Source organism: Strongylocentrotus purpuratus, unplaced genomic scaffold (genome assembly GCF_000002235.5).
Source record: "Strongylocentrotus purpuratus isolate Spur 01 unplaced genomic scaffold, Spur_5.0 spur5_scaffold_2, whole genome shotgun sequence".
Classification (NCBI taxonomy): Eukaryota; Metazoa; Echinodermata; class Echinoidea; order Camarodonta; family Strongylocentrotidae; genus Strongylocentrotus; species Strongylocentrotus purpuratus.
The window spans coordinates 37,632,940-37,921,297 of record NW_022145605.1 but is presented as its reverse complement, the minus strand read 5'-3'; the positions used below and the strand labels follow the sequence as shown (position 1 = coordinate 37,921,297).

General features: G+C 37.3%; 5 protein-coding genes across 16 annotated transcripts; 1 reads left to right on the top strand and 4 right to left on the bottom strand.

The window, feature by feature from the left end:
• Positions 1–46,402: 46,402 nt before the first annotated feature.
• LOC588253 (unconventional myosin-XVIIIa) lies at positions 46,403–123,200 on the bottom strand. Of its 5 annotated transcripts, none has more exons than XM_030992354.1 (22): positions 122,902–123,200; positions 117,729–119,587; positions 109,838–109,966; positions 107,305–107,448; positions 106,630–106,719; positions 105,715–105,834; positions 104,129–104,243; positions 101,234–101,361; positions 100,662–100,816; positions 99,998–100,121; positions 98,433–98,633; positions 91,695–91,805; positions 90,406–90,657; positions 90,097–90,210; positions 88,356–88,472; positions 87,442–87,525; positions 86,415–86,552; positions 85,364–85,549; positions 69,388–69,512; positions 68,280–68,477; positions 66,854–66,871; positions 46,403–52,141 (listed from the first exon to the last, which is right to left on the bottom strand). In XM_030992354.1, exons 2-22 carry the CDS (start codon positions 119,247–119,249, stop codon positions 51,910–51,912), a joined length of 4,302 nt encoding a protein of 1,433 aa, XP_030848214.1. In that variant the 5' UTR covers positions 119,250–119,587; positions 122,902–123,200; the 3' UTR covers positions 46,403–51,909. The 5 variants fall into 5 exon arrangements, with proteins under 5 accessions (XP_030848214.1, XP_030848218.1, XP_030848215.1 ...); XM_030992356.1 differs by lacking the exon at positions 122,902–123,200 and adding an exon at positions 57,787–57,832 and having other exon boundaries at positions 52,041–52,141; positions 117,729–121,908; XM_030992358.1 differs by lacking the exons at positions 117,729–119,587; positions 122,902–123,200 and adding an exon at positions 114,715–115,295.
• A 22,143-nt stretch (positions 123,201–145,343) lies between these two features.
• Positions 145,344–209,544, bottom strand: LOC586216 (unconventional myosin-XVIIIa-like). 5 transcript variants are annotated; one of them, XM_030992349.1, is made up of 19 exons: positions 209,429–209,544; positions 206,781–207,950; positions 189,118–189,345; positions 179,939–180,115; positions 168,123–168,134; positions 158,825–159,035; positions 157,931–158,073; positions 156,987–157,087; positions 155,191–155,251; positions 154,653–154,797; positions 152,309–152,573; positions 151,342–151,534; positions 150,690–150,779; positions 149,596–149,740; positions 149,146–149,305; positions 147,936–148,119; positions 146,946–147,153; positions 146,411–146,511; positions 145,344–145,447 (listed from the first exon to the last, which is right to left on the bottom strand). In XM_030992349.1, exons 2-19 carry the CDS (start codon positions 207,876–207,878, stop codon positions 145,370–145,372), a joined length of 3,600 nt encoding a protein of 1,199 aa, XP_030848209.1. In that variant the 5' UTR covers positions 207,879–207,950; positions 209,429–209,544; the 3' UTR covers positions 145,344–145,369. The 5 variants fall into 5 exon arrangements, with proteins under 5 accessions (XP_030848209.1, XP_030848211.1, XP_030848210.1 ...); XM_030992351.1 differs by having other exon boundaries at positions 209,425–209,510; XM_030992350.1 differs by having other exon boundaries at positions 209,414–209,505.
• Positions 209,545–209,559: 15 nt separating this feature from the next.
• On the top strand, positions 209,560–235,598 carry LOC576767 (cytosolic arginine sensor for mTORC1 subunit 2). 4 transcript variants are annotated; one of them, XM_011668812.2, is made up of 10 exons: positions 209,560–209,624; positions 220,387–220,589; positions 224,675–224,748; positions 225,575–225,759; positions 226,108–226,234; positions 226,882–227,011; positions 227,513–227,617; positions 228,611–228,693; positions 229,668–229,762; positions 230,251–235,598. In XM_011668812.2, the coding sequence occupies exons 2-10, from the start codon at positions 220,480–220,482 to the stop codon at positions 230,362–230,364; spliced, it is 1,023 nt and encodes a 340-aa protein (XP_011667114.1). In that variant the 5' UTR covers positions 209,560–209,624; positions 220,387–220,479; the 3' UTR covers positions 230,365–235,598. The 4 variants fall into 4 exon arrangements, with proteins under 4 accessions (XP_011667114.1, XP_011667118.1, XP_011667115.1 ...); XM_011668816.2 differs by lacking the exon at positions 209,560–209,624 and adding an exon at positions 217,867–218,099; XM_011668813.2 differs by lacking the exon at positions 209,560–209,624 and adding an exon at positions 218,845–219,337.
• A 1,933-nt stretch (positions 235,599–237,531) lies between these two features.
• LOC576696 (hydroxyproline dehydrogenase) lies at positions 237,532–257,894 on the bottom strand. The gene is made up of 10 exons (XM_030992348.1): positions 257,371–257,894; positions 252,598–252,785; positions 246,986–247,121; positions 245,209–245,310; positions 244,617–244,691; positions 242,964–243,110; positions 242,375–242,504; positions 241,353–241,503; positions 240,994–241,082; positions 237,532–240,274 (listed from the first exon to the last, which is right to left on the bottom strand). Exons 1-10 carry the CDS (start codon positions 257,722–257,724, stop codon positions 240,102–240,104), a joined length of 1,545 nt encoding a protein of 514 aa, XP_030848208.1. The 5' UTR covers positions 257,725–257,894; the 3' UTR covers positions 237,532–240,101.
• A 14,668-nt stretch (positions 257,895–272,562) lies between these two features.
• On the bottom strand, positions 272,563–281,700 carry LOC100893121. The gene is made up of 3 exons (XM_030992346.1): positions 281,224–281,700; positions 277,731–277,797; positions 272,563–277,159 (listed from the first exon to the last, which is right to left on the bottom strand). Exon 3 carries the CDS (start codon positions 276,905–276,907, stop codon positions 275,045–275,047), a length of 1,863 nt encoding a protein of 620 aa, XP_030848206.1. The 5' UTR covers positions 276,908–277,159; positions 277,731–277,797; positions 281,224–281,700; the 3' UTR covers positions 272,563–275,044.
• Positions 281,701–288,358: the final 6,658 nt, after the last annotated feature.

Sequence of the window (288,358 nt, the reverse complement as noted above, 5' to 3'; positions counted from 1 at the left end):
GATCGAAAACTGTTTCCCCCTTTACCTCAAAATAGGACAGATTTTTCAAATCACGCAAATAAGATTTGCCTATTTTACCTTTCCCTAAAAACATGTTCGTACCTATATTTTGCTATGTTCGCCGAGAATGTCTTCGCTTAAATGCCTGATTCAAAGTTTTATATTTTCGGCATGATTATCAGTGACATCACTCATGTTGCCTAACAAAATTAACTCTAACAATCAGTGATCAAATCTCACTTTGCATTTACTAATTATTATTGGTGGAGAAGAGCACACTCCGGCAAGTGGTAGCAACTTTAAGATTATTTCAATCATGTGAAAATCGTTGTCGCAAGACTATTATTATGGATGGGAGGGAGGCCCAGGGTGGTGGGGGTGGAGATGTTGGACCAAGTTTTCGTTCGAGTTTGTCGAGAGTTTCAAACACGAGAAAAACAACGAATGTTATAATTAATTATGAGGGGATATGCCATCAAGTGTCAAAATATTCAATATGTGCAGATATGTATTGTTTAAATAAAGGGTTGGTCATACCCCACATCCCCCTTTAAATACATTATTCCACATGTATACGTACTTAAAGCCGTAAGTCGTCTTGCTTTCTCTGCTGTAACATAAACAAAGATTATTCTTATCAGCATTAAAATAATCATCAACAAAAGATAACAGAAGTAAAATGAAGTCTATAAAGGACCCCCCCCCCCCCTGCTCCCATGTTCCTTTACTGATTAAACCACCCCCATGACATGATGTTGCTCATGGATATATTTTTGCCACAATGGAGATGAGATCAAGAATACAATAATGTTGATCAAGTCTTCACCCGTGAAAACGAAATTTGTCAGAGCGGAGAAGAGTTCAATTTGCCTGATAGGGAAGATGAGGTAAATCGAAACGACGGGTAAATTGGAGGTGTAAAAATAGGACAAATTGTCGCCTTCTCGACAAAAAGGTAATTCCCTAAATTACGTTTCATAACACCCCGGACACCTGTAATTAGTATCAATCCATTAGACAAGTTAGAATGTTACCATCCTGATTATATACCATACGCCATTGTATACAATGTAATATGCCGATACGACCACGGATTCAGTCAATAACGTGTTAAAATGAAAACGTGTTTTCACTATGTAGTTGAAAGGGGAAAATTTGTTTTCACCATTCAATAATGTATTTATTTTATCAAATACAAAGGCTAGTACATCAGGGGGAGTTAGTGCTGTGTATTTGCTAAACTATAAACCGTGTTACGGATACAATGAAAGCATACAAAAAGCATGAAAGAATTGAATTGGGGGAAAAGGGCGAGAAAGAGAGGGAAATGAAAACTAAGAGAGAGAGAGAGAGAGAGAGAGAGAGAGAGAGGAAGAGGGAGAGATAGAGAGCGTAAGAGAGAGTGAGAGAGACAGAGAGGGAGGGAAAGATAAAGAAAAAAGGGGCATTCGTCAGGCTCAGTTTATATTAACACTAGAAAGAGATACGTCTTATTGAGAAAGGCTGTGTAAAATTAATTAATCAATACTTCACAATCAACCTCGGTGCAAAATATTCATCTTATTTGTTCTACCGCGTATTCAATCAACACAAAAAATTGATGCATAGGCATATTAAAATTCGATGAAACACAACATTCGTTCCTGTGATTATACCGCTTGATTATTTTGCATCCACGTACTCTCGTGATCATTCGCGAATTGGGTCCAGATAGTAAAGGGGACTGCATTTGGGGGCACCGATCTCACTCAAGGGAAAAATTGCAAATTATTTCGGTCGTTGTTGAAGGGAGGGTGTAGGAAGGTCGTCGTTTCTTCCTTACACATTTCCATTCCCCCTCTCCTTTATATTCCTTTTTTCCTCTCCTTTCTCCCTGATTTGTATATATACATCGTTCATTTTTTTTATTTTTTTGTTGTTTTGTTGTTTGGGCACGTATCCTGTTGCCCCGTATCTACGCCAGAGTTTGTAGTAAGAAAAATCCTTCTCAGTTCAGTGTCATTTTTATCCATCAAATTCAAAATACAAAGAATCCAATTTTCTTCTACTTGCAAATGAGATTTGTCCACCGCAATATAAATGATATTAGTAATATCACAAAATACAACCTAGTACTAAAACATGATATGAAAATGCATGCTTCGTAGAATTAATGACAAGGAAAATAATGTAAAACGTATAATGGAAAAGAGTGATGTGTATAATGTATAAGCCACAGACTGATCAGAAATTTAATTAGTCTAGTCTGTATTGGTAGAGCATTCATTCATTATTTATCGGCTCTTTTCGGATATATAAAACACATCATAACCAAGGATACCATACTCATCCAAGCACTTAGCAGAACATAAAACACCCGTAGTATTATCTCACTAAAACTGATAACGGGCTTGGAGAGTAATGAAACTTTGAAACGTGCATTAGTAGTTGGGATATAAAAGCTACCCGGCTCATCATTATTTTTGTCATCGCTGTACACTATAATACAGGTATTATAATACTCTGGATCGGTTCCTTGAAATCATCGTACGTCTATTGTCATGGACACGCACAGCGCGTGATATAGAATTAACACGTGTTTCAATGAAATGTCAACGAAGAAAGACAGTTTCGAGAAAGCAACTGCATGGCGCCTTGTTCTGTATGACCGTTGCATATCATGCGTCATTATTTTGCCTGACGTACGACTCCGTCAGTGACTGATGTCTTTGACTTGTCATATTGAGGCGATATCGTGTACAAATTCATTGCGAACAAAACACTGCTAAAACTTGCTATGAATTACTGCTGTATGCACCGATTGCCTTCACAAGATCGATTAGCGCAGGTAATGGCGCAATGGGGATTGACGCATCGGTATTTAAAGCTTAGTGGAGAAGATTAGAACATGCGCCAATAGTTCAAGGCAATGTTTGCTCTCTTCATTTTGCATTTATGTTTTATACGATGTCACCCCTACGCACTGTACGTCGCGCGTCAAAGACCGAGATAGACGCTAACGCAGTTCTCCGTCAGCAAAATAGCACATCGTGTGCCAAGGGCATTACATTTCTATGGCCATGGAAACTCTGAGTAGTAAGGGCTGAGAAAGGAAATAAGTTTCCTAAGTTTCTTAAGCACATTTTTTATTTGATTGCATGATGATTTTAAAAATGTCGGATGAATATCACTAACCTGGGAATCCGTTCAAAATGATGACGTCATTTTCTATCTCGATGAAGTCGCTAACACCTCTAAAAGAGAAGAGGAAAATTCATCAGTAAAATAGCTTCACACCAACATCACTGCCAGTTATCCTAATTGAAGTTTTTCGAAACATTATATGATAATCCGTCTTCTACCCCGAAGTCTGCTCGTAGCAAAAAACATTCGCAAAACCAGACGATATTAAATGCACAGGAATAACGATGATGCAACAAACTGCGGCTTCCAAATGACTACCAGGGTTTAGTTCCCGTTATTGTAAGGTGGTGACGTTTACAGATGGTTGCGAATACAATGTTTATGTATTTATCTAAGTGCTTTACAAACCATTATCTACCTAAATAGCTTTCAGGTAAACACACACATACACACAATCCTGAGTTATGCAACGCCATATTGAGATAAATGTATACCGTGGACGAAAGAGCAAATGTGCTCTGGTGTGGTATAGCGTCAAATGCATTGGTAATGAATGTAGTATGAGCTTTAAATTGTTGGGGGGGGGGGGAGAAATAGGAGGAGGGATGTTTGAGGGGCAGAGAGATGGAGAGGGAATATGGAAACCGAGGATCAATAATTTGTTTTAATCGCGTATTGATTTTGCATTGAATAAATATGGATAGAATTGTATCTCTATTTTCATTAAAAAGATCTCAGTCAGGAGTTAGACATATTATTAGCAAACCAATGCTATCATGGTCTCACTCACCCACTCTCTCTCTCTTTCTCTCCCTCTCTGTCTATCTATCAATCGATCTCTCATTCTCCCTCAGTCTCCCTCCCTTCCTCCCCTCTTTCTAATATTACAATACTGAAGTTAGTGGGTCACACATCTTTGTTATTGTTTCAATTCAGAACAAGGGCACCAAATTGCACACATAAATGGATACCCCTTGTAAAATCCATTTAATTATCTATTTAACTATCATTAAACGCAGTGTGTAGAGTCTGTCTAATTGTGACGGCTGTTATTATGTAATCAAAGATCGTAGTAAACACTATTAATCGGTGGTTGATAAGATAGCAACATAAAGATACACCTAGGGATCCTGATCTACCCCAGTTAATACGAGTCTCTAAACCTTGAGCCCAAGTTCGGAGAAAGAGAGAGAGAGAGAGAGGGGGGGGGGGGAGGGGTGGCCGGTGAGGGAGTATACCGTACGGAGAGGTTATACAGAAGTTGTGGAGAAAGAGGGGGTAGAGAGGGGGGATGGGAATCAGCAGGAGGGAGGAGAAGGTAGGAGGGGGTAGAAAGGGGGCAGAGAGGGAGAGAGGGGGACGCAGGGGTCAGAAGGATGGACGAGGGAGGAGGGAGGGGATGATTATCAATGTTACAGAGGAGGGGGTGGAGTAGTGGGGTTGGGAGGTAAGAGAGAGAGAGAGAGAGAGAGACGGGGGGGGGGGGAATGGGTGGAGGGGCGGAATATACGGAGAGAGAGAGAGAGAGAGAGAGAGAGAGAGAGAGCAGCAATGGGGTTTGTTTATGTTTTCGCAATAAGGAATCGGATTAGTGAGATAGCTCTGTACAAGTTTACAAAATGTATTAAGAGTCATCAATGCTTCTGTGTTAAAGTTTTTCCCTAATCTTAAAATCACGCGATACAATAAAATGTTAGTCTTTTCTGCAGTATTTTTTACATGAAAAATGTGTGAAAGATTAAATGAATGAAGCTTGATAAGTCTCTACGAGGGGACATTCTAGATTACATGTATCATCATTCAATTCGTTTTAGTGTATGATTCAGGCAAGGTTGTTATAGGGTTCGGCTAGCACTCCACACTAACTTTAGACTTCCATGATTGCGTGCAGTTTCGCCCGACATAGTACAAGCCTTGACCCCAACCATAGACAATGTTAAGCTCGTCATCACATCATACGTGACCTGCATTCATTACAGTCTGATCCTTTCACCTTTGACCCAGCTACGTGGTTTAGTTTTAACATCGATCGTATGGCCGAGTAGACACCAACTGATTTAGTCTAAAGACACAGACTCTTATTTGATACTTTATCGCAATGTCAAAAAGCCATGAGCCGAGCCTAGCTATATCAGTCTATGGCTGTGTCAGGAGCATCTAATGTAAAAAGCCTGTGGTGCGCAGTAGGCCGTGCTGGGTTCTTAGTCTCATACTTCAGACACTCTTTTACGTACTAAAATTGATCAGGTCTGTGCCTGCAGACTAATATGTATCATGAGATCACGATCAGACTTACCGAACATGTCAATTTTCCGAATCTGCGGCTTATACCCCAGTCACATCACGAAACCGAGTCAATCTGGTCCTGATTCTGTCCGTTTTTCTATATTTGTTATTCTTCAATCACCTACTAGTATGTCCTCCTCTTACGCAATCCTCACAGATCGCACGATCCCCTAAAATACACCCGTTGAAAAGGCAAGGACTGTCTCCGGTTCAGCGTTGATGGTGTGTTATTTTCTCAGCTGATCGGGCGCGCGACACGGAAACGGTCCAGGCCTTGGAATAAGTCAACCCCGACTCTAAACCGACCGATACTTCGCCATTTGATGCGGAGTAATGTAATTCTTTGATCGGTCCTATGTCGGTTTCGTTGGTGTGACTTGGGTATTATACTCACCTCTCTGCAATCTTTGGTTTTGTTTGATGAGTGAGCAGTGTTATTATTTTGTCTACGCGGGAAGGTTTATAAGACTCGTCACGTAGAGAACGTACGCTCCATTTCTGATGAAAGCAACCCTTTCCGCAGTCCCCTATCTTTTCTTTTTTCTTCTTAAAAAAGAAGATTTAATCAACCCTTTTTGCAACGACGTGTTGAAGCGATATAACAACTTTCCAATAACAGGAACTTTTCAATGTCTTGGGAACAAAAAACAAAACAAATGAGAGTGACTTAACCGGTATGTTAAGTCTCCTGAAATGGCAGGGTATACATATTTTGTCTTGCGATACAAATAAAGAGAGTGTTTTATGTCCCCTGTAATGACAGGCTAATACAAGTTTTATATACATATTATGTGATGAAATGGGAGAGATCTACAAAGAAACAACTACAAAAACATTATATAGTATTATATATTATTTCATGAATATAATGTGAGTGGGTGGAGGAAATAAATACCCATTGTTCCCATTGCCAATTACTTAGTACACAATAGAGCTTAGCGTTTTAGGGTTGCTCCGTAATCGAGACGTACTGTAGGACATATAAAGACAGACAAAGGGATCTCTTTTTAATGATTTTGTTTTTTTGTTTACAATTCCTATGTATTAATAGAGTCCCATTAGATAACGGTGATTAGCGTGTGCGGGTGAATGATATAGTATAATATTCTGGTTTTCATGGAAATTTTTTTGATCTCGCAATCGAATTTGAAATTAAATCTATGTATGTCATTTTGTTTTCGTTTCGAAACCTGGCGGCTAATATCAAATGGGATAATTACGATTGTAAATCCGTATCTTATTATTAATAATCCTCAATTAAGGCCATATTATCGAAAATCGTTTGTGTACCGCATAGATAAAAGGCTTTGTTTGGAAGAAAAAATAATACTCGAAATAAGGCTCATAGGAACTATAATCATTATTTAAAGTAGGTGGTCTAAATACGAAATATTCGATTCCAGCTTTCTTGTTATCAAATACTCATGTATTGACTTAGTTAATTGGTTATCAGCTATTAACTTTGCTATCCATCTATTCCCCATAGTAATCGAAAATGATCTAAACAGTGAAGAAAGATCCAGCCATCGTCACCACATTTTATCCCAAAGTCATGTTCATCTAATCAGGAAAAACATTTCTCTAAATGGAAGGATTTTGTTTATTTCCCGGGACTCGCAACACGGTTCGAAGAATGTTGGCGATTTTCTACCAGAGACGAATTACTATATAGAGGGAAAGGGGGGGGGGGGTGGGTGGGTGGGGCTCATTGACCCCGCTGAAACATTGTTTCGAATTTCGAATTTTAGAGCCGTCGCGACAAATTCTAATGATCTTATTTAAGTTTTGGGGGAAATATATTTTTTTTTATTATTATGATCATTATCAATGATTTGTTTATTCGTTTAATTATTTATTATATTTATTTATTTATTTATCTAATTTCTTTTGATGGGGAGGGGAAGGCATGTGATTATTACAAGTACGTTTTCGAAATATGTCCAACGAGCCCCTCTTACCCAATATAAATGGACTAAGGACACCCCTGAATTCATGAATAAGAACCGGGACAAAAAAACACTACCTGACATCAGAGAATCGAGGTGGGGGGGGGGGAGGGGTGGGGGGCAGAAAGAGGGGGGAGAGAGAGAGAGAGAGAGGGGGGTGAAGGGGATGGGGACAGATATAGGGAGTTAGAGAGTGACAGATTAATACACAATGAAAGGGAAGGCGAGAAAAATTGACAGAGTGACAGATAGAAAGAGGAAGAGAGAGAGAGAGAAAGAAAGAAAGACAGAGAGACAGACAGAGAGAGAGAGACATGCAGAGAGAGTGATATATAAAAAGTAGATTTGTTTTTCTTAATTTTGAATCAGTTAGTAGTATTAAAGGGGGATCCCTTAAATTTTATTCAGACTTTTTCTAAAACAAGTTAAGGCTACCGATTAGATATAGAATCCAGATCTAGTGCTCAAATTTTGAAGCTCTTCTTGTGCACGACCCAAGTGTATGGCGAAGGACTTCCATTTCTACAGTGAAACATACAAACTCCCAATTTATCACATATTTTGTTCTCGAAAGATGGCATTATAACCGCGATGAACTAATCACAGTCATATATTATCCCTAGCTATATAGTGTAATGCCATGATACGCTAATATGAATATCAGTCATAGTCATTACATCGCTGAAACTTGACATGGGTATTGACATTATTCCTGCAATATTCATATTTCATTAATTTAAATCCAGTTGAAGAATTTATTTTCAATTAATTATACTACAATCTTCGTCAAGGTTTTCAGTGTAAGACGTAACACAAAAGAAATTGGACACACCTGTGAAATAATAATAATTGTAATATTATTAAATGTTTAGCAATGATAATTTTAATAGTAGTATGATAATGATAGTGATTATCAGTTATCACAAAAATAATAGTTATAAAAACAAAAATAAAGTTTAGTTAGATGAATAAGACAAAATCTACGCGCACACGTCATAATCATTATACGCGTATAAATGTTTGCGTCATAATCAATATATTACATCACAATACAAGAAGCTAATTACGCTTGTGTTTATTTTGGAAATTACGGTCAGCATTCCCAAAGTCATCACAGTTTCAATTTCCAGTGCACGTTGAAATTACGATAAAAAGCTTATCTGAAAGGATCAGCAAGGAAACATTTGAAAATTTATACAAAAACTGTACCGTCAATGAACACAGGTAAGGTTTTATTTATTTCATTACAGTTGCGAGGATTAAATTGAAAAGTATTAACTTGATGACGAGAGGACTAAAAAATAATGCAGGGCATTGGCATTGCATGGGTCTAAGTTAGACCTAGGCCTAGATTTAGACCTAGTAAAACCAGGGTCCGTAATCCGTCAATAAACTTCTTAAGCACGACATCTAAGTAGACCTCTAGATCTAGGCCTACTTTTACTTAAAATAGCATTCTATATAACAGCATTGGGGGATAAGCATTTTGCCTTAAGAGTAAGAAGAATTCCTAAATTCGCTTGTTCGTTCAGAAGCCTATCCAAAATTTGACCCATACCGTAGGCCTAACTTAGGTCTACCCAACATGAAGTAAATATTCATTAGAGTCTAAATGTCCAAATAAAGATCATGAGTTAAAAATCGTTATGTTTATTACCTGTTTCGTGTCAATTTTCTTGTTATTTTGTTAGTATATTTTGGAAAAAAAACGTTGATATTACTATTAGTATACACTTTATCACAGGTTTAACGGCAAACCGCTGCACAATACAATTACAAGTGCATACCGATGGTGGGTTGCGGGCGGATGACGGGCGGATCGCGCCATAAAGATGACAACTATACAACTATACATCCATCGAATGGATGTAGGGTTTTAACCAATCAGAACGCAGGAAACTGTACAACTATACAACTATACAACTATACGACTATGCAACCATACAGCTATAGAACGTATGTAAGGTTGTTACGTTTGCGGGCCGAAATGCCATAATTGCAAACAACCATACATCCATTCAGCTTTATGGTTGTACGGTTTTAACCAATCACAATGCAGGAAACTATACAGCCATGGCGGCGAGAATGTCTGTATAATATGCCTGTATGGTTTTAACCAATCATAATGCAGGAAACTATACAGCCATGGCGGCGAGAATGTCTGTATAGTTTTATGGCTGTACGGTTTTAACCAATCACAATACAGGAAACTATACAGCCATGGCGGCGAGAATGTCTGTATAGTTTTATGGCTGTACGGTTTTATCCAATCACAATGCAGGAAACTATACAGCCATGGCGGCGGAAATGTCTGTATAGTTTTATGCCTGTACGGTTTAAACCAATCATAATGCAGGAAATTATACAGCCATGGCGGCGAGAATGTCTGAATTAAGCCGACACTTATGCCTCTAAAAAAAAGCCATTGAATGCTGAACATAGCAAAGCAATGATGGAATAAATAAAAATAAAAATTGATCTTATAGGCCTACTAGTACTAAAATAATATTGGATCTAGTGGTAGATTTACTAGTAGTCGACCAGAACTAGATCTAGACTAGGTGATAGCTAGGTCTAGTACTAGTACTAGGCCTAGATCTATTGCTTGATTAGTACTGCTACTACTAGGTCTAGCCTAGTACTATTCTATTCAATTTAGTGGACTATTACTATAAATAGACCTAGACCTACTGGTAAAATAGTAGATCTAGACTATTATTACTATAGACTAGACCTAGATCTACTCTAGTAGACTAGATCTAGGTCTATTACAGAAATATTAGTAGACTAAAGGCCTACATTTACTCCTATTTAGATCTACTAATACTAGACTAGGTCTAGATCTAAATCTAATTTCCTAAATCGGCTACTGTAGATCTATAGACCTAGGTCTATTTAGATCTAGTCTAGGGTATATAGAGTCTAGATCTCTCTCTAAGCGACAGAACCATCGGCAAATGTATATATAGACTACAACATGATTATTCCTAATGACGTGGAGGACTACATTGTTATCAACTGCACGAATAAATTAAATTAATTAATTTGTACCTTTCCTAACCGAACATTAAACTTTGGTAGACATTTGCAGTTGGACCTTCATGAATTTATATGAATGGGACTGAAATGCATGAACTGGTGCAATTCCCAGTTGGGGACTAATATTTGTATATTTATTTAGAATATCTTTCGGTTAAACAACAAATTCTTTGCCTTATTGCATAATTATAGCGATGCATGGCTAGTCTATATAATTTCCTGCATTGTGATTGGTTAAATCCGTACAGGCATAGAGCTGAATGGATGTATGGTTGTTCGCAATTATGGCATTTCGGCCCGCAAACGTAACAACCGTACATGCGTTCTATAGCTGTATGGTTGCATAGTCGTATAGTTGTATAGTTGTATAGTTGTACAGTTTCCTGCGTTCTGATTGGTTAAAACCTTACATCCATTCGATGGATGTATAGTTGTATAGTTGTCATCTTTATGGCACGATCCGCCCGTCATACGCGCCTGTACTGTGTGAAGTTATCTACCGGTATTTGTCGCAGATCCTCATGAAGTGATGTAATGCAAGAGAGAGAGAGAGAGAGAGAGAGAGAAAGAGAGAGAGAGAGAGAGAGAGGGGGGGGGAGATAGAGGGGGTGGTGGGTGGTAGAGAGAGAGAGAGACAGATAGTAAAAACAAAATAAGGTAAATCGCAGTGATTTGTAACAGTTAGTTTATCTACTATTAGACCTATGTAAGATATCAAATTAAACCAATGTTTTCTTATTTTCTGGAATGAAGTCAAGATGACTACGACCAGTGTAGCTGACATCATAGAGTGTGGAGGTCGAGTGACCATTGAACAAGTACTTATCTTCGTTGATGCACCACTCGTCGTCCTCCTCGTTCTCGCATTTGTTTTCGCAGCTCTGACATCGATGACATCGAAGGTTTGTCAAACCTAAACTAAACCATGTAGTCATGTAATTAAAGCCTGTATTTTGATACATCCCATTGTCATTTCCAACTGTTTACGATCTCCAAAAAGTATTCAACATAATATTCTCAGATTTTTGCAAAACATGTGTAATAACATAAAGCAATCGAAATTGCACTTTTAAGTAAGGCACTTTGAAATCATTTTGTCCCAGAGAATATCTATATTTACATTTGTTTCCTTCGAAACTTAACTACAATGAAAACCTTGTTTTTGATTGGCTGTTGAGCCATGTTACCATGGTAGTTGCCATTGATGGAAAAGTTACCATCATTGGTAAGTTTCATGCAACGGGGCCGTTCAGGCTAGTACAGTATATTTTCTGAATCAGAAACCCTCAAAATTAAGTCATGAAAATATCTTATTTAAAACTTATCGACTCCGATGTGTGAAGAAACGAGACCATGCAATAATGCCTAATACACTTTCATGATCTGAGGTACATACATTACAAGCCTAGGTTTCATACTGATCTATCCTAAAACATTGAAGTACTTTTATCACAGAATGTTTCTTCAGTTCCTAGGGTTTGTACGATGTTTCTTAAGATGAGCTTACCAGCTTTCTTACGTAACAGACGTCGGCTCAGGAATCAATCTTCATCATCAGCGTTACTGATACAAACGGCAAATCATGTAACTGGTAAGAACATCTCCAAAGTATTCCTTCATACATTATTTCAGATAATACTTCCAGCTATACTCAGTGCAACCTTCCACACTAAAACATTATTGTCATAGTTATGATAATTTGTAATATTGTAAAATTATAATAATAATAACGATTATGATAATAATAATGATTATAAAAGTAATAATGATTATAAAAGTAAAAATAATGAAAATTAAAAATACACAAATGAATGAATAGATGAATAGGTAAATAAATAGATATTTACAAATAAGTAAGAATCAAATTAATAAATTAGATTTTTATGATGGCATGATGGCGGTTTTGAAATACAGGTTCAGTTGTTGGGTATATAATCAAAATACATTGAATTTTAACTACCCCTCCCCTCTCCGTCTGATATTTACAGGGTTGAGTTCAACCCCCGATCCGGAACAACTGCTCTTGACCTACCCCTCCCAACCAGACAAAGTCGCCTCTCATTGGTTGAGATACGGATCACGTGTCTTGATACATACCATGTGGAAAATAGCCCGAAATGAAGTCGGTAACAATTATTTCGTTCCCGGAAAAATCGGTAGGTCTCTTATTAAATCAAAAATAAATGTTCAATATTATCATTTATACAATCTATTAACATGTATGTACGGCATAAACGAATATTATTGTTTAATGGTCTTTCATAACCTCAGTGAAAATATTTGTTTTATTCTTTTTAGATACCTGATACCTTTGACAATCAAGACCCGCAATCTTGATTACCAGATGGTCACCAAATCTAGTACTATTGCAATCACACTTTCAGGTGATGCCAAAGTTGTATATCCCCTTACCCCTCGTCCCATCAAAACTTCCGCACAAGATCTTATCGAACGCGGATGTCTCATTTGGCTTTCGCTATGTCTGGCAGGACTTCTGAGTTTCGGTTTTACCCATTACATCAACCTGGCTCACTCAGAGTTCGCTACTGCAGTGGTAATGAACGTATTGGACATTCTCATTACCACCGCAAATGTCATAGTGGCAGTCACTTGTGGCGTACTCGCGTTTGTGTTCATCAAGATCTTGGCGACGCCCTTCCGTGGTCACAACAGACGTCAACGACGAGGACAAAATCGTCGCCTTAGTGGTCATACCCTCGGCCATGATCTAAGTGACACCAAGAGATGGGTTATTCCATCACCTTGCATCCAGCTCACAGGACCTGGACGTTTGATAGCTGCAGAAGCAGAGCTTCAAGCGTCAGGTGACTCTGATGCAACTGAGAAGCTGTCATGGGCAAATGAAGTAAATGACAACAAGGTCAATTTGGCAAGTCCTTTTAAATCTAAATCCTTGCCATGCTTGGATGGTGTGACTCTAAAGAGCGCCAATCCAAGTCCCAGTCTTCATTTACTTCTCACGGCGGCTTCTCCAATGTATTTGGAGTCACCTCTTGCTTTCTTTTTAGTCTCTGGTGAAAAGAAAAAGAACTTTCTACTGACCAACAAACACCCGGTGGTCACAGAAAAAAACGCAATACTGACTAACCAAACCAAAAACACACAACTGACCAACGAACCTGAAAAGTTCACAGGAGGAAGCACGCCACTGGCAAACCAATCCCAATCCTTGCCAAGCTTGGATAGTATGACCGAAAGGAGCGCAAATCCCAGTCCAAGTTTCCATTCTCTTCCGACATCGACTTCCTCCATATCTGTGCAGGCTCGTCCTGTTTTCTTTTCGGTTTCTTGTGAAGAGGTAGAAAGCTGTTCATTGACAAACGAATCCAGAAATATCACAGAAGAAAGCTCGACCCTGTCCAACCGACTCGAGGTTACAGAGGACATCTTGCCGATGACCAGCCAACCCATGATGGTCACAGAGGAGATCTCCGAGGGTTCTCCTGACCTCAGTCTTCCCAGATCCTCAGAGTCGAGCACATTAGTGAGTTCAACCTTCACCATAGAATCTCTGCCAGAGGAACTTCCAGGGGGTATCTACCGTACCGAAAAATACATCTATAAAGAATGCTCAACTCCTTGGTATTAAAACTCCTGGATAGATGACCCTCCATTTCAATCTAGTGTGTATCTAGACTGGGTCAATGACAACAATAAAGACAATAACAATAATAATAACAACAACAATAATAACAATGTAAGTACAGTCGGCATTGATATTGAGGAGAACATTGAAGTGGCAGAACTGTCACCACCAAGGATCAAGATTACTAGAAGCTATGCACCCTTGCTACTTGTGATGTTTGCAATGCTAGGATCTGTGATTGCTCTTCACATCTATGTGGTGAAGACCAGCCTATGTCAGCAAACCTTAGAATCGTCTGTAATATCTTGGGCCCTAGCATCTCTCGTAATAATGATCATTTGGCTCATGAAACAATTGTTTGAGCTATGTCGGGGGTTTCCCAATAACTAAATGAAATCACTCTTACCAGCAATAATCGTAATGGATAACCAATATTTTTATGTTTATTAACATTTAAAAAAAAAAAAAAAAAAAAAACTAACGACAGAGAATAGAATTGCCAAACAACTAGTAAAATGAAAAATATCCTGTAAAAAAAATGAATGTATGAAGTCATTGATGGAAAAAAAATTAAACCACCAAAAACTATTAGGAATAGGAAAACCAAAATGTGCAAAACACTGAAAGTGTTAATATCAGATGACGTCAAGCATACTGGTAATCAGACAAAGCACAACACAGTGATACGTTTCGGAGCAAACAGATTATTATTTATTCAAATACCGGTTAGATGATGTTCAAAGTCTAACAAAACAGATCGTAAAGGAAAATACATGTGATGATATATTTGGCAATGAATAAATTATGGAATAAAAATAATTTTGTTTCTAGTACTTTTTTTGTCTCTATATAGGCCCATCTTCTATAAACTGTATTATGACAACTTATAATGTCCTAAGCGTAAAGACGGTCACTTGCCTATAAACTATTACTTAGCCAACAAACAAACAGAGAAAAGGAAAGACAGGGAGCGTGTGAGGAAGAAGAGAGAGAGAGAGAGAGAGAGAGAAAAGAGAGAGAAAGAGAGAGAGAGAGAGAGAGAGAGAGAGAGAAAAAAGAGAGAGAGAGAGAGATAGAGAAAGAGAAGATGAACCAGCCATGGAACGGTCGTCCCATATCCGGGGATTTATTTACATTTTACATTCATCATCATCTCCGTAACGGAAATAAATATACACAGAGAAAGGGAAGACGAAAAAGATTTACAGAGTGACAGAAAGATACAAAGAAAAAGAGAGACAGAGACCGATAGAGGGGGAGGGGGACACCGATAGAGTGACATATAGAAAGAGGAAAATAGAGAGAGAGAAAAAAAAAGAAAGAGATAGAGAGACAGAGAGATAGAGACAGAGAGAGAGAGAGAGAGAGACACAGAGAGAGAGAGAGAGAGGGTGAGGGGAGAGAAGATGAATCAGCCATGGGATGGTCGTTTCATTTCATATCCGGGGGTTTATTTACATTCTCCATTCATCATCATCTCCGTAACAGAAATAAATATGTCTTTGAGGTTGTATATGAAACGCCGGGATGAGGGATGATGTTCCTGGCCTATCACCATGACAACGCTTTATCCCGTGAGAGAGGTCTGTGAGATGGGGAGGGCATGTCTATCAGTAGCACCTGTCAGCCGACCCCAGTCCCACTCTTAGAGATTGTAAGAGGTGTGAACTACGTATATTTTCTTTCATTCAGTGAGAAACTCATTTTGCCTTATGTACTATTTTCCTGACTTGTGTTGAGGTTAGTATTTCGATTATTGACCCCGCCATGAAGTTTGTCAGTCATGGAAAGTGCCTAGATTTTCATCGCAGACTCTATTTTGAAGTACCACGTTTACCAAATATCTTTTCATTTTCATCGCGTTCATAGTCTATATCTGCATAATCGATGATGGGACATTTTGGTTTGGTGACATTTGCTCCGCTGTATAGTTTTTGTTTGATTTCGTCAAAGCACTAAGATTACGGTCGCAAAAGGTATTAATATCAGGATTAAGTGTTAAAGTTATGAGCTGTGTTTGATCCAGGGATCTGTTAGTGTAAAAAAAAACTGTCGGGAGAGCATGCAAATGGCGCCATTGTTGAAGGATGGCGGCACAATCAATCACCTGTTCCCATTGTCTCCGATCAAAATGCTTTACAACCTTACAACACACGATAAAAGCACAACATTTTTGTGGTGCGCTCCAATAATTGAATAGAACGCGCACAACGAGCGTTATCCTTGGCCAAGAAATTGGCGCCACTAACAGCACGACGGCACATACAATCACTCTCTCCCCCCCGACTCCTGCGGGACGCAATCTCATCTCCAGGGTCCCCACTTTGTCCTCAGGGCCAATATTTTTTACTCGGCTGACGTTATAGCAGTCAATTCCTCTTTTCGTTTTTAATATGAATACGAGAGGGAGAAAAAAAAAGAGCAGAAACCATACTGTTGTTCCATCACCTAAATTACATCTACCTGGTTTCAGCATAATACGTGGAGCTTGAATTTTGCCGAATACGTCAGAGGGTTTTTCATCATAAACAATATACCAACAAAATAATGAGAGAGAGAGAGAGAGATAGAGAGTTTGAAAAAGAGACAGAAAGAGAGAGCAATAGGTAAAGACAGAGGGGAGAGAATGACGAGAGACAAGGAAAATATAAAGATAGAGGGATAGAGAAATAGGGTGGGGTGATAGAGAGGAAGAGAAGCGCGAGAAGCAACCACAGAGAGGTCACCGCATTTTAAACAGAGAGTTGCGAGTTGGTTGTCCTTTCGTTTCATTTTGGTTTCATTTTCACACAATTTTGAAATGAAATGGAAAGTGCAAAATATGTATTCAGACAAGAACAATGGCTTAATGTCAACAGCAATATGACACCATTTGTCAAATTGGCTCCGGCATCATAAAGAAAGGTCATTTCCTTTTATCTGAAGCTACTTTGTGAATGAATATTTACCGCATCAAAGGAACAGAGAGATGAAAGAAAAAAACAAAAATGTGTCCAGAGGGTCTCTAAAAATCTGAAAACAAAGGGATCCTGTGAAAATATCGTTCTTTTGAAATGGGTTTTGCATGTTTACTACGAAACGCCTTCAGAAAAGAAATACCTGATATAGACGTATATGTTTACATTTGTCTTTTATTTGTACGGAACAAGAAACAATAGTCTTGCAAAAATGGCGATTTACCAATAAATACTCCTACCAGTAATTACATATTAGCGAAATCTGTATTAGCAAGTTAGATAAAAGCCATCAACGCTCAGTGTTGAAAAAAAAGACAAGCATCTGATAATTACATCGGTACGAATAACTCGACAATAATTTAACGATAACTTGAGAGTAACTACGTCATCTGAAATCTTTTATCCGAATTAACGTTGAGTCTCTAAATTTTGTGAACGGGCAAAAGTTTTAACATGACGATAACTTTTCACCCCAAAGAAAATATATAAGACAACAAAACAAAAGAGATCACCTCACTGTCCAAATACGAGGAAACAATTACACGAATATGGGGTAAAAAAATAAGCAAAAATCGGAGTGGGGGGGGGGGGGGGGTTAGAAGAAAAAAAAACCTTCGGGGGCTGGCCAGCCATAGCCCCCCCCCCCTTACGTCTACGAGAACAGTACTTTTAATGATATTTCGTACCGACTCCTTCAACCTATCTACTGTCCTATGTTTTGATACGTTACCATCTACCGTAGATAACTGACGTCAATATGAATTTATTTATACTAGGTGTTTGACCTGGACCCGGATTTTTATCTTGTTTGCTCAGACTTGGGGAGTGTTTCACAAAGATCCTAAGTTGAACTTATCTCTAAGTTGGACTTAACAATTATGGAAAGCTGTAAGCATCATTGAAACTATTATGTAAAAATTATTTTAAAAGGCATAAAATGTTAATTCAAATCATTCATGTTTGCTATTATCTTGGGACATTTCATGTTCTTGATGTGGAATTTATGAAAAGTCTGAAATACTTGAATTTTGCTGTTGAATGTATTTCATTATAAGGCTACAAATGGCTCTCCATAATGTTTAAGCCCAACTTAGAGTTAAGTTCGATTTAGAATCTTTGTGAAACACCCCCCCCCCCACCCCAGATTTTTCAGTATCAGTTTGCTCAGACTATTACCATTAATCATACATATCACTCGTCATATTACCGCGTCGTCCTACGCTAACATACGTGCAATTAGTTTAATTGTCATAATTATAGGACCGATGGTGCGTCGGAAACACATATTTTATTCATCCTTATTCTGTCTGTGATATCATGGTGCATTAGAGAATTGATTGTATAGAAATAACCTAGTATTTATTGATCTGGAAACATCACATGCATATTTCATTCCAGCTTTACTTTACACAAAGAAAATTATCGTATTTGTTCCTCGAAAAATTAATTTCGCTCATTTTTTTTGTCGTTGTTGAGAGAATGAGGGTCGCTGAACCATTACTCTAAATCTAAAACATTATTGGGTGAAAATTCATCCGATCCTTCTGAATTCAACGAAGGAGAATAAATATTCCCCATGTTTTAAAGATTAGTTTTATTTTCTTCAATTTCAATATTCCCGAAAGAGATGGCATTATATACCGCACAGTGATGGGGTCACCAATACCAACGCCAACAGGATCGAATGGGACAATAGGGACGAAATCTGAGCAAAAATATTCACTTTGGAGGATAGAAAAATGCATAATTATTCCGTTATAGATGCCAAATTAATGGACTTTACTATACAGCATTTGGAATGCTTCTAAAAACATTCACATTTTAATTTAAAGTTATTAACATGTTTTTTTACCACTAAAAACTGGAAACTACAATGCTGCAAATATTATGTTCGTTTAAACTGCATTAACATAATGCGTGTAATTTATTAGTTGAGTTGTGTAAAGAGATGAGAGCCCGACTGATAAAGCATACCATCTGTGAAAATGGCACAGCAGTGAGGGATATGGTGGAGAATTTCTGTCAAAATAAATGAACCTCGACAACTTCCATTAGGGCTTAATTTTTCTGTCGAGATATCTATATAGCCAGCCTTCCAGAGGCTATACCAATACCCATTTCAGCCCATTCCTTCGCTAATGATAGTACCAATAAACAGATGCCAGAGCACTATAGCTTGCAGATGCAGGTGGGTATCCCCACCCCCCTCTCTCTCTCCCTCTCTCTCTCTCTCTCTCTCTGTCTCTCTCTCTCTCTCTATTTATCACTCAGTCTCCCCTTATCTGTCTCCCCGTTCATTTTTCATCCACTCTCACCTCCTCTTTATCTTATCGCCTATTCTTACTACTCAGAATAGTAAATCATCCCATTACCACTATCATCATCATCATCATCATCAATAACATCATCTTCATCTTCATCAACAACATCATCATCATAATCATCTTCATTAATAACATCCCTATCACTATCATCATTATCATCATCATCATCATCATCATCATCAACACCACCATCATCATCATCATCAATACCATCAATACCACCAACGTCATCATCATCATCATCATCATCACTACCATTAACCTCACACTACCCTCCCCGTATCTATCTCCTCCCCACCACACTTTCAAAGTCCGTCTTCCTCCCTCTACCCGTACATCTATATATCTCCATCTTTTCATTCCCCCAGCTGCTTATTTAAGACTGATAAGTAAATATCTGAATCCCCTTTCCTCCTAAGCTTTATAGTTTCTAAACCTTCAATATTTCTTGAATTTTCTCTTTTACAACATTCACGTAATTCTGGCTATACCCTGACAGTCATTATGATGTTGTGTAACAACGCTGGGATAATTAACAGTTGAAAGTTTTAGAATGTGACTAGTAAAGGGCTATAATTCCTTCCAGTATTAACACGACAATATGGATCATTATTAACCAAATAAAATGTTGTTTATTCGTTAAAGATACACAAATACATAATATAAGACTCAACAATTTCTGTACAACTCCCTCATTTTACCATAAAAACTAGTATATCGGTGTGGGTTGAAAAGTAAGATGGAAATCAATTTCAAGTAGGGCCAAGTTGAATTCGTCAAGACCTCGCCAATCCATGTCTACCTCCAACTTGATAAATGTAATGGTATCACTTGAGCGTGTTCCATGAACGAACGGCGGTTTGTTTCAGTTTGTAGGGGTCAGCGAGTGTTTGGCGCCAATTTGAGAGACCGCTATCGTCTGCTCCTTAAATCAAGTGATACAGTCTGAGTTTTATCGAATCGAACATCCCGCCTTTTTATAACGACCCGGTCTGATCAATACAGTGTATGACTGTGTAGATCAAGGGGCCCAGTGACTTGCCGTGCCCAGTGCAAATGGGAGCCGGTTAACTACCTGGTATTGAAGTCTCGAGAGAGAGGGGGGGGGGGGGTGGGGAGTAATTCACTTAGGAGGGTTGAGTCTTGTATTACCTATTTACCGACTCATTATTTAAAATAAAACAAAACAAGTGTTATTGTTACATCTAGAAGGGTGTAATCGTTGAGGTGACGGTAGGCTATGTATGTGATGTTTCACAGATATTTTCAAGGATCTTTCATTATTTGTCACGCTTTAAAGTTTGAGATATTATTCAATTTTCTACAAAATCATTGTATGAGCGACCCTTTGGAATCGTTTCTTCAAAATGATTCCCCGGTAAAGTGATGGTCACTTGTTTCCCAACAAACGTCTCCTTGGGTGTCATTTCAAACTATTGCGTTGAAACTATGCTTACCTCGTACCCTGCAGCACTTAAACAACAGATTTCCCGCGAGATTCGGACCGCATATTTTCTTTATTTTGTTATGTATTATTATTTCAGTTACTATTGTTACGAGTATGTCACAGGTGCATTTGTTTAGATTTTGTTTACATTTTAAAATTTCAAAATTCTGAAACACGAGGAAACTGAAGTTGAAGAGAGAGAGAGACAGAAAACGAAGAGCACGACACTCACGAAAGGATAGGAGAAAGAGAGAAAGAGACAGACATACAGACAGACAGAGAGAGAGAGAGAGATAAAGAAAGAAAGATAAAGAGAGATATAAAGAAAGAAAGAGATAAAGAGGGAAAGAAAGAAAGACAGAGAGTGTGTGCGTGTGTGTGTGTCTTTGAGAGGTAGAGAGAGAGAGAGAGAGAGAGAGGAAGATACAAAGAAAAATAGAGAGAAAGAAAGAAAGACAGAGAGTGTGTGCGTGTGTGTGTCTTTGAGAGGTAGAGAGAGAGAGAGAGAGATAGAGAGAGGAAGATACAAAGAAAAATAGAGAGAAAGAAAGAGAGAGAGAGTGTGTGTATGATTTTGAAATTTATTTCAAATGAGAGTGTGGGTGTGTGTGAGAGAGAGAGAAGGAGAGAGGGAGGAAAATAGAGAGTGGGTGTGTGTGTATGTGTGTGTATGTGTGAGAGAGAAAGAAGGGGAGAGAGAAGCGGAAAACAAGAGAGAGAGAGAGAGAGAGAGAGAGAGAGAGAGAGAGGGAGAGGGGGGAGGGCGGGGGAGAGACTTTTTTAGAAATCACTCTGCAGCTTTTGTGTGTGTCACTACTTGGCGCCTCAGCATTTAACGTCTGCACTCGAAATATGTTAGCTCGAAAAATGAGCTTTAATGGTTAAACATTGAGAGTGATCATACTTTGAAAAGAAATGAAAAATAACAACAAGAAAAACTTATGAGCAAAGGAAGAGAGAGATGAACGTTTTCTCTTCATGATATTAGTAATACAGTTGCTGATTTGCTGGCACCAGGTTATACTATTTCATCTTAGATAGCGATCGCCTGGATGTTCCATTGAAAGCTTTGTGATATCATAGACCTTAGGTTACCATCCACACGCTGTTCCCTTCTACTTATCATTGTCATCAATACCTCAAAGACCTTTATCTTAGCCATTATCGTATCTTGTGAAAAAAAGGTGAAAAAAACATATCAGATATTTATCAATATGATGTACGAAGAATGAAAGGTTACTTCTTCAGCTGCTTTGCTTCAATTCGTCCGTCTCTACAGACTTGATGATACCGTTAGTTGGGTAAAGCAAAAGAAAATTACAAAACGGCTTCCTTAGATGATAAGCCATTCGGCATGAGAAAAAAAACCAGCACAAAAATTAACTACTTTGATTCAAGATTTCAACACACAGATGAATGTATCGCATTCTTTCGCGCAAAAAGCGTCTTCGTTTACCGCCAGAATCAGAAGTTACTATCAGTAATTTAAACTGCACTTCATCAGCTGAATATAATCTATTTGTCAATATTTTCTTCCGCATAGATTTATCATTGCTCTTATTTATAGTTTACCATATATTATACTTCATTTACCACATTACATAAAAAGTATACTTTACCGCAATTTGCTATTCTTCAAACCCTTATCATCGAATACTTACCCAACACCTTGTTATAATCATGTTCATTGTTTTTATGTGTGTATTAATATTTCATAATTTAATTGTATTTGTAACACGGCCAATTTGTAAAAAAGCGTGGCAGCTGAACGGGTTTTTATCATCCTAAATATTATGATTAAAGATTTCCCTTTTTTTTCTTTTTACTATCTCCCTATTCGCTCATAGTCCGTCATTTATTAGCGTGACAAGCATAACTAAACTAAGTCCACTAAGGTGTCAGATGCCATGCTTATCATTCTGTTCAAGTTATTGCAGTTGCAAAAGAAAACGAATAAATGGAATAAAGCAAAATTATTTGATGAAGAAATTCCTTTTAAAATACTTCTCCTAAACTCAAACTCAATTTGACTTTCCACCAATCAGAATTGCCCATGCAAAACGCCTTTTATGTGTGAAAGTCAATGACCATGATCATGAATCGACATATGCCAAAATGGCGACCTCAAACATTTGGCCATCAAAGACACACGAAGTCAAACGAATTGCTGCTCTCTCTCTCTCTCTCTCTCTCTCTCTCTCTCTCTCTCTCTCTAGAACACATGCTGCGACAGACAGACGAAGAGACAGATGAACATCCGTTTTTATTCCAGCTTGGTTCATCAAGATTCGTTAAGCTGTAATGTTTTTAGTTCGTGACTCAAGTACGGTGGCAAAGTAGTGACACGAGTCTTTGCGCGCCGTCGGGTCTCATTCCTCAATTTCAGACAAGTCGTGATGGAGACGCGCCAAATATCACAAAAACAATGCCCCATGAGCTAGGGGAGGAAAGATCGGGCAAAATTAAGATAAAAGAGATATAAACCAATATAAAAGTAACAAACTTTAAGATATATTTGTATTAGGCAGACGCGTCGGTGATCTCCCGGAAGGCCTTTGTTGTTGCTATCAAGGTCTGGAGGTGAGTCAAGCTAAGCGTATGTAAGTCGGGAAACTTGGTTTTAGCATTGGCGGGGATGTCACTGGACAATTTTGAAGATGGAGAGGGGGGGGGGGTGAACACATTTGCTGACAGGTTAGCCGAACATTATTGATTGAGACACGCCCCTGAGCGAGCAGCAAAGTAACATAATGAGGTGACGAAAATAAAAGGTCATTAATTCTAGGTAGGCCTAATTGACATGACAAGGCTCGAAATTATTCAAAATGTTGCCACAGAAAGTTAGTATATTGACTAAAACGATGTTATTACTCCATCCCCCTTTTAGCCACACCTTAGACAAACTGGATAACGATAAGGTATTCAGAGAATACTCAAAACTTTATTTCATTTTCCTCACTGACTTTTGATTCGGGTCACGCATCCAGGTTTAATATAGCACTGTGCAGAAATACTGAAAGGGCATGCGTGTTGTGCCCCATTATTCCATTTCCAAGGCATAATACATTTAAAAGCATTTTGCATCATCACTTGTGGAGGAGACGTAACGCGATTCGAGAACGCACACCTGTTTGGTAGCAATTATAGTGTCCCCCATGGGCTAAGCTCAAATTGAAATTCAGTTCTTACAACTGTTAAACTTTCAGATATCGCATAACACACGTGCGTATAGGGTCATTATATCAAGTTCCATACGACCTAGCCTACTTTCTGTTTACAAGAACTGGTGCTTTCCTAATCTGTGTTGTTCGGATCATTTTCGCTGTAGTCACGCCCTGCTCTTTATTTTGTGTGTCTACCAACATGTCCTAAATTCTTATTTGACAAATACACATTTGTATCTACGCAATAGTCTTGTAAGGCCCTGCCATTGGGAGGACACTGGTGTGGGACGGGCGCGTCGGGCATACCTGGTGCAAGGTGCGACAGAACAAGGACTTAGACAATTCGTAGATAGAAGTCTGGAGCAAAAACTGCTCCGCCGCGATAAATTAAGCTGTAATAAAACTTTTTTTTTTTTTTTTACCATGAATAGAACTTTATTTTATGTTTCGAATTTCTTATGTCACTGACATTTTCATCACTCTCTTTTACAAGAACAAAAAATGCTCCGCACAAATGTGACAAAAGAGTTACATGGAGATAAAGAAACGGTCTGAAATTACATCATGTTTCGAAGCATATATGTATCCTCCATTCGTGCTTATTGCAGTATAATGTAATCAATTACCGAATGTGAAGAGATGCGAGAAAGGACTCATTTTTCTGATTCTAATCATTTTTATCTGCTGGAATCTGATAGAAGTCCGTGTCGTGCAGTGCATGTCGATTTCAAATCAACAGACAACCAATTCTAAAAAGGAAAGTAAATCGGATGTTCCATCGCAACATATCGCCTCGGGCGTAGATTTTGTGTCACGAGTTTGGGAGATGACTCTTCCCGAAGGCGCCAGAAAAACCGAATAAAAAAAAAAGAACGTGGACAATGCTATGATTAGTGTATTAAAACAAATTGGTATCTTGATAGAAAACTTTCATATCCAGTTCCCCCTTGTATGATTTGTTCAATTTTGATACGAGATGTTATCTACAATAATGGTAATAGATTCAAACTGACTATATTTCGATTTGCTATACATTGATATACACAACTAGAAACGGTTTATCATTTGTGTTGTCTTTGTTTCTATTTCAGCCATTGACGACTGTCTGAGATAAAGTCTGGTTCCTGTAATTGCGCGAAGAAAAAAACAGTGACTCATAATGTGCATCAAAGTGTACATGCACCTTCTATTTGGGGCACTGCTCTATCTTACAGACATTTGCCCCACAAATTCATGTTACGAAATTACCATGACCACGGGTTTCCAGAATATTTATTGAAATAATAGTCCCCACCGCCATAATTATATCAGGATTTTACGCCTGATTACTTTGTCATTTTCTGCACTTTAGTCAGCAGTTCTCTGCGGTTTGCATGCAGCGTGATCAACTAATCGATTCCCAACATTCAATTAGTCTTTGATAATCTCAGTTAATTAGAGCATGAAATCATTAAATATTGATTGATCAAGTTAACATAGTCCGTGGTGTTTCGGGAGACGGTTCCCAGGCATTATTAATGTACAGATTATATATGCTTACCGGAGGCGTTGCATAGGTCTATCCATTGAGGGGGGGGGGGCATTAGACTGAGTAGGTTGACAAAATACGAAAAATTGGGACATCGAGTGAAGGGACAGTGAGGAAAGGGGTTGTACCATCTGTTTTCACATTGCCTTTCCCCTCTCTCTACCTTTCCTTTTGTATCATTTTTTCTTTGCTAATTGGGGGGGGGGGGCGTGCCATGGTGCCCCTGAAGCTACACCACGATTGTATAAATGAAATTGGTGGTTAGCACCACCGAACTGTAATGGTGTATTATATGCGAGCCAGGGAATAAGAGTGTGAAGAAAAAATAGAGGTTATACGCGAAAAAGATCTTTAAAGAAAAAAAGAGTGTGGGAGAAAGAGAAAAAAAATGTCTAGAACAAAGCACATTTCCTTCGTGCCGTAAGTGATGATGGTAAGATGATTCACTTGACATCATTAATAATCGAATCCAGAACTGTCTGAATAGGCGGGGGAGGGGGGGGGGGGGGGGGTTGGAAACAGCGAAAATCCATCACATCTAGGTAGTGCTTAATACAACGCTGGGGCGGATTTGGTCGATTTTTTCCCGAAGAGAAAAGAACAATCTACAAGCGTTCGGACATTCTCTGTCACCGTCTACGTATATTTATCGTTTTTTCAAGGAGTGAGGGTTAGATCTTTCTCCTACGTGGATACGCCTCTATCACGTAAGCTGTTCTTATTTCCTTAAATTTCTGTCCCCCGACAGACACCCAATCTCTGATTTAGGAAGCAGACAGTACATCATTTTGTGATTTAAGTCACAAATCTATCCCTGGTCACTGCAACCGAATGCTTACTTACGATCATGATTGTGATACACGAGCCAGACTTTCCCAGTGAACATCCTTTGATCACTCTGATTCGCGTGGTGCGCGGGAAATAAATCACTTCAACAAATTCCCAGCGATCAATGATACCTTGTAGGCTGCGAGATCGCCTTCCGGTGAATCTCCTTGTCAAGGTGCTATATAACAATTTAACTTAAAAACAGAAGAGCTTGACTTTTGTAAAAATCACGAAGAGCTTGAAAATTAGGGACTTAATTTCGGACGCTTTAATCAACGGCTAGTGTTTGAAGACAAATACAATTGACTTCGTTTGAGTTTCTTAAAGAAAGAACCCCAAACCAGTCAAAATTTAAAATCCCTCGACACCTCTAGTTACCCCCCCCCCTGGTACCTTGATTACCAGGGGTGCTGAAACAGGTTGTACAGGATTACAGTTTGGCCTGTAGCAGTCTCTTGATTTGACTGACCTGACAATATGGCACCGAAAGATCTCTACATGATCGGCTTGATGGCACCTATCATCACGTAGTTTTTGTGATGTTCGTAGTTCGACTCCCTTGCGAAGCAGGCCTTATGTGGCGCTGAATTGGACTATCCTCCTTGTGTAAATAAGATACCAATTAATAAATACATACATAAATTAAATAATTAATAAATGAATAAATGAATAAATGAATAGATTTAAACAAAAATAGCATAAATAAGCATGGCGGCTAATGTGAATATATAATTATATCTCTTGCCTTGGTGAGAACAAAAGCCAAGGCCCAGATTTAATGTCAAAAATAGTGGATACTACCAATTCACTCACTATTCTCATCGCAGAGTACGACTTGCTGGCCACTGCTCGATTGGTAAGGACCTGCCCAAACAGGAGACGTAGCCCCCGCAACTACATAGACATAATTGCATGTAATCTTAATCTTAAGTTAGACGACATTCCTGAAATCGTAATGAAAAAAGACCGGGTGAACGAGTAAATTTCATGGCTGTGGTCCTCACGTGATGATGATGATGATGGTGATGATGATGATGATAACGAAGATGATGATGATGGTGATGACGATGATGTTGATGATGGTGATGATGATGATGATAACGAGGATGATGATGATGGTGATGATGATGATGGTGATGATAATGATGATGATGATGATGATGATAACGAGGATGATGATGATGGTGATGATGTTTACTAGGAGGAGGAGGAGGAGGAGGAGGAGGAGGAGGCGGAGGAGGAGGAGGAAGAAGAGGAGGAGAAGAAGGAAGAGGAGGAGGAGTCGGAGGAGTTTCTTGGTTGTGTTCTCCTTCATGACAATATATTAAGGATATAGATTCGCGCCTCAGGCCAAATTAAGTTAATAGTCAGGTGGCTTAGCGTCAAAATTATCGATTATCGTTACACGGCGGACAAAAGCGCCATTTTTGGTACAGGGCTTCCTTAGGACCTACTGAACGATAATAGCCTAGGAGCCCTCGGTAAAAATTTGATATAAAGGTGTGGGGGCGGGGGCGTCATCCCCGAGCCCCTAAATAATATATAAGGTAAAATAACATTGAATTGTTGTTGTACGAATGTAATTTTTGGTACAGGGCTTTTTAGGACCTTCTGAACGATGTTAAGGTTGAAGCCCCCCCCCAAAAAAAAAATGTTTATAGGGGTGATTTGGGGGCGGGGGCGTCTTACCGGAGCCCCCATATTATATATCATGTAAGATCACATTGGTTTGTGGTTATACGACAGCCTGCTTTTGTACAGGGCTTCCTTAGGACCTACTGAAAGGTAGTAGGGTAGGACCCCCTGGCAATAATTTCATATAAGGGTGTAGGGGCGGGGGCATCATCCCGGAGCCCCCCAAAAACTATAAAGGAAAAAAAAAAAAAAAAAAAAAAAAAAACTTTTTTCTTGCACGAATGCAATTTCTGGTAAACGCTGTTAGGGTTGGAGCCCCCAACAAAACATTTATATAGGTGTGTTTTGGGGGCGGGGGCGTCGTACCAGAGCCCCCGTGTTAGATATCATGAAATATCACATTGGTTTGTGGTTATATGACAGCCTGTATTAGTACAGAGCTCTCCTAGGACCTACTGAATGATATTAAGGAAGGAGCCCCCGGCAAAACAATCACATACGTGTGAAGAGGGTCGGGGCGTTGTTTCGGAGCCCCCGCATTGATTTTTTTTTAAACCTTAATACTTTGCATACTCTGGGGTAAAATGTTGCCAGTTGCCAGTAATTAGTCTTAACAACAGAACACGCTCATTTCAGGTGGCTAAGCGTTACTATCAACTAATCATAGCCTAGGAGCCTTTCGAAAGTTTTGAAAAAATCATGTAAAACACAGAATTTTCAAGTTAGCCGACATTTGTGAATGATAAAAAGGTTAAAATGGTTACGAAATATTTGTGTAGAGGCCACTGATCAAATTGAATCCAACTTTGGATAAATTGCAATACTACAAATGGACCTACAAGCAGTTTTACCAAAGTAATTATTGAACCATAAACCTATATATAATGGGTACTTAATGTGATGAGCCGTTAGTTCCTTGAGAAGTGTTGTTTTATAAAATGTTCACAAATTTTATTTTTTCCCCTCAATTTATCCACTACTCTGATAATTGCCTGTTTTTGTTGTTTGAGTTTAGATATTTCCAGTCTCTATAAAGAGTATTAACATGTAAGACGTATTCTGAAGCAGACACTAAGCACATATTGATGAGTGATGGCGTTCTTTGTTCTTGTCCATTCATTTGTGACCTACTTAATCTGAAGTTCACTAATCCAGCACATTATGACTTTGTATCAGGTAAGAAAAAACCTTATTTTTATCAGATTTCTATCCATAAACATCTTTATTCAAATAGAGAGATAAGGTATCATTCTTTACTTGTTACATTCTTTGATAGTTACAGACTATATGACAACTTTGTGGTTTAGTGTCCTCCTATACAAAACTGATTTTAGAGTTGGAAAGGTCAAGAAAGTTTAAATGATGTGCTGTGTGTGCATAGTAAGTGTGTTGGATACACATTGCATAATAGTTGAGTAGTTGGCAGTGCATGCGCCCAAATTGGGACTGTGCAGTGTGTTGAATTGCATAGGGGTAGATTGGTATGAATATGAATGATTGTATGTGTGTGTATGTAAATTTAACAGGCGTGCTTATGAATGCTTGTGAGTTCATGTCTTTTTGTGTTATGTTGCCAGGGAACTCATTGATTGTTAATAGGGTGAAAAGTCTATAATTAAATAAACAGTTGTGAAAGAAAATCAAAGCATTGATGAGTATAGATGAAGCAGGGCAATGGGCTAGACAGATTGATTATAGTTCATCATCATTTTGATGGAGAACATTAGGCTTAACTTGTCGAGTGTTACTTTGATACACACATAATATGTAGCTCTGCTCAGAAAAAAGAAGGTAACATATGAGACATGAATTAATGAGCCAACAGCCTGAATTCATTGAACCTACATCCTACTAAATATTGTAGTGGCCTCGGACACCTTTCATAGTATTCCAATACATTTGTTTCTTTTTAGGGTGTGACTAAACATGGAGCTAAATTGGGATCGCTGTGTGATTTGCCAGCACGACACTGCTGAACCCTTGAAGTGTCCCTTAAAGAGTCCTAGGACAAGTGTTGACAAGGCATGTGCCTACACATCATTCCTGACCAACGTAGAACAGTTCAGGAATATTGGTGCTCTTCCTGTGAAACTCTATTTTGGGAGTGATGAAACTGTTGACAATTTTGTTTCTCATTCTGCCTCCTGGCACAAATCTTGCCATTTAAAGTTTAACAATTCCAAGTTGGCAAAGACAAATAAGAAGAGAGAGCCTAACCCTGATGGTGAAGAGAAAAGGCCCAGTAAGCGCAAATCACTAGATGTTCAAAGGTGTATATTCTGTGAGAAAGGTGAAGAAGAAAATGTTCTCCATGAAGTTTCAACCTTGGATACCGACAAAAATATCAGGGACATGATCACAGAGCTAAATGATACCCTGCTTATGGCTAGAATAGTTGGGGGAGATCTAATTGCAATGGAGGCAAAATACCATCTGACATGTCTGACCAAGCTAAGAAATCGCTACCGTAGTCATACCCGCAAGGCAGGCCAAGCAGCTGAAAACACAGATGAAAAAATGAACGAGTCTCGGGCATTTGTGGAACTGACCAGCTACATTGAGAAGTCTGTGGATTCTGGAACTCTCCTCTTCAAGTTGAATGAGGTTCACGATCTGAATGTGACTCGTCTTAAAGAACTGGGTATCAAGAAACAAGTCAACAAGACCAGACTGAAGGTTCGTTTGCTAGGACGCTTCTCAGAGGCACAAGAACAGTATGCTGGGAAAAACACTGTACTCATTTTCAAGGAAGGCATGCACAATATGTTGAAAGAAGCTCTGACGAGTCGAGACTTCTCAGCAGACGCTGTTATCTTGGCCAATGCTGCTACAATAATAAGAAAAGACATCTTTAACCATCAAGGCTTCAAATTCACTGGTTGCTTCCCGGAAGAATGTCAGGAAGACTCACTGCCCTCAAGCATCAAGTCTCTTGTCTCCATGATCTTGAATGGTCCCAACTTAAAACATCAAGACAAGCGTGACTCCCAGGCTTGCCTCACAATCAGCCAGTGCATCACTTACAATACAAAGAAACGGTCATCTGATACCACTGTGAAGACCAGACACACTCTGGAGCGTGAACCACCCCTCCCAATCTATATTGGCATCAGTATGCATGCACTGACTAGAAGCAAGAAGCTCATCACGCAGTTGTATCACTTTGGCATCAGCATTTCTTATGACAGGATTATGGAGATTGAGGAATGGATCGCAACTTCTACCTGTGAACGCTTTGTAGAAGATGGAGTGGTGTCTCCGGCTAGCCTCCGGAAAGGTGTGTTCACTGTTGGCGCCCTCGACAACCTAGACCACAACCCGAGCTCAACCACTTCCAAAACATCATTCCATGGGACTGGAATCAGCCTTTTACAGTTGCCTACCAAGGCCAAACCTGGCGAGAGCAGAGCACCTGTTGTGATACCACCTTCTGGAAATGAAAAGCATGCTCTTCCTGATAGCTACGCCTATGTACCAGCCACAGCTTTGAAGACAACTGCTGTTGCGGTGCCAGAAAGTGAAGTGTTTCCACTCGAGAGGTGCTTAGATGCGGCCAAAGCAGGGGAACACAGTTGGGTAGAGCATTCACTGCCACTTCTAGAGACAAAAGAACTCATCAGTGGAGATACTATTTCATGGGCTGCCTATCATGCCTCTAATCAACCTCCGGTAGAAGACCCTCCAGCACAATGTGCACTCCTTCCTCTCTTTTATGAGAAGTCTGCAACTCCTGCTATGATTAAGCATGGCATGGATGTCGAGAGCCAAGCTGTCGAATTTCTGAACCCAGGACAAATCCCAGTCACGACATTTGACCAGCCTCTGTTTGCCTTGGCAAAGTTTGTACAGTGGAAATGGCCAGACACTCATGGTGAGAAAGTGCATGTGGTTATGCTAGGAGGTCTGCACACAGAAATGGCACTATGGAACACACTTGGGGATGTCTTAGAAGGTTCTGGCTGGACCACAGCCCTCACAGAGGCAGAGGTAGCGTCATCTGGCACGGCCGATTCGTATCTGAAGGCAGCACACTTAACTAGAACTAGGCGCGCCCACCAAATCACTGTCTTGACTCTGCACAATCTTCAGAGTGAGGCTTTCATGCACAGCGACGGCCCCAAAGATGAAGAATCTTTCACGGCTTGGAAAAACAACATGCAGAAGAGAAGTCCTACTTTCATGTACTGGGACCTGATCATGAGATATGAAACCCTCATTCTTATCTTCATCAGGGCTCACAGAGAGAAGAATTTCCCTTTGTATGTTGAAGTCTTGGAGGAACTCACACCACTGTTCTTTGCCTTGGATCATGTGAACTACTCACGGTGGATGCCAGTTCACATCAGAGATATGAAGTCTCTGCCCGACACTATCAAGGATGAGTTTGAGAATTTTTCTCACTGGGTCCTTTCCAAGACAAGAAACAAATTCTCTGCAATCCCATTTGATCAAGCTCATGAGCAGGAAAACAAGATCGTGAAAGGTTCTGGTGGAGCTGTTGGACTCACAGAAAACCCTGTGGCTTTTCGACGATGGATGCTTTCGGGACCAGAGATGTCCAGGCTGCTAAAGCAATTCGAAGAAGAATACCTTCCTGATGATGACACAGAGATCCCGGAGAACTTCCAGCATCATGAGCAGGGTCTCTCAACACAGAAGACCTTCCAGCGACAGGTTGTCAGCCTCTCCGATACCATCAGACGAATGGGCAATCCCTTCTTGGATGATTTCTCCGAACTAGTAACTCTTGACAGTCGCAACTGTGCGGATGAATCAGTGGTAGCCGCATTGCACACATTGGAGGATACAGGCAGGAAACAGTACAAGAACTTTGTCAAGAATGTGCTTGATGTTCGCAGCCACTCCATCCATGACCCAATCAAGAGGAATTCTCTAGCACTATTCAGTAAACCTAAACGGAAGGTAACATCTAAGCAGGGGAAGAAGATCAAAGTGCTTCAAAACAACGTGGCACTCTTCGGCCAGTTGTACATATCTATGCAGAACCGGGAAGGTGACTTGGCAGAGTTCTTTGCACATGAGATACAGTCCTTCCCTCCTTCCCTCTCAGACTTTAACAAGCTTCATTTGCCCAGCACGAAGTCGGACCTGCTGAAATGTCTTGAGCAACCTGGTCAATCAGAGCCACCTTCAACCTATGACTGCAAAGTCCTGGATGGTGCCGTCATCGTACACTGTCTGCCCACTACCAGCGTCAGCACATTCCATGAGTATGCAGACAGGGTATTCATCCCATACCTGGAGAAGCAGCTTCAGGACGCCATGAGGTTGGATGTCGTGTGGGACACATACATTCCAGATAGCTTGAAAGAATCTACCCGGGAAAAGAGAGGCAAGGGTGTGCGCAGGAAAGTATCGGGTGAGACCAAACTACCAGGCAATTGGATGGACTTTCTCCGTGACCCACTCAACAAGAAAGAGCTGTTTGCCTTTTTGACTTCCAAGATTGAGGATTTCAACTTGCCGCCAGCCAAAGCTGTATATGTCACATCCGGGAAATCTGTGGCATCCATTGGTACTGGCATCCCCATGCAAAACTGTAATCACGAGGAGGCGGACACTAGAGTTGTGGTTCATGTGCTACATTCTCTGAAACACGGGGGAAAGACTATCCTTGTGCGAACTGTGGACACAGATGTTGTAGTAATCCTTGCTGGCACATTCCATAATCTGATTTCAACTCAACCTTTGGCTGACATCTGGGTGGCCTTTGGCATGGGCAAGAATTACAGGTTTTACCACATCAACGCCATCTACTCGAGCCTAGGGCAGCAAAAATCACGTGCATTACCCATGTTCCACGCATTTTCAGGTTGTGACACAACCTCTGCTTTCAATGGCAAGGGCAAGAAGTCAGTTTGGCAGGCCTGGCAGATCTATAAAGACGTCACACAGACATTTGTGTCTCTAGCCGACCATCCTTTCCAGATGCTGGAACTCAACGACGACTCGTTCCTAAAGCTCGAGAGACTGACTGTTATCCTGTATGACAAAACCAGTCCTTTGAACTCTGTCAACAAGACAAGACAGGAACTCTTCTGCCATAAGAATCGAGCAATGGACAAACTGCCACCCACCAAGGATGCACTACTCCAGCATGTCCGCCGTGCAGTGTATCAAGCGGGAATCTGGACGACCTGCACTCAAACACAGCCAGTGGTTCCTTCTCCAAAGGACTTTGCCTGGACCAAAATATCAGAGTCATGGGTACCAGTTTGGATGACAATTCCAGAGATTTCCAGATCATGTCGTGAACTTATCAGATGTTCATGCAAAGGTGACTGCTCCAACTGCAAATGCGGCAAAGCAAATTTGGACTGCTCACCACTTTGCAAGTGCAGTTGTACTACATAGAACATTGTAAACTGTAAGCGATTTTATTATTAAACATCACTTAACAATCCCACATACTTAGAAAATTGAGAAAACTATGAAAGTTTCTTTTACACTGCAATCCATTTCAACCACATGCAATGCTCTAATCTCCGTGATGTGAGATATAGTCATGAAAATTAAGAATTGTTTTTTTTTGCTGAAACGCAAGTTTTATCTAGTTATTGAGAACGAATGAATGTTTACTAAAATGGGTGATCAACTTTAACTTCAAATCAGAAAAGCAGACACTGATCCGGGGAGGTGGTGGTCAACGCACCCCCCCCCCCCCCCCCCATGGATTATACATGGTATGTGGTAAACGCTTGGAATAAGTGCTAGAAAGCATACTGCGCATATGAGTTTATTTATTTCATTTCTTTTGTGAACAAAAATCTATTGGGCCTGAACCCTCTCCTCCCGCCTTCTTAAAACATTCCGGGATCCGCCCCTGAAGAGGGTGGATTGTTATTGAAAGTTGAATAAAAACGGTATATATAATAATTAAAAATGTTTTGTTATTTTTATAATGTCCAATTATCCAAGAGTCACACATTTCAATGATTACTTTGGTGAAACTGCTTGTAGCTAGGTCCACTTGTAGTATTGCAATTTATCCAAACTTGAATTGAATTTGATCAGTGGCCTCTATACATATATTTCGTAACCATTTAAAACTTTTTATGATTCTCAGGAATGAGTGGAATTATGTCACAAATGTCAGCTAACTTGGAATTCTGTGTTTTACATGATTTTTTTCAAAAATTCTGAAAGGCTCCTAGGCTATGATTAGTTGATAGTAACGCTTAGCCACCTGACATGAGCGTGTTCTGTTGTTAAGACTTATTACTGGCGACTGGCAACATTCTACCCCCAGAGTATGCAAATTATTAAGGTTTAACAAAATCAACACGGGGGCTCCGAAACAACGCCCCGACCTTCTTCACACTTATGCGATTGTTTTGCCGGGGGCTCCTTCCTTAATATCATTCAGTAGGTCATAAGAGAGCCCTGTACCATAAAAGGCTGTCATATAACCACAAACCAATGTGATCTTTCATGATATCTAACACGGGGGCTCTGGTACGGCGCCCCCGCCCCCAAAATACACCTATATAAATGTTTTGTTGGCGGCTCCAACCCTAACATCGTTTAGTAGGTCAAAAAAAAGCCCTGTACCAGAAATTGCATTTGTGCAAGATTTTTTTTTTTTTTAACCTTTATAGTATTTGGGGGGCTCCGGGATGGCGCCCCCGCCCCTACACCCTTATATGAAATTGTTGCCAGGGGGTCCTACCCTACTATCTTTCAGTAAGTCCTTGGGAAGCCCTGTACAAAAACAGGCTGTCGTATAATCACAAACCAATGTGATCTTACAGAATATATAATATGGGGGCTCCGGTACGACGCCCCGGCCCCCAAAAATACACCTATATATTTTTTTTTTTTGAAGGGGCTGCAACCCTAACATCGTTCAGATGGTTCTAAAAAGCCCTGTACCAAAAATTACATTCGTACAACAACAGATCAATGTTATTTTAACTTATATTTTATTAAGGGGCTCCGGAATGCCGCCCCCGCCCCCCACACCTTTAAATTAATTTTTTGCCGAGGGCTCCTAGGCTAATATCGTTCAGTAGGTCGAAAGGAAGCCCTGTACCAAAAATGGCGCTTTTGTCCGCCGTGTAACGATAATTTCGCTAAGCCACCTGACTATAAAGGTAAGGACCAGTTTTGGAAATGCCCCCTCTCAAAATATGAAATGGAAGCTCCTACTACCAATCATGTGAAATAATATGTTTTGACTTATACGTGATGATACAAATGTTGCCAAGAAACCGCCTACTAATTGATATGTTTGGTAAATTATTATATCTATTTGGACCTGATGGATATCGCGCACGTGTCGCGTAGTCCCTTATACCGGAGTGTTGGCTCAGTCAGTAGAGCGTCGGGCTCACAACCGGGAGGTCGTAGGTTCGAACCCCGGCCGCGTCATACCAAAAGACGTTAAAAGATGGGAGTTGTTGCTACCTTGTTTGGCGTTCGACAATAAGGGATAGAGCAACGTCGATCTGGCGCTGCTCAGTGGCTGCCGGGCTCACGATCAATTGGGCTAAATGAATTTCCGTTTCTGTTTAATAAAATATGTAGTGGACTATTAGGCTATTATTATTATATGGTATTAATGACTGCTTTGAGAGAAATAATTGTTTTTATACGCTCAAGGGAAGGTTAGAATTGTGCTATTGCCCGAGGCGTGCCGAGGGCAATAGCCCAATTGTAACCTTCCCGAGAGCGTATAAAAACAACTATTTCTCGAATATAGTTAAAGTTTATGAATGCAATTTCGACCAATCAGATGGCTGTATTTCTTAAGTGAGGTATATAATTATTATTATATACATCTTGTAACTTTACCAAGACTGGGCCAAATTTCTTATCATTTTGATGATTCAAGAACCTTGCAGTACACACCAATACTTATATGCCAGATGATCAACCTTTTCTGATCGATTCCACAACGTTTCTTTCACAATGCAATTGCATGACCGGAACTGGTCTTTATCTTTAAAGGCTTATTTAAACTGCAACCTTTAATTTCCATCAAACAGAATAGAAGCAGAATAGAAGCAAAGAACTGTTTGTCACGGCATATATTGGAATGTTTACAATTGCTTTCAATCTCCCTCACACAGTCCTATAACTTGTTTCTTTCATTAATTGTAAAGAATTGCGATCGAATGGAGACGAGTATAAACACGCGAGAAACAAATGGATTTTTATAATGAATCTTTGGAGGCGCCCAATTTTGTAGCTAATTTAGAAAGAGATGGATGAATGATTTACAATTCAGATTGAGCACTAAATTGGACTTTTCGACTGATGATTAAAATTTGTATACATTGAATAGATGCGAGTTTACAAAACATCTGCGTGTGAGCTAGAAGGGCGTGAACTAATGAGGAATTATATGGAGTAAACGTCCTTTTGGATCTTTGAAGAGTCCGCACATCTCTTTGTCTCTCTGTCTTTCTCTCTGTCTCTTTGCTCTGTCTCTCTCTCTCTCTCTCTGTCTCTCTCTATGTGTCTCTTTCTCTGTCTCTTTCTCTGTCTCTCTGTCTCTCTCCCTCTTTCTCTCTCCCTCTTTCTCTCTCCCTCTTTCTCTCTCTCTCTCTCTCTCTCTCTCTCTGTGTGTGTCTCTCTCTCTGTGTCTCTCTATGAGTTATGATAAGAGAACAGTTTCGGCTTGAAAATAATGACTAAGAAGCGAAAGGAAAAGGAATTAAAGTCACGAGCCCTCTCCCCCATCACTCCAACGGTCTGCCAAATCTTCAATACGGACATTTTGCTTGGTGTGTACAATAGTGTTACAATTGCTTTTACTTTTACTATAACCTTAAACTGAACAACTCTTAGCTAAATGTGTAGAAGGTCTTTGTGCTGAACTGCATACTCTACGTACACACGTGATGTATCAAGGGAATGGTGTCACTGGCATTAACTCGAATGACGGAGTTAAGTAACACACGAATGTTCTGCCTTTCCTTTTAAACAAATCAATATTCACCATTCACCTATACCCCCTACACAGACAGCTTTCAGCATCATCCGTTCAATAAATAGATTGCATAGCTCAGTACCAAAGGGTACTGACCCCGATTGTTTTTCAATGTATAGTCAGGAACTTATGCCGTAACTGAAAACTTTCCATCAGAAGTGTCGCTACGGGGGCAACACCCCCTCCAATCGAAAGGCATTACAAGGAGGAAGGAAATATAAAAGAAACAAGAGGAAGAGAGACACACACTAAGAAAAAGAAAATTCAGGCAGACAGACATACAGACGGACAGACAGTCAGGGAAATAACGAGAGGGTGAGACAGAATGGAAAGAAGTTGATGCGACCCCACCTGTGCACTTCCCCCACTCGATAGCCCTTTTCACTCGCATGTTATCAACCTACGTCGCCCTTTAAACCGTGCTCCTCGCAACCATTCTCTATAAAATGGCACGACTTTTCATTTTATAGAGAATGGTTGCGAGGAAGTCTTACAAAATACAGCCAGAAAAAAAAAGAGAGAAAGTGGTTCATATCTTTACTTTAAAGGCATCGTTTAACAATGTTAAATCTGAGATGCATGGCCCTACATGTTATCAGTGTCTGTGATATGGTGTAATATTGAAGCCCTAAAAAATGCGCTTCAAAATAATCATGAAGTGCCTCAAAAATGTAAAAATGGAAGTGACCGGTTTTTACTATATTCACTTTCCCCAGTAGACTGTAGTAATTTAAAAACCGTTAGGAAACAGTTTTTGAAAGTTCGATTTTCAATCATAAATATCTTGAAAATCAGACAGGCGATCGGCTTGTAAAAGGCATGAGGTTCCTGACTGAACTACAGGTTTATAATTATTATTGCAGCATGAGCTAAATCCAGGACCATGTTTCAGAATCTGAGACAAAGATATCCATTCCCTTTAAGAAATCTTCTAATGCATCGTTAGAATCCAGTAGTATGAAGGGGAGGGGTGGACTGAAAAAGCACCTTTCACCCATCCCTTTGGCTACACCTGTGTTTAAAACTTGGAAGGGACTTTACATGGATAATCTTCTTAGATTAGTAGGGCTAATCCTGCTATCAATTAAAAGAGAAAGCTTCTCAAGCCTGATACGGATCTCTCCACTCACAAATGAGACGCCTAAATATTTACAGGAGATCCAAGACTATGACGAACTAGATTTGCTAGGCGGTAAATGGTTGTGCGACTCAAAGCTCGGGAAGCATGCGATATTTGGCGGATAAATCACTTTGTATTTGGGATGATCGCTCTCATCCGACTTCTCAGGGTTGAGATGGTCAGTTAGAGAGAGAGCGTCATCACTGCCGTTATTATGTGGGATGTATATTGTTTTTCGTCATAATTACAAAGATTGATAAGATGATGACGTGGATCCTAATCAAATGATCGGTTGAGAGCGTACACGTGACCGGGCATTTGTTTTGCCTAACACGTAATTTTGATAACGACCGATCATTATCAAATGCTAATGACCGGTCATTAGAATCATGTTATAAAACATCATTTTATAAAACAAATAAATCATAGTCTTATTAAACAAATTATACACATCATTTTGTTCGGGCATTAGTAAAATTACCCACACTCGGTACCTTCAAAACAGTCCAAACACCCTCGGCTATCGCCTTGAGCGTGTTAGACTGTTCCAAAGGTACCCTGTGTCACGGTAATTCTTACTAATACCCTCACTGCTGTTTATTATTTGTATAATATTGATGGACATGGATTAGCAATTCTAGCTTCCACAAAGAAATTGTACGGAAAAGTATATTTTCATCAAATTTATGATCCTATTGAACACATCAAAGTAAGTTTGCTATAAAAGTAGGCCTTCATGCCAGCGCAGCCGAGTGGACTGACCCTCGCATTCGTACAGGCGTGAGCCGCGTGAGCGATTTAATACCCATGCGTTCATTGAAAGCCAAGACAAGCGGACACTTGCTTAAAAGGACAATCTCGTATTACGCGAGAAAAGGACCTTGGACTTCACCTCAAGCCGTGAAATCGTTCGAGACGTCTACAAAGCAATCAACCGAAAATAAGAAGATGGACGAAAATAATGGAATTAAGTGATCTTTCAATAGATATAAATGGTCAAGGGGTGAGGGGTAATTTGGAATCGGAAGAAGAGCTTTTGCATGGGTAGGTGAGCGCTGAAAGCTTCAAGATCGAGTAGAGTTCTTCAGCCTGACGGCACAGAAATGTCAAACATCATTCTTGGTTTGCTTGGTTGGATACACACAATGAAATACCATCAGAATATCAAATGTGTACTTAGCAGTAAGCATTTGAGGTATACGCATCCCTTCATATTTGAAGCCCTTCTCCAATTAGCAGATTCAACAACACAATTGACAAACAACAATAAAACAATCAGGAAAAATAACAAAACAGGGCATTGCGTTGGCCAGTGAAAAGAAGAGAATGTATAATTTTATAATGATATCCTTCTTCGTGTACTCATCCGTGCATTGTTGGGACGGCATTCTCTATAAACGAATGAAGGAGTGAATAATGGTATAGTGCATGTGTAACCATAAGGTGGTGTGTTATAATAGGTGGGAGGGAGGGGGGCAGACCAGCTGTCTTAAATGTTTGAGAGAACGCAAATTACCAAGGTCAACAATTATTAATCTCAATTTATATTATTAACTTGGAGGGAGGGGGAATACGACTAACAAATGTATATTTTGTATTAAAAAAAAAAGAAGACAAAAAAGAAGAAGAAACAAACACAAAATATTGTAAAAAAGATGAAGCAGCAGTTTATAATAACACGTTATACATGACTGACCACTTCACTAAACCATAAATACGTTAGAATGGCATACATGGGAAGTTACTCAAAAGCAAAGTCGCCGAGAATTTAAGCTTCTATTAATCTTATCCTTCAATTTCTTTCAAAATTTAGCTAGAATAAACACACGAAAGTTGGAAAGTTTGAACAAAGAAGGAAATTCCAGAAGACATGTGACGTAATTGATTTCCTAAACAACGACCTTGTCGAAAATTTAGTCCAATATTTCCTGAGAGAGAGCTCTAAATTTGATGAAGTTGAAAGAAAGTCGGACGCGAATTGAATTCATAGTGTGGCAAGCGCATAGAAAATGCGTATATCTATTATAGAAAAGTTCAACAGGAAACATTATATCGCTAAAAAGAGACAACGACTTCTTAAACGGTATGGAGATTTAGACTGAATCATCAGTAGATATGAAGGTGTTGATGAACAAAGATCCGTTTGAAGAAAAAAAAAACGAATCAGTAATACAATAACCGAAACCGAGCAATGTCCTATGAAAATAGTACGCGATATAAAACACAAAATGTGAATGATTACCCCCCCCCCCCTCCCCCTAAATACTGGAGCTCTCTTCCGGCATGTTCTGATTATGTTCATTATGAACAAATTGTAAAGTACATTGAAAAGGATTATCATAAGCTTAGAGTAATACAAATCTTGTTTTGTTGTTATCTTCCTGACTCAAATTCCCGTCTCCGTACTGAATAACGTGGTCGATTCTGGTTGATCAACTTTAGATGAAATTATATGCCGATCGATTCATTGAGGCTTAGCATCAACTCTTGCGGAAAATTCATTCACAATGTTCCAAATTACCTTTTCCCTTCATATCACGCGTTGCCGACGATTGTTGCAATTATTCATGATATTCACGTACATGATCGTTACAGGTGAAAAAAAAAACACTCCCTTACTTAAGGAGGTATCTCACTGAGCGGCGAATGCTTGCTTGAGGTTTCGCCAGGGTTCGTAAAAGGTTGCAAAAGGTCGCAAACAGTTTTCAATGTCGCAAACAGTTTGTGCGGTCGCAAAGAAATTTTGAACAATCCATGTTCAAATTCGCAAAGAAAAATTGTTTGCGACAATGAAAACTGTTTGCGAACTTTCTTGCAAACTTTTACGAACCCTTACCTGGCGAATCCCCAAATTCGCTACGTTCGCAAGCATTCGCCGCTCAGTGAGATACTGATTCCCAAGCACCTTACTCCCTTATTTGTGTTTTGTTTTGATATTTGTTTTCTTTTCTTTTCTAAAGTGTTGTTTGAAAATAAGTTTTCACCATAGCATGGACACTGCGTCGTCCCAAGAAATAATTTTGGGCCTGGAAACCTTTTTTTTGCTAATTCCATCGATAGCAAATCGAATCAATGTTTTATTTCTTTCATAAATCAAGCAAGTAAAATGTTGTATTATAATACCAGACATCAAAATGATATAACTATTCTTTTAAATGTGTCTCAAAGATGGTTCACAATGAAATGTCGAACATTGCAAGGGCTGGCGGCATGGCTGTTGAACACGAGAGGAGGCGGAAAGGAATCGAAAAACGACGAGAGATAAATACCAGACAAGAGGAAATGAAGAGTTTTGTCTCGACAGGGGGGGGGGGGGGTGTTGCGATCCAACGTCTGATAAACCTGATATTGTACACTCAAATCGTACTTTGACTAGAGGGAAAAGTGAACACAAGAAGAATTCGAATGAGATCAATTCCCTCTCTGTCCTCAATATTTTGCTAACATTTGATACTTTGCAAAGATCGACCGTGCTTCGCTTTGCTTCCATCAGTATCCAAGGTAAGTTTAGATTCTGATACGAATCTAGCCTACTTTGAGAAGGGTTCCTTGCCTCTCGTAGATGTAGTTCGCATGAGTTTGAATCAATCATTGCTGCTGAACGCGACACAGATGCATGTACAGATAAAACATAGTTAATTTTGAAAGTCAACACAAGTCTATGGCTGTTAGACACAGAATGTTAATTAGAAGGATTGTACCCACAGGAATGCAAAGGTGTCAGAGGTGTATGATTATAGCTTTCTGTCTAAACGAAGTCAATTTTAGACAAAGTAATAATTATCGTCCCGCGCTAATGTATAATAAGCGCATTCGGAGAAACAATCTGCGCATGGGCATATAAGTTCAATCGTGCTAATTTGTAAAACCCATTGAGATGGAAAATGGATACGTGATCATGAAAGGACCCGTTATCAATTTTATGCACCACTGGCGCGTTGCCTGAGAGGTATTCTTTTCAGAAGGAAAAAGGAAAGCTGTTCTTCAAAAACCTCCGTCACCTTGGGAGTAATTATTCAAAAAATACACAAAGTGAGACTTCTCCTTGTTTTAAGCATGTGCAGATATTCTGTGGGCCATTCAACATGTTCAGTGCATGTGCGATTTACACTTCTGTTACTTTGGGAGTAATTATTATAATAATGCACAAAGTTGGACTTCTCCTTGTTTTAAACACTTATATATTTGTGGGCCATGTAACATGTTCAATGCATGTGCGATTTAAGACTTAACGAACCATTTTTATCATAGAATGTTGCCCTTAATTTAGACTTTTCTCCAATATGCACGATACGAAATAATATATTAAGTATTCATGTGAACATTTAAAGTATTCAACATTTGGGGACAAAACAGGAAAAAAAGTCCACAATCTGTAATATAATCAAGAAAATACATCAGTGAACACCCCTTACCTGATATTGATAAAGATGATTTGTAGCTGTAGTAAGTTGTGGCATTTTTTTTTTTGGAAAGTTGCTCCATGAAATAAAAACAAAGACAAACCAAAGTTTTCGTTTTCTGTTGTTTAGAACTTTAGTAACCGGGACGACAAGTGAATAGTAGTATGACGTTAGCAATTCGGTACTATACGGTATTTCCTTAATAGATTTTAAGACGAATTTAAGCATTATTCAATAACAACACGATCGCAGAGACTGAAACAAATTGAAAATCAGTCCGGCGATTTAAATAGCTTCTCGTCACCTTTTGGAATGAGCGAACATTACAAAGACGTACAGGGTATTACGTAATCCAAATATGATTTCCACGGGCAATACGATAAGGTCGTAAACTTGCCTTTCAGTTTATTTCTAGACAGTCTTTGCGATGTTGTTCCACTTGAAACACTTGCTACTAAAATGTTGAACATCACCTTTAAACCGGGATTATCATGAATGTTGCATCTCTGGTGAAAATCAGAGACACGAATTTGGTCTAAGATGAATGAATTCACGACCCTCTACGGGAACGGAAATCGGTTACGTGGGACCCTTGGCAACGCTAACGGAATCGACTCGAATCGCATCTCACTGATAAATTAGAATAACAGATTGGATTGTGTGGCGGGGAGGAAGCTACGAAGTAATCGGACATTTTGAGAACGCCCCTCGGTTGGGGGTCTTCGTTTAGTAATAATCTCGAATAAATCCGAACAGCAATTACCATTCGATCTGTGCTGGAAGCGAGGGGCATACTAATCTGGCAATAATTCGTATTTGATGTCGAACTTTCACCCATTTTCAGTCGATAATCTGACAAACTTTCGATGCAGCAAGATCAGCTAACTGGTGCCTAGATATAAAATATGCGAGTTCTTTACCCGTTAATGTTTCTTTTTGTTTTTGTATTAAATGCTAGAACAAACACCGTTCACTCTATACAATCGAATTCTTCGACGCTTGCAAGCCTAGGGGCTTCATTTCGTCTAAGATTATAGGGTTAGGGTTTCCATTTGGTCCGGGTCACTTTAGGTGGAGTGATGGGTAATGTGTTGGAGTTAAGATTTCGGTAAGTTTGGGGATTCCGAGTGATTGGAAGTGATCGAGTTTAAGAACATTGTGCCGTCTACGTTTCAATAATGAGATGAAGAAAAGAGACTCGAGAAAGCTTTATCAAATGATTATCTCTTTTTCTTCATAAAAGCACATTATTTTCCTAAGCCTACGCCATTTTGGGTCATGTAGACAAGCCCATTAATAATTCTTTGTCTTCATTAGTTTCTTCTTAGAGACTTCGTGGTCTAGTGGATGAGTAAGTACGGCGTTCGAATCCCTGCTACATCACTGACGTACTTTGACAAGACAATTGTCATCATCACTATCATCATAAACACCATCATCACTATCATCATAAACATCATCATCATCACTATCATCATAAACATCATCATCATCACTATCATCATAAACATCATCATCATCACTATCATCATAAACATCATCATCACTATCATCATAAACATCATCATCATCACTATCATCATAAACATCATCATCACTATCATCATAAACATCATCATCATCACTATCATCATAAACATCATCATCATCATTGGTTCGACGTAATGGGTGTATGTTTGTTTGTGGAATTTGTAATATGATATGTCAAATAGTATTACTTAGGTGTAATTATAGGTGAATTAGTTTACTCTTCCATTAATATTTATTTTGCCATTTGCGTATCTACTTTGTTATTTATTATGTTGTTTATATTTTCAATTTTTTTTCATGATTGTAAAGCGCATAGAGAAATTTTCAATCTATTATGCGCTCAATAAATATTCTCTATTATTATACATCAACATCATCCTCATCATTAACATCATCACCATTACCATCATCATCTCCATCATCATCATCATCATCACCATCATCACAATCATTACCATCATCATCTCCATCATCATCATCATCATCATCACCACCATTATCACAATCATTACCATCATCATCATCACCATTACCATCCTCATCTCCATCATCATCATCACCATTACCATCATCATCATCTCCATCATCATCATCATCATCATCATCATCATCACCATTACCATCCTCATCTCCATCATCATCATCACCATCATCATCACAATCATTACCATCATCACCATTACCATCCTCATCTCCATCATCATCATCACCATCATCATCACAATCATTACCATCATCACCATTACCATCCTCATCTCCATCATCATCATCACCATCATCATCACAATCATTACCATCATCACCATTACCATCCTCATCTCCATCATCATCATCACCATCATCATCACAATCATTACCATCATGACCATTACCATCCTCATCTCCATCATCATCATCACCATCATCATCCTCATCATTAACATCATGACCATTACCATCCTCATCTCCATCATCATCATCATCATCATCATCACAATCATTACTATCATCATCATCACAATCATTACCATCATCATCATCATCACAATCATTACCATCATCATCATCACAATCATTACCATCATCACCCTCACCATCATCATCACAATCATTACCATCATCATCACAATCATTACTATCATCATCACAATCATTACTATCATCATCATCACAATCATTACCATCATCATCATCATCACAATCATTACCATCATCACCATCACAATCATTACCATCATCATCATCACAATCATCATCATCATCACAATCACCACCATCATCACAATCATCACCATCACCATCACAATCATTACCATCATCATCATCATCTCCATCATCATCACAATCATTACCATCACAATCATTACCATCATCACCATCACAATCATTACCATCACCATCATCATTATCATCTTCCCTACCAACGACATCATAATTATCAGCATCAACAGGGCCAACATAATTTTGTAAAATTTCATTCCATGTTAAAAACACCAGATACTCAAACATATAAACTCAGAAAACAATTCCATACAATATTGTTATATCTTTAATATCTTATCATTACAAGCAACAAATGCAATTGTTAGAATACATTTTGTCAGCATCATTTAGATACACAACAATACCTTTGATGTAAATCTGTCACCATTATGGAAGTTACCTGAACTTCCGTCATTCTTACATCACAGAATCTTAAACATTGAAATCTTTTTAAATGGAAGACATTCAGATTTACATTAATCTCCACATCTGAATATATTCCTTAACAATTACAAATGTAATCACCCCTCTGCTCCTGATACTCATGCAGCCCTTTATGCATATTTTGTTTTAAAACTGTCATTTTAGTTAGTTTTCACAGAAATATTGATATCCATACAGTACAACAATACGTGCATGATTAGTGTGTACAATGTGAGACGAACAGGAAGTGACTATAACTAGAAGATAAAACCCCACAATTCATTATTTGATTTCATAAAATGTACTGCACAGAATTAGTGACCATGCTCAGTTGATATAGTTTAATCAGTTTGAAACATATTTTACAGTGCTGTCATTAAATGTTTTAATAGATTCTTGGATAGCTGCGAACAATTTACTATTCGATGCAGTCTTTACCCGTCCTTTACAGATGTTATATTACATAGTGATCAGTGTATGCTGTAGTATCATGATATCGCCTTTACATTTACTGCATCAGTATGAAGAGTTTGAGAAAGAAATTACATTAAACCCCCAAACCGACACAAAGAAAGATAACACATCTCACTATGTACTTGCATAAAAGAATGATTTGAATTCTGATTTATGGAAATATATATATTTTTTGTTGGATATACGATGTTTTCATATGATACACTAGCATTCAATACTTTAAAACAGAATGAAAGACGAAACAATTTAAGAGACTGCATTTTGGGAAAACCTTTCACGTGATAGAAAATAACACAGTTGTTATTTTGTACATACACTCTTTCCCCCTTATATACTTTTAAATCTAAACAACTTATTTATTATTAATAAATGATGGTGCTACGGGACCGTATACTGTTTGAATAGTCTCTTTATGTGGGCATATGAATATAATATAGCTTAGGGCTTACGTAAAATGGCATACAAATAAGTGGATATTTTAATCTGTCTACAATATGATGATATAGTGATTTTGTTATAAGCCTTTTAAAATTATCATTAAGAACAATAATATAATGGGAGAAAGCAAATCGTCTTGACTACAACTATCCAAATGGAATATATGTACTTTGAATGTGCATAATACATTGAAAATATGTCACAAATATGAACGCTAATATCAGCCAATACCCTTTACCCATACAACAATGCAAACTTGAGGGATTTGTCTAACAATCACCAAAACGAGTGTATCCAATACTTACTGCTAACAATTCAGAAAGAATGTTTGACCATTGACGGTTTTTGGAATGGAATTACTTATTTCTTGCAGTTATGAACAATGTTATACCAAAAAAAATTACACTACATTAACATTTTATTGGGAGAGAAGCATAATACATTTAGTTACTTGTTGTTATGCTGAGACAATCATTATCATACATCAGCCCTGCATTGGGGTGTAATGAGTGTTGAATAATGAAATTATATTGACTAAAGAAAATATGAGAAGAGATAAAACATGCAATTAAAAACTCAAGAATATAATATAATGCAAACAAAAAAGAGCACCAAATGTAAAATTCAACAACAAAATGAAATAAAAGAAGAAAAAGATGAACATAAGTTTACATATAAAAGTTTTTAAAAATCTACACCACACAAAATATATATGATCTTGAATATGTTGCACCTCTCCTTTAGAATTTCACTAAGGAAACCTTTCCCTTCCGCAAAACATAATTATGACAAAAAACATTATGCCTTGAAACATGAATAGGAAAAATATTCAAATTTGACAAGAAAGTAAATTATATTACATGCTTGAATTATCATGTGATGCTAGAAAAAAAAAATCATATTTCTATGAAGACCAACTGACAGTTTGATCATATGAGGTAAATTAAAATACATGTATATCTTCCTTCTCAAAATTAAACAGGATAAAACTTAAAAGTAAAGTAAAACCGTGGTTTTACTGTTCACGCTCATTTGGCTATACCTAGTATATCATAAGTTATACCCGAGATTAAAGAAATACAGAAGACTTTCAAGTCTTGTATTTTCATTAGACATCCTTTTAATCTTTTTAATACAAGTGCAATTCTCATTTTTACCTTAAAAATATTTACATAATATATATGTGACAGAATGCGTTACATGCTTGTTTATAGTATTCTGTTGCTTTACAATTGCCATAGCAACATCTACCTCCAATAATCCAAATACAAACTAAGTACTGCAAACATATGTGTCCCTGTAATCTACAATATTTTGTCCAATAATGCTTTCTTATATATGAAAAATAATTTGAAATACTAGAATGAATAGGATAGATTTCGTATTTGAAGAAGACAATACTGTTTCATTAGTCTGCATAAGTTTTAAACCCTATGCTTTATAAATGTATTATCACATAACGATAAACTTTGATGGGGGAAAATAAAATCAGGAAAAATTGCCCAAGTTGCTCCATGCTACGTTAGCCAAGGCACTAAGAAATCACATTTCACCAGAATAATATATATTTCTTGGAAACAGCAATAATATTCATTTCAGCTTTTCCAATTTAGTACAGCTATTACCTACAAAGAGACAGACAAAGATATATACACATTCCTTTTGTTTTTATTTACATATTTTCCAATTAAATTATTTACACATTTGCATTCTTATTACATCCATTTCAATTATAGACAAATAGTATTCCATTCAGGAATCTATCATATAACATTGCATTTTGATTACATTTCATAATTATCTCCATGTAGGGTAATACTTATGACATAAGCCAAAAAGAAGAAAAAAAAACCAATGACAAGGGGTTACGATGAATTACATGTAATAACAAGTATTATCAATTCTTATTTATTTTACTGAGGTTTTGTCAGAAAACCAGCTGGTGAATGTTTTGGCTAAAATATTTGCTTCCTAATAAAATATACTCCTATTCAAGAGGGATATAATAAAATGTTAAGAACAATAAGGTTTATAACCATATCACTATATAATTTTCTGAAGGAACATTGCATGGTATACTACACAATTCTATTACTAAAAGATCATGGCCCTCAAATGTATGATGACATCAATCTCAATGTGATTAAAGAGAGTATGTATCACAAATACAATTATGAAGTGCTTTGAAACTGGCGGTGAAAAGAACTCTTAGGAGCAAGGCTGAAATATCTGAAAATAAAAACATCTGTGCCTTGGGGGACTTCATGCGATGACAAAACGTCACTCTAGGTTACATCGTAATCAGGCACTTATCACATAATAACCGGCAGAAGGGAAAAAAAATGATTTCCCTTAACGGCTGTGCCTGTCGATGGTGACAAGGTTGCCAATTTAATGAACAATGGGCATATCTCATCTTCATCATCATAATCAGATTCTCTGCTGGGGGCAAACAGATGCCGCATACTTTCACTTCTAGCCGTTTCTTAAAATATAATCCTTTTCATCTTGAATTGGGCAGGGAATGACGGTGTGGAGTGAAAGAGGAACGCAAAATTACTTGGGATATTGTTTAACTGAGCCCCTTGGCTGCGTTTTCTTATAAACTCTTCCTCTAAAATGCATATTCCAAGCATTCCTTGATTTCCAGCTTGCTCCTTTAAATCTATTCTTAAATTTAACTAATGTAATTTCAACAATTCATCTTACCTTCCCTAAATTCTCTGATTCTCTGTTGTTGTTTTTTGGAGGGAGGGGGGGGGGTAGGAGGTGGTACATCATTCAATTCCCCTTGCTATTTCTAAACAGATATTCAAAGAATTTGTTAAATCCCCAATACCAAATAATGCACTGTAAGCTTTGATTTTGTCCATCCCTGAAATAGCCAGGTCAACCTCATGCCATTTTGTTTTCCCGTTCAAAAAACTTGGACAGACCCATTTCAAGAGATGGTCTTCATCTATCATGTTACCACTCATAATTCTTCACCTTTCAATCGCTATCTTCATCTCTGAAGTCCGATGACCATCTCTTGCCCAATATGATATCAATGGTGAGATATAATGCACCATGGTCCGAACTAGTTTCAACACCCTTCTCTCATGCTCTCTCTCTCTTTCTCTCTCCCACTAGCAGTTTATCATCCCTATTCTTTCTATCATGCTCCATCATTTTCTTTCTTTCTCTCATTTTTTCCTATGAAATGTATCACCCCTCTTTCTTTCTTGCTTTCTCTTATCTCCCTTTCTTGAACTTCTCATCTCTTTCTTCCCATCCCCCACCCCACTCTCTCTCTTTCTCCCACTATCAGTTTATCATCCAGGTTTTTCTCTTGCTCCCCTTCTCCTTCTCCCCCTCTCTCTCTTTCTCCCCTATCCCCCTCTCTCACTCTCTATATCTTCTTCTCTCTACAGACCAGTGCGTATCCATGGCAAACTGAGTCAAGAGGCAGCTGATTCCAGAGCGAGCTTTAACCCATCTCCATATTCACCCATTTTTTTTTTTTTTTTTCTTCATGCGGTTTGGTCAAACTTTCCACAGAGAATACTACTTGGACTGAAATGGAGCCTTTCAAGAAAAAGAGCATTGGGTGAGGGGAGGGGGGTCTGTTGGTATTAGGATAACTGGTATCAATAAGCACAAAAACCTGCTTTTATTTTTTAATGGAGCATAAAGTGCAAATACCTGTATGAAGTTCAAAGCAATTAAACAAGAGAAATAAGGGCACATAAAAAGTCAATGAAGACACTTTGTAATTACATTATTGGCCTATAACACATTTTAATTGAAGGTACTTTGATTAACCAAATCATATGCATGAAAAAGACCTATGGGAAGCTTTTAAACTGTTGTACTATGAAGTCATGTATTACAAAAGAGACAAAATATATGCTGGGTGTTAAAACATTAATACATATATAAAGCATTTACATAGACATAGTTTTTATATTTAAAAAAGTGCACAAACCTATATGGCTTGATGTAAATATTACACTGTCAAAGACAGTATTGAATGGCCAAAAAATAATCTTTCATTCCAGAGCTTATTACTCTAGACAAATGAATTGCATTTATAGTTTGTTATGCAATATCCATACCACTCATAAGAGTTCTTGATCTATACCCATTAATCCTTTGTGAAGTATTCACATATTAGACAAAAGTGGTTTCTATGAATGTATCACCATGACAGTACTAATTCTACAACTTATCATTTTATCATTTACATACAGAAAAATAAGTTTATACAAATCTACTCTGCTAAAATTCCTAACTAAACCTGGGACCTGTTTCACAAAGCCTTTTTTCAATGACAAATGACAAAAGTCAGTGCCAAATCTGCTGATAACCAATCAGAAGCAAGGATTTCAGTAGCTTATAACAGAAACTGTCATTTGTCACTGATGAAAAGTTTTATGAAACACCCCCCTGCTCTAGACATCACATATAATCAGGGTTGATCACAAAACCTTTCTTCTTTGTCCCATCACTGCTCTCTCCACCTATCGTGGAGTTGCTGGTGAGGCTGATGTTGGTGTTGGAGTCTCCGAGCTCTACGCTGCCTACGGTGTCTTCGCTGTACATGCTGCTAGGTCGGGAGGTGCTGCGTGCGCCTAGCTCATCCACGTCTTCCTCGTCAGAGCTCCCGGGGTTGATGACGTACTTGCCGCTCCTAGGATCAATGAGCAATGGAAAGAAGGTTAAAGGGGTGTTCTCCTGACGGTGTTAGGACTAAGAATGATGAAAGTGAGCTGTACTAGGTGAAGGCTTTAATAGCATGAAGTCTTCCAAAGTTTCGGCTACAATAATATGCATCAAGCTTTAAACATTTGTTATTTAAATTACATGAATGTAGACTGGTATAACTAATGACTTTATTGTGGCCTTCAAAAATGTTATACTTCTTAATTTTTTGTGCTGAAAGCAGTTTAAACCAGCCATATTGTAATATTGTAAACAAAGTTTTGAAAAGGATAATCTTGTCTTTGAAGTATAATTAGGTTCAATCATAAAATGCGAAGTCAAGTATCGTAGAATAATGATTTTATAAAGATGGAAAAAAAAAAGAAAGAAGGGTTTTGTCATTACAAACTTGACCTACAAAATTATATTTCTAAATGTCAAGGCACAAGAAATATGGAGTTCAGAAGTTCTTTTTCATTTTACATGGTTTGAATGTTTTAAATGTCTTAATTGAACACCACTGCCGATTTGTATAATTCTGACCAAAATAATAATTGTCAATTTTTTGTCAGATTTATTTAATACAAAGATTCCAAAGCATCAACTCATATTAGTAAAGTGAACCAACTGATATTAAAATATATACATATCGCTTCATGAAAAATAGTACCACATGTACAATTTTTAAAGATGAGAGAATAAAAAAGAATAAGAAAAAAGAAAGATTCAAATTATGTTAATTAATGTACCATGCTACAATACTTCAGTGAAATCGGGAGATTAATACCCACAACATCTGTTTGCACACATTATATTTTAGAATAGAAATATTGTATAATTTAATCAAAATAAATGTAAATGAAAAAATAAAGTTTTAGAATGAGATCGATAATATTCTTTTAATCAAATGTCAAGTGCAAAACCATGCCATATATATAGATTCAAATAAATGAGGAAAAAATAACAAAATTATTAATGCAGTTTTTGTTTTACATATTAGTGCTGTCTATGAGCATCTATGACATGTCTATACTATCAAAGCAGACAGCCACCTTAACCCATGCAAAGCAAAAACAGGTTATCAAAGTTAGGTGTTCCAAATAAATAATGGTTATGATTGGAATGCCATTTCACACACTTGATAACTGATTACATAATCATGTACAAGAAGTTAACAATACAATGATTCTCTTCGGAATCTGCACACACAAGTACATGCAGATTTTAGAATCACAGCTGGCAACACCTTGGTATTTGGTCTAACAACAAGTCTCTTCAGAGCTAAAAGGGCATTGCGGTTTGTTAATGACCTTCTTGCCCTCCTCAGACGATGTTAACACTCATTATAATCAGGGATAAAATGTTTGACAAAGTAATCATTTCTGTGAAAAAAAGAAAATCAATCAATGCAGCATATCTGTCCATCAACGACCAAGGCATCTGCCCTCAAATGACATAGACAAAGGAATACAGAAACATTATGTTGAATGAAATATTCAAGCAAATAAAGGTGATAAATATGCATTGATCACATAGTGTGGGGTGTATGTGATGGTAAAATGATCCTCACATGCTCTAAATGTGAGGATTATATCTCATCATCTCCAAAACATAACACTTCTACCCCTGGCTAAATCTAGACCAAAAGAGTAGGCAATCGTCATCAGCACTTGTCGTGAAACGAATATCTGTTCTTCATTCGATCATACGCTTTAATTCACTCATCCTCTTTAACATGATAAAGCTCCCCACTCATCAGTCATAGTCACATCCAGTTTAGAGTTTCAGTGCCACTACAGAAGATTGATTATTAAAATATACACCACCCTCCATGCTACTCCTTCTTCCCTCTGAGCTGTTATCTTCCAGGAGTCAGAACACTCTAAAAATCTGCAGTTTATGAATTTCATATCATAAAAAATACAGAGGGTTGTACTATAACACCATTAATGCCCCTCTAAAGTTTTGGGAGCCCCACAAATTTGATGGAAAAATTTAACTTAAATTGTATCATATTGTGAAAGGGGATGTCATTTAAGTGACATTTCTCCAATGATTTTCAAAACGAATGTGTGTGAAGTCAAATATTGATGAAAGAATGCAAAATTTAGGTCTTGTGCATACAACCCCCCCCCAAAAAAAAAAATGTATTCTTTTATCAATACTGGACTTCTTTTGGGAAGAAATCTTTGCAGAAGTGTGTTTTAAATGACATCCTCTTTCACATTATGATGCAATTAAGTGGAATTTTGCCATCAAATTGTTGGCAGATTTGGGGCTCCCAACACTTTAGAGGGGCTTTAAACATATATTTGTTACTCATTATTAATATTGATTTGGACAGGCAATGTGTTTATGCTCTCACAATATACTCATAGGCAAGATAGTGAGTAAATAGATTCTATTCAGTAATGATTTGCTGGCACTCTGGACAAAAAAAAACATGTAAGAATTCCCACCCCTACTTCTTTGATTTGGTATTGGTAATTTTACAATCGGCCTCACATGTATGGTCTCACCTCAGTAGCCTCTTAATGTTGAATTCTGAACAAAAGAGGAACAAATTCTGACACCCCTAAACATTTAGTCATGATCACATATTCCATGAATAATTGAAGAGGAAAGATGTCTGTTTGGAGCCAGCAGGGCATTACCTCATGTACTTGAATACACAGTCAACGTTCTTGTGGCTCTGAAACAGATGATCCCTTTATCAATCAATGCTTCCGTCATGAATAACCCTTTTCATTATCGTGTTCAAGTTCACACCGCACTTCAATTCATAGTCCCATGTGGCAGTCACATGCATTGAAGCTCTCCTCTGTTGTAGAGGTTAACAACCTACATACATGTGTCCTCTGTAGTACATATACCCTCAAGCTTTCAAATCATTGTATCATCTGCTTAAAGCCAGAAGGGTACTAGCTCATATGCTTCAACACAGAGTTAATGCCTTCCTGGCTCTCAACAGAGAGTTTGATTGAATGAGGTATGCCCCTGTCAACATTAACAGGAAGATATTTTTCATCTTGGACTTAAAATAGAAGCATGCCTTGCAAGCTTGATATGGCACTGTCTTGCAAGGAATCCTCCCGCAAATATCTAGCAATCAGTGGAAAATAGGAAAGATGGTGTCTTTTCTAATATCACTAAACATTTCTTATTAACTCAATTTGATGACAAGAAGCTACTCTCAGCTACTTGTAAACACCCTGTTTCCCTTTCATTAATTCAATGTTTAAAGTCAAAATGAGAAAAGATGCTGTATGTTTCTAATGCTTCATTCTCTCAACAGTTTTATACATTGAAGAGCGCTAATACTAATGGAGATTTCCCGGTGGAGCAAATTACTGGAGCTACATGTTAAAATAGAATAATCAGTTTATCCTATATGTCACACCAGATCAACAAGAGTTAAATGGATAGTCGACAAAAAAGAAGAAGAGGGTTTTTGACCTCGCTCCCTGAAGTCATCATATCTTCATCTTGGTGTTCAAAGGAGAATGGTGGAGAAAAAAAGAGGTGCCCTGTTTAACAGAAAGAGGGCAATCCTGCGAATTCTGTTTTGAAATAATCATCGTGATGGGTGCAGGGGGGAAATGAGATGTAGTGGTTATGATGAAGAGAGTTATCCTGTTTGTAATGATGCCCTCCAGGTCATCCCGGTCACAAAAGGGGACGACATGTTAGCAAACGACAGTGTCATCAAGCACGTTTTATGTTTTATACCTCTTTCACAAACCCATGCCCTTATTATCCGCATTGAACTAATGCACATTATTTTAGTGCGGTTCAATTCATAAGTCCTATAATGCTACTAAAATGCTATTATTTTGCATACTTGGGTTAATGAAAGGGGTATTAAACAAACTATTCTAATTAAGAAATTCCCACCAATTGAAAATAAAATAAACAGAAGTAGCTCTTTATTGATAAAAGGAAAAGACTTGTTCAACTTTAGGACACTACTACGCCAGCCAGCCTCATATTTAGAAATATCCTCATTCAGAAATTGTACGCCAGTTGAAAGAAGGAGAGACTTTTCTTTGATAAGAGGTATAAATGAAATGATATGATATGATATAAAACGCCATTTGGGCATTTATGTTTTCCAAAAGTAAACTTATTACTGATTTAATTTGAGGTTTGTGAGAGATCTATTTACCAAAAGTGGGAACAAAGACAGTAAAATATAAGTCGTTTATGTAAAATATCAGTAAAGTAATCTTCAATCTGTGAACGTTAGTACAAATAGGCTGCTGAACTAAATTCCTTGAATAAAGTTCTATTTACGCAGTAATTAGGACTGTTACCTGTGTAACACATGGGGTAAAAGGCACAGGGTTCCTTTGAAATAAATGAAAGTAAAGTTAGATAATTTGGGAAACCATGTGTATTTATAATGACTGTAATTTAAAAAATGTTATAATGACACGAGATGTAACAAATTAGTGTGATATGAAAATAAAGAGACAGTGTTTTATAATGGGTGATGTCGTTAAAGAATATTTGAGAATTAACTCCTCATCTTTCTTACGTATAAGTGCTTGCCTTTCAGTAAACATAATCTTTAACATGCAGTATATTATTTAGTGATACATGTAAGTAGTTAATCATATATTCATATACATACAAATTGCAATGCGTAGCCATAGTGCATGTAAGTACTTTGAACTATATATTATGTTTCCTTGCATGTGAATTCTAGCATAATTAATAAAAAGACATTTTTGTTGGCCATTGGCTATTTGTTTTGCATTTGTTTTTATGCCCCCAAAGATGCACTGCATAATGCAAGCCATCCAGTTGTAAAAAACTATAAATCACATACTCTTAGGACTGTAAACAAAGGAATCAAAGACACATGACCTTTCCTTAGGCCAGTGAACTCGGCTTAAAGTATGAAGGCTCTTTCAAAGAATGCAAAATATAGAAATGAAATATAGATAGAGGAGCTCTCAAATAACATCCCTCAAAACATAAATCAGTTGATTGAAAATCTTCAAAAGTCCTTCAAACAATTTAGCTATGATGAAAAAAAAATTGCAGGCAAATAATAATAAGGAAGTCTAAGAACTAAGAAGGTTGAAATGATGTACTATTCTTTTGTGTCCTTTTTAATTTGAAAGAATAATATGAGAATTATGAAGATTTTTCACAGAAATCAACAAAAAAGGGAAACAAAATCCTGGATATGCTTTCAAAATGATGCCGTCAGTAGTGCATTTGCAACATCAGTATGAAATGTTTGCATGATGATTTTTTGAAATCTGACTATATGCTCTTATAATTAATAACTAAAGATAAATTCTATTTAAAAAAAAGGCAAAATATCTGCACATATTGAAGATAATGAAATGAGAACAGAAACCAAATGTGCTATGACAAAAATGTATGAACTAATCTGATATTTTGTTTAATAGTGTGAATAATAATATTATATAAAGCTCTATTATTCTACGTACTGTGAGAAGTATATTTTAATAAATGTCATATAATTTGTGCGTTCTTTGCCAGTGGAAGATTAACAAAACTGAATTAAAACCAGAAACCAAATAATAATGGGAAATTCTTTATCAACCAAAGAGCGTACAAAGAGCAGATAACTTGTAGGAAATCATGTGAGATACTTGCCAATCTGAGGATGGTAATGTATATGAATCACCACTGCACTGAAAATCTAACGAGTCAAGAAATGCAATATTATTACTGATTTTGGTAAGAGGATAAGATGGGATGATATGCAATTTTGTCTGAAAACAAAACTCCTTGACTAAAAATACTTAATTATGATTATATTTTCATCTGAAGAGTCATTTCATCTTTAAATATGCACTTGTTTTGAATATTGTGAATCACAACCTCAAAGGTAGATGCGATTTCTTTCTCTCTCTCTCTCTCTCTCTCTCTCTCTCTCTCTCTCTCTCTCTCCCTCCCTCCCTCTTACTAATTACTTGGCAAACCTGAAACACATGACTGTTCAAATGTAACCGTGCAAAACATGAAGCTTCAATTTTGCTTCAATTAACGACTGAATTATTCATACCCCTTGCAAATTTGAGGTTTTTTTTCCCCGTCACTAAAGAATAAATGGTGGACTGGTTGAATTAGGGCCTTTGTTGAATACTTTTAGATGTCACATTCTCCAGAAACATAACTTGGGGCTAATAAATTGTTCACATACTGAAAAAATTCAAAACTTGTTCAGGGTATGGATGATTTAGTTGTTATTTATACATGATACTTGATAAGTAATATGTAAAGAAAATCACACTAACTTCATATGTGGCTAGTCTAATTCATGCTTAATAATGCTGTAAAAATAAAGTACACAACCTGATTTGGAAACATCAGGCAACATCCAGGAAAGGTTAACATACTAACAGGGCTTAATTGAGTTTTAGGGATCGTCACAAGAATAAAAACATATGTGTAATCGGCAAAGCATTCACACTGAATTCATCAATCCATATCTGATTTTAAAAAACTAGTTCACTGCCATGCGTAGGGTCGGAAGGGAAACATACAAAATCACATGTGAAAAAGGATATTTTAAATGCAATTGCATCGATTAAGATCTGGTTATGCATGCTTTTTACATTGATTTCCTGTCTGGATCGGCTAATTTTTCCCAATGTTATGAAATTAAACATGCGAGGCTGCTATTGGCTGATAAAAATGCCTTCATCACACATATAGGCCAGGATATTGTTATATGAATTAGAGCTCAGAATGGATCGATCAGTGGGCGTAACTCAACAAAAAACGGAGCAAAACACTACGAAGTTTGACATAGATGGGACAGTGATTTCACCACACACACACACGGAGGACTGTATTCATTCAATCACTGCACCAACAAGCATAGGGGAATACCTGCTAGGAGTCTCTGCCTCTGTCTTGCACTGCAAGAAAATAAGCTATCTTGTCACAACCCATACAAATCTCCAAAGTATTCAGTTATTAAAATGTCAAATTCTCACTTGGTCTTTCGCCGCACTGCAGAAGACCGAACAAATTATCTTAACGCCAGAAGGGCATAAACTCGTTTCCTCTAACAGAGTGGATCTCCTTCTGGTTGTCAACATATGACATAGTCTAAAGTTATGGAAGGAGGGGGGGGGGGGGGGGGAGGCCTACCTACAGCTGGGGGAGGGGGGGGGGGAACTGTCTCATGCTGCATAATAACACATTTGTTCTATTTATCATAAAAGCTGATATTATAGGGGCGGGGGCAATCATTCAAAACGATATTATATACTTTAAATAATCATTAGCATGAAGAGTTCAATATACACACACACACATACAATACATGTAAATAAATGAAATTCCTTATTTCTGACACATATACACGTATCTTTTCATATTAAGTTACATCGATGCAAAGAATCATAAAAATATGATGAAATCATACATACGCTAATTCTACGCTTGAAATGGGTTAACTAACTTCTAAGGTTCCACTTGCGGATATCTTTTTTTGTTTTTTTTGTTTACTGGCAACTAATACAAAATGAATAAAAATAGAGAGATGAATAAACACTGAAATGCAATAAATCAAAAGCATATCGCATGCTCTAAATTCTAAATAATTTCATCTTACATATTCAATTTACAGAAAGAGTTTATGAAAATTGAATTTTGAGAGAAATAATTATTACCAGGCTACTCGGCGACATCCCTGATAAAGCGGCCAATTCGAGAGCAGGAGAGAGTCATACAGATTTCAAAATGACATAATTTACAATCAACGATTTGAAGGGGTAATTAGGACATAACTTGTTGTCTGTTTGGAGCCAGAAGGGCGTTTATTAACACTGTGTCTATAGTATATGGACTAATGCCCTTTTGGCTCCAAACAGACGATATAATGAGTTCAGAAATATTTGTGCCTCTCAAGTACATAGTGATTAGTCAGACATTTAACTCAGGAGTTACATTATGGGATTCCAAGTTATTGTCTTTAAGTACAGCCTATAACAAGGTCATTCAGGCTGCTGAAAGCCCAAAGGGTGTTAACTCTACCCGTAAAGTGACTTGTGTAAATGCCCTTCTGGCTCTCAACAGACAATTGACATGTAGATCAACTGCATAGTGAATGACACACATGGGGGCTTGTTCACATCATGATCATTTTCATAAGCTGAGAGTCAAAAGGGCATTAATGCTTATGTAAAATGATGATAGCCAATGCCTTTCTGTCTCTCAACAGGTGATTGAAGCAGTGAACATGGTTAATGGCATGACCAAATTTAATCAGCTGCATTATAAACAGTTTAATTGATAGAATTTTCAGCTGCAATGTCTGTGGGGTGATCAATTTGACGGTCAATGACATCGTCAATCTTTAATCACATCAATGATTGAAGTTAATGCCCGTCTGGATCTCAAAAGACATAACGGTCAATTACATGGCCAAATGAAATCAGCTGCATTATAAACAATTCAATTAACAGAATTTATTGACACTGTCCGTAGGACGGTCAATTGAACAGTCAATGACATAGTCAATGACTTAGTCAATTGCACAGTTAAGGGCTTGATCAATGGCTTGACCAATAGCACGGTCAGTGGCATTGCTAGCTGTGATGAGAATGGCCGATGGCTTGGTCAACGATAGCCAACTCTGGCTTACATCAACATCACTTTCATCCGATTAATGTGCATCTGGCCATGAGCATTGTTATGAAACTTGTGGCATCAAGACTTATCCTCCCAAAGATTCCAGTTACACAAATACCCGACATTTCAATTGAAAATGCATCTAGGGAAAGCAAAACAAAGAGACAGACAGAGAAAACCTCTTAGAAGAAATAATGACTGCAAACTTGAAGAAGCAGCCAGGAGCCGAACAAATACTCTCCACTTAAGATGGGGCAGAGATGAAAAGAAAATCAGTCTTAGGATGTTATCCAACAAGAGGGGGTTGAGCCAGCGAGCTTAAGGCCAATTTACGCAGATGAAAAAACACAAAAACACAACGATACAACTTACGTCAATGAAGACCATGCAAATAGGTATCTTTTTCCCAGAGATGACGAACACAGATGGTGATAGTAGAAACTCGGCTGCTTGCACAGATCTCTACTTTCTGGTGCATACATATCTTTCTATCAAGACCTGGTTTTCTGATTCTTGGTCATTTGATAGCCTTTTGGAAATCCAGAAGATTGAAAATATATACACTGTCAATCCATCAACAACATAGATTGCTTTTCTGGTCATTTTTATTTCCCTGTGCTTTCCTCCATTGAGATTAAAATCTTGAATATTTACCAGGAAGCAAAACTGACTTTATTGATTTTTTTCTTTCCACAAGAAAAATACCTTAATTTTGTTTGATTAGGCCCCTACTTTCAAGCTAATTTCTAATAACATGTTTTTGTTCACCAAGGATCCATATTACCCATATATATATAAAACCTATAATAACAATTGGATAAAAGATGGGTATCGAATCTACAAATATTGATGTCTAACTGATTTCATTACAGCCATAATCTTTTTTTATAATAAAAAAATTAATTGAATTCATTTCTACCAATGAGCACTTCTACTTTAATAGTCACAGAAACAGGTCATGGAAAGTTTGACAAAATCTAATAATTTGTTAAGCTTTGAAGGCTTGACAGAGTCTAAATTACTGTAAATCTGTGAATTCTTTTATATGTGTGCAACTTCCCATTAGAGTGTGGACATTTTCAAAAATACCCCCATTCCTGAATCTGAGGTTGGAGAAAAACAAGAAATTTATCAATCAGTACAAAATGTGAAGTTGCTCACAAGGGAAATCACAGAGCTGCCAAATCACAACTTACAAATTTCAAAACTTCCTTATCCTTGACCCGATGGGTATCGAATCTACAAATATTGAACTTTCACAAATCTCCTTCTCTAGATGCACTGCTTTTACTTAAACCAATGTGAAAACAGGGTAGACTGTCCCTTTAATACACCCACCATATTGTGTCAAATTTTCAAACTAAATATATCAAAATGATTTCACATCTACTAAAGATTAATTTCATTAAAAAAAAGAAAACTTGTCAAAAATGTAAGATGCTCATTTTTACATTTTTGTATACAGTCTATTTCCACAGGAAAGTTTGGATCGTGTTCATGTGTCTCCTGCAGGTTTAGTTGTTGCCTTAAAAAAATACAATAAGTTTCATGGATGCCATAAAAGCATTAAGTTTGGGTTCAAAGTATTGGAGTTATCATTATTCTGATTCTCAAGAGAGGATATGATTATGGACAATATTCCTTAGATGTTACAATATGCAGAAGATAACGTGGACAAGCGTCCCATGAGTCAATGAGTATTGAATAACAGATCAAATCTAACATGTCAAGTTAGCACACATCCATCAGTCCAGATATAATCAGTGGCATAACGGGGGTCCCCACATTAAGGGGGCACTGACACAATGGGAGAGGGGGGGGGGGAGCATTAATCAAGATGGATTAAATATGAAATAACAAGGACAATGATATTAAAAGTGGAAGGGGTTCTTTGATCTTCTCTTCACAATCCTTCTCCAAATCCCTTTTCCACCTTGTCTTTTCCCCTGCCATTCTGGATGGATGAGCGTAGGGGGGGGGGGGACATGCCCCTAGGTCCCCTTAGAGCATTAGGACAACACAACTGATGTATATGATGTAGGTCTCTTTGGGTTACGCTGACCACTCCATAATCTAGAAATCCATCTGGAATCTAGAAATGCATCAAAAAAGAAGAAAAGCAGGTCGGAGTCTGCTTACAGGGCAGGTGGAACGGGGTAAACCAGTCTCCCAAGTGTTTTGCTTTTTGCTCCACAGGCTCCTAACATCACACCCCATGGTCATTTGATCTATGGCCACAAAAAACACCATCATTAAGTTGCAGTCCCAGGCTATTGCTCTTGTGTAGGGTAAATATTATCATCCCGTCTGCCACTAGACAACTTTTGCGCCAAATTGGCCCAGAAAAACGGTAACCTTTAATAACCCCGTTTCATCTCCCTGGTTTCTCTTCATTTTCCCAGCATCCTTAATTCTATTATGGTGTAATTGAGCATTATGGGGCAGAAGTGGGGGACCTCTTCAAACTTTCTTTCCACAGAAATGACAACTTTTCAACTGCTCAGAGCCAGAATGGCTTTAACTCATATTGGTCCGGGGTCAACGCCCTTCAGGCTCTCAACGAACCATCTGGATAGGGCAGGGGGATCCTCTTCAAAACTTTACTTCTACAAAGACAAGACACACTTTCATCTGCTCTAATCTAGAAAGGCATTAACTCATATGAATTAAAAACAAGGTTAAAACCCTACTGGCTCTCTACAAATCCTTTGATCGGGGCAGAAGGGAGGGGGGGGGGGGTCCTATTCAAACCCAACTTCTACAGAAAAGGGACAAAAATTTCACCTGCTGAGAGCCAGAAGGGTATTAACTCATATCACATTACAGAAGGTTATAGACCTTCTGGCTCTGAACATAGAATTTGGGCTCTGATTCTCTGATAATGCTGAAGAGAAGTTTGTAATGCTTACTAGGCCTTTACAGGGCTAGAAGGGCACTATCAAACATGATATAAACCTGGATTAATGCCTTCCTGGCTCTAAAACAATTTAAGTTCCACTACTCTGTTCTCACATCCAAAAAGGCCTTAAATTCATATAAAATTCACAATCACAATTCATAAGGCTGCGAATGCCCTTTCGGATGCTGGCTTCAGATTAAACGCACTAATTGTGGGGGATGCGCACGAACAAATACTCAACAGTGATGAGACAGCTGCTTGAGTGTTAATCCCTAGAGCTATTTGGAGGGGTTTTAATCTTTATAATTATCACTAGGCAGAAGAGTATTGATTCAGCTATCTTATTGCAGATTTGAGGAAAAGAGGGGAATTAACTTTAAGATTCTTGGCTCATGATGCACATCACTTGTTCCATTACCCAAAACTTTGAAAAGGAGAGAACTTTACTGCTTTAGAAAGCTAAAAGAAAGTAAGAACTAATACTCTGAATTTGGGATTGTACATTTCTACATGACCAGATAGTTTTCTCTTTGCATGGACAAATTATGTCTTTTTTCATTAAGAATAACAAAGTCAGTTATCCTTTGTTCACCTTCTCCCCTTTTCAGCATCACTTCTAAAATTTGTGAGATCTCTGTATGATATTTTTATAACCATGGTAATGACTCAAAGGGACTTGTTTGAATACTTATTTCTGGATTGAATTTGTAATAGGTCAAAGAGATAAACTGGGGCAGTGCTTTGTAAACTAAGAAATTTCAAAAGGGGTTTTTAAAAGAAGAATTTTGAATGTAATTCTAGCTAAACAGGGAGCAAACATACATTTCAGAATAATGAAAGTTATTGAAAACCACAGCTTTATGCATCTGGAAAGTCTAAATAAGATACACTTGCAATCATTGAAGTAACAAGAGAAACCTACGTCTCCCTTAAGTGCCTTATAAATAAATAAAATATGCCCTGTTGGAAAAGGCAATATGCAAAAGGCTGTTGCAATGGGACCATTTGCACTATTATTCATTTTTGAGGAGAGCCAAGAGAAATCTCCAAATTTGACAAAGATTTCCACAATTTCCAATGTGACGCACTGATTTTTCTTGTCTGATTTTGCCGATTGCAGAGAACTCTACCTACAGCTCTGTCATATACATGTACCTGCCAGGCCATCTTCAACCTTCTCAGTGAGTCAGTATCCACAAGGTCAAAGGTCTAAGGTCATAAGTCACAACACTAGTGACTCATCCTTATGTTGCTTCAACAAATAATGATTCTGAACACTCCGCTGCATGAAAGCTACCCGTCAAAAGACACCAAACAGCAGTCATGTGGCGTAAGGAGGATGTATCGCCCAGCCCTTGTTATGTTTGACAAAGACGTTTTCTTTCTGCGGCCCACTTGGAGACACTTAGCGTCGGTTTAGCCATTGACTGCGGTGTACTTGAGAAGCATTAGCACCCTAAGACAGTGATTCCCAAGATAGTCATTGCCTTATTAGTGAGCAAACAGAGACGGCCATCGCCCGTCATCTGGTTATAAATGGAGTGACGATCAGCCGTTCCGTCTCTTTCCATGTGACACATTGATGCCAGCTATTTACTTTGAGGTAACTCATGTTGGAAAGTGTCAATATTTGCATTTTCTGGAAACAGACAAGATTAATTACGGCTCTCTTCATATCATGGATTTGAGGGGCAGTCTATGAGAAAGCAAGTACAGTCAAACCTGCTTTAGTGACCACCTGTCTAAAAAGACCACATTTTTTGTTTCCCTTGAAAATGGTTTCTCATTGAAACACGTACTAAAGGAACCTGTTTACAAAGACCACCTTTCTACAAAAACCACTTTTTGTGTTTTCCTTTGGCCGTCGCTATAGACAGGTTTGACTGTATATTGAGATTCAAGTCATTAACTTGTGCGTATATATATATATATGAGGATACATTGGTTTATAATGCTTATTCCATGGTATAATAACATATCTTTTTCATTTTTTTGAAAGCACCAGCCTACTTCAAGTTATAATACAACACTGCCCAACAAGGCCTTTGAGAAGTGCCACCTACATCCAATGGCACAATCACTTTAAGTACTATAATAACTCACTTACACAGTCTATACTCATCAGTTATTATATACCTCACTTAAGAAATCCAGCCATCTGATTGGTCGAATTGCATTCATAAACTTCAACTGTTCCTGTAAAATTCTCGGTAACCATGCATAAAACATTTCAATATTTTTAATAACCATGGTTATTAAAAACAGTTGGTCAGCCTCCATGGTTACCCCATAGGTTTACATGTTAAAAAATGGTTTGAGCGATGGAGGATGCCGTATGTGTGCGAAGGATTGGTCGGTAATTTCAATACAATTGAATCTCGATCGATCTTACCGACAATTTTATCTTGCATTGTTGACATGAAGACGAAAATAAACTTCCAAAAACAAAAAAACAACATCTGCCGATAGATCTTGATCTAAGTTCGTGCCAATATGCATTGCAAAAGTAAAAGAAGAGTCCGTATATGGAGCTTTTGCGAAGCATTCATCACACGCGAAGCCGGTTTCAATCCATTTTAATGTATATATTGGAGAAAACTGCCAAGCATGTTAACGGCGGGCCATAGCCGAGTGGTCTAAGCGTTGGTTTTCGGTACACCTCTTGTTATACGCAAGGGTTCGAATCCCGTCTTCGACAAACTGATAAATATTTTTAATTTTTCATTTTTTAGTCTTTTTTTTTTGGCATATAAAAGTATTAATGACTGCTTTAATATTCGAGAAATAGTTGTTTTCATACGCTCTCGGGAAGGTTACAATTGGGCTATTCTAACCTTCCCTTGAGCGTAATAAAACAACTATTTCTCTCAAAGCAGTCATTAATACTATAATATTACATTACACCCTGTAACAGAAAATGAGTTATGAATTTACATTGTTGTAACCATTCTGTAATAGCCCATGCAAATTCATAATGTACTGGCAAAGCTACTGAATATTACTACCACCTTTCTGATACAAAACTGACATCTATACTAGGCCACAAATAATATCCATGCAAGCACTGTCCATGAGGAAAAAAAAAGTTGAATTATCTCTACAGTCCCAAAGCATCAAACTAAAGTTGTACTTCTATGCGTTCTGATGACTACCGGTATGCAAGATGACAACACTTACCCGTTTTTCAGTAAAGGACTGCACATAACACAGGGACACAACAAGAAGTACAATAGAATGGTCATTTAGCAATATCTACAACAATAAATCACTAGCACTGCATTTTTTGATTGAGATATTTTTCCACCTTTAGAGAAAATTCACAAACAATTACATGTAGCTCACAACGAATATTGATTTTTCATAAATACATATACTGTACTGACAGCCACACACTTATCCTTTTCTATAAATTTATGCTTTTAGTAGGACTTTGAAAGATGGATGTGCACAATGCAGAACAGTAGGTATACAGAGTTGTATTTTATTTAAAAGCATGTCTTAGGAGTTAGAATGTATTAATAGAAAAAGGTTGAAATTTCTACAGATTGTAAAAATGCTTCAAGCACATTTTTGATACAATTTTGCCATTTGCCTAATATGTCTTGGAAAGCAATGTTTATCCAATTCTCATGAAAGATTTAGGAAAAATGCTGCAAAAGAGAGAAGCACATCAATATTCTATTGAGGGAGAAATTTATACAAACATGAATAAAGATGAGAAAGTGTATTATCACAGGTAATTCTGTATGTATTTTTAACCTCAATTTTAGTCCGAAGAATATAAGCCCAGCAAAAAGTCAATTATACAAATAGGATTTGACTGAAGAGAAATGTTTTGAATGGTGGCCTTAATGGGAAATTGTTGACTGAGTTTGAGGTGAATGAGGGATTCATATAAAGCTATTGGAAGAGAGAAAAGGTGAAGTTGAGAGGGAAAGAGAGAGGGTGAGAAATAGAGAGTATTAGAGAAAGAGAAAGCGAAAGATTAGAAGAGAGAAAGAGACAAAGAGAGGGGAAGGATGAAAACAGTGTCAATAGAAAAGGTACGATTCCTCAGTGACACCTTTGCGTATTTAACGTTTATTCCTATTTCTTGATATCACAAACTGAATTCTTGATATCAAGAAATGATTTTCTGTTGTGAAGCAATGGTAATTCTTGATATCAAGAATTTAATTTCTTGATATCAAGATATTTATGGCAAGCCGTTTTAACATTTAATCATTTCTTGATATCAAGAAATAGAAATAAATGTTAAAACGGCTTGCCATAAATACGCAATACCCAAACCAAATACGCAAAGGTGTGACTGAGGAATAAGAGCACGACATCTAGACAAAGCAGTGAAAGAAAGAGAGACAAAGCAGTGAAAGAAAGAGAGACAAAGATTGGTGAGATGTCAAAAAGGGAATAGGAAGGGAAGAATAAAGGAAGAAAGACAAGTAGCAACCCATTTAACATTAATTCTAAAAAAACGTTTACAGCTAAAAAGAAAAAGTTTTCAAAACAAGCTTTCAGACATAATAACAAAGGACAGCCTTGGTAACACCTCTAAATTGAGGACCCAACATGTGCCTTCCAACCGCATCCCCAAAGCACTTACCGTGACCTGCGCCTGACATCATCGGACTTCTCCGACGTGGAGGAGTAGACCCTGGTCCTCCTGGTGGTGTACTGTGAGGAGTCCACACTGCTGAGACTACTCAGGCGACTGCTACGGTTAGAGGAGTACTGGGAGTACCTGGGCACGTACCCATCCCCGTCACTATCACTGTCGTCGCTATCGCTACCAGGTGTGCCGCTAGGAGGAGACAAGAAGGGATGGATCAGAATAATACAGCAGCATAACCTACCGTCCTGAGGGGTGTTTTACAAAGACTAAGATCGACTTTAAGTTGGACTTAAATATGGCAGGCGATTCATGCCACTGGTTGCTCTCACCATTGGTCTCTCAATTATGATCTTTAGATCATATTTTTTCCTTCAATAATGAATTATCAAAAAATGTAAATTTGGTAGATTTGTGACCATGATTTGTACGTCCCTTGAGAGACCAATTCCAGTAAATGGTGGGAGAAAATTGTGGCATTAATGGCCTGCAATAGTCAAGTCCAACTTAAGGTCGATCTTAGTCTTTGTGAAACACCCCCCAGAACATATAATTTATTATAACATGAAGGTTGTGAACAGTTCATGTGCCACGTGTAAATCATGAACTCGCATGAAGTATAGCTTTCCTATCCCATCAAAGGACGATATGTTTTAGATTAAAAAGCATCTTTTCTCACAGATGGAGCCATCTCTTTCTCTGTACCATCAGCACAAGTTAATCAGGAAGAAGAGTCTCCAGCTAGAAACAGTAATTACTTGACAAATTTTTACCTCTTTGAAAATAATTACAATTATTGTTTCAGTATGACAATGTTGAGGGTAACAGACTGAAATGATCAATTCATATTGGTGTGATCTTCACATTCAAGTTGAAAATGTAAAAATGTTTGAGCAAAAATCAGCTTCAATATGTACAGGCAGCAATGCAATTTCTAGTCATCAATTCCCTTTGACAAAAATAGTACACATCGATGCCACAAGAACTTGTACGTTGTCTTTGAAACTGTCCAAACATTCCCACCAGGGTTATGAGAAACACATCCAATCGTTAGTTCAATGAACATTCTGTTGTCTGAACAAAACATAGTTCACATGCTTACCTATCACTATCACTGCCTATCCCATCCTCTACGGCCCTCTGAAGATCTGCTATCCTCTTGAAGGCCAGTTTGAGATCAGACTGGACCTGATCATGGCTCGATTGTACACTCTCCACTTCAAGCTCCTACGCAACAAAGAAACAAAAGAAAGTATGGTACATTTAAAGAAAGAGAAATGATCACCAGTCAATATGCAACATCTGCTACAATGAGTGGCAATGTCAGTCAATTGATATCTACTAAGAGTCAGAATGCGGATAGTTCTTGTACTTTACACAAGGTCAATGACCTTCTGTAATAATTCTTCACATACTGATAGACAGGTACCTGTAGTAGTACAGTTTGAATATATTTCACATCAATTAAAAAAAAAACTATGATGGTATGAGTTTAATTCTTAATTCCTATGAATCCAGAAGAACTTCTGTGAGATCTGTCCCATGATAATTTTTAGATATTTAGCAGCAAAAGATTGAAAAATTGTAGGGGTGGAAATCGCTTATCTTGGAAGATGGAACCTTTGTGAATCATAACCACTGTAGCAAAACTTGCCAAAGTTTCTGGGTTAGCAAGTAAGTATGAGATGTGAAGGAGAAAGTTGCAGGTACGTACAAGATAATCACAAGAAAACTATATATATATATATATATATATATATATATATATATATATATATATATGTTCTACGAGAATGTTGACAGAAATGACTCTCCTTGAACCAAGAGGGTAGGTAGCCTATGAGTTTGATGTCCTTGGGCTTGGGAAACCAAGCTGTACCCAGAGGCGTCTTGTCACTCAAACCAGCAGAGAACGAAAGCAAGAGATATGACCGTATGACATGCATACATGAGCAGAATTTCCCCTGAGCATGGTGTATGCCAGTCTTCATTATCCGCAATGAATGCTCAAACATCAATCAAGTACCAAGGACGTCTCCAGAATGAGGTTGACGAGATGAACCGTAAGAACAGTTTCTCTCAAGAGTCTTCAAATGTTATACATTGATGCATATACAATGGATGTTATTACCAAGGAAAGTGAGAGAACTGTGGCAGCTGAAGGGCACATGAGAAAGAGATTCAAACTGTGATGCTATTTATGTGCACTGAAATTCATATGTATAATACTATCTCTCTTTTTCCTTAAATAGAGCAAGCCAGTCTCGTCTCGTGGTTTCAAAGACTTCCTTCAGCCTTCTTCTTCTCCTCCTTCTCCTCCTCCTCCCCCTTCCTCCTCCTTATTTATTTATTTTTCTCTTGAGGGGGGGGGGGGGGGGGGGTTATAGACTAGGGGGCTGAGACCCTAGACTTAGCGCTAGCTTAGTGCATGTGATAACAAGTTTCCTATTGGTTTTGGTCTTGAGAACGCAAATCTTGACTACGATGCTACTCTTTCAATAGTGTCATAATGTAAATGAGTAGATTATTATATCACTGTGCTTACATTGAAATATAAGAGAAAGTTAAACAAAATTTAATAGAAACTGGATTTATGGGGCAGTATGTAATAAAAAAAAATCTTAAGTACATACGTTGTACACACTTTTGTATTGTATACAGGCTGGCAAGATATTTTGTTGCCACCCATTTTGGTATAGAAACTCATCAAGAACGAAGAATGTAAAAGACCTTGCACTACATTTTCAAGGTCTTAACGAAACTTCTTCTAAAAAATCTGTAATCAGAGCAGTAAAAAGCAATAGCAATAAGAAGGAAAAAAATAATGGGTAGGCATATGATATTCAAGGACAGTTCTTAGAAAGGAATCTTAGAAGCCAACCAAACTAATGGACCATGTTCGCATTTCCTATTCTTTCTCCAAAAGTCAAAGTTTTTCATCAAAGTTTTAATTATGATTCTTTCTTATATCTTTTTCAAGACATCTGACTGATAAATAGGCCTTCAATACCTACAGTTCTTATTTCCTATTTTGCTCATCCTCCACAGCTTTCTAACTTGAACCAACAAAAATCTTCTGCCTGATGCAAATCAGCATATAAATGATCTACTCTCTGTTTGATGCCTGGTGCTTGGACAAGAAGACATCATATGACTGTGAGAAGATCAGCGAATAAAATATTCATTAGTACCTTCTACAAATCTATTCTCATCTACTAAGTGGAGATTTTGAGTCCTTAAATATAGAACAAAATCCAGAAAATCTTAGAATTTAGTATTTCTGATAGGCAGTTGGGTACCTGGCAAAGAAAAACCATATTTAAGCTCAAGATATTTAATACTCGTTACCAAATCTGAATTATTCCAATTCAGTATATTTCTATAAAACAATGAAGAAGAGTAAGAAAAGGAATTTGAGAAATTAGTAGGAGTAGCACCTCGGGCTGGGGTTTTCCCCTACTTGAATTCCGGGGCTTTGAATCCAGGGAGAGGATTAATTAAGGTATTAATGCCAGAATCAGCTCCATCAGAGACACTATGAATGTAGTATAGTGCCAAGGGAAATTGCATTTGATGGAAGGAGCGAGTTACCATGCGACTCGTAACCTTAAAGCGACTCGGTAACATTTCTCAGATTCTGAAACAAAATCCTGGATTTAGCTCATGCTGCAATGATAATTATAAACCTTTAAGTCAGTTGGGAACCCCGTGACTTTTACAAGCCGATCGCCTGTCTGATTATCAAGATATTCATGATTGCAAATCAAAATCAAATTTCAGTTTTTATAACACTACAGTCTATTGGGGAAAATGACTATGGTTAAACCGGTCACTCAAAGATTTTTTTTACTTTTTTGAGGCACTTTATGATCATTTTGAAGCTCCATTTTTTAAGGGCTTCAATGTTACACCATATTACAGACACTGATAACAGGTAGGGCCATACATCTCAGACTTAACATTGTTAAATGATACCTGTAAGAAGAAAAGATATGGTTTACCTACAGTACATGTGAACAGGTGAGGGGGGGGGGGTCCATTCTGACATCAATTTACTTGAATAAATTGACATTTTAAGAATGATCTGATTCAGGATAAGGAATTTGAAGAAATTCAAGATCAAAACACACATCAGTTTTTCTCCATTCCTGTACATCAATTTTTTTCTTAATTTCATGGGTTAACATTAATTCAATTCCAATGCAAGGATTTGTCAGAAATAAAGAATAAAGAACAAACAAACCTTCTATCACCTAAATGCGATTTTACTATTATGTTTTTCATCCCCTCCCTCCATCTAAACATTCTAATGGATTAAATTCTGGGGTTCCAATTGTTTTAGGCTTCAAAATCAGGCGCATCTTGATCATAAATATCTCTATTACAAAGCATACAAGTCACCAAAACAAAAAAATCAATCGTTCATATTCATTTCTACAAGCAAAGTGATTAACAATCAAGTAATGGGTTTTCAGGTTTGGATTTCGATGGAGGCAAATATTGATCATCTATGAAAATCTTGAGGCTGCTCAATATCCAATTAATATTTGCTGTCTGGTCTACGTAAGATTCATTGTCGATGAACGCAGGAGATAAGGGAATATTTTTTTCACCACCCGCTTCAATCCTTGACATTTTCAAGTATTCAGAGCACATGAATTGATATAAAACCACTACATCAGCGCAGAGGCGGGAAATCAAATATGTATCCATCTGCATGACATGAACATGTTATCTGCTAAGAACAAGAACAAGGATTTTTATTTTTAAGGGGGGGGGGGGGATTGGGTTAGGAGCATTTACATATTTTACAGTTTTATTCGCCTTTTGTTCTTTTGTTACATAATGCTACTTCTCTTTCACTGGGTCTGGGCTCTTAATTAAAACAAATCTTTGCTACTTGATTCTATTCATTCAAATTTGAATATCTTCCGACCAAATTTTCATGGCAAACATACATTTTTAGGCCCCAAAAGGGGTTATATGTTGAAAATTAGACGATGTTAAATTTATAGTAGCACAGGATTGACATTGGGCAGAATGTTACTCAAGTTTGGCATAGGATGCCTCCAAAAAGGCAATGAACAGGACCTAATATGTCTGAGGCCCCTTTATAGAACCTTCCATCTCCGCTTCTCCGTCCCAATCATGGATGTGTTCTTGAACTTTAGAGATCAAGGATGTACCTCTAGAAGATCATGAGGCCAGGCCCTGTAATAATAGGAATGGCCTCCTTTATGTATAGGACATTGATGGGGTGTGATGGTAAATTTCCACCTGTGAGGCAAAATCGAGGTAACTCTAGGTATGTCTTCATCAGCTTGAGATTGCCAAATAGCCCGCTATTTCTGATTTGGGAAATAAGCCTGAACTTACAAATTGCGTCGTCATCAGCTTGAGCTCGAATTAGCTCAAGATATTTTGCTCAGCGTTCACGCATAGTGCGAGTCTTCAGGCTGGTGAAGATGCACTGGGCAAATAGCCCAAGATATCTTGGGATGATTACATGTATCTTGACCAAATATCTTGCTAATTGCAACTGAGGGCTGATGAAGGCGCAAATTAGCTCGATAATTTGTCATCGGGAAAGTTAAAATAGCGGGTTATTTGGCAATCTCGAGCTGATGAGGACAGGCCTTGTTTCTAGGATAAAATAGTTTCTAGGAGAGCGTTTGTTTCTAGGATATAGTGAGATACAGGGCAATTCCACGGTAACGGAAGGACACTCAGACAAGATTTTTGAACTTCAGGTTCATACTAAAAGAAATGTTTTATTAGTATGTATTAAACTATGGGGAACAAAATGTGTTTCAGTCAAGTGGAAAGCTTCATCAACTTCACAAAGTTTGGATAAACACTAATTAACTGGAAAAACCATGTCCATTTTATGTCCTTCCGTTACCGAGATAATTAATATGCACATTCTTAAACTACTTAACTATAATGACAATTTTTCGGGGGAGAATTAAAGGCACTTATATAGGTATTATATCTGTACTGTTTCACATCTTATACTAATAAAACAGTTCTTTTAGTATGAGCCTGAAGTTCAAAAATCTTGTCTGAGTGTCCTTCCGTTACCGTGGAATTGCCCTACAGTGAAGGACAATATGAAAGAAAAGAAGTGTTGTGGTATAGTGGTTTATTCACATGACATTGAGTCTGAGGGTCGAGGGTTCTATTCCCTGAAAGGAACTAGGGTTTCTTTGGCAAGACATTTCATCTACATTTGCCACTCCCACCCTTGCATAATTGTGTAAGATGTTTGAGAACCATAAGCATATTGGAAGTATGATGACATTATCTAAGTGATTCAAATTGTTCATATTTGCTAATGATGGGAGGAGGCGCTTCTGACCATTCAAACTCCCATCAGGCCTCTGCAAGTTACAATGCCACAGTAACAGTAAGATCTATTTTAAGGATTTATTTCAATAATTATCAGTTTAATCACGGAAGAGGTTTACGGTACACCATGTGTAAAGTCCTCGAGGACTTTACACATGGTGTACCGTAAACCTCTTCCGTGATTATTCATACCACCATGCAAACCTTCAAACATCATCCAATTATCAGTTTATCAAATCTTCTCCAGGCACCTTTACCTCCCTGATAGCGATCAAAATAATCTTATATTTCAACTAATGACATTACTCCAGGGAAAGCCTGCCAGGTACATTGAGGTAAACATTCCCACTCCTTCATTTAACAAACATACAATTCCATTCTTTTTCCTTCAAAACATTCAATTCCACTAGTTGCTGGTAAGGGTAGTGGTCTTTTTTGCTCGAGGTATACCTTTATTGGACGATGGGGTCACTGCGGATTCTTACTAATGACCGACTTTGGGAGATATCCTGTAATTTGAATTGTAGCTAGCGGGCCTCTCCGACCTGCATTGCACCAAACAAATGGGTCAATTGAAAGTGGCATCCCAAATGTTTTTACTCGTCCCAGATAGAGAAAAGAAGAGTGCATGCATGGGGGCTTGCTGGAGAAACTCAAACCAATCAATTGGATCACACTCTACTTTCTCTCTTTTTGTAAGGTCTCAATACTTCTTCACTTGTTTTTCTGTTTATCTCATAATATTTGTGTGTGTGTGTCTATTTCTAGCATTGCTGAAAGCCTTAATAGTCTTAGTCTATACCCCATTCTTATCAGTACTGCCCGTTTTATATTTGTGTCACAAATTATTTCTTTGGTGTCGATTTTGCTGAATGCCTCTATAAACTAAACTTCAATTTTATCGTTCTCAATATTTTTATTCAAAATCTTAAAAATTATCCACATACCATAGTTTCACTCATCACTTTAAAAAAAAATAAAGAAAATCCTAGTTTAAATTTGCTTTAACACTTCTCCAATCTACATTTTCTCTCTCTGTGTTACAGTATTAGGAGTTAATGCCCTTCTGGCTCCAAACAGCTAATATTATTTTAAAGACGAAAGTGAACACTATACACTCAGACGCCTTCTTTGGTCGCAGAGGTGCACACCATGTCACGATTCTCCACACCGAATAAAAAAGTAGGCGATGATTTTCAATTCCCTCGTCAATTCATGCAGGCTAATTGAAAGTGAGACAAATGGATAGAAGGGCCCGGGGCAAGACTAGCTAGTTGACAAGCCGCAATGATGGGATTGCCTAGATGTACATAGGTGATGGAAAGAATAAACTATCCCTCTTCCCCCCCGCAAGCATTCAGCCTCGCCCGTCAAAGGATCATTCCCAGAGTCTGCGAACGTTTGGAGGTTTTGAGGGACATCGTTATGCCTCTTTAGGGCAGTTACACGGAGAGGAAAAACAAAATGCTCTTTATTATGTCATATAATCGAATATATTTCACCTCCGATCCTCAGCCCTGGAGCGTTTCTGAACAACATATTCCTTGTTCAGCACCATGATTCTACCAAAGTAATTAATTTCAGTTTTAAAGGAAGCATAAAGCGCTTTCTCAGAGATAGCATTTTGAGAGACACTGTATTGATTTATATTGTGAATCATGCAGTAAATGAGAATTGATAAGTATTTAATACAAGGTTGCTTGGAAGGCAATTTTGATGTGAAAGACATGGTTTGTTTGGAGTCATAAGGGCGTTAGCTCATCTACTAAAACACAGAGTTAAAGGTAAAGACCAGTAATGGTCATGCGATTGCATTGTGAAAGAAACGTTGTGGAATCGATCAGAAAAGGTTGATCATCTAGCATCTAGCATCTGCAAGGTTCTGGAATCATCAAAATGATAAGAAATTTGGCCCATTCTTCGTAAAGTTACAAGCACTATACACAGAAAGATGTATATGGGACTACCCTATCTCTCTCACACGACCATGAGAGAAATAAATTTACCAAATATATGAATTAGTAGGCGGTTTCCCGGCAAATTTTTTATCATCATGTATTAGTCAAAACATATTCTTTCACATGATTGGTAATGAGAGCTTCCATTTCATTTTTTTGAAATTGGGGCGTTACCAATACTGGTCTTTACCTTTAACACCCTTCTCATCTACTTAAACACAGAGTTAACACCCTTCTCATCTACTTAAACACAGAGTTAACACCCTTCTCATCTACTGAAAACACAGATTGAATCTGAAAACTTTAGATCATGGGAAGAAATACACCTTGTCTACCGATAGCCAGAGAATAGTGTTAACTCTTTACACACAATTTAATGCTCATCTTGCTTTAATCAGATGAAAAATAGCAAGCATATCAATTTTGTTAGGGTTTGAGTTCTAAGAAATTCAGATGATATTCTAGCTCAAATTCTTGCACCATGTCCATTAGGGGTTTGGATTCAGGCAGTATTTTGCTTCCTAATGGATATTAAAATACATTGAAGATAGTCATGTTATCAAGATAAGGTTTCATGGTGAGGGGGGGAAATTGCTAAGAATTAACATGTATCATACACATTGGAACCTTTCAAATTCTTCCTACAATACAGCTCAAAGAAGATTGACATTTTGGGCTTAATTTTCATAATTACAAATACCAACATTTGACAATGAAAGTTGAACTAAATATGTGTGTAACAAGTGTCATGCATATTCCGGGGTTGCATCGAAATAGACTGGCTCCGGGAATATCCACATATGAAAGCATTGACAAGCCAATCATGCTAAAGTGCATCTAAGATGCTCTTCATCACATCAATGTATTCCTGCTCATAGTTTGGAAAGCGTCTTCATATTGAATCAAGCATGTCAGATTGAATAACTAATCGAACCGGTACCAAATGCTTCCTAATCTACCGTGACAAACACTCAATATTTGTAGCAGAATGTGCTGAATTTCGTACATATCAAAACCTTAAGTTGGTCAGTTTGGAGCCAGAAGGGTGTTACATATTACAGTACATAAACTATGCTTTTCTGGCTCCAAACAGTTGCATTTCACAAGACAGTGAACTATTAACTCATGAAAGTGTGATGCATTTGTAATAGACTTCCTACTTTTGGTTATCATTTGTTTTGTTTGCCGCCACTACGCTGCAAATTCGTTAACAAGTGTAACGCCTGTACACAACAGTTGGGTGGTTCACTCCTTACACAGGGATTGTGTTAAGTTATGTTTAAAAAAAGGCTGTAGTGTAACTTTTTTTTACAACCCCTGTGTAAGTAGTGAACTACCCAAACTGATGTGTAAAGTTGTTACATAATAAATTTGCAGTGTATCAACTGTGCTCACAACCAGATTTCAAAAGAAGTGGTAACAGGATGTAAGAATGATTCAGCAGTGCAAAGCTCAAAAAGAAATCTTAAACAAGTAGGAAACAACAACAACAGCAACAAAACTTATAATAGCAATTGGCAACTTATCTATATAGAAAATCTGCAAGACCTCTTTAGAACAAAGCTGAGTAACTTTTCACTGCTCACAATGTAGTTGGAATACTTACGAGCCAGTAAAAAACATATCTATGATACTTTTGATATCCCATTCCCACTTTGATATAAATTGCAAAGAGTTGATGTAAAACAGTATGATACGAATATCTGAAATGCTATTGTGATAACAAAAGTCCTGAAATACATGAACCTGAATGAAATGTCTCCATCTTTCATTACGCAGGGAAAAAATAAAGAGAGCACTTTATTGCAGCTCTGCTATGCTCTGCTATGGCTTTCATCAGTTAACCCAGCAAGCATCAGTCAACTCACAATATTCCATCAAAGGTTAGGAATCTGATGAAACATATTAAATCATAAACCATGAAATACTGCAGTGCAGCCCACTCTGTTTCACCCTTTTTTTTTCTTTTTTGTTGCCTTTCAATTTCACGGTGAATTGTAATAAGGAAGTGATAAGTCAGAATTATTGCTCTGCCGATCAATCTTGCACTCCGATTGTGCTTGCTTTAAAAGTGATGGCAGTAAAGCGCAATTCAAGGATTACATTTAAACTTCAGATTGACATTGAACAATGTTCTGTTTTGTACAGAAGTACTTAGGATAGGCTATTTTGTCATGTAACCAAAATTTAATGCATACGTCTTTGGGGCGTGCCTTGATTCAGATTATTCATTCACCTGTTACAAATAATCTCCATACTCAGAATGCAAATTGCACATAGTACTACTTGTTGCTAGGTATACATGACAAATTTATGGCTTGTCCTACACAACAACACATAATATATGTAGTTTGCATGCTGACTATTGACGTACAAGTATTCTTAAAAGGTGAATGAAATAATTTGTATCGAGGCACTCCACAGATATGGATGCATTAAATTGGGTTACATTACAAAAATGGCCTGCCTGTAAAGAATTTCAATCATAGGTTTTAAATGGACAGTAATTCTGAGCCTTCCAACTTGCCATACCTTTCTCTCAACACTACACTAGGCCTGTCCTCATCAGCCCGCAGTTGCAATTAGCGGGATATTTGGTTGAGAAAATATCCGAGAAATCTCGGTTTTGTTTCCAAAATATCTAGCTATTTGGGAAATAGCAGGCTACTTTGCGTCCGTCTGAGCTAGTTTGTGATGAGCGTATTGGTCTGGTGAAGCGCAATTTCGATCGTCAGGATAATATCCAGAGTCCAAAAATAGCGGGTTATTTGGTAAACTCGAGCTGATGAAAACAGTGCTCTTGTCTCATTTTGCAGCACCGTAATGGGAAAAATAGAGTTGGTTCATTACTTTCATCCCCATTCCACGACGCACAAAGAACCACAGAACCCAGGGACGGACGTTGTGAAGGACCACATGGATGCATAATTGGCCCACTTATCATCGACCTGTACTATCATCAAACTACCTAGCAGAACCCAATCAAGATAAGACCCAGTTTGGCAAAGAATCATTAGAATTATCTGGATGTATACATGGTTAAAGAGAAGGTTGGGTTTTGGTAACGGTGACAATTTAACTGTGAGCAATTAAAAGCCAGAAAATGCTCATTCTGTGTAAAAAAAATAAGAGTTACCAGTAATGCCTTCTGCTCCAAACGGAGGTTTTTAGTTGGGAGGAATACCATAAATGTGGGAGAAATACCCTTTAAAAAAAATTGCTTTTCTAATGTAAAATGTATGATGAAAAAAAAAAGATGCAGAAACTAATAAATCAAATCAAATCAAATCAAATACATGTATACATACGTAGATGATAAGTAGAGACCAAACTTTCATATTCCAAGTGTGTGTAGTCCCATATACATATTTCTTTTTGCAGTGCATATGACTTCCAACAAAGTTGAATGAATTTGTCATTTTGGTGATTCCAAAACATGACAGCGTACATCAACCTTTCCCAAATCACTTTCATACAGGTTCTTTCACCATGTCACTGTTTGACCAAAACTCAACTCTATCTTTAATATTTGGATTGCAGGATGTGGTTTGCTGCATCCACACATTACCGTTCCTCTATGATGAATTTTTAACGATTCCTTTCTCATTAATTTTTTTCCTCTTCATGTCATTCCTATTGTGTTGGAAATTGAAATGCCACAACACTGGAAAAGCTTTCACGCTAATCAAACATATTTGATTCCCAAACTATAGGGAAAACCCACACAGTTGTAATTGTAATTGAAAATTTTCCATAAAATATGACCCCTTTTCACATAAAAACAAGTATCATTCCCATAGGCTTTAATACAGGAGCCATCCTGCTCCAGTAGTCAAATTGGTTAAAAAAAATAAAAAATAAACCACATATGTTCGTGTCTGCTTTCCCAATGTGTGGTTATAGAAGCTTGCTGTTGTGTTGGCTCCATTTAATTATACAATGCATTTAAAATCATCTAACAGTTATGAAATAGTTACTTTACAAGAAGTGATTAATGAAATCTAGAAGGATTGAAGTGTATAGAAAAAAGTGTGACTAAGGAGAGGAATAGATAGATGAAGGGAGAGATGAAGTTAAGACCGAAGCAAAAAGACACAAAAGGGGGGGGGGGAGGGGTAAACACATTATAAACTCTCATATCGAGGTTAAATACGTTAATAAAACGTCTCAATAATGAACACCACTTCCTCCCTTTTCAATGTTTCATATTTCACCATTCAACAAAAGCTGGAGTGCGCAAAAAATGTCTTGAAATAGTCTCCCTCGACGATAAAATTGACAAGAATTACCCAGCTTCAAAGGACACCTTCAGGCTGAAATAATTAGTAAGACGGGACGGCGCACAAAGGCAGCAAGTCACCGGCCAACAAAAGAGTAAACGTGGGTGGAAAAGGGTCGCAGCATCGAGGGAATAGAATAGCAATGCTATCTTCTTACTCTGGATGAGTTAATTGCACTAGCACACAACTTCAAGAGGTGAATTCACACCTGCTTTACACTGAGATTTATACCAGTAGGGGCAGTGTTCACACATGCTCCACGTCGAAACACCAAGACATAATACTTTAGAGCTCTAAATACATGTTTAATCTTTTAATACATTGTACAAGAGTGCGATCCTGTCTACTTCCTGCTGTTTATTTTTATCTACTTATTATTTGTTCACCTAGGCAAGCACATACCGGTAAACATTTTTATGTTATTCACCACCTCACCTGCCACCCTCATTAAAGGTACTAGATACCTCCAAACTCTTGTTTCAATATTACAAATTGTTTCTTGCAGCATGATTATTAAAGGAGGAATGAGAATAAAAACACCTCTGTGGAAAAGAATATCTTAATCCATAATTACGGGTTATTAAACTCAAGATGATATTTGCAACGACCTGTTCCTTTCAACAGCATAAGAGTTGCCAATTAATATCTTGGCTGAATAGAGATTCTGTGAATATATATTTTTATTATAATTTTGTTGTTGTTGATGTAGGTACTTCAATATATTCCATGAAGTTAAGTATCTTTTATTCTAGATAGCTTGTTCCCTAATATCATGAATCATGTTATCATATATGTACTGTAGCAGTCCAAAAAACCCCAAAGCAAATGGTTATAAACTACCTTAAAAATGCGAGACACAGTCCTTTTCACATCCTACGTATTTCCCTTCCTTTGACAAAAATACAGAAGAGTTGCACCCTTTGTACGAGTGTGAAAGCTCCCTTTGCTATATGTGTCCTCCAGAGAGAATCTTCATCAATGAGAGCTGAGAGCAACTCAGCGCCGTCAGAGACAGTAATGATCTATCCCGGCATGACCACCCTCTGCCAAGCGAGGGCGTTGTAGGTGCCTTGAAGAGCACTTGACGAGTGCTTCACAGCTTGAATGGAATTAGGAAATGAGTGCGCCCAATCAGGGTGAGGCTGAAGCAACTGCTTCAAATTTAGAGCAACCCAGACAGTTAATCCAATCAGGGAAGCATCACTTTTCATCCTTGATTGTCTGCATTTGACAATTATCAGAGAAATCTCATCAAATATTGAAGAAAAAAAGTGATGGTATGGCTCCAAATTTGATTTGGAAGCGTGTTTCATTTCACTTGAATGTGAAAGTGTCTGGAGAAACACAACTGATTCCAGACTTGTGAATGTAACTCTCTTTAAAGATTGATCCAACTCTATGAATTTTCAAGAGAAGGAAGAAATAGAGGTTTAATAGGCAGGTGTGTATTTATGCATGCTTCTCTCACAATTTATTACCCAAGAGACAGTAATATATTTTCAAACTTTTTCATTTTGGTTGTTATTGCTTACTGCTCACTTGCAGAAGGAAATTCAAATGCACTGCATGTAGTGTTCATGCTAATTAATGTGTATATTTAATTATAATGATGAATTTCATTCAATCCCAGTCCCCTACATTGGAAATTTTAAGAGTTGAAACTGCAAGCCATTTTAGTTAGGAATTAATAACGCATTCGGACACTTTCAAGTCTTTGGAGTCTTTGAAAAAAAAGAGAGAAAAAAAGAGAAATATCCTGAACTGATGAAAGCATAGCAGTTTTATATGTATAAAACATTTTCCTCTTGGTATAAACAAACAAATGACTAACTGTTTGGTGTTGAGAACAACACATAATTACACAGGATAACAAATGATACAGATTAAAGGTAGGAGATCAGAAATTAGGATAAGTGAGATGAAAGGTGTTTAGAATATACACCCCCGTAGTCAATGACTTAAAAAAACATCTGTTTTTTTCATTTCATTGCAGAACTTTTGATTAAAATCAAAATTATGTGGTGCTAACAAGATTAAGAAATGACATTTATGAGATGCCGATCACAAAATTCATAACCCCTTCCCCAGGCGCAAATTTCCCTGAAATAAGTGGATAATCTCTTATCAGGATAGTTCTTCCATGATGATATGATTTCATACGACAACGATTCATGTTTTGGTATTTACAGGATCTCGAAATTGTCAAATCCAGGTAGAATTTCATGATAGATAATGACGACTCTGTATCTTTTTTTCCTCTCTCTAACTTCTACACTAAAAAATGTATAATTCCATAAAAATTAAGTTAAGAGGATGAGCTGGGTGATTATATATCAAAGCATAATACAGACATATAGAATGCAAAAAGCTGAAAGGGTAAACATTCATATGGAGAAAAGGAGGGGGAAAAAAAACTAAGGGTAAGATAAACAACAAATGACAGATACTTACTTAAAAACTTTTGATCAATTCAATTTTGTTTTCCAAAGGCGGAGCTTAGATAAACAACCCATGACAGATACTCACTTATAGAGATGATAAACTAGATGTTCTCTGTACTAAATATCCTTGGGAGCAACCAACATGCCAAGTATTCTGATTGGGGTGCTTATAAGTTAAGGGTAAAGTATAAATCTCTCATATGCAATGGTATTGGTCATACTAAATCAAACTTCAGCTGCCAACCCGGCTAGATGAGGCGCAATAGCTCAGTTGGTAGAGCAGTGGTCTTGTAATCCGGCGACCCGGGTTCGAAACTAAGGCGATGCGCTAGTGCCCTTTGGTAAGGCATTAACCCTCATTACCAGGTCCCTCAGAGAAGATCTAAAGCCGTCAGTCCTCCGGTTGCTTACTTACAAGCATATATGCTTTCTTAGCAGTCAGATAAAATATCCAACACTACACAGACCAAAAGAGTGCCCTCTATGCCCCTAAAATATATTTTTGAGTATGAAAGGCTTATTTTAAAGATAAAGACCAGTTATGGTCATGCGACTGCATTGTGAAAGAAACGTTGTGGAATCAATCAGAAAAGGTTGATCATCTAGCATATAAGTATTGGTGTGTACTGCAAGGTTCTGAAATCATCAAAATGATAAGACATTTGGCCAAGTCTTGATAAAGTTACAAGCACTGTACACAGAAAGATGTATATGGGACTACAACACACGTGCGCGGCACGTGCGTTATATCTATCAGGTCCAAATAGATATAATAATTTACCAAATATATCAATTAGTAGGCTGTTTCTCGGCAAAATTTGTATTAACATATTCTTTCACATGATTGGTAATAAGAGCTTCCATTTCATTTTTTGAGAGAGGGGCGTTTCCAAAACTGGTCTTTACCTTTAAAGCAAATGTGTTTGCTAGATGGTGAGTGCAAGATGTTAAACTAGATGTACATATTATATTTGTTGTTGTTGTTATTGTATATTATGTATATCATCTTCTATTACATTAAGGACACACTACAATATCAGGCTACTGTCTCGTTTATGAAAAATTATCAAAAACAATTTTTCTTCATTAACCATGAAGACAAAATGAATTTTCAGATACACATTTGACTAAGGCAAAGAAACTATCATATCTTTACTACATGTACATACATTAGATATAGTAAGAAGATACTGGTTAGAAGCACTGCCATAACCACACATGAAACATCACTACGCAATCATCATAAATTTAAATCTTCATACTACAGTGAAACCTGCTTTAGCGACCACCTGTATGGAAAGACCACCTGTCTATATAGACCACATTTTGTGTTTCTCTTGGAAATGGTTTCTCATTAAGACCTATACTGAAGGAACCTGTATATAAAGACCACCTGCCTATAAAGACCACTATTCTTGTCTCCTTTGAGCAGTCTTTATAGACAGATTTCACTGTATATGGATCATTCCATGAAGTTGGGGCAATTTTTGTGACAAACCAGCTGAGCAAGTATGTCTCCTACATGTATCAACTGTAACAATGTTTGCTCAAATAGCATAGCCAACTATCTTCAGAAGTACTCAAGCTTCACAGTGAATCAATATTATAGACCCAAGGTTTATGTAATGTTATATGAATATGGTGTCCATGTAACACTGGTAAAAAGAGATATGTGTATTAAGCAAAGATTTTGAAGAAAAGCAACTGAAACAGGAATGATTCTGGCAGGGCACTGCTATAAACATTCATTGCATACAAATTTTCAACAGATAATTTTGTCTTCCATGTGCAGTAGAAGATCTCATACCAACGTTACATGGACACTGTCATATTTTTTGCCCCAACTTTATGGAAAAATCCATATATACAGTCAAACCTGCTTTAGTGACCACCTGTCTACAAAGACCACACTTTTTGTCTCCCTTGAAAATAGTTCTCATTGAAACATGTACTAAAGAAACCTGTCTACAAAGACCACTTTTTGTGTTTCCCTTGGGTGGTTGCTATAGACAGGTTTGACTGTATTATATACATGTAACACATCGACTCACCAGCTCATGCTTCTTCTGTGTTGCCTCTGACTCCTTCCTCTGGATCTCTGCCTGCTCCTCCCTCAGCTCCCTGATCTCCCTCTGGAGCTTCCTGGTGGCCTCCTGGCCTCGCATCTCCTTCTGCTGGACGGAGCTGTGGTCACTGTTGGACCGGTCAAGGGAGTCTCGTAATCTCTCCACTTGGTTCTGTAAGGATAAAGAGAAGAGCATTTGGATATGAAACTAATGAGCATAAGGCCTAAAAATAAAAGATGTTGTATTACCCAGTGCAACCGACCCAAAAATCTTGAAATCTACGGTCAGCTTTTTAAAGAAGTTTTTTTAAACAGTTTTTTAGAAAAAAATGTATTAAAGCATTCAAAACTGAGAAATATCAGCCCAAAGAGGGAGTTAAAAAAAAATATAAAAAAATAAAATCCATGTTTGAAATAACGATAAGAGACATAAACATGAAAGATAAAATGGACACAAGCCCAAATAAGTAAAAATTAAACATTGATGATTATACACATGTTTATTTTCTTATCATTCTGCAAAAGTCAAATAAATATGTACACTGTAGTGCTTACAATAAGTTTCTATCTGGATCCTGATTCCACGACTTGATTTTCTTTTGGTCATTCCTTTCTTTAAACCAAATTACAAATATCAATACATATTGAGCATATCAATATCACGCTTATCTATGTAAAGTCCTTCCAATTAAAAGTGGTATCATTCAAGCCATGTTCTTCCTAATTAATTATACATTATATACAAGAGTACACTTCATTCAATCCTCAATGTTTCCATGAACTCCATGAAATGGACCGTTTAAATAACATATTCAAGTTTTATGAAAATTTTTTAAAGGAAGCTTGTTCTTCTTTACAATCTGTAAGCTTGCCTGAGGCTTGTTTGTTGGACATAGCAACAAGTATTCGTTAATAACATGTTAATTGAATACCTCGTCACTAGGTCCTCAGAAAAGAAACATCCATAAATTAGAAAATGTTAGTAAGCTGGTCTATCAAAAATAAAGCCAGATGGACTAAAGGAGTGGTCTTCATACCTCTAACTTGTTCTTGGTAGTCTGTTCCAGGTCCAGTTTGGCGTCTAGTTCCCTGACCTTAGATTCTAGTCTGTTCACTACGGTCCTATCTACCATGGACTCTGATAGGAAGTCCATTTTGCCCTGTAGTTCTGACACCTATACAAACAAAAGAGGGAGGGGGAGGGAGGGGGAGGGAGGGGGAGGAAGGGGGAAGAAGGATTTGATCATATAAGTACATGAAAACATCATTAATTGTAGAAAATTACCTATAAAGAGTTTGCTTTGGATCATGCTAGGGCCTATCCACCATAGGATAGGAAATCTACTTTGCACTGTAGTTCCGATACCTGGTATCTGATATCTATATGTATTAAAACAATGATTTTTTACAATATACATGTATTTACAAAGAGAATATATCAATGAGAGTGGAAATTGACCCTTACAAAGTTTAGTTCTGAATCACTCAAACATGGAGTCTGAAAACGAAAGATACTTTGCTGTGACGTTTTGATACCTAGTAAAAAGAAGGGTTTAATACTACATTTTACATTATCAATATACCATTGAGCGTAGAAACAAACCCTGAAGAATTTTGTCTGGAATAACTTAACTTTTAAGAGAAAACATACTTAGTATCAAAGTTTTTGACTATCTGTCATTGATAACTTTCTAAGGCTGTGTCACTTAACTCATAAATAACTTGTATCTCATGAATTAAACGTTTCAACAATTATAAAGAAAAATTACGGAACTATTCATCATCACAAATCTGAAAATAAAACATGGGCATTCAAAAGCAGAACAGTGCACTTATAGAGGTAAAACAACAACAAAATATTGGACAGGAAAGTTAGCCTGAATCTTTGACATCTTCCCAGAGGGCTTACAACGCTCATTGAAGAAAGCTGATTCTGGTCTTGACCGATCAGAGAACTTTCATAAGTAGAAACATATTTTCACCAATCCATGACAATAAAGAAATACTGAAAATTACTTTCAAAGTTGATATCTTTTAAAGAATGAACAGTGGCGTTGACTTTACCTTCTCTTGTAGATCCTGTTTTTCAGTTGTTAGATCAGCTATCGTCTCTAGGTGTTCATTGATCTTGGCTTGTTCATTAGACATCTACAAAAGAGAACACAAAAATAAAAGAGTAAGCTCACAATTCTGTAGCCAGGGGTTCTTGCCAGTGCATGACACCCTTGGGGCTACGTAGTACCATGTATTGGGGTTCTTCAGGAAAAACAAAATTCTCAAAGGAAAATTTTAGCTCCACAAGAGTAATGAATATGTCATGTAGTTATAACATACATGTACATGTACTGTCAATATGTAAAATTACTGTGGTCCTCCAAAACAATCCCCTTAGATAATCCAACGGCAGACATATATTTCACTCAACCTTTATAAAGGATAATCAAATTTTTGCAGAGCAGTTTGACTTGTGATGAGACATTTGGTGAGACTTGAAGTTTGAAGTCTTACAAGTTTTGAAGTACACATAAATATCTTGGCAGACAACGTAAGCAATGGGCTGAGATTGGAACCCATGACCTCTAAAGCTGTGCGTATAGTTATGCATGACTTTACAAATGACTTGAATCTGAAGAGCCAAACAGGATTCTCATATCCTTATCATTATTAACAAAACATTTTAATGCAGAGTGTATTTTTTTGGCTACAATTTAATTGAGATTATTGGAAATACAGTCATACTTTGTTAAAATATCAGAAAAAACTTTGGGCATCCCATTTCATTTGGCTCTTTATATTCAAATCATTTGTAAAGTCATTCGTAACTTTACACACAGCTTTATGAAATACCCCCAGAACTTCTACAGTCTACGATCATATGCTGAATAAGATCAAACGCTTTTGCTACAGGCAGTTCTACTTTACAAAATTTGTTTGTTCCAATTTATTTAGCAGAGAAAAGAAAAGAAAAAATAATATACCTGGTGAATAAGAGCTCTATGTTTCTTGAGTAAGTCGTTGAAGTCCTCTTCCTGGTCCTCCAGCTTGCTTTCTAGCTCCGTCTTATCACGGTTTGCAGAAGAGAGTCTCTCCTCGGCCTGAACAAGAAAAGAAAAATCATTGAGTAATCAGTAATCAAGTTTTTCATTGCTACATGAACCATTTCACACATCGCTGTTTTCATTGATGATGATGACGACGACAATGACGACAACGACAACGACGACGACGATGATGATGGCTTGTTATACAGTATCGGTATCCACCTCTAGTGGGTGTTCATGGCGCTCGCTCTAGAATATGGCACAAATTCAACATTGTTAGTCAGTGTGTCAAATTGACAGTTTATTTCTCATTATTCTTTATTAGCCTTATTGTATCATTGATATGGAAGACAACGGTGTATTCATCAAGTTAAATTTCAATGTTTTATTTTCCTTACCAGAACTAAATTTGACCTCTAACAGAATTTGTTAACCTGAAAATTATGTAGAGGTATTCTTCATATTGAGGTAACAAAATTCTGTTAGAGGTCAAATTTAGTTCTGGTAATGAAAAAACAACATTGGAATGAAACATGATGAATACACTATATTTTTTGTATCATTGATACAATAATGCTATTTAACAAAGAATAATGTATCGCACTAAAGAAGAAAAATACCTTGAACTTTTGGCTAAATTCCATTCCTTGTACATGTACTTGTGATACAGTTTACTATTCCTAATACAACAGGTAAGTTTATTCAGGCATGTACATACCAATATTAACACACCCAAGTTCATTAATCCTTGATTGTTAATCAGTCAGGCATGTATAAAGCCGTCACATACCGATGTTGTCACTTTTCGAGGTCATGACTGCAGTTTCATGTTTTCACAGCTGTTCTTACACTCTTGTAAACTTTGTTGAAAATAAGTTTGTAAGACTGAAACCCAATGGCTTGCTGTTCAAATCATTGTCAATCATATCTGCTGTTATTATATTATAATTATTTTTTTAATTTTGCAGACGCATTGACATGAGCAAGTATCGCTGTCCTGAAATATCATTTAATCTATACCACTTGTATTCTCTTTGTTTCATAGTGCTCTTTCTTTCTATTGTTTTTTTTGTTTGTTTAAAACTTTTAATAAATCTCCTAGTTACTCTTTCCATCTGAAAAGTCTCCCTTCTTTCTTTTCCACACTGAGTAATACATGTGCACAACTATATTGCCCTTTCTATTTTCTATACACTGTATATATATTGTACCTCTGCTTTTCCAATAAAGCTTTACAGTACATCTGAAATCCTCCCCAATCTACACATGTACATGTACAGGTATGTCATGGTCTGGTGGATATTGCAGACCTGCCAACCTCTGAAGTTCAAAAAATGTATTCTTTAATCCCAAAAGTTGTATTTTACTGACAAAAATTGTATGAAGAAAAAAAAAACACGGATCAATGCCTTTTATAGTTCCTACATGTACATACAGGTAGAATTTTGTTTATGGATCATTGGTTGAATATGCATGATTTCGTCATGACTGGTGTGTTCGTTGAACCAATGAACATCCCCAAATTGCCGATGTGAGATTCTTGTAGGATACTTTACAGGACAAAATGGGCAAATTTACTTCGAAAAAATCATACGAAATATGATTAAATCGTACCGACTGGCAGCTCTGGTATTGCATCTCCATGGTACATAGCCGGTAATAACCTTTATGTACTTACATCAGACTTGGCTTTCATCATAAGGTCTGACTGTGCTTGCAGGTCAGATAATTCTGCTTCCAGATTCTGCCGTGCCTTTGTCGCCGAAGATGTAGCGAAGGTAGCATCTTCCAGCTAGGATAAAAACAGACATAAACGAAGTGAAGAACTATGCTACAGATGTTCATCTCATTCATTTGGATAATTTTCTATTTCAAACAGATGTATTTCAATGAACATCCCTTTATCTGGTAACATTCATCATACATACAATACCCAGATAAATAAAGCCAGTTTGTTAACATAATCAAATTTAATTCCATATCTCACCTCATTCTTTAGCTGTTTGAGTTTGGTGCCGCTGGGAGCCGTCGAGTTCTGTCTATCCAGCATCGTCTGGGCATCCTTGAGTAAGGCCTTGGTCTTCTTGAGGTCCTTGCGTAGCCTCTTCTCCGTGTCCTTGTCGGAGGCCAGGGGCTTGTCCATGAGTTCCTGGACCCGTCTCTCTAGATTCTTCTTCTCCCTCATGATGGACTGACGCTCCTCGTAATCCTCTTCCAGCTGGATCTCCATCTGCTTCACCTGGTGGTCAAACACATATCAACATTCAATTTTATGGATCATTAAAGCGACTCAGTAACATTGCCTCAAATTCTGAAACAAAATGCTTGATTTAGCTCATGCTGCAATCAGAGTCATAAACCTTTAGGTCAGTCAGGAATCCCATGACTTTTACAAGCAGATCGCCTGTCTGATTATCAAGATATTTATGATTGGAAATTGAATTTCATTTTTCATTTTCCTAATGATTTTTATAACACTACAGTCTATTGGGGAAAATGAGTATGGTAAAACCAGTCACTCAAAGATCTTTTACTTTTTTGAGGCACTTAATGATAATTTTGAAGCACAATTTTTGTTAGGGCTTCAATATTACACCATATCACAGACACTGATAACTCGTAGGGCCATGCATCTCAGCTTTAACATTGTTAAACGATGCCTTTAAACATGTGACTGCTGAATTCTTAAATTCTTGTAGGCTTTAATGCAGGAGCCTCCCTGTTCTCATAGGTGATGGGTTGATTGTGTGACTTGGCCTGTGCTCCCAAGACAATTTTTTTCAAAACTGGTCTCATCTACAAGATTGATTGTTCTTGAATTGTTCATCAATAATTAAGATTTAATGCAAATTTACAATGAATGAAACATAGCTTAATATTGCTTTACTGGTACATCATATTTCTGGAGGCACAATTTTCCTTGTTTTTCATGTCCCTTGTTTTAATCTTCTTGATTGTGTTTTCCTGCTATTTCTCCTTTTCTGAATATTTCTGCTTCCATTTCCTTGTGTTTATTCCTTTTTCTTATTCATACTTTTTGTTTCCTCCCCTTCACACATCTTCTTTCCTGTGGCTTCATATTTTTCTCCATCTTTCATACCTTCACCTTTACTTCTCTTGTTTCATTTTCAATTCACTCAGAGTAAAATCTACTACTGAAAAAGTGAAATTTGAAAATAAGATCGTAGTTGGATCGTATAGTGTGCGGTGGGTTTAAATCGCTCGCAAGTGTCACAGATTCCATGTATTTTTACTCCATCTTTTGGAGGACCTTACCTTATTTTGTGCACTAGCTCTGACCTCCTCCACCTCCTCATCTTTGGCGTCTAACTCTTTCTGATGAGACTGCTTGATCCTCTCCAACTGCATCTCTAACCTCAGTTTAGTCTGAAGAAGAACACAAAAGGAAAAAAGGAAAGAGAAAAATGAGACAATTAATATACAAGTACATGTAGACTAATTCTAAAATTCCACTGCATGGATTGGAGTGGTTGGTTTTATTTACGATCATAACATATGAAATACAAACATTGTAACACATTAAAAAAAAAAGGACTATTCTATTTCTAGAGGAAGACAAAATTTAAATTAAAATGAACATCGAGGGATCACCCGCTTCAGTTCAAACTGGCAAAGTTAATCTGTTCTTCCTCTTTCCTCATTTTTGGATAGAACCAAAGAAAAAACAATAAAAAAACCCAAAAAAAAACGATCATATAGAAATAAGATGACATTAACATTTACATATACATGAACTTCACTATTATCAAACTCTAAAAGATAAGACTATTTATTTCCTTTAACAACATCACCAACCTCAGTTTGATCCGAGAAAAAAACAACAACCAAGAAATGACGTACATAAAACCAATTAGTAAATGAAACATAGGGAACCAAACTGTATCTTATTGATAACAACTACCAGTAGATCAATCCATTCTAATATCATTGTCATATACTTAGGTGCTCTTTTAATAAATACTGTAGATCATACTTACTTGTCAGTGTTATAATCCAACACAATGTCTCACAAAGTGACTCAATTCAGAAGAAAAAACTAAGAACAATCTATACATGTTCAGTACCTTTGAAAGTATGCTAGAATCACTTGTATTGTTCAATATTCATATGGCCTTCTATCACTCTGTACAATGCCTTGACCGCACATCATTTTTTTGTTACTGGTAGTAGTGTAAGTACCACACTATCATTTACATACATATCTGTATCAAGTCACACTTTTGTAGGTGTTAAATAAATGCATCCAAATTATGTACATGTATTTTAATGTGAATACTAGTATCCTGTATCTCCGCAAAGAATATTATGATGAATGGTCTGCTAAAAATAAAAGCATTTCTCTCGAACCATGTCCAATATACTCCATGCATGTAGATAAACCCCAAAATGAGAATAAACTGATCTGATGACTAATCCACACAAAGATTAAAATGACTTCAAGATATGAAAAGGATCAGAAAATTCAAAGGTAAAAGAAAGCATTCACACAATATTGCTAATGGTATCATACTCACAATGTAGAAACTGTGAAGTCAGTAAATGAGTAAGATGACAACAAATATCTGATTCTGAACAGTTTTGGGTATTCCTTTAATAGACTTGCAGCACTTAAAAATTCTGGTACATGTATAGAGGATAAAACTTCAGTGCTAATTCAACGAAGTGGGTAACCTAAAGCAGGCAACAATTTCTAAGGTTTGGCAAAGCAGAACATTACTGAATAATCATCATGTATCATCGAAACCCAATAATACATGGAATCAAAGACCACTATGGGGAGGAGATATTACCACAAAATCTTCAAAATTCAGCCTGTTTACCCTCTATGATCAGTAACCCTTTACTGGCTTTGAACGAGTACAGAGTACACGTACAGTGTACATGTATAATAAATTCCAAACAATGTGGCGGTCCGGGTTTTTCGGCCAAGGTGAATAAAGATATTACAATACAAATATTGCAAACAATGGGTACACATAGGAAAGAGGTGCGCAGTCCTATTCACTTTTGTTTGCGTTTTACCACACAACAAAAAAGTTGTTATATTGCAGTGCACGCTTGTGTGATAATAATAAATTGTTGAGTGGCACGTGACACCCTTGAAGCCCATTGGAAACTCATTTACAAATACCCTTATTTTTTTATAATAATATAGTATATACACATTGAATTTTAAGTTGAGGCTGTGACCTATAATCATAAGGACTGCAAACCTGATCAAGGCCACATTTTTTTTATTATAAACAAGGCACTGTTATACATCGTTATAGATTCATCAAACAGATCAGCTTAGAGAAGTGTCCTATATAAAATACAGTGGCTAATTATATGGTTATATACTGGATATAAAACAATTTTAAGAAGAATCACTCAATTTGATAAAGAATCATATCTTTATACATGTTTATGAACTAACAAAACTCTGCCAGTTAGTCAATACCCTTTAAAACAACAATACAAAATATGAATCTACATGTGGATTAACATTGTCTAACTTAAAACATACAATGTAAGTCAAATTTGTGACAATTATTAGACGCATGAACCGGCAAAGTAACTGAATCGATAGAAACTTACTTTCTTCTTGAGACTGCCTGCACGTCACCTAGCAAAAGCTACCAATTGTGTAACTGTTACCATAATAGCTAAATGATCTTCCATGGGTTTATAACAGCAAAACAAATTGCTTTATTTGCTTTTCTTCAAGTTCAGTGCATACAAATTATCTTTCCTCACAAAGCCTAACATTACCTTGAAAGCACTGAAGATCCTTTGTCAAATGCAACACAATCAATCACACGCACGTCAAGATATGAAGTCAACCAGAAGAATAAGATTACTACCAGCAAAGAAACAACGGACAAACTTATATTACATCAATGTCTGCTATGACTTTATATACATAATGCAATACAAAAAGGGAAGTCTTTCCTTAAACGACTTCCTTATTTCTTGATGTTAATACGGTAGTTTATATTCATACTTCCTAGTTTACTGACAAAGGGTTTTCTAAATGGTTTCCATGGATATGATAATATAAGGCAAGTAACCAAAAACAGTGACTAAATTTTACCTTACCAAGTTATGACTCACTGCAATTTAAAGAATGTTTATTTACTTAGGGAAACCACAGACTATTTAGAGCAATTTATGAATGAGATCTGTCGGATGTGCTCCACATTAACGGTTCTTTATGGCTTGTCATTTATGTATCATGTCAACAACACCACTGTGTAACAAGTTACAATTATACTGACACTTTAGTAGAAAAGATAATAATACTGTCAGATTTACTAATCCATGTACATGTATGTCATCTTCCTGTTTTGTTTCCAAATCAAAGAAAACAAAACAATCAAAAAGATTTCAAAAAGAGTTTTCTAAGATGTATTATAATATGTGAATAATTTTTGCAAAAAGCATACCATATTTATCAACTTTAAATGATGTCCAGGTTTAAAGAGTTTCATGAACCAATTCCACCAGATGCATCACAATCAAAGAGGGAAAAAAAGTGTGCCTATCATCTCTAAATGATATTTGGAATGGAATTTAGTCAACTGAATTCTTTTATCAAATAATCCTTGGTTTCATTAACGATTGGCATTATCTGTATGTATAAGGCTAGATACTCTTACATATCCTTCTATCCAAGGACACACATATAGCTTGCCAAAGTATTGTATTTTCACAAGATTGGCTACAATAGAGAGAGGGAGGGAGAGAGATGTACCGAGGGTACATGTACATTAAAGTTTCAATTATTTTTTTTGTATGAGAATATTATACTCGACTTCCCACCAAATAAATCCTTTGGACTTCTATGATTTATGATGAATACCGGATGCAATTTGAAAGAAAGAAAGAAATCATACAACAATGCAATTATGCCATACCTCGCATGCCTTACTTTTAGAATTCTTATTCTAGGAAATACTGTTTGAATGTTAATATTAAAAAGTGGGATAAATACTTGATAAAAAAAATTATTCTCTTTAGGACACCATGCACTTTATGTCTTTTGTGAGACACATACCGGTACACACACACAGACACCAAATCTGCTTAAATCTTTAGGAGTGAAATTTCAATGTACTGTACATGTAAGTAGTTGACATTTCAAATACAGAATACTTGGATTGGTAACTGTGATCACTTAATGAGCCTTATCCAAAGTGAATAAGGAACCCTCTCTCTTTCCTAAATTAAATACCAGCAACCTGGATGAAAGACTCAAAACTTGGCCTAACAAAGGAAACAAAACTTAAAGTAACCTAGCAAAAAGATGTCTTACAGGTGAGAAAGATGAACTTCACTTCAATGATTCAAACAAACATTTGGTAAACATATGAGGTAAACACACGAGGTGGACACACGAGGTGGAGTTACATATACATGCTAATTCTACCTTCTGTACATGTACAGGTATTCCACTAAAAAAAAAATTAAAAAAAAAAAAAATTGAAATTCTTACTTTGCGCAGATCTTCGTAGTTATTATCTCGACCCATGCTTTTATCCTTCATTATATGCTAAATATCCACAGAAAGAGATACAATCCAACTTCCACTCAACTTCCAAAATGCTGAAAAATTCTTGATATCCTCCAAATATACCATCCAAAATACGTTGTACAACCAAACAGCATGCGACAACTCCAACAGACTAACTGCAGTGTACATGTACGAGGATATACATGTATATTTATATGGACAGTATCTGATATGTAATTAGCTTGGGGGGCTTTTTCAAAGAGAGAAAAAACGTCACCTATTCACTAGCCCAAAATACATATTTCTCTTATGTTCCAGCGCTCATAACTTTTGAATAATGAGGTTGTGGATGATTGGGCCTCATGGCCTTGTTGTGTTGGCATGGTTGTTGATATGAACTACAGCTCCATAGATCAGTGATTTTTATTTTCATATTTTTATTGAAATAAGAAGGTCAGCCATCCAAGTCCCCCTGCGGCCAGGTCATGGACTCTTGAGCATTGGTTCAAAGGAGCCATGTTTGCATGGGACCATGACAGTTTAAACCTTTAAGGTGGCAAAACCGCAAGGTTTCAAAGAACAACCTACATGAGCTGACAACAATGTGAGTTCACAGGGGATCGAAACAACAAGTGTTCAATATTTAAACTACAAGCAAAGCCAGCGACTGTTGTAACATTAGCATGGCAAAATCTCAATGTGAAATGGATTTGCAAAGCACATAACTTCAATTGAGGACCCCCTGTGGCTCATTATGTTGTCTTTAGACTTGTATAAATGCTTCCAAACAGTATGGGATCATGGACAAAAGTTTTACAGTTAACACAAACCTTTTTTGATCCCGCCACATTTACATTGTATGCTTTTCAAGTCTTATAAATTTGCCTTTAATCTTCTTAATTTGCATGTATTTGAATGTTTGTTTATTTTTATACTGTTACTTTTGTTTATAACTGTGTTTCTGTATTTTTAATGCAAATGTGGAAATAAATTCAATTCAATTCAATAGTTCTCATGCTGTCAGATCACTCGGGTTTAAACTTCATGCTAAAACCCCAAATGCTTCTGTTCGGTCTTTGTCTACAAGATACCCTGGAAGCTTAACACCACCAGCTAAACTTTAAGTTTATGGACTCTCGTGTGAACTTGGCTTTTATAAGTGGTACAAACAGCAAGCCGGATACACACTGTAATTGTCTGTACATTCCCACAGTGAATGTCACTTTTGACAGTAAAGATATGTGAGAAATGTTTGATGATTAAGTAGCGGTTTATGTATAAAACCCATTTGGGATTTTGCACGACCCGCTCTGACAATTTTATCAACAAACTCCATTAATATCAAGACTTAAAATGCTTTCATTTTAGCTAATTTTTCAGCTCGACCCTCCTATCCTCGAAATGCCCTACAGCATTCATTGAAGTGAACAATACAAACAATACTCTATTTTTTCTTAAATTCTTGATTTAAACTCATAAACATGTTTACTTGCATGCACTTGTGCAGACATGTGAATAAATGCACACTTGAATAAGCTTTACAAATGCCCACTCACTGAATAAATGATTGAATACACTCATAACAAATAAATTAAAACATGTCAAATAGACAGTTTAATTACTGCACCAGTCTCACTTCCTCAAAGAGCAAGAGAAGTGAAACGCTAATCAAAACAAAGTGCTTGAGACATCCTAAGACTTTTCAAAACAAAATGATGATCAAGGCCTTAACAAGTAGTAAAAAAAAAAAAAGAGTTCTGTATGTATAAACCATACAGATGTACATGCACACTGTACATGAACAAGTGCTGTATATTATCCGTTATTTGTAAACTAAAAGAAAAATGAAGTACAGGCAACACAGTTTACAAAATTAAAAAGTACATTAAATAGAAGACAAGAGAGCTTGACTGAAATTTTCCTGACATATCTGCAATTACTGCATGATTTCTGGCAGGTGGATTCCACATACATGTACGTAACTACGAGGATCTTCCCAGTACTGTTCTACTTAATAGATCTGTCTGGTTTGTTCACCCATCTCCTCCTCTTGATCTTGGAGCTTAATCTGCATGACATCGTTTCATGAAACCGCCACAAGTACAAGATCGCCGACATCCCATTTATATGTGGGTAAACTTTAATACAGTGTCCTACATGTACCTCCTTCTCTTGGTCCTGGAGCTTTGTCTGAGCTTTGTCTGAGCTTTGTCTCAAGGTTTCTCTTGGCTCTCTTTAAACCAGCAACCTCCTTGAGTGATCTTTCATTACACTAACAAACTCCCAAACATGAAAATAGCATTACAAGTAAAGGTTCCCCACCTGTTCTAGTTGTTGGATCTGTCCTACCTTATAATCCAGCTCCTCATCTTAGTCCTGGAGCTTTGTCTCCAGGTCTCTCTTGGCTCTCTTTAAACCAGCCACCTCCTTGAGTGATTTTTCATTTGTTACTAACACAACCCCGAACATGACAATAGCATTACAAGTACAAGGTTCCTCACCTGTTCTAGTTGTTGGATCTGTCCCGCTTGATCATCTAGCTCCTCCTCCTGGTCCTGGAGCTTAGTCTCTAGATCTCTCTTGGCTCTCTTGAGGCCAGCCACCTCCTTCACCTCTGTGCTACCGTGGGAGGAGAGATCTTCCATTTCACTCTTCAGCGTGTCTATCTTGACCTCCGTCACTTTCACCTCCGACTTCATATCCTGCAATAAAGAATGCAATTGAAATTGTATAACCTCTAAAACTAAGCTAACAACTACCCCTTTTTAAGTTTACAGTCTTTTTATATTATTACCATTTCTGTTAAGTCACATGGATTGGAAAAGAAGACCTTCGGGTTACAGTTGTTTAGTTAATCTTTTTCTTTTCCCAGCATCCATGTGACTCTTTTCCAAATGTACTCTTGTTATGGATTCAATGATTTTCTTTGTTTTTGCACAAAAAAAAAATAATAATAATAATATAAATTCTTTCATTTTGGATGGAAACAACAGGTGTTCTTACTATCTCTCATATATAAACAAACAGTCTGAACTTATTCCCTTTGTTGCCTCATGGGATATTAATAGGATGTACAGTGATGAAAACAAATAAGCTGTCCTTCTTGCCCCATGTGGGCTATTCATAGGATTTATGGCTTCTTAATCTAGCACAATTGTGAGTGACAGCAAGAGTAATTTGGTTTGATACTAGGTCATTGCTTGCTATGGGCTACTGCACACGACAGGTATCATGCCTGACTGGGCTTAGGGCAAGGTCTTTCATACAGTATGTCTAACGATGGTCTGAGACCATAATATGAAATAATTTGCCAGAAACAAGGTGATTGTCAATCTTCCATTCCTCGTCATTACAGAGGTTTCTTATATGATGATAGTATTGAACCTTTTGGCATATAAAAAAAACAAAAAAACATACAAACTGAATTATTCTTTTGAAAGAAAAAGTCTAATATTGTTAGTAATTAATAGAATAAGGGAATAATTCTTGAAAATGTATCAAGAAAATCAACAATGGAATATTACATGACTATATTTCCTATGTTAAATTAGGATTTAGGTTGATGAAAATTAAATATTATTCACATTACTTGCAAATTTATGCACAAATGGAATGAAATGTACAATACACTTAGAGTAATTTTTGACCACTTAAATACAAAGCTTTAGATAACTTGGGCTAGTGTCGGAGGAAAACATTAAATGCACCAAAATAAAAAAAAAGTTTCCAACTAAATAAGGGGTGAGATATAAATATTGTCATCCCCAAACAACCCATCGACTACTTAAAAACCTATAATATTCTGAATTTCTCTGTTTCTTTTAAAAAGCAATTCATTTTTTTGTGTAAATTTTCAGGATCATCTACCTATATTTTTCTGTAACTTTTTTGATGATCCAACCACTTCGTAATTTCCTTTAGTGTATTTTCCATTTTATTGGCTTATCTATGTTCGCAAGAAATATTTTATTGTATTTTTATCCTTTGTATGTTTTTATAAAAGTGGTGTATAAATTCAATCCAATTCAATTTCGGAGAAATGCAGATGACTTTTAGCTTGACTGACCTCGAGCTGTTGTGAAATGATGAAATTCTCTCCTTCTAGCTTGCCCTTCTCCCTTTGGAGCCGATCCTTGGTCGTCTTCTCCTGCTGGAGATCTTGATGGACCTTTGCTAGTTCGGCATCAAACCTATAAGGAGAAGATTGAAATGAAAACATTGAAGAAAAGGATAAAAATGAATAAAGTGAATACAAATGAATAAAAAGGATACTAAAAGGTTTAAGGTGGCAGATTCCACTTCCAATCAAATGCTCAAGGCCCCCCCCCCCATACAAAAAACAAAAAAAATGTTAATGCTTCAAAGCTAGAGATATTTAAAGAAAGGATATTATTTATATGTGAATTTTTCTGTTTCTTTTTTTAGATCTGGATTTTTCATGAAAACATAAACTCGAGATTATTCAGCACAATATGAAAATCTGTATCTGTATACCGGTAGGAGAATGTATCCATTAAGAGTAGTCATGCTATCAAGCTTTGCTTACTTTTTCAACCCTCCTGTTTGATGTTTTCGATTAGTTACAGCCAGCCTTACTTTATTCTACATACCCGGTATACTCTTTTGTGATGTGTAAATTTGCAATTATTTGTTTGTTGTATATTTGTAAAACTGCAAAAGAAAAAGAAAATCAAACAGAAATAAATAAATCAAATCAAATCAATGCTTACTTTCTCTGCTTCTTCTCCAGGTCTGAGTTCCTGGTCTGTTGTGATTCAAGGTGTAGTTTCATGTCCTGAGATTCTTCGGCCATCTTCTGAGATCGTCTCTTGAAGTTATTCAGCTGGCGCTTGAACTCCTCAGCCTCCTCCGATGCCTCTACGAACTAAAGAGATAAAGGAAGATATAGAGACGAAAGAGGAAAGAAGACAGGGGGAGGGAGAGGGAGAGAGAGAGAGAGAGAGAGAGAGAGAGAGAGGGATAGGGAGAGGATGGGAAGGGGATAATAAAACAATATGAAATGTTAATTTTTACTTTCAATAGGATGAAAAATGAACTAAAATACAAGCAAGACAAACTATATTTGATATAAATTCTGTTCACAAACTCATGAACTTTCCATGCAATCTAGTTATATGGTTGGATACTGAAATGATAAATCTGCAGCTTGGTATGCCGCACTGGCATGTCATCTACACATCCATCTATATTACTTCATAGATAGCATTCTGCATTTTAAAAGTGGTTATACTAGGACTTAATTTAAGCATTCTCAGGCTCAGTACTTGATGGGTGTATTTACCTTCTTTTCGACTGATTTTCTGTTGGAGAGGAGTTTCTCCTTCTCTTCTTCGTGTTCCTGCTGAAGCCGTTTCTTGCCCAGCTCCATCTCTTTCCTCAGCTGCATGTATTTCAGTCTAAACATTGAGTCTACAACAAGAGAAAATAAATAAACAGTAATCATGAATAAAACATTGATAATGAGCAAGTAGCTAAGTCATTTGAGTCACAACAAAGTTGATTGAGTGCTTAACAGACCTCCACAACAGGCCTGTTTTCATCAGCTCGAGTTTGCCAAATAACCCGCTATTTCAACAATCCTGATTGCAAATTAACCAGTTAATTTGTGTTTTCATCAGCTCGCAGTTGCAATTAGGGAGATTTTTGGTCGAGAAAATATCCTGAGAAATTTTTGTCCTGTTTCCAAAATATTCTGCTAGTCCGAGCTAGTTTGTGATGAGCGTATCGGTCTGGTGAAGGCACAATTTCGAGCTTCGGGATAATATCCTGAGTCTGAAAATAACAGGTTACCGGTATCTGGCAAACTCGAGCATATGAAGACAGGGCTGATTTGTCTTGAGAACCCTTCACAAGCGGTCATAGTCGTGTGGTTTGATCACTTGGCTGGAGGTGCAGAGGACAAGGGTTCAAGTCACTACAAAGGTAACAAGAAATGTTATCAACTTTGCTCCTCTCCGCGCAGGTGCTAAATGGGAATCTGATAAAACAGTTCTTTGTTCAGCGTTTTGTTTTTAGAAAAGAAGGATACAAGATGTTGATTTTTGTTGAGAGTTCCTTTCAGGAGGAATTAGTTCCTCAAATACCATGCATTTTTAAGTAACTACCTGACAAAGATACATGTGAATTTAGACAATCACCCAAATTGAAAATTAGAAAATGGCTGACTTATAGGTCTACACATACATGTACAATGTACATACGCTATCATATTTATCTATTTATAAACATATCCACACAAAATTATTCAGACACTGTTATTCTCTTGTATTTAAAAGATGAAACATTACAGCGATATCCTTCACTGTGAAAATATCACTTTTGGATGAAAATAAACACTGTGTGCTTACAGTTTGCTCGATACCGACAGTACGTCTGACCTCCGTAGTGTTCCATTCTTCATCAATTTTCCACCAAAAATTGTAAATTAAAGCAATCACCCAACTTCACCAACAAATGATGAGGCATTACATGAAGAAACTCAACATTTACACGCAGATCATTTCCATAATCCAACATGACATTTGATGCTTCATGAAGTATGAGCTGCAATGTTTCGCACCCTAGCTCTCCTACAATAGACATCAGATCATGACTCTAATCTTTACTGCAGGACGCAAACACCTGTAACACCCATCTCCACCAACCCGCATAATGAATTTTGCATCTTATTTTGCATCATTATTTTTCCAAGGAAAGTCTGCCGGGGTAATCTTGCATCTTTCCTCCGCTGGCCCAAGATGAAAAATCCATTACTATCACCCAAAGATGATGGATAAGACATGTTTCTTCTCCAACCCATGTATACTTCTTTATCATGCTGCATGTGCTCCTTCATTGCTTCTAATTAAACTTGATTCCAAAATCATTCCTTTACCTTTATGTACACCGTGCATCTTCACTTGCTTATACATGTACAGTATATTCTATAACACGATACAGTGTATATACATCAATAATAATATTCTGCTTTAATATAGCGCTCGATACAATGTCTCTAAACGCTTTACAGATATAATATTACATCAGTGCTTGACCGTACACACTGTGTGAACAATCTCCACTCCCTGGGGAGCATTCCAGCCAGGCGTTACTGCACATTTCCTGTACATAATCATATTATCATCCCTACTCTTATCATATACATGTATATTTTCCCCTCCACTACTCATATCATCATGCTATAATTTCCTTCCTCATGAACATAATACTTCTGGTTTGTATTGGCAGATAATTATGAAATTAAAATAAAACTGTTACTTAGAGCATCATATCAGCTACCATATTGAAATACACAAGATTTGTGTATTGAATGGAACATACATGTATAACAAAATAAAAAATTTAAAGAAGAAGAAGAAGAAAAAGAAAAGAAGAAGAAGAAGAAGAAGAAAAGAAAAGAAGAAGAAGAAGAAGAAGAAGAAGAAGAAGAAGAAGAAGAAGAAGAAGAAGAAGAAGAAGAAGGAGGAGGAGGAGGAAAAGAAGGAGAAAGAGAAGAAGGAGAAAGAGAAGAAGGAGAAGAAGAAGGAGGAAGGAGGAGAAGAAGGAGGAGAAGAAGAAGGAGGAGGAGGAGGAGAAGGAGGAGGAGGAAGAGGAGGAGGAGGAAGAGGAGGAGAAGAAGAAGAAGAAGAAGAAGGAGAAGGAGAAGAAGAAGAAGAAGAAGAAGAAGAAGAAGAAGAAGGAGGAGGAGGAAAAGAAGGAGAAAGAGAAGAAGGAGAAAGAGAAGAAGGAGAAGAAGAAGAAGGAGGAAGGAGAAGAAGGAGGAGAAGAAGAAGGAGAAGGAGAAGAAGAAGAAGGAGGAAGGAGAAGAAGGAGGAGAAGAAGAAGGAGAAGAAGAAGAAGAAGAAGAAGAAGAAGAAGAAGAAGAAGAAGAAGAAGAAGAAGAAGAAGAAGAAGAAGAAGAAGAAGAAGAAGAAGAAGGAGACGACAAACAAGAAAAAGAATATGTAGAGACATAAAGATAATGCAAATAGACAGATGGTGGAGATAAACAGAGAGAAAGGAAGAGAGAGTGAGAGGGTAACAAAAGAGAGAGAGAGAGAGAGAGAGAGAGAGAGAGAGAGAGAGAGAGAGAGAGAGAGAGAGAGGAGGGAGAGAACAAATGGTGAGAGAGAGAGAGACAGATGGAGAGAGAGAGAAGGGGGAGGGACGAGACAAGGAAAGATACTAAGATACATACCAGCTTCATCATCACTGCTCATGTCTGCTTCAATGATAGATGATCTGACCATACGATGTTCCATTAGTTCCATCTCCATCTTCTCTGACTTCCTCTGAAGAGTATTGTAGTTAGACTACAGCAAAAGAAAAGAAACAAAATGATCAAATATCTCACGCTACATTATATCGGATAATCATGTATTCAAGTTCAAGGATTATATCTAGCAGGTTGCTTAAAGCTTATCTTGAGCTCTAGTATGGGCATCGTACGTCGAGTGAACTATCCTGCAGTAGATTGGGTGTTGGAACCAGTAAAATAAAAACAACCTCACAAAAACTTGCTGGAAATCATCTTTAAAGCTGAAGACCAGTTATGGTCATGTGATTGCATTGTGAAAGACACGTTGTGAAATCGATCAGAAAAGGTTGATCATCTAGCATAGATGTACTGCAAGGTTCTGGAATCATCAAAATGATAAGAAATTTGGCCAAGTCTTCATAAAGTTAGAAGCACTGTACACAGAAATATGTATATGGGACTACACACACATGCACGACACGTGCATTTCATATCTCTCAACAGGCGAGAGATACACTAATTTACCAAATATATCAATTAGTAGGCGGTTTCCCGTCAAGATTTTTATCATCATGTAATATTAAAAACATATTCTTTCACATGATTGGTAATAAGAGCTTCCATTTCATTTTTTGAAATTGGGGCGTTTCCAATACTGGTCTTTACCTTTAATAAAAACCACAACTCTCATTTGCACACAGTGACCTGTGTTAAGCACATGGTGTCAGACCTACCTTGATTTCCTTATTTTTCTATGCTTATTACTCAGCCCCTATACATTTACTACCAAAATCGTTTGGCGCATGTCATTTATTTGTAATCTTGAACATTCTGTGTAAGTTCTGTTGGATTCTGTGAGAACTCGTTTCCTATCATTACCAGAACTCAAGTATATCTTCAAAGATTTCTATTACAAAGAAAATGTGACGATAAATAGTCATCCCTTTCTGTTACTTCAGCTCTCATCCCACTCCTCCTCCTCCTCCATCTTAATATCCATTGACAAAAAAGCGCTACTTACATATCTGTCTATTCCTCTCAAATATATGCTTTTTCCCCCCTCCCCCCCCCCCCCCCTCCCTCTCCCCTTCCCTCTCCCCTTCCCTCTCCCCTTCCCTCTCCCCTTCTCTCTGTCCCTTGTCCATAGTTCACAATTTTTCTTTATAAAAATAGCTGGTACTTATAGATATTTAATGCATATACATGTATCTCTTTCATATCTCTGCCCGCCCTCATTCGCTTTATCTCCATAATCCTTCTCCCTCCTTCTCTTTCTCTCTCTTTCTCTCTCAGTCACAGTAAAATTGTTCACTTCACTTCGGTTGCATCCTCAGTTCTTTTTCTTAAACAAATTGCACACTTCAATCATGTTTACATCATTCTCTTCATTGGTTGTGAAAGCATAAAATAGATCACACCCACACCCACACCCACACCCACAAATGCATAACAGAATAGATAAATCCGCCTCCCCCCCCCCCCCCCCCCCTAGTAGACTGCATCACATAAATCAGTTTACATCTTACTCGGATTTCTTTAAGTTCCTTTTCTAATCTCAACCTCTCCGCTGTCTCGCCCTCCAGCAGCTCAGAGGCGTGGGTAGCTGCTGTATGCTCCTCAGATAAGTCAGCTGACATCTCTGTTACCTGATTTACATATAGAACACATAATGCTGTATAAGCAGATATTTCAGGGGACAAATATTGTTGCGTTATTGCATGTTCAAGAGTTGTTGTTTTCGCATAACACAGGATATTATCAGTATGTTTGCAAATGCAGATTCATTTTAACAATGACGTGACCTTCTTGCAAATTAAACCTTTGTATATATCACATAATGGCACAAACACATTGATGGCTATGTTTTCCTTTATCAAGTGCATGGTTATAACATTCCAATACAATGAGTTGTTGATAATGGAAAGGTACTTCAAGTTATGAAAACCTAATCATCTATTCAGCATCAGACCAGAAAGGAATTTGCTCTGTTTAAAGTATTGAAGTTTAGTGCCTGCCTGGCTCTCTACAAATGAAATCAGCCAATTTAGAAGCATTGTTTGGAATTCTTTATCTTTCTCGTGTTAAAAAAAAGCTTTTTATGAAAGAAATCTATATTTGTTAACCATGATGTTGGTCTGGTGTCGGTCTTGCTCGTGTGACTTGGGGTATTATTGCAGAGCTGCCGAACTTGTGCAACCAAACAAAATATTTTATGAAAAAAAAACGTACTACCGTAATTTTGAGGAAAAAACAGAATAATTCCTGGAAAAACGTAATGGTAGGCAGCTACATTGTGATGTCAAGCCTTGGAATAGTGGGATTACATATTGTCTGCTGAGAGGGCAAAAAGGGCATTACTCACAGAGCTAATTTATGTCTGGCCCTTAACATAGATTCAAAGACAGCAAAGTAAATCTTTCATTGCGATTTTGCGAACTTACCCTTGAATCTAGTTTGTCCACATTCTGTTTGAGTGTATTCCTTTCGGTTTCCATCTTGGCCACTTTGGATCTCAGCTGCTCTAACTCCAACTGATAAAAGAAGAGAGAGAGCAAGAAAGAAATAGATATAAGGGAGTGAGAAAGATAGATAGAAATGGGGGGGGGGTGGGGGAGAAGAAAAAAATCATAATAGAATAAACAATCAAATGAGGGAGGGGGGTAGCAAAAGGAGTGAATGATTTACATAGATTTACTGCAAGTCCAAGGCATCCAGTTTCACTTCCAAACAATAAAACATGAGAACGTTCATGGTAATCGAAATCACCAATATGGGGAATAAATATTCAATCTCCCAGCAATTGCAAATCTCCTGCCAACTGCCATCAACAGCCTGTAGTTCATACAGTGTATAAACCAAACTAGGTTAAAACTTCTCTTTTCATATTTCAATGAAAAATGAATATTTCTTAAAACTTTCCTTTCTCCTTTTCTTCCCTCTCCTCCTGCCCCCTCCTTCCTTCCTCCCACCCACCCACCCTTCTCCATCCTTTCCTCCCTCCTCCATCCCTTCCTCCCTCCAAACCTCCTCCCGTCCCTTATTCTCTCCTTCCCTTCTTCCTTCCTTCCTTCTCATGCCTATCAATTTCTTGCTATGCCACTCGTTTAATATCTTACATCTTTCATCTTGAGTTCTTCTTCTGTTCGGTGGACATCTAGTAGGGGTAGTACTTTTGTCACCAGACGCCACCACGGCCAATTCTTCACGGCTAGGAACTTGCGTATATTCCGCTGGATGCAAGTTATTGCCAGCTTCTGGATCTGGTGGGAGAAAAATGTATTTATTAAGATTGTAAACTTATTATTAATTCTTTATTGCCTTTCTTTGTCTTTTTTGTTCTCTTTAATTTTCTTCTTTCATGGAGTAGAAGTAGTTGATTTTATAATTATTTGTTTGGTTACATGAAATTTGAAGTTTTTCTATGTCTCAATGTTTCTTTTTATTGCTTCTTCACAAAAAATAAAATATTTCTAGTTTGTCTTTAAAGGCTTCTCTAAATGTATGTTTGTGAATTTTATTCATGTTGTGGAACTAAATTGATATTGAACTTGAAATCTTTTAGAAAATAAAACAAAAAGTAAGAAGAAAAGGTATGCCCCACTGATTACAGAGTGTGGGTAAAATATTTTCCTAACCATACCTACCTACATAGTTCTTAAGACAATTTCTAATTTTCATTATTTTAAATTTAAATATCATTTTTCAACTGATGGTAAGACTTGACCCTGTATTACAAATTCCTACAAAACTAAAATCTCATTGTGCAATTTAGTTTTGATTAAGATCCATCTCGAAAAGTCTAAATCATTCCGCTTACAAATAGGAGTTGCATCTATACACAATATACACAAATAACAGACTTCCTTGTGATATGCACTAGCTGGCTTGCTGCCAAATACTTAACTTGTAGGCACTTCAAAATGGTGATAAAATCCCTGGTTATCTGGTGAATTACTACACATCATATTTACATGTGAGCTTCATGACAACAGGTTCTAGTACAGCACGGTTTGTGCAGTCTGATAAAGCTCTGCTATCACTTGCAATGCAAATGTAATTCCTTGCAAAGCAGGAATGGAAAACACACCTCATCTCTGATATTCTCTTATGATTATGGCAACTCTGCAACTCTAGTGGCTTGTAGTACACGTACAGTACTAAATACATGTACAGTGTTACAGTATGACAATATTTTTCCAGTGGGAAAACAAAGCAGTTAGATGCTGATAATTTGTGTAAATTGATTATCCTGTTAAAAAATACGGATTAAATTAGCGCTACTAAACTATTGCTTTTCATTTAAATTGATTTTGCATTTCAAGGATAACATAATATGCCCATAATACAATGTGATCATTATGTTCCAAACAAATCAATCTACTAGTAAGTCTTTTGCAAAGATTAAAGATTAGTTTAAATCCCTGTCTTTTAAAATTGCATTATCTATTTAATTTGATTCTGTTATGGACAGTTTCCGGTAAATACATGACATTTTCAGTTGAAAGACATTTGAGCATTGTTAGCGTTGTCTATAATCACACAAAGGTGTAATAATATGTGTCTAGCACCACACTGTAGCTAAAATTAGATGGACCGCTGTTATGATTCATCAGAATTATATAATCCCAGACATTACAGATTTTTATCTAGGGATACCTGTGACCTCCCTAATTATAGTGGCCAGTGAAACAATTTTTTTTTGAGGGGGGGGGGGGGGGGGTGGTTGGCCTTGTTATAGAGGAACATCTATCCAGGTTAATATATATGACAAAGGAAATGTGACACTGTCCTTTTTCAGTATTCCCTTGTAGACTGAGATGGCCATGAGTGCATCTAGCATTACAAATATTTGGCACCGTATAGACTAAGAGCTAAGAAAATAAACAAAGACATCTTGCCTTGTAAACTGGCTATTATTTCAGATTACCTGTGAAATATTAACCACAGAATTTCAAACCTAACTTTGTTACCATCATACAGATACACATCACAATTCATTTATCAATATCAAGAAAAAGAGCACATGTACATTCCTTTATTTGTAAGAATATATAAATCAATAAATAAATCTAACAGTATAATATTTAAACAAATCAATCAATTTATCAATCAATTAATCTTACAAGCAAGCAAGCAAAACAAATACCAATCAACCAATCAATCAATTAATTAACCATTCAATCAATCAATCAATCATTCAATCAATCAATCAATCAATCAATCATTCAATCGATCAATCATTCAATCGATCAATCAATCATTCAATCAATCGATCAATCAATCAATCAATCAAACATTCATTCAATCAATCAATCATTCAATCAATCAATCAATCAATCATTCAATCGATCAATTATTCAATCGATCAATCAATCAACCATTCAATCAATCATTCAATCGATCATTTAGTCAACCAATCAATCAATCAATCAATCAATCATTCAATTGATCAATCAATCATTCAATCAATCAATCAAACATTCAATCAATCAATAATTCAATCGATCATTTAATCAACCAATCAATCAATCATTCCATCAATCAATCACTCAATCAATTGATCAATCCATCAATCATTCAATCAATAAATCAATCAACCAATCAACCTATCAATCAATCTATCGATTATCAATGTCATCATGCACTCACCTTGAGCTGTTTGAGATTCTCTCTAGCTAGGTAACCGCGACAATGGGCTTGGAATCTTGTGATCGTATCTGACAGCTGTCTGTCTCTCTTGTCTTCTATCTGCACGAGGGCTCCAGGACGGAAGAAGATCTGCAGGAGAACATAAAGCAAGAAGATGATAATTAGAGGAGTTGGTGGAAGACTTGCAATAAAGCCTGTCTGCACTACTTGTAGATACTTGCGTCCTCTATAGCCAACAATGCCTAAGTGGTGACCGTTGATCCCCAATTGTCTCCTTTTTCTTATGTTAATTGAGAGCTGATTTGATGAGGCCAGTGACCAGCAGGGAGGTCTAATCCCTCCTGGCCAAACTAGTCCAGACAGGCTTTAAGCACTGATTGAATAATTGTACAAAACATCCAGTCAGAAACAACCAAACACAAGCAAACAAAAACAACAAACAGATCAAAGGTCTGCTGACCTCCGCTGACATGTACCTGCAACAGATCCTCTGTATAAGAAAGTGGACGATGGAAACTGGATAATTTTAATTTTAATATGAGATAATGACCTGTTAGAGAATATTTTGTGAAAGTGAAAAGACTTTTTCTCCTCAATTATTGAATAAAATCTAGAAGAGAATCTGGAAAAACATTTCAAAGAAAGAAATGTTAGCTTCAGGTATCCTTCAGGTATGCATTGGCTCCTGGCGAGGAGGGCTGGAATCAACAAAATTTGGTAAAGCATATAAGGAAGATCATCAAATATGAAATATAGGGAGAACAAAACAGTGAAAATGGCATTATAGTTTATAGTAAAGATAAAGAGATCATAAGAAAGTATGAAATAAATTACTGCAGATTTTTAAAGGGTAAAAGTAAATGAATAAGAAGTAATGCTGTCCTTTTTAAAATCAACAGCTTAAAGGGATCCGGTAACTTTGTCTCAGATTCTGAAATAAAATTCTGGATTTAGCTCATGATGCAATGATAATTATAAACCTTTAGGTCAGTCAGGAACCCCATGACTTTTACAAGCTGATCGCCTGTCTGATTATCAAGATATTTATGATTGGAATTACGAATTTTGAAAAACGTTCGCCTGACGGTTTTCATAACACTACAGTCTATTGGGGAAAACGAGTACGGTAAAACCGGTCACTCCAAGATTTTTACTTTTTTGAGGCACTTCTTGATATTTTGAAGCGCAATTTTTTTAGGGCTTCAATATTACACCATATCACAGACACTGATAACACATAGGGCTGTGTATCTCAGATTTAACATTGTTAAACGATCCCTTTAAACATATATCATTATAAATTCTTATATTACATGTACCATAATTATGTGCATATGCTGACCTAGTAGGGGGTTAGTGGCCTGAGGTAGAGACCATCCCCTCAGAAACCCTAAATTTCAAGCAAAGAAATGGGCTCACAATTCAGTTAAAATAGAAACACATGTTTGATGTCATTTATCATGTCCCCAAATTGCTAAGTAAATCCATATTTTCCTTCCGACAACTTTCTTTGTAAACTGGCATGCTGGTTAGCTGCTAGGATAGTGTGGTGCTATGGAGTAGTTAATAAGCCTAGCTGCGGGAGTTTTTTATGAGGGGGTGGGGGGTGGGGGGTGGGAGGGGGGTTGGGAGAGGGGGGGGGGGGGTGGCCAGCTTCTACATCAATTACCATTTCCTTGCAGGTTCACAGGTACATCCCTTCAGAATCAACCTCAAAATATTCATTTAGAACATTTTGTCTAGTCAGCTTGCATTTATATTTTTGTAGGCGTTACAGTTTGAGACAATAAATATATATACATGTATGAAATTACAATAACAATTATATGAATTAAATAAATACAATTATTTTGAAAACTGATCATATTTTCATTTCCTGTTGTTTTGGCCTAGAAGGACAGTTACTGTACAATCACTATTATACATGTATGAAATATTCTTTACAGAAGTCCAACTATTTTCTATGAATAAAAGATAATTAGAAGTAGGCCACTATACCGAGGAGTTCTACATTTATAACTCCTTGACTATACATATTACACAATATTCCTGGTAATAATACAAATTTATTTGTTATTGGTTGTGGCTGGAGCTGCAACCACATGTATATCTGAAGAAGATAATCACTCAGAGACCCATGCATGACCTAATGGGGTTTTATCAGCATGTATCTGTTGATTCTATTCATGTATATGAGCTGATTAAAAGATATACCCGGTAGGTAGTATGTTTAAAATACGGAGGGCAATCAAAGATGCATATTCAATTAAAGTAGTTTACGATGAACTACATTACATTATATTATTATTCAGACTCATGGTTGGTTCTGATATTTAGCATACAACTTTCACCCTCAAATTCCAGAATTTCTATAATCTACTTTGAAAGTAGTGATATCTTTTTTCTCTGCTGCCATGAAATCATAGGAATATTTGAATAACCGTTTTGTCTCGCTTTTTCTGAAAATTCTCGTTTTTTAGAAACAAAATGAGTAAAATACATAGAAAGATCTGTTTCTTTTGTGCCTAACACAAAAATGCAATCTTCATGGTAAAGTCCATTTCCATTTATTTTTATTGTTCCTTTTAAATTAGAAGGACTCATGACTACTCAGTTTTTGTTTATACAAGTACAACTCATAAAAATTTTCACTGGGCTCTGATGTTTTTCAAGATAACACATTCCTCCGGTATGATGTAGTTATATCTTCTGTAATCTACCATGATCTCCATTTTCTCTTAGGAATTCTGGAATTGAGCATCATATGACAAGCTGTATATCAAGCATTCTAATCAGCTGAGCTCACATAAATATATAGGCCTAAAAACTAGTCCCACTCGACAATTTTGGGGTGGTTTCACCAAATCCCCATGAGTACAAGCTCATGGACATCCCATTGAAACACGAGTACTAACATTAGCAAACGTTTCAATGGGATGTTGCTGAACTTGTGCTTACGAGGGTCCCGTGAAAACGCCCCCACTATATCCAGGGCAGAAAATGATCATTGAGTAGTCCATTCAAACTTGATCAACTCCAAATTCCATTCTAAATTTTGGTAATGGATTCATTCTGATTGCGTGTTCAATCTCAGAGTCCCATCTGTACTTTCTACAAAATAAAATGCCCACACTGCGGAAAGACACTCAAGTACATGTACATCCAGTGATTCAACTATCATTATGAACATAATGGAAGGAAATGAAAGATATTTTTCAAGAAATGAGTGAAGAATATTGTCCCTTGGCTATCATGTAATGCAGTAACTCAGAAGATACTGGTATTTTCTATGAGTAATCTCTACTAAATTAGGAGAAATAAAAATGTGGAGATAGACGACCGACCCAATTTCATCAATACATATCTTTTTTCAAGATTGACTATCAAATAGAGATGGCTTTCTTTAAAACTTGTTTAACTTTTCAACAACATTCCCGTCCATGTACATTGTTTTTAGAAACATTACATTTTATTCTAACAATGTAGCAAGAACAGAAAAATATAATTGTTGCAAATTTGAAGAACAACATGTGGCCAATTTAACGCTAAAACAAATCCTGTCCTGAAAGGGTTAACCTATACATCACTCTACAAATGACAATTGTAATCTTTGCATGGTTCATCTGAAAGGATCCAGAAAATCTTCCAATTATATGTAATCAAGGACCATGAAGAAAAGCCAAACAAAAAAATGACCTAGAAATCAGAGAGGGAAATGCTTTCATCTTACAAACTATATTGATACAAGTAGCAACAAGCATCATTACATCAAGGATTTGGACCTTGTTGTCACTTGTTAACTTTTCAACCCTAATTGAGAGGTTTCAGCATGAAATAAATAGCAATAGGTTCACGGAGAGGGCATTATTGTGACAAACTGTCATTCTTAATAATAACAACATTGCCTTGCTGCTCCACTGATCTAGGCAAATGAAAACATGTTGTATTTAATATTTTTAGTATAGTTTACTTTGTACTTCCATCTTGCTTTTGTTTACAAGCTATATTCTATACTCTTTATCTTGTCAACAGTAATCATAGTTGTTTGAATGAACACATGCAGAGTACCATCCTAAGGTTCATGTTGAGGTCAGGCATCAATGCGTATTTCACATCAGTTTCAGAATTCTGACATTCCTGAAGATTTGTTGGTTATGAACCTTTCAACTCTCAAACTTGTCAGATCAAAATTTAAATTGTAAGATATATTCTGAAGGAAATGATACATTGTCAATCAGTTGCATGTAGCCAGGATTACTTTAACTTTGAGTACAGGTTATTCACGGTAGGGTAGGCCTTTTTACTTTTGAATCTTTGTGTGAAGGCACTGAAAATTTTATAAGAATTATGTAAGAATTAAGAATAGAAATTAGAAGTACTTTTGATTTTATGATCCACTTTTATTTTGATAACCAGCTAGAAAATTGATCAAATAGGCCTATATATAGAATATGGAACTGGAAGCTACAGCACACACCTATTATAAAATGACTTTGACTGGTATTGTTTTTTTGCATTCCAAATATAGTTCTGTTCTTTAAATGAATTCTTTCAAAAAAGATATTTGGGAAGCTATCATTTTTCAAAGTTAGTTGCACAACTAACAATGCAAGGCAAAGCATATACGGTAATATATGTCCAAGGATGTTTAGTGTAGCAGTAGTCTATTTACGCATCTTCTTTACAAGCATACAAAACTCATTGAGACATAAGCTACCCATATTTAGACAAAGAACCAACATCTCAAGAAGAAGACATCCTAAGCCAAAATCAATAAAGAACCGGTCATAAATTGTGCTAATAGTATGGTGCCAGACAATACTTGGTATTGTTCCATCTGCCCATCAGATTCTATGCAGCATTTCCGACTTACTCACCTAGTGGCTGCTTTGACAATATCATCCAGTCAGTGACAACAAAGGAAGGCACCAGACACTCTAGTCTTATACCGGCACTTCAACAAATGTGATTAAAATTAGATGAGATGCTAGCTTTCCTCCATGCTCCCATGTAAATACAAGCTAGTGTCAAATATTCCAGTGTATTCCAAAGTTAGTCCTAAACTTGATTAGGTCAAGTCAATGACAACAAAAGAAGGTACCAGACACTGTAGTCTTCTAAGCACATTTCAACAAACACAATTAAAATTGGTGAAGATGCTAGCTTTCCTCCATGCTGCCATGCAAATACAAGCTAATGTCAAATATTCCAGTGTATTCCAATATTAGTCCTAGACTTGATTAGGTCCTATATTCCTCCAGAGTATCATCTATAGATCTCTAACATAAACCTAGGTGGCAATGTTGCTGGTGTGGACTAAAGGGACTCATATGAATGAGAACAAGGCTCAGTCAACGAGTCATACATGCTCACATCCCTCAGCAGCCGCCTGAGTCGCCTGAGCTGGCATGAATTAATGATAAACCAAGTCTGTGTTTTATAGGCATCCGACTTACCCCTCCCCCTCCTCACTCACTCCAGCACAGTTTGCAATAAGCTTCCTCCCCTATTATAAACAACATGTGTGCTCTTTTCATGAGACCGTGTCATGGATAAGCCTGGTATATGGATAAGCGTGGACGTTTCTTTTCAAAGGGAAATCATTTGCTATCATTTGTTCTCATGCAAATGGGCCAGTCTCAAGCCCTCTCGATCATTGATGTAAGTGGTTGGGTTGATTTTACCCGATGTGAATAAAGGTACTTGAGTGGAGAGAATCAGAAAAAGGGGGATTTACATTTGGGGTTTGTATAATGTTTACGTTGATGCTAATTCCCACAGACATGGAGAGGGGGAGAGGGAGGGGGAGGGGGAGGGGGAGGGGGAGGGAGAGGGAAAGAGAGAGAGAGAGAGAGAGAGAGAGAGAGAGAGAGGGGGGGGGCAAACAGAGAGACAGCAAAAGAGGTAGAGGTATGGACTAGAGAGACAGAAAAGGAGATATAGGGGCAAGAATGAAAGATGGCATTTATATTGCAAGAGTACTCAGATACCAAGACAAAAAAAAAGAAGAAGATGAAAGATAGAAAAAAGGAGAGAGAGAGAGAGAGAGAGAGAGAGAGAGAGAGAGAGAGAGAGAGAGAGGAGGGAATTTGAAAAATGAGGAGACAGACCTGGGAAAGACAAGGGGAAGGGAAGAACAGAATAATACAGTCTTACAGAGAGGAAAAACAAGAGATAGGTATGGAAGGTCAGACCTAACATAGATGGTTTCCACCTACTCCGGATAATAAATCAATGAAAAGGAATAAAATGAATAAACTGAAAGTGTTTGTTTTCTTTGATATATAGGACTACAATGTGCAAAATAGGAACATACAAACAAAATATTTAACAATTTAACAATTCAAAAGGAAAGATTCTATTTAAATAAACTGGCAAGCAAAAGAATATTAAACTACTTTTAAAAGGCTTGTAAGTGTTTTTTTTTTCAACCTTTAAAATATCACTGTGTACCCTTCTGCATGTATTGTGGCTATATATGATGTATTTAACTATCTATGTTCTCCTGAAGTTTATCTTTCGAACTTAAAGATCAAAGCTCTCAAATAACTAAATTTAAAGAAATAATTTTGATAACCTTTAGATTTATTGCAATACCTTCACATGCCACAAAGGAAGTTCACTTTCTCAAACAATTCCAGCCTCTAGGGGTAACTTGTCTCCCAACATTTGGTTCTACATTTTTCAAACTTAGATCTTCAATAACCCATTGTAACACAAACACAGACATGTAGACAAAATGGCGGACTGCATATGTCAGTAAATGAAAGCATGAAAGAATACAAATTGAAAGCTATCTATAGGCTTGTCCTCACCAGCTCAAGATTGCCAAATAATCCGCGTGTTTAACTATCCCGTTCGCAAATTATCCAGCTAATTTGCATCTTCATCAGCCCGCAGTTGTAATTAGCGGGATATTTGGTTGAGATAATCATCCCAAGATATCTTGGGCTAGTTTGCTAAATATCCCGCTATTTGTCCAGTGCGTGTTCACCAGCCCAAAGAATCACACTATGCGCGAACGCTGAGCAAAATATCTGAAGCTAATTTCTTGAGCTAGGGTTTCGAGTTTCGAGGTCTAGTCTCAAGCTGATGAAGACGCGATTTGTAACTTCGGGCTTATTTCCCAAATCAGAAATAGCGGGCTATTTGGCAATCTTGAGCTGATGAAGACATGATACCTAATGAAAGCATGAAAAAATCCAAATTGAAAGCTATCTGTCTGAATTTGATGACTTAGAATGTGGAATCCATCCTGGATGCTCCGAGGAGCTTTGGAGCCGGTGAAATCGAAACAGATGGCGAGGATTAAAACATACCAAGACAACCTGAAAGGGGAACTCTGAGAGACAATTAGATGACAATCATCAATATCAATTCCCGTTGTGATTTAGCACTGAAATTTGAAAGGAGAGAATAATGAGGAAATGCATGCTGGTCGGACTCTCGCTGTGGCAGCTCCCAAATTGAAATGAAGAGGCCTGTTTACCTTGGCTTGTGGCTGAGAAGAAAAATAGGGAAGCAAAGAGAGATTACTAACTCGAAATTGGAGCATGAAAGCTTGAGTACCCTAAGAAATAATAGAATAGAATATATGCAAAATAAAATGGTTTTCTGAGAGACCAAAGGACATTAATTGTGCCTAAATTCAAGTGAATAATCAGGTAATGCCCTTTTGGTTCTCAGTCATATGACAACATATTTCATTTTAAAAATTTAATCTGTGATAATATACAGACATCATACCTGAAATGTACTCATAGCAAAAGGAAAAGTTAGCCAACACAATACAAAGAAAAATGATATTCAATAATGAAAACAATTGAATGAATGAATTTAAAGAGAATTGATAATATTATATGAGCACCTAAAATAAAAGATTAATACTTGCCTCTGTCTTTCCTGTTGCTTTCAAGTTTAATGTTTCACATTCATTAGAATTCTGATCCTTTCCTTTGTCATTTTCCCCATGCAAGTTATTCCCATTTTTCAAAGGGATTCCTCCAAATGGTTGTACTCCTTTTTCAAGATTAGCAAATTCTTCAGAGGAGACATTTTCCTCAATGATCTGCTCTGGGTGGAAATGTTTATGACTTGAGATAAATCCCTTGGAATAATTTTCATTAAGAACTTCGTCAGGCTGAAAATGGTCTTCTCCCGGCCTCGGCTTATTCTGTACTACGTCGAACCCGGGTTTCAATATAGAATGTGACGTTTCCGCATCAAAGAAGGCAACTTGTGTTTCTGGTCTGGGCAAGGCATCTTGTGTTGTTGACTTTACATCGGAGAGCTGGTCGGATTTCTTGGAGGCATAATTGAATCTCCGATCACTGGCATTGGGCGGTAGGTTGTAGGAGTGATTATGGAGAGGGTAATTCTCAAGGCTGATGGTGCTGCATGCACTGCTGAGTCCAGAATCTTCTCTCTTTGTGTAAAGAGTGTGCAGGTTCATCTGATGCGCTGACCGGTTCACCTCCATCTTCTGCTGTACAGGGGCAGCAGAAGACACGCCAGCATCTTGCTCATCTTGAGATGAAGGAGGTTCAATGCACTCAATAAATGCCTCTGAACGCTCCCTCACATCCTTCTTAGGTTTAGGCTTTGTTTTAGGTGGTAGAGGAGGTCTTTCATGTTTCTGTTCATCACTTGTCAACCTTCGCCTAGGCCTAGGGACCTCTCCATTGCCTCGACCACTTGGTGTTGCTGAATTGACTTGCTGCTTTGGCTGGGGATCATTAGTGGCAAGTACCTCCCAGCGATGTCTAAGCTGCCCCACTTTGTTTGTGACTGGGCTCTTCTCTATCCTATCCCCTTTCATCATGTTTCTGTTACTTCTTGCTGCTTGGCGCAACAGAGGTGGTTTTCCCTCTCGCAAGGTCTGACCCGTTGCATCAATTTTTTGCTCCAATTTCCTTGGGTCACTAAATGGAAATACCTTTGCTCCATGCAGCACACCCACAGCAGGGTTACCCGTCACTGATTGCGAAAACTTGTCATGCACTGCTTTAGATTGGCTGAATTCCTTCCTTCTCAGATCACCATCTGACTTTGCAGTGAGCTCCTTCAGAGTCTTCCTCAGGTTAGCACTGTCTGATGGATTGTAATCATTGTTCCAGTGCATACTATTTGACTGCTGCTCTTGCTGCGTTGGCCCTGTACTAAGTCTTATCTCTGATCTATATCTCTCCTCTGGTCCCTTTATGACCGCTGAGGAATGATCGTCTCTCTGTATCCCACCGCTGCCACCAGTAACAGGTGTGTCTCTGTTTGAAGGTGACCCACCATCACCCCAGGAACATCTCCCATGTGCATCCTCCACGGAGGGAGAGTCCTGTCCACTGCTTTCCTCCATCACTTGCCTCACATGAACCTGCTTCTCCTCCCCTGAACTCACCACGCAAAAGAAAGACATATTGGGTCTCACCTTCACCCCCTTTTATCGTTCCCCTGGGGTCCTCCAACTTCTCAATGAACTCTGCCGTCTTACATTAACCCTTCTCACACCACATACAATTTTTCCAAAGGGAATGATGGGTTTTCTAATGCTTGAGATCGATTGAATTGAATATTCTCATTCTCTGTAGAGATCCAATGGAATGTTGGTGTCAAGATAAGCTAGTAAATATTTGTGTTTTGAGTTTACGATTGCCTCATTAGACACTTAATGATGTCTGTTTTGCAAACTCTTGGTATACTGGTCTTCTTTAGCATCATGCCAGGCTCTTCTGTATCACAAGTTTTTTCTCCAACCTGTATAACATTGATGAAACAATCAGTACGAATATACTCATGATTTGCCAGCAACGTACTTCAGCTACTCAAGAGTATACAATTTGCTTCTCTTTCTTCTGTTGACTCTGCCTCCTTCACCCATAAAGTCAACAAGTCCAGAAATCTTCAAATCAAGAAGGCAAATCTCAAGCGATTTGACTTGTCTATGGCATCACTGCAAACAATGTCTCCTAATAACAATATTAATATTTCTGAATCAAACTCAAATTGCAAATAGCGATTTCCATCAGTCACAATATAAAGATGAATGAATATCAAAGATAAAGCTAATTTTTCAGCATCACAAGCAAGTTGCCACTGCAGCCAACCATTATATGAAGAAGAAAAAAATATTGAACTGGTAGTCCTCAGCTCATCATAGCATTCATCATCAAATATAAGACCCTAAATATAAAATATGGCTTCTAAGTTCTTTTTGTGTATTGTTCCTTCTCCAACAGAAAGCAATGAATGAAGCACAAGTGAAATGCACTGTCCAGAAAGCTCGACTAATTGAACAAATATTCTAAGCAGGAGCGGCAATCGACAAAGCTCTAGATCAGCATGACGTTTGAAAAACTGATTACATCTCTCGTGGTGACCAAAAAAAATGCTGACACAAACTCAAATATGAATCTTCAAACGACTGGAAATAATCATATGATAATCCATCCACACATCTCCGGAATAGAAAACAATTTTCCACAGCCTGGAATAGAAATTTCACTTTTCCCCAACTTGAAATTCATTCACTGTTGAAGTAACCTCATTCAAACCAGAGGGCTCTCCGAAGAGACTTGGCCAGTAATCTAGACCCCTTAATCTGCCTTCCAGAAGAGATGCAAAGTAAAAGAGAAATTGACTAAAGTTCAAGAAAATTGAAGATGAAATTTCCCATCCACGCCTCAATTGAATATTCATATGTTGTATTAATAGAAATGACTGTGATAGTGAGAAGCCTAGCTTTTAAACAGATATTCTAATAATTTCTCGCTTTATCTCTTCTCTGAAAATTTGCTTCCTCTCTCTAAGCAGACTGGAAAGTATATATTATCTCATGCATTCTCAGCCAATCTTTTTATGACAAGAATATCTGGCAGCTCCAGGAAATTCAGCAAGGTTGTACTAGTATCATTTGCGCTTTGCTTGAGATGGTTCAAATGAAAACAAGGAAGTATTATTATTTTGGTTTCAGAAGTGATAAAATAAGATCTAAGCTGTCATGATCACATGAACATATTATGTATTTCCTTGATCAAAAGATAAACTACACCACTTCAGAATGAAAAGTGAAAGCTGTCATTGAACATTTGATTTAAGACAAATATAATTCAAGCCTACACTGATTGTAATTTCAAGCCCACTCATATATTTGTCTACAGGTTACTAATGACAAAAAAATTTCTGTACAATCTCTTTCACCTAGAGTGAAATAAATTATATTCTGCTATCAAGGGTTTTGACTGGGATTGAATATTCTATTGTTGATTATTTGCTTGTAGCGGGTTTTGTCATTCTGTCTTCATCTTGGCTTTCTTCTTTAAATTTATTTCTTGGGGTACATTTTCCTCACTTTCTACACAGAAAAATATTATGCTATGCTACAGGCCAGAAACTTTTGAAATATTTCTGTCTTTCTGGAATGATGTCAAAATGTCATCAAATATGATAAACATGTAGGAATACATTTTATTTACTGCAGTAAAATATGGACTTCAAAAGAAGAACGATGGAATTCTCAAAACCAGAGAGAGGTGTTGTTTTCTTTTCAGCTATTCACCCTGAAGACAGGTATTTATCACATCTCAGACCTGGTCACATGCTGTGCTGCTAGTGGTCATTGACATAATTAACCTGAAATATGAAACCAATCTGCAGTTTGTCTTCGCACTGAAATTTTATGACAGAAAAGGATAATTCTGGATTATTTCAAAGTTGGCCGTTCTTGAGGTAAACACGATCTAATCTACAGGATCAGGAAGTTCCATAACAAGACTTCTGTTTTGTAGATGCTAGTTTATACCACAGAGTGGACAAAAGTGGTTTAATATCACCTTCCTGCAAATGAGGATGTCAATTGTCAAAGATTTTAACCACTTCCATTACCAAAAAATAAGGAAATATCCACCATTTGAGAAACAAGAGGCAATAACATAGGATGTCAAGCTGAAGGAAATACATCTCATTCACTAAAAAACATGGCTCCTATTTCTGTGTTCTTCCTGGACACTGAGATACCCTAAAACAATAAAATACAGCAATATCCTGCATGGAAGTTTAAAGAACAGGGGGACATTTCATCAACATTTGTCCACCGCCACTGACTAAATTTGACCAATCATAGGCCTGGAAAATAGTCGGTGACAATAAATGTTGTAAATGTTTATAATTAATGTGTAATGTTTTGTTGTAAATTGAAAACTGTTGGTGAAAATTATATTAGTCAGTAAAAACTACCGACTGATTGTTTCATAAAACGCTCCCCTTTGCCGTTATTTGTCAGGTCTCAAGAATGGTTTGGACGGCAAAGCGTGGGGTTGTACAATGTACTTTCTGCTTTCTCCCCATATGCACTGCACTGAAACTTCAAAGCACTGTTAGAGGAAAATAACTTCAATTTTGTGACACATTCAAGTATTCGCTTTAATACAATCACTGCAGTAACTGTACAACAATGAAATTCAATGTAAAATCCTGAAGAATCGAAAGATGAAGTTGGATGAGATCAAGTGCAAATTATGCATCATCGCATTCCTTGCTCATCGATCTTGGTCAATATAATGTGAAGACCTTCAACATTATCCTCATAAAATGAAAAGATTGCATAATCAGGTTGCTTATATTTCTCATCTGCAAGCACTCACAATCACAACGTCAACTGTTGTACACGAGAAAAATCAAATACACTTCAAATTTTGAAGAATCAGGTGCTGGATCATTGAAGTAGCCTCCAACTGTGGAATTATATATCATGACATATATTCCTTGGTTGGTCATCTTCACACAAGTCCAAATGAGAAAACATTCAACAATCAATATCATCTTCAAACATGATAACATCACAAACTACCATAACCAGTACCAGGAAACTCTCACTCTGATGCTAATACTTGCAGTTGAAGCATCAATCGGTGGATGAAAGAAAAATCAAATACATTGAAAACATTCAAGAATCAGATGAGTGACCGTTGAACATGTTGAAGTAGCTACATGGAAGATTGTGAAAATGACAGTCTCTGGTCATCTCCGTCCAAATATGAAGACAATCAAAACCATCTCGAGAATAACTATACCTGATCCTAATTCTGATTCCACATGTGTTCACTGTATCCTGCCCATCTACAAATGATGTCCATCTATGTATTTTGTGTAATGACACAAATGATAATCATCTAGTTGCAGAACACTCCTAAACACTGCCGGTTCCACATACAGTGCCAACAACTCGATTCTCTACCAAGGGCTTGGCTAAGAATTTGACAAACTTCATTCACATCCTTCGAGATAAATCAATTTGGGAAACAATGGTCCAGTCAGTTCTGTCCTTTCATCTTCCAGCGATTGATTTCTGGTTGTATGGATTTCTCTACAGGCTTTATACACACACGTGTTGCATCCCTGATCTGAGCCGACTCCACAGTATATGATGCTGGAAACACAATACACTGCTCCAAGGGTTGTTTCCCTTTGGATGAAAACATCACTTTCATATCTAGGCTAGTCTTGTAAATAAGACCCTATGTACCATAAATGCAACTGGCAATGCAATGACACTAGTTATGCAATCCCTCACTACAAGCAACAGATGATGTAATAAGTAATTGCTCAATTACTTTCTTTTTTCTTTAGATTTCACGTTGTTGGCTGTAAAGAATTAAAGTGAAATTCAACTTTAATAATCAAACAATTCTAGTTGTCTAGCGGAAAGCAGACAAATCAAAGAATTAAGGAGAAAATTTGACAAAAATAATGAAAAAGTCATAACATTTTAAAAGTTGTAAGAATTATACGGTATAGGTATTAATTGGCTGAATCAGTAATGTCTCTGTGATGTAGTGGTGAACAACTTTCCCATTTATTCCAACAGACAAAAATAACAAAAAAACTATTTTTTTTCTTTAAAATGTATGACTGATGAAGGTCTTTTCTCTTAAGAGGACCTACCGGTACATGTATGTATAATATGCTATCCATGAGAGGTAGAACTAGAAGGGGAATAGGAGAAAAACAGAAATTCATTATAGTTTTTCTTATTTTCATACAAATTAATCTTTTTTACAACTTTACAAGTGTTGGATTGTCCTTAAAGACAAATTTATTCATATTTTGGTATTGATGGAGAATTCACATGGAAACTAGCTCAGCCAGCATCTGATAGAGCTGGAGTGGGAGGCATACAATCAGAAAATAGCTCCATTAACACTGTCAGGAAAAACCATCAGTTTTTTTCACATTCCAGAGTTTTGTTAGAAGTCGCTATAGCCAACTACATGTACCCATAAAAATGATGAAAAACCCAAATTTAAATAAAAACATGAAGTGTTTTTTGTTAAATGCCGGCTGAAACTAAACCGTTGTGTAGGGGTTTAAAGAGAAGGTTGAGTTCTGGGAAGAGGTAAAAAATAATTTGTGAGCGTTATCATTGTTATTATGCAAGGGTGCAAGAACATCAGATTAAACATGTTCCCTGAAAAGCATGGCTCTTCAAATGCCTTCATATTCTAAATACGACATGAAACATCCTAAAAATCGGGGGGGGGGGGGGGTAGGTTTTTTTCGCCATGTGCTCGTGTAGTCCCATTTACATCATTCTGTGTACAGTGCTTGTAACTTTGCCAAGACTTGGCCAAATTTCTTATCATTTTGATGATTCCAGAACCTTGCAATACACACAAATACTTATATACTAGATGATCAACCTTTTCTGATAGATTAATCCACACCATTTTTTTCACAATGCAATCACATGACCAGAACTCAACTTTATCTTTAAATGCTTGTGTGATTTGGTGGACTATTCCCACTTTTGGTCATGTGACTCTCCTCTCTTCCATGCTAATGCAATAAGAGCAGCATCAAGAGGTGCATGCAGAAAAAAAGAAACACAGAAATAATAAGCAAACACTGATGGGTTTCATTGAACTCTAATGGGTTTTTTCCAGTTGTGTAAATGTAGTTTTTTAAAAAAACTGATGGTTTTTTTACAATGTGAATAAGCCTAATGACAAGCGTGGTATTCGCCCGAAATATGCATCAATCATAGGGGATTCCGGGGAGAAAGTTATTAATGCGGGCAATAAGACATTCCATGAATATTTCCTCATGAAATATGTGAGTGCCTACGGACCTTAATTTTTCAATACAGTCCAAGCAGTTTGAAAGTTTTTAAAGGTTCATGTGCTGAAGAAAAGGGTATATTTGCCATGGATTGAGCAAGTTCAGTCAAATCTGATTTCATAGTAAATGCATTTGCAAACTTGTTCAAAATTGATGTGAAAAAGTAAGTCATGCACATAGCAATTAGTTAATTGTCTCATATAAAAATGCCCAAACTCTATCAATCAACCTCACAATACACAGGTATAGGCTTTAACATCTTTCATATTGGTCGGCTATAATATGCAGTCCCAATATCTAAAGTTTTAAAGGGATCCGGTAACTTTGTCTCAGATTCTGAAACAAAATTCTGGATTTAGCTCATGATGCAATGATAATTATAAACCTTTAGGTCAATCAGGAACCCCATGACTTTTACAAGCCGATCCCCTGTCTGATTATCAAGATATTTATGATTGGAATTACACATTTTGAAAACCATTCGCCTGACGGTTTTCATAACACTACAGTCTATTGGGGAAAACGAGTATGGTAAAACCGGTCACTCGAAGATTTTTTACTTTTTTGAGGCACTTCTTGATCATTTTGAAGCGCAATTTTTTTAGGGCTTCAATATTACACCATATCACAGACACTGATAACATGTAGGGCCGTGTATCTCAGATTTGACATTGTTAAACGATCCCTTTAAGAAGAAGTGAGCAAATAGTAGGCATAAAAACTACCTGTAAATAAGCTAGCAAATAGTATGGAGTTCCATGTGTACAAGCAAGAAATGCCCATTTATTAATTTTGATGGCCATTACAGATTAGAATCAACAGGGAATCAATCTTTCATGCCATCTAGCGAAAGCCAGAAGGTCATTAGCTTTGTATGATAAAATATCAATTAATTAAACTGCAGTCTCACGAATAGATGATGGAGGCTTTCAAGAGAGCGTTGATTTGTACTCTCTGGTCTGGAGGAAAACTATAAACCTCAAACACATGCCTTATTTCTATAAGGATCTGGCTGTTCATACCCTTTAAGCATTGGCATTGCATATGTGTACAATTTGAATCATATCTGCTCCAGACCCCAGTAGTTGTTGTTGTTGTTGTTGTTGTTGTTGTTTTTTTTTTTGGGGGGGGGGGGTTGAAGATCAGACCTCTTGCTGACAAGTTAGCCTGCAATTTTCCAAACTTAAAAAAAAGGGCAATCATTCTCGTGAATTTTGTTGACAAGGCTCAAAAATTAATTCCAAAAAATGCCCAAGAAAAAAAAAATGAAGAATGAAGTTGGGGATTGGGGAGGGGGTGTAGAAGGGGTTTCCTAATCCCCCACATCCTCCCTCTCAGGACACCCCAGGATATGGCAGTGAATAGCTAGCAAGTCATATATCTCGCCTTCAGATGTCAATACAGACAAAAAGTTATGTTCATAAAGGACCGGCCATAGTTTTAAACTTTAAGTTTGACAAATCTTGATCCATTAACTGGAAAAGCTTTCATTCTAACTACAACCTGGCATAACCTCAAAGTCATTTTCATCCAAACAGCGTGTAACTTCAAGTGAAGACCCCCTGCTGCTTGTAATTATCGCGCTAACCTTACATGTTAGATGACTCATGGTTTATAACTTCGAGTAAACTTGAGTTTCATAACCTCAAGTGCGTCTGCACAGTCCCTAACTGCAAGATAAATTGTGAAGTTTTAAACCATGTCCTAAACTGAAAGAGTCTTGTGAACCTAATTAAAGTCAGACTTATATATTAGAATTAGGATCAAATCAAACCACCACTCAGCCTTTAAAGCCCCACTGCTACTTGCACCCTCTATATAGCAAACAATGCTTAATCGGTGCCTGTTGGTCCCCCATGATCCTCTTTTTCTTACGTCCATTGAGATCTGATATGATGAGGTAACCACCAGTCAGTGACCTTGCAGGGAGGTCTAATCCCCCTGGCCTAACTAGTACAGACAGGCTTTAAGTGCTTGTTAATAGTATTGCCATTTTTCTTATGCCCTAGCTGACATGCATGTTCTAACACCCCTATGATTATACTGCGCAATACATAGTCATTTATACACCACACTACAAATCACCTTGGCAACTGCCTCTTAACACCTGACAGGATCTCATAGGACATCTGTTACCATGGTAATTAGCTATTAAGCCCCAATAAAACATCACTGACCTCTAGCAAATATAAGATGATCTATAATTCAAAAGTAAAAAAAACACTGTTTCTCGTTGACAATGTGTACATATGAAGTTTGATCTACTTTATATGCGATAATTCTGTATTATGGGTGGCAATATGGAACTAATCAGATGAGTGCATAATAATAAACATAATTGTAATAATTCTGTATTATGACAAGCAATATGGAACTAATCAGATGAGTGCATAATAATAAACATAATTGTAATAATTCTGTATTATGACAAGCAATATGGAACTAATCAGATGAGTGCATAATAATAAACATAATTGTAATAGGCATAAAACTAGCAGTAGGGGAATGGCAGCCATTTTGATTTTCAGCCTAATGTATCTGGTTTCCATGGCGACTAATAGAAATTCCCTGCATCTGTTTTATTTTTATTTCTATGAAGATTAATGTTACTGCATGATGGTGTAATTCATATATTTCATTCTTTTCAATTATTACAAAGGTTAACTTTGATTCAGTGATGAGAAATTCACTCTCATAAATTCAATTTAAAGTTACAGAGAATGGTTTCCATCAGTTTGTCTGTAATTTGCTGGTCCAAGTATCCCATCTCTCTATGATCGAGTCAGAATTATGTTAAGCAAGCTTCCCTCTAAATTTGATTTCATCACCAAAAATTAAATACATTATTATCTGTTTAAAGCCAGAAGGGCATTACCTTTAGTTATTTTTGATTATTTCAAGTAATGTTTTATTTCACATGTATTATTGTATTTCAATGTTTTTATCAAATTGTAAAAAAAATATCACACAATTCAGCCTAAATGCTGCGAGATGATTTTGATAAGACAAAGCATTAATTTTATTCTAACTCTGTGTTAAAGTACATGATTTGATGCTTTTCTGGCTCCATGCAAACAGGTGATTTTAATGCCATCCATCCATCATTTCCAACCCTCAATAAATAATTTATCTTCCTCACTTCATGTTCCTTACATTTTCCCAAGACTCAAAGCCCTTTTCACTACATTGTCATCACTATTGTAATTGAACCGGAGGATATTCATTGCTGTTTATTTCTGAACTCGTCCATTTCAAGAAAGAGGAAGAGAAAAAGGAAGATGCATATTAAATCACTCTGTGCCCTTTGAAGATAATCACTTGAGGTGTTATTACTTCCAGGTTATTGAAATGAGGAGACGTGATGGGTAACCTCCTTGATAATTATATCCTTCTGAGTTATTCAAGGGAAATACAACCCTGATAAAAAAAAATACTTTAGAGGAAAGCAGAAGAAGAAAAAAGTAGACTGATGAAAGTTTGAATAAAATTGGACAAAAACGGGAGAAAGTTATGAATTTTTAAAAGTTTGAATCACTATAGATAAAGGCTCTTTAAATTGGCTGATATCAGTAATGTCTAAATCGTACCCTATCTCCTAACCTCACCTAAAACTCTCTATTGCAATTCAAATTATCCTAACTCTGCAGTATTGAAGATATACATGTACATACAGCCTGAAGGAAGTAATGCCAAAGCAAAAGTTGGATCACAAAAAAAAAAGACAAACATGTATAACAGAAAGAGTTTGGTGAACCTGTCACTGGTTAGAAAGTAGACATCAAATTAACCTGTTGCCTTCTGGAACTGCATGGTTGCTCCCTCCCTGTATTAAATCTATGGGGACTATAGAATTCAGTAGTCAATGGGTTAGGTGACATAAAATAATTTGTTAGTGGATGCATCACATCATGGACCAAGACAAGATGAGAATCTACATTTGCCACTCTCAACTCAGGAGAAGTAATTGGGTACCTGATAGGTCATGGAAATCTGTGAATGCCTACATTGCCTTAAAAGGGCAGATTTAAAGCTAAGGTATGTAGGACTTTGTAGGGGCCCTGAGCATCGGCATCCCCTGGGATAAATATGTGCACCCTTTGAATAATGACAAATAATGATAATCTTATATTAAAGACACATCAGTCATTTACAACATTAAAACTAACCACATATTTCTTTCCAAAGCTCAACAAATCAAAAGCAAACTAGTTCCATTGTTTTCACCTTCAATCTCCTGAGAAGTTAGTAACTATGTGAATCATTTTCAAAGCTCAAACTCTCTAAAAATGTCAGAGCAGGAGATAATCTTGAGACAAAACAGATTTCTAAAATCATAGTCAAAATTTCCTTTCCAAAATCACAGATACATGAATATCACGCCAATCCACAAATATCCTGCTTAATCCTCAGTCCATCCTTTTCATATGCAGTTCGCCATCACTCATATTTACTAATCAGATACACAGGTACATAGCAACATATTACCAATAATTTATGCTAGCATTTCACCAGGCGCGATGGCTCAGTGGTAGAGCAGTGGTCTCGTAACAATGAGGTCCTGGGTTCGGAACCACGTCGATGTGCTAGTGCACTTTGGTAAGGCATTAATCCTCATAACGATTCCCTTGGAGAGGACTTACAGACTTTAGTCCTTTGGTTGCTAGCTTGTAACTTGTAAGCATACACATGCTTTCTTAGCAGTCTGGTAAAACAAACCAATCAACCAATGAACCATGCCACATGTATATACAAGGGCGCTGTAAACAAAAATTAATACATAAATTGGTAGGTAACAGATCCCGTGCCGGTCCTCAGATAAAAAACGGCCCATTCAAGTCCCCAGATCATACACTTAGCTAAATCATAACATGCTATTGTTGCTTTTGGATACAGGTGAGAGAAGCAAATTTGACGGGCAATCAATGAACTGAACATGTTTGCAAACAGTCCTAAACAACGGCCATTATCAATGGGAAGAAAAAAAAAATATCAATGAGTCACAAGTTATTACCCTTTGTCATGTATGGCTAAACTTTGGTCGTTAACCTTGAAGTAGTCAACACAATGTAAGCACCGGCCTTGTGAAGTCCAAAGCCTATCATTACCTATGTACTCCTGCAACAAAATCAATAAGTACATGCTTCACCAGTCTACACTCAGCAAACCCGGAGTCCTATCAAGAAATACCCCCTATAGTTGCTCCGAGAATCAGGTGAGGGAAAAGCAAAGCATTGCATATTAAAGGTCTATTGGTCATGAAACTGAAGACTATAATCCTGGTGATTGACAACACCTGTTATGGGGTAAACACCCGACCAGTGTCAAATTTGTTATAATTGATAACGTCCTTTGAACTTCAACACTTGAAAAGTGTGCATCTCTTGATACAGTTATATGATAAATAAATAATAACAGTAATGTAAAAATAAATTACATGCAGATGTTAAAGGTGATCTTACATGTAAAACCTCTGATACTTGTATGACAAATAAAATCAGATTTTCTATAATGACCTGTATGGCCTCATAAATTGAAACTAATCATAAATTCTCATACATAATTGACGTGGACTTTGTGGTGGATATTATCTTCAATAAAAAGTTTTCTTGTTTCAGAGAGATGATCGACCTGAACAATCATTTTCTATTATTTCATTTATATGTAATACAACGCAGAAACTGGTCTTTAAAACCATGGAATATAGTACATTATTCTCAAATAACTGTCAAAATGAACTTGCTAAGGTTAAAATTCATGGTTGATTTGTAGCTGTACTCTTTTCAACCTTGAACATAAACTGACAATTAATGGTTCACCATGTGTTCAGTAATAAATCATGAACTGGAAGGTAAGTAGTAAATTTAAGAAACATAATTTGAATGTTGACTTGGCAATTTGATTTATTACAGACTATAAGTTATAACACTTGATTCAAATGTCACCAAAATACATCAGAAAAGGTTAGCATGCTCTCAAAAAAGATTTACTGCATCAAAAGCAACTCTTAAAAGAAAAAAACGAAATCGCTTTAATATCATTATTTTATTAAAACATTCTTATCACAACAGGACATTGCCACGTATTATTGTCAAGATTTTGCTACATAAATTATATCTTTGAGAATTGGTCAATTGTTACTTATATTACCAGATTACATTTTACTTTACAAAGGTGGAAATGATCCAAAGTAGTAGACCTACAATTTTATAATTTACTCACCAGAACAAATTCTCAACTTTCCTTTGTGTATCCATCAAAGAAATAGCATATGTACCTAATCCATAAGTAATATCCTAGTGTAAGCCTCCTCTAGCTCCCGTTTACATGAGGCAATCCTTAAGAACGTGATGAACCCAAGCACTGATTTCTTCCTCCCTCACGCTTGTTTGGCTTTGCGGACCCCCTAACGGGGCAACCAGGTTAGCGCTTAATTCTGACCTACAAGCTATTACTGGGGAGGAGGAAATTGGCTCTTACACCCCTGGGTTAACTCGTGGTGCGTTACAGTGCATGCTCGTCATGGACGAGGGAAGAAGGGAGGGGGGGGGGGGGGGTGCTGGGTGTGGTAGGGGTATGAGTGGGGGAAGCTACATCATCCTCAATGCACTAAGTTTCTTCTCAACTTCCGAGTACAAATAGACTCGGGACATCAATGCTCTTTGTCTTTTATATGTGAAGAAAGAAGGGAGAGGAGGGGTGGGAGAGGAGGGAGGGGTATGCATCAGGTGGGATGGTTAGGGGAAAGCCAAATTATCCTACAAGGTTCTGACTTTCTGCTGAACTTTTTGTTACAGAATGGTGCATAGAGCACAGTGTATGCTCCTAATGCCCGATAGGAGAGGGTACAGGAAGAGGAAGGGGGTAATGTCAGGCATTGGGTGAGGTAGGGGTAAGGGTAGGAGAAAGCTACGTAGTTCACAAAGCTCTTGAGCTTGTAAAAGATATTTGGTCACAGAAATGATTTGGGGATACATAAATGTACACATTCATGAATTGAGGAGATCTACATGTAGCAATTAATGTCCGACCCATATGGCATAAAATTGTCAGATGATAGGCAGTTAAAAGCTGTTTCTTAGAACTTGCTGCTGTGCAATATGAGACAAAAAAAGCAGTGTGCTTCAAATATCTGTATCGTATGACACACACACAGAAGTGTAGGCATATATTGTCGCATACAGGTATATTGTTTAACCTATCTCACCAGGCATTTTACCTTCAGTGTTTTTTAGTCTGGGGTTTGCTGTGTCATGCCTGGACAAGGTTTAAAATCTGGCTTCCCCCTAAATTTTCAGACAAGATAGCCCATAGGAAAGAAATGAGCCTGCCGCATACTCCTGCGGCAGACCTGCCGCAGACAGTCATCTTTTTCACATGCAAATTAGTTTTGCCGCAGACTTGCCGCAGACTTGCCGCATACTCTTTCAGAATGATGAAGAGTCTGCGGCAGGTCTGCCGCAGACTTGCTGCAGACTTGCCGCATACTCTTTCAGTATGATGAAGAGTCTGCGGCAGGTCTGCCGCAGACTTGCTGCAGACCTGCCGCACACTCTTTCAGTATGATGAGGAGTCTGCGGCAGGTCTGCCGCAGACTTGCCGCATACTCATTCAGTATGATGAAGAGTCTGCAGCAGGTCTGCCGCAGACTTGCTGCAGACTTGCCGCATACTCTTTCAGTATGATGAAGAGTCTGCGGCAGGTCTGCCGCAGACTTGCCGCAGACTCTTCATCATACTGAAAGAGTATGCGGCAAGTCTGCGGCAAGTCTGCGGCAAAACTAATTTGCATGTGAAAAAGATGACTGTCTGCGGCAGGTCTGCTGCAGACCTGCCGCACACTCTTTCAGTATGATGAGGAGTCTGCAGCAGGTCTGCCGCAGACTTGCTGCAGACTTGCCGCATACTCTTTCAGTATGATGAAGAGTCTGCGGCAGGTCTGCCGCAGACTGCTGCAGACTTGCTGCAGACTTGCCGCATACTCTTTCAGTATGATGAAGAGTCTGCGGCAGGTCTGCCTCAGACTTGCTGCAGACCTGCCGCAGACTCTTCGTCATGAATATTCATATCTCATATAGACCTGCTGCAGACCTGCCGCATACTCTTTCATATCCAGTACGTGGCAATAAAGTATGCATGTAGAAGAACCAGTGATAAACTGATTGATACTTCATAATCGATATTGGCAATATCAATATTACCAATTAGGTAATACCAATAGATATCGATATTACCAATTAGGTATATTCTATTCTCAATTGTATTAACTTCATCACATTGATCATTTGAAGTGTATTCAAGAGTAACATTTAAAGTGACACAGGCTCGTACACATATATATACTAAATATGTATATTGTTTCTTGGTTAGTAATCATAGTTTCTTCGGTAGTAATCAATATATCTATTGCTTAAACGTGAATGTAATTGTAACATGATCAGACAAAATAATCTATTGGTTAATAATGGCAAAAGGAAAATAGAAATCACAAAAATGATGTGCATTGTCTTAATTTGCTTAACAAATCATGATAAATGTATTTTTCTGTCACACGTGTAAAGTAATAATGAATATGCATGAGATGATTGGTTTCAATTGGCCCTATTAGACTTTAATGGAATTTCCTGTGGCAGACCTGCCGCAGACTGTTCCTGTGGTGTACTGGTATGCGGCAAGTCTGGAGCAAAGTTTCGCCCTGCCGCAGATCTGCCGCAGACTGTTCCTGTGGCATACTAGTATGCGGCAAGTCTGGAGCAAAGTTTCATCCTGCCGCAGATCTGCCGCAGACTGTTCCTGTGGCATACTAGTATGCGGCAAGTCTGCAGCAAAATTTCATCCTGCCGCAGATCTGCCGCAGACTGTTCCTGTGGCATACTAGTATGCGGCAAGTCTGGAGCAAAGTTTCATCCTGCCGCAGATCTGCCGCAGACTGTTCCTGTGGCATACTAGTATGCGGCAAGTCTGCAGCAAAATTTCATCCTGCCGCAGATCTGCCGCAGACTGTTCCTGTGGCATACTAGTATGCGGCAAGTCTGGAGCAAAGTTTCATCCTGCCGCAGATCTGCCGCAGACTGTTCCTGTGGCATACTAGTATGCGGAAAGTCTGCAGCAAAATTTCATCCTGCCGCAGATCTGCCGCAGACTGTTCCTGTGGCATACTAGTATGCGGCAAGTCTGCAGCAAAATTTCATCCTGCCGCAGATCTGCCGCAGACTGTTCCTGTGGCATACTGGTATGCGGCAAGTCTGCAGCAAAATTTCTTTCTGCCGCATACTTCGGCATACTCTTTGCCGCAGACTAAAAGTCTGCGGCAGGTCTGCGGCAGATCTGCGGCAGGTCTGCGGCAGGTCTGCGGCATACTTTTCACTTTCCTATGGGAGGGGAAGAGGAAAGGTTGTCACGGTAATGAGAGAGTGGGCGGAAGGATGCAACTAAAGTTCAAAGAGTTTGAGAAGCCTCAGGAAGGGTAAAGGAAGGGGTGTGGCCCACTGGTAGAATAGCACCTTGAGCGTTTGTACATCATAATGAAGAAATGGGTTGATGATGAAGGGGATCAGAGTGTATTCAGAGAGGAAGAGAGAGAGAGATAGAGATAGAGAGAGAGAGAGGGAGAAAGAGAGAGAGAGGGAGTCATAGAGTAGATTAAATCAGAGTGTGAGTGAAGTGTGAGTGGATATAAATCATCTTACTGACAGACCCAATGAGCAAAGACATCCTCTAGAGATTCACAAACAACACACTCCTGGAAAGTTTTTGAAACACATTAGTTTACTAACACCGCAGTTCATAGGTGGAGGAGAAACAGGGTGTTTTAGTTACCTCTTCTCTCAAATTAACAGACTCTCTGCAAGAAACAAGCAGTTTCTTACTAATCCTTGGCCAATTTGAGAAGTCAGATGTCAACTTGTTAGAATTCGAACTGAGATATAGCGACTGTCCATGAATCACTGAATACCAAACAGAATACAGTTCAGTTTCTTTCAACTTCCAATAATTTTGGCTATGAAAAGTGAGGAGTTCACACACAAAAAAGCAATCAGGCGCCTTTAAGTTCACCTTAAGAGCCACAACTTAAAAGGAAAGCATGTACCCAGCCTTGTCCTTCCCACAAGATAAAATCTTCAAAATTATATTAAATTTTCTGTGAAGTATTTTCCCACCCTTATTCATTTCACTTGACGCCCAATAACCAAGCGAGGGAGTTTGTGGAAGCCACAATTCCACAGTGTTTCCCCTCACAGCCGCCTGCCCACCGACGAAAGGTGGAAATCCTCACAGCTGACAGACGCAATTTATTCCCTTCCTCGAAGTCAAGTGCAGAAGAGAAAGTAATGAGCTTGATACGAGCTGAGCAATGCCGGGTGATTGACAGTCTGTTAGGCTGATTAACACCGCATGACAGACAACAAAATATGTAGCGATAATACCCTTGTTCGCTTCATTACATGCTTTTGTAACAATAACATTTTTCCTATAATAAACATACTGATGTAAACATACGTATGTGCGTAAACCAAATGAGTTTTCTGTGAGAGAGCTTCAAAAGATAAGTCATTAAGTTATCAAGTATTTGTAAAAGAGAGAACTTTCAACTCTTCATGTGTTCATATACCCATATTAAAAGAGTGACTATTTAAAATGAAGAAAACATTTGAAGAGAACAAGACGCAACTGACTCATTCCAATAATTACATGTCAAAGGAGACACATATCATATATATATATATATATATATATGGAAGCCTGTCGAGGGGGGGGGGGGCAGCAATGGTCCCCCTCTAAAAAACAGGTGGGTTATTCCAATCTCCCACACATTAAGATAGGAAACAGATACTCACTAAGAATCAATCAACCTTACAGATCTAAGGGAAGTGGTTCGAAAAGGGAAATCCAATCAAAAAATTGTCTTGCTTGAGTGGCGTAGGGAAGAGAATTGGATAGAGAGGGATAGAGAGACAGAGAGATAGTTAGAGAGAAAGAGAGAGAGAGAGAGTGAGAGAGTGAGAGGAAGAGAGAGAGAGAGAGAGAGAGAGAGTGATAGAGAGTGACAGAGGGAGGAGAGAAAGAAAATACAAAGACAGGGAGAGGTGGAAGAATGACAGAAAGAGGAAGAGAGCAAGAGAGAGAGAGAGAGAGAGAGAGAGAAGGGGGAGGAGGGAGGATCATAAAAGGAGACAAAGAACAGAAAAGCAAAGAGGGGGAGACGGAATTAGAGAGAGAGAGAGAGAGAGAGAGAGAGAGAGAGGTAGAGAGCAAGAGGAAGAGAGTGAGAGAAATGAACAGAGAGAGAGACAGAGGAAGAGAAAGAAAAAGATATATATGTATATATATATATATAGAGAGAGAGAGAGAGAGAGCAGTACTTACAGGTGTTGATGGAGGGGATCTTCATGAGTCAACCAATGTGGATACCATCATATCACATCATTCTATTATTAGATTATGTTGATCGTTTCAGATAGGTATTTACAAATTCACCAATTTTGTCCAGTGCTTTCAAATATAATTGGACGACATGTCTCATAATAAATACTTTTCAGCTCCAAAGCAGGGAATGTATCTGATAAATCAAATCTGCTGCATGAAAAAGTTTTGCACAAGATGTCTTTTGAACATTGACAGCCCTCAACTGCTACATTTATCATATCCAATATTACAATATATATAAATCTCATATCTAAACGGTCCATTTTGAAACTGTCAATATAGCATCATATTGAAAGGAAAAGAGAAAGGCTTTCCTAATTCCACTGTTTAAACAATTACTAGATAAATAGATAATACAGGACCTCAACTAAGAATGAGATTAAAACAATATACTCACCTAAAATGTTTCCAAATCACATATACAAATCATGTAAACATTCTATTTCCCATAAAGTTAAACTTTAATATTTCAATCTGCAGAGAAACCTTCACTATTTATCAAATTTCAACAGCAAGCTTCTTAATGGACTATTAAACACACATCACTTGGCCTCCAAAAAACAAGACAATTCTTCAAAACAATAAAAACCCTTGTGAAACTTTTCGGTTAATTAAAAGTAACAGAATGAATAGTCAGGTCAAGATAGGAAAAAAAAGGGGTCAACCTAGAACTAATTGCAACAGAAACGATTCCACTTGCATATAATCTGGAATAGCCATGAAAACAACATACTCAAAGTTGACAAAAATTGAAGTGGTGGATCAGTGCCTAATTTGCATAAATTCAAAATGGCCGCCATGTCAGACCCTGGTAGACACACAAAACCTAGTTTAGCCTATATCTCTAGATCTTAAACACATAGAACGCTAAACGAAGTGTCTTTACACATGTTTGGGGGTCAATAAACATGATTATAGCATTATCAGCAGCTAACAACTACTCCTTGACTCTTAATTTGCATAAATTTGCATAAAATTAACCCTTTTTAAAGTCAAAATGGCTGCCATGTTTCATGTTTAAAATTATTTCTCATCTGATACTTACAGAAAGTTGATTTAAGTGCCCTTATCCATGTTTAGGGGGTCAAGGAAAAATAATTATGGCTTTATCGGCAGCTTAGAACTATTCCTTGACTCCTAATATGCATAAATTTGCATATAATTAACCCCTTTTAAATTCTGAATGGCTGCCATTTGTTAATGTTTAAAACTATATCTCTAGATCTTATACACATAGAAAGCTAAACGAAGAGTCTTTACCAATGTTTAGGGGGTCAAGGAACATGATAATAGCATTATAATCAGCTTACAATTACTCCTTGACTCCTAATTTGCATAAATTTGCATATAATTAACCCTTTTTAAAGTCAAAATGGCTGCCATGTTGCATGTTTAAAAGTATTTCTCATCTGATACTTAAAGAAAGTTGATTTTAGTGCCCTTTTACAAGTTTAGGGGGTCAAGGAACATAATTATAGCATTATCAGCAGCTTAGAATTACTCCTTGACTCCTTATTTGCATAAATTTGCATATAATTAACCCCTTTTGAATTCTAAATGGCTGTTTTTCATGTTTAAAACTATATCTCTAGATCTGAGACACATAGAAAGCTAAACGAAGTGTCTTTACTGATGTTTTTGGGGTCAAGGAACATAATTATATCATTATCAGCAGCTTAGAACTACTCCTTGACTCCTAATTTGCATACATTTGCATATAATTAACCCTTTTTTAAAGTCAAATTGGCTGCATACGTTGCATGTTTAAAACTATTTCTCATCTGATACTTATAGAAAGTTGATTTTAGTGCCCTTATTCATGTTTAGGGGTCAATGAACATATGAGCAATGATTATATAATTAAGGTGCATGTATGATTTAATACTTTCTTTAGAGTAGCTCACAATATACGTCACGGTGTTGCCAATTTATGTGTGCTTGATTACAACTTTAAAAAATCATAATTTTCTTTAATATTTCTTCTTGTATTTTGCTCAAACCTTCACTGATCTGTTTTTTTTAATTTTTCTGCTTCTGTTAAAACCAACTTCTAATCAGGGTGGACTTCTCATTAAAGTTTGGTGTTTTAACCATTTTCTTTGGTTAACAAACTTGACTGTACCATTTACTTCAATTCAATTCGTTTATTCGTCCATGTAAAAATATAAAAATAAGCTTCAGTCATATAGCGTGATGGATTTAAAGCAATTATAATGAGTTTAGTGTATAAAAATGTAATGGCAAGTCAAACCATTCAAAAGGGGATATGACCCGATTCTGATAACTAAAATCTTTTGCTTGTAAATACACAGGATATGGGTTAATTAACACTCAAAGAAACCAGACTTTCAAATTGAAAAACCCCCGGAATGATATTAAGGACGGCATTTGTTCCCTCTTGAAACGCCGAAAAATACCCCGGTGTGTGCAGCTGAATATACAATGGCGTCTTATTTTGTTTACAAGCGACACATTCCTTTAGTTTTGTATCGCTGCATTTGTCATCAAAATAAAAACATGCGCGGGGTTTAGAGTGAGGCAATAGATTATACATTTAGCCTGAAGGTAGTGAAGTAAGAGAAAGAACTCAAGAGAAGATGAAAACACAGGCACTGAACATGTGTGAGATGTCATGGGACATCGTCTGCTTGTGCAAATCATGTCCATACTGTGATCTCACACATCTTAGCAGCGTTCAGAGAACTCTTCAGGTGCTATTCCGGGGCTGTATTTAAGCGTTTTGAAATTTATAATAATCAGTACTTCGAATGTTTCCAAGCATTGAATTTTGATATCATTGTTGAATCAAAGTTTCAACTTTGCAATAATGAAAATAGAGTAAGTTTTTAGAATTAATGAATATCTACTTTAATTTCTGTCTCCCTTACAGCTTTGACGATAAGAGACACGACGTTAAAACCGTCTGTGTTTCTTTCATCACTGTACGTGGATGAAAATAAAGTTATTTTTTAAAATCAATGAATATCTACTTTAAGCAAAATGACAAGGCTCACCTAGTGTTCAGAAAATTAGAATGGTTCTTAACAGTTTGCTAGGAATGCTTTCTGATTAAAATAAGGACCTATGCATTTATACCAAATACAACTTGATGACACTAATTTGCAAAGTAGAAAGAAAATCATGAAAACAAATGAGCATCCATATTAGAATATGATGCATTTATCAATCATTGGATGTAAGGTGCAAATGTTTATGGTTGATTATCTGGCAACCTGTGGATAAAAATAAGAATTAGAAGTTGTGCTTCTTAATGTCTCAACCATTTTGCAAAAGTATCTACCATTTACATTTATATTTCTTCCAAGAAAAGTGCTGCTTCAAGGCCTTGAAGATTGCGCACTGTGTGTGTATGTGAGGAGCCTGTGTGAGCCTGCTGGCCAGGATCCTTGTGCATATATGTACAGGGTGCAAGTAAAAACTTTTAATCCTGTGGGGGCAGTTAGGGGTGCTTAAATGCCTCAAGGGAGAGTGAGCAGGCTGGATCTACTGGAAGGTTGTTCCAGTCCTTGGTAGTTCTGGGGAAGAAGGAGATGATGTAGGCTTGGCTAGTGCACAGTGTCGCTCCGAAGCGGAATCCGTGACCTCTTGTTACAGATGTTGCTGCCTTAAGGTATTGTTGCCATTCAATGTCAACAAGACCAAAGCGGATGCGATACAGCATTGCAAGATGGCTTTGCAGACATCTACTAACTAGCGAGGGCCATTTTACTTTCTTCATCATAGATGTAACACTGCTGGTACGATCGAAGTCGCCACAGACATACCACGCACTCCTGCATTGAACCATTTCGACCTTGTTGATGTTTCTTTGGGTGTGTGGATCCCATGCTGTTGCAGCATACTCCACTATGGGCCTAGTGTATGTGACATACGTAGCCTCCTTGATCTTGTGGTTGCAGTGTTGAAAGTTACGGCGCAGGAAGGCACAGACAGAGTTAGCCTTCTTGACTGTGGCATCTACATGGGCATGGGCGTCAATCCTGGGGGGACGGGGGGGGGGGGGGGACACGTCCCCCCCCCCCCCCCCACGAATTTTCAGGTGGTGAAATGTCCCCCCATGATTTGGGGTTTAAATATTTTTTTTTTGTTCTCTCTTTCTCTCTTTCTCTCTGTGTTGAGAAAAATCAAGCAAAATCAGGCGATCAGATTTTATTAAAAGAAGCGTCATTAATATTACATTCACATTACCGGAAGTTCAAACATTGGTTACGATGAAGACAAAAAATCTTTTCACCAACTGAAAAAAAAATCTCCCTTGTATCTTCCAAACCTTATGGCTGATTGTTCAATGGAAACGACAAATTCATCCATCTACCCCCTTGCATTCTTGTTCCTGTTATTTGATCTTAAGACTGTTTTCTCTTTAATTTGGCAAAAATTATGCCCCAAATCAAGCCATCTATCCATCAATTTAAAAAAAAATCTTTAACTTCTGAGGGGGGCACATCCCCCCCACAGACACCCCCTGCGTTCTTGTTCCTCGTTAATTGAACTTAAGACTTGTTTTCTTTTTAATTTGGCAAAAAGTATGCACCAAAGCGAGCCATTTAAGCATAAATTTGAAACAAAATCTTCAACTTCTGAGGGGGCACATCCCTTCAGACATCCCCCCCCCCCTGTGTGGCGCAGCCCATTCGCCTCCCTAACAAAATAACCTGGCGCCGCCCTGTCTGAACTTGTGTCCCCCCACTCCACGGTCTAATTTGGATTGACGCCCATGTACATGGGCATTGAAGTTCAGCTTCTGATCAATGTGGACCCCGAGGTACTTGGTTGAGTTGACCTGCTCCAGCTGATGACCATGGATGGTGTATTGGCCTAGGAGTGGCTTCTTCTTGTTGGTCACTCGCAAGACCTGGCACTTGGAGGGATGGAATTCCATCTTCCACGTCTTCTCCCAGTCCTGGAGCCTGTCTAGATCTTCTTGCAGTTTGTCACAGTCCTGGATCGATCTGATTGGTTTGTAGAGCAGACAGTCGTCAGCATAAAAGCGTGTGGTTGAATGCCTAATGCAATCTTGTAGGTCATTGATGTAGATCAAAAATAACAATGGACCTAGGACGCTACCCTGGGGTATGCCAGATGTGACCTTGGCTTCCGAGCTGAGTTGGCCCTCCAGTATGACTTGTTGGGTACGGCCAGTCAGGAAGTTCTCGATCCACTGAAGAGTAAGGCCGTGTATACCACAATGTTTGGCTTTGAGAAGGAATCGTTTGTGAGAGACCTTGTCAAAGGCCTTAGCAAAGTCTAGTACGATTACATCATACTGACCCGTGTCTTCCAGTCCTCTAGCAAGGTCATGGATGGTGAGGGTCAGTTGTGTCTCACAAGAACGGCGCTTCCGAAAGCCATGCTGATTGTCAGATAGAATGTCATGATGGATGAGGTGGTGGATAACTGCACAGTGAACAACATACTCACACAGCTTGCATAAGATCGCAGTCAGTGAAATCGGCCTGTAGTTACCCGGGGATGACTTGCAGCCCTTCTTGTGGATGGGAACTACAAGTGCCTTCTTCCACATCGATGGAACGCATCCTTGATGAAGGGAGGCTTGGAAAAGCAGGGTGATCGCAGGGGAGATCTGATCGGCAGTTTCCTTCAACATTCTGGCAGAGATTCCGTCTGGCCCTGTTGCTGTTACTCGACAAAATCAAAATTGTTTTTGCAACCACTGGATTATTTATTTGGAATGGACCAGTCATCTGCCAGAGCACAAAAATTGTGTTGGATTCAAGGAATAAAAGAAGCCGATAAACAAGGATGGTTTCAAATTCTTCAATTGTATCTTTAAAAGAACAGTAGTTTGTTCCTGCTTAACTGTAACTATGGTTATAAAATGTTAGACAAAAACATTCCTAAGTTCTACCAAGCTATTTTCCTTGACCCCCTAAACATGAATAAGGGCACTAAAATTAACGTTCTATAAGTATCAGATGAGAAATAGTTTTAAACATGCATCATATTATGGCAGCCAATTTGACTTTTATATAAAAAAGGGTTAATTATATGCAAATGTATGCAAACTAAGAGTCAATGAGTAGTTCTAAGCTGCTGATAATGCTATAATCATGTTCCTTGACCCCCTAAACATCGGTAAAGACACTTCGTTTAGCTTTCTATGTGTATCAGATCTAGAGATATAGTTTTAAACATGAAAAAATGGTAGCAATTTAGAATTTAAAATGGGTTAATTATATGCAAATTTATGCAAACTAGGAGTCAAGGAGTAGTTCTAAGCTGCTGATAATGATATAATCATGTTCCCTGACCCCTTAAACATGGATAAGGGCACTAAAATCAACTATCTATAAGTATCAGATGAGAAATAGTTTTAAACATGAACAAATGGCAGCCATTCAGAATTTAAAAGGGGTTAATTATATGCAAATTTATGCATACTTGGAGTCAAGGAGTAGTTCTAAGCTGCCGATAATGCCATAATTATGTTCCTTGACTCCCTAAACATGGATAAGGGCACTAAAATCAACTTTCTGTAAGTATCAGATGAGAAATAGTTATTAACATGCAACATGGCAGCCATTTTGACTTTAAAAAGGGTTAATTTTATGCAAATTTATGCAAATTAGGAGTCAAGGAGTATTTGTAAGCTGCTTATAATGCTATTATCATGTTCCTTGACCCCAAAACATTGGTAAAGACTCTTCGTTTAGCTTTCTATGTGTATAAGATCTAGAGATATAGTTTTAAACATGAACAAATGGCAGCTATTCAGAATTTAAAAGGGGTTAATTATATGCAAATTTATGCATACTTGGAGTCAAGGAGTAGTTCTAAGCTGCCGATAATGCCATAATTATGTTCCTTGACCCCCTAAACATGGATAAGGGCACTAAAATCAACTTTCTGTAAGTATCAGATGAGAAATAGTTATAAACATGCAACATGGCAGCCATTTTGACTTGAAAAGGGTTAATTTTATGCAAATTTATGCAAATTAAGAGTCAAGGAGTAGTTGTTAGCTGCTGATAATGCTATAATCATGTTCCTTGATCCCCCAAACATTGGTAAAGACACTTTGTTTAGCTTTATATGTGTCACAGATCTAGAGATATAGGCTAAAATAGGTTTTGTGTGTCTACCAGGGTCTGACATGGCGGCCATTTTGAATTTATGCAAATTAGGCACTGATCCACCACTTCAATTTTTGTCAACTTTGAGTATGTTGTTTTCATGGCTACTCCAGATTATATGCAAGTGGAATCATTTCTGTTGCAATTAGTTCTTGGTTTTTTCCTATTTTGACTGTACTAGAAGCAAACGTCAGGGTCATCTTTTCTCGACGTGACTTGACATACCAGAGCTTAAAGAATGTGTCATTCCTCTCTATGGCTACAAGTCTCAGCATTATCTGAGGGCAAATCATGTTAGATGGGTTAATCTTTCATAAAGCCCCTTTCAGACTAGAAGCAATAAACCCCTTTACGCGAACGATGCTGCAGAATAAAACGAGAGGAGTGATGTAGGCTTCCAATTTTCGTATCTAATCACACACATACAATACAATTTAGCCTTTTCTTAATAATAGCAGTGGGAAAATTACCTGTTTAGCACTTTCGCTATCTGCAGTTGACCATGTTATATGTAGACGAACCTTAAAGGGATCGTTTAACAATGTTAAATCTGAGATACACGGTCCTACATGTTACCAGTGTCTGTGATATGGTGTAATATTGAAGCCCTAAAAAAAAATTGCGCTTCAAAATTATCAAGAAGTGCCTCAAAAAAGTAAAAATCTTTGAGTGACCGTTTTTACCATACTTGTTTCCCCAATAGACTGTAGTGTTATGAAAACCGTTTGGCGAACTGTTTTCAAAATTTGTAATTCCAATCATTAATATCTTGATAATCAGACAGGCGATAGGCTTGTAAAAGTCATGGAGTTCCTTACTGACCTAAAGGGTTATAATTATCATTGCAGCATGAGCTAAATCAAGGATTATTTCTAAAGGATCTAAGACAAAGTTACCGGATCCCTTTAAGATGGCCTCTGAGGATGTACCTATGTAGCAATGGTCGAGGGAAGAGGGTCAGTTTTAAGGACATGTCCGTATTACTAATCTGACCTTGAGGATTAGAGGACTGTCTGGCGATTCAGATTAGCCACGATATTTTTAGAATGATTGAGCATGGTGCTAGACGTGCTGGAGTGATATGATCAACGTTGGGATTAAATACACATACAGACAGCAAACACATATGCATATACAGTCAAACCTGCTTTAGTTACCACCTGTATAGAAAGACCACTTATGGTATCTACAAAGACCATATTTTTTGTTTCTCCTGAAAATGGTTTCTCATCCAAACATGTACTAAAGGAACTTGTACATATGTAAAGACCACCTGCCTATAAAGACCACTTTTCTAGTCTCCCTTGGGTGGTCTTTATAGACAAGTTTCACTGTACATGTATATTCAATGAGTACCAATGCATGAATGGCATCCTGTTTTCATTTTAACATGAAGACATAGAACAGCACCTCTAACACTCCTCGCTGATGGCAAAATGTGTACATGTATAATGTTCAAGTAATATAATAAAAACACATCTCACAAAGACCTGAAAAGGAAAATCTATACATAACTAATCTGGTATTGCAAACATTTTGACAGAAATACACTGGTGAAAAAATGCAGTTGAAATGAAATGATTAAAAAAGAAAAAGAGCACCCATACAGCAAAGTAAAACAATCCATCAGATGCACCTGTTATGTAAGAGGAAGGTGGTATCCTTTGAGGAAAAAAAAGGAGGCTTGAAGAAAACCTAAGGATAAAAAGAAATATCTTATATGTACACAAAATAAGTTTAAACTCATATATTGATAACACCTTTTGAAAAGAATATTGACAAAATATATATGTACAGGTAAATTACAAGCTATATTTTGTAAACACAGTACAAGATGTCTAACAATTGCAACAACAAAAGTAAAACAGAATCACAGGAATTTTTATTCAAGTTCTTACCTGACTTAGTCCTAGTCTGAATGAAGATTGGTCCAGGTCTAGATGAGTTAGAAGGAGTCCTACAGCCTAAATGAATTAAAATGAAAATGCAAATACATTTCATCATCTTTAAAGGGATCGTTTAACAATGTTAAATCTGAGATGCATGGCCCCTATGTGTTATCAGTGTCTGTGATATGGTGTTATATTGAAGCCCTACAAAGATTGCGCTTCAAAATGATCATGAAGTGCCTCAAAAAAGTAAAATCCTTTGAGTGACCGGTTTTACCATACTCGTTTTCCCCAGTAGACTGTAGTGTTATGAAAACCGTTTGGCAAACCCAAAATTTGATTTTCAATCATAAATATCTTGATAATCAGACAGGTGATCGGCTTGTAAAAGCCATGGGATTCCTAAATGACCTCAAGGTTTATCATTGAAGCATGAGCTAAATCAAGGATTTTTTTAAAGGATCTAAGACGAAGTTACCGGATCCCTTTAAAGAACACAATGCTTTTTGGGAGCTAGTACATGTATGTATATATATATATATATTTTGTATTATTATGACAGTACCAATGATGGTATTCTTTACTACATGAATGAGATTTTCTTAAACAAAATTTAGAATTGATAGAAAATGCTTATAATTATCAAAAATGCAATATCATGTGTGAATAAAGTTTACTGAAACTTAGTAATAATTGATTGAAGATCTAATATTTGAAGTTCAATAACAACTCCTTTCCTCTTCCTCCTAGTCCTTATCATCCTCATCGTCATCGTCATTGTCAACAAAATCATTGACAGCATCATCACTACAATCATTATCCTTATTACCACCAATTCCTTGATCGTCATCAACATCATCATTATCCTCACTATCATCGTCTTTCTTATCATCACCATCACCATTATCATCATTATCACCAATTTCACCATCACCATCATCACAACCACCACCACCACCACCACCACCACCACCATCACCCCCACCATCACCATCACCATCACCATCACCATCATCATCATCATCTCATCAATCTTACCTTCTTTTCATCCATGACAGGCTCAGGCATCTTGGCTTCTGTAGGGGCCAGGATCTCAAACCGATACCTGAACTCTTGGTACAACATGCTCTCTGGAAAACCTGCAAGAGATAAAGATGAAATCCTTTTTGAGCACCAATTGAGTGCAAACTAAAACTTCCCACTAGTCTAGATTGTTCACAAGTCTCATCCCTAAGGTACTGTTTGTGAGTAGTGAGTGTACCAAGAGAAAAACAATAAGATCAAGATGATTTTGTTCCCATTATTTTTTTTACTATGGAATGATCCCCCATAATTTGTTCCCATTTGTCTTTTGTCAAATGTTTTAAGAAGCTGTTAAAACCTTTTATGAATGAATATGATGATAACATTTTTATAATATATAGGGATGAGACAGAGAAAGTCCCAAAAAGGAGGAAGATTGAATTGGGGTCCAGGGGCAACGGGGTATATATTTGATATAAGGTTTACGTTGCAAATGTGTTTTACATTAGGTTCAGGGGGCGCTATAGAATTCAATGTATTGTCTACTTACCAAACCTGAAGATTCTGATAGCAGCCATGACCTTTGACCCCCTGACCTGAGATCGTAGTAAGGGTACATTGAGCAGGTCGTTGTTAGAGGGGGAGTTTGGGGGTTTGCCTGCTATGATCCTAGCTTCACACAGACCAGCATCAGCATGGGGAAGGAGACAGTGGACGAAGTGAAGACGAGTGCGGCGGATGCTCTCAATGATGCCATCCTGGTAGGTAGATGAAAAGGAAGACAAAAACTTTGAGTTTAATTTATTTTTGTGTATATATATGTACAAAAGTGTATGTTCAAAACAATGTATGGAGTGCTGTAATTTGAATTCTGTATGATGTATAAGAACAAGCAAAATATATATAAAATTAAAGCAAACAGAGAGGTCCAAATATTATCTCAAACCCCCACAATGTCAAATAAGTAATAGAGTGATTACTGTATATCCCAGTGGCAATATAAAAACAGTTAAACTTCGATTACGACTAGGTATTCATTGAAAAGGTTAATATGTCCATATTTTTTTTGTCTGCAACCAGATATAAATTCAATAACAGCCCTATCCTGAAAGTGTTTATATAAATTGACTTATATAAAGTATTTGAAAATATAATAAAATACAACTTTTGCCATACGTCATTCAACTAACAAATCAAAATATCATAATCAACAGCATGTATATTTACAGTAGGTTTGCGGGTGTACCATGTGTGAAAGAGAGAGGGAGGTATGAGGAGTCCTGAAAAGGATTCTGACTCGGTAATCTTTCTTGGAGGAGTGTAGTCTTGAAAAGGACTGTTTTTTATCTTTCTTAGTTCAAAGGAGAACTATAGCGCTTGGAGAGGATGAGTGGCTGTATATTTCATGTATATGAAATGTATATTTCATATACATGAAATGTTTGTATGTATATTCCTTTTTATTACCATAAGAGCACTCCACCAATACCCAAATGTAACAAGTCCAACTTCATGAAAGTAGTCCAGACTAAGTTCTTACCACTTGGTACTTGGCCTGGAGACAGAGGGACTTCCTCTTGATGGCTGCCGTCCCGCTGGTCCAAGCCCTGCGTATGCTGGACGCTCTGCGTAGCGATGAGCTGCCCTCTATGCCAGCGACGGACCCAACCATGGAGCTTGGTAAGGAGCCCGACAGGCTGATGAACAGATGACTGATGTTTGGTCTGTGTAAATGGAAGTAACAAGAATCATCCATTGTAGAGTTGTGGTGGTTGAGTGGATACCTCATCGGACTGTGGATCACAAGGTCGGCAGTTCGAGTGGCACTAATGGCACTAATGTCCTTAGCCAAGAAATTGATCTACATTTGCCACACTCAACCCAGGTGATTTAAATGGGTACCTGGCAGGAATTAATTCCTTGAAAAATGCTAGAACGCCATAATGTCAGCCATGCTAAAGTCAAGTCTGACAGATATGAGCGCTATACAAGAACCCACTATTATTATCATAATTATTCTATCAGCATGTGAAATACAGTGGATTCACAATTCACAGCACCATCTAGCGACACCAGTGTTCAGTTGATTTCAAGTAATGCATCATGGGAAAAGAGTCAACAAAAATGTCTGCTGTAGCATTGTGTTATACCTTAGGATATAAGGATATTTAAACAGAATTTTTGGTGGGGAAGGTTTGAATAGCAAATATGGGGGAAAATATTGCACCGATTCAAAAAATATTGACTCTTATCACAAAAACTGGGTTATTAAGGTCACTTTCGGTCAGAGATAACTTTTCCAATCGTTTTACCAGCAAAGGAAATTCTATGTTAGAATGTCTCCTGATGCTATAAAAAGTGTTCAAATTGTATCCACCCTATTATAATAGAGAGATTGAAATGTTAATCTAATTGAATATAACAAAATGGCTTTGAATCGCAAATCTAAAGACACACAAAAATGAGCTGGCAAAACATGTGCAAACATGTGTTGTAAATAGCCTGCATTAATAAGTGCAAAAACAATAGCATAGGAAAATGTCTGGGCCCATTGTCCTCTGAGAAATTATCTGTACTTGACAATACCAGTGTAAACAGATTTTCATTAAACATTGAAGTAATTCAAAATACGGTATTGGAAACCCTGCACTGAGACTGCTACATTATCTGAACAAACACCCTGTTGAATGAAAAATAAGAAGTATTAATCTGACTATGTATGCCATTCAAGTTTCTGATACTGGACTTACTTCTGTGATTCTTGGAGTACGACCGATGCACTGCGAATGGCTGGATGCTCCCTGGACTGTCGAAGCCAGTTGGTGGCGTTGTAGGTGATGGGTACAGTGCCTTGGATGTGATTCAAGATGAAGGATTTCTTATTGGTACTCTGCTTGATGGCACCATCAGCTGAAAGGGTTGGAGGCAAGAAAGGAAAATTGGAATAAGTCTTGATATTTTAGGAGAAATTTGGTTACGACAACAATTTCCATTCATAATTCAAAGTAAGAAAGAGATACATGTAAACTGAGGTGAAGGGAAACTGTAGTTATGAATGCATTCTAACCTGTCTATTAAGTTCACACAAGGAAAACTGTACAGAGAAAAAGGTACCCATTCACAACACCAGGGTCGAGAGTGGCAAATGTAGATCATGTATTGCCAAAGGACAAATCACTAGAATCATTGTCTATACTCACATCTGTTAGCCTCTTCATGGTAGTGAAGGTACAGGCGCTCCAGGAAGGAGTCGTCAGAGGCTCCTGGGAAGATGGATTCCTCGTCCAGGAGCCAGAGGATTCCTTTCTGATCTGTGTTCCTCAGGTCTGGATTCGAAGTACGGATCTGAGGCAGGAGGGAAAGAGAGAAAGAATGTATTTCAACTTCATACTTCTAATAGTACAATTGATATGTAGCAGAAGTATGAATAAATAATGGAAACTACAGGAAGGAATCGTCAGAGGCTCCAGGAAAGATAGATTCTTCGTCCCGAAGCTATAAGATGCCCTTCTTTTGTTTATAAGTGGCCCAAACTTTGTAGAGCGGTGTGTGCAGCGCTTGTAAGGATAAGGCGCTATATCAAATATCTTTTTGATTGATTTTGATCTGTGTTCCCCATGTCTAGATTCAAAGATCGGGTCTTAGGGAGGAGGGGGAGAGAGAAAGAATTTGATTTCCCCTATTTCTCATCAGAGAACACATTACAAACAGAGAGACAATTTAAGCGTTTGGCTGGTTTATTAAAAATCAAGTGACATACATTATTTTGATGCTTATTCTAACTTCTAACTTATACATGTTCAATCAAGTTTACTTCATTTATGTGTATGGTTATGTCAGCAGTTCACATTAAATACCAATATCTATTTCAATTTTCATCAACCAGTAATCACTTTGAGTCGCCTAATGTATGTACACAGATCATCAATACCAATATCAATTGTGAGAATGTTATCATGTGCGTCTGGAACACCTGCTGAGCTATTGCAGGGCTCAACATAAACTTTTTGGAAAGGGGTCTGAATTTGAGGTTTTAATGTCTTTACACATAAGCCCTATGTAAAAATTTAGAAATTTGAGGGATCCGGACCTGGATTTTAGGTACCCGATGTGTCCCAGGCGCCTGTTAATGTCATCCCCTGGCTATTTTGATTAAATTTTGATCAAATATTATTAAAGTGGAAATCTTCCCCATCCCCCCCCCCCCTTTCTGTACAAGATCGGTGAGAAGGGTATTCATTCACATACATGTAGGTCTAGAGAAACAAGCAATGACCTTTTGACCTCTACTTACCAATCCTTGTTGCCTATCAATAAGGTTGACCATAATACCAGGTGAAGACTCTGCCTCGCTCTCCCTGCCAAGATCAACCTCTATATTCTCCTGAAAACAGAATGTAAACAAATTACTCTCCAGACTTTAAAACCAGCAAAATTACCCAGTACTCTTATGGTCAAAGAATGTACAAAGTGCAGAACTATTGATAGCAACTGATTCAATGTATTACAAATAGCTTCAAATGTTATGCATGAGTGCTACAAAACTGTAATTCAATATATATTTTGAATACCTTTATCAATCAGCTTTCAAAGACATCAATACACACTAATGGGGCGATGCAAGAAGTTGCAATCAATTGCAAATCCCCAAAGTCAAGCGATTAACTGCAATAGATCGCAGCTCAACTTTCTTGCAAAACCCCATTAGTAAGAGAGAGAGAGGGAGAGAGAGAGAGGGGGGGGGGGAATAAAATCTAGACCTAGTTAACTTAATTTACTTGTCAAAACCTTAATCCTAACAAAATCCTAGGAAATTTAGGAGACTAGTGGGGCATGGCAAAAAAGTTTAGTTGCAATCAATTGCAAATATCAGTTGCAAATTTTTGCAACTTGCAATCAATCGAAACTTTTTTGCAACGCCCCCATATGAATCATTACTTCCATACCTGAGCATATTTATCTTTCTGCTGAGTGACTGACGTATCATGGAAGAGAAGCTGAAGCCTCTCTTGGGCGTAGTTATTACAGAGATCTTGGAAGCTAGCTCCGGTCTTACGACCACACCCATCAGGTATCTGAAGACCAGGGAGGTCAACGACCAGGATGGAGGACTTGGTGCGGTATGTCGATGATAGACCCCTAGGGAAGAGAGAGAAATCCCTTGTTATACGCTCTTCTTACACAATTAAGATGATTGCTCACTTGTGAGTGTGTAGCATTGGGTTATTTTGAAAATTAAAAATGATTTTATATACTTTATACTTTTAAAATTAAATTTTGAAAAGTATCATCAAATAACAAAAATTATATTATTCAACAAAATGTCAACAGTGGTCTAGAAGTTTGAAAGCTTTAGTTTGCTCTCAACAACTGGGATAACACACTTCCTATTTCTAACGATAAGAATCATATCATAACATTTATTTTTAAAAAATTAATAAAAAATTGAACATCCGTAGTACCTCCTGACCAACTCTTTTAGGGGTGGATTAAAACAGTAAATCAATCCATCAGATGCACCTGTATACAGACTACCAATACAAACCTGTTGACAGGCGAGATCATTGCATTCACAAGCTCTGTTTACAGTCCTAAAATCATTCTCTCCGGTGCTTCCATAGCACCACCGGACCCACTACCCTCAGTCAGATGGCACTGCTCCTCTAGAACCAAAGTCTGAAGGGGCTACAAAGTCTACAAAGAATCTACAAACCCTCTATAGCCTACCTGTGTGAAACTACAGCATTGACCAGCTCTGTGTAGAGCCCCGAGATATTTCTTCCACAGCTTCCGTAGCGCCCCCTGACCCACTACCCTCCGACCCTCAATCAGAAGGCACTGGTCCCCTAGAACCATAATCTGAGGGGGCTACAAAGTCTACAAAGAATCTACAGAACCCTCTATATATGCTACCTGTTCACGAGTGATACTACAGCATTGACCAGCTCGGAGTACAGCCCCGAGATCATCCCTTCCAGGGCTTCCGTAGCGCCCCCTGACCCGCTTCCATCGGACCCTCCATCGGATGGGATGGCTCTCAGGTTGGACCTGGTCGGGGTACCGGTGGCCTTGGGGTTAAAGGTGTTCCGGGCGAGGTCCTCCAGGGACACGCCCAGGAGGGTGGCGGCTCTCTGTGCTTCTGATGGGTGGAGGAACTGGGCTTTGGCACTTCCAGATCCTAAGATGTTATGCAAATAAAAACCATCAGAATGAATCAAAATTCAAACAAATATTTCTATTTCAATTTGTTTAAATTTATTTATGTTTCCTTCCAACAAAACAATACAAATCAATTTAAAACATTTAAAACAATTTAGGAATACAAATTGGAAACAAAGCAGTCCACTAAAAAGCAATGCTTGTACAAGTGTGGACACCTCAAATGATACTTAGGAATAATGAGTAATCAAATATAATGACAAAAATAATCTCAAAATTAAAACAGATATTTGACACTTTTGATAAAAGGTATAGAGGTGTCATGGTCTAATGGATACGTCCTTTGATAATATCCTTTGGCAAGACATTAATCTACATTTGCCACTCTCCACCCAGGTGTACAATGGATACCAGTAGGAAAGAATTCCTTGAATGCAGTGAGCACTGAAATCAGTAGCTTAGCAGAGCCAGGGCAATTTTGGAGTGCCTTGGGTGGTAAATTTGTGCGCTATAAAAATATCCAATTAATTATGATATTGTGACTATTATTATCAAGACATACATGTATTCTAGGATATTTTCCTCTGAAAAATTTAGAGGTTCATTCATTTATATCTGACATGGGCAATCAGAAGGAATATTGCACAGACTATTACATAATAGTCTGCTTGGTGTAATTTACTTCATCTTGGCACCTACATTATTTGTATAATGTTATCCTTTAAAAGCCAAGAACTACATGTATGTAAATACTGGTAAACAATACTGTGATAAAAAATAGAAGTGATCCTTCAATTTTGGTAGCCCAGTGTACACAACAGACCCCTTCACTCATCACCTAATTTGCATCATGCATCAATTAGGAACATTTAAACTGGTTGATGTTTTTCTCACACGTAATTGCGCTTCTGCAGCAGGACGGGGTGTAACAAATACGCAAATTTATATTTTTAAAATTTTTTGTACCGTAATTAACAGTGTTTTAACCGCACCTTTTTGCCGCTGAAAAAATTCAAAGTCGGGGTGCAGCTTATACACGGTACACCAAAAAAAAAAGTTTTGATTTATGCCCCTCCACCTGGCGCTATGCCTGGAAATGTCTCCCAGCTCGGTAATCGGTGTGTTGACTCACCACTAGGAAACTAAAACAACACTCAAATTTGTCTGTCATCTTGGTTTGAAAGTAATCTTTCTGATAGATCTCATTATACAACGCCTACCAAGATTCTTGCAACGTCATTGGTCACTTCTTGATCACATGGCATGCGTTAACAGTACCATTGAATGGCATCATTGACGCGGAGTGCAATTTCGTTTGATCCTTTCGCACCATTGCACTCTGACGTCACTAACGATGTACAAAGTATATGGTGAGCTAAGTGACGTCAGAGTGCAATGGTGCGAAAGGATCAAACGAAATTGCACTCCGCGTAACAATAAACATAAAGGTTGGTATGCGCGGCGCATGTTACGCGTGTGGTTTGCTGCCTGGTTAATAGTGCGCGCTCATTATCAGCAATTTCATCAATTGAAAACAAACAAAAAATCGTTGAGATTTAGGCCTAGGAAAACCGTTTTAAGCCCATTAACGTCCGAGGTGTTGTATAAAACAAATAGTGAATGGTCTTTATTCGTGCAATGGAACAATATTTTGCATTCAGTGAAAGATGAGACGCTCCATTCAACTCGGCTGCACCTCGTTGAATACAGCGTCTCTTATCTTTCACCTCGTGCAAAATCTCGTACCATTGCACTCATGACCATTTACTATTTGTATAATATGTAGTTTATAATAATAATTCCTCCAATTTTTCTACTATTACATGGTGTACCACAAGGTTCTATCCTAGGACCCCTACTGTTTTTTTAATTTACTTTATCAATGATCTTACACACACAAAAAAAATATGCGGTTAATACACGAGGGCGGTTTATACAACGTTAATTACGGTAATATCTTTTATGTAAAATAAATTTATTGATGAATATATACATTACTTCTGAATAAATCAAACAATCATATACAATCAATTGAAATAACAATGTAGCATCTTTACATAACTCAAATAAAACATGCAAATTGATATGAATGATTTACCCTTTGTTGCTCCGGCTGCCCCTAGGTGTATGATAGCAGCTAAGACACACCACAGTCCCTTGCATTCATCAGCTGTGAAGTTGAGCAGCTGACAAGAATTGACGACCTTTTGCCACATCAACTTCGCGTGGTCGACCTCTTCACTCTGAAACAAAAAAAGAAAACAAGGATTTGAAGAAGACTGGTGCCGTATTCTGACAACTAGCTTACATTTTACGTCGGTGCAAGGTAGAGTTCATTCATTTAATTTTCATAAAAAGTGAAACATATCTCCTAAAGTGTATGCGGTTAGTGTTGCACAGCCCTTAAACCATGTCTTGTCCCAATTTAATTTTGTTTGAGAAGATCACACTTTCACTAACTTAAACAAAAAAAATAGTTTTAAAACATTACTCATGGAGTATACACATAAAGGTACTACCCTACCAATAAAATCTTATATAATTTTAAGACAAAGATGAAAGATGAACATAAGGATAAAAGATCATGTTAGATAATAATCTTGAAAGAATGACTTCATCATGACATCGAGTCTAACCTTCAGTAGAGGTCGAATGTATGGATTCTCCTTTGACATCTTATGCAGTGACAGGTCTTGACTGGACATTGAACAAAAATGAGAAACAAAGCAATGTTAGAACAATCAGGGCTTTATACATAGAAAAAACATGAGATTAATGCAAATACACCTGGTTTGTATGTACATGTATACCATGAGACATCATACAAAAAGGAAATATACAATATATGATGTATTTTTCAGAAGGCTCCACTCAGCAATGGTATTTACAACAAAAATTAATATATGTAAGAATAAGAAAATATTTGTTTTCATTAGATGGTTCTGTATGTCAAATCTATTCATAAAGAGCAGAGAAATTGGAAAATCTGTTATTTTCCCTGCCTCACATATCTAACCTGGGACCGATAACAGGAATACAAATCCAATTTTGACTTTACCTTTAATACCATAATCATTCATCGAGAAGGTAATGTTGTAAGTGACTCAGTTCTTTTAAACTCTAGCGAGATATTGAGAGCTGTCAAAGCAATTATTCATTCCCCACAGCACTCTTCACACTCTGTAGAACCCTTTACCCCCTCCCTCACACCTTTCGTCCCCGATTCCAGGGAAGAAATAATCACATGTGATGCTATCATAGAGATGGTGACCAAGGCGACTCCTTCACCGTTTCACACCTTTTCTGGAGCAACACTCTTTTTGGATGGGGGATAGTATAAGAGAATGGTTGCCAAGCAGAGGAATTTTTTCATCACAAGGGTGTTCTTGCCACTTGCCACTTACATTTACCTCTCATGCTTTCACTGCCACTCTGCCCTTCCCTTTTCCTCTTGCGATCTGCTTCTTTACATTGTTTTTTTTTTCTTTTTCATTTTTTTCTGTATGTTGCAAGAAGGGCAGTAACTGTGTTCTAATACAGACCGAGTGTCCTTCTGGCTCTGAACAGATGATTTTATCATTATATTTTCCATCTCTACTTTTCTCTCTCTTTCGGTCTCTCTCAGTCTCTTCTCTTCTCACTTTCTCTCTCTCTCTCTTTCTTTCTTTCTTTCTTTCTTTCTCTCTCTTTCTCTCTCTCTCTCTCTCTCTCTCTCTCTCTCTCTCGGTCTCTCTCGGTCTCTCTCCATTTCTACCCTGGCCCTATCTCCACTCCTCTCGCACAAATTAGGCGTGACTTACGATTCCACCCATCACCACCAACCCATTCCATTACTGCACAGTCTGTTGACTGACACCGTGAATAATTCATGTCTCGAGAGACTGGATATGATGTACACAGGGGCCTAAAAATAATTGCTCAATCAAAATTGTGCGGTGGTACATGTATGATGGGGGAGAATTTTTTTCTTGAGTTGTCTCAATGATCTATGATATGGATACATCCCGTATCAAGTTATCTCTGCCTCCTCTGTCTGCCATTGATACTTGCTTGCATGTTATAACTACAGAGACAGCCATCAGCAATACGATTCTGACCTGGGGGGTGTTTCACAAAGATCCTAAGTTGAACTTATCTCTAAGTTGGGAAGCCCATAGCATCTTAGACAACATTTTGTAAAACTTATTTAAAAGGCATAAAATATTGATTCAAATAATTCATATTTTCTATTATCAAGAAGATTTCTCAAGTTCTTGATGTGGAATTTATGAAAATTCTAAAATACTTGAATTTTTGCTTTTGGATATATTTCATTTTATGGCTACAAATGGCTCTATCAAGTCCAACTTAGAGTTGATCTTAGTCTTTGTGAAACACCTCCCAGTTGTGTCTATATATTTGGGTCTTCAGTGACCTTTGAACCCATTCTTACTTGAGTGACGAGTCTGCGCCGGCCATGAGGTAGTAGAAGATATTGAAGGCTCTCTCTTCCTGAGGTTTCCTTACGATACGATACTTCTCCAGCATCAGGATCTAAAATGACACAAATAATAATAATGATAATAATATTTTGCCTTTATATAGTGCTTAATACATTGATGATGTCTCTAAGTGCTTTACGGATATACTATTACCCGGCCATCGGATTCACATTCTCCACTCCCTGGGAAGCATTCCAGCCAGGCATCATTTTTACAAGCGCACACTTGCTCATCTATTACCACATTAACTTTCGCATCCTACCGGGTAGCCATTTTTAACAACTGGATGGAGAGTGGCAATATAGATCAATGTCTTGTCAAAGGACATTAGTGCTTGCGGCAGGACTTGAACCCCAGACCTTGTGATCGACAGTCCGGTGACGTATCCACTCGACCACGACACCTCTACAAAGAGACTTGACATCTCAAACACAGGCTTACATCAGAGGCAGTGTGGTTTATTATACTACGGTAGAAAGAAAGTTGTAGTGCTTCTACCCTTTGCATATGGTAATGTAATTTACAGGTTTTATGACACATACTGTGGCAAACATTGCTCCATGGTCATCTTTTATCAATGACCTATGACCAAAGTTCAAACTTCAACCCTAGACACAACACCATGCCTAACCCTATCACTGAACCTAACATAACACCAAAACGCAACCACTACCCTAACTTGTATCATTGATGAAATGAGACACAAGAGCATATGTCGGGTCACGATAGAAAAACAGTGTTCTAGAATTATTTCCTCTAGGAAGTGTGGCCAAGACAACGTTACCATGGTCATGTTCCTTCATAATTCAATAGAATAGAATTACTTCTGACTGTACATCCATGCCCTGAAGTGATCCAATCCCTTTCCATTCTTTCTTGATAGAGTATGATTTACCTGCAATGAGCTGGAAGCTATCTGTCCAAGGTGATCAAAGTCTAGAGAGTAGATGCTAGCACATCGGGTAGCGCTGGTGTTCTGTATGGTCCTGGCCCCTCCAAAGGCATCCAGGAGGGTGGTGACTCCAGTGATCTTGTCAACTGATGAAACAAAGAAGGAACCAAGAGAGAGGGAGGGAGAGGTGTCATTGTTCAATGCAGTATCACCAAATATTGAAAATGTGATTTATAATCAAAGAGATAATAATAATAGAAACAATATTTAGCTTTTATATAGCGCTTAATACAAATGTCTCTAAGCGCTTTACAAATATACTATTACCCCGGTCATTGGATTCAGTACTTGCCGACACACAATGTGTGCACAATCTCCACTTCCTGGGGAGCATTCCAGCGATGCCTTGAAAACTAACCAAACAAAACTTAATCCTTGGCAAATAATTCCTTGGACAACTACTCTCTCCACAAGAACCCCCTAGTTATTGTTGAAGGGCAATTTGAGACATTTATAGAAGTAAATCTGTAAAGCTTCTTGCTTATAGGGAGTGAGAGGGCTACAGGTTTAAATAATAATAATAATAATAGTGGGTTCTTGTATAGCGCTCAGCTCTGTCAGACTCAACACTCCTGGCGCTCCTGATTATTACCCTGGCTTTAGCACGGCGGCCATTACGGCGCTTTAGCATTTCAAGGAATTAATTCCTGCTAGGTACCCATTTACATCACCTGGGTTGAGTGTGGCATATGTAGATCAATGTCTTGCCAAATGACATTAGTGCCGCAGGCTAGTTGTCCAGAGAGAGGAAATCAGATTTGATTCAAATCAACTTATCAGAACCAAAGACATTCTGATGAGTATGACTACAACAACAATGACCCTTTGAAGACTCACCTGTGACAATGTTGTTGTTTGTGCCAGATACAATGGTCAAGTACTGCAGGATATGGCGGACGTTCCACGATTTACCGCCTCCGCTCCTCCCCATGAAGACAATGGACTGGTCCTTACGGGTGGACTGCATTGACCGGTAGGCCGTCTGGGCAGAGGCGTAGATGTGAGGGGGCATGTCTTCCAACTTGCAGCCTCGGAACATCTGAATAACCTGAGGAAACACACAAAGATGAAACAATTTATTATCAAATGATGATGGAAAGTAAGGATGGAAAGTAGGCTGGTAGTGGGCCTTCTTGTAGCAGAATATGGAGGTTAAGTGTGAATTCTTTAAATATAAATTCATGATATCTTCTCATTTTGACACTCAATCTTTCCAATCTTCATAATATTTTTTTTTGTTTGCTTGCTTGCTTGCTTGATTGTTTGTTGTGTTTTGTTTCTTAGCTTTCATTTCAAACAAACACACACATACACTTTGTTAGATCACAAATTGTATGACGTTAGGTTTACAAGAACGTTATATCTTTCACGTATGAAAAGAACATTTGGGTTGACAGCGTTGAGTAATATATTCCAAGGGGGTGGGGGTGGTGTTGGTCACCAACAACATTCTCCCTATGAACAAATGGCACAAAAGTAAATTTCCTTTAATTATCTGTTATCATCCCACATTCTCTTGATCTTTCTACACCCATCTCTCCTATCAATATCTACATTCTATACTTCTTTACATCCCTCTCATCTTCTTTTTCTTAAACACAACAATATTCAATGTCATACTAAATCTTAAGTCAGACTCAGACTCAGAGGCATTCTACTCCTGAGTGTGTAAGAAGCATTATTTTTCTTCTATGCAACTTCTATTCTCTCTACTCCATGTATACATCAACACTGTAACCAGGGGGCATTTCACAAAACTTGTCAGCAGTGACAAATGACAGTTTTTGTTATAAGCTACTGAAATTTGTGCTTCTGATTAGTTGCCAACAGATTTGTCACTGATTTTTGTCATTTGTCATTGAAAAAAAACTTTGTGAAATGGTCCCTGGTGAATCCATCAGCAAGGAATCAAGATGGATGCCTCCGTAAGTTTGATTGCACCAGTAACCTCATCCATTGTGTTTCATTAGACCTTTTAGGATCATCTTTCTCCTCAAGGTATTTCTAATGAGGTCATTGACTGCTCCAAGCCTCTTTCACACATGAAGAGATAAACCACCTTGAAAGCACTGCCAGTGCAACTTAAGTCTGAAGATCACGCAAGCATGGTGCATGTCACATCTTTAAAACACACAGATATTGAGTAACAATGCTTTACAGGGCCCTTTGCTATACATGTATGTGCAGCTACTCCCCCCCCCCCTCCCACCATTTGTCTTTCATTTACAGGTTTAATTTCAGTTTTAATATGCTGCAGTTGTTTTTACTGGGTTCATACTACCAAAATTCAACGTTAGCTATATATGATTAGTAAATAAATCGTTCTAGTCTCAAAGTAGTATAGTGAAACATTGGATATCAAAATGCATACATTTGAGCATCATGCCAAATGTAATAAAGAACCAAGGTCCAACTCTAGACTGAATATACCTTATCGTACAAAAATCGTATAACTGGGCGTAGCTAATCTCAAACTCACACTGATGATTGGCCAGCTGCCATGTCCACTCATCTCTTCAAAACTAGAGTTTCTTTAGATTACGTTTCTTTATATATGACGTTACTTTAAACAATTTTGTATAAGCTTCTACTAGTTAGTCTGAAGAGTCTCTCAGAGCCAGTTTACCCCCATCATCACCATACATGCACGATGTGTGTGAAGGAGGCTTCATGAAGGACAGGAATTCTATAGCTGAGAACATTCTTGTTATCAATACTTCCCCGATGCAACCTAATACATGTATGAGGGTATCTCTGATAGAGTGATATTTCCACAGACGGCCTCTTTCACACTTATAATTACTTCTGGTAAACTTCAACATTTAACTGTTATGATGACAAAGACATTGTATTTTGAAGGATACTCATACATAGAGCCTATGTGATCATCACTTTTGCAGTAATTTTTTCACAGAACATGTTTTAGAAAAAAACCCAGAAGATTCTAGATTTATGATAAAATTGATTGTTTGGCTCTGAAGTGCTGATCACGATTCATGTATATGTATTTGAAATCATCTATGTATATGAAAGTGAATATAACAATACAACTCTATACAACCTTTATTATCATTATGACTCATACATTTTAGAAAAAATAGTTGCTTAATCTGTTGTTCTAAATGTAACATGAGTAACCATGAGTAACCATGGATAACGTTCCCTATCCAATGCAAACAAACACATGAATGATTGGAATGATTCAACTCACTGAACATTAAGCTCATCAAGCCCTAGGTTAAAGCCATTGGCCTTGTATGTTAAGTAGAAATAAGTATGATAGCCTGCAAGCGCAACAGGTTCTTTCAAACATTTAATCTATAATACTGCATGATGTTGCTATGTTGGGAAAGCATCAACAAGCTTACACAGCCATGAACATCATGTATGTGTGGATGACAATGCATATTCCAAAAATGTGCTGCTACCTGTACATATACCTTGAGGTTATTGACTCTAGATTGATACCTTGTTCTAAAAAGGAAGTAACCTTTTTGGCTACATTAGTTCAGTTGTCATCCAATAATACATAGATAGCACTCAACCAAATGCATTTTTGTAATGGCTTGAACTTTATGGGGAATAACTAGCAAAAAAGAAGAGACGGAAAGTACACTGTACACATCCTTCTATACAAAAGTTTGAAACTTTGAACCATACATGTTGGAAAGTGACTCAATGTATGTGCAACAGTTTACAATGAATCAGTATTTTGATCAATCTACTGCATAATTATGGTTTTCAACAGAAATGCCTCATGAACAAGATTTCTGTCTTTCATCTCTGTTCTACACAAGCAAGGCAATGATTGTGATAAAAATGATAATTGCTGCAAAACTTTCAATTTTCACAGCGAGCTGGAACAGACAAATTAATTGTGAATCTATTTTCATAGTTTCAAATACATCTTTATTCTTTAATATCATCATTTTTAAGAGTGTATGTTGAAAAGCTATTAAAATGATTAAAGTATGTTAAATCATCTAATATTCACTATAATCCAATGACTCTATGCTCTTGCATCAAAGTTTATACATGTTGATGAATAGGCCTACTAACTACCTTCTAACTAATATATATTTCCCCTTTTCAATCAGAGGCTTATCAAAGAGATCATTCAGTTAGCAGCAAACAATAATAAGGATTAACCTATTAGTCAAGGATTTGGGATTCTTTGAATGACTGTCACATTACTTACACAAGTAGTCTGTCTGCCAAATCATGCTGAAGTATGTTGCAATATTCATCAAATTCCAAGCTAAGATTTAATCTAGAGGGTTTTTAGTACTTCAAATGGTAATTCAAGCATAATGATCCTAGAGTAGGGGGAAATGGGTTTGTGCTAAATCAAAATATAACATAACATTTAAATACACCTAAGTTTTTAGTTTAAAGTATTTATTTTCCTAATGTGAAGCTACAAAAACTGTATGGGCATTGCACCTTTGCATTACTTTTTCATAAGTTTTCTTCAACAAAAAGTAAAGCTTTTTCATTATCAAAATAAAATACATATCCCATCCACTGCCACATTAAGTATTGTTGCTGTGTAATATAAAGGAGCTGAAACTGAGAGAGGGTGTATAGAGAGTGAGAGTGAGTTAACACCCTTCTACTTCCTAACAAACAATATTTTTAATGGCTTCTATTGAATTCAAATTTACTTTCAGTTTTACCAACACCTACTAGGTTTGTCATTTACAAGTTTCTGTATGCTTGAATTATGAGCCAACACAGATACATCTTAGAAATTGAGAATGAAAATGAAAGAGGTTTTCACAATAATAATTAAGATCCGATTACTTGGGGTGTAATAAAATCAAATCTGGAATTCAGGTCAACAGGAGGGGAAATAAAATTAATAGGAACCAATTCCTTTATTTTTGGATTTTATTCATTAAACAACATAATGATAGATGACATTACAAACAGTTAAGGCGAAGCCCCATATATCTTCAATTCCTGGTAAGTTGTAACGATGCGCCACGGGATAAACTAGTTTTTTTTTTTATACAGATAGATACTTTTCACTTGAATGTATACACTGAAGTCACAACATCTATTACCATACTGTTCCTTTTTCTTCTGCCACAGTTATAGTTTGAACAACAACAACAAAATCTATAACATTTTGAGGAATCTGCATGGTATGAACAATATAAATCTCAATTATTTTAGACTGCCACTTTCATTGTGCAGAATTAATAACATTTTTTGGGGAAATGACTCCTTTTTAGGAAATTTACAGCATCATTCTTGAAAAAACACTGGGATCATCTAAAACATTCCAATTATGTTTCCTAAGGAATAAAGAATTTATGCAATGATACATGTTCATTGTAGATGTATTCCTGGATTGTGTAATTTCTTGCTTTTCCATCCGATCCGTAAACCCATCTGTAATTCCCGCTTCATAACTCGGGAGGCATGCAAGGCACAGAATTGCCCTCGTTAGAGGCAAATTAGAGTTTTAAAGGTACAAAAGACACTATACTCCAAGAAATGGACCGATTAAACATAATGTACATGTACAATGCAAAGGAAATTTTGCAAAATTTTCTTTAAAAAATATAACTGGGGGGGGGGGGAGAATTGTCATGTTTTTGACAAACTTTGGGCTATTTTAAATCCAACTTTAGCAATGATTTATGAAATCATGATCATCTTTTCTGACAAATTGAGTTAAATTCACATATAATTGCCTAAATGTTGGTCAGATTTAAATACTACACTATGTTGAGCAATTTTTATCATTTTTTTAATGGTATGCTATATATTCAAATATATACTTCGATTGGGAGATATGGACAGTGAAAACCCTTTCCTTGTTTGCTTGTTTTGTGCATAATTCCTTCCCTCCAAACACTTGAATCATTTATTTGAACCCTCTCAAGACAGCTCAGAAACCTCAAGGAAACATCATTTTCATTCCTGATGGAAGCAATGCATCATTTCCTCTTTCCTACACAGCTATTTGTTGTTGACAAAGTCACTGCGTTGTATAAGCTATATTTTCCAACTCAATCCACATAAGACTTTGAACTTAACCTCTGTTCAACCCAGTTTATATCTTGAACTGCAATTCGATTGACACATACAGTAAACAACTTAATCATTCATATCCTTGTCAAATCTTGTCATTTTCAAAGTATATGTGAAAAATCGATTTGTTCTGATTTATTTTTCTTGAGAGTGTGCATATTAAAGCTTTACATCTTTAAGTATTCAACAAAGACCCAAATTCAAACAGTACACCTTTCATTCTTGAGTTTCATGACTCTCATTCTAAATACAATTGTATTTGAACATATACAGCCCACATAGTAATGTACCTTACAACTGGGATTTTTAAAATTATCATCTACCACTGTTACGACACAACAGCTGAGAAATCTCCTCTCTTCTGCCTATTTGTATTGGAAGCAGAACTGTATCCTTTTCCGTTTCCCTTAATCTCAAGAATAACATCTAGTACTACTTATTTGGACTTCCTTTCTTTACTTTCTAACCTTTCATCGTGTAAACCTTTATTTTTTCACAGCTAATATCCACCAATCTCCCTTCCTCTAGTTTGCTCTTTCAAATCATTATGTCCTTCTTTTATCTTGTATTTTTGATGACATTTCATCATTCTCAACCTCCAATCCTCCACATCATCAGATGAGAGCCAGAAGGGTGTTAACTCTCATGTTAAAAGAGAGTGATAACGCCCTTCTGGCTGTCAGCAGACAAGATCTTCCAAACCTCCCCTCCCGTAACACAAAACCTTTCACTCTCATTCTAACCAGCCTCCACTCCTCCTCTCCTTAACCTTCCAAAACCATACTTTCTGTCTCGTATTGATCCTGAACTTTCATTTCCTTGTTGATGCAGTGGTAGCTGTGCATCATTTCCCTTTCACAATAAAACTCAATGAAGCAGATCTTCTTAACCCCTAAAGTACCAGTAAATTAAATGAAATAAATTTTGGGAGACATTTTCAATCACTTTTCAGTATTATTGCAGTACATGTACTTTTTTTTCATTGCTAAAAATTCTCAAACCAACAATGTTTCATGATATTAAACTTCACAGTCCCTAGCCTCATTTTTACTTTTAAGAAGAGAGATGATAAATCTCATCTTTATCTGAAAAGATTACATACAACATGAAATGTGGGTAGATTGAATTGCCAATGGCACTTAGAGGGTTAAGGAACACTGCATTCTCGAAAAAGGGTCTATACATGTACATGGGCATTGTACAGTCTAGGGGCACATCTCTAATTGATTTTATCACAACTTGTGAAGTAAAGATTTGTAAACATGCTGATGAATGCAGCATAAGAATTATACAACTTATTAACGTACTGTTGAGCAATGATTTCAAGTATAAATCAAAGCCCTCTGCAACCAGTGCAAATATTTGATTTTTGAGGGACATTTCTGCTTTTCTCAAAAAAGTCTTTTGAGGTAACAACAATGGATTTTGAGATTGATGATGAACACAAGACCTAGAAGACACCACTCCGCAACACTTTCTCTTGAACACTATAGGCTTAATATCATCAAGTATTCTATGCTTCATTGGGTTCTCATAAACACAACGCTTCTATGTCTGGTCTCTCTTATATCTCCATGGTAAGATTTAATAGCTTTGAAAAGAGCTTACCTTACTGATAGCCTCGGTTTGTCTGCACTTTATTTGTAAACAAAATTCTACATATGAAAATACACCCAACAAACTGACACACTCCTTTTGAGGTGATTTTGAATTGGGTCGTCTGCTAACACTAAGAGCAAGAAAGGTATTGATGCATATAACTGTGAATCAAATATTATGAAGAAGCATCCTTCATGCTCTAATCACAAGGGTAAAGTTTAACGCTACTGAGGCCGGGGTATTTCAAGGGTTTCTAATAGGAGGGGGGGGGCAATTATGACCCCTCTCCCCCAAGATGTACGGTTGGTGATATGAAGATGAAAATTGGTACACATATTGAATAAAGTATAATGAACAATATTTTTTAATTATTTGCTTCTTTTTTCCCCCTTTTTTCTTCTTATGTAATATGCACATTTTAAAAAGGTACTTCAGATTGCCGTCATATCTAATTTTTTAAATGTAGAGCTGGGCCGCTGAAGATGTTGGTTCATAAAACCAACTCTAATATCTAGACCCTTTTCTTCCTTTATTTATAAAGATGATTTATTAATTGCTTTGTTTTCATGTTCAGGTACTTCAAAAATACGGCTGCAATTAAAGAATGAATAAATAATTAAGAATCTTTCGGTACAGTTTAAAGATTAGTAGGTTCATCTCTATCCTTATAAACACCTTCCCCTTTTCTTTTCTTTTGATAATGTTCCATAATCTTTCTCAGAATTTAACATTATATAACACTGATGCTTGCAAGCATTTTATGCAGAACAATCACATTCCTTGCACTCTCAAACTTATTGCGGCACATTTCTCTGAATATACACCATGCAACCTTTCATCTTTTATTTTCACTTTTAGTTACATCTCAAAATACAGACATTCTGAAAGGAATAAATAGAGTTCTATGAAAAACAAGATGATAAGGATCCTATTAGCATATGGTCTCCACATGAGATCAATTAATCAGCTCTAGTGCTGCCCTCGAGCACTTTACACCAAGCAATCACATTCATGTCATCCCTACTCATGTTCTCTATTCTAACATTCACATGTACATGTAGCAGTGATTAGCACACCAGTACTCTAAGAAATCAGTTCTATGAAATGTCTGTATGAATGCAATCACATGTATGGGATCAATGTATGGATGAAGGGGGAGGGGTACAACTGTCTCTACCCCCCCCCCCCCCACCCCTCTTAACACCTAATTCGTAAGTTTGGTATAAACATGTACTGTACAGTAGGTTTACCCGTCCATTTAAACACTTTTATTCATTTAATTTCACAACTTTTTTTCATTTAAATTTCGTCTTGAAATTTTGATATCTTGCACACCAAATGGTCAATTTCGTCTTTGGTCATTTATTATTAAACTCCAATCAATTTCATTACTTTGCAGCCTATTTCCTCAAAGTCAAATCAATCTTGTCATATCTAGCTGGAAACATACACGTGCTTCAATCAATTTCATCATTTTATAATCAACTTTGTCAAAGTGCCAATCCAATTTGTCACTTGTTCGTGTAGGGCCTACTTTGAACACATCGTCCTTGTTTTCACGAAGTGACGGTAGTGAGGAAAATCGTCACACAAAGTGACTGCAATTTTTTTTCACTACCGTCACTTCGTGAAAACAGCGACGACATAGTTTGTGTTTCATGCATGGGAGAAAAACAGACAAAAACAGCAGATACATTCTTCATCTGGTGTAAGGTACATAACACACTGTGTACATGCATAGCTGCATTTCACATCACGGCATGCTGTAGTTGTACATCATGTTCATTTCAAAGCCATTCTCTACGCAAACACATCAAAGTGAACACATGCACTGTAAGGCACATCAAATAAATTTATAGAAAAATATGGTAATATTGTGATATATGAATATATTGTTTTTTACTATTATTCTACATGAATAATACAGCATACAATTTTCATACCCGATTATATAGTTCTCATTTTTCTGTATATCACTTTGATGATTAAAATATATATTGTAGCTACATCTACATGTAGATTCCTTTTTACTTTTAGAATATATATGCTTTGTTTCTTTTCTATATAATGCTGTAATATAAATGTTGGGTTCTAACTCTAACAGTCATAAGACAAAATACATTATTATGTTCTACTGTGCAGAAAGTGTTCTAAGTGTAGATTTTGGATATAATTTGATAGACCCATCTTCATTTTCTAAGAATCAGTACATTGCATTTACAATAGAATTCTGAAGAAAAAGCAACATTTATTACAAAAAAAACACGGCAGTTACATAAAAGCACATCAAAAACATGTTCGCAAGCATCAACTTTATTTAAAATTTGCTTACAAACATAGACCAGAGTGAGAAATGGTGCAAAACACAGCAAGCTTTTCAAATACATGTGCATCAATCAATCCACAAACAAAGCGTGAGCAGAAAAAGAGGCAAAATGCCAGAGAGATGAAACAAACAAATTCTAATTTTTTTGACGAAGATAATTGTACTTACTGACTTAGCATGCTGTTGAACAAATCAAAACATAAAAGAGCGTGAAGTGTCATTGGTGAACTACAACATACATGTATAATGGTGGGTTGACGTCTTGGACACATGCATTGATGTTTCTACAGCTGTGCAAAACTTTAAGACGACAACATTTCTTCTGACTAACTGATTCATTATCAAGGCAATGACAATGCCATCCAAGCGCAAAACAAGTATATATTTTGGGGTGTGACATACAATGCAATATTATGAGTAACTCAAGGGTAATTCTAGAACATTGAGTGTGTATCACATAGCGATTCTTCTACATGATACATACATGTATGAATATGAACTGCAGAGAGACATAGGGGTTTGAATCTATGTAAAAGAAACATGTATATGGGACTGTCTTTCTGGCTCTCAATATGGTCCTCAAGAACTATGATTCACTATTTGCCTCTTAATCTCTACCATTCATGATGACATTCAAGTATGAAATATTACATTTGAGAAATTGTGAGGGTAAGATTTCAGGGGTGCTATTCCAAAAATCATTCTATCTCTAGTTTAGTGAATTCATTTTGATCTAACAACCCAAACATTCAGTTGCAACATATCAACAGTGCTTCCACGGATGTCTTCAACGGACACTGTCTTTTATTTGCAATGATTCAACAATGAGACATGCAATAAGTTCAGGTTTCTTTATACAACAATTCAAGTCATACCACTTTAAAAAAGAGGTGAAAAAAATATCCATGAAGCTATTTCAGGATGTTCTCAGCATAAAGCATGCAATATTTTCTAATTCATGTATCCCATTTTTAATTTTTGTTTAGTCATACCTAGCTTTAAAGAAAGATTTATCTTTATATTTACTAGTTACCACTAGTGATGGACCTTGAGAGAGAGAGAGAGAGAGAGAGAGAGAGAGAGAGAGAGAGAAAGAATGTTGAAGAGACCATGGTATGGATACATCTGTTCGAGTCATATTATTTCTCCATGCTTGACAACAGAATGCTTCTTGACAGCTGAGGATTGTCTCCATCGACAGTTGCAACACAAAAGCACTACGGAGCTCTCAGTCGATTTGAAATCGATGTCAAAGGCAGATGCAGCGATTAGACTTTAAAGTGGCAATCGCCCATGTGTTTGTGTATGAGGGACTTAAATTCCGCCATGTGCCTTCTCTGATACACTGGCTATCTCACTCAAAACAAAATGAGAATTACAGGTAAATGTGATTGATAAAGTGTTTCGCTTTTCAAATGCTTGAATTGATACTTGCTTTTTGTTTTCTATATTTTGTTCTGTCTTTTAATTCTAACAAATATATGTGCTTGCACAACAGGTTAGCAAATGAGTGAGGCATGGAAAGACAGATAAGAGAAGTGGGAGAGGAAAGGTGAAGCAGGGGGGGGGGGGGGGGGAAGGGATGGTAAGAGATAGAGAAAGAGGTAACTTGTAAGAGATAAGAGAGCGAGAGATAAAGAGAGAGGGGGAAAAGAGAAAAAGAAAGAGAAAGAAAGAGAGAGAGAGAGAGAGAGAGAGAGAGAGAGAGGAGGAGAAAAAGAGAGGCCACAAGAGAGACAGAGAAAAATAGAGAAAGAGAGGGGGTGACGTGCAAAGGAGAGAATTGGCTCCTACACGTAGGTAAACTTATAGCTTCCAAACTACGATAATCACCCCATCCCCATAAGCTAGCCCCCCCCCCCCCCCCCCCCTCCTCTTGCAAAAAACCCCACTCCCTTCTACACTCCTCAAATGTCCCTTCCACAAAAGCCAAGCACATGCAGGCATTTGCTCACGGGTTATCATTAAACTACCGCCCTCCCAATGCTGCAAACCCAATTTCATTACTGCTCGAGGAGTTATGATCCATCCTTAGACTCCACCATTACATCTCGTCTTTCAATCCCAGGCAATCTCCTCTCCAGGGCAGAGCGATTCATTCATGTACAAGGAGATACTGTAATCAGATGTGTACACCTGGCGGATAGCTAGCTAGCTCCGTCCCTGGTGCACAAACAGAACTATAAAATAAACCCACATTCACCTATCCATGAGAGGCAAGTCAGGTGACGTATATGGACAGATCTAATGAAGATGGTAACACATAAACCATCGGAACATATTATTTCATATTGTTTTTTTTTTTAAGGAAAAGTTTGCAACATGCTAAAGCCACTAATTCATGTCTCAAAGCAATGTTTTAGAAGAAAACAAATTAGTGAATTTAAATCATTTAATGTTTTACGTTGAAGAATCTGAAATAAATTCTTGTTTCCTAATGAGTTAAGATCTACTGAAGATCCAGACAATGAGAGTGCCCCAGTTTTTGCTGAGTGAATGAAATGTGAATGAATATAGCAACTATAATTAGCGGAAGGGTGCGGGATGGGTCCTATCACCTTCTTTAACATTTTGTCACCCCCCCCCCCTACCCCCCTTTCTCAACTTTATATTTTGCTATTTCATTTGAGGCATAAGTCCCCAATTATTTTTGTACTCGATACATGTACTGTAGTATTAGTTTATCACACACAAATAAAGAATGGAACCAGGAAGAACAAATGAAGAATTAACAACAATATAACTTGGGCTGTAACACTTAATTTAGGCTGGATATGTGCTGAAAATATATGAGATGACAACATGTCTTATTTTTTTTTACCACAAATGGGTATCGATGTCCAGCTCAATTCTCCTTTGGCATTCAGAATATTCCCAATGTCTATTGTCTAATATCTCAAGGCATGAATAATAAGTCTGGTTGTGGTATACATCGTACATGAATCATCTTCTTTGGGTCATAAAAAAGGACAGTCCGATCAAGTGTTGCAGTTTGAGGGCTTCAAAACCTTTCAAGTGGATAAGGATCCATTCCTGTGTGAAGAGCACTTAAGGTTGCGACACATTAATTGCACTTGACTAGATTTATTTCATTTAGGGGGAAAAAAAAGGAAAAAAATAGACCAGCCACAATGAGATCTTGAGTCTTTATCTTCTCTTTAATTTTGAGTATTAGGTTACAGATGTCAGATGGAGAGATAGTATCATCTACTGAAAGCCAAAAAGGGTTCGTTCAGATATGATGCAGCAAAACCGTAGTGTTTTAATATGACGTAAAGTCAAGTGCATGTATAAGCTTCACATTTCTGTATGTTATACAAGAGAGCTCACTGAATACGTCTACAAGTCCTGTGTTGCGCGCAGTTGCCATTTATTCATTTGCGGCGGTTTACCATGCCATGTCTGAACAAGCCTTAACTAACTCTGACTCTCAGCAGACAATATCATATAAATATTGCATGCTCCGGCATTCAATATAACAAAATATATGAACCAACAAATTCAGATTTCCCCCAGTGATGTTATTCATGTATATTACCAAGGCCGCAGGCCGAGGTTGAAATATTATGGCAAATTCTGAATTTGTCGCTGAATATACGTTACATTGAACAACAGAATGCATTGACCATTTGTTCCATAAAATTTAGGTTGTTTTTAATCCCATACTCATTTGGAGTTGGATACTTTCAATTATATTCAAGGTTGCCTTGGCATCAGGATCAGATGCATGCAACTTAAATAGACAATGGGTACATGCATGCAGGGGAGATAGGTGTGCAGTCAAATTCACTTTCGTATGGTAAAGGTTGTTATGCTTGTGCGCATATATAACAAAATGTTAAGTGTCACATGATAGCTTCTCAGCCAAGGGGATACTCTCTATTAACAAATACAATATTTCATAATAAACATTATTGCCTACAGTATTTCTGTGAATCTTTGTAAGTACACTAGACAAAGAATATCTATTCCAATTCCGACTCCTGATTATAACAAGAACTAAAGATAAGGCTGGACTTTGATAAAGAGATACATTTTTCAAATAATCCAAAGATCTTAAATGCATTAAAAAGGAAAATAAAAGAACTACCTAGCTAAACCTATGCAATGGGAGTAGGTGCTTTTTTTGTGTTGCAAGTTTCATAACAAAAGTGTGATGTTGTGTGTTCCCTATTACTGTTACAGCATAATTGTGCAAATTTTAAATGGGTGAGACTATTACTATAACATGTATGAAAGGGAGGGTGTATTTTAAGCAAATATGAAGTTTCATCTAGTATTTAGCATATAAGACACATTGATGCACCCCCTTCAACAACAAGTGAGTGTGGAGCCCTGCTTCAACTCTTCCTTCCCCCAACCATCCAACCCCAAGTACTATCCATATCCAACCTAGGCTATCGAATCACACCCTCTTTAATTGCATTTCACTCTCCATACATACATGCATTAAGTAATCCAATCATGTAGTTTCAAGGCCCTATTTCCTAACCTAAAATCCAACAAATATGTTTAATCAACCAAAGGATGTGAGCATTTTCTGTCATGAGCTTAAATGTGCTTGATAGGTTGCATGGCACTGTACTGTACACAGAAATAAACATATTCAATGAAAATGAAACAAAAAATAAATATAGGATTAATTGCCTCACCTAATATTCAGAATTTGGAAGCATTTGAATAACTTTTGTTTTCGACAGCCAATTAGAGTTACTTTTGGTTTTCATGAAGCAATAGTGCAGTAGGTGACTGTGTATCATTTTGATGTGTAAATTATAAACAAAAGGTTTCACCTGAGTCAAAAGGTTGCATTAAAAATGTGTTAGAATCTTGATTTTTTTTTGTTTTTGTTTCAATAAGTAATTCATTGCCGTTTAAACTACAAAATCATGAAATGCTAGATTTGTACATATTATGTACAAGCGTTGTGATAGTGTAAATCAGTGTCAACACTTACCTTTCCAGTATTCTATTAATATACAATTAAAAAGAAAGGGATTATGGTTTAAATTGCAGTCATCAATCTTTTGTTTTTTATGGTAATATATAGAGAGTACTACATTGTAACCGTCAACTGAAGAGTTGGTTTCTTGCACATTGTTTCATTATATAAATAGTCTGTTCTTGCCCAAAGAACAATCCTTTCAGAGAGTACAAACTCATAGAAAGTATTTCATGAAATAATCATGGTTTTCATTCTGAAGTAGTTTATCCTGATAAGTAGTAAACTAAATTTAATTTAAGGTTTCTGCTTCAATTGAAATAAATGAAATGATGGAGAGCGTAATACAATTTTTTTCTCCAAATAATCTTGTACAGAAAAACAGAAAGCTCTAGACACGAAAAACCAGTGAGAAATTGTTGTAAAAAGCCCTATGGATTATGCACACTCCATAACACCATATTAGGCTCAATGGATCAAATTATATGCCTAATTGCTTTCAAGTTTCTGAAAATAAATGATATCTGGGCTAAGTGACTTTATGGCTGGCTGGATATCAAATCATGTTAAGCCCGATCACTGCCATCTTATTAGACCCATTCACACTACACAAAGCTTATACGAAACTTGTCTAAAGAAACATCATATAAAGAATCATAAAGCCAAAAGGGTGTACAGAGTAGATAACAAGATTGTATAAAGAAGTGCTGTATATAGAAACTAGTTCTGAAGAGATAGGTTGACATGACACCTGGCCAATCATCACTGCACGCTCATGATAAGTCCTGCCCTTTATATCGTTTTTCTACGACATTCAGATAAGAACGGTATCCCCATTCTTTATCGAGTGTTGATCAAAATGGTGTTCACATTTGTTCTATCATACAATGTTCGACTACACAAAAATATTTAGATGCGTAGCTATACGATTTTTGTATAGAATCATATGGCAAAAAATCTATATTCATATACAATGTTTTTGGTGGTCTGAATAAGGAGTTATTGATACAGCAAGCCATCCACAAATGCCCTGCTCTTTAGGGAGATGGGGGAAATGTAATAAAAAATGGATTTGTATTTTGATAACCCCTAGGCATATCTGAATTGGTAGTTAAGTGATTCTGAACTGCACAATGTGGGAGAGCAGTATGTAAACACAACATGCAGACAATCAATACCCTATCAGGTGAAATTCATGTACTAGATGAGGATGAGTATACAACTGTCCACGTATATCATATCTGGATAAAATCCTCTTTTTTGAGGAGGCTGGTTTGTATCATATCAAACAGTGGAGATTTGTTTTTTCCACTCAATACATTACTCACTAAAAGATTGTATCGAAATATACTTGGGACAAAATTGGGGCAACTAAATATAAATTCAGTAAGAAAGACAATGGTATGAAATGAACTGAGAGAGAGAGATAGAGGAAGATACTTGTACAGGGAATTTGGATTAATTGTATTATTGTGAAAGATGTACAGTAGCTTGTTTTTCCATTCTCAGGAATCAATACTGTTAAATTACAGGTCAGTCGACTATCAGTTAGATGTCCAGGCATCTATACACGCACTATATATGGACGCATATTTCATTGTATAACAGGGCTGAAATTAATCAAAGGCCACCAAGGTCATGGTCGTGGATGCCCTTTTGATTGGCCTCAATGCCCCTCTCATTGGCCTTGGAGATTTTTTGTGCCCTTTCCTATTCTTCCCATTTGTGCTATAATATAGGAATGTGCCCTAAAGAAAAGTGGCCTTGCCCTAAAAATACTGAAATTTAAGGCCTGGTATAATATACTGCATTTCAATAAGACATGTATACTGTAGACAAGGCTATTCTGCAAGGGTCAAAATGACACGAAATACTGCTGTATTGGCACATGATGCAATAAATGTTTGTCGCCCTAATACAAAACCCTGTAGTTGAAGTATACTTCACACGCTTTATTCCATTAAATGGTGTACCTGCATATGTTTTTCAATCTCTTATAGTGATAATGCTACATCTTGTTATGATCCAGGTTTATCAAAACATGTGAATACATTACTAGATGATGAAGCTAAATTTATTATCCTTCAAACACACTATCAGTTGTGCTTTAAATAGTAATATATATATATATATATATATATATATATATATATATATATATATATATATATATACATCCATTAGGTATCATCACTGGTTTCTGTAACTAATTAAATACAAGCTTGGGGACTGTGTAATGTAACCAGATACAGGTTTAGTCAAAAGTCCCTCATATAACGCTGGTACTTATTATGTAAAGCGTCTTCACAAATGGGTTTAATTATAAAATCTATATCTGATATCTATTTTTCTTCTAGTTTTCACCATGTGTATGCAGTAACAGTGAATAATTCAAATCAATATATATTAAACAAGGTTGACCTCTTTCTGTATTGATCCAATGACTATGATGATTAATGTCACTGAATGAGAAATTATGCAGGCATTGCAGGCAACTATATTAATCAATTTATATTAGCAAGGCCATAATGTATGACCTTCATGTGTATTTGGGCTGAGTGAATTATTAGTTCTAATTACATCATGAACGTACTGTGCAATTTAGCAAACCGTAATATAAATTGAGCAAGGGCAAAACAGAAAGATAGAGGGAGAGACAGACATTCGCAGAAAGGGAGAGAGTGATAGATAGATAGATAGATAGATAGAGATAGATAGAGAGGGAGAGAGACAGACATATACAGACAGACAGAGAAAGAAAGACAGACAGACAGAGAGAGAGAGAGAGAGAGAGAGAGAGAGAGAGAGAGACAGACAGACAGGGAGACACAGAGGCAATGATAGAAGGGGAGGGGGCAAGGGGAGGAAGAGAGAGAAATGAGAACAAGAAAGTAAGGACAGAGGTATAGAGAAAGCAAGACAATGAAAGGGAGTGAAGGGGCAGGGAAAGAGAGAAAGAAGAGAGGGGAGATGTGACGACTACAAGTAGACAAAGAAGAGAGCAAGGGAGGGGAAGGAGAAGAGAGGTAAGGAAGAACCTTCAAGTGAAAGCATCATATCAAGTTACAATCTGTCTCATTAGATGAATGAAAGTGACACAAAGTACCAAGCAGGAAGATGAGCACTCTACTCTCATTTTGCATCTAATAACCAATAAATCTCAACTACTTAAAATGGCTCAGCTTATAGAGCCATATGTCTCAATTGCAATCTTCATTATATGCTCAAGCAAATTACGCCCACAACCCAAGGGCTGATCTTGCTCCCATTCATAGCACATTCAAAGCACATGAACAGACGCTATGCTCAAATTGGTGGAGCAATTGCTACATTATAAAACCAAAATACAGAAGATAAATTTTCCTATTTGCATTAATAACATCATCAAATTTCAACTTGGAACATGAGCGCTGAATATCTCTCTTTCATATACAAACAGGGGCCATATATAGTGTCATGCTGATAGCTTTGCATCACAAAAGAAGTGTGATGGAACTTGAGATGAAATATTGAAGAGCTCCCGTTTCTTTTTGCATCGACTCAGCCATGCCTAGAATCACTGCTAAGGGTCTACCATGAAAAAGAAGGAAAAAAATCCCTAATTGTGCAATGAAAGAGAGGGTAAAAAAGAGTTTGATAAATTGCACTACCTATCTTATTCTTTTTAATATTTCTTTCTTCAGATCAATTTCTTCCAATAAAAATTACTTCTCAATCTAATTGTCTACTCTGGATTCTTCATTTAATTCACAATCTGCTCCTGCAAGCTCCTCATTACTTAGTCACATCTATCCCACCCCATTTCTTCCAAAGCTTTAAATTCACCCTCGCAAACTAAATGTACTTGTGAACAGTTATTGGGTGATAGACAGACGATTTGGAAATGATACTCCCACTGTGAAGAGATTCAACTTATCATGTTTAAACTCCATTTTCACAAAGTGAGTCATTCGGTCACTGCAACCTAGTACTCCAAAATTTGCATCGAAAGCAAGATTTACAGATTTATCCATCAAGAAGAGATATTATTCAAAGTACAATGATTTATATTCATTAATCAAATTTTTGCCCAGGCAGTTTTCGTTATGCCTACATAGACAGGTTTTGGGGTCTCTTTTGATACCTGTCTTTTAACTCCGAATGCTTGACTTACAGAACAAACCTATGAGGAAGAGGTACTATTTAAATCTGAATTATTTCTCTTTTGTACTTAAGCAAAGTATTAGTGGCCATTTAGTTTTTATTATGCCTTTATAAAAGTTGTAGTTTCTTTCCATACCTAAATATTTACTCTGTAAGCACAACTTACACAATAATCGATGAGGAAGAGATACTGTCTAAATTTAGATTATAATTTTTTGTTGTACTTTCAAGTATAAGTGCCCTGTGGTTTTAATTATGCTACTGAAAGTACAAGTACTATTTACTGAATCTAAAGTATTTTGTTTTTGTACTTCAACAAGGTATTAGTGGCCAACTGGCCATGTCCATTAGTTTTGATTATATATGCCCATATATGCGTTTTAGTTTCTGTCCATACCTGTGTATACATGATAATCCATGAGGAAGAGATACTGTCCCAAAATTTAAATGATTAATTTGAAGTATAAGTGTCCTTGAATGACTATTTAAAAAATAAATTATTCCTTACTCAAACATTTAAGTTGAAGTTCTCCTTTATTTTCCATATGCCTTCATAAAAAGTTTTAGTTTGTTTTCATATATGTACCTATTAAAAAAAACCTCAGAAAACATATCTGTGTATTCATCAGATCATTCTGAATGATATGAAGTTTCAGTATGAGATTGGAAATCTCAACATTTCAGTTTTTCCCCCCAAATGCATGTACATCTTGAGTAATCTTTAATAGCCAGTGGTGTAAAATAATAATAATAATAATAATATGGTTATTTATATAGCGCCGGTATCCGCCAGGTTCTGACGCTCATGGCGCTTTACACATATTACCCTGGTCGTAGCCGAGCTGCCAAAGTAACTAGCGCTCAAGCATATCAGGTACCCATTTACACCTGGGTGGAGAGTGGCAAATGTAGATTAACGTCTTGCCAAAGGACATTAGTGCTGCGGCGGGATTTGAACCCCGTACCTTGTGATCTGCAGTCGGGTGACTTAAAATGGACATAATGTGGGTCCAGCACCCAGGAGGGGGCACCAGTGACAGGGTGAGGGGGGGGGGGGGGGGGGGGGGGGGGGGGGGAGGCATCAATATCAATTGGTGAAATAAGAAAGATCAAAGTCATTGCATAATGTGAGGAAATAGAAGAAGGTGCAACCACCTTCTCTTTACTTTGGCTTGACCCTTTTCCTTTCTTATCTCTCTTTCCCTCTGTTGTCTCTTTTCATCATTTGATTGGGGAGGGGGTGGGAGTGGGGGCATCTGCCCTCTTATACCCCCTGTTGCTCTCCGTTATAATAAATGTAGATTTACAGTTGTTAAAGATTGTGAGATAATCGTGATAAGCTACAGTTATATGGTAATTGTTTCTAATGACAGTTATATGACAAGGACATATCTGCTTGAACAGAATGTATGAACCATGCAATCATTGTTAGGATGGATTTGTTTCCATAATTAGTCATGGGTCATGCCACCTGTCTAGAGCCACATGGGCATTTCCACTGTACGTTAAATAAATGGGTTAAGTTAAAGGTACTATGTCCCTTTTGCAGCCAACCTCAAATTCTGTAGAACTTTCCAGGAATTATGAATATGTCATGTATGTCCTATCTGTGAAATTTAAACGTTTGCAGTGTCCTCATATTCAAATTATGCAAGGAAACCTGTTTACTTGCTAGACTTCACTGTCAGACACTATTGAGTGACTGACTGGCTTTTTTTTCTTCTTTGGTAATAACATACATGAAAAGAGTTGTAAAGTGTACATGAGCATTTGTCTACATCAATAACCCACTTCTTGTGATGGCCAAGATTAAACTGATTGAATCTTTGCCCAGCATAAAACGTGTGACCATTCGGTACAATTGTCTGAAAATCAAGACTATTACTTTTGGGCTCTATAGCCCTAAAGTCGATTTGACAACTAATAGTCGTTAATTTCCCACTTGAAGACGTTTTCAAGCCCCACCTTTTTTAGGGAAGTTCTAAATTAGTATTATCGTTCAAATGCAGTTGGAATTTAACTTTTTCATTTGTTTGGCCTGCAAATGGGACATAGTACCTTTAACACCCTTCTGGCTCCACGCAGATGATATGCGACATGACATGCTAATAAAAAAGAGCCTGTTCCTATGCTCCTTCCCAATGCGAAGTGACGCAATCAAGTTTTCTGCTTCTCAGTCAACACCAAATTGACTCCAAACTGAATCCAAACCGAACCGATTCTTGGTATTTTCTGTCAGTCTGGCATTGGTCTCGTTGTTGTGGCTGAGGAAAGAACTTGCTCTCTTATCACAGAAACACTGGACAATGAATTTCTCAATCCAATCTGACACTTGCCTAAAGGTGGATGATTATGGTTATTAATTAGACCCTATGATTGTTACCTACCATTAACAAACAGATCAAGGGTGCGTTCAAGCAATTTTTTAAAGCTAGAATCACAAACATGAATCACAAATAGAAAACGCCTTTACAAAACACAGTTGCTGTGGGAGATCGATCGATCAATTTTCCATCAACACTGAATCTTGCTTATGTAAGCATAGCCACTGCGCATCAAAGTAGTATAGGTCAACTTCGGCATGCGCTCTCTGAATTTGTTTACGGTCGACTGTCGGTCAAACCAGAAGCAGGCCACGATAATTATGTCATAGTATCATGATTGAGATCTCTGTTGCATTCAAGCGAGCTACGTTACAAAATGCATCTTTTTCAGCGTTTTATGTTTGCGTTTTGAAACACATTTCTTCTTACAACTGACAAAAAATTGCTTGAAATCGCTTGAACGCAACCGCGTTTTAAACTAAACGTCTTTGAAAACCGTGTTTCTTGGGTGAAAAAGTGTCGCTTAAACGCACCCCAATTTGACTTCTGATTAACACATCCTAAAGAGTTCTTACCTTGTCCGAGTAGACAGAAAGCTGGTGTGTAGGGTTGATGACGATCAGGTTGCGCCCGGCGTAGCTATGGATGAGGTTGGCTCCATAGCGCTGTCTCAGGGTATGGAGGACACTTGATTCATTCAAGAACTGCAGGGTTGCTAGATCCTCGGCTCGGTCGAATTGAGGAGGGTTGGCCTAAACATACAAGAAAATATACAAACAAATTGTGTTAAAGATACTGTTGAGTTATGGTCATGCACTTGCAATTGTAAAAGAAACAGTGTGAAGGCAACTGGAAAGGTTGATCATGTAGCGCATAAGAATTGGTCAGTACTGTGTGGTTTTGGAATCATCAAAATAAATAAGAAATTGGCTCAGTCTTGCGAAGGGTCAGGCACTAAAACAGAGACTACACAAACATGTGGAATGAACATTGTGGTGCACAACCTTTAGCTCTTACTTGTTGTCATATTTTAAATATGAGGCCTTTTGAAGAGCCATCATTTTAAGGGATACTCTACTAACATAAACAGATGAAAAAGATCACAAACTATTTTACACTTTTCCCTGAACCCAACTTTCTCTTTTTAAATCTAAAGCCTCTTTAAATAATTATTATTTCTGTAACATTATGTAGCAAAGTGTCATATATTATGACTTATATGTATCAAGGCACACAAACTTAGCATATTTTGGACAATACAATTAACCTCTATTTCTCATGACATCCTACTATCCAAAACACATTACATTTAAGATGATATAGAAAAGATTTTTTTTACAATAATTGAAGAAAAGGAATTCCTCAATAAATGAAAAGCATGCCTGTCAACAACAATTACTGCAACAAAATAAAAAATAAAATTCTTCAATCAACTCTCCAAGAGAATTTTTAATTCTGTTTGAAATTAATCTTCAATCAAGTCTCTAACATATATGAATTTGACCCTGTTTCTCTCCATTTAGCCATTAAATTATTCATACTGGAGAAGAAAACAAACAAAACAAAAACTTGATAAAATAACAATAGGTAGGAGATGGAGAAGAATACACCTAAAACACAGATATTTTGAATCAATTCATATTTGTATAACATGAGAAGTTCTCAGTCAAGAATAATGATGGCATGACATTGATATATTAGTTTACAGTGATTGGATAGCATGACCTTCACAGTGACCCTTGAAATACACTAGCTTAGGGCAAAGGTCAAGCTGAAAATCACCTTGAAGAAACACAAACAGGTAGGTTAGACAGTCAATATCATTGGATAAGAGACATAAATCATATATCATGTATACGCTATACACATTTTATAATTCTGACTTGTAATAAATGTTATATTATTGTTCGTGGGGAGTTAGAACTCAGAAGCAGAATAAAAGTATGTTAACTGTCTTAAGGGTATTAATTACCACCCCTACTGGTTCTTAGCAGATGATACTGTTCATGGTAATTCTTTAAAAAAAAAAATCAATAAACAGTCAAACCTGTCTATAGCGACCACTCAAGGGAAACACAAAAAGGGTTTTTGTAGACAGGTTCCTTTAGTACATGTTTCAGTGAGAAACCATTTTCAAGGGAAACAAAAAATGCGCGTGTTTTAGATAGATGATCTTTGTAGACAGGTGGTCACTAAAGCAGGTTTGATTGTATTGTACATCCCTATTTTATCTTGAATGTGTGATTTTACTCTGAACATTAATTGTACTTTATATCCCGCATACTAAGAATCTTGCAATCTGATTGGTCTAAATGAGGTCACATGATAAATGATATATACGCATTGTAATATATCAGGTTTATGGTTTTATTCAGGGAAAAAATGTTGTGAACATTAACCATGTTTTAATACCCCTTTGCAATGTACTGAACTCTAAAGCCATGACTGCAATAAAACAAATTGATAAATAACCAACAACAACCCCCCCCCCCCCCCAAAAAAAAAAAAAAAAAAAAAAAAAAAAAATGTTCATATTTAATTTTCATTTCAATGCAAACACATAAAGGTACAATGTGCACTTTTGTGAAAAGTATATATAATTATGTAAATGCCTTCATAGATTTCTTCTACTTCATATTACCATTTAGCAAACAAACTTGAACGTTGCACTTCCTTATTACAAGCATGTGTTAATGGGGACTTTGGCGTTCATGCAAAGATCAAAGGAAAGAGATTTGTCAAAAATGTCATGATGAAGTACAGAGTCATTTGTTACACAAAGATTGTATTTGCTTGCAAATTTATAACAAGGAGTGCATGGCAAACTTAATCCCACAAAGAGCCCTCCATGCTCGAACCTTTTCTTTTTTTTGGAAGGCTCATTTCAATTTCAAGGAATAGAGAAGGTCAAAATCAATGAAAATTCCACAACAAAGTTGTTTGATGTAAAGATCGCCCTTTACCCCATAAATACACATCATGAAGGACTGCCACTTTCGTGCATGTGACTATCGTACACATTAAAAGTCCATTGTATTCAAAAGGGAATATGCACAAGTTTTATGAGAAAGCAACAAATTTCTGGTTCCATTTATAGAGGTAAAGCTACTCAGGAGCAAATACCCCCACCCTCAAACCAAAAATAATTGAGGAAAAAAATTGAGGGGGAAAAAAAAAAGGAAAATAAAGGAAAAGAGTTGAAGAGGGGAAAGGGAATGTAAAAAGATCATGATAAGAGTAGACCCCCTCCCATAACCTACCCCAATAAGAGGCCTTGTTAATTTGCATTTCATCCAAAGAACGAGACTGGTGCCCCTACCCCCCCCCCCCCCTCCCCCTCCAACAATTCCAGTACCCCTTCAATAGTCAGACTTGCACTGCACCCACATATCATTTTCATCACATCTATTTTTTATTTTATGTGCCCAGTTATATCACAATTTAAAATTCATAACAGCTTATAATGAAAGCTTTTAAACGTGATGAGCAGAACCTGTTACATACAGTGTTGAGCTCGTACTGCACATGTGGAAGCCAGGGTGTTGAGGATAGGTTTACACATGAACAGAGCACACACATTGTTGTGGCTGTATTCACACCTCATTGGGTATCAGGTGCCCCGGTGAGAAACCAGTCATGTGACAAGTCACATGCTCCACTGCAGATTCACAGTGCCAGCCTGCTGAGCTGATGCACATGCATAAGAGTCGGTACAGGTTCATACACCTGAATTGAAATTTATGGTAAAATTGGCCTCACATGACATTTTGGAGAGAGCAATATGACTCTACAGAAGAGTGACTAGTAATATGGTGGATAGAGTGCAGAAAGAATGGGAGCTGAGTTTGGGGTAGATAAAGAGAGAGGGGGTGGGAAAGGGGAGTAGATAGTTTGAGCAGTGAGAGAAGGGAGTTAGGGAAGGGGAAGGGGGTGGGGCAGGAACAAAAAAGAGGTGGGGAGGGTGGAGAAGAGAGAAGGAACCATTTAACAAGGGAAGATGAGGGTAAATGGTATGTTTATGTATTTCAAAATCTTTGGTAATAGTGTGGAAATTTGATAACGCAAATAAGAAGAAAAAAAGTGCTGTGTAAGCTTGAGCTACTGTTGTTGTACTTACATGTATAGTCACAGCTTAATTGGTATTTGAACTATACCTCAATGAATTTATATATACCAAATACTACAATACAAAACCATAATTATATTTATACCACAACATAAACCCATAAATATTTCATAAACCTTCCATAAGCTGACTGTGGGCTGATAATCATGGCCCCTTCCTAATTGCATGCATGCACCCCCTGCCTCTACATGTATGTCATGATGGATAGGTATGAAGGGCATATAGATGATCAAGGATTCTAATTACATTAATTACATGAACATAATGATACCACACACTGCTGCACAATAAGAGAGTCACCAATGTGAACAATGTTCTGTCTTTAACTAGTATATGTTATGTGATTCAAAATGTATGTTTAAATAATATGATGAATACTTGTAAATTAATCATTGTATACCTGTATCTGAACTCAGGGCAATCAACAATATTTTATCTGTATAATTATTTATTTTTTATTTTTCTAATGTACGTGTATCTTGTCATATCAAATTTTCCTGTTCCGTTTTATGCTACAAAGTGGAATGAAATAAATGAATTTAATTCAAGTCGGCTATAGTCTGAGGTGTGGAGGAACTCGGAAAGAATATATTGTATTCAAATGTTTACGAGTCAATATTTAAAAAGCATTCCGTTGTGATTGTTTACCCTCACTCACTGAAGCAAAACCACATTGATTTCAATGGGCTGAATCACAATAAGAAGAAGAGAATCCCTTCAAAAGCAATTTCACAATCGAGTACGTCAGATTTCTTTGCAATTGCTGTTCAAATATGTAGGTCTTTGTGAAGACTTACAGAGGAATAATTGCAATATAGGTGATAACTAGATCAGGGAGTATCCTGACAAAGTTCATTGTACTTTACATACATGTACATGTACATGTGCATTTACAACGAAATCTGTACATTATGTATATTTGCTTTAAAAGGGAATTAATGGAGCAGGAAGTGACTAGTCTTGTAATCCATAGATGTGTACATAACTACATACGAATGAAGTTTAAGAGGGAACTGAGAACAAGAAATTAGAATTGTATATTATTATGAAGTACAATCATGTGGCAGCACATCAATTGGATTAACATAGTGATTGATTGGGTTTCAGTTCATGTATCAATCAGCACTGAACCAGGAATATTGGTCCTCATTTTCTTTCACATCGTTAGTCTTGGCAAAATTAATCACCGCACTATTGATCTTCTTTTGAAAAAAATCCTTTCCTCCTCCTCCTTCTTTTTCTCCTTCTCCTCCTCATCCTCCTCTTTCTCCTCCTCCTTCTTCTTCTATCTCCCTCTCCCTCTCCCTCTCTCTCCCTCTCCCTCTCCCTCCCTCTCTCTCTCTCTCTCTCTCTCATTACCACTTCATTTTCCCCCTTCCTTTTACATATCCTTTTTTTATTCAAGTAACTATTAATCTGAATTTTATGATAACGTTGATGTCTACAGATCTAAAATTAGATTTGAGGTTATGTTTCCTCTAAAAACTATTTTCGGTGGAGAAGGTGGGTTCTCTGAGCGCTATAAGCATTATGTACTTCTTCTGAAATAGGGCAAGGGAAATTGATCATAACATTGCACTTCTCAACTGGACTTCACTGTCTTCTAGTATTTCCACTTGTAGGAAATTGTGTTATAAAGACCTTATCACTAGCTCATATTAAAGAAGCTGAACCGTCATTTTAGATGATAGGCACAGTAAAGATTGCTGATCTCATCCATACCTTATCTTTATGCTCACAGGAACCAACAACATAAGTGCCTCAATGTATGAAGAAAAAAACAGTTTCCGAAATGTGAAAAGTAACACATGTTGACATGTGTCAGTCAACACTAGAAAAGAGTGCAGGTTATTGGTTCAAACCTCCATATGGCACCAATATCCTTCAGAGAGGCACTATAAACCAACTGACTACTAAATTCTTCAATCCCATAGGCTTTAATACAGGAGCTACCTGGTTTCTGTGGGCAATGGCTAAATCTACATTTGTAGGAAATACTCAGCAATATGCACAACACAGAGATAATGGTTGCCATCTGAGGTAAAAGATAGGGGTTATCATTTTCAAAGCACCTTGGAAGTGCACAGAATGAATTATCATTTATTGAGTGGCAGAGGGGTTTTCACTCTGCATTTTAAATGATTTAATGGATGTCTGGCTCCAAACTGACGTTTTGATATTGAAAGTATAAGCCATATACAAGAATAAAGATATCAATATTCAAATTTCATGTATCTTCAATTCCTCGGCCATCAACGCAGGGTGCAACTACTATTTTAGCTGAATCGCATGTGGCTCATTTATAATCTTTAAAAAAATCTACTTTTGCCAGTCACCTTTTTCACAATCTGGAGCCCATCAGTGGTTTTCCAGATGAAACTGTCAATGAAATTAGGCTCCGTCTACCTTTCAGCCATCATCCCCAGGTGACATACATATCAATTGATTATGAATGTATGTGTCTGTCTCACCTTGGATGTCTCATCATGAAATCATTGAGCCGCCCTTCTTCATAAGGATGATTCAACCCTCCATGCGAGGAGTGAGAAAACAGCAGGTTGAAAAAACATACTGTCTCATATACATTCATTTTCTATTTACCTCCCGGCCTCTGTCTCTCTCTGTCTCTCTCTAGGTATGCCCTCATCAGCTCGAGATTGCCAAATAGCCCGCTATATCTGATTAGGGAAATAAGCTCGAGATATTTTGCTCAGCGTTCGCGCATAGTACGAGTCTTCGGGCTGGTGAAGACGCACCGGACAAATAGCGGGATATTGCCCAAGATACAATGTATCTTGGGATGATTAAACCCCTGATGAGGACGCGGGATAGTTAAAATAGTGGGTTATTTGGCAATCTCAAGCTGATGAGAACAGGCCTTGTGACTGTTCAATCTAGAGCAAATACATATGAAACACGTAGGAAGAAACGTATACAAAAACATTGCATAGCAAAGGGACGTTCACACCCAATAGCAATATCGTGTAAAGAAACTAGTTTTTAAAGGGAAAGTCCACCCCCAAAATAAGTTTGTTTCGATAGAGGCAGAATAATAAGAAAATCAGGTGAGTGAAAGTTTGAGCAAATTCTGAATGAAAATAAGAAAGTTATGAATTATTGAAGTTGTGATCAATCAAATACAAATTGGCAACTCTGTGACTTATTATACGAGCTCTCCTTCATTTGCTTTGTGCATAATATTCCATAAAATCATGTTTTCTTCGTTATTGATGACGGAATATTGTTCCTTGCAGGGGGAGTATAGAAACATATTTGCAATTATTATATTTAGGTTGCATGTATGGTTGAAATTTTTCTTGAGGGAAAATGAAAATTTTAGATTTTTTTAGTACTGAGCAAATGGAAGTTGAGCTCGCATGATACGTCATAGAGTTGCCACTTTGTGTTTGATTGATTACAACTTCAAAAATCCTAACTTCCTTATTTTTAATTGGAATTTGCTCAAACTTTCACTGACTCGTTTCTCTCAATTTTCTACTCCTATTAAAACTAACTTAATTTCAGGGTGGACTTCCCCTTTAAGGGATCCGTTCACATGGCATTCAATCGTCAAAGCGTGCTCATGATAAGCCCTGCTCAGTTAAAAAATTCAAATTGTAACAGGGCCCTGAGTCTCTCTCTCTCTCTCTCTTAATTTGTCTCTCTACCTATAAAGTACACACATACATTTATGATTCAGCACTTGATGAGTGTAATCTGTCTCTAAATATTAATTTCATATCCTCCGAAACTATACCCCCCCCTTCCCTCCCTCTCTCTCTCTCTCTCTGACTCTCTCTCTCTCTTTCTCTCTCTGACTCTCTCTCTCTCTGACTCTCTCTCTCTCTCTCTCTCTCTCTCTCTCTCTCTCTCTCTACATCACGACTCATGAGTATACCGTCACCTCAATGCATGATTCAACTCTTGATGAGTACTTGATAAGACAATGCTGGATGACTGAGAAAACAGCAGGTTCATAATACATATTTTCTGTCTCTTATATTAATCTAATATCCTCCAATACTCATAGGCCTTCTGTCTCCTGCATTCATTTTACAAGTATCTACCCCCCCCCCCTTCCATCAAACTGTGCTCTCATACATGTAGATAATCTATCATCCTTGTTTTTTTGATGGTCGAATTACCTTGTTATCTGTTTAATGACCAATGTTATTCTGCCCTTGTTTTCGATAACTATGAAGCTACACAAATTGATCCAGTTTCCTTTTTGCTAATCTTAAATGATATCATAATCTCACGAAGCAAAGTCACCGAGGTGAAAGAGTGGCACTGAAATCCCATTGTTTCATTCAGCAGTATGTTCTAATTCTCACGTAGGCTAAAATCTTTTACATCCTAGGATAAAAACTTCCCATACTTTTCTTTCTTTCCCACACTTTAAAAAAAAAAATTGTTTTATTAATTAATGTCACTTAAGTGATCAAGATATGATTTCAATGTTGTAATGTTATCTCTATCAATCAGTGCTCCTTGTCCCTTTGTATATGTGTTCTGTGAAGGGGCAGGTACAAACAAACTAACTGGCCCAAATAAAAAATGAACCCCAATATTTAACAACAACAAAATTCTTGATATTTAGTTTCATAGCAACATGCATGCCTTTAAAATGACCACTGAAGTATATTGGGCTATAATTTGTGAGAATATCTTTGGGTAAATATCAAAATAAAATCGATAAAATGGAAAATCGTGTCCTGAAATATGTTAATATTATGTTAACTTGCTTTCTTGTCTTGAATAACTTTATACTGTAGATGTATGCCTACAATTATACCAGTTTCTCACAACTGGGCGACGGGTGTCATTACAAATGTTCACTATCATTTTTATTATTAATCAAAGTACAAAAAATATACATTTCTAACGAGATCCAGAAGGGATATATCATATCCTTAAACACAGAATTAACGTCCTCTAGTTGTAAGTTGAAAAAACATGAAATCAAATATAGGCCTATATTTAAAATATCTAAATGCGAAATTTCAAGGTTCAATTTTGAAATGCTTAAGCTGTAGTAAACTGGAAGTTGTAAACAGAGAATTGAAAATGTCATACCTCGAGAAAGAAAATGGGCAAAGTATCAAGTCCTCTGAGGAAGTGGTCAGTGTACTCATGGTTTACTTTACCTCTAGTTTATATCTTTCTTATGACACATAGTCATGGCCATTCTTGTATAAGGCCTACAAAAAAGATGTTGTATTGCTCTTGCGACCGACCCAAAAATCTTGAAATCTACGATCGGCTTTTAATTTATTATTTTTTTACCGTTTTTAAGTGAAAAAATATGAAAGCATTAAAAACTGAAATGTAAGAGGGAGAAAAGAAGAATTTTTTTTTGAATTTTTTTTTAAAGTTCTTACCGACCAACCGATGCTTTGGCACCTAAAGGGCAATACAACATCCTTTGTTGTAAAGGTCTAATGAGTGATTCACTATGACAGCAACCGGAGGTTAAAATCATTTAATTCGGCCCCTTTCAGATGTTTTGGCTGGCACTTTAAGGCTTGCTTTTAATGGTGCATCGTTCATAATTGGTGTTTTATTTGTATGTTGTTATTTTGTTCAATAAAAAAATTAAATAAAAAGGTAAAAAAATAAGAATCTCACCTTCTCTACATCTTCCTCCTCCACCTCCAGAACCTCTTCACCTTGCTCCAGTTTGACCTTGACCTTTCCTTCGCCCATCATCAGCTGGTTGCTATCCTCGCCTGCTGATACCCCATTGGGCGTCCTGGCCAGTCTCTTGGCTGAGGAGAAGCCCCCTCGGTGGACCAACCACACCCTCTCCGCCTCCAGCCACGCCTTCTCCTGGGCCAGCTGTTCATCGCTCTTGGCCTGTCAAAGACAAAGAAAAGATATTAAAAAAATGTCTTGCAGAGATAAATACATTTCTAGAGCAACACAGACAGTCTTCTCATGAAAAACAGGATATTACTTGTACATGTACGTGTACACTGTATATATCCAGTATAAACAGGGGCATCTTCATTTGTACAAAAAACAATTAAGTATGCAACAACCTTCAAGCTGGATTCCTTCATCTTGAATACAGTAGCGGGTTAAGTGTGTGATGCCCAATCTAACTTCCCCTTTAAACAAAAATAGAATATAAAAGAAAATTCAAGGAAACTTTACACTGAATTTAAATATACCTCTTTACAATCAACAACCTGATAATTAAATATTTTTCTGTTGTCTGACTTTGCTTAAATTTCAAACAATATCATGTTTTAAAAACAAAATAATTAACCTCCATGATCAATTCCAAAGGATACATATGTTGTCTGTTGACCACTTTAATTATCCAACAATTTAGAATGGAGGCTGCCGTTGGACAACACGCACAACAGCTACTGAACATGTGCGTCTTGAAAGGTGTAACACTGGTCTGAACAGCACTACTGATGAAAGTGGCTGTTTTGAGGAAGTAGGTGGACCCAGCTATTTTGTATCTTCAATTTGTAGGAGTTTAAGAGAATTAAGGGGTATTTTGCACAGGATACAACAAAGGGTTTAACAACTTAAGTTTAAGTCTTAAGAATTAGCCTACAGAAAACAGACAAAGTTGTACTTATTAAAGATGCAATGTACAAAACCTTAGCCTAACTGGTGTTCTCTCCAAGTTATCAGTTATCGCCCTTCTGGCTATCAGCTGACGATAGCATACACTGAGAATCAGAAGGGGGTTTGAACATTCCCAGCAGAAATTAAATATTGTATGCCCAGCATAAAGGAATAAACACTTTTTTTATTTTTTGTATGTTGTTACATGTACATATATTATAAATTCCTCATCCAAAAGCCTTATTAAACCCAGGCAGACACTATCCATGTCAACTTTACCCTGCTGATTCTTCAGGGGTTATAGTGAGCACTAAAAAAACAATTAAAACAAATTAAATCCCCCCCCCCTCAACCACGCCCCCTTTGAGTAAAAAAAAAAGAAAAAAGGAGAGGATTCGGGGGGGGGGGGGGGAATGGCATTTAACAACATTCCCCCCTTTTGAGTAAGAAAAATTGGAAAATAATAGGGGAAAATAGGGAAGAATAGAGAAAATAATGGAAAAATCAGAAAAATCAGGATAAAATGAGGGGAAAAAAAATCAGGTTTTTATCAGGTCTGATTCTTACATTGGTAAGACTCAATCTCTTTGCTTGTCTCCTGGCATGTGTCTTGGCAGCACGGGTGTTGGTAGCATACGTAGCACCCGAGGCAGAGCCATCTAAGCCAAGTCGTACTTTAAGGCTTGTACCGCTAGAAATCATGGTTTTGATTGCATATGCTGTCTTGAGATGCGACTGTACTCCTTTAAGGTTCTCAATTTATGAAGTTCAAGGTATACAGGAAATGTGTTTTACCAACTTCTTGATGAATTGACTGAAGATGGAAATTTAGGGTCCAGTCTTTAGTGACACCACTGTCCTCTACAGATTAAATTAGAATGAGTCCTTGCTCTTGTCAGGAATCAATGGTAATTCATAAGTTTCTGAGATCCATATTGTACTTCTTGATGGTAAATGCAACTGTTTGGTAATGATGAATTAGGGGATGACTGTCTGTTCCAGTATTATAAATCAAAAGTTGTATCATTCCTTCATATCTGCAATACAAAGTTTCAAATATATTCAAGAACCATCCACAGAATGTGATGGCCTGAAAGAGGTAACAACACAATGCATGTCTGTGCATGTTTAGAGTTGCTGAGCCAATGGAAATAAACATTAAAAGAGGGTAATACAAACGCAAGACTAGTTTCAAATTTAAAAATATATATTGCTTAATTGACAGATCCACTCAAAGACAGGGTAAAGCCACTAACAAATTGGTACAATCTTTCAGAAGATGAATTGCAGACTGTAAGAAATCGTAATCAGCACTTTAATATTTAAGTTTCATACCGATACCATACATGGACCAGTTAAATTCCTAAAATTAACTAAATACATAGAGACTGACTTCCGATCCTCCTACAAAGCCAAAGAGTAGGACTATTAACTGCAATTACTCAAGTGCCAGAGGTAACTGTATCTGGAACTCAACAGATGTACATGAATGTACATTAGAATGTGTACATGTACTTCTGTAGATAAATGTAGTACACAGAGACAAGCTCCCAAATCAAAGATTTAAACAAATGAAATCATCTTGTTCTAAAACTGCTGAAATTAAAATTATATACAGTCTACAGTAGGTGTGTACCATGTCCATGTACTGTACATGTACATGTACATGTACATGTATGTTTTGATAACATTTTAAGTCTCTTGAAGAATTGAACAATCTGAATCATAAGACACTGCCAAGGTCCTATTCAAAGCAGGTGAGAATAACTACAGCAAAACAATCCCTACAGTACCAACAGTTACCATGACAACACAAGTACACAAATGGACTTGGAGGAGGAGGGAAACTGGAGACGCAAACACCGGCAAATCTACCACAGGTGCAATGGCTCCCTGAACCCCAAGCATGCGCAGGAAAGCAACGCCATCACATAGCGTAGAACGAGTCAGTGTTGATGTAACATAATCTTGCCATCAATCACATACGATCAGAACATGAAGTTCACCAAGTCAACCTGCATTATAATGAGACATTCACTACGCATACTCTGTGTGAATTGATTGAATTCCGATTCGAGGCCTTGCAGGAGTATCTGGAAATACATGGAACCTTGAGATACTGTACATGATACAAGTACTCTACCTAAAATGTTTGGAATTCATATTCATGACGACAAAGTATCTTTATAAAAATTATTTAGATTTTAAAAGTGATTACTCATAATAACAAATTATATCAATCTTCTAGCATTTAGCTGTCATTGTGAAACTGAAAGACTTGTGACTTGTAAATGAAACCATGTCTGAAATTTGATATTGTCATTTCTATTTATCATTGTAGATTGAATTTTTATTATTTTTCTTGTAAATTAATTTGAAATATGTTCTACTAAATAATTTGACATAAATCAATTCCAGATACTATTTTTTATCTTATCACAAAACTGATCGCTATTCAACTATCAATGAATAAGTATGATGATTGATGATTGCTGTGATAAGCAATAGCATCTAGCATCTTATTTAGTCCAACACTTAAGTCTTCTAAAATCTAAAGCACATTCTGACTGATAAGATGATTTGCAAAATTTAGAACATCAAGGCTACATGTACATGTACATCATTTTTGTAAGATGGAATATTGGAAATCCTTTCTCCAGCACATAACCGAATCCAGAATTACTGATCACACAAAGCATGCGGAAAACAAGCATACAAGTAGATCTAGAATATGACTAAAACCCTGGTTATCTCCTCCCAGCAATAGGCTGAAGTATTGCTCCCGGTTCTTTGCAGAGATTTCAAATCCAATCTATTTCTAATCAATATCGCGACAGTACTGTATGTAAACAATTGAAGCAAGATGAAGACAAAAATAATGCTTGATCTCCAAAATCTGCAAAGCGATCAAAATGTTGAACAGCTGACACATATTCCAAGTTTAATAAACCAAAGTGAAGGTCATTATTTTTCTTCCAACAGAATTGATTCAATATCACAAGACACCGGTTATTTCTCCTAAATATTGAACCAAACACTATATTCCCAGGAACCAAAGTAAAGGTCATTTTCTACCAACAGAAATGATTCAATACATATCAAAAGACACCAGTAATTTCTCCTAAATATTGAACCAAACATGATATTCCAAGTAACCAAAGTGAAGGTGATTTTTTTCCAACAGAATTGATTCCATTCACAAGTATATTAGAGGCACCAGTAATTTCTTCTACGGTAGTCTCCTACTGATCGCCAGGCCATCCTCTCTCCACCAACCGTCTTGTGAAATAACTGCAGATCAACCTCAGCAAGTTCTAATACACATACAGATCTCCCTTACACCCTACGACTGATTAAAACAAATTACTCGCTGAATGTCATCGTGACTTCACAATCAAAGAATTCATTTTCAACCTATATGTCAAGCAGTGCTGCATCCGAGGGGGCGAGGTGCTTTCGCTATCATCAAATTTTAAAAACATGACAGGCTGCTCCAGAACTGACCCTATTGGCTTATTAGGTTAAAGAATCAATAGATCTTGAATGGGTCACACACAGACAATCAACAATTCAAGAGGCATCATCTGTTCAATAGACTCGTAAGCAAGAATAATTACCCTTTTATTTTTCTTCATGGTAAAATATGCTTAACATGCCAACCTCAAACAAATGCATGATTTGCTGTAATGATATCTGGTACACAGATTAAAGCACATTAATATTGATCAAAAGAATTTTAAAATCATGAAGAAAAAGAAGAATTAAAAAAAATGATATTCCTCCAAATAGTAATTACCTACATGTACTGCAGTCCTCTATGGACGCATAATTACATGTACACATTACACTGAAAACCCAGCTTTTAAAAACTATCCACAAATTCACAAATACAGTACCGGTATGTCCATTTAACCCCAGAAACAGATAGTGGTGAAATAATGACCGTTTTTATATAGTCCCTGGAATTACAATCATTATCACAGCTTACGAGCTAAAAACATACCCATGTATTCAAGAACAACAAAATGGCAATCCCTGAAAACGGATATTGATGAAATAGTGACCATTCTAGAGCTCCTATAATGATAATCATTATCCCAGCTTATACTTAAAGCAAACCCATTACCAATCAATAATAACAGAAGCCTCCATAAATTTACTCATATCAAATCATGAGCCACATCAATTGCCCTTCATCTCAGCACAAAGATTTTAGAACTACTGTAACATGTGTAGCCAACACTGACTGACAACACTGTATTTAGCAAAATGCCATCTCCCTGGCACAACACAGAGCAATTATAATTAAACTGTAGGCATCCTCTCCACACTGAAGAGCTCCTCGTATCCTCTTCCTCTACAATCTCCTCAAAAGTCAAAAAGTAATCTCCATAAAATCCATTTATAAAGACACCTAGAGAATGAAGCGTACATTAAAATAGGTTCAAGTCCAAGTACTAGTCCACTAAATACCAGGGAAACAGAGCAACACTGTGATGAAGAAACTGATGCTCAAAATGGTACATGTACATGAACATGACTTGATAAAGGCTGATGGCACTGCAAGAACAAGACACGATTCATTATCCATTCATATAATGAGGCCAGACTCCAAGCTACATTTTCTGTGGATATCTCAGGCAGAAAGCAGGCGCTGATACCAGTCGGTCGTCATGGAAACATCATCCGCACTACAGACAGAGCGCCAGTATAAACACCCTCCCTCAATGTCAATTTGATCATGCAGAAGGATGGATGGACAGGAACCAATCTGCATCATTATTTCTCCTCCTACTCCCTCTTATTCTCTACAAAAAACATTCATGCTCTAATCAGTACCGCTTCATCCATCTCATGTCTACCTCTCTCAGAACTGATGAGAGTGACATAAAGAGGAACCAACATCAGTGGACTGCATCATTTTCGATATGCTAAGCAGGTGTAATCAGAGAGACAAGACGAGAGAGCACACCTAATTAAACCGGTGGGGAACATAGAGGCATCATTAGGGGGGTAGAATAGTGCGCTGCTGCTGATGATGATGATGATGATGATGATGATGATGATGATGATGATGATGATGGAAGATGGCAATTGGAAGGCATCAATCACGCGAAGATTCGATGAAGATGAGGGTTAAAAGAAGAATGAATGATTGGGTAGCTAGAGAAATAATTAGAATTGGGGGAAAGAGAGGGAGGGGGAGGGAGAGAGGGAGAGAGCAGGAGAGAGAGAGGGAAAGGGAGAGAGCGGGAGAGAGAGAGGGAAAGAGAGAGAGAGAGAGAGAGGGAAAGAGAGGGAGAGAGAGAGGGAGAGGGAGAGAGAGAGAGGGGGGGGGGGAAGCGATACTGAAATATTGTAAGATGGTCAAACATTTATTGAAGATGGCATTACTGGAAGCTTACAGAGAAACAGATCTTTGAACAGCAAGCAAGAGAGAATGGAGAAAAGACAGAGGAGGGATAAGGAGATAAGGGAGGGGTAGGTTGGGAGAAAGAGAAAGAGAGAGAGAGAGAGAGAAAAAGAGAGCATGCGAATATTAGATATCGTTAGCGTTGGAAACTTGCCGGAAGTGTCACTTTTATACAAGTTCACTAGCATCATCATTTGATACCTCTACTGCATGCAGTCAGAGAGATGCAAATGGAATGCTTTCCTTCTCTCCATGATGAAAGGCTGAATGCTAGAGATGAAAGGAGATACCTTGAAGATTGATCGGGTACCAGAGAGAAAGAGAAAGAGAGAGGGGGAGGGGGGGGGGGGGGGGGGGGGTAGAGGTGTGACAGTGAAGATTTTAATATTAATTATAGGGGACTGACAAAATCATGTCTAATAAATTTGATTACATGTACATGTACAGCATGTACTGTACACCTGTACATGTAAATGGGACATTTGAATGATGCTATCACATTCACCAGACACTGTTTAGACTATACACTAAACCAAAATTCACTGTATGGCTGTATAAAAACTGTATAGTTCTACGATAGATGATGAATGTTTCTTTATTTAAAGGAAGAACATAAAATAATGAATAAATGCACAATGAAACATTGTATACTGAAATGTACAAAGTATGTTTAAGCATCATTTGTAACAGAAACTTGAAATTTCATCAAGGACATACCGGTATCATTTTACACGAACAGCATGAATATTCTGTTTTTGAATTTAGATTAATAGGAATCAGGTTTTAAAAAATATATAGAGAGAGAGAGAGAGAGAGAAAATATTGTTATCAAAATTACTTTGAAATGGAGCCAGACAGAAGGGAAGAAAAGGATATATATGGGAAGGAAAAGGTGAAAGATGGGAAGGAAGAGGTGCTACCAGCTGTGGTTTGAGGTAACAAGATATTAAGCCCAACACACACTCCATCTGACTACTGTACTGCAGCATTTGACACAAACAAAATCTCAATGATCCAGGGTCTGAATGAGCATATGATAATGATTGACAAAACTAAGATTTCAAGGGATTTCATGCCTTGTTAGAGGCGGTAAAGCTAAAATGGCCGGGAATCGTAGTGACATCAGATCAGTAGTGTGATTTTCTATGATTTGAAGCTGATTGTTTATGATTTGAAGCTGATTCAGCATTAGATCTGACTAGAAGAGAGGCACTTAATTTTCACTTGTTAAAGGTACTATGTCCCTTTTGCAGCCAACCTCAAATTCTGTAGAACTGTGCAGGAATTATGAATATGTCATGTATGTCCTATCTGTGAAATTTAAACGTTAGCAGTGTCCTCATATTCAAATTATGCAAGGAAACCCGTTTACTTGCTAGACTTCACTGTCAGACACTATTGAGTGACTGACTGGCTTTTTTTCTTCTTTGGTAATAACATACATGAAAAGAGTTGTAAAGGGTACATGAGCATTTGTCTACATCAATAACCCACTTCTTGTGATGGCCAAGATTAAACTGATTGAATCTTTGCGCAGCATAAAACGTATGACCATTCGGTACAATTGTCTGAAAATCAAGACTATTACTTTTGGGCTCTATAGCCCTAAAGTCGATTTGACAACTAATAGTCGTTATTTTCCCACTTGAAGTCATTTTCAAGCCCCACCTTTTTTAGGGAAGTTCTAAATTAGTATTATCTTTTAAATGCAGTTGGAATTTAACTTTTTCATTTTTTTGGCCTGCAATGGGGCCTAGTACCTTTAACATTCAGAACTTAAATTTGAGGAAGATGATTTTTTAAAGATTTCTATACCTAATAAGATCGTAATTTCTTCGAAAATCAGATTGCAGGAGGGTCACATACATGTACAGTATGTGCGCTGGGCTTAATATTCTTGTACAATGTACAATAATAACTGAATCTTTTTTTTTGGGGGGGGGGGGAAGCAAGTCTTTATATTGAACAAAAAATCTTGTTCACTTCATAATATCAACAGTCCCTTTCCGATGCATGGCAGCTCAAAGATTACCATACAACAGTTAAAATGTAAATAGTACGTAGAACAGAATTATGGGAAATATTGATTCTATAAAAAACATACACTGTACGTACTTGTACTGTATGACTATACATGTTATTGCAAGTGTACTTGTAGATATCCCTCTCTCACAGAGTGTGAAAGGGGTCGATTACCGTCTATTTTCATAGAGAGATTTTCATCATAGTAAAGTTCAAGGTCGTAAAAATGAACTATTAGACACGTACTGTACATACATGTGAATGTACATGTATACAGAACTATAGGAACTATTCCATTTAACAAACTCCCATCTCGATATCCCCCTTCTTTGTGCATGAGATATCTTCTTGAGTACATGTACAGTACATGTACATGTAGGGAAGTTCAAGGTCAATTCAAACTGCCAGACATGTTGTTTATACTGTACAGTATAGGAAATATTGCATTTGTAAAGGACCCACCTAAATATCCCCCTCCTACAGAATGTAATCGAGATAGAACTTATCATAGTCTAGATCATGATCGAGATAGAACTTATCGACTAGATCATGATCGAGATAGAACTTATCGTCTAGATCATGATCATTATGAGAATATGAGTACTTCATAGTGGCATTCAAGGTCTACAAAACTGCCAAATACATTGGATATATACATGAACATGTACTGTACATGAACATGTACAAAATAATGTATACCGTATGTAGACTTTCAGTTCTGAACGATTGCATTTGATACAATTAACACCTGCCGTGATATTTCCCCTCCTACAGAATGAAAATGCGATAAAGTGATGAGCACTTTATACATGTATGTAATAGTGGAGTTCAAGGTTGATTTGAAGGGCCAGACATGCTATACATGTGTAAGTGGGTGAGTCATCGAGGAAGGAACCTGCACTTTACTTTCTACAGTAAGATTGTCAAAGTACCGTAATGAGGGGTAAATGGGGGTGCTACATGTACATGCACTATGAATATGACTGACAAAGAAAGCGGACAAAATATACAGTTCCTCAGGTAGACAAAGGAACATCCCGTCACTGCTATTATGTAAAAACAGGTGTCACATGCTATTTCACTTTTTACATAATACTGTAGCAGTGAAGGGATGTTCCTTTGTCTACCTGAGGAACTGTATATTTTGTCCGCTTTCTTTGTCAGTCATATTCATAGTGATGTATCAACCAATATTGTCGCCTACAGTGTTCATGTAGTTATTTATGATGTACATAATTCATGTAGAGGTTTTTTTTAATGTAGCTTTGCCTAGGGGAACTGAATGGTCCCTGTTAATAGCATGGATAGTAGAGAATTCAATTGTTGACGGGTTAACTGGTTTATGATCAAGTATGCAATCACTCATTTGCTTCTAAATTTTCAATAAACATCCTTGGTATGGATGTACTATAAATTGTTATGATATTATGATTATTGAAATAACAATGCATTGTCCTTTTATGTTTGATAACAGACTACACTTACAGTACATGTAAGTCTAAGGTCAACATGCTTTAACAATTTGGAACAATGACCACTTTATCAAATATCAAAAGGCATGAAGGTTGATATCTTTACACCTGTATTGTATTATGCTTCAAGTGCAAATATTTACCAATTGTACACCTTGATAACTCTCTATAGATAAAAAGTTGTGTGTTTGTACTCTCTTTAGTATGTAGACCCTAAACATGTTTGTGAAGTGCATAACTTAATGTACATGTATATTATTACTTGTATGCTGATCCTACTGTACAGGCATCATTCCTTGCCACAAGATTTGCTTATTGTAAATTTCAATTTTTTATTGGCAATACTATAAAACCAACCTGTCCTACATGTAACAGAATACATGCACTGTACATTACTGCCCCCCTCTCCCCCCCCCCCCTCCCTCTCTCCCCCTCCCACTCCCCCCCCCCCCCCCCCCCCTCCCCCTCCCCCCTCCCCCCTTCTCCCCCCCCCCCCCCCCCCGACTGGCACACACCACCCTGTCCCTCCTCTCTGAAAATAAAGTATGTGTACATGTACAAGGCGAAGGTATAATGAGGAGTCACAGACTGATTAAAATTCCTTTCCTATGAGTCATACATGTATTATGGCTCCTACATGTATTAGACAAAGCATCATTAGGCTTCCTAATTAAAGGTGTTTAATTAACTCAGAAATCTTCACAGCTAATCACCCTCATCTGTATCATGGCGACCAATTCTTTACTGCTCAATTACAGAAGCAGGGGAACTACTACATACTGTAGCTTTAAGAATACATTACATGTACTCATAATGTACATGTACATGTACTGTACATACATGTACAGTACATGTAGGAATAGAAGTTTGGAGATGGCATCACTCAAACTTGCGTGTATTTTTAACATGTGGGACTGAACATTATCCTTTCCTTCTTATTTGCAGTTGATGATCCTTGATGGTTTTACCCTACAGCTACATGTAAATAAGCATGTGTATGGTTGTACATGTAAAGCAACCATGGAACCTGGAAACCTACAGCATTACATTGTAAGTCCTCTCTGAGGTACTTGGTAATGAAGATCAATGCAGTTACATGTACATGTATACCCTCCATCTCCTCCCATATTCCTCTTTTCTCTTTTTTTTTTGTTATGTTGCTCTCAAGACTCAAGTGGCTAGAATTACTCATCCAAATAATATGTCATTCCATTTTTTGTTTTTGTTTAAAAAATACATGTATTATAACTGTCCATCATCAAGAATAGATGTCAATAGATAGTTTGTTGACCTCAGATAAGGTCACACACTGACAGAGCGAGGTAACAGGTTGTGACCCCATTCTGATGCTAATTGGATTAGATGACAGAATAGCCCCTAGCAATGAACATCATGTACATGTACATGTACATGTACAAACACCTCAACATTTGCCCTTGTCAGAAGAAAAGTTTGTTGACCTCAGATAAGGTCACACACTGCCAGAATAAGGTTAAAGGCTGTGACCCATATCTGGCTAAAAGAATAGCCCCTGGCGTAATCATGTACATGTACATAATTCAAGTGTTCATGTAGATGAAGATCATGAAAACAAACACAGTGACAAGTACACTGTATGTACTTCCAAACAAGTCAGAAGAATAGTTTGCTATCCTCATAACCTGATACAAGGTCATATACTGTCTGTCAGTGTAAGGTAAAAGGTCATGACCCCATTCTAATGCTAATTGGATTGGCTGGGAATATAGCCCATGGCTACTGATAGCATCCAACACCCTGGTTGTAAGATTGGAGATGGCTGGCAGCCTAAACAGACAAGTCTGTGTTTACAATTTGCTTGATGTTTGAAGAAGATAAGATGCCATACAGCCTGCATTTAACTGGTTGACCGCTTCAATGAGATGGACGTACATGTACATGTATGTCACTGCCCTTTAGGAAAGTTTAGACAAAGTTCACTAAAAATCTGCATGGTTTATGTATGGTGTTCCCCTTCTTCATTTCCATTTTGATGTCACATACAGCATACTACTGTGTACTACTGTGTATAATTCATTAAATATTCATTCTTCAGCATTGGAGAGTTGATCCATTTCACAATACATTTTAATTACCTCTGTCTACAGATCAAGGGCCAAATTAAACTGTAAATTTGATTTACTAAACAAAGTCCTGCCTTTTTATTTGAATTGATTATTGATACATGTACATTAAAAAAAAAGACTCTGAAAATCTTAAAATTCATGAGTGGAGCAATTTCTGATGGATGTCCTTGTCTAATCCCACCAATTCAATTGACTTTGTCCTACATGTACTTGACAAGTTGACAGCCTGTACAGTAGAGTACCACTACCATTGACACTGTGATTTTTGAGAATAACCAACTGCTGATTCACAGTCGGTACATCAACACCTTTTTATTTCTCAGCAGTGCCCACTCATCAGGTCTAATGATCTCATTGGTGATTAAATCATAATCTGATGACAGATCTAAATCAGATCCCTCTTAATTTGTTGATGTACATGATACATCCATAATTCCATGCTTACATGTAGTAAATCTGCATATATAGTACAGTCCTAGAGTACAAGGTAGAGTATAAGGTAGAGTATGAGGTACAGTATGTACAGTATCTTTGAAATGATTGTACAGTGTGACCTGATAGAAAGAGAGAAGATTTGATTACGGTACATTTCGCTGATTGATTATAACCGCAAACAGATTTGTACTGCGGCCAAGATATTCTATACCAGTGAAGGATCACGTACAGTACATGTACATGTAGAGTAGGTAATCCCCTTTAGTGGAAATTGATTTTTCTCATTCACCACATTTCACTGTTCTCATAATTCAAATCAATTCCTGCAACCTACAATGTTCATGCACACATATGATTGGGCCTACATACATACTGTATGTACTGTACATGTACATGTGTACAGTATGTCAATTTTGCAGCTACAGTGTACTGTATACATGTAGATATGCAGTATTCAAGTTTTTATGATTAAGAATGTCAAATCATTATTGAATCAAATAGTTTCCAAGCATTTCCATTTGACTTTTGTAACAGACTAACAGCGCTTAAAAATTGATATATAATATGAAGGCATACTATGTACAGTATTAAAATGGTCATAAATGTACAGTACTTGTTTGGTTGTTGGTCAACATGGTTACAGTTTAGGCTTCATTATTGTATCTGTATGGCTGTAGACCAATGGATACATACAGTACAGTACATATGCATTGTAGGTATTTCAAGCTAACATTATACAAAATTTATTTTTTATCCCTGCAGGCATGAACATGTATGCCATGGATATGTACAATGTTCATGTGCACTACACTACGACACACTGATGTACATTGTGCACTGCCCCAGATGCTGGGCCCATTGATGTATTGTCCACTCACTAATCCCATGTAGACTGGCTATCACTAGGTCTTTGACAGGGGGTGTGTCCTGATCATTGATCTGATCTATTCATCTCTGCTGTATAGGCCTACCCATACATAAAAGGTCCTATTCAATGAACCTATACCAATAACAATGGATCTACTGGGTCCATTATAATTATACCTTGGGGCTGCTGTTTTTATGCTGTGGTAGGATATCTTGATCACATTTGTTTACAGTTTGAAAGCTGATATTCAAGTCATCCTCATGTTGCTCATAGTACATTACAGTACATGTACATGTACATACTGTACAATAATAAATGAGCTTGAATGAGTTTTAGTGTAGTGTTTAATGTCAGTGCACTGGGTGTACAATATACATTACGTACTACATTGTAGTACATGTACTGGTAGGCTTGTAGTTGTAAGAACAGAAAAGTGGAAAAATAGCATTTTTTTATGTGTAATGTTTACATTTATTTTAAATCCTTTGAGAAAAGAGTACTTTCATACTTTCGTACAATTACAATGTACATTTAATGTATGTGGTTAAATTACCTATCACACTGCACTTGTATAAATATTGTACATGCATTTAGTTCTCTTGCATGTTTGATTTTTATTCACAATTTGAAAGCGGATACAACCTACTTTTTATTGATAACCAAATGGAGGAGTTCAGTTAACTATTGACCAAACTATGCATTCCAATCATTCTACAAGAAATGAAAGAAAAAAAGAAAAACCACATCAAAGCTAGCAAACAAACAGCGCTGAAGCATTTTGGCACATATTTGCTACTTTCCTCTCTGGTCAGTCAGAGCTGGCTACACTGTACAAGTGTACATGGTTTCCTGCATGGCAAACAAAGGTTGGGCCCAGGTACTTTGAATATTTGATAGCTTGTCCAGATATGTACATGTAAGAAGTATTCAAAACCCGCACGAAGAAATAAACGTTAAAAGATCTGTGTACAGTGTAAGCAATGCCACCAATACCGTACATCTTGGAAGCCTGTGGTGCATCTTTCCACAGCTCTTGATTCAACAAATTTTTGGCCAGGCAACATTACTGGATCACAATGTACCCCAGAGCATAAGACAAAAACGCTAAGTTAGTTTACTAACTACCGATAACTTACAATTGTAAGTACATTTACATGTAATGCACATACAAAAAATGTAATTAATAAAACTACACAATAAGCCATAATATGACTACAATGTACATGTACATTTACATGCATGCCAAAGTTTACTAGATTAAAGATTTTATGAAATGAAAGACAATCGATAATGCCAAAAAGCCACAGGAAAGACGCGCCACAGGTTTCGCTTAAAAGTTTTGATGTGTCATGGTTTTTATACCGTATCAGGTTTCTACATCTACTACAGAGTACATGTACATGTACATGTACATGTTTATAATATATTAATCTAGATCAAACAGGTGCACTGAAGAATATAAGCAGATTAAAGTCCATCATGTATGAGGAAGTCTTACTTATTTTTTCTCTCCTGCCTAGTTTTCAAATCAATGGCACCATATACTCAGTTTATAAAACAGAACAAAAGTTGATTCAGTTTGAAAGGGAGTTTCACAATGTAATTCTTTGGACTCATTGATTCCTTCTTTATGTCCACTGGAGCAGATAAAACTTTTTTCTTCCTCTCAATAGCCTTGTTCATTTGAGAATACGTGTAAAATAAATTGGAAAATATCAGGGGGAAAAAATGATAAGAACACTCTGGAATGCTACCAAAGTGATCTGGTAAGTACTGGGTATTTCAAAGAATGAAATAAAATCGATAAAAATCATTGCCAATATCTCTATCTGCAACTGCTAATAATTTACGAAAAAAGCTTTCTAGTGTAAAAAAAATAAAAAAAAAAAAAAAAAAAAGGGATTTAATGTATGCACTGTTTTATGTTTAATCTGGCTTTGATTTCAAATGGATATACAGTACATCTACATTACATGCACATACATGTACATGTAGACCTGTACGAACAAGAAATGCACACGTACATGTACTGTACACATGGACAGTACATGTACACTGTACATAGGCTGACTGATTACGTACATGTACAAGAAGCAACTATTAACTTGAATGATTCATAATTTCATAGTGAATCAAGTAAATGAAGAACCCAAAACAGGCAATGGGTAACTTCCCCACTACACCCTCAGTGAGTTACCTCTCATTAGTCTCCTCAAACAGATTCAAATCTTTAATCTGATATTCAAGATAGGACAACCCCACTGGCATGCGTGACCTGTGGTTGTGGGTTACGCAAGCAGCAAGACGTTGGTCTAGACTTTGGACTTGAGGAGGCCACAAGGATACAGTTACAGCTGCATGTGGTTTCATAGTTCAGATAATTTATACATGATTGATACACCACACAGTATACATGTACAGTACATACTTTTATATGCAATGTCTTTCACTTGTTCATTTGCATATTTGTACAGGCAGAAAATGTATTGTGTTGTATTAATCTCTATGGGTATTCTCAAGGGCAGGAAATAATGAAGTGATGAGTGTGTACCACAAACAGTACATGTGCTTTTGTGATGTGACTGCACTTCATTCAGTATGTACATGTGCATAAACAGTAGAAAAATTATAAGCAAAAGGGAGAATTTTTAATTTAATGTTTAAATTTTGATTTCAAATTTGTTCAAAACAATATCATGAGAAATCGGAATGTGGGTTCATTGTAGTTTGTACACATGTCATTTACAAAGAATTGCAATCTTGACTAGTATAGACAATTTTGCTCTCAGTCATATATAATACTTTTTCAACGCCACACTACTGTACAATGTACTGTACATGTCAGTTATAAAAGTGCAAGATACCTGGAGAGTCAGAAAGTATTATGTACATGTACATTCAGCAGTACAAACAGGGACACTGCTTCCAGCTTCGATACATTGGATAGTAAACATTCCTTCTCTTATGTGGATACAATACATCAAGTCCTCCCTCAAATCAGCATGACCAGTAGTAGTACATGTACATGTACACTTTAATAGGCAGGGCTTGAGTGGTTTAAAGGGAAGGATCCTCAGTTTCTATGTGCAGGAGGTCATAATTCGCTGACACCAGACTTGGTGGAAATCCATTAAATGGGTGTACAGTACATGTAACAAGTCTACACACAGCAAACCTTTAGTCCAATTAAAAGAGATACCCTCCTCCCCCAAGTTCTCAGAGAGTCTTTAATTGATGGAAATGTAAGATAATGTACATTACTACATGCACATACATGTATGGGAGAATCACATTTGATTCAATAAAAAGACATGTCTTCTAGATTTCTTGTACTTTTATTAACTATTTTATAGCCATGGATTGAATCCTTGAACTGCCACAGTAATCAGAGAATTTACAGTTTATAACTGTACACTATAGTATCAAGTGACACATGCCAACTGCGGCACTCCTGTTTGTTCCATTGGGCAACCAAAAGTCAGCAGAAAATAAATTAGCAGCAATATCCTCTGTTCCACACAGGAGAACTAACGAGGTGACAGGTGTGAAAATGAGTAATTACGAATCCTAATGCCGGCTCACTTTGAGTGAGCTCTGTTATTCCCACTATGCTAAGCTCTAAATCTGATTGTGGCACTGTACTTTGCCGTTATCCAGCAAAATGAACAGGGAGTATGTACATGTACAGTACATGAGTAATGAAGTGAGGGATAGCCGGGTATCATAATACTTGTATTTGTTTATATTGTGGATTTGGTAGGAAAGGAAAATCAATTCATCGTTAAGAGCTCCAAACTGCATACAGTTATGAAGCATGATCTGTCTTCTTTTTTTTTGTTCTTTCAAAAGATGATTCTTTACCTTTTTTTTTTTTTTTTTTTTTTTGGGGGGGGGGGGGGGGGGTGGGTAACTTGATACTAAATATGCTAATGAGTTGTTAACCCTTGTGTACACTGCCCCCAGACACTTGTGAAGCAAATTTTGAGTGAATGTCAGGCTCCAAGTTATTCTAATCTACAAGTGAGTTCTGTTCCCTCTACCAAATGATGACACCGACTTGACTGTTGAGAAAAGATGTCACAAATGAAAGAAAGAAAAACAAACAAAATGACCAACATTAATACCTACAAGATGGTCACCATGGGGCCGTTTCTCAAAACCGTCATACACTGTCAAGTCTAACTTCTTACTTAGACATCCCATTGAATCCTGTGTTATAGAATTAACACACCTTTCTATGGGATGTCCATGAACTTAGATTTATAACGGTTTTGAGAAAATGGACCACGGTGGTAATCTGGACACTAATCTAGTTTGCAATTTAATTTTTTAAAAGTCATGAAATCTCTGACAATTTGAAATAGTCATAATGTAGCGATTGATCCACTTACCTTTTTGTCCTTGTGCCTTAGACTGGCACTCCTGGCCAACGTTCCTGTTTTCAAGAGCTGTTCCTCAAAATGAACCTCAGACCCGTCCATCCCAGACCTCATGCTCAACTCAATCAGCTCTGGGATGGGCTGGACTTTGAGGGTCACCGCATCACCTGAACTCCGGATCAACTCAATGATGCCATCTCGAGGACTATTCTCCACGTTAGTTCCATTAACTTCCACAAGGCGGTCACCCGGCAGTAGTCCAGTTGCATTTTCTCGCTGAGTTGCACTCGGTTCAGCAAAATGAACCTGTCGACGAGTTATGGCTCCATCAGGTCCGGAGCGCTCTTCGATATTGGTTCTGCGTAGCGTGAATCCAAATCCACCGTTGGGTTGGCGACTAAGAATGACGTCTCTTGCTCGAGGGGGCTTGGGCGGAGCAACTACCGGAAGGCGTAAATCAACATTGAATGTCTTTTCACCAGGGGCTTCTGGTTCAGCTTTGGGATGTGGTATCTGGTACCCAAGCTCTCCATCCACTTCATCTCCTACCCTCTCATTAAACGCAGTATTTTTAGCCAAGAGCACTGTATCATTGACCTTCACAACCACCTCGTTGACAGGAGCATCTGTAGACGCATGACTGGACGACCTAAGCTTCAGAATCCCTTTCCCTTTAGAAGACTTGCGCTTTTTCTCGAACGTTGCCTCCTTGGTGTGCCGCGTCTCTTCGGCTATATTTTCAAGGGGAGGCGCAGAAGCAGGTAGTATCCTGACATCTCCCGTGCTTCCCTTTTCGTAACCAGGCGTGGAAGCCCCACTTGCATCACTCCCGCTTGGGCTGGTCAAGGGACCGTCAACGCTCCTCTCATTGACACCCAGACTGATTTCCATGCTGTACTGACCATTGCTGTGTTCTTCAGGGACCGTGTAGGCGTGGGACTTGACTGGAAGATGACTGGGCGCCCCCGCCTTGTGACGAGAACTCGACTTCTTGAGGCCCTTCTTGATGTCTTCCAGGCGACTCAACTCTTCCTGAGACATTTCCTTGTTTCGCTTAGACTCCTTCTTCTTCTCCTTCTTCTCTTTATCCTTCTTCTTAAAACTGAACATGGTGGTTTAATCCTTAGTACATCCAAGTGTAATCAGATTTGAAAGAAGTCCTTTAGCATTTCAGCTTTATTCCTGAAAATAAGGACAGAATAGAATTAGGAAAATAAAATAATAAGGGAATTACTTTTCCTATAAAATAAAAAGAATAAAATGTTTAATGCATCATTCCTTAAAAATGTGCATCAAATCTTTTATTGCAACACTTCAGCAATTCATTAAGTCTACTATATACACTGCAACCAAAACTCTTTGATTTTTTCACGTTCTGCTGTACCGGCACACAACAAAAAATCAAATTTTTTGAAACGCCTGCTGCAGTTTCACTGATTTTGCAGTGTAAATGCAAACTTTGGTAAGATGTAACAATTTTTGCACGAGAGTCTCTTCACTTCCGTGGTAACGCATGCTGAGTGCCTACAAGTAGCATATATGCGCACTACTCACCAAAACTCACAAAAGATCAGTGTGAGTAAACTTCAGCGGTTTTGTACAGGTTTTTCCAGTACAGTAAATGGTAGTCCCCAAAATAAATGAATTGACATGGTGTTTGGGACTTTGGGCTGTTTTAAAGGGCATAATGTTGGAGTATTAGAAATTTGATATCCATGGAAATCAAATGATAGATTATATATATATCATTACAGACCCAACTAATAAAAGGCCAAGTAGATTCTAGCCTAGATCTAGATCTACATGTAAGTGAAATGAGAAGTTCAAAATAAAGGTTTGTTTTTTCTGACATTTAGTGATTTGTACATGTATGTTGTTAGATCATTGAAAGACAAGAATTTACTTTACGTATGACTATTGATTCACATATCAACTGGGCAGAGATACAGTGGTTGAATAATTTACAAAACATAATCTAAAATGATATTATTATCCTAGACCCTAAATAATGACTTGTGGCAACTCAACCCTCAAGAGGAAACCAATGTTACAACTTATGCATCAATGAAATTAAGTAATATAGATCAAACAGTGAATAACAATTTTACCATAAAAACTGGACTTTTTTATCTTTAACTTTCAAAAGATAAATAAGATTGACTGTGTCTGATTTTTCTCTACAACTCCCACAAGGTGATGTAAATAATTAAATCAGAAATTGTCATAAGTTGAAAGCTGAACAAAACATGTCAAAACAAACAAACAAACAAATACCATGATGTCGATGAATTGTCCACCCCTCTACTCTAAATCTATGTCGACTTCGGGAGGCGACTCAAGAAACTATTTAGCATGATCATGCCCATAGGCCCATTCACCATTGCCATTGCATTGACGCGATCTTTGATCCTTCTGCCTTTCTCCACTCTCGACTGGAGTGTGTGCCCAAACTCTACCAGGGTTTCCAGCCGATACTCGGGCAGAGCAGCATTACAAAACTACCCTCCGTGTTTCCCACTCAATCGGTAACTCGTCGCCTCCTCAACCATCGTCTGTTTTGACATTTCCAACACCATCACAAAAAAGAATGAATTCTTAGCTGACACAAAAATATACAAAATCTAATATCATACAATGTCGTATACCTTCAATTTACCTACCGCATCAAAAATTCCTTCACAATTTCTGTAGATTGTAGTTTTCTCGGTTTGGTTCGAACTTCAAAACTGACGAACATGGCGAGCACAGTGGAGGAATTACGAACACACGCACGGGATATCCCCGGTCTTCAGGTCAAAGTTGGGTCATTCTGATCAGCTGTGTTCGACAAGCCTGGAAATTTCCGAGGCAAGCAATGTAAGTCAATCCTTGTTTTACATCATTTTTTGCTTGATTAAAGTAATTTTTGTATTTGGCATCCAATTCCTTGATGTGTTTGACATAAATGATTGAAATATACATCTGCCATGTCCATGTTAAATGTAAATGTTTGTTGTTTTTGTCGTTTCAATTACTGGAATTGTGTGGCTTGCATTTCCCTGCCATGAATATACCACGGCCAGCTCCAGGCCAGGGCCATGGCAATGCAAGGGCAATGTGTTGCAGCTGCATGCAGTGCCAGGCCACTGAAATGCCAATGCCAGCGCCTGGGCATTGCATTGCTATGGCATTTGCAGGGCCATTACTTTATTGCAGATGCCATTTGGCGTTACATTGGTTGATCATATGTTTTCCACATAACTGTGCATAGACTACTACTAGTACTATTATTACTACTGTACCGACCGACGGTGGGGTGTGGGCGGCGCGAGCGTGTGTTCAGTTAGTACTTAGTAGGCTACAGTTAGAGACCGTAAACTAAGATTACAGTCGCTAACTTAACTTACGCGCGCGCTCGCACCCGACCGTCAGTTTGCGGTGAATCCTGTGAGAAAGTGCATATTGTAAGTCTTGATTTTTAAGAAAATTGACACAAAACAGGTAACAAACATATTGACTTTTATGACCTTTGGACATTTGATGAATATTTTCATTAATTTTTGGTAGTCTATGTTTTAGTAGGGTATCTCCACGCTGGAGTTACGGGTCAAATTTTGGATAGACTTCTGAACTAGCGCTGTATATCGTGTATATATGTAGGCCTAGAATTATGTTGTCGTTCTTTAGTTTTGGCTTTACCAGGGCCCAAACAGCCATTCCAAACTTGGGGTTTGAACTTTCCGTTTTGGATCCCTGTGTTTGACCCACTATAAATATAATCATAGAATCATGTGAAGTTTTGGTGTATCCGAAAAAGGCTGATATCATATTGCCAATTTAATGACTGTATAAAAGTAATTTGATGTAGGGTTTAAAAAAATAGCGCAGATTGTCGCTGCACGCTGAATGCGGACCATTTGTATGCTGGTTTTGAGCTAACTCTAGTGTATCATTTGGTTTTTGAAAAATAAATCTCTTCTTCTTCTTCGTCATAATCTGCCTCCTTCACTCCTGAAGATTCTTGCAAATGAAAGGATGTGTGTGTCACAAAGGACGTGAAGAGCTGAGTGTCTTATTTTACATATTGTAAGGTGCAAGTAAAAATCTTCTAGTATGGTTCTGGGGTAAGCTACTGCATTTTGTCAGTAGTTGACTCTACAAGAGTCTCTACCCTTTTGGAATATACGCTGGGTCGCAAACTAGCGATTTGTAGCCGTTAAAAAATCACTGTTTTTTTTCTTTGTAATCTAGACCTAATGGTTTGATTTTAAAATTACATTGAAAATCAACGAAAAACTTCAAAATATTTGAAAGCTAATGTGCGCAATGAGATTAGTAATCACACTCAAAGTCCATTACATAGCCTCCCCCACACACTGCACTTCAGTCTCTGTATAGAGGCGGTCGGTGGAGTCAGACGTGCCTGTTGTCACAGTGGAACAAGCGTCATGTTTTTAAAAGAGACTGAAGCTTTTAGTCTATGGTCAGGCCAGCTCAGTTTGCAGAGTGCAGACTCAACAGTTGTTGTGCAGCTTTATGTTTCAAGAGATGAAATGCATCTCACAAATTGGTCATTTTGCTTCATCAAGAAAATGTCTGCACTCATTATCTAATCACATTTCAAAATTATTACAATTTCTATGACCGATCTGCTTTTTCCTTTTTATGTACCGGTAAATGTTGATGTAAATGTTTTATTGAATTAAAATCATAGAGACAGTTACTGTATATCTTTTATTCATAATCATTCATATTCATACTGTATATTTTATCAAAACTTAACAGAAAATAATGCAATCTTTGTTAGGGTATATGCAAAACATGTCATTAAAGAACACCTGCACAAGGTGCACAGCATGAGGAAACCATGTTCTTAGACAAAAATTCAGAATTATTATTAACAAAAACAAAACAATTTAAATGGATAGTAGCTGAGGGAATAACATCACATATTCATGACTGAGTTGACAACGTTTCTGTTAGGTTTTCTTAGTTTTTTAGTAAATTAAGTCATACTTTCTTCAAACAGTTTTCTGATTATATTTAAATCTCTTTAATCGGCTTGTCTGATTTTCTACAATTTTTTTGGATTGGATTTTGCCTTGGGATTGTGATATTTTCATAGGACATCTTTAGAAACACAATTTAGATCGAGACTCTGCATTGGACATGTATCATTTGATTTTATGATTAGAAAATAACTTGGCTATCTTTTCTATGACTAAATTTGAGTGGGCCAATCAATGCCGATCCTTTCCTGCTTCCCAGGGATACACTGTGTCTTTGGCATTTAACAATGATATAGGATATGAACAAAAGAGGGCAGCAAACATGATATACAAATGTCCCTGTTTAAATCAAAAGTTGTTCCTGGCCATATGAAAGCAGACTGCCTTTCTATCGTATTTAGGTGGCTTTTGATAACATTTTCTATAACTAATTAACATCAAACAAACATCAAAATAAGGTCAAATTACTATCAAATGGAAGGTTTGTGATTTTTTTTCCTTTTCTGTTGTGTTGATTCGTTTTGTCATACATGTAGAATGGATTTTATTTAAATTTGCAGAGTTATAACTCTCTCTCTCTCTCTCTCTCTCTCTCCTCTCTCTCTCTCTCTCTCTCTCTCTCTCTGGCTCTCTCTCTTCCCTCTCTCATTGACCCATGTAGAAAGCCAGGTAAAGTTTAATTTCCTTCAGGTAATTGATACACATGCATGTTTAAAAAAAAGTTGTGTGTGTGTGGGGGGGGGGGGGGGGGGGGTAATAATCAATTTTTAGTGATGTATATGTCATGTAGATAGTTACTAGGAATTACATTGATTTGATAATTAGGGCTTAATCCTAAAAAATCTCACCCCTGTGAAAAAAGATAGTATGGAGCCCTTAATGATGGATACAATATGTTCATTAAGCCCCATTTACACAGCCCAAACACAATTTTAAAAGTTTGTACATTTTTGGGACTGCCATTTACACTACTTGAAAATTCCATTAAACAACTTTGGTGTTTGCTCATTCTCATTTTTTGGCGAATAAAGCGCATGCACGACTTGTCACTACTCTGTGTGCAATCGTACAGAAGCAATGAGAGTCACTTGATGAGAAACCAGAATTTTACCAAAGTTTTGATTTAAACTGCAAAAATCTGTGAAATATCAGCAGGCGTTTAAAAAAAATACACTCCAGAGGTGAATTTTTTGCTTTTTGTGTGTGTGTGTGTGTGTTTGCTGGTTTACCAAAGAAACACCAAAATTTGAGAAAAAAATAAATGATTTTTGCTTGTAGTGTAAATGCAGCTATTAAGGCCAATGAACGGTGATCCACCCATCATTATAAATCTGCCATCGATAAAGAACAGTTACATGTAGTTTACATTTGCAATGTCATTGTCATTTCAGTGAAGGCACCGCCCTTTCATTGTCGATCACCTTGACTGCATGACCATCATTCTCTCAAATTGGTAAACAGGCAATGGAAGTATTTACAAATGTACACCTGCAATAATAAGCCAGATTGGAGGAAGACCCAGTGAAAGGTCTTTCCATTCAGATAGAGGAAGTGCAGTATTGTCGTTCACACGACTCCACCTATCCTAATTGTTCTGTTGATCTATCAGGGAGTGGTTCCACTACCATGCTATTATAAACAAAAATACTATGATTCTGTCGTTTTTAACGAACCAGGAGCCGTGACAAAAAATGCAATTTTTTTAGTACATATCTGCTTACAGGAGCCTGGTGCAAAATTATGTACATTTATCAATGATTTAAATAAGTTCCTCAAAAAAGTTGTTTGAAGTTCATACAGGGCATTGTGGAATAATACAATAGTTTTCAGCAGATATATATGTAATTGTAATTGTAGGGCTTTGTAAATTGTAGGAATATACTATATTTGACAGTCTTAAAATCTTGTGGTGTTCTTTGAGAATTTTCAGAACATTATTGCTTATAATTCCATTGTCTGCACGTTTTTTATTGTAAGATATTTTTTCATTCACCCATTACTTTTTTTCTTACATTTCATTTCCTGGCTTTAAAACAAAATACTACATATACATGTACATATCTGCATCAATTTACATGTACATCATACTATTAAGATCATATGTGCTGAATAACATTTTTGTTTTGAACATGAACAGGATTTGAAGTAGTTAAGCACAGGCTAGAATCTTTGAAAATGCATGGGAGAAACGTGATGTTCTCGTGATGGATCGATCCATCACAAAAACAAAGCTGAGCACTGGTTTTATGCATGGTTCTAGGCAATCCAGTATTGATCATGTAGCAAAGAAAAACATTGCGTTTCCTTAAAATAGTGCATCCACTTCAAATTGCCGGCTGCCCGCAAGAACACTAGATGTCTTCATCAGCTCCAGATTGCCAAATAGCCCGCTATTTCTGATTTGGGAAATAAGCTTAAAGTTAAAGAATTGCGTCTTTTGCTCAACGTTCGCGAGTCTTCGGGCTGGTGAAGACGCACCGGACAAATAACGGGATATTTCGCAAACTAGCCCAAGATATCTTGGGATGATTATCTCAACCAAATATCCTGCTAATTGCAACTGCGGGCTGATGAAGACTCAAAATAGCTGGATATTGTGCGATTGGAATATTTAAAATAGCGGGTTATTTGGCAATCTCTAGCTGATGAAAACAGGCCTAAAGTAAGAGCTATGTTTTAATTGTCAATGGCAGTAACGGCTTCCTTGGGAACAGCCAATGATAAACAGTCTTTCCTCTAAATGAATGCAAGATCATGGACCCTGACATGGCTATAGGGCATGCTTTGGTTTAGGAGTAAGAGAATAAATAATGAAATGCCATGTACATAGATCTGTACATACATGTAGGTCATTATGAGATGGGGTGCTGATGAAACAGGTAAGGAGCCATTAGGGAGGGGGTGATAAGGCAGTTACTATCGGGGAAAGAATTACTCTATAGCTACATGTTTACAGGAGCTCATTAGCAAGACCTGGAATGTTATTCCCTTTGGGAAATTAAGTTCTCTCTTTTGTTCATGTGTTTGTTTTTGTTTTTGATGGAACTATACATTGTATGTTAATACTTCTAGAGTCAAATTGTTTGCTACTGCTTCTGTGGATTTGTTTTTTTCTGTCAACTTTAGAAAGCATACATTTTGTAGGAATACAAGTGAATTTTGAAAGATCAAGAATGCATACCGTATATGTCTATGGCGAATATGAAAATAAAAAGTAGCAAATATAGTTTCTTTATTTTCTTCCAATGTAACCAGAAATTTTATAATGAAGATATATATGTACATGTAGATTTAATTTAGGAAGTTGTAAAGATTATTAATTCAGAATAATGATTAAAAATATTGTGGAACATTCTTGCATACACTCTTTTGGAACCATGTTTGGGTTTTGGTCTGTTTGAAGATCGTCTAATCACAATGTTTAATATGCTTTTAAAGAATTTTATTAAACACCAAAAACAAAATATCAGTTATATATCCATGAACTGGCTTAAGAATAAACTGCAAAATACACTACACTGAACATTACCTCTATCATTATCTAGACTTGCTTGTTTTTTCAGTTTTAAAACACATTAGAAAATGATTGTCTCCAAGGAAATTACCGAAGAAAAGGGATAGGATTAGAGTGTCTGCTTGCCACACTGATTAGACACTTGAAAGAAGTTTAATCTGGTTAGTTATCTGCAATGTAATTTGTATTGAAGGGAAGAGGTCAGTACTTGGGCACATCTCTGGAATTGATGGGATGGGTGAAACAAGTAATGAAAGCTTTACCACTTTAAAGTATTATCACCCTGGTCGTTTTTACTTGTGACAAATATATTTGTTTTGCTTTTTGTTCTATATTTTAAAGTTATTCATAGAAAACTATTCTATCATTCTTCTAGTTTCCTGTAGAAAAATAGAAATAAAACACATGTTTAGGCTAAGGATTTAGAACAAAAGATATATGAAAATATATTCTGTTGAATTTAGTATAACATTTTAAAAAATACAAATTTGTGCTGTTTTTTCTAAATCTTCTAATTCTTTTTTTCTTCTTCTTTTGTTGTTGTTTTGTTTTGCATTTAACATAACTATTCATATTTACTGGAAAGAAGACTATGTTTACATTTTGACTAGAGCATTTAAAGCTTTTCATTGCTGCAGTAATTTTAGTTTATAACTTCACATACAGTGAAACCTGTCTTTAATAGTGGCCACCTCTTTATAAATGTTACCCGTTTGTAGTGGCTATGCATTTGTTTTCTCCCTGGAAAGAGAAATGTGCATTGTAGAACCTGTCTAGAAAGGCCACCTGTCTACAGTGGCCACCTTCTCTGTTCCCCTCATTGGGTTGCCTTAATGGACTTGTTTGACTGCATAATTTGCACGATGTTTGAACATGTTTCCAGTAAATATAAATATTTAAATGTCAAAAGGCAAATTGCAAGTTATACACCATGAGGCAAGTAAATGTTTTGATGTGGTGAAAAAACTTTAATAGATTCATACTGTGCATACATGATAGAGCTCTCTATCTCAGAGGTGAGAATAAAGGTTGAAATACTACCGCACACCGGGATCTTATAATAACATCTCGCACTGTCATGTCACTTCATGACCTATAGTGCTGTACATCCATAGTTAATAACATAAAGTACAACGACATAACAAGCTTATCACAATACATCACAAGGAGAAGTACATTAGATTGGTTGGATAAAGAGACACGACTCAAGACAGTGGAGATTAGCAGTGGCTGGATAGGGGTGACAACCACATACATTTTTCTTTTTTTTCTTTTTTTCTTTTTTGTGCCACACTCTTGGTAGTATTCATAAATAAAAATATGCGGGGAAAGGATGCTAAGTAGCCCCCTCCCATCCACCTGGGGATGGCCCCACCCTTCTAGCAGACCAAAGAATACATACAGTATGTGGAATGTATGTGATGTTAATTACATGAGCAACATTAATATCATCATGCTTGATGATTTCTCCATATGTTTATGTCTTAGCGTGTTTCATATTTAGGAAGTCAGTACCGGTTGATCAATCGATCAGTCTTTCACCATTCCTATTACAACACAATAAGTAGATTGGGGGGGGGGGGGGGGGGGGGGGGGTGGGGTGGGGATGTCATACAAAGTTTTCAACAATTTGGGTAACCCCCCCCCCCCTCCCCTCCCCTCCCCCTGCTCTTCTCACCCTCCCTACCAATTTTTAGTAATATTTCTCTAATTTTCGTTTATATAAATATAGCTGCATGTATGTATGTACATGTAGGCCCCTACACATGTATAAGCTTGTAAGAGTAATTAGTGACAGGATGGGTAATTGGTTATATCATTATGTTTATGGTTGTTTTCTTGCTTTGGTCTCAGGTCTTGTACATTAGTTCAAGTAATTGTTTATGTTTCCTCCCTTTTTTCATTTGAATTTGAATTATAAATGTTACATCAAATGTAATGCTAGAGTAATAAGTTGTGCTGTCCATGGCACTTCCTACATGAAAATCAATTTATACCTTTGGACACTTTTTGCACAGAAAATTTGTACACAATTATACAGCCTTTTTGTGACAATGCTCCACTGAGCAAAATGGCATGACTTTGATATGTTTTGGATAATACTTTGAGCTTATAAATGCTGCAGATAGTATAGTTTGTGAACTTATATTGAGTTTATTACTCTGTGGCTCCTAATGGAGGATAACGAAAACTATGACTTTTGTATAGCATGCACTGCCAAACTCACTTCCATGTTTATATCAGTCGTTGTGTGAATGCAACCAACAATGTCATGTACCCTGCAAAGAAGTTGAAGGTAGAAAAGGGAGATGACCCTATTTGACCTTTGATGAATATCATGCTTACAATGAGTGACAATTCAACCAGCTTGTCCTATTTAACTCCATTCTCGATAAGAGATAAACAACGCCCCATCTGAGCAATATTTTCTCTGCTGTCGGTGAAAACGTCCCACTATAAGTGAGCTCTTATCTCTTGTTATGAAGGAGGTTTGGTGAATGTTCAGGATGTTGTGCTCTGGTGTGAATACACCCCCTGGTAATTTTCCTCCCGACCCTGGTTGCTGGCATGCTGAAACAAAACGCTGTCTCCCAGAGCATGTCTTGTTTATAAACCTGGACTGTCCCAGTGCAGTGCAGTCATCAGATACTCGTCCAAACCCAACGTAGTCCTGCTGCAAACATTTGGATAAGAATTTCTAACCATAAACTAAAGTGGCAGGAATAGATTGTTTTGCTGTCAATTTGCAACATCTGATTTACCTGTTTGAAGATACAAAAGGCTGAATTCATTTTTTTGTGAGAGATATTTGTTCAGATTCATTCGGAGGTAAGTTAGTTTCTTTTATCTCTTTAACTTGTGTAAACAACTCTACTTAATTATGCATCCATTAATTAAGTAGGTTGGGGACTGCTGTATGAAGAGAGAAAATTTATGAAAGGATCGTTCATTCATACGTGGTTCTCGGACAACTTAATTGCATCTACTCTCTGCATTGGTTTTTAGGCTGAATTCATCTTTTTTGTGAGAGATATTTGTTCAGATTCTTTCGGGGGTAAGTTAGTTTCTTTTATCTCTTTAACTTGTGTAAACAACTCTACTTAATTATGCATCCATGGATTAAGTAGGTTGGGGACTGTTGTACTGTATGACAAGAGAAAATTTATGAGAGGATCGTTCATTTCATACGTCGTTCTCAGACAACTTAATTGCATCTACTCTCTGCATTGGTTTTTAGGCTGAATTCATCTTTTTGTTAGAGATATTTGTTCAGATTCATTCGGGGGTAAGAAGTTTCTTTTATCTCTTTAACTTGTGTAAACAACTCTACTTAATTATGCATCCATGAATTAAGTAGGTTGGGGACTGTTGTACTGTGTGACAAGAGAAAATTTATGAGAGGATTGTTCATTTCATACGTCGTTCTTGGATAACTTGCATCCACTCTCTGTATCGGTTTCTAGGCTATATACCTGACAATCCCAAATAATGTGCGATGGTCTGCTGAGGCTTTAGTCTGGTCATGTGCGAGGGCAGGATTGAATGCATATCATTTTCCATTTGACTGAATGTGGTGTAGACTCTGGTGCTCTCATGGTTTTCCTCAAAGTCACACCAAAGAGACACACCCTCGACCGACGACAAACCGAACAAACTCTGTTTATGAAATCTCTGTACATAATTTGTGCACCCATAAATCGCAGAGCTTGGAGATCACTATATATGGTGACTGGAAATATATGAGATGAGATTCATGTACTCATCCATGTATGTATATTCATGTTGTGCACAGAATAACAGGCCATGTTGCTGTTTTCTATGGTGTACCCAGGCCTTCGCCCTGTGATATCCTAATATTTGTTTGGTGGTTTTGGTTTGAGTCATGCTTTAAGGACAGAGATTGCATCATTCTCCAAGCATGTGAATGAATGGGGTAGATAGAGGCATCCCTCTCCATTGGTTAGCCATTCAGCAGTCATTGTCGCTGAAAACAATCTTGTGAACGTGTGTCTAGTTGGCCTGCAGCACATTTAAAAATCAGACATTGAAGTTTGGTTCATATAAATGTAGGTAAGAACTTTGTTTCTTTAAATTTTAAATTGTGTCAAATGTGAAACATCTCTCTCCATAATTTATGCATCTAGTGCATGTGGTGAGTAGAAATTTATGAGATATCTGCTGATAGGTTGTGCACAGGATAGTGTGCATCTGCCGTCTGCATGCATGCAGTGATTTCCTGTATACTGGTAGGCTATATATACAGCCTACAATCAGCAATATTGTTTGTAATTTTTTTGTCATGCTCTGGTTGCATCATTTTGTTTATTTGAATTTATGGAGAGAGACTTTTGTTGTCCATTCCCTCTTGCTAGCCATTTGATTTGATAGTCATTGTCACCACAGAAAGAGAGAGAGAGAGAGAGGGAGAAGTCAAAGGGATAAAGAGAGAGAGAGAGAGATGAGTAAAAGAGAGAGAGAGAGAGAGAGAGAGAGAGAGAGAGAGAGAGAAAGAGAGTCTAGAGAGAAGAGAGAAAGAGAAGAGAGAAGGAGAAGAGATATTTATAATTTGACAAAATGTAAATGTATCTTTCTACTGTAGTCTTCCTTATATTATATAATGGCTTGTTACAATATGATTGATTGATTTCAGAATTCCTTTAAACAGGGTCTATCCACCTGTCTATGCCCCCCTCAAACATGTTTTAATATATTTATTATACTAAAACTACAATAGTATCTTTTTTTATTCAACCTGTGTATACATGTATCTGCTTTAAACTTCAGTGTTCCATAGACAAATGCAAAAGGCAAGAAATAGTTGGGTTTTTATTGACAGTTTTGTCTCTTTCTGTCTTTCTTTCCACCACCCCCCCCCCCCCACCCCCTCTTCTCTTCCTCTGTATCGCTCTAAACTTTTACACCTGTATATACAGCATATTTTCTCTAGAGGTATATTATGTCTTTCTATTCAACCTTTGATTGTCTGATATTTTGTATCCAATAGCAAGAATGAATGCATGTTAGAGAGCCGATAGGCCCGAATGGGCTGTGGTATTTGCACATGATTCCACAAACTCTAAACCCTGGTCTCTCATTTTCTGCATGTCTACTCCAGGTCCTGTCTAGTTCCAATCTGAGAGCGGGGCAAGACAAGACAATTTGCCTGACCTAGGTTGCCCCCATCCCATTAGCCAGCTGACCATCCATCATGGAGTTACATATCCTGGAACACCGGCTGAGGGTTGCAACGGTCAAGCGGTCAGACCTCCTTCCTTTCATCGGCTCCCTCATCAAACTTGCTCTCCTCCATGAAACCAGGTAAGCAAGATGAAATATCTTTCTAGCTCCTATCCAATTTGCTCACTAGTAAAAAAAAAAAAAAAAAAAAAAAAAAAAAAATTCCCTCAAAGAAAACATTCAATCATACAGACAAAATAATTTAGTGTTTTTTTACAGCATGTAGCACCAACATCTAGTTCAGAAAATAACACATTGCTAGTTTTTAGAATTAAAGGCCTGTGGCTAATAAGTAAGTCAAATCAGATTCTTTAAAAGCTGCATCTTCCTTGTATGAAATAGATTTGAGGTCAAATCTATCAAGTTCTTCACAAAATGTGCATGATCCTCTTTATATTTGTTTTCCCCCTTTCCACAATCTAATCTGTTTGTTGATAAACAGTCTTGATGTCAACATCCATATATCAAAGTTGTTATATCAATACTTTTTTATTTCAGCAGTGATTTTGTCCATCTTTCCCTAGCTCTTGTTATCTTCTTTCTTAGTCCTGACCTTGTAATGGCATGTCACTGAAGGTCACAGGGGTCAAGTATATCTAGGTCAGTGAGATCTGCTTGTGATTTCAGCATAGACTCTCTATTTTCCAGCCTCTAGATCTTCTGCTTGTAAATCATAGTTTAGAACATGTGTCAGATATTTTTGGACTCTCAGTCCTTTAGTCCCTAGCTCTTGTTTCCAGCCTGCTTAGGCCTAACCCTGTAATGGGATGTCACTTAAGGTCACATAGGTCAAGTACATCCAAGTACATCCATGTAGGTCAGGCCTGCCTTTGATTTCAGGATTCCTATATATTTTTCAGTCTCTAATGCTTATTATCATGGTATAAAATATTGCTATATGTATGTCAGGACTTGTAATTATCCTTTAGTCTCTAGCTCTTGTTTCCTGCTGTATTAAGTCTATAACCCTGTAAAAGGATGTCAATTAAGGGTAAAAGGTTGAAATAAATCGGACCAACAATAAGAAAATTATGAATTTTTTAAATATGAGATCACACAAAGTCTATGCGAATCTCAAATTGGAAGTGTGGTCAGTGGATTGTGACCATGGGTGTCGATCCGTAACTGATACCTATTCATCAGGGGGGGATGATCTATTCATTCATCCCCCCCTGATGAATAGGTATTACGTAAGGATCGACACCCATGATTGTGACGTAGTCGTAGATACATTTACTCTCCCATTTGGCGAGCAAAATATCATCATCGATTTCTGTTTTTCTCGCAAGTGCCTTCTCCCTTGGGGCACGAACTCAAAATAAATTATGGATAGCATATTATAATGGGACCGATCCTCTTAAGAAAAAAGACCCTCCTGCGTCATACATATTTTAAAAAGTGAAATGTTTAGTAATTGTGTGTGTTGGAACAAATGGCCAAATTGTCTGCCACTACATAGCAGAGACATTTTACATAGAATATAAGAAAAAAAGAACCAGAGTTTGGAGGAAAATGACAAATTAGGAGGATGGAAAAATATAAGCAGTTCATAAGATTGATAAAATACAACATCTACTATAAATGTACAGTTGTACAGTTGTAGGAATAACCAAAATCATCATACTGTAGATATCAAATGATATGTGCCTCTAATTCTATATGTTGCATTTTCTGTCCCTTTTATTAGCTTTGACTCTAAAAGTTCCTCATCAAACCTGTACATTTTTAAACAAGGTGTCGTATAGATTACTTTGATATGGCTTTTATCTCTCATTGCCTATGATGTAAATGGATTGCAGTTATGAACATCTTCACTTTAATATTTACAAAAGCTATATTCCAAATATTTGATATATAATGGTCTCTATCTCTATTTAAATGGATAAGTTTTAAACATCTTCACTTTAATCTTTTACTAAAGCTATATTCCAAATATTTGATATATATTGGTCTTTATCTCTATAATCTAAATGGATAACAGTTCTAAACATCTTCACTTTAATCTTTTACTAAAGTTATATTCCAAGTTGAATGTGCCCCGTAGATACATGTAGCGTCGGTGATAGCAGGACATTCAAAAGGTTAGGATAGGTGAATTAAGAACATATACATGTAGGTCGGGTCAATATCTCACGGCAGAAGATGGGACTCTGTTTGTCTGTATAGAATATAGCATGTTTCAACTTGCGGTTTTGCTGCCTATACAAAAACACTTCAAATGAACTTACTCTACTTTTAATCAATCGGTGCCTGGTACATGTATATCCAGTTATGTTGTGATTGCCCCCCCCCCCCCTTCCCCAAACAAACTATCACAAGAGCAATTTCGTTGTGTAATTCCATATTTGCAACCTTGCCTTCTTAAGTTGAGTTCACACAGCAGTTCATAAACTTAAAGTTAGGTTGTGATTTTACATTTCAAGGTTATCTTGTAGTTTAAGACCGTGTGGAGCTTGTGGTTATGAAACTTTAAGATCCCTAGCGATCTTATGGTTAGCGTGATAACTACAGTACTAGCCGCATGGAACGTACCTCAATTGAATTGTGTACCATATGGATGCAATTAACTTTAAAGTTACGCCAGCTTGAAGGTATAATATACTTTGAATACTTGATGTTTCGGTCCGATGTGGACCCTCATCATTGTTAGTGGATCTGTGCTTAAAACATCAATGTTTTGCAAACTTCAAGTTTTAACCCACATTGGCCCCATGTGAACATAGCTATAGATAACAATATCAAAACATATACATGTCACAATTTGAGTTTACTCCTATAAATCACTTAGTACAAGATAAACATATTAAGCCCAGACTGTGTCAATATGCCATTTAGCTATTAGCAAACTTCTTGATGAGTTAATGTGAGAGGTGGCTCCTTCACACTACTGCAGTATCTAATAATAATAAAATTCACGGTTGGAAATCATTTCATGATAATTCTTCAGAAAAAGTTTTTCAAATTTTACTGGGGGTTGGGGGCTGATTCCCCTCCCCCACCCTTCTGCATCAGTCACTGTGCATCTGTATGTGTGTATGTGTATGTGTATTTTTGCAGAAGGAAAGAAATTGTACCAACATTTACCATTTCCCATGCATGAAATATTGTTTGTGACTTGTATGAGTGGTGAAAAGTTTCATAGCTTGAAATGATTGACACAGATGCTGAATTTTGTGTTTCACAAAAAGTTTCACAGCATGAAAATCCCTGTCGCTCTAACAAATCGTGAAAGTTTCTGATCCTGAAGTAGTCTGTAGTTGTCTGTACAGAGAATACTTAATACACACATTAGTTTATACATGTACATGTGTAGTTTATATTTGATGATCATGATGGATAGCTTCATAAACAGCATTGTCAATGTTGTATGTAACTTCTGATGGTTCAAAAGTCTCTCTTGCGATTGTACAAAGTGGGAGAGTTATAAGTTCATAACAAAGGAACAATGGGCCATATTTTTACATTAATTGTGTTTACTCTTTATCTCCTAAACTGTCATTTACTGGGGGAGGTGTCAAATTTGGCACAAACAATTGTGAATTTTATTTATAATGTTGCAAAATCCATACATACCACATACATGTAGCACTAATAAGTAGATTCCAACTAGATACATTTTTGTTTCCAATCTGTTGTAAAAGAATATCATCTGGAACTAAAATTTAAACATACAATGTACGTTAAATGGTTGTATGTACATGTACATGTATAATGGGAAGTTTTGACATCAAGTATACTGACCCATTTACATAATATATGTTGTTATAAACCATAAATCTCACCTGGAACTAAAATGTTGACATGCATACTTAGAATAGTTGTATGTACTGGGGAAGTTTGGACATTAATTACGGACCCATTTATATTGTTCTATACCATAAATCTCTTATTCTATCTTACTACTTTTGTAGAAGCAGAGAATCTCAAAATAAATAAAAATAGATATGCAGTAAAAGAGCAGTGTGGCATTAGAGGAAGGATTGAAGTTGATTAATCCACAATTCAGCCATTTCATGTATGTTTACACCTTTAGTTCATGAATGACAACTATGAGACAAAGCTTATCTTTCTAAATTTCCAATTGATTCTCTAAACAAAGTTTTATTAAGGGTGTGGCCAAGAAATATGTAAAATAGTTTCCATCTTTTTCTCTATTTTATTCACAGCAAGAGCAAGTTTTTCAGCTTCACCCATACGAGTCGAGATTTCACCATTATTCTTGATGAAGAGGGATTTAAAGGTATGTAACATTCCTATAACTGCACCTGCCTTATCATCGTATATGGAAACGGCAAATTGCATTCGTCATCATAATCTTCATACAATTCTTAGTGCCCAGTAATTTTTTTTGTTTAATACATATACTTTTTTTTTTTAAATAATGTCACACCCATGCCTTGAGTAAAAATCCCCAAATCAATTTTAAAAATTTGAATACTATACAGTACATTTTTGTTATTAATCTTTGAAAATCAACTTTCATGCATGAAACATGGATAATAGGCCTGCTTCAATTTCAAGTCCAATTCAGTAATGAAAAGGAAATGTATATAAAACACATGTTGTAAATCTGCCTCTTGAAATTTTGACAACTTCAAATAATTCGGTGAGACACAAGAAATCAATTCATTATTGTTGGTTTTTGTTTTGGTTAGATCAGGAAGAAGAAAAAAAATGAATGATAAAGCTGGATTGAAATCCATGATCAATCAGTTAATGCTAAACTGGTGACTTTTAAAAGCTGAAAATATTCTTTAAGTGCAGTGGCAAATAAGGAGTTTCATGAACTTGTAATCCATGTTTCTCTATCTTTCACCTTTGCCAAATGAAGCTGAGAAGGTAGATAGTGATACAATCTAGTGTTAAATTGGTGACTTTTAAAAATCAAAATGTCAGAAGAATGGAGTCACCCAAGGCATCGTTTTATGAAACTTCATAAGTACAAGTTCCCCGACATCCCATTGAAACGCGTGTTAAACTTAATACACGCATCTCAACGGGATGTCAGAGAACTTGTTCTTTGAACGGTTTTGTGAAACGCTGCCCATGTTTCTCTACCTTGACAGCTTTGCCTGACCAGGCAGAGAAGATGGGCATGGTGATACAGTCCAGCGCATGGCTCGTCCTCGAAGCAACGGCCGGGAACGATGATGCAGGAATGACCACCGTCACCAGGAACATCATCGTGCCTCTTGCCGATAGAGGGCTCTCTATCTTCTGTCTATCAACGTGCCAAACTGATTATGTACTCGTAAGTTGAATGATTTATTTCATATATCCTCTTAGTTTCAGAGCCGGAAGGCCATTAAATTGATAAACTTAGGCCTGTTTATTTCCCTCTGCATTGATACCCCAAATTGTTGTGAGAATATGTTGAGTCAGATGAAATTCAATTATTCTGCAACATGGAACTTTCATGCATATGACGCACTTGCATAATTTGCCAAATTTTCATGCACGTTAAAGTTTCTAGCTCTATAGTAGTAACAAATTTCATTTCAATATTTGTTTTTTTGCTACAGGAATGTATCACAACCTCTAACCAAACTGTCAGTACATTTACGATCATTTCTATACTTTAATTCCCATATCCATGTAGGTACGAGAAGAGGACCTGCCAAGTGTGACCCAGTGTTTAGCCCCTCAGTTCTGTGTCTTCCGTGAGATCGAGGGTAACTCCGAGCCTGTCACCATAGACCGGTCCCAGAATGGAGTCCATGAAGCAGGTACTTATGTTCAGAGTTGTCAGGGACATAATGACTTGCAGTAATTTCATTTCAGTTTATTAGTTTTATTTTGAGTCGGTAAATAGTCGTTCGTGAGGTAGGCAACTTGGCAAACACTGAGCCTAGGGTATTACGCTCTTGTACGGACGTACGCATAAAGGGACACTAGTACGCACGGTAGGGTAATACCTGTTGGCTCAGTGTGCTGCCCTCTTTATACCCATGCTTGAGCAACTTTAAAGTACAGTCAGGTTTCCAACAAGATTTTTTGTTTCTTTCTATATTAGAACCCACCTACATTTATATTGCATAATAAAACATTGCAGAATTGATTTACCTTTATCTCTTTACCTTAATTTACCCAAGATTTTATTAAAAAACTCAAGATGAGCTTCAAAGCTTCCATAAGGAAAATCGCTTGTTTTGCCACCTTCAAAAGATTCCTCAAAACTTACCTTTTCCCCTAGTGATCTATGTGATCTACTTCCTGTGAGACTGTACCTTTTTTGTCCTCTTTTCATATATCTGTATTTGTATATCTTATTGTTTTTAGCCCTCCTAAATATTCTATATTATTATCAATGACACAAAGTTTGAATTATTTTCTTCTTTTTATTGTTCTTTGTTCTTTTTTTTTTGACTGACAGAGGCCAAGAGAGCAATCATGTACCCTCTCCACTTTCCAACCAATAACTTCCTAGTCACAAGTCTACAGCCAGACATGATACCAAAGATCACCAGCAGCTTATTACAGGTCCTTTTCTATCCAGAAACCTGGTAAGTTGATGCGTTGCCGTTTGTTATGGGGCACTACCAGCCCCTTCCCCCTACCCTCCATTTTGGAGAGTGAATAGGGAATAGGTGTTTGTAATTTCTATTCTCTAATAATGAGCCTATCACGCTGTATGTACAAGTAATATATGAAAAATGAGATTGAAAAATATTAAAATATTTTAATTTCACAAATTATATTAATGACTTTCTTTCATGATTCAGTTTCATGATACTCTCCCTTTCTTTTTCTATTCATCTTTTTTCTTTTTTCTCTATCTCTCCCTATTTTCTCCCTCACTTGCTCTCACTGTCTCTCATGCACCCCATCCCTTTCTCTCTCTCTCTCTCCCCTCTCTCTCTCTCTCTCTCTCTCTCTCTCTCTCTATCTCTATCTATCTATCTCTATCTATCTATCTCTATATCTATCTCTCTATCCCTCTCTCTACCCCACACACACAACATTTTTCTCCTGTATTTACAACTTGTTTGATATGATTTTTCCAGTGATCCTATAGAGACGGAGACGTCAAGTCAGAAGGAGCAGTTTGTTTCTTATTCTCTCATAGATGATAGGATATCACTGGTACTAGATGTAGATTTATTAGATAGGTGAGTATAGCATTTATGAAAATTCCATATCATTTTTTTACAGTCAGTGTCTTTCTGCAAAAAACTTTGAAAATACCGATTAGAGAACCCGAAAGTACACCTTATCAATTTGTTCTTACAGAAGCGTAGTAAACAGACTATAATCAAGGTTTTTCCTTTTCTTAAACGTGATTTTAGACCCAGGGTCAATTTTTTTTCTTCTTTTTTCTTCATGAATTTGTAGAATACAGACCGTGGAGAATACAGTGCCAATTATTTACTTATCATTCATTCGTGTCTTCTAAGATCAAGATGAATGTATCTTGATCTTCAGATTAGTTGCTACAACCGGCCGAGTCAGACACATTGCCTCGGGGTGCGAGATAGGACTCTTGTAGCGTGCCCCCACTTAACACAATTATACAATAACAATTAACATTACATTTAATTTAAAGAATAAAGCGTTCATTTTACTCTCATGTTACGGGGAAAAAATATTATGAATTAATTAATTTGGTCGATCCAGGTTGATGGCACAAACACGACACTACTGGACAGAGATCCTAATAATTACAGAACTTGGTGTTGTTGCTCTGTTCTTATTAAACCATTGTGTGGTAGTTACCAAAAGCAGAACATCTGAACCTAATGTAAGCAGAGAGAAGAGAGGAAATGAGAGGATGGAAACGGAAATCAACAAGGCTACAGTATTATCACTCAATGCCCTTGGCCATTGTTTGGATGACTTTCCAAGAAGAAGCCATTGTGTTTACATAAATATGCTGAATCATACATACTCCTACATACTCCTACATACTCCTACATCAATTATATATCCACTGTAGAGAGGGAGAAAAGGAAGATGATGCAAGCCATGAACAACATGTTTTGACAAAAAATTAACCAAACATTTTTTTGTAATTGAATGATAGTTCCTGGCATGTCATTGTAGCCGGCTTCATCTTTGTTAAATTAGCCCTTTTTCCAATTCTCTTGTCGTTACTTTTGTACTAGGTTTCCAGATAACTGTATATGTGTTGACTCTGCCAAAGAGAGATGGAGGATGGTTAACACTGGGGTCCAAAATACAGGATTCGGTAAGTGTTCCTTCAATATAATTCATTCATAGCGTACATGCTCTACTCCTTGGGGAGTATTCCATGACACTACCTGTATACATGTATGTCATCCCTTGCCCCCCCCCCCCTTCAGACATGGAAAAATATACAAAATTTGTATCGTATCTCTATAGCGATTCAACACTTGACTTAATTTGTATTGTTTGACAGTTGTGCAGCGTAGAAATTTAACAAAATATAAACATACTGTAGATATGGGCATCTTTTTTATAAAATCCCTCCAGAATTCAGATTATTTTTGTGTGTGTGAATGTTGAATATTATAAAAATAATCCTACAACTGCACACTTCTGATGCAAAAGACCCTCTTTTTCCCAGCATTTCTTTCCATGTTTCCCCATATATACAATTTTCACCCCATCTGTACTCTCCTTTCACTGTGTAATCGTCATACATCTACATAAATGTATGTTTCCTTTAAAAATAAATCTCTAGTATGAAAGGGGTCTTAGAATTGTGATAGCGTCAAGGTTTTGTGTCATAATCATATTAACCTCCAATCTTCAATGATCGGAAACCTTGACCTGAAACCCATAAAGGATATTGTGGAAAAATTAATATTTAAGATGATCACACTCTGGATTCAAAGGAATTGATTTTGTCTGGGTTTTGTTGAGGAAGCAATCAACTAATACAATGAACTGGAGGATAAATAAGATGGGTGAACTCTGCATGAGGGCAATGTCTTTTTAAATATTGATAGGGATACTCTGTTTTTGTATAGAACATATCGCTTGTTTTATGTCTATGAACTTGCAAAGAGTTTTGGATTATTACCCCAGCTCTCACCTAGCTGCCATGATGACGACGCTGATACTTCAAAGGAATTCCTTGTAAGTCTCACCGCAGCTAAGTACACAGTAATGTACTTTACCTAGGTCGTGTGTGGCCATTTGTCCTTTACCGTTTCTCTACTTTTTTATTTTGTTTAGAGGAGTGTGGAATAGTAGCCCAGATAGCCGAACCTCTTGCCAGTGAGAACATCCCCATCTTCTATCTCAGTACCTTTCTCACAGACCATACTCTGGTAAGTTTCAATTTGAGGAGCGTTTTAGTGATCAGAAACAACCAAATACTTATACTTCCAACAAATCAGTATATATATATATATATATATGTAAAGTGGTGGATTATCCTGAATACTCGCTGGACACATTAATGAAGATTCCGATTGCAATTGAAGAATCGGTAAAACACATTTCTATTAACTTAAGCTGCAAATTTGTGGAGAATGAAAATTAAATTGTTGGAAAGATTTTGAAAGTAGATAGACCAGAAATGATGCTAGCTACAGGTATGAGATAATTCGACCTAGAGATCCACCAAAAGTGTGTGTTGGGGGTCGATAGGAACTTCCAAGAGAAAAAGGAAAGGATGGGCCATTGCCCCCTTAATACCCCCCCCCCCCCTCTCTTCCTACCCCATTTCTAATCTTTTCATTGGATATATTCTGCTTTCCATGTTTATTTCTTAAATTGTTGAATATTTTACGATGTGGATTTTGCTTCTCTGCAGGTTCCAGAGACGGAGTGGAACAGGACGCTGACAGTATTATCCCATCGAGAGGAATGCCAGGACCAAGATGATGGGGTCATCGTAGAACCAAACATCTCAACATCGGTGTCGTAGGAGACCTGACAGACAATAGATATTACTAATAACAGAAAGATTCATATATATTCTTGATAAACTTGTGCGTTTGTGTGTGTGTGTGTGTGTGTGTACTATACTATAATCCATGCCATTTGAACTTTGTGTATTTGAACAGAAAATAGAAGTTATTTTGGATAAAAGGTAATTTTGTAGTGGGATTCAAAACCTTTTAGAATGAGGGGAGGGATAGTTTGCAGGCACATATTGTATTTTATACAATATTTTGGTAGCTAACACATGTTAGATGTTAACTTTTCGATTATTGATGAAATCGTGTTTTTGTGCCATATTGGATCTCTGAAATCGCTGCATGTTATTAAAAAATTGATATATTACAAAATATAAAGCCACACGATAGTGCTGCAAGTGAGATTATTTGCTAATGTTATTTCAAATTTATTCTCCCTTTCATTGTGGATGACCAAATGATGATTTTAGTAGGAGCTGCAAGAATTTGTATTTAAAAGAAATCAGAAGAAATATGATTATTATCATCATTATGTTGCTCTTATATTGTGATTATTGTCATCATTATCAATATCATTGCCATTAGTATTATTGTTAAGAACATTTTATTAGTATCGATTTGAGAAGAAATATTAGATTTTGTCGTACTGATATGTTTTGTATCAACGTGGTTAGAATTTGATTGCGTATATCAAACTTCATTCATTCCAACCACCATCCTCCAAATCAACTCAATCCTTTGAGGGGTTTTCTTTTTTGTTTTTCTTTCATGTTCCTTTTTTTTTCTTTTTTTCCGCATGCTCTTTCAGTAATATCCATGTTGAATTCATCATTATTTTTTTATGTGGTGTTGTGGTCAAGAGACCAGGGGATGTTTCACATAGATCCTAAGTTGAACTTATCTCTAAGTTAAGGAAAGCCGTTAGCATATTTTGAAAATATTTTGTAAAAGTTATTTTAAAACGCATTAAATGTTGATTCAAATCTTTCATATTTTCTATTATCAAGGATATTTCATGTTCTTAATTTTGAATTTATGAAAAGTCTCAAATTGAATTTTTGCTTTTGAATATATTTTATTTAAAGGCTACGAATGGCTCTTCATAATGTTTAAGTCCAACTTAGAGTTAAAATCGACTAAGGATCTTTGTGAAACACCCCCCAGAAGTATTATCGTCAAGTGGACAAATTGATGGACTGTCAACCAAATGGTTTACTGTTTGAGTCCCATGCAGCCTGGCAGTGATATCCTTTGGCAAGACATGAATCTTTATTTGCCACTTGAAACCCAGATGAGGTAACTTTGTACAGTACTTGGTCCGCAGAAATATTGGAAGACGCATACCGGTAGGCGACTTATGAATTTAGAATAAAGAGTTCTAACTTTGTTTCTTGTCATATTTGTTATAATTGGGGCATTTCAAGAGTAACACTTTTTATGTGATATTACTTATAAAATATTCTTTCATATATCAAAATAATATTTTTTAAAAGCTTACAAATTATTAAAGCGATAACTTTGTTTCTTGTCATATTTTGAAAATTAGGGCATTTCAAGAGTAACTCTTTTCATGTGCATTGCCTTTTAAATATTCTTCCATATTAGAATGAGAACCAAAAATGGGAAAGCTTTACAATTATTTGTAACTTGGACCCAATTTTCTCTTTAATCATCCAACTCTTTACTCTCCCTGTCTTCTTCATTTATCTCTTTGTATCCTCTCCAAGTAATTTTTCATTTTTCCCAAAATTTGTCACTGTTAGTATTCATAAATTGTATGTTGTATCTATTTTTATACTATTTTTGTACCATATTAAGGGCTGGTTACCACATATACCACATACTTGCATACATGTATCAATCATTATTTGTGCTATTCAACTTTTACAATAAAGACATGTTCAGATATATGGTGAGGAAAACTGCTGTTAAAAAAAAGAAGATTTTTTTTAACGTGTTAATAAATGGCATCTACCCGCAAAAAAATCATTGCACTTATTCACTGAGCTCTGTGTTATAAGCTGCAGGGAATGATGCATATTACACTTTACATCATCATTAAAAAACGCTGCAGTTTTTCCACGTCATATCTGAACGAGCCTTAAGGAAACCCTTTAACGTTACCTTCCAAGAGCATGATTGTGATCGATCATTTGAGTCCATCTGTAGATTCTGACATGACCGGGAGAGGGCGCCCCAACGCCAACTGCGTAGCATATCAGGAGAGACAGTTGTGACACGCGTACACGTACGTGATCAAAGGTCATTTTATGGCGCTCCAAATAGTTCTCTTCTAAATGCAATCTCTATGGGAGGGATATATTTGGAGCTCCATGAAATGAGCTTTGATCGCATGCCCATGTCACAACTATCTCTCTCAATGTGCTATGACTAATCCTGATCTTTAACCAAGGATGCTAGAGCATAAGAACCTGAGTTTTAGTTTAGTTTCTTTTATTTCACATGACAAAACAGCCTATTTACAAAATTGATATTCGTGACCAATAAAGATATCTACACAGCATAAGTTTGTATTGCATTTACACTAAATAATTTCATAATTACATGTGAAAAAAGGAACTTAATGAAAAGCATATAACTTGTAGAATTGAAGTTCCTCAAAATAACTTTGAAACAGCGTCATCTATAATAAGGTAGAAGTTTAATAATTAAAAAGCAAAGTATACAGACAAAAACAATGAAATGATATGGATGATGGATGCAAGGAACCTAGGAACAGAGTTGCACACTCTCCTGTTTACATCATTTTATTTAGAGGATGATGGTTATTCAATTGGAAAATTATAGAGTTGAACAAGTTGGTCTCTCTGTAATGGCTCAGCTATGTGTTGTTGTTTTTTCTGCCAATGGTGAGGGGACTGTTTAGGATGGTGCTATATTGTTTAAATCTAAGACAATATCTTACTTCAAACATCACTTTACAAATTTTTTGTAGGTTTTTATTTTAAATTGAAAATAATTGTCAGTGTAATGAAGTGGAACAAGCATTATTTTGGAGCGAGACAAATCTGTTTGCCAAATGCCTTTTCCCCTTCTAATATACAAAGAGATACAATGATTTTTTGTTATGTTTTAGATAACGATTGGTTTGCAGTGCCTATTGCCATATGTAAAAAAGGTGCTACTTTTCTTTTATTTTTTACATCTAATTTACAGCTTATGTACTGTACATGCCTATTATTTCATATATAAGTCTATAGGTGTATTGGAGGGTTTTTAGTTCTAAGGTATGTGCTAATCTAATGAATTCTATATTTTTTGTTTGTATCAGACACTGGGGCATCCATTTTTCTGTCAATTGTACTTGTAGGCATTGATGTCTTCTTTTCCCCTCTGATAAAGAATCCTTCTTGAAGTATATATGTTTATTTCTTTAAAGATCTGTAACTGATCTCTGTCTCTCTCTATGTCTCTATCTGTCTCTCTCTCTCTCTCTCTCTCTCTCACCTTCCCTCCCCTTTCTCTCTCTTTCTTTCTCTCTATCTTCTTTTCCTATCTCTCTCTCTCTGACCACTTTCTCCCTCTCTTTCAATCCCCTTTCCTCTCACTTGATTATGAACATCTTGGTATTTATGCTAATATCGTTCGATAGAATCAAAATTGATCTCTCTCTCTCTCTCTCTCTCTCTCTCTCTCTCTCTCTCTCTATCAATCCTCTTTCCTCTCCGTTAGTCATGAACACATTGGTAGCAAATATCGGTTGATAAAATCATAATTCATCACTGAAGTATTGTAATGATTTGGCATGATCGAGATACTGGAGAATGATGTTTTGTTTGTGTATATTTGGTTATGAAATATAAAATTGTATCTATTTTGATTATTTCTATTGCATATCTATATATTGCATAGCTTATAATTTGCTGCTACTTCATGTATGTGCATGCAGTCTTTATAAATACCAGCTATTAAATTAAATGGGGAACAATCTTTTGGTTGGACCTTTGAATGATAACCACGATACCAGAAAAACATAAATCAATATTCATATCAAGAAAGATTTCTATATATGAGATCATTTTGATCAAGAATGGTTACAGTGGACCCACTGCCCAAAATTGCTCTTTACACATTGCACTCACAGGTTACACGTTTTCATTATGCCAAGTGGTTTTGTTTCTTTTCAATGTACTCTAAATATGGATTTATAATGATTGTTTTCATTCAGGCTTGGAGCTCGATCTCCCTTCAAAGGAACAATTTCAGTGACTAGGCAACAGTGAAAAGTATTAGTAAACATATTGTCGTCTTATGGAATGGACTTCCTGAATGGTTGAACATTTTAGATAACCACATGATAATTTCCATTTCTTTCCTGTATCATTTCAGTTCAGTAATGTACACTTTACAAAGTTCAGTCAACTTTTATCATAACCACATCTAACAATGGTTGTGACCAAAGTGCATGAATTATCTTCAATACTACATTCTGCTTTTACAAATAGTGTCCACACATTAGAGATAATGGGATTTAATTGGGTGTTGAAGTGCAGGCTGATTGGTGTAGGTGCAGTTATATACAACACTGCGTGCAAGTGTTTAATTGGGTATTTACAGATGTGTATCCAATCAGATATGATTATTTACTTGTACGTCTAGGGCCGACCTTTAACATTTTTTTCATTCGATAGACATGCTCGATTTTTGACACAGGGGTCGGCCTGGGTCACTGTTTAGGCAAAGATAGAGAGCTACGTCATAGTCATACACTGTACACCCGAGTAAGCATACCTCTAGCGTCTAGACCAAATCAAATATATTCACATATTGTTACCCTCGCTCAAAGGTCTCATTTTTAACTGTAGGATATTAAAGACACAATCAGGGATATTTGTATTGTGAGTTTGCCAATTTGAATTAAACCCTTTAAAATTGTTCTGAGTAACCTGGGTATGTTGATGGCTAACCTAAGGATATTAATAATTTAAAACACATTTAGAAATTAAAATATGGTTTAAATTTGCAATCAATGAACTGAAATTATGTTGCCTGGTATTACGGAAAGGAATTTTGATCCATATAAATGTAGAAACTTCCTAACATGAAAATTTATTGCAACCGGCATTTTACTTGAATATTTCATATTGTGCTATTTTTCATTATTTGCTCTGTCCATAATTTCTTTACCTGTTGTACATTTAATGTTATCGAAGTGAAATATATGAATATAGTTTATATATTTACATGTACTTGATGAATTAAAGAATAAAATAAAACTAGACTTTCTAAAGTATTCTTTTTTATACTTGACTTGTGAGTGAAAGATGAAATTTAATTTACATGTATCTCCATGTTTTGAATACATGTATCATATTTGATTGTCTTTGCTTGGAAGTATCCAGTAATCAGAGATTGAGGGAATAAGGTGTGTAAACATTTCAATATTGAAGTCTGTACTCTGAAGAAAACAAAATACATGTATTTACTTACTTTCCAGAAAGCACCTTCACTAAAAATGGGCATTTATGCAAAATCTTCAACAATACCATTACAAATTAATGTGGATAGTCTGAGTATCTTTGATATAAAATTCCATTATTCAAATAGAGAGAAGAAAGGGATGGGTATAGATGAGTTGAATTTATCACGCCGAGTGACATATTGGTGAACAAAATACAGACAAATGAGGACAAATTAACTCAATTCACGAAGGAGGTTTAAATTTAACCCATGGTTTAAACCCTCATTTACATAACCCATGGTTTAAATAAGCGTGACACAGTCAGAGGTCCAATATTAGACGCATGCAAGGCAAGGTACGCTTAATTTGCGCTTATTTTAAACCACGGGTTATGTAAATGAGAGTTTAAACGTTGTTTGTGAATTCGGGCCTATATGTCTATATAATGAACAGATCAGCAACTTCTGCTATGATGATAACAAGATCCAAAACTGTAGAAAACACCAGCCACAGAGCTTTCTTAAAAGTTCACATAATATCAAATCAAAGAGCAAAACAATGTTTTTCTCAGGAAGGACAAATATAGTTACATGTAGTTAGTGTCTTTTAATTTCATTTTCATAAGATATTTTCATAATATACATTGCATTCATGTTACATATCCAACATTTTACATCTTTGTAATTTTTTAACATCAGTTCATAATTCAATCATTCTTAACAGATCTATACAGAATCTTCAAAGAGAGGCAGTTAATATATTTTTTCATGCATTATGTACAGTACCATTAATTCTCCATCAACCATTACATGGAACTCCCACTCCGTATTTTGTGTGAATATTGATGTGCATCCCCTCTTTCTTTTCTCTTCTTTTTTCTGTCTTTTCCCCCTTTTTACCAATATTTTGTTCCTCCATATTTGTATTATTATGTATCCTTTGAGGGTAGTCATACTATCAAGCTTTGCTTATTTTGTCAACCCTCCTGTTTGATGTTCTCGATTAGTTACACCCAGCCTTACCTTATTCCACATATATTCTTTTGTCATGTGTAAATTTGCAATATTTGTTTGTTATATATTTGTAAAAATGCAAAAGAAAAAGAAAATCAAACAGAAATAAATAAATCAAATCAAATCAAATCAAAATGACAAAAACAGTTGACTATCCATAAGAAATGAAAAAATGATACTTTGAAATAATTTAAAATTGATTTAGTTGATGATAGGAAGGTTTTCTGATATTATCACATTCATTGGGTTGTAGAAAATACATGCAACAATAATTACAGTGTATAAGGCAATTCATCTCATTTGCACACACGTGAACAGTATTTTTTTATCAATTATTAAATATGAAGAAAAAAAAATTAAATATTGAATAATAATATCTGTATTCATCATCCTTCTTGATGTATCAACCTGACCTTTTAAAGGGCCACTCTTACTCTAACCCAACTAACATATTCAAAACATGAACACACCTTATTATTATTCCAGTCCCTGTTTTTTCAGAAAATCTCTAAATTGACCTAAAAATGATAATAATCATTTTTCAGTTCTCACGCTTGCTGGGCTACACCCCTCGAAAAAAGGTAATGCGGTCACGTGGCTTGATGACACATTTGACATCATTGCGGGCATGTCCGATTTGATAATTTCATAATTAGGAATGACGAAATTGCTAGAAACGTACTGGGATTATCAAGTGTATATTATTTTTTGGATAAAAGCCTTTTTTTTTCTTCAACTTATCTCATAGTTTGCCTTTTTAAAGACATTTTAATGCCTAATTCATCTGCCTTTTCACCGGAGAGGCGCCTGCAGTGACGTCAAATGCGTCATCACCGAAACTGGGCTTTTTTCTGAGCATTCTTTTTTAGTCGTCATTTTTAAAGCTAGATTCCAGAATTATTGATGATTCTAAGACTAAATCTTGTCATGTTCGGAATCTCCGTCAAAAATTATTGTACATGTCTTTTTTTCATTTTTAGCCCGTTTTGGTTAGAGTGGCCCTTTAAGCCAATATACCTGTGGAAAACCTGTCAAATCATACCAGTCTTGATAGTGTGTTCATCTCTGCATTCTAAAATAACATACACCTGTAATACATGTATATACAAATGACAAGATGCCATGATGTTTAAAATACTATGTTCATAAACAGAGACTCCCCCACAGCTGTTATACAGTATGCCATCAAACAGAGACTCCCCCACAGCTGTTATACAGTATGCCATCACACTAATGGTAAAGGCACTGCAAAAAGTTATCACAGTATAATTAAGCAATAGACCTGGAATCACATCATCATAAAATACCATATTTATTAATTGCCATTGCATGATTGAGGCAAAGTACAGCTCCTCTTGGCTTTATATTTTACGAAAATAAAATGTATATGTTATTGACTGTTACATATTTATGCAGTAATGGTGGTGATGAAGATAGTGGTGGCAATGATGATGATGATGTTGGTGGCATGATGATGATGATGATGGCAATTATGATGCTGATAACGGTAATGAAGTTGATGCCGGTAGTAATGATGACATTATTGATGACAATGATGATGGGTTGATGTTGATGATGATGATGATAATGACAAAAGTGAATTGGTGATGATGGTAATGAAGATGACGATAACAATGATGAATATAATGATGGTATCCACTATAATGACTATCATAATGCAGAAGATAGGACAAAATAGATCTCAAAGATTAAGAATATTTACAGAATATCATGAAAATACAAAACAAATTTAGTAGCTTTCCCTGAATTTGTTTTCTTCAAACATCACTTGTAAGAAAGGGATTGTTGCTGTTCCTGTGCTGCAGTATAAACTACACATAGAAGAAAGTGTCAAAACATTGAAAGCACAAAGAATTTCCCCCAACTTGTCATTAAATACCTCTCACATATGTACTCTATAGAATACTAAACCTGACGTGCAGATGAGTGGCAAGTGGCCATGAACAGAAAAGGATTAGCATTACAAAGGCCTCTTATTGTCCTCACTTACCTGTGTATTATAAAGTACACAAAATGTGAGGCAATTATGTTTATGTCATTTTGCTATGGCAGTTTATAAAGCGATACTGAAGTGATGAATATTGGCTCAGGCTATTTTGAACCTTTAAAAAAACTGTGGGCGGGGGGGGGGGCTAAAGATCTTGGCCACCGAAACTCTGATCGATTCCAAATTTCAAATGGTGATAGAAGTCCATGAGATCTACAATATTGCATAGTTAAAATATTTTTTATATTATTGAATATGCTAATTAGATCTATTTAATTATGCACAAATTGTATTTTGTATTTTTCTTAATATATAGTGATTCTTAAGAAACAAAACTGTTCACGGTACAATAAACATGCTAAGATTATATTTACACAAAAAAAGATTTTTAAAAGAGTATAATGAATAATTATGATGTCATATTATATCATGAACACATGCTTTGGTGATGATTTTATGTGAAATCATGAAAGACATTTTACTTCCTTCAGCAACAGTGCGAGTTTATTTGTCTTAATCATGAAAATTAATTCAGTTTTACCTTTTTCTTTGTTTTTCTTTGTATTATTCTTTATACATTGTATTGTTTTATGCAAATGAGAATGCACTAAGTTTTATTCACCATGCCAAATGGGAATACGAACAGTACATGTGCACAAATGGGAATAAAACTGTAACATTAAAGGTGCATCTAAAAACTCTGTATGTTATGAGAATTTAAAAAAAAAAAAAAAATTTCAGTGACACATGATTGCAAAATGTTACATAACACCCGGACTGTCGACCAGGGGGCGTGAATTTGATATCAAAAGATGCACAAGACTATAAGGATAAAAGTCATGAACTGGCACTGTAAAATATTTTAGCATTAGGAAGGAATCGCCAAAATAGAGGAGGGGGGAGGGGGCTTAATCAGCTCCCCAGTCTTTTTAGGGTTAATGCACAGTGCCATCTCATGGTTAATTTGCTAATAGTGCATAACCCAATACCTAATACCCAATACTAGATGCAAGAACCAAGAGGCCAGTTACGGGACATGCATGGTGCTGAAGCTGACTCAAGATGGCACTAGAGGAGATCTACTAGCAGAGCCATCTATACACAGAGTTTGGCCAACTTGGTTTCACTGGGTCACAACATGGCGTATATGGCGTATATTCTTATGTATATTCTTATGTTCTGTGCTTGCCCAACAAAGCAGTAGTCGCCATATTGTGTCCAACTTGAACCGGGTTGGCCAAACTCTGTGTATAGATGGCTCTGCACCAGTACAGGCTTATGAGAAAGAATCTGGTTACCCCCTTATTGACTGATGGAGAGAGTTCGACGGCTTATCTCCTGTCTCAGCATCTTCTTCTCCTGCTTCAAGCGATGGAAGACAGTCTTGTTCTCCTGGGCGCGTCTTGACATGTTGGCTAGCACATCCTCCATGCAGCCAAATGGAATGGACTTGTACGTCAGATATCCAGCTTGTCCTGAAAAAGGGAGACGGATCGAGGCATACTGTTACTCGCATTCTTTTTCATAAGTCTTGTGCGCAATAAGCTAGTTCACGGTTGCAGTCTGAGCATGAGCAGGTAATTGCAGAACAAATTGTGAAATACACAGAGACAAAATACTGGATACGTGCTCATGAAAGTTATGTTATCATTATTCATTCATGCACAAGCAGTGTACTCCATGATACACTGGTGGAAGTATTCTTTGAAAAGGGGAAACAAAGGCCATTTATGTAGCACTTCCATCGCTGTAGGAGTGATCATTTCAAAATGAACAAAGTAGGACCTATTCATGTTTTGAAGAACTGTGGATATTCGGGGTCATTGGAGCCATGTGCTAACCGTGAACTGGTCCATTGCAATAAAAGCCACTTCAGGTATTGACAGATAATTTTTCACCACGCAAATCCCTGTAATACCCTTTATATCCAGGGCTCCCTCTTATAAAGAGTTGATCTTAATCGCGACTTGTTTATGATTGATATCATTCGATCATCGCTTTTATGTACATAAGAGACGGAGGACTGCAAACTTGCGATGGATGGAGGACTTGTGATTGATTTGGATCAATCGCAACTCTTTAGAATACAGGGCCTTGAATCGATGCAGATATCTGATATACTTCAAAGGCAGAAAGTTTGATTTATCTAATTGAGAAGATGACTCATAGTTAAATGAAATTGTAATTAGCTTACCTAGCCCATACGAAACATGGTCGCACATTCCCATCAGCTGACCGAAGACAACACTGCCCTCTCTTGGTGGCAAGCCCAGTTCCCACATCCTAAAATGGTTGGAGAGAATTGAATAATGGTTTTGAAATGGTTATTTTAAGAGTTATCTTAAGTATCAAGAATAAAGGTTTTTAATAGAATATAGGTGGCATGCAATTATCTCCCTTTATCTCTCTCCGTCCTCTCCCTTTCTCTCTTTCTCTCCCTCTTTTTCACAATGCACATAACTATCAATGTTCTTCAAATCTATCTCCTCATCTTTTCAAATGATTTAAAGCTCTCATTTCTTTTCCCTATATATTGCCAAAAATTGTTCATACCTTTTCATTGCCTTGCTCACTGACTCTATGTTGTGGGTTGCGATGATCAAATTAACGCTGTTGCTGCTACGCTGATGGACAAGATCCAAAAGATGTGCCACCACTGTGTCATACATGTTGTTGGTATCTTCATAGGTATCATTCACAGGGTCTAGGGATCAGTAATGTACAAATTATGAATTGTGACTTTATTAGTGTACAACCGATCATTTCTAAAACATACTCTTCCCTTTCCTATCCACTCCCTTTCCCTCGCCCTCTCCTCCCCTCCCCCCCCCCCCCCCCTGCCTCTCCTCTTTCTCCTCTTTCTCCTCCTCCTCCTCTTCCTCCACATTGCCATTACTGTTATTATAAATTACTTCAACACCAAAGTTTTAATCATTATCACTAGACCCTTTTCATTTTCATTGACATAAGCATATTCATCCTCCTCTTCTTTTTCTTGTCCTTCTTCTCTTCCTCCTCCTCTTCTTTTCTTGTCCTTCTTCTTCTTCATTAACATAAACATCTTTATCATTACCACCACAACTAAATTTCCCATCATCCCTATTATCAACCAACCCTCCCTGCTACTAACCTGGCACACCTTCTAACCTAGCAGTATCACTTTCCTGTGCCATGTACGCACCCCTCACCACCTTCAAGTTCACCTTCTCCCCCTCCTCCTATTTTTCCTCCTCCTCCTCCTTCTCCCCCTTCTCCTCGTCCTCTTCTTTTTCTTCTTGTCCTTCTTCATTTACACAACTATCTTTATCACCACTATGATCGTATCACCAACATTACCACCACCACTAAACGTCTATGTCATGTTTATCAGAGCATCCTACATATTCATCCTTCCTCCTCCTCCTCCTCCTCCTCCTCCTCCCCCTCCCCCTCCCCCTCCCCCTCCCCCCCCCCCCCCCCCCCCCTCCTCCTCCTCCTCCTCCTCCTCCTCCTCCTCCTTTTCATCATCCGATAATTACCACCATCACTAAATTTCCCATCATCCCTATTACCAACCATCCCTCCCTGCTACTGACCTGGCAGGCCTTCTAATCTAGCAGTCTCCCTTTCCTGTGCCATGTACGCCCCCCTCACCACCTTCACTCCAAACTGAAACCCCTCCGCATCTGCCACGGCTACACCCCTCTTCAAGTTCACCAGAGCATCCTACATTTTAAAGAGAAAGTGTATCAAATACATTAAAGCCCATGCATCTGTACTAGTTTGGCCAGGGGGGGGGGTGGATTAGACCTCCTTGTAAGGTCACTGACAGGTGGTTATATATCTTATCAAATCAGCTCTCAATTAACTTAAGAAAAAGAGGATCATGGGGGACCAACAGGCACCGATTAGGCATTGTTTGATATATAGAGGGCGCAAGTATAGCTATAAGTAGTGCAGTGGGGCTTAAAGTTTTTCAGGGTAGGAATCAGTGGCTACATTGATCACATTTTCTTTTGTAATTTTTTGTTTACATGAAGTACTATAATCAAGCAGAACAAACATAGACAAAAGCTATGTTGAAAATATAAAACTGCTAAATTGTATAGGGAAACAGTGATTTCCAACATATTTTGAGAACAATTTACAATGTTTTGAGTGCGTGACAACGTCATAGTAGCTTACCTTCAGATAGCACTGGTATGTGTTCCATACCAGAGGCTCCTTGCTGTTGTATTTCTTCATTATAGCAAGTGTGATGAGGGACATCGCTTGATTGACAGACACATACTCAGCATCCACTAGAGTCTTGATCCCATTTTGTATTGCTCTCTACCAACAATTAAAAAAAATCAAAAAACTGAAGCTTAAAGGTAATACAAAGTTTTGGTATGGGGTCATGAATTTGGTTCAAATGAACATATTGGAAGCATATGCAATCCTACAATATTCAGTGATCTTTGTCACCGTTGAAATCGAGTTTAAAGTTACGAAATTGTGAATAATAAACTCTTTATGTTGTATAGCTCCTTCTCAAGGTTAAGATAATAAGCTATAAAACAATGTTTCTTGACTTTTTTTTATTAGCAATTCCCGTTGGAAATTATATATCACAACTACATATTCTGAGATTTTCCTGGTCGCAGCTACCATTGTACTGCCGCAGGCGCTATTTGAAATTTAATAAAAATTTACTGGGAGCACCGGTAAATTTTTATATTAAATTTTTCTCGAAAGCAGAAGTGTTTTAGGGGCTAAATTTTCTAGTGCTTATAATACATCCACAGGGGCATCCAAATATATAAAAATTGTACAGAATCACTATCCACCCAATTTTCAAATTTTCCCAAAACTTTGTATTACCTTTAATTGATTCAATTTGGTTTAATTTGTCAAGTACAAATAAATTTAAAATACAGAACGTAGACTAAACAGTCAAGACCAAGCTGTTTTGTCCGACACGTTTCCAAATTAATAACCACAACAGAGATTTCAGTATATCTGCACGATGTTTGTATCAAGCATATAGCCCTACTACAGCTTGAATCACACATCAAATGATATAGTTTTAGTTATCATTATTTTCTATTCTATGTTCACACATCCATCATACCAGTCAATACTACTTGGTGACATATTTTTCATTTATTTTCATTTATTTTCCACATTAAAAATCAGAAAAATATACAAGGTAAGAAAATACATTGCACAGATTTGACACATATTTAGCAAATGAAAAATAGATACATGAAACATAAAGAATGAGGAAAATCGACATCGGTTAACAAACATCAAACGTTTAAAACATTAAAAAAGTAAATAATGTAAACGGGGCTAGGAAAAGCGAAGCTTATCGAGTCTAGCCCCGGTAGCAATGAAGGCGAACTCCACCCTTCAAATGTCTGGAGATTATAATATTGACCTGATGAAAAACATTATTGTGAATTTGAAACATAATAATTATATTTTTTTATAACATATAGGACATACCTTGGACTTGCGCGTAACAGCCAAAAAGGGACATACATGTAAACAACAAGATTATACTCACAAAAAACCATAATTTGCAACAGGGTCAATCAAATATCAAATCAAGAAATGTACTGGAAAATAGTTAGGGTTAGGTTATATTGTTGGGTCTACGTACATGTAGTATTGAAAGTAGGAAATTAACGCAAATCACTTGTCGCACAAGCGTGGGTCAAATTGCACGGAAGCGTTTAAAGAGAAGATTGAGTTCTGGGAAGAGGTGAAAAATAATTTGCGAGCATTATCATTGTATTATAGGGAGTGGAAGAGGTTTTTTTTTTTAAGGGTGGGGGGGGGGGGTATGCTTACCTGAACAACAGTATCAATTCTCTTAAGAGCATGCTTGAGATGGGTTAACTCCATGTCTGTCAGCTCTGGAATATCCTTTAACAAAAAAATAAATAAAACAATTAATATGAAACCCATGAATACTTGTAGCACATAATCTACAACCATGCGCCTCTCCCAAAACCGTTAAAAGTGCATACGGACTGTATTTGCAGTGATATCGCACAATGAAAATACTTTATGATTATTATCATAACTTTCATCATTATTGTTATTATTATTAATATCATTATTATTATTATTATTATTATTATTATTATTATTATTATTATTATTATTATTATTATCATTATTATTATTATTATCATTATCATCATTATCATCAAAAATGTATATGACAGTGAGATAAACCTATAGGCATGTATGCTTCTTTCGCAGTTTGATGACATCATAATTTAAATTGATTGTTTGTTGTTGTTGTTGTTTTTCTGTGGAGGGGGTAATTATCAATACTGCAGTGTCACATATAAGTTGAATGACTATATTCAATAGTAAATCAAATACCAATTGACAAAACTTTAACATAGAGAAGACTTAAAATTCAACGGCATACCATTAAGTCGCCATCCAGTCCATTCATCAAATTGGCAACACAAACAGGGTTGTCCGTCAAGAAGTTATTATCCATCGTTGCAAGAATGTCCGAGAGTCTGGCCTATATAGTTGGGATGCAAAAGAATTAGGCATCACATTAAACATATCTTCAGTTCCAAATATAGACCTGTCTATATAGGCCTTATACTTATATACCGTATAAATGTAGGCTACATACGATCAGTGGCGTAGATCCTTACTTAAATCTTAATACCTGTTGTTCCGGGGGGGGGGGGGGGGGGGTTATGAATGAAAATGTGATAATCAAGTAACAAGAGATATCAAGGCTCAAATTTGTATTGCAGAATTTTATTTGAGGAGTTTATATTTTTTCATTGAATTACAATATATCATCCTTTTCTCATTAGTGAACAAAATTGAACTTGTTTACAAACTTTTATAGTCTTTGCTATTTAAGAAAATGACCTTTAATCATTCCACATACAAGTACCTGATTTACAACACATAATATATCAATTAACCCCATAATCTTGATCTTGATTTCTATCGTTCTACACATACGTTTTAGCAAACATGCTATGCAAATAAACCTGAACAGAATCCATGAACCTTTGTGATATAATAGGTTTATATTATGTTCCCGGCGGCCATGGCAGCTATAGCCCCGTTTGCCCGAAACGTAGTGTGCCGTGGGATTTTTGCATTTTTTCTCTGCCCTATTCAAGATTAGTTTATAGGTCTTGCAATTTTTTTTTTATTACTGTCACGATTTGTTGCATTCACCCCATTTTACTACGGCCTACTACTTAACAAACAGCCAAGGAAAATATATATCGCTAGTCTGCTAGAAAGTTTACTGATGATATCAAGGTAGGAAGGAAACAAAGTTATTCCTTTAAGGAAGTACAATGAAATACAATTGTTTTGACAGTTCCATGCTAACACCCCTATACAAGAAGCTAAATCTAACGAATTTTCTAGAGCTGTACACTGTATTCTTTTCTCCTGTTATTCTGCAGTAGTTGTTTTAGCCTGTATATTATATCATATTCACACCTTTTGCAGATAGTGAACTCATTCTGATATACATGTAGTTGATTCTCAGATAGAAGTAGTTGCAGAAGAAGACAAAGTGTTGATTATACTGATCATTTTAGATCAAGTAAAGTGATATATAGAAGTAATATATGTTTAAATAATTGAAATGTCTCCTAAGAAGCCTTACATTTATAAAAGTTGTTGTTCTATGGCGGACTAATGAATATTAATAAGTCAGAAGAGCTTGTGTATTTGTTTCTAGTTCATCGTGACTGTACCATTGACCAGTGATGGCCTGGTGTTAGAGTCGCTGCCCGGCAAACAGTAGTTGCAGGTTCCAAGATTTTATCTGACTTGTTTTTCAATTACAGATCGATCAATTAATCTTATTTAATAATAATAATAATACTCAGTTTATATATATAGCGCTTATTACAATCACTAAGTGCTTTCAAACTTGGAGATTATTACCTGGCTTTAGCTGTGCTGCCATTACGGCTCTCTAGCATTTCAAAGGATTAATTCCTGTCAGGTACCCATTTACATCACCTGGGTTGAGTGTGGCAATTGTAGATCAATGTCTTGCCAAAGGACATTAGTGCCATGGTGGGACTTGAACCGCGGACCTTGTGATCCACAGTCCGGTGACATATCCACTCGTCCACGACACCGGAAGTAATGTGTTCCCCTTTCGAGGTACATGAAGGAGAAGTGTCAAGATTAAAGCTGTGACTCACCAGAAGATCAGCCTTGATATAAGATGTTATTCTGAGTTGAGAAAGGATTGGCTGATTAGGCCGGGCCACTTCAGTTTGCATGTCAAGGCACAGTAGCATAGTTTCTACGTTCCTCTCATACTTTTCCTCATTTATGCTGAAAGAAAGAGATAATCATATAAATTAAGGACTTTCAAGATTATTTAATGATGCTATAATTGTTTGAAGGAAAGTCCAACCTTTACAGACAACTCAGTTCTCTAAAAGCAAGCAGGAAAATCAGAGAAGCAGACTGGCAAAAGTTTAAATGAAATCTGAAAACAAGAAAGTTATGATTTTGTTTTCAAAGTTGTAATCACTATACGTATATGGGCTCTTCAAATTGGCTTAATCAGTATTTTCAGTCTGCAGTAGTGGTGGACAACTTTCCTAATGTTCCAACACACAAAATTACTAAAATGTCATTTTCCAAAATCGATATGTTTCATGAGGGTCTTTTTCTTTTTAGAGGACCTATAATAACTATCCGTTTGTCAGACACTTTGTCAATCTGTCAGTCAATCACATCATAGGTCAATCTGTCGGTCAGTTGGCGATCAGACAATAAGTCAACCTGTCAGTCGATCACATAGTCCATTGCTATCCATAATATATTCTGAGTAGTGCCCAAAGGGAGGAGGCAGTTAGGAGAAAAACATATATTAATTATATTTGTGTACAAAGTATGACAAAGGAGAGAGTTGGTCATGACTATACATCACCATCCACTGATGATCAAATTACCAATTTGAGATTTGCATTGATATAAACTTAGTGATCTTATATTTCAAACATTGATAACCAGCGCTCAAAATACACGGGGGCGATGGGCGATTCGCCCTCGTGAGCTCCATAATCGCCCCCGTCAGGTTGCTCACGGGGGCGATTGCAAAAGTAAAAATCGCCCCCGTGGAATTATAAAATAAAGTTTGTTTTTTTCTGGTATAACTTTAAAGGGAAAGTCCACCCCCAAAATAAGTTTGTTTCGATAGAGGCAGAATAATAAGAAAATCAGGTGAGTAAAAGTTTGAGCAAATTCTGAATGAAAATAAGAAAGTTATGAATTATTGAAGTTGTGATCAATCAAATACAAATTGGCAACTCTGTGACTTATTATACGAGCTCTCCTTCATTTGCTTTGTGCATAATATTCCATAAAATCATGTTTTCTTCGTTATTGATGACGGAATATATATTTGTTCCTTGCAGGGGGAGTATAGAAACATATTTGCAATTATTATATTTAGGGTGCATGTATGGTTGAAATTTTTCTTGAGGGAAAATGAAAATTTTAGATTTTTTTAGTACTGAGCAAATGGAAGTTGAGCTCGCATGATACGTCATAGAGTTGCCAATTTGTGTTTGATTGATCACAACTTCAAAAATCCTAACTTCCTTATTTTTAATCGGAATTTGCTCAAACTTTCACCGACTTGTTTCTCTCATTTTTCTACTCCTATTAAAACTAACTTAATTTCAGGGTGGACTTCCCCTTTAACACAATAGTGAGTATCAATTTTCAAACCTTGAACCAATGAAATGGAACTTAGATGGCCCTATCTCTACCAGTAAATCAATATTGAGAAGAAGAAGAAGAAGATCAAAGATGTTGCAGGGGCAGATCTAAGCGGTTTAGGGGGTTTACCCCCCCCCCCCCCCACCCTCCCCCTTGGGCTACCAAGTAAAATGTGATGTGCATAGAAAAATGCTATCATTGTGTCCAGACCTACACAGTATTAGTACATGTCAGTAGATGCCAGGCAAAAACATCTCTAACGGGGGTTCAAAATAGCACCAAAAAATCGCCTCGCCGCTTTGCGGCTCGTGGACGATGCTCCGCATGTTAGTAGATGCCAAGAAAACATCACTTACGGGGGTTCTAAATAGCAACAACAAAAATCGCCTCGCCACTACGCGGTTCGTGGACGATGCTCCACATCGTATTTGGGTTACCCCCCCCCCCCCACCCTTAGCAAAAAGCTAGATCCGCCCCTGTGTTTTGGAAGGATATGGTAAAGACTAAAAGTAAAGAAAGAATTTAAATAAGGTTGCTCCGAATAATGAGGAGGAAATTATGTGCAGAACGGGAAGAAATGGAGAGAATGTCATCATGGGGAGAAAAGTCGATAACAGCTATGTAACAAGTAAATTTCTAAGAGGGAAAATGCCGACTTAAATTAATAATAATGATGAAATACCGAGGAATTTAAAAGTTTTGTGGGTACCAATTCAATAAAAATTTGTATTAAAATAAGAGCCCCCGTCGGCACTAAAAGAGCCCCCGTGGACAAAAAATTAATTTGAGCCCTGTTGATAACTCACTTATTATTGTCGGACCGTTTTAACTTTATTAGCAGAATGAAGACCATCAAGTTTAGAATGTGTTGATGACTGTGTATGTGATCAAACTATTGACTGTCTAACTTTATCTTCTAAAGTCTGAACTGATTGATGGATGGATTAACTGAACGATTAAACTATATATATCACTCTCTATTAGGGGGCAGACTTCCTGATCATCTAAACTGAATATATGTATAAATGCACGTCTGGTTGAATGAGTAAATAACTGATTAACTGACTATCTGACTGAATAGATAATAAAAGTCTGACAGAATTGGTGACCGATTGACCATTTAACTTACTCTAAGTGTGAATGACAGATTAATTGACTGATCAATATAGACTGATCCGCAGAAAACAGACAGAATGAATGACTGAATGACTGAATAACCAACTGTCAGACAGACTGACAAACCGACCGACAGTTTGACCTAGTATGTGATTTACTGATAGGTTGACTTATTTTCTGACAAACTAACCGACAGATTGACCCAGGCGCGGATCCACGGGCCGATTCTACAGGCCCGCCCCCCCCCCCTTGCCCCCGTAAACCTGTTTAAAAAATGGGATAGGCCTAGTAACGTAAATGTTACCTTTTTAAAACAAAAGCGCCCCCCCCCCCCCAACAAAACAAAAAAATGTTTAAATAAATAAATACAAAAATAAAATCCCCCCGCTCATTCGCCGGCTGGCTGATTCGCCGCTAAACATTTTCTCAAGATTTGGCCCCAAATTTTCAAAACTGGTCTTTACCTTTAAGAAATTATAAAGATCAGTTGTATTATGCGTATATACATATGAATACAGAACAAAATGTTGATTATCATACTGTCAGTTTGGAATACCTCTATAAGAATACCCCATCTTACTTTGCTGATACCACATTGTTTTAGCTGGTATCAGTATTAGTATGAGCCAATATAAAGTTATTATTCTTTATTCAGTTCAGTATATTAAATGCTTTTCCTCAAATATAGTTTCGCTATTTTGTTAGGGTTGAGACGCTAAGAAATGGTTTCATTACACAAACCCTGAACCGTTGCATAATGATGGTGGTTCTCTCTCTCTCTCTCTCTCTCTCTCTATTTATATTTATCATGCATTATCAACTACATGTACATAGAAAGCAGCAACAGAAAACTTAGGGTTATCTGGCATAGGTGAAAGTGAGAGTTAAAAAGAAAGTCAGGTAAAATTGGCGCTTCATCTCCCCCCCCCCCCCCCACCAAAAAAGAAAAAAGAAAAGATATATGTATGTGCTCTTACCCCCCCCCCCCTCCCCCCCCCCCTCCCCCCCCCCCCCCACCCTGACTGACTGACTGACAATTTGACAGATCAACCAACTTTAAGTACTGCTTAACGGCTATGTAGTTCATCAAACTGACTAACTGTTTAACTGAGAGACATACTGATAGACCTTTATTCAAGACTTTATGGATCTGTGATTAAGTGTGAAACTAGAGTATGTGCCTTCAGACTAGTCTGCAAGCACAAACCCTGGTCAGTCGTAAAAGTGAGTCTGCACTATAAGACTACCATAGGCCATGTACTGTAGCTGCTCCTGATTGACACAACCAGTAGGTAGCTGGGCTAGACTTCTCTCAAGGCACAATGATTTTTTGATTAAGTGTCAAATTAGGGTCTGTGCCTGCAGACTACCTTCAGACTTCCTTTCCTGCTTCTATACACCGTCAATCAGTTTGTGATTCTGTAAAATACCCAACAAACTTTAATGATTATGCAGTACCGGCCTTGACCTTTTGTTTGCTTTCAGCAGGAAAACAATGAAAAACAGACAACTATGCAGGAAATTTCAGTTGTAGCGGCCTCCACATAAGTGCAGTCTATGGGGCTCAGCTAGTGTTCACACAATGTATGCTACATGTACATGTACTTATCATGAAATTGTGGGACCTTTGCTTTGTATGAGACTCCAATAAAGAATAATTTTGCCAACATGCTGTTTTTTTGGTCTTGATTACCTTGGTTATTTCAAAGCAAATGGGGGATAAATCACATAAGCCAAAATATTATCACTTTTGACAGATAGAAAAGTTAATGAATCCAGGAATTGTTGTATATTTTGTATCTGAAGGTATTTTGTTTGTTTTTTCTTCTGTTTTCATTATATTTTGTTGTTTAGTTTGACTTTGTTTTTATTTCAATAGCACAAAAGGAAGTTATATAGATCTAGAACCAATCAACAAAAATCTTTTCTCTAGCACTCTCTCTCTCTCTGTTTCGGGTTCCATATTTTGCCATTTTGCCATTCGTAAATGATATTCATCATCAAATGATTATTAGACCCTATAGATGGTAGACAAAATGTGCATTAGCCAAACTGGAAATTAGACTAACTGGTTATTGGACTAAATGAACAATAGACCAAATGGGTAGTAGTCTAATTGGAGATTAGACCATATGGAAATTAAACCAAGTGACTATTAGTAGGGAGGTCAATCAAGCAGTGAGAATTAACCAAAGTGGCCATATTAGACCAAATGATAAGTAGACAAAATGATAAGACGGGCTGGGTGTAGACCAAACAGCAATTCACTACAACACCAATAGAGTGGTGAAATATGACGTCATCAAAAATCTATTTTGGGAAGTTCTCAATTTTTTCTTCATTTTCCGAAAGACCATCTAAATAATGTCCAAATGTTGAAAACTAATTGAATTTATATGTTAAAGGGAGTGGGTAGTCAGGTTCCATGTGCAGAAAGCTATAATTCGCTGACACCAGACTTGGTGGAAATACCATTAATGGGAGTACAAATCTGCACACAGCAAACCCGTTGGCCCGTCAAGAATTACCCCCTAGTCTCTCGGAGCATGCTCGGAGATTATTCGGGTGAAGGAAAAGCAAAGCATTACATAAGGTATAATGGTCATAAAACTCAAGGCTAACCCTGGTGATTGACAACACCTGTTATTTGGGTAAACACCCGAACGGTGTCGAATTCCCCATGAGAGCTGACTTCTATGTGACTTTAAGTATTGGCTGAGATATGACCATCTGAATAAATAGATTTCCTTCATTCAGATGGTCATATCTCAGCCAGTCAATTGGTTTTCAACATTGGGACATTATTTTTTATGCTCTTTCGGAAAATGAAGAAAAAAAATTGAGAAATTCCAAAAATAGATTTCTATGATGTCACAGCTTCGGTACTCATATATATTTTGTCTGTTTTGGGTTATCAATAAAATAATTAATACCAACAACAACAAAACAGCCATATACTCACGCATCTGGGCTATCTCCCACTTTCTCTTCAGCAGTTGTGGCCAGCATAGGTGCGATGTCAGCAGCGTTGAACTTGTTTGCTACCTGCCGGACCGACTGCGGACTTGCCGCAAATTGGCCGTAAAAGGATGCCCTCATGAGGGCTGTGAAGAGAGTCTCACCCATCACCCGAAGGCCAAGGGTCATCAGCTGTGGCCGGGCAGAACAAAATTCAATTCAATTCAGCATTTATTTAATTCCATAATAAAAACAGTAACATCAACACACATTAAATATCAAAGAAATACTATACATAATTATTATATTTTGGTTGGAGTTATTAAAATAGTAAAACATTGACAGTAACGAATTAGGAATTTGGTTGCTGTATAAAAACCCTGTATAACAAGGGAAACGCTCTCGGCGGTCTCGCCTGCATTACGCAATTCGATATAATGAGAAACTGAGGTTGGAACATTATGCATATAGGCAGGGTGGCCCATTAGCAGCCCCCCAAAATGAAATCCTCTGAATATAATCACATTTTGAAGTGAATATTGCCTAAGAATCATCAGAAGAATTATTTACTATTAAATGTACCACGATCGATAACTTGAATGAAATATATGAACAAATTAATTAAAAAAATTATTAATTCTCATATTAAGTTGTGAAAACATAATCCAAATCTACTGACCTTTGACCTTGTGACCTGGAATTTGTGTCATATGATTTGTGATACTTGATAACCCCTGGGTACAAGTTTCATGGAAATTGAACAATCAATTTTGAAAATATGCTAAAAAATTCAAAATCTTGATGTTGATGCCACAACAAAGTCTAAGTTTGTTGACCTAAAATGACCTTTGACCTTAACTTAGCGACCTGAAATACTACTCACATGATTGGGGATACTTGATAACCCTATAGTCCAAGTTTCATTGACTAAGAACTTAAACTTTCAAAATTATATCAAAAATTCAAAAACTTAACCTTAGGTTAAGTTTTTGATGATGATGCCACAACATAGTCCAAGTCTGTTGACCTGAAATGACCTTTGACCTTGACTTTGTGACCTGAAATTCTACTCACATGATTGGGGATACTTGATAACCCTATAGTCCAAGTTTCATTGACTAGGACTTATACTTTCAAAATTATATCAAAAATTCAAAAACTTAACCTTAGGTTAAGTTTTTGATGTTGATGCCGCTGCCACCGTCTCCGTCGTCGTCGCCGCCGCCGTCACCGGAAAAGCGGCGCCTATGTCTCGCTTTTTTGCTACGCAGGCGAGACAAAAATGACAAACTAGAATTGTGCCATTGCATGGTAAAAGAAAAGCTGTTACACTCTTTGAAAGATACATGTACCTCAGTCATGTTAGTTTAATAGTTGTTAATTCTGTGTTTCAATTCAAAAACTTAATAACTTTAATTTTCATTAGATTTTCCTGAAACCATGTTTATACAATTTTTATTGAAAAGATTTGCTGATTTTATGAATCTGCTGATGTGTCTACAGGTACATTATGAAGTGATTAAAAATTATTTTGTCTGATGAATGTAGGTGCAATCTACACTCAAAATTGTATTCATTTTACATGGGCACGAGCTAACATTTTCAGCTCGATTGCCATGGCTACCAGTCACTCCTGACAGTGACAGCTTGGCCTAGACTTTTGGGCGGAACTATCTGAAAATAAGACACAAATAATCAACAGTTGATTAACTACTTTCAAATTTGGGTCCTAGAAAATTTAAACCTACCACTAACAATGCTGGACCATATAAGACTTAAAAACCTACAGACTGCAGTACAATACAGTGCAGTAAATTTTCATTTTACTTTTTCCCCTTTCACGAAGCTCATTTTGGGAGATAACATAAACATTAAACAAAGACAATCTTTGGTCTAATGTTAGATTGAACTAAAATGTAAAATTTGGGCTCTAACGAATATGGCCTTGTAAAATCTCCATTCTAGGCTGCGTTTACGTCTAGGTTAGGCCAACTGTCGGCTGGTTATCTAAGTAAGATGTAGACCTCTAGGCTTGATTTTAGGAAAGGGACTAAATTGGCTATAGACTTTAACTACTTAGGGCTTTCTTAGGCCATGACATGGCAAGTACAACTTGATGCAAGTACATTTATGAGATAGCAATGCAAGAAAGTGTATGTTTGTTCTTGACCTTTTATTTTTGTTTCAGGCTGATGTTTTTCTTCAGTAAATTGAATGAAGGCAAATTCCCTGATAACTGAGACAAATTCAGAGAGACGAAGGAGAACTACTGAGCTGCTGAATTTCTGACAGGTAGGCTGTACGAATAATTAGTTGTTTGTATGCCCAGGTACTTCAAGGATGGCATTTGTTCATTCACATTTTTCCATCAATACTTTCAAGTAATTGATTATGCACTCCACTTTTACCACAAAGTACATGCAAGACCTTTTTAATGTTTAACAGAAATAGGTTTCAATGTGCTTCCTTTCATTCTTTTCTCTTTTCATTCGACAGACGTACTTGCAAGGACTATGAAGTTCTACTAAGCCTCTTCAATGAACCAGACTACATCTGCTGTAACTGTGACTGCATGGGGATCAAAACCTTTGTATTATAATCCTCATAACATGATGATAACAAACAAGCAACCATTGATAACAAGCCTGATATGTCCTTGTTGTGTGTGTGAACCACAAAGCAACCATCACTCATAAGGATGTTTTTATGTACATCCGATGTTCATTGTTTCACTGGATAAATTGTGATTTTGAATCATTTAAGAAATCATGTTTTATAATGTGTTTTATAATATAGTGCAAGTCATGATATAACAGATTCCCTCAGTGCAAAAGAAACACTGCTCAAAAGTAGACTATGCTTTGTTTTTAAAAAATGGGGAAAAAAATGTAACAAATACATAACATTTAATTCTATTAGTTTCAAGTAGCAGATTATGAGGCTATTGGAGCTTTAATATTTGACCTTCAATTTTATAATCGTATTCATCATGAATTACAATCTTTTCTGTTTTAAGAAAAATAAATAAACTGAACATAATTGTTGATATGTTATATACAATATTCCGTTCATATCTTTTGATTTTAAGTGTGCATACTGTTGGGTTAATTGAATTATACATGGAAAAAGTCTTGATATAGAACAGTGAGAGAACAGAGAGCGAGCAAGAAAGAGAGATAGAGTAAAAGAGAAAGGGAACCAAATGAGAAAGAACAATTTAATGGTGAGAGAAATAAACAATGATGTGAGATAGTGTGTGTGAGAGAAAGAGAGAGAGAAAGAGAGATGGAGATAGGGAGAAAGAGTTGGGGGGTACAGTGCCCCTGTTTTCAAATGCCTCTTTTCAGCTCTGATAAGTGCCCCTTTAATTTTGACACGCGCCCCTTTTCCTTTGACAAGTTTCCATTTTCCTTTGCAACAAGTGCCCCTTCACCTCTGATAATTGCCCTATTTAAATATGAGAGGTGCCCCTATTAACAAAATTATCGGTGCCACTTTTCTTTCAACAAATGCACATTTCCTTTATTATAAGTGCCTCTTTTTCATTCTCATAAGTGCCCCTTTTAAAATATGTTCAATGCCCTTTTTCAGGTGCGATATGTGACCCTTTTCACCTCTGATAATTTCCCTTTTAACAATGATACAATTCCAGCAAGTGCCCTTTTTGTTGGTGCTGCCCCCCGCTTTGGAAGTCGCTCCGCCGCCCCTGGACATCATATTGCTCAAGTTGTTGAGGTGATTCATCCTCTCCACACTGCGCACATCCATTGTCTTAGTCCAGTGTCTTAGTGCATTGTGACGTCGCAGCTTCGGTACTGAGCATGTGCAGAAACCGTAACTATGGTGAATAATCCATGGACTAAGTTAGGCCAGGTTTAAACCATGGATCAGTTAGGCCACCTTTCGAGAAATGAAAATGACTTGGGTCAGCGGCCTAAGTTAAGCCTGGCCTAACTAAACCACAGACTAAGTTAGGCCAGGTTTAACTTAGGCCGCTTTCGAGAATACCACCCAATGGGCTTAATTAACTGGTAATTCATAACTTCATTCCAGCACAGTGAGTGGAGTATTGGACCATTTGATACCAGCTGATTCCAGTTGGAAACCAGTAGATGCATGATTACCAGTTGCTTTACTATTTGGATGTCAGGTTGAGCACTGTACAACCTTAGCATTCGCTTCCAGAGAAGCTCCCTAAATGAGATCAAAGTTTAGAGTAGTGTTGATACAGGGAAACCTGTCTCACACATGACATCCCATTTTCAGGGATATATCTTGCATGGTATTTTACACCCTATGAGAGAATTTGTTCTTCCTAGACTGGCTTTTTCGTTTTATCATGTATTTCCATGGGAGTTTAAAATCCTGTTTAGTTTCAGACCCATGGCTCAAATTTCCTGCCATTTCTATGTAGTAGTAGTAGTAATAGTGGTGGATATTTTCATCTGACTGCTAAGAAAGCATAAATGCTTGTTAGTTAGTAAGCAACCAGAGGACCGATGGCTTAGGTCCTCTCCGAGTGAGTATTCTTAAAAGTTGTATAGTGTATACCCTTTTTTCCAGATTTTCAGTTTTTATGCCCTTAACATGTTAAACAAGCATTACATGCCTGATGATGAAAAAACAACACTTTTCACATCTTTTCATATACAAGGATATATTGAATTGAATTGAATTGAATTGAATTAAATTGGCCTCAATGAGACATACAGACACCCCCCCCCCCCCCCCCCACCCCCTCTCCAACACCAGCAGGTCTTTAGAGTTTAGACTTTACCTTGAAACTGTTATCAACCAAAAAGTTGAAGCTACACATTTGAAGCACCACAAAGCTCCTTCCCAGCTCCAGGGTTGCTTTCTGCTTGAAGATGATTTCTGCTTTGCTAAAGTCGATTACAGGAGGCGACTTTCCATCAGCCCCCTGGACCAGTAGACCTTTCTTGTGAAGTAGGTCATCCTCTGCGAATGCATTCACAGTACGGCCACTGCTGTTATGGCGCTGAGCTAGAGTTGAAACCGGAAGGCAACCGTGACGACATCTTCGTTCACATGCAAAAGTGTCTTTTTGGTGATGAAAAAATCTTCGTGCATGACGTACTGCCCTAGCTCTAATCATCCTCGCCTGAAACATGACAGTTCTTCTTGTACAATTTAGAAATATTCATGGAACAAACGTTCACAGCGCAGTAATCCGTATATTTGGTTTAACTTCGCCAACTATTACCTGTACATGTAAATATACTAACGTAGCTAGTGAGCTGCGGTTGAGCGTGTTGTTGTTTTGAAAAGTTGTCTCAGTATTCAGGCCTGAATTCAATTTTCTAATATGATTTGCTACCAGCTACTCGAACTGGTAGTCAGCTCCCCCCCCCCCCCCCCCCCCCCCACTCAGTGTTATTTAGGGTACGCGTATGCTCATGGGTGTCGATCCTTACCTAATACCTCTCCATCAGGGGGGGATGAATGAATAGATCACCCCCCCCCCCCCCCTGATGAATAGGTATCAGTTACGGATCGACACCCATGCGTATGCTCGTTCCCTCTTTTTTAAAGCTCATCTGCCATAGTTTACAGGAGGGATTAGACTGCCCTGCAAGGTCACTGGACAGATGGTTATCTCATCAACTCAGCTCTCAGTTAAAATAAGAAAAAGGAGGATCATGGGGGACCAATGGTCACCGATTAGGCATGTTTTGTTATAAAGAGGGCGCAAGTAGCTACAAGTAGTGCAGTGGGCCTTTAAAGCACCCCCTATCTGAGGACTGCCAACATTTCCAACCCCCCCCCCCTTTCGCGGGCTTTTCGCGGGCTTTTCCTGCCTTGGAGACCCCCCTAAATACGGAAAAATGCTCAATATGTACCCCCCCCCCCCCCCCATAAATTCGGAATAATTTCTCAGGAGTCCAAAGAGACGAGAGAAAAAAAAGAAAAACACCCCCTTTTTAAAGAAATCTCTGGGTGAAAAGTCAAATACACCCCTTTTTTTTTTTACAATTCTCGGGCCGGACTTTGTCGCACGAAAAGTACCCCTTTACCGGACATTTTGGTAACACGCAAGCGGTCATTCCGACCCCGGAGTGGGGGGGGGGGGGTCAGCTTCTCAGCGATAAGTCATTTTAGACAGGTTTTAGACAAGGGTAAGAAGCAAAGAATATATATATCCCTCCTTCAATACCAACTTTGGTGAAATATTATTCCTTCCCATGTGGACTAGGACTATGGAATGAGACTAAGAATAATAATAATAATAATAATATTTAATTTTTATATAGCGCTTAATACAAATGTCTCTAAGCGCTTTACAAATATATACTATTACCCCGGTCATTGGATTCAGTGCTTGCCCGCAAACACTGTGTGCACAATCTCCACTGGGGTGTGTCAAGGGTATGGACCTTGTTCCTTTCACGAAAATCGTGTGATTTACCGACCTCCCATTGTTCAACGTGTATATTGTAAAGAAAATGCGTTTCACTGAGATTGATTGATTGTTTGATTTTATTCGCCAAGCCTCCAACATACAACAATCAATATATAAAAGAATAACAGATCAAAATTAAGTCAGCTTGAACCAAGCGCGTAGCCAGGATTTCATTTTAGGGGGGGGGCGGTAGTGAGCACGCTAAGCGTGCGAATCACTTAAAGAGCGCGCGAAGCGCGCTCCCTAGGGGGGGTGGGTGCAGGGAGGGGGGAGTTTCCCCCCCTCCCGCGCAAAGCGCGGAAGCTTTGAAAGAAGACGATTCGTTGTACCTTTCTCGACTCATAATCCTTGTCTGAATTCAGTGTCAGATTAATGCCCTGTTTGGCAATATCTGGCTGATAGAAGCTGTTCTGTTTACTATAGATATGTTGGTTAGGAATTCACACAACAATAATTACACAAATTCAATGCATTATGTAGATATTTAAATCTTGAAAGTATGATTTATTAATCACATTTCTTCATCTATTCTTCTTCACTCACTGTATTCAGAATGAGTATTACATATATCTGATATAAAGTTGAAATGCCAATATGATGAATATATTTCAGTCATATGCATTAACTATACTTGTTCACATGTAAATGATTCACTCAGTCTGAGTTATTTAAATGATTTTACAAGTAATTCACTAATTTCCGTAAGAAAACCCAATACCCCTTTTTGGTAAAGCAGTACTGCATATGTAAAACCGTACAAAACCTTGAGCTCAAGTACGTAAACTGTGCCTCTTAGAAATATCTAAAAACTCAAATACTACGAGTTTTATCACAGAATAATTGATATGAATTAAATGTCCGCGACCGTTCTCAACCCTATGGAACGTTCTTACATTGTCTTCCTGTGCTCCAGGTGTGTCTCATGTAGACAAACGCACGAACTTGAAGAACCCTGGCTGTTTGAGTATAGTCGCTGTTCCGAAGCTTGTCGTTTCTGACGTATTCGGCGTTGAAGTATGATGTAGCTCGTCTAGTAGACGAAAAGTCTCATCTCAGAGGTTAGAGAAGATCTGTTTTGGAAGATCTGTCCTTGAAGATCTCTTGTGGAGTTGAACCGTAATGAAACTGGAATGGAATCCGAATGGACCCGGAATGGGACCTAAACTGGAACCTCAAAGTGGAACCCAGCTGCCTGACTGTGGTGTCAGAGACATGATGTGGAGCTGTTGAGAAGTTTTCTCCTGGCCTGTGCTGCCCGAATTTAAGGGTAGATGCCAACCAAAGTAAGTAGCTACATGCTGCACATCTCAACTCCTCACACACCCACTCAGCATACAGGTCCTGTCTTGACCAATGCTTAAGTTGCTCTGCCCAGCCCAAACTATGCCTGAACAGCAGCACACATGCACACAGCACACAAGCACACATACATAGCTCTCCCATTGAGAAAAGGTACTGTAGCTAGGGATTCTATTGTGTTCTAGATGCCTATCTCCTAGTCTAAAAACCAGTCACTATGTTCTAGTCTTAAATTACCAGTCACTTTGTGACATTCTCCCCCTCCTTAAAGACATTAATTACATTTTAATTCCAATGAATGTCTAAAAGTAAATTTCCCGCACACTATCTAATATATATCTAAACTAAATACAAAATGAAAAAAAAACTAACAAATCACTCTGGGATTCTGCTTAGATAATCTGCTCCAATATTCTCGCTACTCTTAATGGCAGTGATGGTGAATCTGTACGGCTGTAGGGCCAATGCCCATCTCAAGATTCTCCCATTTGCACATTTTGATTTGGCAACGCATTTAAGCGGCTGGTGGTCAGTCTCAAGATGAAAGTGCTTTCCATACAAGTATGGTTCGTATTTCTGTATACCCCAAACAACTGCAAGACACTCGCGCTCCATCACTGCATAACGCCGTTCCCTCGGAAGCAGCTTTCTACTTGCGTATGCAACTGGGAACCTCTGCCCATCGACATCCTGAAGGAGTATTGCTCCAAGTCCCACGTCTGATGCGTCTGTCCTTAGGATGAAAGATTGACTCAGATCTGGAAGGTGGAGAATTGGTTCCTGTGCCAGCTTCTGCTTGAGTGCGTTAAATGCATTCTCCTCAGACGTACCCCACTTTACCTGTGTAGGTTCACCGTTTTTGGTTCTGTCTGTCAAAGGAGCTGCTAGTGCAGAGAAGTTAGGGATAAACCGCCGGTAATATCCTATGAGGCCAAGAAACGAGCGTAGCTGTTTCTTGGTTCTTGGTTGAGGCGCACTCTGGATCGCCTCCACTTTGTCTGGGACCGGTCGTAGTTCACCATGTCCTACTCGATGTCCGAGAAATTCTACATTCTCGCAACCGATGACACACTTCGTTGGCCTTACTTTCAGATTGGCCGTCTTTAGTCTCTCCAACACCCTCCTGAGAGTTTTCAAGTGTTCATCGAAAGTAGCTGTGTGGATAAGAATATCATCAATAAAATTATCAACATTGTCTAATCCACGCAACAAGTCACGCATGATTCGGCTAAAGCTCGCCGGAGCATTTACCAAACCAAAAGGCATAGCCTTAAACTGAAACAAACCATCTGGCGTCACAAAAGCTGTGAGTGGCTTTGCTTCTTCCGTTAGTGGCACTTGCCAGTAACCTTTTGTCAAGTCTATCTTGGTGAAAAATTGGTCATTGGCCAATTTACTGTAGATTTCCTCTGGGTCGGGGATTGGTTCAGCATCCGTCACTGTAACTTGGTTGAGTCTGCGGTAGTCGCAACAAAACCGTATTGCACCATCCTTCTTCTTAACCATGACCACCGGAGATGCATATGGTGAGGATGAAGGCTCCACTATGTCGAGATCAATCATCTTCCGAACTTCCTTCGTGACTTGCTCTCGTAGCGCATGTGGTAAAGGATAAGGTTTGCACTTGATGGGCTCCTTATCAGTCAGCCTTATGTCATGTTTCCCGAGGTTAGTCCATCCTGGTACATCAGTCATTGTCTCTTCAAACTCTTGAAGAAGGGTGCCAACTTTGTCGTGCTGATCTTGGGTCAAGTGTGGGCTAATTTGTACATCTTCGATGCTCTCCGACTGGGTGAGGGATGGAAGCTGGATTAGATCCCTGTGCACAGCTGATGTCTCTTCCAAATCATCTTCTTCCTCCTCATCCATGGTATCATCGACGACTGATGTACACACCACATCCAAGATGCCAACATGCTCTTCCCTTCTGAAGAATTTCTTAAGGAGATTGGCATGGAAAGTTTTGAATTTTCCACCCATGTCCAGCTTGTAGTCCATCTTTCCTATCTTCTCTGTTACCTTGAATGGTCCCCGCCATTGCATTAACAACTTATTGTTGTCAGTTGGTAGAAGAAGGAGAACTTCATCGCCGATCTCAAATCTCCTCATCTTCGCCTTCTTGTTGTACTGCTTTCGGTATCGCTCCGCGGCCTTGCCCAAATTCTCCTGAGCTACTTTGCAGGTTGCTTCTAGCCGATCTTTGAGGTCCAAGACATACTGATACGTAGTCTTCGTCTCGGCTTCAACTGCATCTCCTGTCCAAAGCTCGTGAAGAATTGCAAGTGGACCACGAACTGCACGACCGTACAACAGTTCGAAAGGCGAGAATCCGGTACTCTCTTGAATAGATTCCCTGTAAGCGAAAAGAAGAGGGTTAATGTAACGGTCCCAGTCTTTGGGTCGTTCCTCACACATTTTCTTTAGCATCGATTTCAAAGTCCCGTTGAATCTCTCCACTAATCCATTACACGCTGGGTGATATGGGGTTGTGGTCATCTGGCGGATCGAAAGGAGTCTACTAACTTCCTTCATTAAGCCCGAAGTGAACTGTCCGCCATTGTCCGTCAGAACTTCACGTGGAACACCAACTCGTGAGTAGATGTCCACTAAGGCTTCTGCTACTGTCTGGGTATCTATCCTTCGAAGTGCCACTGCCTCTGGATATCTGGTAGCATAATCCATGACAGTCAAGATAAATCTGTTCCCTTTACTGGTAGCAGGTTCAATGGGTCCAACTAAGTCCATTGCAACTCTACGAAAAGGCTCGTCAATCAGAGGGGTTGAACCAAGCGGAACCTTACTGACCTTACCCTTGGGCATAGTCCGCTGACATGGTTCACATGACCTGCAGTGACGATTAACATCCGCATGCATTCCTGGCCAGAAGAAATGCATAAGTATCTTGTCACTTGTCTTCTTCAAACCAAGGTGTCCACCTAGGATAGACTCATGAGCGAGTCTCATTACCTGTCCTCTCAACTTAGCAGGCACCACTATTTGCAAGATATTGTCCGCTCCAGGTTTCAAGTCTACGTATTCTCTGTACAGCACTCCCTTGTTGTAGAGAAAACGAGAAGAGTTTCCTTGCCGACTTATCTTCTTTTCTCCGTTATCTGCATACTTCCTCGACTTGGACAACGATTCATCTTCAGCCTGGGCTTCGATCAAGTCTTTGGCAGTCACAATATCATCGAATGGCTTGGGTACACAAAGGGGTGGCTTGGTGCGTGTCGCTTGCCTCTTCTGTCCCCTTGTTTCCACTGCATTCGCCTGATGACGTTGTGGTGTCCAGTCAGGATCAGGGTCATCAGCTTTCCTAACACCAGGCGCTTGTCCAAGTACTAAGTCGTATAATGGGTTCTTAACACACAGGGCTGTCACTTCACCTGTGTAGTATGGTGTATCAATCTGTAAACGTGCAACTTGAAAAGATCTCAGAGTTCTATCAATAAGAAGACACAGTTTCTCTTCTTTACACAATTGATCTTCTCTCACCAAATCTCGTCGCACTATCACCGTGGTACAACCTGTGTCTCGTAGCATCTCCACCGATTCACCATTCACGAGGCCCTCACATACTATCATATCGTCTTGCTGTATTCCACATGCTGCTGCAGACAGTAGTGGCAAGATGCCTCCTCCTACCAGCTTAACACCCATTCCATCTTCGGTGAGGCTCCCCTCTAAGATTGCTGATTTGCTAACCATAAGACACATACCTCCGGTCTCGACGTTAACTGTTCCTGTCTCAGCTGGTTCGCTGACGGGTTCGCTAACAGTCATGCTTGCTCCTTTCTCTAGTCTCTTCTTCTGGGGGCAGTCCCAAGAAAGATGTCCAACTTTCTTGCAATTGTAGCAGGTCTTCTCTTTCCTTGGGCTTGACTCCGATGTTGTCTTGCCGCCGAAAGACTGTCTCTCCTGTCCACGACTCTTTGAAGTGCTCCCGTCAGATGTCTGGGTTCCAGTAAACGGTTTATCTCTCATCCTGCGTAACCGTGGGTCATTGTGAGCATCTCTATACTGATCTGCAAGGGTTAAAAGATTCTGCAAACTTGAAGGTTGACGTTCCTTAATGAACATTAACAAATCTTTATTGCTTGTATCTAACACTTGTTCCTGCAGTATGAGACTCTTGACTCCATCTATACTATTATCATAAGGACTAAATTCAAGCCATCTATCAAAGTATTTTTCAATCCTAGATGCGAACTGAACATAAGTTTCTCCCGATTGGATTTTTGCATGCCGAAACTTCAATCTATAACCTCCCTCGGTTAAATCATAACCCTTCAATAAGGCGGACTTTACTGCACTATAATTCTTAGCCTCAGAGACTGTAAGTCGTGAAATAATCTGAAGTGCTTTCCCTGTTAACAAAGCAGACAATGCTAAAGCCCAATCATCAGTGTTCCATGCTACACTAGAGGCATGTCTTTCAAAACGACATAAATAGCTATCAATATCATCCTTCCCATCCTGAAAAGGTGGGATAGGTGGAATCTTGACTTTAGGATTTGAATGCGGAGTACTTCCTCTATCTTTCCTAAGCTCCTCTAATCTAATCTGTTGTGCCAGTAACTCTGACTCTTGCCTCCTAGCTTCTGATTCTAGTTTCTTAGATTCTGTTTCAAACCTGTTTGCTTCAACTGCAGAAGCTCTAGCTTCAGTCCTTTCATCTCTTGCTTCGTTCACACAATCATCCACATACACCTTCAGATCATTCCCACTCAAGCCAAAAACTTTCCCCTGTTCTATGAATTTCTCTCTATCCATACTAACAATTTGCAGCGCACTTACCAACCTATTAAACAGGCGTAAAAAGTATCACGGGCACAGGCTTTAGGTGAAAACTCCTCTCAGCTCCAGTAACCCTAGCAATGCAATGTTCCTATATAAAGGGAATAAAAATGAAAATACAAACAAGTTAATTCAGTTTGCAATTCCTACATTCCATACCAACTTCTATACAATTTTAACTGATTCTATTAAAAAGAGAGAGTCCCTTCGTGGTCGCCAATTTGTCAGATTAATGCCCTGTTTGGCAATATCTGGCTGATAGAAGCTGTTCTGTTTACTATAGATATGTTGGTTAGGAATTCACACAACAATAATTACACAAATTCAATGCATTATGTAGATATTTAAATCTTGAAAGTATGATTTATTAATCACATTTCTTCATCTATTCTTCTTCACTCACTGTATTCAGAATGAGTATTACATATATCTGATATAAAGTTGAAATGCCAATATGATGAATATATTTCAGTCATATGCATTAACTATACTTGTTCACATGTAAATGATTCACTCAGTCTGAGTTATTTAAATGATTTTACAAGTAATTCACTAATTTCCGTAAGAAAACCCAATACCCCTTTTTGGTAAAGCAGTACTGCATATGTAAAACCGTACAAAACCTTGAGCTCAAGTACGTAAACTGTGCCTCTTAGAAATATCTAAAAACTCAAATACTACGAGTTTTATCACAGAATAATTGATATGAATTAAATGTCCGCGACCGTTCTCAACCCTATGGAACGTTCTTACATTGTCTTCCTGTGCTCCAGGTGTGTCTCATGTAGACAAACGCACGAACTTGAAGAACCCTGGCTGTTTGAGTATAGTCGCTGTTCCGAAGCTTGTCGTTTCTGACGTATTCGGCGTTGAAGTATGATGTAGCTCGTCTAGTAGACGAAAAGTCTCATCTCAGAGGTTAGAGAAGATCTGTTTTGGAAGATCTGTCCTTGAAGATCTCTTGTGGAGTTGAACCGTAATGAAACTGGAATGGAATCCGAATGGACCCGGAATGGGACCTAAACTGGAACCTCAAAGTGGAACCCAGCTGCCTGACTGTGGTGTCAGAGACATGATGTGGAGCTGTTGAGAAGTTTTCTCCTGGCCTGTGCTGCCCGAATTTAAGGGTAGATGCCAACCAAAGTAAGTAGCTACATGCTGCACATCTCAACTCCTCACACACCCACTCAGCATACAGGTCCTGTCTTGACCAATGCTTAAGTTGCTCTGCCCAGCCCAAACTATGCCTGAACAGCAGCACACATGCACACAGCACACAAGCACACATACATAGCTCTCCCATTGAGAAAAGGTACTGTAGCTAGGGATTCTATTGTGTTCTAGATGCCTATCTCCTAGTCTAAAAACCAGTCACTATCTTCTAGTCTTAAATTACCAGTCACTTTGTGACATTCAGTCCCTCCCCTCTCTCGCGCGTTTCATTAAATCATTAGAGAAAGAAGACGATTCGTTGTACCTCTCTCGACTCTTAATCCTTATCTGTATTCAGTCCCTCCCCTCTCTCACGCGAAGCTTTGACGTTTCATTAAATTATTAGAGAAAGAAGACGATTCGTTGTACCTTTCTCGACTCTTAATCCTTGTCTGAATTCTGTTCCCCCCCCCCCTCTCGCGCGAAGCTTTGACGTTTCATTAAATTATTAGAGAAAGAAGACGATTCGTTGTACCTCTCTCGACTCTTAATCCTTATCTGTATTCAGTCCCTCCCCTCTCTCACGCGAAGCTTTGACGTTTCATTAAATTATTAGAGAAAGAAGACGATTCGTTGTACCTTTCTCGACTCTTAATCCTTGTCTGAATTCTGCCCCCCCCCCTCTCGCGCGAAGCTTTGACGTTTCATTAAATTATTAGAGAAAGAAGACGATTCGTTGTACCTTAATTTCCCGACTCATATTTCTTAATTTGAACTCAGTTTCCCCCTTCCCGCGCGAAGCGCGGAAGCTTTGACGATTCATTGTACCGTTCTCGACTCCTTTTCCCTTTTCCTTCCTACGTCCTCTTTCTTTTTTTTTCTTCTCTTTCTCTCTCTTTTTTTTTTTGGCCGGCGTTTTGGGGGGCGACCGCCCCCACCGCCCCCCCCCCCTGGCTACGCGCCTGGCTTGAACTGAGAAGATAACCCTCGAAAACTCGAGGTCTAATTATTTCCAGTGGGGTCCCCGACATAGCCTACCGTATGCACAAAATAAGTAAGTTAAAATCGTATTATTTACAGACAGATAACTAGAAAAATCTTCTTAAATATAATGATGATAATAATACAACAATAAACTGATAACGATATAAATGATAATAAGTACAAGAAGAAGAAGAAGATAAAGAAACTAAGAATAAAAGGGAGAAAAAGAAGAAGGAGAAGAAGAAAAAGAGGAGGAAGAGGAGGATGAGGAGGAGGAGGAGGAGGAGGAGGAAGGAAGGAGAGGAAAATATGAATATGTTGAATTTCTATAACTTACAAAAACATAAGTATATACACAATTTAAAAGTATGAACCGGCAAAGGAAAGAAAAGTGTTTTGTATATCATTATTATATTATCATGAATCATGAGGAAGGGAATTCCAACGGTTTATGGCAATGTAATAAACCGAATTTCTAATACATATCATACACATATCATTGATATAACTTGTGAATAAAATTGGGCCTAAAATGCTTCCCTGAGGAACAACGCATGTTATAGGCATTAGTTTGGAACGATTATCATGAATGGCCACCACTTGGTGTAGATTAGACAAGTCGGATCTGAACCATGCACTCTAAACTTGCACTCTAAACTTGCCTTGTTAAAACCCATTATTTATTATGTCGCTGAACTTGTATTTATGACGCGGTATATTCCTAAAATTTTGATAGCAGTAACTTGAGTACATTACGTGGTGGATATCCAATATTATTATTATCATTGTACAGTTCTTGACAGGGGCGGCCGAGCGACTTTCAAAGTGGGGGGGGGCACCAACAAAAAAGGGCACTTTCTGGAAAAAAGGGCACCTACAGTGGGAAATCTCAAAGCGAAAATATACAATTTTTAGACATTGGTATATACCCCTACATTGTGATTACATTATCAGGGATGATTTCAATATTTGTTTCTCTTCATACATCATACAAGATATCGCTTAAGCATCAAACTTTACAGTTGGGTGTGATGTCTGAATATGCATTTACGAGTGAGTGAAGTGAGCGAGAAAATTTTTAAAGATCTGTGAGGTCGCAGTGCGAAAAATTACATCTTATAAAGAGGAAAAAAGCCAATCGTGATGGGGTTATAAGCACATTCTCATAACGGAAGACTGAAAAGACCTTTGATAAGTAACATAATTATATAATCTTTAAATGCGAGCGAGCGCAGCGAGCGAACTTTGGGGGAAACTGCTCTTAGTCGCTTTAAATAAGGGGCACGTTTAATGATTACATGAAAAGGGGACAATTATCGAAAGGGATAAGACACTTATTAGAAAAGAAAAGGAGCACGTGTATAAGTACAAAGGATAATTATAAGAGGTGAAAATGAGGCATTTTTTTCACTTGAAAAGAGGCACTCACCAGTGATGAAAAGGAGGCGTTTACGAAAATGGGAAATAGGCATTTGTTGACGGAAAAGGGGCACCCATCAGATTTTAATAGGGTCATTTATAAGAGGTGAAAAGGGGATAGGTCCCTTATTAGAAAGGAAAAGGGGCACGTATCATTATTAAAAAAGGGAAATTATCAGAGTTGCAAAGGGGCACTGACCAGATATGAAAAGGGGCACTTATGAAAATGTAAAAGGGGCACTTATAATAAAGGAAAATGTGCATTTGTTGAATGAAAAGGGGGCACCGTTCAGATGTTTAAAAGGGGCAGTTATGAGAAGGGGAAGGGGGAGTTATGAGAAGGGGAAGGAGCTCTCTCTTTTTAATGGGGGCACTTATCATAAGGAAAAGGGGCCCTTATTAGAAAGGGAAAGGGGAAGTTATGAGAATGGGAAGGAGCTCTCTCTTTTTAATGGGGGCACTTATCATAAGGAAAAGGGGCACTTATTAGAAAATAAGAGGGGCACATGTTAAAATGAAAGGTGCGCTCATCCGAGTTTAAAAAAGGGGTAGTTATTAAAAGGAGAAGGGGCACTTCTTACAAAGGAAAAAAGGGGAAGTTGTCAAAGCAAAAAGAGCACCTCTCAGTTTTGAATAGGGCAATCATCAGAGGTGAAGGGGGCACTTATTACAAGTGAAAAGGGGCACTTCTCGTACCTGAAAAGAGGCACTTACTACAGATTAAAAAGGGCACTTATTCAAGATAATTTCAAGATTCATGAGAATGGAAAATGAACATTTATTGCAAAGGAAAATGGGAACATGTCGAAGGAAAAGGGGCACGTGTCAAAAATAAAAAGGGCACTCGTCAGAGGTGAAAAGGGGAAAGGGGCACTTTTACTAAGTAATAGGGGCACTTGTCAAAGTAAAAGGGGCATTTTGGGGGTATCTGAAAAAGTGGGGGGCACTGTGCCCCCCCTGCCCCCCCCCCCCGGGAGGGCCGCCTCTGGTTCTTGATGTTGTTGTTAGTAGGAGTACTACTAGGCCTACTAGTAGTAGACCTTTATCTAGTATAGCTATTATTATCATCATTATTGTTATTATTATTGATAAGATTGATGATAATATTATTATTAGCATTATTATCATTGTTGTTGTTGTTGTTGATATAATTACCATTATTATTATTGTCATTAATAATATTATTATCAAAAAGTCACTTGTATGATTTTTCTACTGGCTCTAATAAAAAACTATTATTTACCAGGGTCGCGGATTGTCGTTTAGGCAGTGTAAAACTTTACCGATAGATGACGCTATTTCATTAGCATTCACTGGGTATTATGATCGTATCTCTTTGAGCATTCATGTGAGCATGGATTCGGCCAACTTGGTTTCTGTTGTTTACAACATGGTGTATAATGTTGTCTTGCGCTAGCCCAATAGAGCGGCATTTACTATACTGTGCCCTACTCGACATTTTTTTTGGATATTTCTTCCAAATAGAGATGTAAACACTTCTCAAAACAATGTAGTTTACATAATACCATTATTAAAGTTCAATCCAACAATTGCAAATAATAGTCCTTGGTTAGAGCCAAAATGAAAATTGTACGAGCGATTTTTTAAAATGATAATGATATCAATGCGAGTCATAGATCTACTATGATTCCACAATGTAATCATAATGATGAGGAAGAGGAAGGTGATAAGAACACTTTGAATTTCAATTTTTGCTGCATAACAGTAACACTGTAAAAAAAAATGTTAGGCCCTACGTGTATTTCGATGAAACGCCACAAGAGGCCCGTCGCACACTAAAGATCTGATTTTGATCCAATATGAGAAGAATTTGTAATAGCGTTTAATTTGAACATTCAAACCTACATAAAATCTTAATGATCGAGGATCTAATAGCCATATGCTTAATCAAATTCTCAAGGGATTTCAAACTTCTTTGGAGAAGGAAATGCTCAATCGTCTCACTTGGAATCGTAAAGTTACTTCAGACCATTTGTTGCGATTGTCTAAAAGTTGAAGCCGATTCAGTTTTGATTCTGACTTAGAAAGCTGTTCTTATCATTAGTCAGAAACTGAATCTGTATTGTGTGTAATAGCCTTTTCTTCGAAAATCGTATCTTATAGGGGGATCTTACGAAACTATATTTAGTCTCTGAAGGATATTTGTTTTCTTGGTGATGCATGTACGTACCCAATCAAATCTCTGCTTGGACTCAGCTAGAAGACAGTTGAAGACAGGGTACTTTGTTGCTGTTGTTTTTTTCTTCTCATTATGTCTTTGTTTCTCTATTTTTACACTTTATCGAAACAAAATAAACAAATACAAAGGTGCAAAGAAAGAAATAAAGAGAGAAGGGAGATCGGAAGGAAAAGAAAAACAAAAAGGGGATGAATAAGGTAAATAGAGAAAAGGAGACACAAAACGAAAGAGAGGGGAGTAGAAAAGAGAGGGAGAGAGAGAGAGAGAAGGAGAAACCAATGACACAGATTGATAGAAGGGTTGCCGTAAATGATCATATCGTATTTTTTAAGTTGTTAAAAATCATGATTATTGCAGGTTTAAGTCATTAGTAATATTTATGTATTTTTACACATTGCGGTTTGACGTAATGAGGACAAATAAGTGTTCTGGTGACGTTTTGTTTGGTTTGTTACCATGGTCATAACCATCGTATTAGACCAATTTATTTCTCTAACTATTGTGCAAATCGATGTCCACTGTTTCAATTGACATTATTGATAACGATGACGATAACGATGACATGTTTCATCGCCATCGTTATCATCATTAGATTTAGAATAAATGTGTTCAGTTTTTTTTTTCCTCAATATACAACTTCCTGACCCTCCTCTCTTCTCTCTTTTTTTTTTTTTTTTTTTTTTGTTGTTGCTCGTTCTATGTTAGTGTGTGTTTTGTATACTGTTGTACATGTTATGTGTTTAAATGTTGTGTGGGGTGGGGGGGGGGGGGTAGTAGGTGTTTTGTAGCTTTTTCTCTTTTTTTATATATATAATTTTTTTGTCTCCAAAGGAAAATGAAGAGGTGTAACTTTTGTATGTAAATGTAAAAGATCATTGGTAAATTTATAAGACCTATGTTAAATTATTTTGTTATTTTGTATCCAATGTTATAAATGTACAATTTTTCTTTGAGAGAAACGAATAAAAACCTATGAAAACAAAATTATCACCATCCTCGTCATCATCATCATTATCACCACCTTCCAAACTATTATCATCGCCATCATCGCCATCATTATTATCACCACCATCATCATCATCATCATCATCCGACCTTCATCATCATCATCATCATCATCACGACCATCGTCACTGTCATCATCATTGTCATCACCATCATCATAATCATCATTATCATCATCATCATTATCTCCATAATTGTAAAATTTATCATTGTCGTCGTCATTATCATCATAATTATGATTATCATAGTCGTCATCATCATCATCATCATGACTAACATCACCACCAGCATGGGCATCATCATATTATTTTCATCATCATTATTGTCAATATTGAAGACCACCATTGTCATCTCCATTATTATCGTTATCACTATCACTATCAGTACCATTATTATAGACATCACCATATTCAACACAACCATCATCACCGCGATCTCTAGCATTACCACCATCATCGTTATCATCATCGTCCTCTTATTCTAATCACTATTTTCAGTAATGATTAAAACCATCTGCAAAATCATTTCCAAGTGTCATTATTTTATTGTTATAATCAATCACAAGATATATTTATCATTTTGCATCGTCGTCTGCATCAGTTTAATTACAATGTTTCTCCGCACTATTATCATAACAACGAATATTAATTATACTGTCACTATACCTGTTATCCTTTATACAGTTAGAGGGAATTTTTCAACTAAATTCGAATCTACGATATCACCTTTAGAGTCGCTATGTACGTCAAAAACATAATGTTACGCCGCTTTCATGCGAGGTGTATTTTCCAATGGGCTAAAGACCATGTCGGAAGAGAAAATGAATAGGGGAATTATACATCAACGAAAAGCTTACAAGCCATAGGTCACTATAATATCAATTATATCCTATTTCAGCGTCTGTCAGAGGAGTAACAGCTTTCTGAAAACTCGAGATTTACAGCTTTGAAAACCGGAAGTTGTCGACCTAAAAACTGGCTATCGACTTGAGGACATCATTTTGTGTGGCGTACACATATTCACATTGGCCTTAATTCACAAAGGAGGTTTGTCGACAAACCTAGATTTATGTGCGATATTTGACGCGTTTCGATGCGTTTCAGACCAAGGTGCAGACAAACCTAGCTTAATTGGTCTGAAACGCGTCAAAACGCGTTATATGACGCATATAAACCTAGGTTTGTCTACAAAGTGAATTCGGGCCAATGGTTTTGCTTTAATTAAGCACGGCTCATCAATTTAGCTACAAAGGAGCCGACGGACCAATTGGGTCCACGTGATATGTCCTCATCGTAACTGCGGCAAGTTTGAGGTTTTAAGCTGCTTTTGTGCAATAAGGAAATCGAAAATATATTCATTCCTTTATATTTGTATTCTACGTTCATTCAGCTTTCCATTGATACAAAGTTGTATCTTAATCTAATAGTGTCTTTAATACCCGCGCTATCCAAGCCTGTGAAGATAGAATAACACCATACGCCAGCAAGTCATATATAGCAATTTTTGCACTGTTTATGTTACACTCCCTTTTTAAACGTCATCACTCATATACCTAGCGTGTCGAAAGCTGCGCTAGATGCTGGTATATTTCTACATTAGCCAACTGACGTCTCGTTTGTGACAGACATCATATTATCTAGGTTTTCAGGAACATTTACTAAGTATCATGTCAGCGTACTCAACATAGGATGGAACCGATGTATTTACAATCCTACATTATATCAGGAGGATCTCAACTCCCTAATTATATATACGTTCTTCCATTAATTCTTACGATACATTTTTTTTTCTCACCACTATAGTGTACACATTGAAATAATCACAAGTACTTCCCTGATAAATTAAGTTACACAGTACTGTATATCAATTTTAATAATATCTAGTAAAGCATTATCAATATAAATCGACATAATTACATTTGAAACAATCTTTCCCGCTCACGGTACAAAAATCTTAAAGTGCTATATAACTGTATAGTGTCATATTTTGCTCTTGATGTTAGGGGTTCAATGTAAGTACACTGTATTCAAAGTATGAGCTCAAAATATTACTTCTGCCAAAAGATATTGCAGAGTATAACAGTAATGACTTAGGTGGATAAGTCAACGAAAGCATTGGGAAAGGTTCGTGCACCTATCATACCATCAACCAAGATCAGGACGGATGTGTAATCATTCTTCTTCATCCACTAAGTAAAATAGCATACGCTAGAAACAAAGTAGGAGATTAACAACTGTGTTGCAATTGACGTAATCTTCAGATCTTACGGTGGGACAGTATTCCAAAGGGGGGAGGCCCTTTACCGGTGCTGCAATTTGTTCTTTTTTACTTCTGTCATACCGCTAAAGCGTGTCCAAATCTACGCCACGCCGACCGATTCTTGCTACCTGAGGGGTAGTATAATGTTTTGTTCGGTCTATTGTTGGTCTGGTGTCGGTGTCTCGGTATCGTTGGTGTGATGGGTGTATTTGACATTAGCAGTTTGGCTCAGCTACGTATGGAACAGAGGACGGTCATACCAAAAAACATCCTCTAGAGTGAAATTACTTCGAGAAGAGGGGCATGACCGACCACAGCTGAAATATAAGGCTGTGCTATTTGAAAGCTATAGCTCTATGTCGGAACAGTAGGTTATGGGAGGATGCACCCGATGAACTTGCTAACCTATGAAGCCTTTGTCGACTCTGAAGCAGGCTGGCTGACAGAACAGAACCCTCAAGAACGGCTCGAAACAACACAATTTTACCATTTAGGAACGAGCAGTAAACATATTATTTATATGCCCGTCTCCAGTGTGATCCTCACATTGCAAGTTAATCGGACGGCGACCGACGATGATGCGCTAACGACAAAGTCCTTTAATAAATTCACATACATGTAGGCAGAACATGACTTACTAAGTCATGTCATATGAGTCCAAAAATGACGATGAGATCTGTCCAGGAGCTTCAGATATGGATCCTAAGTAAGGTCACAGTCGTGATCTCCAGTGGATGTAAGTAGCTTTATTGAGGCCCTTTCCAAAGGTACGAACAGGAATCAACAGAAAAATGTCTTTATCCAAGTATTACGGTCTGAATAAAAGAGGATCAACTTAGTGAAGCTGCCTTACGGAATGAAAAGCTCATGAATCACATGAACATGAACACAACCGGCATTGATTTTATTAACGTACTATTCGAAGATATAAAGTCTGTCTGGCGTACAGAAAGCAATCTCTCCTGATCGGAACTGCTGAAAGTAGTACCAGAATCTCTCATGTTTCTCAATCTTGTGATAGACGAGGATCTTGATGAGAGTCAACTCGTTACTGTACTCTTCGATAATAACCAATCCCTCATCAATCTTGACTGAACAGATGAGGACAGATTGCTCATGAGAAACAGTTGCATGGAGGAGGTAATCACTGCTCTCGTTCGATACTATGTGCTTTTTAGCGCCTTGAGCATCGATGACACGTATCGAACACGTTGAACCTTTGCTTGATTTCGTTACGAATCCATCATTTTCAAAGCTACTGATCTGCTCAGGCTCATACCCATCGCAAGGTATCTCTCTGATGGCCTTCCCACCAGCTGGTGCAAACTCCTGGATCTTTTTAGCTGTCCTGTAGCTGACATAGATTTGATCATGACCGTCAATGGTGAGGTCAGCGATGCCGCCTTCATCAAGACCCAGAGTCTCAAACCGTACATCCAGCATCTTCCATTCTGATGTGTACAGTATGATGCTGTTACTTGTGGTCAGTACAACAAATCGACCATCAGACAGGAATCCCGCCCCTAGAGCATTAACATCCTTGAGGACTGTCTTCTGCAGCTGACCATCAGCAGAGAAGATATCGATTCCTCCTGTACTGTATCCCACTGCCATCATCCCGTCTGGTGTAGCAGCCATGGCGTTCATACTGCTTTCCTTTGTAAGATCTACGTCACATTTCAGGTGACATTTTACGATCCGGATTTCACCGATCTCCAGCTCATCACTCTGACTATGGGGTATGAATGTTATTTCCTCTGCACTCTTTGCTATGTCACTAGCAAGTTTCTCTTTGGGATCATCCTTGTCAAGTACATTCTTTAATTCACCAGACAGCGAATCACGAATAGCAATGATGTGCCTTCCAAGTGGAGCCTTCAAACTGTAGCCTGCCAGCTCACTGGCGCTCTCGATATTGACAACTACCCTTTCACTGGCATCTTTCATTTCCTCTAATTTCCGGCGAAGTTCCTTTTTCTGAACGTACAACTGCCAATCTAGCGCTGCTTTCCTCTCTTTTAATCTTCTGCTCAGTTCGTCATAAGCCTTGTTGATTTGAGCTTGTATGACGTCAGTGTGATCAATGGCACGACTCATCTGACTCTCAACATGCGTCACGTGGTTTTTGATGGTCGTAGCTTTCGTCTTACCCTGGTCTACTAGGTACTCGATTTCTCTCCTGATAGAATTATTGTACTCTTCAGCATCTAGAACAGAGTGGCCTTTCTTTTCATGGTACAACATCCGACATCTAATGCAAATGAACTTCTTGCAAGTAGTGCACACATCGGTACATACATGTTCCTGTCCATCTGATTTGTGCTCTTGACAGTAGACCTTCTTCTTTAAGAACACTCTGTTCTCTCTGATATCCTCTACTTTCACAACTTCATGCTTGAGATTGGGAGACCATTTGTTATGAATTTTGAGACATGCTTTACACATATCCTTTCCACAGTCACAGCAGTAAAGCTTGGCTCTGGCTTTTTTGTCGCACATTCCACAAAGCCCCTTTCTATTTCTATAATCTTCAACGAGACACTTGAGAGGAACGTTCGTATTTAGATTTGCTACACCGCCACCAACGGCAGCCGTCGTGGTTTGACATACTGGACATGTTAAAACGTCAGCCTCACTTTGTGAAGAAAATGACAACAAATCATTAAGGCATTTCGTACAAAACGAGTGCGTGCAAGATAACTGCTTAGGATCATTCAGAAGTTCGAAGCAAATGGGGCACTGCAGAGTGTGTGATACCAGATGATCAAGCGAAGCCATTACGCCTATTTTTCTATTTTATAGATATGATACCGGGGAAAATGTCTCAAAGTATATGCCTATAATAAATATGTACTATATACCCGATTTCTCAACATAATTTATTTATACAGAACATTTTATACTAAATTGAGATTTAGATGATGAAAAAATGTTCTTTTAAGCCAAAGCAAGTTTGTCGAAGATGGCTACGTTTCATTGGTTCCGGTTCATGTTCGGGTTACTATATGAGGCTGCATGACATACCACGAGCTGAAATGTTAATGATATATTTTATTTATATAAACATAATATATATATTTTCATAAAAACATGCTTGGACGCACACACACACACATTCACGCACAATTTTAGAGACGGACATGAAGTGAAAGAAAGATGTAAAAGAAAGAGCTGAAGGGAAAGGAGAGGGAAGAGAAAATGGGAGAAGGGAGGCGGAAATGAGGAAAAAGAATTGAGGGAAACCAAAGAAGAAAATGAGATATATGGCAAGGTACTTGATTTGTTAAAGATTTATTTGTTCTTCAAAATTTGTCATTACTACTAATGACTGCATTAAGATTGCATTAAAATGTAATTGTAAATACTGCCTTTCCTGTAAGAAACATCTATTTTTATTTCATTTGATGAATGACAGTTTTCAATAATATTATTGTGTCTAATAGTTTTGCATAATATTGCTTGTATTTTAAGGCATATTCGAATAAGCCAAAAATATGTTTTATAGAGCCAATTCTCTCTCCAGGTTTGAAACTCACATTCAATAATTTCACAGTACAGTTTTCTATGCTAAAAATGATAAAAGTAAGGAAATAGAACTCACTTGATTTGCTATATTGTGTCAGAATATACCAGACGAAGTCAATTTTCCCTTTGTCCAAAACCTAAATCTGTATTTAAAAAACAACATAAGCAATCCAGTTAAACTGGTTTGCAAGTTATTTTACTTCGAAACTAAAAACTACTTGCTTCAAGTCATCTTGCTGGATAACAATAATATCACAACATATATCAAGGCTTAGACTTTTTCCTACACAAAATAACAGTTTTGTTGAGTACATTACCAATAATACAGAAAATATGGGTTTGATCTTCTATAATATTATTGTGCATCCTTTGGCAACATAAGTGAGGGAGAATGAGTTTCAGTTGGTATCATAAATCTACTATTTGCAATGCCAATACAATTTTGCCAATGATAATAGTGTTTTGCTCCTTGTGGCAATGCCAAAGTACATTCCACACAGTCAGCAGGTGAACTTGCTGCAGGCTTTTACTTTTTTCCCTTTTCCTTTTTTGGGGGAAGAAAAGAAATGAAAAACTCTTTGTATCAAGAGTCACATTTCATGATAACGAGAGATCAAAAGAGATAAAGAAAAGATTTGGCAAATTATTCATGAAGTACAATGGAGTATCATTTGTGAAAAATGTTCAGAGTTAAATCTGCTCAAAAGTTAATGGAGAGGTTATGGCAGACTGTAAGGGAGAAAAAGAAGGGGAAAGGACACATTTCGGGGAGAGAGAAAACAGAATTACTACTCATTCCCCTTTTAACAACATTGACATAATACAACACATTTGAAATCAAACTGGGTTTCAATTCAGCGGCACCGATTGCAATATTTGATCAAAAGAAAACTGATTTCTTCCCCCATCCTCCATTATCAATTCTTGATTTTGGAATAGATCTGGTTTCTTTGGCTTCTCTCCAAGTGAGAGAGGGTAAGACTATCCAAATTCTAATGGTTTTATGTGCGATATGATGATGCTTTACAAATCAAATCAAATGATATTGAGGGATAATTTGACTCCATCGTGTAGAGTTAAAAGGTGAAATGGAAGAGGCTTTGAAGCTAGCGGCTGTCCATGGAATATCATGAAGCGATGTGTTTTATTTGCGGTGTAGTGAGGATCTGTGAAGTGCTTACCTTCGTATGAATATCGGTGAAATAGCGGTGTGTTGCATTGGCCATCACCCATGCCATGCGATCCCATGGCGATAGTCCTTGCGACAAGGGCGCTTGCAATGATGAGTAATAATCCACAAATTCTTGCCATGTTTGTAAAAATATGAGTTGCTTCCACTCCAAAATAAGCGATTAGATTTTATGGCAAAAAGCAGCTGAAAAGGAATTTCTCTCTCCTTAGGCAAGTAATATTCCTGATGATGATGCGGGTATAGTTAATCCACAAGAATGCAAATGATAAAGTTCGAGTTCCTAATCCAGATCAGATCGAAAAGTTGATCTACTCCTGAGAGGCAGAGAATCCGGTAGTGTGGTTGACTGTTCCTGATGCGGCTGACGTAAAGATGACTCAAGATATAATATCCAGTCTGTCTGTCCGTCCGTCCATCAGTCCCTCGAGAACCAAACCAGGCAGCGTGCAGTTGTAAAGACTCACTGCTAAAGCCTTCTCCACCTTCCTTCGGCTTACAAAGCTGTAAAAACAAGGGTGTAAAGAATTCCTCAAATCAAATTAAGAAATTTAATAATCCATGAGAGCTGGCAAATTACATTATTTCCACATGAATTGCAAGTCGCTTTTTAGAAATCCTTCATACACGTTCCGAGTCAAAGAAAAAATTGCGAGCTCCGTATTTTGTGAAGCTCCCTTAGAGGATCCAAGGTTAGCAGTCTTCAAGACGTCAGAAAATTGGTGGGTATATATGACTCCAAAATATTTAGCTCTGTAGCCAGGTTACATAGCATTCCATGTGTAATAGGTCTTTCCACCCACACTTAACATGAGCATACTACCCCTTGACTACTTTGAGCAAACCAACGCTCTGGGTTGCGCTCTGAATGGTGCGTAATCAGTAGGCTACTCTGGTACCGGTAAGGCAACATGCACTGTTCTTGACGCACTCACACTATACTATTGTTTACTGTACAGGGATACCACTATCCACATGCTATCCACAGTTTATGTGTTACACATGACACACACAAATCGACCATCGGCGCACACACAAACCACACACGCATTCACTACACCGTTCGCATAGTACATCACTGATGTGTACAAGGGAGCTGAGCACAGGGCTTCTATTGGCTGGCCGGCCTCAACCAATCAGTGACTACTCTGTGGGAAATTGTCAGTGACAGTGAGCTTGCTAACAGCTGATTGGTCACAAGTGGAGCATGGAGTATGACATCATAGCTGGGCCACAAGAGAATAGTCTATTTATCATTGCAGGGGTAAATTCCCTTACACTGTGACATTTGATGTAGTAAGTGGGCCATGAAACTGAAAGGGACCATTTTCAAGACTGGTAAGAGGGAAAGAAGGAGGGAAAGAAGGAGGGAAAGAAGGAGGGAAAGAAGGAGGGCAAGAAGGAGCAAAAGAAGGAGCAAAATAATAGGTACTCAAAGTCTTCTTGACACAAGCACTGTTTTCAGTAATACAAACCATACCCCTTCTTTTACAAACTTAGAGTACCTTTTCCTCTCTATGTACGTATCTCTTTGTGTAGGTGTCAAAGATATATATTTGGAATTGGAATTCAATTGAATAAGTATGTGCTCCATTTCATGTACATAAAGCAGTTATTGAGACAAGCCTAAACAGTCATGAAAAGGATATGACCTAATACAGATACATCTTTAAAATGCTGTAAAATCTTTATCACACAGTATTTGGATTTATCAGAAGTATAATAGATACCAACTACTTTTTTTCTATATTTGTTTCAATTTCTAACCAACGAACGAACAAGACTTTTATCATTATTGGGTGGTATTCTCTTAAGTTAAGCCGGGACTAAGTCCAGACTAAACAAGAATTTTAGTTCGCACTTCTATGGAATGCTAGGTTTCATCTTCCTCCTTCAATATTCATGACAAAGATAATCTACCAAGGACTTTGTTGAAATTTAGTTTATATTCATATTGTCTTTTTCTTCCTATTTCAGTGCAAAATTAATTTTTTGGACACTTTTCATTGAAGGATTAAAATAATCTGTTCAGGGTAAATTAGTTCACAACAGGCACTCCATAAAAGTGTGAACTAACTAAGCACGCGCTAACTTAGTACGCGCTACCGGAATACCACCCATCATGCAAAATTGAGAGTTTATTTGAAATTCACATACAAAATTGGATACAATCGACATTTTGATAATGAAAGAGAACCCACCTTTCGTAAATGAAAGATATCCCTATTTCGTTTTCGGAATTATACAGAAATCGGAAATACCTTCGAAATTCGGAAACTTCGATATAATGAACCCTGTTCTATTTTCAGAAATACCGACCTCCAGAGAAAGGAATCTTCTGGAATACCCTGGGGTACCCTCCCCCACTTGTTCTACTCACCACTACCGTTCATCGCATCTCCTGATGTCCGCGGCAAGAACTGGTTGTCACTGGTTGTCTTTGAGCACGGTCCGATGAAGTCAACTTTCAAATTTTCATGAACCAATATTTATGATTTTTGTGGAGAATACCCCAGGAATTCTCAGGTAGAATAGCTTATAGATCCCAGTCCATGAAGACAGTTCAATTCAAGGTTTTCGTTCACTCCATATTCCCTCTTCCCTTTGATTTAGGGAGAGGTGTGCAGTTCTCTTAAGGAAAAGAGGTAGTCGAAGTTCCACTACATTCTTATAAGGAAGCTGAAATGTAGTTGCATGATCGCTGTTCGACGGTGATTTATATCCAGTGATTGACTATTCCAAAACATGCCGCAGTAATTAGTTCTGTTATTTCTTCCAATGTGTTTTATCAGTACATTTGAGAACCAATCGAAAGTTGTTTATTCATAAAGAGGATGTTCTTCCTGTTAAAATCAGGAAACGGGAAATGTAATGGTAACAGTAGATGGATACAGGCGCGTACGCAGGGGAGGGGGGGGGGGGGGTTGGGTTACCCCCTCATTTTCTTGTTGTTATATATGTGTGTTTGGGAATAACCCCCCCCCCCCCCACCCCCCCCCCCCCCCCCCCTCCTGAACGAAATATCGGTCGGCATAATTTTCCAACTTCCGGGACAAAAACAAAAATATGTGCTCCTAATCATCACCATCATCCCCATCATCACCGCCATCGACCCCATCATCACCATCATTGCTGTTATCCTCATTATCATCACCTCCATTAATATCATCTTTATATATATTATCACTACCATTATGTTCATATTGACCAATCTTTATCATCACAGCAATACCCTACCACAATCATCAAGAATAGTTTAATGATCGTTATTACCACAAGGCCCAGGTGCGTGTAGATGCGTGATTCCTGTTCAACAGTGATTTGTACCAGTGATTGCTTATCCCAAACATGCCGCAGTAATTAGTTATGTGGTTCCCCACAATGTGTTTTATCAGTTTTCTTTTGAACCAATCGAAAGTTGCTTATTCATAAAGAGGATGTTCTTCCTGTTAAAATCAGGAAACGGGAAATTGAATGGTAACAGTAGATGGATACGTAGCTAGAGCTACATTTTTAAAGGGGTGGGGGTGAAACACACTTACTGGGTCATGATGCATCATGCTCACCCCTGTAGGGTTAATAATCATAATAATAATCACCATCATCGTCCTAATCTTCACCATCATATCCATCATAGCCATCATCATCATCATCACCGGCATCGACCCCATCATCACCATCATCGCCATCATCCTCACTATCATCACTATCACAAACTGCTCAAATATCATTTGCTAGTGTGCCACCCCTAAATCTGCTCCTTTATTTGAACATTACTTTCATAATCAAACCAGTGCTTACATATTTTTTAAGAAATGCATTTAAGTTGTAGTGATACGAGTTGTGTGTATTCTTAATAGGTCTCTCTCTCTCTCTCTCTCTCTCTCTCTCTCCTTCTCTCTGTCTCTCTCTCTATCTCTCTCTCCCTCTCTATCTCTAGGTGCTATATTTGTCGACATTGACGATCATGCTATTCCATAACGCTCTGGTTTTAGTCTTCGCTAAGCTTCATTTCCGGATCTTCCACTCCTCTTCTCTCGAGCCGTCTGTGTATAGACTATCCAACCATACTAATAGTTCTCTCCTCCTTCTTCTACTCCCCTTTCATATTGAGTATCCATTATTAATTCAGCATCATACCAGAACACCCTTAAAAATAGAGACCATTGCTTTGAAGTTTTCTGATAAATTCGTAATAGTAAAGACACATTTGTATTTGTTCATTCATTCAAGTAAATATTATAAATAAGCAAAATGTATTAAAACGACTGGTAACGATAATGATAAGCCTACTGATATTTCATCATGAAAAAAAAAGAAAATGTAATTTCAGGCTGCTACATATACAGTACACACAATTTATACTAGAATGCAAATGACAACAATGGCATGAACAAAGTAACATAACATAATATCACTGCCAGAAGCGGATGTGGGTCACAATATGATAACACATCCTTCCTTAAAATGTGAGTCGTTCATTTAACAGATGAGGAACAATGAACCACAAATTCACAAAAAACTTAAAAGCCGGCTACAATAATGTTAAATAAAACAATAACAAGGGAATACCGATGAAGAGTTTAAAAAACGCTTGTTTTCTTACTTTGCATGTTCACGGTTTAATAAATTACCACTTCTTATTCAATTATCACCATCTTTGCAAGTTTTCAAGAATCAAACCCGACACCATCAATCTCTTCTTTGAAAAAAAGTATATCTATAATGGATTCCTCTACTTTCAACAAGGGCTGACACTATGGACCGAATTCACAAAGGAGGTTTTGTGGACAAACCTAGGTTTCTGTGCGTCATAAGCGTTTTGATGCGTTTCAGACCAAGGTTCAAACAAACCTTGGTCTGAAACGCGTCATATGACGCAAATAAACCTAGGTTTGTCGACAAACCTCCATTGAGAATTCGGGCCATTGTGTTTGTTTCCATTGTGTGCTTATAGTATACTGTCTTTCTAATGTGCAATCCACTTTAATCTGCCGTTAATATATTAATATATAAATGACAATAATAGCACAATTATTGTAACAAGTTTACAATCTACATAATGTTTATCAAGTAGTAGTGAGAGCCTATAAAGTATGATAAAGAGATTACGCCGTGATGTTATCTTCACTATCAAATTAGTGTATGAATTTTGATATCTAGCAGAGAATTACACATTGCAATGCCGAGAAGCCTTAAAGGGGAAGTCCACCCTGAAATTAAGTTAGTTTTAATAGGAGTAGAAAAATGAGAGAAACAAGTCAGTGAAAGTTTGAGCAAATTCCGATTAAAAATAAGGAAGTTAAGATTTTTGAAGTTGTGATCAATCAAACACAAATTGGCAACTCTATGACGTATCATGCGAGCTCAACTTCCATTTGCTCAGTACTAAAAAAATCTAAAATTTTTCATTTTCCCTCAAGAAAAATTTCAACCATACATGCACCCTAAATATAATAATTGCAAATATGTTTCTATACTCCCCCTGCAAGGAACAAATATATATTCCGTCATCAATAACGAAGAAAACATGATTTTATGGAATATTATGCACAAAGCAAATGAAGGAGAGCTCGTATAATAAGTCACAGAGTTGCCAATTTGTATTTGTTTGATCACAACTTCAATAATTCATAACTTTCTTATTTTCATTCAGAATTTGCTCAAACTTTCACTCACCTTATTTTCTTATTATTCTGCCTCTATCGAGACAAACTTATTTTGGGGGTAGACTTTCCCTTTAACATATCATGGCATTTTTATCTAATGAAAACAATTGCATATATGAGATAACTTTGCTACATGACTTAGGCGGTTTAGAGTTGGGAATGAAAGATGGTGAGGGATTTATACTTTTTATCTAAAACAAAATAATGGCATAGAAATAAAGCTTTGAGATGTGAATCGACCTCCAAATATGATACTACATTAGCCCAAATATGGGCATACTGAGGGAGGGCAAAGGGGAGGAGGCTGTACCCCCACGGCCCACACACCCTTCCCCGCCGCGTCTCGTACGCCTACGGTCGATCATAATCATGTTTAACTAGGTTTGTTTATCCTTCTCTGACTTGCTAGTTTCAAAATGAGCACAATAAAATGTTATGTAGGCTTTCTAAGAATTTAGGCTTTTTAGTGTTTGATAAGAGATTCTTAATATCGCACACTAAGGCAGATTATATGGAAATTGAAATCGAATCAAGTAAATCCAATCCAATTCAAAATATATTTGATATAGCGCCTTTTCCTTGCAGTTACAAAGTGCTGCACACACGCATAGTAAACATGAACATTTCTCTGGCATTGTAAACAAACAAATACTGATACGGTCTGTTACAGGAAATTGTCAAATATCAAATTGATCTTATAGATGACAGTAATATATTGCTTTCGAAAGTACTTAGGGAAAATGGAGACGATGGCCTTATCAATGCCTGTTAAACAATATGTATGCGTTATGCACAGATGAGCTTCATGTACAGTATGTTTCCTTTTTATGAATAAGCACGTACATTTGATCATTATAATTATCTTTAAGAGGCAAAACTCCATAATTCGGGGAAGTTTATGATCCAGTGGATTATTTGACCTCATTTTATTTGATATAAATTCGATTGATGAGCAAAAGTCATGCAATGAGAACCAATTAAGCTTCACCCATGCATACAATCCCATGTTTTACATCAGAATGTCCTGAGCTTTGATATGTTTATTAATTTATTAGTTCAAAAGTCGTATTTGTTCATTTCATATATTGCACGACATCAAACAGTTTTTCCATTTTTGTCTACACGTCTTGACAAGTTTTCCGATACCCTTAGGTAATTAATCCTACTCTTTTTCTTTATGTGGTGATCAAATGACCTTTCCAAAAATATTAAACAGAGCTCTTTATCATCCATGTAATTGAGGCGGTTTATGCAACGTGTAATCTGTTGTATGAAATCTACACAGAGCTTGATTTTTCAATGATTTTATATAGGGAAGTGGACATTTAAAGTACAAAATCAAGTCGATTCACAAACATAGGTAGGTATACACAGTTTCGATGATATCAAGAGTATTAAAGATACACAAGTTGAATAGCATGTCGAATTTAAACATGTATTTTCTCTAGACATAACAATATTTACGGAAGGCGAGTTATTCGATAGTTCGTATGGCTTACGAATAAAATTACGAATGCAATGTTCCATTATTTGAATAATTGGTGAAATTGTTCATTTCATTTTATTGTGTAGGCTTATGTTGTCGAATTGCACTTTTATGTGTTGTCAGTTCATCGGTTGTTCAACAATGCAGTACAGGAGTTAACCCGATAAAACTATTAAAACAAATATTAGCGCTTTACAAAACCAACAAACAGTTAAATTCTATACCGTGATTATATTCAAAACATAAGAAGGGGAGTATTCACAAATGGACAACTGAGGAAATATTTCACACCAGTCACGCCATCGGCTTACAGAATTAGGTTACATTTAACTCAGGAGCACGCTCAATCTTCTCCCCCTGCGTGTCATTTATTGTTGAATTACTGAGTTTTAATTGTAGAACAAAGTGCAATTAGTTTTTATATCATATCATATTATCCTAAGTTATAAAGAATTATGTGATATATGCTACCTTTGGCATTAGTTATGTTGTATGAAGAAATGGGGGGGGGGGTCATCTTTTTAACCGCAAGAAGCGTCCTTGAGAACAATGATGTCGATTTTTTTTTTTTGAGCATAAGAGATAATAGGACAGCGACACAACAACACCAGTAGAGATTTAAAGCACACTGTGCACCAGCCAACATGATAGAAATAGACTGCCTTGTCAAAAAAAAAAAAACGTTAGGAGTGAGTGTATGTGCGTTTGTGTGTATGTGTGTGCCAGCGGCGAGGGGGTTTCAATATTATTGGGACACGTTACCTAAATATATGTTTCGATTGTTCGATTGGGTCATATGATTATCAATTTTTACCAAGGGAAAGATAATAAACCCAAATGAAATCCTTCACAATTTCAACAACATGTTTCTCTAGGCGATTAATTATACGAATAGAACATTGACTCTCTTTATAAACTGAAAACTGATTGTATGTAAATAGATTATATAAAACATAAATTTTCTCTTTAAGCAGAATAATTAGCATAGTAATTTAAAATTTAATATATTTGACTGAATAGCAATAGACAAATATTAGGTTACTGTCTCTTCTTCTGCAACTCTTCCTATTCATTCTAAAATATATCATAACTGGCATCTCAATATAACATGATTTTGTTGATACTCCCCTCATAATGTTTCGTATAGAATCAAGGTATGGCATTCAACTGTGTTTGTTTGATGTTTGTTTGTTTGATAAGCGCCAATTTAAACAAATAATACTAATCGGGTTAACTAATGCAGTGCATTTTGGAACAACTGATGAACTGACAACACAAATAAAAATACAACCCTACAATATAGGTCTACGCATCAAAATGGAAGGGGAAAAAAAAATCACCAATTATCAAAATAATGGAATATGCATTGGGGGGGGGGAGGGGTAGGTTCCTTTGCCATACGAACAGACTCACTAATATCTCCAATACACCATAAGTACTGTCGATACAAACATATATTTCGTTTTATTAAACTGTTTAAAAAAAACATAAAGCTCAATTTTTGTATAATAATATTCTTGATACCATAGAAATTGTTTATATTTACATAAATATATCTCTGAAGCAACTTGCTTTGAATATGTTTTTTTTATTTTTGTACTTTTGAGTCCCACTTCCACTATGAGCTAAATGAAAGAATGAGCCCTGTGTAAATTCCATGCTCTTTCTATTGTTATCAGTAGAATATGTGGATACTTGTACACAAACCGCCTCAATATACAGAGATGATAAGGATCTACGTTTAATAGGTTTTTTCTAAAAGTCGATTGATCACCCCCATTGAGGAAAAAATGTAACCAGCCCACTGTCTCAAAGAGAAGTTTCTTGAGAGTTATATTAAGATACTACAACAAAGAAACATTCTACGTCTCATGCTAAACTACTTATTATAAATAAAATTACATCCGCTCTTGACGACCACTATCACACTGTAGGATTATTTTTGGATTTTTCCAGGGCATTTGAAACAATTGATCAAAACATTTTGTTTAAAAAGCTTCAGCATAATGGCGTTCGGGGTAAGGCCTTGGCGTGGTACAAAAGTTACCCCAGTAGTCGAACTCAATTTGTTTCATTTAATGGGATTGCATCGGGTGTCAAGCCTGTCACGTGTGATGTTCTTCAGGGATCTCTCTTTGGGCCCCTACTATTCATAACATATATAAATGATTTCAAATTTTCATCCCGACTATTGTCATTTCTACTTTACGCAGATGACTCAAGCATATTTTATTCTCATCAGAATCCTCAAATTATTGTTGAAACTGTAAATTTGGAGCTTGAGAATGTTGCATAGTGGATTTTTGCGAATAGACTGTCGCTGAACTTAGACAAATATACTTTCTTTTATTTTTAGCAAT

Bases quoted from the DNA above. Each gene is read 5' to 3' on its own strand.
- LOC576696 (XM_030992348.1), bottom strand. From the start codon at position 257,724: ATGTTTCAGGCGAGGATGATTAGAGCTAGGGCAGTACGTCATGCACGA. The intron at 252,786-257,370 runs GTAAAGTCTAAA...GCCCGGCCACAG, and splicing joins TGGTTGATAACAGTTTCAAG to CTGATGACCCTTGGCCTTCG. The intron at 244,692-245,208 runs GTATGCCGTTGA...TTTTTGTTAAAG, and splicing joins GACTGGATGGCGACTTAATG to GATATTCCAGAGCTGACAGA.
- LOC586216 (XM_030992349.1), bottom strand. From the start codon at position 207,878: ATGTTCAGTTTTAAGAAGAAGGATAAAGAGAAGAAGGAGAAGAAGAAG. The intron at 180,116-189,117 runs GTGAGATTCTTA...TTGTATGTTTAG, and splicing joins AGGAGGAAGATGTAGAGAAG to GCCAACCCTCCTCAATTCGA. The intron at 149,741-150,689 runs GTAAGTAGAGGT...CTCCTGCCTCAG, and splicing joins TTGATAGGCAACAAGGATTG to ATCCGTACTTCGAATCCAGA.
- LOC100893121 (XM_030992346.1), bottom strand. From the start codon at position 276,907: ATGGCTTCGCTTGATCATCTGGTATCACACACTCTGCAGTGCCCCATT.
- LOC576767 (XM_011668812.2), top strand. From the start codon at position 220,480: ATGGAGTTACATATCCTGGAACACCGGCTGAGGGTTGCAACGGTCAAG. The intron at 227,012-227,512 runs GTAAGTTGATGC...TGATTTTTCCAG, and splicing joins CTTTTCTATCCAGAAACCTG to TGATCCTATAGAGACGGAGA. The intron at 228,694-229,667 runs GTAAGTGTTCCT...TATTTTGTTTAG, and splicing joins GGTCCAAAATACAGGATTCG to AGGAGTGTGGAATAGTAGCC.
- LOC588253 (XM_030992354.1), bottom strand. From the start codon at position 119,249: ATGTCTTTCTTTTGCGTGGTGAGTTCAGGGGAGGAGAAGCAGGTTCAT. The intron at 105,835-106,629 runs GTAAGTTCGCAA...TATGTAAATCAG, and splicing joins TGGACAAACTAGATTCAAGG to GTAACAGAGATGTCAGCTGA. The intron at 86,553-87,441 runs GTAAAGTCAACG...TTGTTTGTATAG, and splicing joins AACAGGATCTACAAGAGAAG to GTGTCAGAACTACAGGGCAA.